The sequence below is a fragment of the Pogona vitticeps genome, chromosome 14 (assembly GCF_051106095.1).
Source record: "Pogona vitticeps strain Pit_001003342236 chromosome 14, PviZW2.1, whole genome shotgun sequence".
NCBI lineage: Eukaryota > Metazoa > Chordata > Lepidosauria > Squamata > Agamidae > Pogona > Pogona vitticeps.
The window spans coordinates 1,193,585-1,473,917 of NC_135796.1; the positions used below are offsets into that span (position 1 = coordinate 1,193,585).

General features: G+C 48.3%; 12 protein-coding genes across 19 annotated transcripts; 5 read left to right on the forward strand and 7 right to left on the reverse strand.

Moving 5' to 3' along the window:
- The first annotated feature begins 6,276 nt into the window (after nt 1–6,276).
- Nucleotides 6,277–10,325, forward strand: PLA2G1B (phospholipase A2 group IB). The gene is made up of 4 exons (XM_020799130.3): nt 6,277–6,375; nt 7,665–7,821; nt 8,172–8,299; nt 9,931–10,325. Exons 1-4 carry the CDS (start codon nt 6,345–6,347, stop codon nt 10,047–10,049), a joined length of 435 nt encoding a protein of 144 aa, XP_020654789.2. The 5' UTR covers nt 6,277–6,344; the 3' UTR covers nt 10,050–10,325.
- A 1,751-nt stretch (nt 10,326–12,076) lies between these two features.
- On the forward strand, nt 12,077–19,908 carry LOC110082000 (uncharacterized). Its single transcript, XM_078381912.1, has 7 exons — nt 12,077–12,345; nt 14,131–14,358; nt 15,584–15,707; nt 15,841–15,965; nt 16,889–16,965; nt 18,673–18,774; nt 19,685–19,908. The coding sequence occupies exons 1-7, from the start codon at nt 12,100–12,102 to the stop codon at nt 19,842–19,844; spliced, it is 1,062 nt and encodes a 353-aa protein (XP_078238038.1). The 5' UTR covers nt 12,077–12,099; the 3' UTR covers nt 19,845–19,908.
- Nucleotides 19,909–21,839: 1,931 nt separating this feature from the next.
- On the reverse strand, nt 21,840–29,490 carry LOC110081926 (hydroxysteroid 11-beta-dehydrogenase 1-like protein B). Its single transcript, XM_020799074.3, has 6 exons — nt 29,273–29,490; nt 26,042–26,172; nt 25,507–25,618; nt 24,224–24,412; nt 22,945–23,088; nt 21,840–22,259 (listed from the first exon to the last, which is right to left on the reverse strand). The coding sequence occupies exons 1-6, from the start codon at nt 29,352–29,354 to the stop codon at nt 22,045–22,047; spliced, it is 873 nt and encodes a 290-aa protein (XP_020654733.3). The 5' UTR covers nt 29,355–29,490; the 3' UTR covers nt 21,840–22,044.
- A 2,712-nt stretch (nt 29,491–32,202) lies between these two features.
- Nucleotides 32,203–38,326, reverse strand: SIRT4 (sirtuin 4). Of its 2 annotated transcripts, none has more exons than XM_020799072.3 (3): nt 35,554–38,326; nt 33,977–34,253; nt 32,203–33,125 (listed from the first exon to the last, which is right to left on the reverse strand). In XM_020799072.3, the coding sequence occupies exons 1-3, from the start codon at nt 36,063–36,065 to the stop codon at nt 32,973–32,975; spliced, it is 942 nt and encodes a 313-aa protein (XP_020654731.3). In that variant the 5' UTR covers nt 36,066–38,326; the 3' UTR covers nt 32,203–32,972. The 2 variants fall into 2 exon arrangements, with proteins under 2 accessions (XP_020654731.3, XP_020654730.3); XM_020799071.3 differs by having other exon boundaries at nt 33,959–34,253; nt 35,554–38,319.
- Nucleotides 38,327–42,735: 4,409 nt separating this feature from the next.
- Nucleotides 42,736–78,653, forward strand: AIFM3 (AIF family member 3). 3 transcript variants are annotated; one of them, XM_078381858.1, is made up of 21 exons: nt 42,736–42,857; nt 48,183–48,420; nt 56,038–56,251; nt 57,838–57,947; nt 58,825–58,934; nt 59,885–59,929; nt 61,726–61,822; nt 62,161–62,273; nt 63,223–63,309; nt 64,783–64,874; nt 65,279–65,409; nt 65,825–65,940; nt 66,262–66,333; nt 67,171–67,234; nt 68,182–68,258; nt 69,286–69,403; nt 71,013–71,111; nt 71,963–72,038; nt 75,254–75,358; nt 76,275–76,295; nt 76,772–78,653. In XM_078381858.1, the coding sequence occupies exons 2-21, from the start codon at nt 48,390–48,392 to the stop codon at nt 76,809–76,811; spliced, it is 1,818 nt and encodes a 605-aa protein (XP_078237984.1). In that variant the 5' UTR covers nt 42,736–42,857; nt 48,183–48,389; the 3' UTR covers nt 76,812–78,653. The 3 variants fall into 3 exon arrangements, with proteins under 3 accessions (XP_078237984.1, XP_072839794.2, XP_078237985.1); XM_072983693.2 differs by lacking the exon at nt 76,275–76,295; XM_078381859.1 differs by lacking the exons at nt 42,736–42,857; nt 48,183–48,420 and adding an exon at nt 48,723–48,811.
- A 257-nt stretch (nt 78,654–78,910) lies between these two features.
- LOC110081947 (transmembrane protein 17B) lies at nt 78,911–83,483 on the forward strand. The gene is made up of 5 exons (XM_020799104.3): nt 78,911–78,973; nt 80,054–80,177; nt 81,570–81,673; nt 82,420–82,533; nt 83,145–83,483. Exons 1-5 carry the CDS (start codon nt 78,911–78,913, stop codon nt 83,481–83,483), a joined length of 744 nt encoding a protein of 247 aa, XP_020654763.3.
- Nucleotides 83,484–84,028: 545 nt separating this feature from the next.
- On the reverse strand, nt 84,029–96,454 carry P2RX6 (purinergic receptor P2X 6). Its single transcript, XM_020799103.3, has 12 exons — nt 95,300–96,454; nt 93,641–93,791; nt 92,406–92,477; nt 92,128–92,203; nt 91,786–91,879; nt 90,951–91,031; nt 89,469–89,610; nt 88,953–89,062; nt 87,666–87,759; nt 86,921–86,986; nt 86,338–86,415; nt 84,029–85,236 (listed from the first exon to the last, which is right to left on the reverse strand). Exons 1-12 carry the CDS (start codon nt 95,419–95,421, stop codon nt 85,174–85,176), a joined length of 1,149 nt encoding a protein of 382 aa, XP_020654762.3. The 5' UTR covers nt 95,422–96,454; the 3' UTR covers nt 84,029–85,173.
- Nucleotides 96,455–96,854: 400 nt separating this feature from the next.
- Nucleotides 96,855–109,436, forward strand: LRRC74B (leucine rich repeat containing 74B). 4 transcript variants are annotated; one of them, XM_020799073.3, is made up of 11 exons: nt 96,862–97,046; nt 98,308–98,455; nt 99,111–99,253; nt 100,166–100,298; nt 101,405–101,611; nt 104,369–104,478; nt 105,412–105,527; nt 106,437–106,515; nt 106,603–106,698; nt 107,642–107,758; nt 108,326–109,436. In XM_020799073.3, the coding sequence occupies exons 1-11, from the start codon at nt 96,921–96,923 to the stop codon at nt 108,332–108,334; spliced, it is 1,284 nt and encodes a 427-aa protein (XP_020654732.3). In that variant the 5' UTR covers nt 96,862–96,920; the 3' UTR covers nt 108,335–109,436. The 4 variants fall into 4 exon arrangements, 3 of the variants coding, with proteins under 3 accessions (XP_078237987.1, XP_078237988.1, XP_020654732.3); XR_013539259.1 differs by lacking the exon at nt 106,437–106,515 and having other exon boundaries at nt 96,859–97,046; XM_078381862.1 differs by lacking the exons at nt 105,412–105,527; nt 106,437–106,515 and having other exon boundaries at nt 96,860–97,046.
- Nucleotides 109,437–110,756: 1,320 nt separating this feature from the next.
- SLC7A4 (solute carrier family 7 member 4) lies at nt 110,757–125,303 on the reverse strand. The gene is made up of 5 exons (XM_072983475.2): nt 125,185–125,303; nt 120,413–121,431; nt 117,574–118,250; nt 116,797–116,905; nt 110,757–115,084 (listed from the first exon to the last, which is right to left on the reverse strand). The coding sequence occupies exons 2-5, from the start codon at nt 121,392–121,394 to the stop codon at nt 114,891–114,893; spliced, it is 1,962 nt and encodes a 653-aa protein (XP_072839576.2). The 5' UTR covers nt 121,395–121,431; nt 125,185–125,303; the 3' UTR covers nt 110,757–114,890.
- Nucleotides 125,304–127,855: 2,552 nt separating this feature from the next.
- On the reverse strand, nt 127,856–135,285 carry DGCR6 (DiGeorge syndrome critical region gene 6). The gene is made up of 5 exons (XM_020799102.3): nt 134,875–135,285; nt 131,890–132,050; nt 131,289–131,389; nt 130,620–130,760; nt 127,856–129,280 (listed from the first exon to the last, which is right to left on the reverse strand). Exons 1-5 carry the CDS (start codon nt 135,048–135,050, stop codon nt 129,197–129,199), a joined length of 663 nt encoding a protein of 220 aa, XP_020654761.3. The 5' UTR covers nt 135,051–135,285; the 3' UTR covers nt 127,856–129,196.
- Nucleotides 135,286–146,487: 11,202 nt separating this feature from the next.
- SCARF2 (scavenger receptor class F member 2) lies at nt 146,488–190,008 on the reverse strand. Of its 2 annotated transcripts, XM_072983473.2 has the most exons (11): nt 188,897–190,008; nt 182,064–182,122; nt 175,084–175,185; nt 172,716–173,235; nt 171,140–171,358; nt 170,477–170,605; nt 160,957–161,060; nt 160,473–160,593; nt 159,690–159,808; nt 151,724–151,876; nt 146,488–148,457 (listed from the first exon to the last, which is right to left on the reverse strand). In XM_072983473.2, exons 1-11 carry the CDS (start codon nt 189,298–189,300, stop codon nt 147,274–147,276), a joined length of 3,114 nt encoding a protein of 1,037 aa, XP_072839574.2. In that variant the 5' UTR covers nt 189,301–190,008; the 3' UTR covers nt 146,488–147,273. The 2 variants fall into 2 exon arrangements, with proteins under 2 accessions (XP_072839574.2, XP_072839575.2); XM_072983474.2 differs by lacking the exons at nt 182,064–182,122; nt 188,897–190,008 and adding an exon at nt 176,448–180,935.
- A 5,055-nt stretch (nt 190,009–195,063) lies between these two features.
- On the reverse strand, nt 195,064–214,769 carry PRODH (proline dehydrogenase 1). Its single transcript, XM_072983691.2, has 14 exons — nt 214,397–214,769; nt 211,966–212,174; nt 207,347–207,381; nt 206,602–206,745; nt 205,903–205,967; nt 204,620–204,736; nt 203,466–203,545; nt 202,044–202,125; nt 200,368–200,460; nt 199,371–199,517; nt 198,756–198,931; nt 198,550–198,648; nt 198,015–198,103; nt 195,064–196,799 (listed from the first exon to the last, which is right to left on the reverse strand). Exons 1-14 carry the CDS (start codon nt 214,742–214,744, stop codon nt 196,606–196,608), a joined length of 1,878 nt encoding a protein of 625 aa, XP_072839792.2. The 5' UTR covers nt 214,745–214,769; the 3' UTR covers nt 195,064–196,605.
- Nucleotides 214,770–280,333: the final 65,564 nt, after the last annotated feature.

Consider the following 280,333-nt stretch of genomic DNA (forward strand, 5'->3'; position numbering starts at 1 on the left):
TTCCCCTGGGGTGAGAGGAAGAGCACACGGCACATGCTCAGAGGCACTCTCGGAGCAGCCTAGGAGCAGAGGCGAAACCCTGACCAAGAACGGATGTCCTGATTTCATTCCACTCCTGCCTGCCTCTTCATCTGTTCCGGGTTCTTTCCCTCACTCTCAGAAATGGCCACAGATGGGGCAGGATATATTGGAAGAAGGAGTTGATGCCTTCCTTTCAAGGGAGGGTGACTTGGGAAGAGCAGGGACCTGACCCTCATGGGACACCGTTCAGTAAGAGGTTCTCCTGCAGAAGGTGAACAGGAAGGGTTTAAAAGGCTGCTGACACCCTCCCCCCCCCAAGTCTCTCTCTTGCAATCCAGGCACCAAGGGGGTGTTTTGATCCTTGATGTGAAATACCCCCATCATTCCCTCGCTGTGTGTGCTCAACGATCTGGAGGGCCATTCAGTTCAGTGGGAAAGTCTCGCGCACAAACCCTCTGGAAGCCCTGTCCAGCTGTACAAGCATGGGATAGGAGTGGGTGACGGCACAGGTGCTAGCCAGCCGGTGCCTTCTGCAGCTGGCAGAGCCCTCTGCCGGCACGGCTCTTTTCCAGTTACCATCCCTAGCTGTGAAGCTTGTGCGTGGGGGAATCTTCCTACCAGATCAAGCCCCATTACAGATTAGGGTGCTATTGATATTTTTCTTGGGAACGGAGATGATCTTGGCTCAAGCTTATGAACTGCGGCAGTTTGGCTCTCAGTCCATCCGACCCAAGAGAGCTTCTCTAGACCAGGAGATGAACCTCGGAAGGAATGGCCATGTTCCTTCTCCCAATCTTGTTTTTGTTCATTCAGGAGAAGGAGGGAGTCTTATGCCCAGGAAAAATGGTTCCATTTCATTTTTAGTTCGGAAACAGCAGTTTTAACAACTCTTTCCCCCTCCTGGACCATAAGCTTAGCCCCTAAAAGCCAGGTAGAAAGAAGCAGGAAGAGGACAGAAACTGGATAAAAGAAGCTGGATAGAAAAATGTTTGGTAGAGCTGTCATAGCCTTTGGCTTCTTTTACTTGCTGGCATCTGTGGTCAAGCAGCTTTTGCAGGTTCTTGGGGCAGTCCAAAACCCTCCAAAACCTCTTTGACCAGAGAACTATAATGAGGCAAATCCGAGGAAGATTCTGTGTGTTGTGGTCTCAGGTTGATTCTGACCCATGGCGGCCCTAGTAGGGTTTCTGAGGTATGTCGGATATTGAAGGATTGGTTTTAATAGTGCCACCCACTCTGCTGCACTTCCGTGGTCAAGTGGTGGGATTAGAACCCAGGTCTCTTGAATGTGTCCCGTCCCCCACCCCGCCACCAGCAGATTTCCATTTGCATGTTTAGACTCACACCGCTTGCAGGACTGGACGTAGAGCCAGTCACCCAAGAGGGAGGCCTGCCGGGGCGCAGAAACACACCATTCATCTTCTGCTTTAAAGGCCAAGAGGATGTTGGCCTTTAGAACGTTTCCCGGGTTCCACTAATGAGCAACACATGCAATGGCCCGTGAGTCTTCCTGACATGTTAGTTTTCCACCTGCAGGGATTCGTAATAGTAATTCAGGCTTTTTGAACCTCCAGGTTACTCCCTCTTGCAGGTTAAAGCAGGGCGTACGACGGAGGCAATATTTTACTGATTTGATGCTGCAGGGTGCATACTCAACCCCGTGTATGTCTCTTGAGCAAGGATGGCGGGGACGGCTTCAAATCCCCTTCCATTTGCTCTCTCTCACCTTCTTTTCCACCTTCCCTCCCTCTTGCTGTTCTGCCCTCACATCCCAAGCGGTCAAAGTCCCCACCCGAAGCAGCCTGAAAATATTCGGAGAGTTGCCCGCATGATGGGAAGCCGAGCGAATTAGTACTGGAAAAACACAAAGCAATAATTTTTTTTTACTGAGATGAGTCTGTATGTCTGCTTTTTTAAAAAAGAAGAAGAAGAAATGAAAGCGGAGCCTCATTTAGCGGGTTTATTTTTAAATCTCTAGTCTTCTGCTGTGGGGGGGTGGTGGGAGCTGCCTTTGGCACCGGTACACCCCCTTCGTGGGAACGCGCGCCGAGCAGCCTCTGGGCCCGCCTCTCAACTGAGCCGCACTGCCACGTTCTGGAGTTGGCATTAAACTGGGCTGCGGCCGAAGCAGTCGGCGCTCCGGGCTGGCCGTGCGCGTTTCTTTTTTTCTTTTTTTAAAAGAAAATAAAGCTGTGGTTTTTATTAAGCCAGTTTTATTACATGTCGATGATTGTTCTCTCCATACCTGTAACCCCCTTTTTCCAGATTTTCAGTTTTAAATTCCTAATAAATTATTTGAAAAATGGCTTTCCCCATTGTGGTGGTCTGCGGTTGGGGAGCTTTCGAAAGAGGTGGGCGGTGGGTGGCTGTGGGGGAAAAAAATATCTCTCCCTGGGAGGGACAGAGTTCTGAGGAAGTGGATTTGGAATCGCAAAAGCCCCCTCTGTTAATCTGTAAAATGGCATAGCATTTTGGCTTTTCCTCCCCCACCCCTCCTTTCATTTTATGAGCATGCTGAGGCAGACTGACATGGCCAATGTTTGGGGGGGTGGGGGTGGGGGTGGGAAGAAATCAGGAATTAAATCTTGCTTTTCAATGACACACAGCCAATGACTGACACACCCCATAGAGGCAGAAGAGAATTTTAGGACACCTTTGGTCTGTATTCCTGAGGTAATGGCCTCCATCTACAGAAGAGTTAAGAACAACTTTTAAAATGTTTAATTCCCCAGAAACAAGGGACAAAAAAAAAACCTGTTAGTTTAAAGCAAAAAGATCTGGTTGAAACAATACCTCAAAAAGCAAAGAATTGGAGACCATCTCGTCACCCAAGAGGTTGAGACACTGGTACTGTACATTCTGTTTTACCTTAACTTCCACTCCAAGTAAACACTAGGTCTCTGGCTGCAAAGCCAGAGTTCGGAGTTCGATTCTCCACTGGGCCTCCTTGATGAGGCATGGAATTGGTGATCCATAGGGCTCCTTCCAGCTCTGCCATTCTAAGTTTATTATTATTCTTATTATTATAGCCTAATCTCTAGAAAGCATCCTGCTAGTAATGTGGAAGAGCTTAAATGAAACCCAGGCTCTGACTGTATCACCATTTGCAGATCTGCAGCCCGTTCCTCTTCCTAGAAATGTATTACTTAGTGATCCAGTTCAGTTAGTTCTTGTCGGAAGGGACACCTATTGTATTCAGTGGGCTTAGGGAGATTCCCCTCCCCTTCCTTAGAGAATCTAATGTGTGGAGTGCACCTTTTGTGTTTAAATGCGACTTCGATAGGTGGGTGAGATATTTGGCTTATTCCCAATCTTTCTTTAAACTCCAGGTACGTTTTTCTCATGCCATGCTGCATGACTGCAAAGAACCAAATCCAGGACTTCTGTTTTCTGAGACAGGAGCAAACTTATTTTATTTTATTTTATTTAGAAAGCTTGCACAGCAGGGGCCCTGGATTTGCAGGACTGATCCTGCAAATGCGGGAGTCCTACTGTACACCACCCGATTTAGTAGGATCACTACTCAGGGCAGTTTTACATAATATAAAACCTTTCATTCACCCTCTTGGTGCCCGTTGCTAACATCCTTTGCTATCTGCCCACATACAAGTGACTCGGTACTCTCCATCCTACAACTGGATTTGGTCCCAAATTTCATGCATGTTTGTTTGTTTGTTTAGTTTGCATATGGTCCCCATTCGTGAACATCCACCACTCCGGGCAATTTAAAGAACAAAATGCAAACTTCTGCAGCTTGCCGGCTCCATTTCGGCAGGAGAACCTGCCACCAGACGGTAGCCCTGGGGACTAGAGACCAGGTGGAGGAACTCCTTGAGGCTTTTTCCTGGAAGCTTTTGCAGGTTAGGAGCTAGCCTGCTTTTTGGTAAAAATGGCATTGCCCCCGAAAGGGCTGAGCGGAGGAGCCGGCCCACCATAAGGTGGTACTCTTTGGATTGGGGCCAGCGTCAGCGTTGCGTTTCTCATTGCAGCCTCAGAAACCTGGGTGGGAGCCAAAGTCCTGAGAGCCGACTCGCCTGACCACTCCACCTCCTCAATGGGAACAAGAATGTTCTCAGAACTGAGCCATTGTCGCACAGTGGGGTGGGGGTGGGTCTCTCTCTGTGTTGTTCGTTTTGGGCTGCTGTCCCGGCCCCGCCAGCAGCGGCTTCCTCCTTGGGATGAGAAATTTGGAAAGTTCTCCCTCTGCCGAAAATGCAGCCCTCCCCTTTCCGCCCGGCCTGGCAAGACTGTGGGTGCTTGGCCACCTGTTCATGGAGAACTCTTGATGGGCGAATATCATGTTCTTTCCAGCCAGTGGAATTTGGCATCGGTTGGTTTTTTTTCTGGAGCAACGGAGGTCATTGTCTTCCGGAGCCCGGCTGAGACATTCTGTGGCCTCTTCCACATGGTCCCTAAGATGAGTGACAGGTTTATCTTGCTTTTTCCACTCCATGAGCTCATGGTGCTGCTGTGTGTGACTCTTTCTCCTGCTACCTCATCCTCACAACAGCCCTGCGGGGTAGGTTGAGCTGGAAGAGAGAGAGAGGGAGAGAGAGAATGAGTGAATAGTCCTAGGTTCACCCAATGAGGCTTCAATAGGGTCACCCCTTGCCCTGCTTTAGAGAGGAGGGCCCTCAATTTGAGGGACTGGAAGAAGACAACCCTCCTTTTGAAGGGGTGCTCTTCTGGCAGACCTCTCTGGTTCAAGTACGAATTAAAGAAATAACCAGAAAGAGGAAAATCTGGGATCTTAACATGGCCCATTATCCACCTCGACAGCCGGCTGAGCTGCTCTGCACTGCTTGGAGGGACACCCTTCCCCACTCAAGTGAGGGCATAGGATAGTTCTCTTTAAATGTTACGAATCACTTCTGATTTTCCACCTGTACTTATAAAGAAGGACAAGGCTGGGAAAAGGAGGAAGGCAGCAGGAAAAGAGGAAGACCAAATGCAAGATGGACTGATTCTCTAGGAAACCACAGGCTTAAGTTTTCAAGAGCTAAACAAGGCTTTTGAGGACAGGGCATTTGGGAGATCAATCATTTATAGGGTCACCCTACGTCAGATGGCACGTAACAACAACAGTAACACCTTATCAAGGAGCACTTGCAGTTTTATGAAAAACATCCTTTTCTAGTTTTCTTTCGGTGACTCATACTCTGCTTTTTTGGGGAGGGCGGGGGCGATATGTGAGTAGCTGCCCGAGTGTCATGGCACAAGGCGGATTTGAACCACTAGCTGGCGTGCTGGCCACTGCGCCACGTGGGCTGTCAATCAGGAGCTGGAAACAATATGGCCGCCTCCATCCCTGGGATCCCCAACTCATTCTCATCAGACCCCCCCAAGCAGAAAAAAAGGTCCTCAAGCAACGGAGTGCCTCAGGAGAAGAGCACAGGGCATCCTTGGGCAGAAACGTCTTGGACTTGATGATCACACGGTTTCGTGTCCAGTCTCAAAAAGATTTCCAGTCGCTTCTCGGCTGGAGATTTCAGATTCCTAGTTGCAGAGCTGAACTTGCGCTCTGACCCCTCTTGTCATGCCGGGCTGGTGGTTATAGTCGCTCCCCTCTGGATGGAGATGATTCGAGCCAACGTCTTGGCTGATGATGCCCTTGTTGCATCGTCGTGGTGGTGACTTCTAGAACGGCAGGTGCCTACGAGGCTCAGATGGGAATGAAGGAAGTTAAGGCTCTATCAGGACCATACACATATACGAAAGATGAACAGATCTATTTCAGATCTGTTTTCCTGTTTGATTTCTGTTAGACTCACTCAAGCAGACGAAGGCTATTCCATCTCTGAACATCTCTACACGCAAGCTCCTCATCAAGGCGCCCCTTGTGTGTGCGAATGGGCCATGAAGCCCAGAAGTCCACGTTGGCTTCTTTCTAGAACCACCGATGGTGCTTGACCAGAGTCGCACACAGGATGTTTCCCCCTTTTCTGATTAAAAACAGATTATCCCCTGTCGAATCCATGCTGAACCCAGCCCTTCTTGGAAAAAGGCATTCCGCTAAATGTTTTGCCGTGAGGGTTAGATCAGATGTTTAAATTTTAAAACAAGATCCATCACCAGAGAGGGTGGCGTCAGCGGGCGGAATAAAATAAAGGAAAGAGTCAGACAAGGATTCCTGGAAAGAAAACCAGCTGGTTTTTCCACAGCCTTGTGAAAGGTTTGCTTGTTGACTTCTGATAGAAGAAGGATGCTTATAGAAAGGTAAACACAGCTCCCTTATCGGGGGCTCCTGCTGCCAAGGTGAAGCCAGGCTATAAAGAGGCGGCGAAGAGGAAGGCAGAGCCTCTAAGCGATCAGGCTACAGACAACATGAATCTCCTGCTCCTGGTGTTGGCGTCAGGTGAGCGGCATTTTGAACAGGCCCAGTGGGCTGGGAAGGGAGACCATTGTTCTCCTTACGGCTTGCCAGGCATAACAGAACAGCGCTCTCGTGCGGCTTTGGGTGTGTGTGTGTGTGTCATAAATTAGCTGACGAATCCACAGAGAAGGCTCTCTTTGGATCTGGGATGGTGTGACAGCTGCTTACCCTCCCAGGAAGCAGAAAGAAGAGTCTTTGCCTTTCTAGTAATGTTGAGATTAGACTACTACCCGGTGTTCTACGTAGGGCTGCCCTTGAAGACAGTTCAAAATAGGATCTCCCAGCAAAACGGCTTACTTGAATGGTGTAAACTGTGTAAGCTCAGATGCCTTTTGTCAAAACAGCATTTCAATCTAGGCAGGAGCAAAGCAGAATGCTGGTTTGGGAATTAAAAGCCCTCCACGGATGGTGACCAAGATTGTCTGGGAGTGCCCTCAAATCCTAAGCAGTGGCGTCGCCTCCCCAAAATGTGTTTTCTGTAGAGTGGCATCTTCCTGCATTTTTTTAAAAAAGGACACAGTGTAGGGAAAACTATGCACCTTGGCCCATATGTATATATGAAAACGTCTTATTTCTGTGTTTGTCACTCTTTCACTTGGTATCACAGGGTAGAGGCTTTCTTAAATCTAATCTTCAGCAAGTCTTAACTCAGCTCAGACTCCTTGATAGAGGTTGGAATGCAGGTGGAAATATAAGTTATAGATTACTATAATCCCCCAATGTTCCAGAGACATGATTCCAGTGGACTGTTGTATCCAGGAAATTAGACTTGCAAATGGTGTTTACCTCCTGACAACCACTCACAAAACAAAGCAATCTAATCTGCAAACCACAGGGTATGTGAAAAGCTCCTGCCAAAACAACTACATGTTCTCAGCCCTTAGAGAGAGCCCCTCCTTCTAATAGCAGGCTATCTGTAATGTGCATACTTTCTTAACTATAGTAGAAGCAGGGTGTCTATGAATCCATGAATTAAAGTATCCTTCTTCTCCTAAACAATTGGAGCTCCTTCTTCCCATAAAAACTTAAGATTTAAGACTCTTTGAATAACCATAAATTAAGCCTCTTTGAATAACCATAAAGAAATTAAGCCTCTTTGAATAACCGTAAAGCATTAAACCTCTTTGAATTTGAGATTTAAATTGAGATTGAAGGAAGAAAAACTGCTAAGGAAACCTGGGCAAGAGTGGGTGATTATCATTATATATTGCTTGTTTTCTGAGAAATATATTTCACTCTCCTTCTTCTCTCTCTCTCTCTCATTATCTTAGTGGCCACAGCCAACATGGTTGTTCCCCGGAACTTATGGCAGTTTCGGAACATGATCAAATGCACTATTCCGGGCAGTGACCCCTTGAAGGATTATAACAACTATGGCTGTTACTGTGGTTTGGGGGGCAGTGGAACCCCCGTGGATGACCTGGACAAGTAAGCCGTTTTCTCTAATAGAATGTGTTGCTTCCTGGATATTTTCCCACCTCCCATTTCAATGAATCTATGAGACGGTGGCTGTCTGGAGCTTAGAAAAAATCAGTTTCTGAACCATCCCGCCCTGAAAGTTCAGCCAACATGGCCATGGGGGGGGGATTAGAAACAGGGGTTTCTCTGGGCTCTGTAATCAAGGCCCCATTCGTGAGCTTCCAAGCAGGCAGCCTTGTGAAGATGTCCCCTTGGAGGGGGGGGGAGACATCCCCAGCTTGGTCTCTTCCAGGGAGGTAGTTCTGGATTTCCCACCAAGGCCCGTGTCTCGTTCCTGATGGGTCCTCCTTCTCGGGCAGGTGCTGCCAGGTCCACGACAACTGCTACTCTGCAGCCAAGAAGCACCCGCACTGCAAGTTCCTCCTGGACAATCCCTACACCAAGACCTACGCCTACAGCTGCTCTGGCACCTCCATCACCTGCAGCGGTAAAGGCAGTCCTTCACCCTTTTCCTGGGCAAGAGCAGTCAATCTTGTGGGGGCATGGCATGGGTGATATTTGGCACCCAGACCTGGCAGGCTCGTATGCCTTGAGCCAAACCCTGTACAGACTCTGGGGGCCTGCTATGGAGTCCATGGTGGCACAGAGGGCTGGGAGTGGCAGTACTGTAGCACGTCCATATCCATGGGCGATGGGTTACCGGAAAATGTGGATTACAATGAATGCTATTTTAATAATAAATGCTATCACAAGGTCTCTGGCTCCCTCTAGAGGCCAGTTCTGGCAATGACATCATGGAAAATACGTTTCTCGAGTGAACACTAGGCATCGCATGGTGTCTGGTTCCCTCTAGTGGTCAGATCCAGTGACTTCATCTTTAGAAATATATATATCTAGGATTTCTCATTTAATATTTTTAATATTTTCAGGTCCAGGATAAGTGAATCAGTGGGTACTGATCGCACAGATAATAGGGTTCTACTGCACTAAATTTTGTTGCCATTATTTTTCTCGAAGATGTGTGTTTGTGTATGTGAGGGAGATTGTTTGAAGTGTAAAGGGTACAACATAACCTTGCCAATGGGCATTACAAGGGCCACTTAAAAAAAATCAAAAAGGGGGGAAAGGGGGACCTGATTTGCATAAAATAGGTTATACGTTTTAGGTACCAATGCAAAATTTGGAATGATTTCTATAATTTAAATAAAATTTCCACACACACACCTCGCTCAGGTGGGAGAGACTCCATACAGGCATCCTTTCCACCTGCAAATTTTTACATCCTGGATGTTGTGCATGGTGGATAGGTCTCCCTCATATGAATCTTTGATGTTTAAATGAAGCTTGGACTGGATAGCTCTTTCAAAGATGGACTATCAGCCCTCAAAAATGGAGGATTCTGCTCCCTAAAAGGTAGCAAACGTGGATACGATGCAGCCACTTATCTGTTGCCTTGTGCGTTGGTCACAACAAAATGAAGCAAGAGCTGCCAACGGGAAGCTTTTAACTAAAAGGCACAGGTGACTTGGGGGTAGTTGTTGGGCCTTTCTGGGACTGTTTCAGATAAAAAAAAACCTCAAGGGATTATATGTCCCAGGTGCCACAAATTCCAAGTGATAAAATAAAGGAGGAGGAAAGAGACTATATTAGAAAGCATCAGATGGACAATGAGGTTTGGTTGGAAATAAAGTAAGGCTGTCAATTTCAGAGAAAAGGGCTGCAGTGAATGCAAAGACACAATGTCAGATGGAAGTTTAAAAATGATGCTTTTGATGAGCCAAAATCCTGTTGTGTAAATTATGCCTGGAGAAGGCTGATGAGAGCACTGGTAGGGGGAGAATTTTAGAAATAAAAGACTTCCTCCTTCTGTCCCATGGCTAGTTGGAATCAAGAGTGTGCAAAGCCATGGGAACGACGGTATGGAAGGAAGGACTCCTTAATTACCAAATTCCCATGCCAGTTACATCTTCATCCTTCTCCAGGCATAATTTACGCATTTTTGGCCATTGTCCGAAAATGCTTTGAAGGAAGAGTTTTTACTATTTTAAAACAAACAAAAACAAGTTACTGGGACTCTAATATCCTCATGTTCCTCTCCTTTTCTTCCTTTCTTTCCAGAGAAGAATAATGAGTGCGAGGCATTTATTTGCGAGTGTGATCGCAACGCAGCTATCTGCTTTTCAGGAGCTTCGTATGACCCAACCAAGAAGAACCTAGACACAAGCAAACACTGCTAGTGAAACCTGTTAGCCCACTCCTGAAGGGCTGACACACCTGAGTGTCCCTGGATGCTCTGGGGAAAGGAGGGTGGTAGTTGACCAGACAGGAGTATTTCTCCCACCCCACCCCATCCATGCTCCTTGTGTACTGTAGAAAATTGTCTGGATAATGGTTTCTGTGTCCTTTTTTTTGGTGGCCATTTTGGCGTGATCTGGCTATCTCCTTGAAGACAGTCTGGAAATTCTTTTAAGAAACACACACAAAAATAAAAGAAAGAAGCACAAAAAATATATAAAGTGAAGTGTTTGCAGGATGATCTTTTCCAGCAAAGGGTCTCCTAAGTAACCAAAGCCATCATCCAAAATGATCTCCTCTTTTCTTCGGTTCCTCTTTGATGACGGGGGCGGGGGGGGGGAAACAGCGCTATGTCACTTTCATGAAGTATCTCAATTTCTTACCACCTCCTGTAGGGAGTGCCAGGTCTTCTGGAGAGCTCAGGGGTTTTAGACCCCTGGCTGAAGAACCAGAGGCTGGGAGTTCAATTCCCCCATGGTGCCTTCCTGAGAAGGACTGGATCTGAAGCTCTGAAGTTCTAGAATTATTATTCTCAGCTGTTCAGAGGTCAGAACCCTCTCTTTGAATAATATCTGATTAGCTTTGCCCCCACCCTTTCCACCAGAGGTGCACAGAACGCCACTCGTTTTTGGTTCACAGAGCGCTGGCTCATTGCTGAAATTCTGTTTAACCCCCATGTGAAGAAAATTTCATTTTGTGAGCTTGGAAGGTATTTTCTGATGGAGGTTTCCAAGTCCTAAAGAAGTACCCCTTCCAAAGTAGTTGCATTTTTCTGTCTTCTTTTCTCTCCCCCCCTTTAATTTTGGGAAAGTGCTATGGAGTAGAACAACACAGACAGACAGACAGACAGACAGACAGACAGACACACACACACACCCTGGGGCAAAAGGCAGGGTGGCCTGTGCAGAATTCAGCCGGTTCCATTCAACGACCAGCGGCAGGAATAAAAGTGGAAAGGAAATCATAATTGAACAAGTAGAAGCAAAGGGACACCGGTCACTGGGGAAAAATTAAAATAAATCCCATTTCTTCTGAGCTGGGCCAGTGATGATGATGAGAAGGGACTGCGTCTGATGACCCTGGAAAGGGTTGTTTTTGCACAGAGCAATCTCCGTTCAAGCATCTCTTCCGTCCTGCGGGGAATCGCTTCATCCTGGCCCCACAAAAACGTAGCAGAGCGACCTGCTGCACCAGAAAGGCCCAGTTCGGGGGGGGGGCGATCCAGGCTGGGAGGACGCCCCTCTCCTTGCAGGTCAGAAAATAGCTCACCCTGGACTGTTGCCTTGGTAGAGAGATTGAGAGAGAGGATAACCCTCTTCCTGAGAAGCGCTAGAAATGTGGGGCCTCTGTCTCCACCCCATTGGGGTGACCAGACCCCAGGGCACCTCCCTCGCCAGCCTGGCTCTGTGGGGTGGAGTCTGTGGCCAAAAAGCTGGCTGGGGAGGGAGGAGGGGACTGGAAGGGGCAAAAGAGCAAGGGGGTGATGGGATGCCTGGCTCAAAGGCCCCCCCCATGCCAGGGAGACCCTCTCAACCCCTTCTCCTGAGGGCCTCCAGCCCCCCTGGGCAGGCTGGCTCAGGGTGGGTGGGTGGAAAGAGAAGGAACATGGGATTTGTAGTCTGTAAAGGAGGAGTCTGCTGCCTCTTGCCCCTCACCTGGCAAGGGGATGAGGGGCTGGGTTCTGATGAAGGGTGGGGGTGTCACCCGCCGCACCTCTTAGGCAACACCCCCACTCCTCAGCGAGGCTGGTTAAGAATCCCCAAAGGTGAAGTCCACCAAAGGGAGGTTTCCTGGGTCCGTCCCTAGACTAGACCCCTCTTCCCCCTGCAGAGCGCCCTAGACACTGTACTGGAGAAAAAAGTAACTTTTCTGGGCTTTTGTGGGAAGCCGAGTCCCTGCGCCTTACCGGGAGCCGCCGCCTCCTCTCGGAGCGGTTAAAAAGAAGCGCCTCCCGCGGTGTTTCCTGCCTCTGCACGCACTTTTCCCGGGGAAATGCGAGTCTCCGCACGTGGGGAAGGGTCGGACACGCGAACGAGAGAGAGGGAGCCTTCCTCCTCCTCCTCCCCCCCGCCCCTCCCCGCTTGTGTCACAATGTGGGCATCCCGACTGGGGTGGGCGCGGGCGAGGCGCCCAGCAGAAGGCCAGCCGGGGCAGCGCCGCGCACCCACCGGGCACCCACCGGAGAGCCGTCCCGGGGCCAGCGGGAAGGTAAGCCCCGCCCGCCGCCACCCCGACAAGGTAGGCCGGCCCTTCCCAGACCTGCGCTTTCTTGGGGTTGCCGTCTTTTTTGCCGGCGAGGCTCCTCCGCCGATGGAAAAAACCGTCCCGCCCACAACTCCAGGGCAGGGAGGACAGAAAGCGCAAGAAAGCGGCGTTTTCGCTGGCTTTCCACCCCCCCCTCGCAGGCAGCCCTTGAATAGGATCTGCCAGAGGAGCCCCCCAGGAAAGAAAAGCGGGCCAGCTGAGTCGGAGGTGCCTTCAAAACCCACGCGCACCAAAGTACAGCAGGCTTTGGCCACTGTTGTGAGAAGCTTTGGGGCTCTTATTTAAGGGTTTTGAAAATATTTCAGTGTTAAATCCATATGGATCATTTAAAGCAGGCAAATCAACGCAATCCAATGCCCATTTTTCTCCTTTTCTTCTTTTCCTTTTTTAAAAATGTTTTTGTCCGTTGCAGAGTTTTAAATTTCTGGTTAAATTCTTCTACCTGTGCAGCCGAATGACAGAGATTCACAGAACAGAATAGCTTCCAGTTCCTCAGCAGACTACCCCTTTCCTCTCATCAACTGGCACTTACAGTCTCAATAATTGACTTTGAAACCTCTGTAAGAATTTGAAAGAATAAACAGCCTTCATTACTGTACTTTCAACTGAACAAATCGGAACAGCAAACTGACCGACATAACTGCTCTTAGCAACAGACTCCAGCAGACCCTAGAGAGGGAAAAAGCATTGAGCAGAGGGGGTGGGTCTCTCTTTGAATTCAGAGGCAGGGAACAAACGATTAGTTAGCGCCGGATAGATTGACAGTCGTCCCAGTCCAGAAAGCTTCCTCCCAGCCAAATAAACTACAACCAGCATACAAAGTTGTAGACGTTCCAACACCGTGAGTGGCCATCTTGCTTTAAAGACATGAACCATGTGCTTAGAAACATCCTGCTTTGGGGACTACAAATCCCATCATCCCTGGTGACATGACTTTGGGGATTCTGGGAAGAAGTCCCCAGGATCACTCACTGGATGCTGGCAGAGCTGGTTCAAAACCAGTGTGATAAGAGTCCTTCCTTTTACCCCCCCTCCAACCGACCACAGTTTGCCATCAAGGGCCGACCCCCCTCCCTCAGAGAGCATTGTTGCAGTCCCCAGTTGGGAGGAGACAAGGACAAGTGTGGCCATTATGGGATGTGGGTGCTGAGGAAGATGTCATAAAGGAATGGATTGTAGGTAGCTACATTACAAAAGGGGCATGGTGGCGCTGCAGGTTAAACCGCAGAAGCCTCTGTCCTGCAAGGTCAGAAGACCAGCTGTCGTAAGATCGAATCCACACAATGGAGGGAGCTCCCGTCGCTTGTCCCAGCTCCTGCCAACCTAGCCGTTCGAAAGCATGTAAAAATGTGAGTTGATAAATAGGGACCACCTCGGTGGGAAGGTCACGGTGTTCCGTGTCTAGTCGCGCTGGCCATGTGAACATGGAAGATTGTCTTCAGACAAACGTTATCTCTATGAGTTGGAGACGGGGATGAGCACCGTGCCCTAGAGTCAGACACGACTGGACTAAATGTCAAGGGGTACCTTTACCTAGTTACATTACTGGTAACTAGTTACTTCTAAGGTCTGTTCCAAACTCTGATAAAAATAAATGGGGGTTGTCGAAGGGGTGTTCATTTCACCCTTATTTCAAAGAGGCATGTTTTGGAAAACTTCCATGTGGGTTGTCACGTTCGCTCATGAAGAGGATGCTAATTCCTTTGGGCAAATGCCAGCTTCCCTCGTCCCGGCCACTGTTTTCCTCTCTTGATGCAGCGCAGGATGGAAACCCTGGACGAGTTTGACAACGAATATCCGCTCCACATCTCCTTTTGCGAGCGCATCTCCCCCGAGGATTTCGAGAGGCAGGGCCTGAGCTATACCCAGAAGGCGCTGCGGGAGCTGTACGCCCAAATGGAGCAGAACCCGGGCGCCTGTGAACGGGTGGCACGCAAGAGGAAGCAGGCGGAGAATGAGAAAGCCAGCTTGGTGCACTACCTGAAGGTGAGACAGGGGACTTCTGGCAAGGGTGCCGGAGGCTGAGTCACGAAGCAGCCTGGTTTACAGTGGTGCCTCGCTAGACAATGATAATCCATTCCACTGAAATCGCTGTTTAGTGAAATCATTGTCTAGCGAAAAGCATTTTCCCATTGAAATGCATTGAAACCTGTTTAATGCATTCCAATGGGGAAGAATTGTCATTGTCTAGCGAAGATTGGCCATAGGAGAGCCACTTTGCAAACTGTCAATCAGCTGTTTAAATCGCTGTCTTGCGAAGCTTAGGTCCTGAAAACACCCATTTTGCAAGCGCAGAGGGAGCTGTCAAAATTGTCGTCTAACGAAAATTGGTTTGAGAAGCAGGGACCAAACATTGTCCAGCGAAATTCCCCCATAGGAATCACTGTTTTGTGAATCGCTATAGCGATCGCTAAAAGTCAATGTCTAGCGAAAAAACTGTCATGCGGGGTAACTGTCTAGTGAGGCACCACTGTACCTGCAAGGGACCATCACAGAAAATGAGAGGCAAACCGAGGCGGCTTCTCACGGGGTCCATAAGTGAAGCTGGCATCCAAGCAGAGATGCCGGGCCTGGGGAAAAAAGCGGCCGACCCGAGGCAGAGAGCCATGGGTCGCTTTATCCTCTGAATGGACCTTTGAACAGCCGGTGGAGGTGGAGAAAAAGAAAGGGATTGATCAATTAATGAATTAATTAATTTTGCATCTTTGGTAGGCCACCTTTCTCCTGGGGAGGGAACTCCGGGTCGCTCACAATGTCTAAAATGAGTAATGCTAAGAACACAATCGATTACAGATTTAAAAAACAATAAAACGACAGTAGTAAATAACAATCCATTAAGTCATGGAGAACCTTTAAAACGTTAAAAGCAGAGGGTTCAAAACATTGCCTGAGGCACTTATTTTCTTCTTCTGAAGAGGAATGTTCATTCCAAAATGAGGTCTTATTTGGAAAAGTGACTTTTTGGGAACTACATTTATACTTGAAGTTGGCCAAAAGTTTGAGAAGTGGGGATAATGGGCCTTTGAATTCCATCCCTGGCCAGCCCAGCCCATGGGATTCGCACTCCCTGAAGATAAGTTTTCTCCCATCCGTCCTCTCAGGTTATCCTATGAACGTGGCATTCATTCCCACCTCCTGTCTTGCGCTCGACCGTCGTTCCGGGCCTTGCCTGGCAGCCCTTCTCCATTCCCTTCTGCTTCTTCTTTTCCAGGCCAAATTCTTTTCCCTGCTTCAAGGGGATGTAAATTGCAGCAACGCGCTGGGAGAACTGGAAATGGAGGAGCAAATAGAGCAACTGAAACGTGAGATGGAGAAAGCCAACAATTATGCCCGGGGTAAGTCTTGCTGGCTCCATCACGCTCTCCCTTCAGGGCGGCGGTTCCATTTCCCTGTGTGTCACATGGTTCTTTGAGAGCACGTGGGGATCGGGGAGAAAGAGCAATATCAACAAAGTTGACTCCCTTTCAGCGGCCAAGAGTTCCTCCTGGAGACTGTCACAGGTGAGGACCCGGAAGACCATCCCCTCGGGAGGATTCAAGCCCAACCAGACCAAACCTCTGCGGCCCAGAATCTTTGGTCCTGTCCCGAAGCAGGTTTGTGCCTCCAGTGGCCCCCTTTTCCTCCTTCTCGAGCCCCTGTAATTATGGCTGTTTGGTACCCAGGTAAGAGTCACACATCCAACCCAATGAATAAGAGGAGGTGTAGTTTGGGGAAGAATGGAGAGCTCTTTGCTGTCCTTCAGAAGAGATCACCAGCGCTCTGTGGACGAGAGTATCTCCCCAAGCTTCAGATTCTGGGATTCGGTAGGACAGAGACGTGGGAGTTCTGGTGGCATCATGAGTCATAGTGAACGTACACACTCCCCCCCCCCCCCAGAATTGTACGTGGAAATTGGTGCTCAGCTAACGTGGGACAGTCTTGAGACCGCTCGTCTCTTCCACGCACAGCTTTCCGTGGAACCATGTCCGACTCTTGCACAACATTGGGTCTACTGGGGAAACCATCAATTTTGAACAACAGTTTTGTCTTATCTCACTGAGGAGATTCCTCCTCCCTGTAACGTTTGAGATATCTCCACATGGGTCAGAATTTCGCAGTTGTAGAAATCGCCAATGTGCCATAGCATCCCTGATTGAATGTATCAGGGAAACGGCCATTCCTTTCAAAGTCCTTAAAAAGCATGAAGACACCCTTTAAGATAAGGGTACGTCAAAGGAAGAAAGGAAATGCCAGTTTCAGTGACTTATTTACGCTGCTTTGTGTAACTATCTACATAAAAATGCGTCCAGGCAGATTTTTAAGAGCAAAGTCTCCACAACACGTTGGCGATGGCCAGTGGTTTTTAGCAAACAAGTTTGATAAGATTGCCTACTCAAAGGGCATCAGCTGCCTCCCTATTTTTTTCCAGAGAGGGAGATAAATCTGGAATTACATGGCGGTCAGTCCTCAGGGTGCTTCCTGAGAAGGAGCATTGTTTGGGGTGCCTCACAGGGCTTTGTTTTCCCCCCACCCTCAGCAGATGGAGAAGACCCTGGGTCCCCCCTCCGACCTGAAGCAGCTCTGGGCCGGCATGTCCTCCATCAGTCAGAAGAGGTAGGTGGGAGTGAAAGACAAGGCTGGACCGGGGGGGGGGGGGAGACACATGCCAGCCTCACCAGAAAGCAGGTCATGTGCGAACATCTTGTAAGTGTCTGTGGTGAGGGAAACACCAGGATTTAATGGGCTGAGAAGTTAGCCTGGATGGCTCAGTGGTTTAGGCAGAGGTTGGGAGTTTGATTCCTCCCCTGTGGCTTCCCAAGAAAAAAGCCAGCCTGGGTGGCCTTGGGCCAGCTGCGCAGCCCCAGAACTGCTCTCAGAAGAAGGGAAGGGGGAACCAATTCTGAATACTCTCTACCTAGAGAACCCTGGAAAGGGTTGCCATAAGTCAAAATCAACTTCATGGCACACAAATATTATTGTTATTATTATGAGTTGAGAAGATCCTTCTGTAAAGCATGGGTTCTTTTAGTCACTCACAGTGGGCTGTGCGGTTCTCCCCTGGGGAGAGAGAAGAGAGCAGATGGAAGGCTTCCGGAAGAAGCAAGGATGGGGTCCTTGACAGGAGGCCCAAGAAAAAATGTCAAGGTCCTGAGTTTGTTTATAGCAGGAGAAGAGCAATGGAAGGAGCTGGAAAATCTCAGCTGAGAGGCATGGTAGCCCATAGACTGTACCTGTAGGTGTGGGATGGGTGGAGGACCCAGCTGGCTTGGCTGGAGGAAGGACAAGGGGCAGGATCCGTTCTTGGTCCTCCCAGAGTGCAGGACACACAGCAATGGGTTCAAGTGACAGGACGTCTGGTGTCGGCTGAAGATCAGGAAAAACATCTTAACTGTTAGAGCACTGCGGCAATGGAATGAACGACCTTGGGAGGTGCTGAGCGCTCCCAACACTGGAGCCATTCAAGAGAAAGCTGGATCACCCCCTGTCAGGTTTGGTTGGACTGGGATTCCTGCCTTGAGCAAGGGGTTGGACTGGATGGCCTTCGAGGCCCCTCCCGACTGAATTATTCTACAATTCTGTGAGAGAGTGAGGCCTGCCATCTCTTGCTGAGGCTGCCTGCAGAACAATAACATGGCTTTGTGAGGTAGTGGTTACAATGCTGAGCCGAGAACTTACATCATCCTGGTTGAAGGCACCACTCTTTGAGCGATTTGGGGCCAGTCGCTCCACCTCAGCGTGGACTACCTCACAGGGTTTTGATGAGGCCCTGCTGGGTTGGGGGAGAGCCCCATGGACCTCCTTGAGCACAGAGGTGGAATAAATCAAGAGAGTAAGAAAGGATGACTGGGCCAGGGAAGGGGAGGTTGTCCTCGCCCAACAGAAACCCATTGCTTTGTGGGTCCAAAAGCCGATGTTGACTCGAAGCAGACCAAAGTATTTGTGGGTGTCTGGTGGTTTCCACCATCATCATGGCTTCCCTCAAATGGCTCTGGAGAATGGCATTTGGTGAGGAGGCAATCCTGTGGCGCTCCACTTAGGAAGGGCCATGGAGGGAGAAGATGCTGGCCTTGGTCGTCTAGATCAGAGGTTCCCAACCTTGCATCCCCAGATGTTCTTGAACTGCAGCTCCCAGAAATCCTGGCCAGCACCGCAGGGGGTGAAAGCTCCCGGGAACAGCAGTCCAAGAACATCTGGGGACCCCAGTTTGAGACCCACTGGTGTCAGTAACATGACTGGTGCTGTTGACATCAACATGTTAGCTCACCTGTTGAATTTCTGAGTCCAACCATGTTGTCTCATTCTCTCTCTCTCTTTCCACAGCATGGTTGACCTGCGTCCCTTTATGCTGAACCCTGGCGGTTTCCGTCCCTCATTCCTGGGGAGCAGCTCCATCAACCAGATAAGATATTCTGGTTTCCCGGGGTAGGCATCTCCGCTCAACTTGCCTGCCCAACCTCTGTTTTCACAGGGGATGGAGCCATGCAAGGCAAGCTGTTTTGTGTGCGATTTCTCTGAAGCCACTCTTTAGGAAACATCTGTTATTCCTGTCCATGAAGAAACACACACACACACACACAAACACACATACAAGCTCAACCTCAAAAGTAGGAGCATAGCAGATGCTTATTTAAAACATGCCCTCGTTTCCTGTTTTAAAGGGGAGGAAGGAGTGAAAAAAAAAAACCACCAATTTTTTTTGGAGCAGTTATGGCCCATTGTGGGTCTCAAAACGTGTTGGTGAAATTAGTTCCCGGATCCTTAGATCTTGCCCTTCCTTGCTATACTGCTTTCATACCAGCTCTACAGTCATGGCGTCTCACCAAGAACCTTGGGAACTGTGGTTTGGCATGGATGTGGAGTACAGAGGACCCTCTGCTTTTGGACTACAGTTCCCGTAGCTGCTGAGGGGGATTCTGGAAGCTGTAGTCCAGAAGCACAAATCTGCTCATAAGTCTCATACATTCACGTAAACTGCTGGATAGCTCAGGGGCTGAGGTCTTGGGCAGCGCTGTGCCACTTTCACAAAGTATCTCACTTTCTTGCCACCTCCTGTAGGGAGCACCAGGTCTTCTGGATAGCTTAGGGGTTGAGGCCTCTGGATGCAGAAGCCAGAAGTTGGGAGTTCGATTCCCCCCACGGGGCCTCCTTGACAGGGGCTGGACTCTCTTCCAGCTCTGCCGTTCCACAATTATTATAATTTTTGGTTAGAATTCAATGAAAACTAGAGTCCCAGATGATCCTGGGGAGGACGGCATTGGAGGAGGTCATGGAGGGATATGCGACTTGACGAGATGGCTGGGAGGCCTTGCAGGAAACGTTTTTCTTGTTCCAGGTTCCCGGCCGGCAACTCCACGCTGTCTTCTCCAAGTGCAGCTCCCCCCGGCAATGCTTCGCCTTTCGGCACCCCAGTTCTGGCTAAGTTCAAAGGCACCAAAGAGGACGAGAAGGAGAACGAAGCCCCAGGCCCGGATGTCAACCCTACGGGGGCCTAGATGTGCTTTGATGTATGGGAAGATGCTATGCGAAATAAAGACCGGTGCAGACGTCCCTCTGTAATTTGCGTATGAATGGGTTGCAAGGTGTGTGTGTGTTTGAACTCTCTCCTCAAGGCCTCTGGAAGGTGGGAGGGGGTTCAAAGAAAGGAACCGAATATCAAACAAGGGGGTCAAGGTCATTATCAGATGTGGAACGCGATCTTCGCTCACACAATTTTCAGCTTGTGTCTACTAACCCAGTGGTCCCCAACCTTGGGCCTCCAGATGTTCTTGGACTACAACTCCCAGAAGCCTTCACCACTATCTCTGCTGGCCAGGATTTCTGGGAGTTGAAGTCCAAGAACATCTGGAGGCCCAAGGTTGGGGACCACTGTAAACTAACCAATCCCTGTCACCTAATTCCGGAGCATTGTCTAAATGGATCCACATTTGTCTCTCATGTCTGAGGAAGTGGACTGTCCATGAAAGCTCACATTAAAACATAGCAGTCAGTCTTAAAAGCGTGACAGCTATTTTTGTCTCCCGCCTGCCTGTCTGGCTTGGCTTCTGTTTCGTTTTGCTCCTTGTCTGATGCGCTTGGGCAGACGAATGCAGCTACGCCTTCAAAAACTCTACTCAGGGGCAGGAATTGGAAGGGTTTGACCTCAAGGAAGTAAGTGACAGACATGACTCTCACCTCCATCTGCTCTGAAGGCTTGTCGGCAGGCCCTCAGTTCTGGCTGGTGACTGCTTTTATTTATTTATTTTTGAGGCAAAAAAAAGGTGATTCCTACTGGGTTTTATTTTATTTAGCCACATGGCTACCTTTTACTGCAATGGTTTTTTTTTTTTTTGAGGGAGGCAAATCTGCTCTGGGTTTAACCTGGCGCTCTCCGGGGTCCTGAAGCCCAATCCCTTCGCTGTACAGTATTTTCATCCTCACCCTGAAAAGTGCCCTGCACAATCCAGACTAAAACCAGGTGCAGATTTTTACACAGACAGAAACACAAAACAGTGAGGGTTACTAGTCATCACCCCATAAAGGTGTGAAACTCCCCAAATCTATGAAAGCCAGACCACCCTGTCTGTATGAAAAGTGGCACAGAGAATCTGGTCCGGCTCCACCACCCCAAACGCTCTGCAGATGAGTCTAACACAGCTCCCATCATCCCCAGCCAGGATGGGTCCTTCCATCTCTGTTACTTCGGGAGGGTGGGGTTCGAAATCTGGCCTTCCTGAAGGGTGCGGTCTAGGAAAAAAAGCTGGCCTCTTTGTTTCAATGATGAAATGATTCATAGTTTTGCTTTGATGAGGGGCTGAGCTGCGTTCGTGGGTGCTCACGGAAACCACGGGCAGGATTCTGGCTGCTATTTCTTTCACAAACTGGTAATTCCTTCCTCCGTCCTCACAACCTCGCTAGAACCTTAACATGGAATTTTAATTCGCTGCCCCCCCCCTTTGTGGCAAACTTGGTGGCTGAGATAACTTCCAAATCTATAATAAAAAGCACTGCTGGCTTTTTGCAATAGAGAAACCGCAATCTTGCAGGCAAGACTCTTCTCATAACCTGGGTTTAATCCGAATGGCCTCAGGTCACTGGCTCAAAGTTGACTCATCCTTCCATCCTTCCAAAGCTGGCAAATTGAGTACCCAGCTGGCTGGCTGGGGCAAAGTGTGGCCTGCAAAATTGACCTGTAAACTGCCCAGAGAGAGCTTTAAGTGTTATGCGGTGGTTTATAAGCAGCACACTTTGCTTTACTGATTCCTCTGGGGATTTTTATATCTGATTTGGATCAATAATCTGTTCAAACAGACCAAAGTCTATTTATCCATACAGTAGGACCCCGTATTTGTAGGGGATTGGTTCCAAGCTCCCTGCCCCTCGCAGATGCTGGAAAACGTGGATTACAGCAGACACCATTTTAATAGTGAACACTATACATAGCATGGCCTCTGGTTTGCTCTAGTGGCCAGTTCCGGTAACTTCATCTTTCAAAATACACATTTATGCCATTTTAATTTTAATATTTTTTAATGTTTTCAGATTGTGGATAAGCGGATCAGTGGATACTCACCCGACGGACAAGGGACTCTAACTGTATTTCAAATTTTCCCTTTTTATGCTTTTAATCTTTATATTTTCCACTTGCTTGCCTGTCTGTATGATAGTTCTTCAAAGGCAGTTTGCCAAAAATGGACGGACTGGACATCAGCAATTTTAAAGGATTTTGTCTACCATGTACGATCTGCCGATCATGTGGTCGAAGTATTCGGGCATCCAATCCCTGAAAAGGAGGGGGATTTTTGTGCTCCAGTAAGGATAGAATACTTCCCGGTGCCTCAGCACCCCGCCTTTCACGATCGCCCGGGCGCACTCGTCCTTCGGACTGGCCGTCATGGTGATTCTGTCACCTACTATCTGCACGGCGCTATCTGAAAGAAAGAACAGAACAAGGAGATCAGACCAACAATGACAGGATCAAACTTTCCACTTTTCTACTATTGGCTGCCCTCCAGTTTTTAACTCACATTTACATCCTAGTTTACATCTATGTTATTCAAACACTCTCTGATGACTCGAACCATTTATAAAATAAATCCCATCGTTCGGTTGCCTTTTGTATTGGACAGTCTTTCAGCACTTCTGATAGAATGTCCATTTCTGCCACTTCCCGCATCTTCTCAATTAAGCTCCTCTTGTTTCGGTATCACTGGTCTCTTCCAATTTTTGGCGTAAAGAATTCTGGCTGCAGTGACTATATATATAAAAAACCAAGCACTTCTTTGTCTTATCTACGTTGTCTGGTATCATACTCGATAGAAACAGTTCTGAAGTTAGTGGACCCTTACAAAGCAATATATTTTTTGTAACGAAGTATGCACTCCTCTCCAATATTGTTTCGCTACTCTGCAAGTCCACTGCATATGATAAAAACTTCCCTCTTGTGATTCAGACTTCCAGCAAACATTTGACACATCTGTATAAATCTTTGACAATTTTTCTGGAGTCATATGCCATGGGCGTGGGACTTGACATCAAAGACTCAGACTTGGGACTTGAAGATTTACCAACCTCCCTGGAGGGATGGTTTTTGGGGTCCGTTGGTGTGAAGCTCACCTGTGTCAATGTACCCCAACACAGCCACCGTGATCGGCAGGTCCACTTTCCGGAGGCGTAACTCGGTCCGTAGGCTACTGTAAAACCCCTCCAGGGCAAACTTACTCGCTGAGTACCAGACGGAGAACGGGGAGGGCATGCGGCCTATGGATGGAGAAGAAAGCGTCTTCGTTTGGAAGGCTGTTCAATCTACCCTGTGACTGCTTGAAAGCGTACAATGTACAACTCTGTGTCTCTTTCTTGTGGGTAAGCCACGATGGACTAGGTGCAAGCCAGACAGTGAAGAAAACAGGCAGGAAAAAACACAACCCCCCATCCCTTTGAAATGAGATGCTGAAGAGGAACCAGGTACCCTAAGCCAGTGCCCCCCAACCTTGGGCCTCCAGATGTTTTTGGACGTCAACTCCCAGAAATCCTGGCCGGCAGAAGCTGTGGTGAAGGCTTCTGGGAGTTGTAGTCCAAGAACATCTGGAGGCCCAAGGTTGGGGACCACTGCCCTAAGCCACCAGAAAGAGAAGTTAGCGGGACTAAGATCAAATCAAGCCTAAACTCTCTCTGGAAGTGAAAAATGAAATGAAATGAAATGAAAGAAAATGAAACAAAACAAAACAACACAAAGAATTTAATTTAATTTAAAAATGACACAACTGAGGCTATTCTACAGAACCATGCACATGACACCCCTCTCTGTCAGAACCGCCTTCTCAGCTCTGCCTGAGTCTCATTTTTTTTCCTGCTCACCAAACCAATGCCATCATTGGGATATGGCAAATGGCTACTGTTGTTATTATTGGTTAGCCACACCCATAAAGAACTGGCTGATCAATACCTTCAAGGCACAATGACCCACCACCTCAGAAGATGAGGTTTTAAGGACAAAGCTGAGGGAAAGTGTTGCCTTTCCAGAATTTTCCACATGTTGTGGTTAGAAACGGGCTCTGCCCCATTCCGGCATTCTGGGTAAACGTACAAAGGGCTGAATTCATGGCGGGGAGAAGGCACCCCCATAAGCCCTCTCCCCCAGCATTCAAGGCAGCTGAGACACAGACACCTATCCAGACAGGGCTTATGGGCGTCCCCACATTCCCACCAAAATTTTAGCTCCTCGTACACTCCTCTGAATGCCTGCCAATAAAAGCATGTCTTTATGAACACAGAAATGACCAAAGGGGGAAGGTGAAAGTGCAGAAATCCTTAATTGTAGGCTGTCGTTCCCCACATAGTTAGATGAAAGTGGAGGTGAGCCTGAGAGTGAACTACCAGGTGCTTCCTTCCCTACCGGCCACGGAAGATATCACAATGATGGTCCCATGAGATTCTTGCAACATCTCGAGAGCCGAAATGGTTAGTTCGATGTAGCTGAGGAAGTTCACCGTCAAAGAGTTCATCATGGCTTTCATGTCGCCTTTGAATGGACCAAAACTAACCGCTCCTCCCACGTGGTTCAAGACGAGGTGGTCAAGGCCTCCTGCCAGAGGAAAAAAGGGCAGAGCAGCCATCACTGGGGGGTGGGGGGGCAGAGATCTGTCCAAACTTTGGGGTGGCCTGTTCTCCCATGCTTTCCATGGTCTTCCTTAGGCTGATTTTGGGTCTTGTTATACCTCCCTTGGTCTTAGAGGTTGAGCACCAAGGATGGTCTTCTCAATCAGAACAAGAGACTGAAGGAGTAACTAATCCATAATTTAAGATCAACTCCACCATGGACAACATAAAGGGAGTCTCTTATTCTGCATCAGCCAAGGAACCTATGAATCCAGCATTGCATTCACATCGGAGAATGTATGTGGTCTAAAATGGGAGATGTGACGTTCTAAACTTTCCATTTCACTGTGAGTCTGGAGGCTTACCTGTGTGAAATCTAACATCATGTTATCACTTGATGAGACCCATTTTCTTGCCTGCAGTAGACCTTCTCTGTTACAGAGAGGAACAGCATATAAACCAGGACCTAAAATCCTCCTTTCTGTCATGAAATGCACCTGTTTATTTTTAACATGTGTCCTTACAGAGAGAGAATATTCTCAGAAACGTGCACATTTTGGGGGACTAGATTTCTGCATGTATTTGTGTCAGTGGTTCGAAAGCATGCAAAATGCAAAAGAATGCAACTAGATAAATAGGTACCACCATAGTGAAAAGGTAAACAGTGTTCCATGTCTAGTTGCGCTGGCCACGTGACCACGGAAGATTGTCTTCGGACAAACGCTGGCTCTATGGGTTGGAAATGGGGATGAGCACCGCCCCCTAGAGTCGAACACGACTGGACAAAAATTGTCAAGGGGAACCTTAACCTTAACCTTTACCTATAAAAGGATCACCTCAATATGGAGTTGGCAGTTTGACAGATGTTGGCCATCAGGAGAGAAACCTAATTTGTTATGGAATCTCAGCAGCTTTGAAGAACATCTTCTGGCATGATGACATTTTGCGCCTTTTGGTTTGGAAGATCCCCTTAGTTGGTTTTCTGCCCTGAACCATCTCAGATTCGGGAACTAAATTTGCTATGTCCACTCCCCCCCTTTGAATCTTGGTCCTGCCCAAGAGGCGGGCTTAAATCTTTACCCAGCAAAGTCTTGGTTTCTTCAACCAGCTCCTGTGCAGAAGTCAGATTGCTCATGTCCGCCACAACATATTGAGCAGAGCTGGCCCCCAAATCCAGACATTTCTGTACCACCTGGAGAGACAAAAAAATAAAGAAAGATGGAAGGTGATATATGGAAATGACCTGCCAAGAGCCACATCTGCCCCTTCACCTCTCAAGAACAAGGAGGAGACCTTGCCTCTGTCTTCTCCCATGAAGGACTGAGAAGAAACAGGTGACACCAGCAATTCGAGAAAGCATCAGTTTTGGTTGGAGGTAGGTCAGCAGAAGTCAGATCACGTAAAGATTCCTCTAGATATTCCCCAAAGGTCTTTTTTCTCCTGCTTTCCTCACAGCTGTGCAAAGACAAGTGTTTTCTTCAGCATAAGCTGAGTTGCAATGGGGCACTCCCAGCAAGACGGATCGGGAGAAAGAATGTGCTGCATTGTGGGTTCAAGAGGAAAACCTGCGAAGCATCGCCTCTCATCAGTCAATCAGCCATGGCTCACAGCTTACCTCCCGGAGCCGCTCCTCTCTCCTGGCAGTCACCACCACGTGGGCCCCCATCCGTGCAAAGTCGTAAGCGATTTGCTCCCCGATCCCTGTGCTTGATCCCGTCACCAGGACACGCTTCCCTCGCACCATGTCTGCAGATACAGAAGAGCGTGGGGTGACATTTTTCTTCCCGTCTTGATGAGGTCTGAGCTGAATCTCCCCGAGGGTCATCTCGGATGCACTGATTCTTCTTCACAGGCTATGCTTTGTTTTTTTTTTAAAGACGAAAGGTCTGTGTTCAAAGCTTGCCTAGATTATTTTAGGCCAACAAATTACAATATGGCCCAACATGATTGGCTTAAAACATCAATTGTACCTTTCGGGTCTGCCTTCAGTAAGGTCAGAAACTGGAAGGAACAACTTAAAAATACACAGCTCTTTGAAAAAAGTTACTTCTCTGCCCCCTTTCCCCAGCTAATGGAGTTACTTTTCAAAAGTTAACGCAATGGCATTAATTATTTTGGTGCAACAAGCAACAGATACGTTGGCTACTTTTAAAAAAACCATTTAAAATAAGTTTTAAAAGAAATGTCTGAATGTATTTGTAACATTTTCTTATTGGGGCCCATCACTTCTCACACCGACAGCTGTGAATGCCAGTGTCGACCCTACATAGGTCACTTTGTCTTCTTTTTATTAATGTTCAATCCCTGTGCAAACGTCGCTGGTCAACGGAGGGCGGGGGGGTGGTTTCTTCTCAGCCCAGAGAGTTTGCAGTCTGAAAGTCAAGCTAGTTATGGGTTTACTTTGTGTTTATTTTATTTTATTGCCACTGTTCTAAAGTGCCCAGAGTGACCATCGGTCACATGGGTGGCATAGAAACAGAAGAAATAAAATGATAAATAATAAATATCGCTACGAGAAAAGGAGAAAGGCTGGAGGCTGTAAAAACTGCCTTGAGGGGGTTATGCATGGAGGCTACCATATCGGAGGCAGAATCCTACTGGCGATTTACGTGTGTGTAAGAGAAATCACACAAGTCATGGCAGTAAATTGCCACTGATTAAGATAGCTGCAGGTCAAATTCCTGGCCAGGCACCAGGCGTGAAACTAGGCAGGTGGCTGGTTTCTTATTAATTTCCATTCTGACTTGAACATTTTCACCCATTAATAAATTGTCAATAAGATTAGGGCCAGGATTTTTTTTAAAAAAAATAAATTGCATGCTTTCAAGATAATTCAAATTTATGGCGATCCTTTCAAGGTACGGAGTACTCAAAAGGGTATTCCTTTCTTCTGGGGACACTTCAAGAACAGTCCAGCTGACCCAAGGAGACCCAGCCTGGCTCTACTCACGGGAGGCACCGTGGGGGAATCAAACTCTCAGCCTCTGACTCAGCAGAAACCACATTCACTGAGCTATGCAGCTGGCTCCTGGCCAGGCGATCGAGAGGTGAAATCTCTCCTCCACATGTGTCAACAGGTTTGGGTATACCAGGAAATGCTCACCAGCTTCTCGTGGTTGTTTAATCAGCACCATTAAGATTGTGACAACGCAGTAACTTTTACACTCCTGTTAAAACTTCACATTCTGCCCACTCCCATGTGAATAAACATCTCCTCCCTCGGGGTGACCTCCATGCACCCAAAGTGGCCTTTGAGCTACAGAAGCTTATGCCAGAAAAAAACATCATAGCTTTTATGGTGCCATGGGACGGTTTTTCTACAAGAGCTGAACAACCTTGCTACCTCTCTGCTGGAAATTTCCGCAGCAAGAGAATTTCCGCAGTACAAGAATTTCTGCTGGAAATTTCTGCAGCAAGAAATTTTCTGCAGCACAAGAATTTCTGCTGGAAATTTCTGCAGCAAGAGAATTTCTGTAGCAAGAGAATTTCTGCTGGACAAGAATTTCTGCTGGAAGTTTCTGCAGCGCGAAAATTTCTGCTGGAAATTTCTGCAGCAAGAGAATTTCTGTAGCAAGAGAATTTCTGCTGGACAAGAATTTCTGCTGGAAATTTCTGCAGCGTGAAAATTTCTGCTGGAAATTTCTGCAGCAAGAGAATTTCTGTAGCTAGAGAATGTACAGACTTCCCAGAGACGAAAGAACAAGGAGGAAGGAACTGGCTCACTTTCCTGGGATATTCTTTGTCTGATCTTGGGAGAACGATACCTAAACAGCTCCTAGAAGTTGGAAACGTTTGGGTGTTGCAAGAAAACACCCCAGGTTGAGGTCTGGTGGGAGTCTGGGACGCTCATGCATGGTGTCTCCTTTTGGGAAGAATGAAAGGTGGAATATAAACGTATTCTAGAAACTGAGGCCCAGCCCTTATCAGGAGACTGTGTCAGGGTTCAAGGTGGCCTGGCGAGAGGCACCTCCACATCCACAGGAACTGCTTAGGAGGAAAAAGTGAAATCTAAAAAGACGAATACTGCCCACCCTGAGGTGGATGTCACATCAGAACCCCTTTCCACTAGTGGCTCAAGTGAGCTGTTTGGATTACAACTTGTGCCCACTGTTCCTCATGTTTCAGAGGTATTGGGGGGGGAGACCATTCCCCCATCCCACTCTTATCAGCAGCGTAAGATCTCCTTTCCCACAAAATCCCTCAATCCCGACATGCTTTTATGTCACAGAAAACACCTCAAATTATGAAGACTGTCCATCCCCATAGTCCCTATAGCCACCCAGCCCCATAAGGGGAGTCCAAACATGCAGGCTGGTGAATGGGGCGCATATCAAGCATTGAGGAGCGGGGCTTCTGTAAAATCAACAGCCCTTAATTGCCCCTTCAGGACCAAATGGCCACAGATACTTTATGCGGACACAAGGCAAAACTACAACATTCTGTTGCTGGGGTGGCCATTAATTTTGCTCCCGGCTACTTCAGGGGCTGTAGCTTATGGAAGGAGGAGGCTTGAGCCGTTCACCTGTGTGATGATAGCAGAGCCCCTGCTACTCAGAAACTCCCCGGGACTTTCACCCTGCGCGCCCTGGTTCCTCTACAGCTCCGTTGGCCACATAGCCTCTCTTAGTTAGGGGGGACCATCGGCAGACCCTGATCTGCTTAGGCGGGGAGATCCTCGGGGGCGTGGAACCTGCCCCCCGCGTTCACAGCAGGCTGTCCCCCCCCCATGCATTGCCATTCAGCATAACTTGCAACCGCCGCTTCTGCTCTTCCATCTCCGTCCATCCTGCAGCCGCGAGTTTGGAGAGGCGAACCGGGCGCGCGGGTCTAAAAGCGCCCCGCTTACCTTCCGAGAAGGTGTCCTGGCTGTAGAAATACCAAGCGCCGAGGCCGACGAGGAGAGCGCCCAGGATCCGGAGCAGGCCCATGGCGGCGCCCGGGACGAACGATGATGACCCTTCGCTGCTCGTTCCCCAAAGCCAAGCTGGCTGCGCGCGGTGCGCCCGGGACCGACGCGCGCGCAGGGAGTTGCTCCAAGGAGCGCTCGGGGCGCGGGCGCGGGAGCGCACCGGGTGGAGCTTCGCTCCTTCTGGGCTGCCCCCCCCCCCCGGACCTACGGCCGAGTCTTCCTTCCCCTTTCCAAAACGATCAGGCACCCTTTTTTAAAAAGAAAAAGGCAGGGTAAAAATATTTTAAATAAATCATAATTATTTGTTGTTTTTTTTCATGCTTCTTGCTCATTTTCAGAACTGAGTGGGCATGGTCCCTAGTTAGTCCTGGGGGAATGGAGACTAGCTCCCAGATGATGATGATGATGATGATGATGATGATGATCATCATCATCATCATCATCATCATCATCATCATCATCATCATCATATAAATTTTTCTTGAACTTGTTATGTTTTATGTTGTAGCCTTTTATGAGACTAGATATGTGGGGTATAAATACAATAAATAATAATAATAACAATCTTGTAATCTTAGACCTGCAGAGCTGGAAGAGACCAGTCCAGCCCCTGTCCATGAGGCACCGAGGGGGGATTGAACTCCCACCCTCTGGCCTTGCAGCCAGAAGCCCAGATGCTCTGAAGCCCCCCCACCCCCCCCCTTCTATGCCATGCAGTCTATCTTGATGATGAACAGCAGAGAGTAGATCAATCTGAGGAGTGGGTCACAAAAGCCACTTCCTACATAACCTGGTCTCTGTGTCTCTCTCTGGTGACCAGCTCTGGTAACCTCACATTTAGAACTTTATATTTCTAGGATTTTATTTTTTTTAATATTTTCAGACCATGGATAAATGAACTAGTGGATACTGATCCCATTGATAAGGGGGGGGGACTACTGTATTCCAAAATCCCTCAAGCTGGGTGATGCTGAAATCTTGCCACTTGTGAAGAAGCAGGGCATGGGGATGCCACAAGGCTGGGCACTTGGATTAGGGGATGGGCAAAGCTGAGGGTCCGGCTGTGATGGACATGGGCTGCATCTCCCTCCTTTGTATATTTGCTTCCGAAAACAAACATTCCCTTCTGAATCTGTGCATGTGGGAGAGAGGAGGGGAGATTAACCTTCCCACCCACTCTTCTTCTGCTACAGCAGAGACCTTGCAGAGGCTGAAAATGGTCCTCATCCAAGGCTGCGGGGAAGAACTTAGGGACCACGAAGAGGGACCAGCGGCCGCCTGCCTCCCACCCACTCCTGTCCCCTCCATACCTGGATCCGGGCCCTTAAGATAGATTTGAAAGCCCAAGGGCAAGCCAGGCTGGGTGAGATCTCAGCAGGCTCTCCAGGGAGCGGAACCGCCTCGCCGTCTGAGCTGGCCACCTTGCCCGCCCTCGCTTTCTGTAGCCACAAAGAGCCAAAGTAGGGAGGTGGCAGTCGGGCAAGCTGTGGAGAGTCTCCCCGCTTGCGTGTTTCGTCCTGGCTGCCGAAGCCAGTTTTTCCAGCTGCACGCGCCTTAGGCAAGCGCACAGAGGCGCCTCCCCAGCTTGGGAATTGGCATTTGAGACTGGAAGGTGTAAATACCAGCCTGCACCTCCCACACTGTTCTTCCCAGGGTGCTAGCTTTTAGTCTGTGGCCTCACTGCAATTAAAACAAAGCAAACCCACCTCAAAACAAACCTCCGCAGAGCTTTGTTGCACCTTAACGAGCAACGAGATTGCTTGGCACACGCTTTCACAGGGGTAGACCACTTCTCAGACTCCTGCAAGGTGTCTTGTTTAAGCCTCAGGAGGCTGGGCTCTATTTCCAGACCACCACGTTGCGCTCTTGTGTGGCTCCTTCGCACTCTTGAGGTGCTCGGTGGCAGGAACGCCAGTGTCCCCCCCCCTCCACCCCGATCTTGTGCGAAGAGGTTTCCAGCATCTCCCTGGGGAAGCTCAACACCCCACTGCTTCTTCCTCCACATTTGTGTCCAGAGAGGAAAGGAGGAGGAAGCTGCGCTGTGGTCCATTCATGAAGAATAGGGCACCAGGGTTGATGTGCAAAAAGAACAACCCCCTGGCTTTCTCCAGGGGAGAAGCTGTAACCCCAGCAGAGCACACCCTCTCTGGCACCCACGGGCACTGCTTGACCCAAGAGATGTTTCCCACACAGCCGAGGAAGAAAGCTAAATGAAAGACATTCCTGGAGAGGGGTCTGATCTTTCCACAGTGACCTGGGCCTTCATGGCCTCCTGCTCAGGTCACTGTAATGCGCTCTATGTGGGGCAGCCTTTGAAGATGGTTTGGAAACTTCTGCAGGTGCAAAAGGGAGCCGCCAGGCTGCTGACTGGGGCCAGTTATAGGGAGCAGAGAACGCCCCCGCATTTCTGGGTCCGATTCAAAGTGCTGACTGTCCCCTATAAAGCCCTCTCTGGCTTGGGTCCAGGCTCCCTAAAGGATAGCATCACCCCATATGAGCCTTCTGGGCATTTAAAATCATCAGAGGTCCCAGGCACGGCTGATGGGGACACAAGAGGCAGGGCCTTCTCGGTGGCCGCTCCCAGGTGATGGGAGGCTTTCCCTCCTGAGATCAGGCTGGCCCCCCTCCCTTCTATCCTTCCACTGACTGCTGAGGACCCCTCTTTTCAGGCTGGCTTTTAACAATCACAACTACATCCCTGGATGCCTTTTTAAAAGTTAAGATAGTTTTTAAGGTTTCCTTGCTTTTGATTATTCAATTGTATTTTAATTAGCCTATCGTTTAATAAGGTTTTTTTTAAATGTTTAACTTACTATGTTTTTAACTCTATTCTTTTTAATATTGTGAGACAAATAAAGACACAGAAGTACCGCAGTGTGTTTATTGATACCAACAGAACTGCGCCCAGTCTCAGAGCGACACTCAGAGCATCTGGAATCCTGCTGGTGATTTACGGAGGTGTAACTGAGGTGCCAGTCAGTCTCCTTACAGAGGTGTGGGCCAGTTGTGCAATCCGAGGTACCCATCAATCACCAACAGGATTGGGGGCCCCCAACCCCCTGCAGAGCTGCCCAAAGGACCGAGGGTGGTCCAGCCCTCCAAACAGGTTTCTGAGAGGCTAAGAAGGGGAAGCCGTGGCAGAGAGGAGCTGAGACGAGACCCAATCCTGCACGGCACGAGCAGAAATCATCGCCCTCCAGCGGCCGTCCTGTTTCTCCCCTTTTCTCTCTCCGGAGCATCCTTCCCTATTTTTTTTTGTCCTTCTGCATTCACTCCGACACGAGGGAGATGGGACAGTCACAACCTGACAAACTATGTGCAGCCGACATTCCCAAGAACCAAATGAAGGTTTTTCACGTTGCCGCCGGCGTCCCTTTTAAGGATACAGAACCGAAGAGCGTGCTTAGAACCGGCAGAGGCTGGAAAGCCCCAAAAAGTCTGGTCTCCGAGTTCTGATCAAGACCTCGTGGACTGACTGATGGACAGATAGACAAACCTTGCCTTGGAGGTCCGTCAGCCCCCTACTCCTCTCCCTAGGACTTCAAGTCCGCCCAGAGAAAGGGTCTGAGTCTGGTGACCTCCAGCTATGGGGAAATACTTGTAGTCCGACGCTTGCTTCTAACGGTGCTGGGAGGGGTCACTTCAGGGCGATGAGAGGAAGCAGCTCCCCACACCGAGAACTGAGCTTCAGAGCCGCGAAGGGGTCGGCTCTCGTGGGGCCGATGTTCACGATAGCTATCGGCTGCTTCCGGTCGCGGGCCGCCAGAGCAAACTTGTACGCTGAGTAGACCTGGGAGGGGACAAGGAGGGATCCATCAAGCTGTGGATTCCACAGAAGGAGAAAGCCACGGGCGACAAACAGCATTGCAAAGAAGCTCTATTTCAAAAGTCAGGCAATGAGCAGGAACAAAGGAAGTGAGTAAAGTTTTCTAGTTAAATTTTAAGGCTTACACTTTAAAGGGGCTTCCTGGCATTCTTCAGAGAGGTTTCTTCCACGTTCAGCACAGATTGTTAGGGCTTTTTTTTGGCCACCACTTTGCCCCTTTGAGTGCAACAGGAAAATGTCCAGCTATCCAAATTGCAAATCTGCTGGACCGTCAGTATCCTTCAGGGTCTGTGAACCACAGGCCGTAAATTCCACCATAGCCCCCCACCCCATATCAATAACCCTAACTTCCTACTATGGTTTGAAGGTTGGAAATAATACGATAGATTTACTGTGTTAACTTTAAAATCGTTATTTTAGATTTAATCATGAGGAGTGCGCCTACGATATGTTATAGATAAGACTTGGAAGCAATGATGAAACATTTTAAAGGAACTTTAATAGATTTAAATGTGACCTCCAAACAGTTATTTCTTAGAGGCATTAACTTGTTTGTCCCTCTGTTAATACAAACAACAATCTTAACATTAACCTGTCCAATCGAATGCGTTATTTCCATGTTCTCCCTGTATCCATGTTAGTGCCTAAAGCAATACAAACAGTAAAAAGGTATATCTGAAATTATTTGAGCAGTAATAACAGCTACAATCCGCTAAGACAGACTGCTCAATAAATCAGGATTTTTTTTTTTGACCAGAAGTTCGTCTTAGCCGTACGTGCTAGGAAACCGCATGTACCTGCAGTGAAGAACCCACCACGAGCACGGAATCCGATTCCGCCAGGCGCTCGTACACAAAGTCCACTTTCTGCTTGCTCACGGTGTCTCCAAAGAACGTCACGTCAGGCTTGAGGGCCCCACCGCATTTCCCACATGGGGGGACGTGGAACCTCAGCACCTCCTCGTCCGTCAGAAAGACGTCCCCGTCCGGGGCCACTCCGAGGGCCTCGGCTCTCCACGTCGGGTTGAGGGCCTGGAAACGCTCCTGGAGGGCGTGGCGGGGTGTCCGGTCTCCGCAGCCGAGGCATAAGACCCTGTGGAAGGACACGTTTAGGAACCCCTTGCTCCATGTTGAGGAACCCACTGGTTTCCTTTCCTAGCATCTCGAATGCTTCCACATCTTCTCTATGCCCTCTCCAGCCATGTTTCCCTCTACTGACAATGGCGAACTCCAAGTGATCTCCCGAGGTAACATGGTGAAGGCCACCCTCTATCCCTGGACGTTTGGTCTTTATGAATGCATCAAAACCAAGGAGTAATTCATAAACGCTGTGTTAAATCTACACACTGTGTGGCCAGTTTTACATGATGCACAGCTGCGTCATAGTAAGGCCTGTCTTAGAAGACGTATATTCCTCCGAGTGAGAAAAGTAAGGGACGCACTTCTGTATTGCTGTGCCTTCCTCTGGCTATCAATAAGCCAATCAACAAGTCAATTCCAACTTAGAGTGGCCCTGTCCCGGGTTTTTATAGAATCCTAGAATAACAGAGTTGGAAGGGGCCTACGAGATCATCATGCCCAACCCATACTCAACACAGGAATACACACACATCAAAGGATATCTGCCAGGTGGTGGTCTAAGTTTCTCTTGAAAGCCTCCAGCATTGGAGCGCTCACCACCACCTCCTGAGGTCATGGGGTTGCACTGTTTTCTAAGGAGAGAATCCTCAGAATTGGTTTCTCCTTCCCTTCCCGTTTCCTTAAGGGAGGTGGTGGCGCTGTGGGCTAAACCGCAGAAGCCTGTGCTGCAGGGTCAGAAGACCAAGTAGTTGTAAGATCGAATCCACGGGACGGAGTGAGCGCCCGTCGCTTGTCCCAGCTCCTGCCAACCTAGCGGTTCGAAAGCATGCAAATGCAAGTAGATAAATAGGGACCACCTCGGTGGGAAGGTAACAGCGTTCCGTGTCTAAGTCGCACTGGCCATGTGACCACGGAAGATTGTCTTCGGACAAAACGCTGGCTCTGTGGCTTGGAAATGGGGATGAGCAGCGCCCCCTAGAGTCGAACACGACTGGACAAAAATTGTCAAGGGGAACCTTTACCTTTACCTTTACCTCCCTTCTCCCAAGAGAAGTCCAAGGCTACACAGGCTGGCTCTACTCACTGGAGGCCCAACGGAGAACTGAATTCCAGAACTCAGGTTCTGCAACCAGGTCCCTAACTCACTGCTTTAATTAGCCAGCTCCCTCTGCATGGAAATAATAATTCTAATGACAGACACATATTCCTTTACTCTCTATCCAGCAGACAACCCTCATCAATGCAAATAATTTTGAAGGATCAGCACGCCAGCCGTCTCGACTCTCTCTGCCTCCCTCCCTGGCCTGCCCAACCTGTGCGTGCAGCCATGCAGTTCGGTCAGGCGCTGGTTCCCGGCCTTGGCGTGGAGGGCGTCCACGTTCTGAGTCACCAGCCAGTGGATCTTGCCCAACCGTTCCCAGCGCTGGAGAGTCCAATGCGCCACGTTGGGCTGGTGGGAAGAAAACTGGGGCCATCCCACAAAATTCCTGGCCCAGTACTTCTGGCGGGCCCTGGCGCTCCGAAGAAACTCCACGTGCTGGACCGGCCGCCGGTCTGTGCGGGCGTAAAGGCCCACGCGTTCCGAGCGATAGTCCGGGATCCCCGACTCCGTGGATATTCCTGCTCCGGTGAGGACAAAGAGCCTCCGGGATCTGGACACAAACTCCTGCAGCTTCTGGACTTCCGTGGGATCTGGAGGCTGGCAGGCCGGCACGAAGGCCAGGGTCGGAGGAGACATGGCGACAGAATGGGAGGAGCAGCAGCCACGATGCCCAAAGATGGCGGGACGGCCTCGGCAGGCCTTCAGCGCCGAAGCGACACGCATCTAGGTTGGGACAGGGAGAGGACAGGGGAGAGCAGTCATCCCAGAATCTTGTCCTTTGGCATTTCGTTCCATTTCTTGACTTGTTCTATGGCTGCCCTCTTAAGTCACGCATCCCCACAACACCCCTGCAGTGTAGATCAGGCTCACAGATTGCGACTGGCCCAAGGTCAAGCTGCGATCTGTTTGGTCCACTGGGAATTCAAACTCAGAACCTAGCTTACCGAGACTGAAGTATGGATTTGGGGCCTTCAGGCAAGCTTCCCCCCCTCGAATGGCTAACCGAGTAGGATTTTTTGATGGGTTGTTATGCTTTCCTGCTTCGAATGTGTTACTATTGCTTTTGTTTAACCATTTCTCAGAGTGGTATTTGTTTGCTCCTTTTTAACATTTGTATACTCATTGTTCTTAGCTTTAAATATTGACTTTCAATGATGCAAGCCAGATTGGGTATTTCTTAAGGAAAAAATGTTTTAAATAAGTAAATGCATCGTTGGTGGAATGAATTTTGGAATTTTTAAGGCAATGCACGTATCTAGTCATGGCGAAGGTGGATCCATTAAACCAATGGCCGAAATTCTATTATTTACACCAGCTGGTGTGAAACAATTGGTGTAAACCTCATTGGCAGATCCCCGTAAAATGTTAGCGTAGGCGGTTGTTGTTGCGTGCCGGATTTGTCCGACCTGGCACAAGACAGGAGATGTTTCTGCTAACTTCTTAACATGCAGTAATTCACCCACAAGATTTACACCAACTGAGCTACACTGGTGTAAGAGCTCAACAGATTTTTGGCCTTTGGGATTTACCTAAGGGTTGGCTTACCATTCAGCAAGAAATTCATGTCGGCTTTAGACTAGCAACAAGATTTAGCCCCTTGCTCCATGCAATTCATTCATTAGCAGCCATAAAGAAATGTTATTATGCGCCGTCAAGTTGGAACCGAATTATAGCAACCCTAATAAGGCTTTCAAGGTAAGGGAGATCTATAGGGAGTGTCTTTACAGGTTCCATAACCTGTGAATTCCCATGGCTGAGCAGGGATGTGAACCCAGTTCTGCAGAATCCTAGCCCATCACTCGACCCACTACACCTCACTGGACATCTAATTAAGGGATAACCACAGAATACTGAGATCCTCATGTGGTGCAGTGGACGGAAGCACAGACTAGGTCTCCAGAGAACAGGGTTCGAATTCCCTCTCAGCTATAGGAACTCAGGGGGGGGGCGTGGAACGGGTAAAACCACTCCTTAAATGCCTTCACTGACCTTAAAAGCCCCATTAGGGTCACTTTTGGTCAGTTCCAACATGAATTTGACCCAACTCCGGGAGGCCATGGAAGGCAGGAGGGCCTGGTGTGCTCTGGTCCACGGGGTCACGAAGAGTCAGACACGACTAAAGGTCAGCTACAACAATGAAAGTCAGTTCCGACTTGACAGCACAGAACACATAGACACCAAAGTAGGAGACGAAGCATCAAAACGGTCTCAACCCTCAAATACACCCTTAATTAAGCAAGACTGGTGTCGGAGCCATGGCGGCTGCCCGATGAACAACTTTTATTTATTTTATTTTATTTTATTTATATCCCGCCTGTCTGGTCTTGTGATTAAGGCGATTAATCCAGGAATGACACAGGCGGGGCTCCTCCTATGTGTCATTGCAAACAGGATGTCAGTGGCAGCGGTTAAACCATACAAGGTAACAATCCAAAAACCATTTCAAAGTTACAATCTGACAAGCCGCCTCTAAACTCCAAACTATCAGTCGTGATGGTTTCCTTTCCTTTCCACAAACAGACAAACAAAAGACCGGCGCCTCCTCTCCTGCTCCTTTTGCTTCGTTTCTTAAAAGGCTGGGACCTCGGAACTCCTGCGGCGGCCCTCAACGAGGTTTTCCAGTTTCACCAGTACAACCAGCCCTTGCGTAAAAGTCGTGCAGAAGTGTTTTTTCCCCCCGTGCGTAAAGGCGCACAGAAACCAGAGGGTCCTGTTCCATCCACAATATCATCGCCTCCCCCTAGACTGGCTTTGCAGCTCTTGACCCCATAGCTAAGAGGAAGGTTCCGCTCCTCCAAATCCTGACCCATTCACACGTTCAAGGGAATTCCCCGCGAGCGAATGCCGACACTCTCACCTCTTTCTCTCTTTTTTTTTGCAAGCCCGCAAAAGCGCACGGATGGCGCAACCGACCTCCAGGAGCGCGCCTGCCCGCGCGCACCCCGGGGAGAGGCTGATGGGAAATGGAGTTCCCCCTCTCCGTGGGAACCGGGCTCTTAAGTGTAAAAACTACAACTCCCACAATCCACTTGGTGAAAAGCTGCAGAGCGCCCCCGCGAGGCTGTCTTGGCCTTATCTATTTCTTTCTCTCGCTCTTTTCTGGCGTTCCTAAATCGGGACGTGTTTTTTTTTTTTTTTTTTGCAAGTCCCGCTGCGGAGAAGAAGCGCTTTGTGAGCTCAGCAGGCCGGCCACGTCAGCGCGTTCGGTAGAACCCGTGCCTCGGCTGCAGCCCATTTGCTTCGAGACCAGAAAAAGTTACTTTTCCGGGACTACACAAGTCCCAGAAGGCACCAGCGAGCTAGAAACACCACAGTCTTGGGGAAGCATAAACAAAGCAAGGCAGTTAAAAAAAAAAAAGTGGGGGGGGGAGGCACAGAACGACGTGCAGCCCTTGTGCAACACCTCCCCCGCAAAAGAAGAAAGAAAATCAAATAAATAAATACATTAAATACTTTTAAGGGACCACGAAGACCTCGACAAAGCAGCCAGGCTGGCAGGAGTTTTGGGGATATTTTCCTGGCCTCGTCAAAGTACCATCCCTTCCTTTGGGATTTTTTAATTTTTTTTTTTTTTTTTTTTTGCTTTGCTTAAAATTTAATCTTAATTTTAGAACTGCTCCCATCTTGCAGTACCTCAAAGCTTCTTTGGGATTTGGTGCCTCCTGTCCCACTTGGCTGGTTATCTTGCCCTAAGCTGCAGAGCGACCCCTGTACCCCCCCTCTGCAAGCAGCCCCCCCCAGCTAACTTTCCCTGTCTCTTTGCCAGGATAGGAAATTTGCAGCTGCCAGACTCCAGTTCCCATTAGATCCAGCTGGCATAACTGTTTGGGGATGATGGAAACTGTAAGCAGTCCCTGGAGGATGAGGGGGATTACCAACCCCTGTTCTGAAGTGGGGGTGGGGTGGGAGAGAACAAGCCACAGTTAAGCCTCTGAATTCACATGGGTTGGACATCAGAGCAATCCAGTGACTGCCCAAGACTTTTTGCTGTCCGAAAGACTGCCCTGGCAATCAATGTGATGCCCACTGATGGTTGCACAGAAAAACCTAAAGACCACGACATTATTTTGGCACACGGCGTGGAATATCCCATAAGAACCACGGCATCCTGCAGCATCATAAATGTATTCAGAATAAATTAAGTAGTTCATAAGTTGCTGCCCTGCTAGGATGGCTGCTTCGGAGCTTCACTGCAGCGTGTTTCAACCTGCATTTTTAATAAGATATTAGCAGCTTAGCTGTGGTTCTTTCCACGTCCCCTACGGATTCCTGGAAATAAGCCACTTGAAAATGGCAAAAGGGCTCGTCGATGTGTGTGTGTGTGTGTGAGACCTTTATGAGGCCAAAGGACAAGGCAGGGAAATCGTGCAAGCTTTTGAGAGCCACCTTACCCCCCCCACCTGCCCCCCATATTCAGCCTCTGCCCTAACCCTTAACTCAAAAATGTAAGGCATGACCCTCAGAGATCTCATGACAGCCAATATATTTTTAAACCTCAACCTTTCATACAAAGGGTTTCAAGGGGGAAGAATGCTCCTTCCCTGAGAATTCTGAATATATTGACGGTTCGTAAGAGATGAGCACTAACCAGCAAAACGGCGGTTCATCTTGGTTCATCAAAGTCCACGAATTTCCAAACATTTACCGAACAAACCATGAATCGGTTGGTTCGTCGGCCCCAGATTCCAGATCAGCGATGCCCGAGCATGTCCCGAGTTGGGGGCCACAGAGAAAGAAGCAGAGGGCAAACCAAGGTGCCTTTCCTGGTGGGAGGATGGTCAGCCCCCTTTGGCCCTGAGTGTGCCATCTGAGGAGACCCCAGAAAGATGGATTGCTTTCTGGAGAGGTATAGCCAAGGTCTATTGTGAGCTGAAGTAAAGCAGTGGCCTCAGGCAGCAGAGTTCTGGAGACGGCAGCATATTCACCACCACCGCCACCGGCACCACCAGGGAGTCTTGCTAATGGGGGGGGGAGTGTGTGTGTGTGTGTGTGTGTGTTGCTTCTGTTTCAGCCCCAGGAGTTGCAGGCCTGCTTGCACTGTCCATAGCTGGAGGTCTGGATTTAGGCCTCCAGAGTCAAAGTTCCTTTCCCTAAAGGAATCCACCACAGAACACACAGCTGGCCTGATGTCTTAACGCTTTGAGCTTAAACATGGCTTCTTCTTCTTCCTCCTTTTTTGGGGGGGGAGGGGAGCAGCACCGTCGTATAAAGTTGCAGGAGGAAAAGGGGCTGATTTGCCGTTTGGAAAGGTCATTTCTGAACAAACATTTCTTGTGGGATTGCACGTCGTGTCTCCACGCTCCAGGAACAGCCAAGCTGGCTCCATCCATAATCAAATCATGACATCTCACCAGTGTGTGTGTGTGTGTGTGTGTGTGTGTGTGTGTGTGTGTGTGTGTGTGTGTGTGTGTGTGTGTGTGTGTGTGTGTGTGTGTGTGTGTGTGTGTGTGTGTGTGTGTGTGTGTGTGTGTGTGTGTGTGTGTGAGAGAGTGAGACGTTTCCGTCTGGCTCTCCGTAGTCTTGCGCTGCAACTTTGCTCCTGTTTGTTGCCGCGCCGAAGTGCTTCACACAGCAAGCAAGTCCAAGCATGTGGGTCAGAAGGGGAGCAGGTGGGTTGAAGGGGACACGGGGGGCAGGTTGGGGAAGAGACTTCTCTCAGTTCTGTTGGTCAGGGACCACACTGGCTGGGGATGATTGGAAGTGTAGTCCTCCATTTCTGGGATATGTGTGAAGGGCTGCAGGAATCAAAACTGTCTTCATCCTCTGAAGACAGAAAGCTACTGGCTTTGTTGGATCTATCTATCTATCTATCTATCTATCTATCTATCTATCTATCTATCTATCTATCTATCTATCTATCTATCTATCTATCTATCTATCTATCTATCTATCTATCTATCTATCTGTCTGTCTGTCTGTCTGTCTGTCTGTCTGTCTGTCTGTCTGTCTGTCTGTCTATCTAATCTATCTATCTATCTATCTATCTATCTATCTATCTATCTATCTATCTATCTATCTATCTATCTATCTATCTATCTATCTATCTATCTAATCTATCTATCTATCTATCTATCTATCTATCTATCTATCTATCTATCTATCTATCTATCTATCTATCTATCTATCTATCTATCTATCTATCTATCTATCTATCTATCTATCTATCTATCTATCTATCTATCTATCTACATTTTCCTTGAGTTGCCAATGGCTACTTTCTTTTTTGAATATAAATCGTATTATTATACGATCTCTGAATTTATTTCAAGGTCTTGGAGTCCTTCAAATCACTCAAATGAAAAATAACCAACATTTTTTAAAAAGAAAAAAAAACACAGTGATTTACCTGCCTGTCCCATTGGGTGCACTTCTTGCAACAGGGTAGAAGGTTTTAAACCAATTAACCCTGCTGAAAAACTGGATCTTCCCTCTTATACCCGTCGGCTCTTACCTTCCTCTTTCCCTGCTCAACAAAGGTAGGAAAAACGACTCTTTTGGGTGGCATTCCTAGAATTCCAGCCACTCTGCTATGTCTGTGGATTTGCGAAGCAAAGGGGAAACAGTTCTGAGCTGGGAAAGGAGAAAAGCGTTTGAAACAACTCAGAGTACGGAACGCTGTTCTCTTACTTTCTTGCAATTTCTGTTTTTTTGCGCCTGATCAACGGAGGCAGAATACCCTTTTACACCATCTATTGGATGACCAGGAGATCTGAGATCTGGCTTGCATCTTGTGTGGACAGGTAAGGCCATAACCTGGGCCTTCCTACAAAATTATCCTCCCACGAAACTGGATGGGTCCCAGGGGGTCATTTAGACCACCCCCCCTGCCAGTGACAGGCACCATGAGGTTCAGGGCTTCTGAGTTACAGAGATGAGAAAGCATTTATTCTGGAGGCTGGTCGCACCTGCTGGCCCCAGCTTGGGAAAGCGACAGGAGCCAGAGGCGCCTTACAAGAAATCGCCAGCACCAGTAGGGGGATTTTGGGTATGATAGTCCACGACTGCAATCTCGCCGTGGTTTGTGTTGCACATTGGGAGGGAGAGCCACGCCAAGATTTTTTTTTGGGGGGGGAGGGTGTAAGGGTGGAGCAGGTGCTTGGCGGGAGGATCCCAGGGGTTTGCAAGAGCGTGCTGGCCGTGGCTCTGAGGGCTGGGGAACCTGGGCCTTGTAGTCCCCCAAGGACCTTCCCCGGGCTCTTGATGCGTTCTTTCTCCCTCGGCATCGCAGCCTCGCAGACGGAGGACGGGTGAAACCCGGGACTTCTCGGTCCTCCCCCCCCCCCCCGGCCCGGGGGCCGCTGGGTGGAGAGGCCAGCGGGCCCCTGCGCCGGCAGGGGGCGCTGCCGAGGCTCCGGCAGCCTCCCGGCTTGAGCGAAGTTGGCGGCGGCGGAGGCGCTGCGGAGCCCTTTGCGGGACGGCGGCGGCGGCGGGAGCCGGCAGGGAGCTCCGCGGCGCTCCGGCCGACCTGGCGGCGTTGGCGAGCCGGCCCGCCTGCAGCCCAGGAGCCTTGCCCAGGTAAGAGCCCGAAGAGGCCCGGCGGGGGTGCGGGATGGTGGCGCGGGGGGAGGAACGGAGGCAGCCCGGATCCTGGGGCGGAGGGGACGCTGCGGCACCCGCCCGGATCGGTCCCCGAAGGAGCCAGGATCGGGACCCTCCTGGGCCCCTTTCTCCGAGCCCGGCTTAGCCGGAGAAGTCATCCCTGTCAGTTCTCCGCCGGGTCCGGCGGGGTCTCCATCTGCAACCCTCCAAGACACCCCTTTTTTGGGGGGGGGTCCCCCGCCTTTCCTTTTGGCGCACCGGGGTCCCGGAGGGCCCCATATCGCCGCCTTTCCCACTAACCTCTCCAAACTTAGCCCTGGACCGCGGCGAGCAGAAAGGGAATCTTTCAGAGGGTCGGGGGGGGGGGAGAAACGTGGGATGTCAAAACTCCATCTTCTCTTCCTGATCACCTTCAATTATTACGATTGCTGTTGTTGTGAATTGTTTCTTCGGGGGGGGGCTGGAGGTCAGGCAGTCGCCCCCCCAGGTCTGGGGACACCCACGCCAGGGCCGGAAAAGACCTGACCCATTTCCCCCCAATTTTGCGGAGCCCTTCGCCTGCATCCTGCCGCCTCCGAGATGCCGGAGGGCGCGCGAGCCTTCAAGGGATGCGAGAGGAGGCTGGCGGGCGAGACCCGGTCTCTGTACCTGAGTTGCCGCCCTGGCAGATCGCCTCCGCGGCGGTGCCTTTAAAGCTCGGACACGTCCCTTTGGGCAAGATGTGAAATATGAAGTAGAAGAATTCAGGGTGAGAGGAGCCTGTCCCCCCCCCACCCGTGATCCTGTCACTTCTTTTCCTACTATGTCAAATAAATAGAGAGAATTCATTCATTAACCCTCTGGTTGAACAGGTGAACTTATCAGGGGTGGTTTTGACTTCAAATCCTTGCCCCCCCCCCGACCCATCAACATCCCAGAACTCTGTCTGTCTCTCCCCGCCCCCCCCATATGTGCTGCAGATCACAGACACATAGATGGACAGATTTGGAAAAAGAGACCTCAAGGGGTCATCTAGTCCAGCCCCCCTGCCAATGCAGGGATTGAGGGCCTGAGCATCCTTGACAGGTGGCTGCCCAAGTACTGCTTAACAACAACAACAACAACAACAACAACAACAATATATTCCAGCAAAAGAGAGATGGTCTCTTTTGCAGACGGCCAGTGCTAGTGAAGAATAACTCTGACCCTTGAGCAATGCTTCCTAGTCTTGAGTCCAGATCGCCTTCCTTGCCCCTGCAATCCTTGGTTTGGGTCTTACCTTCCAAAACGGGAAACAACAACAACAACAACAACAACAACAACAACAACAACAACAACAACAACAACAACAACAACAACAACAACAACAACAACAACCACCACCCCCCTGCCCCACCTTCAGCAGGGCAGCCTGACCCATCTCAAGGACCTTTTTAACCTTGGGAAGTCTGCCCACGGAGGTCAGAGAGTGGGGCTCGCCCCACGACGTTATCTGGAATTCCAGCTTAATCATAATGACATGCCATCTCATCAGTCCTGACTTAGGGCAACCCTTTTCAGAGTTTTCTAGGCAGAGAAGCCTCAGAAGTGGTGGACCCTCGCCTTCCTCCCTGGTTGGCCTGGGGCTACCATGCAGCTGGCCCAAGGCCACCCAGGCTGGCTCTACTTCATAGCCGGCCCAGTGAGGAATTGACCTCTGGTTCCATAGACAGATACCTAAACCACTGAGCTATCCAGGAATGCCAGCTCGGTCTCAGGTGAAATGATGCTCTCCCTACATTCTAGAAAAAACAAATGACTTCAAACAGGATACACAGGCAGCTTGTTTCAGTGTGTTCACTGTGAAGGCAGGTGGAGAAGGCTTTCTGTCTACCTGGGTGGCCGCTCGGAGCAGCAGGGAAGGAGAAAGGTCAAACCCGTAGCAACTCAAGCTGAGTCACGACAGGCAACCTCCTCTGTGGGCATCAGGTTCAACAAAAACGGTTCTCTTGGGGCCGATGGCTCAGAAGGACAGCCGAACCCCTGCCAGGGGACGTGGGAGGCAAAGAGGTGATCGGCAGAAGAAGGCAGCACCTAACCCCATGGACTTCCTCTTTCCTTCCGCCCTCCTCCTCCTCCTCCTCCAAGTGCCGCTTGGAAACTCCCAGCAGGTAGCGTTTAATTGTTCCCATCCTTTTTTTTTGGCACCCGGGCAATTCTCTCCAGGTGCTCTGTTTGGGATGCTCTGATGCCCACTGGAATCTAAAACCCAGTGGCGAGAAAAACAAGAAGAGGTGAGATCCAAGCAAAGGAGCGCTGGCAGCAGGATATGGCCAACATGCCTCGGGGGGGGGGATGTTTTGAAGAAGTTCTGCTTTCTGGTACGAATCTAGAGCCTAAGGAGCATCACTAAGAAAGAAGCAGGGAGCAACACTTCTAGAGCCAGGATCCCCGGATGGGATGCAAAAAGGTCCCCATCAGGCTGGCTCTGTTTCAAATCTGTGATTTGTCTAAATTTGGCGCATCGCCCTAGTTCTTAGCACTATAGTACTATATTAGCAAAAGAAGCCTCCAGACTCAGGAGAAGCATGTCTCCTGACTGCCAGCGAGAATATAGAAGGCTGTTGTGTTCATGCTTTGCTTAGAGGAAGTGCCCCCATCCTCTTTGTGAACAGGAGCCATCTTGCTCAATCTGCCTTCCATTCAGGATGTGAAATTCACAAACAAATGAAATATGGTCTCCTTGGCCTCTGGGCATTTCTAAACAGCCATGCAACACTTCCCCGACACCCTCATATGCCCATTTCCCAGGTTCTGTACAGGCTTCTACCTCACATTCTAAAAGGCATCTTCTTCTAATGTTTACTTGAGCTAAAATAATGCTTATATTTTCAGTTCCACCTCTTTCCTCTAGCCCCCTCTGTTACTAGGTCTGAAAGCATCTTCTCTGGAAAAAAGGGGGCCACAACTGAGAAGGCCATGTTTTCTTTATTCATAAATTTCACTTCCTGAATGGAAGGCAAGTGGAAGTGAAAAAGATGGGGCCAGCTCCCATACACAAAGTATGAATACAGCTTCCTTCTATATTCTAGTTGGCAGTCAAGAGATATACTACTCCTGAGGCTGGAGGCTTTATTTACTAATACAGTCCCGTAGCTTTAGTAACTAGGGCTTGGAACCAAATCCAGATAACTCCACGCCTTCCAAATAGAACCAGCCTGATCGGGGACGTGTTTGCATCCCATCCGGACTGAATCAGAATGACAATATTTGGTTCATCCTTCCTGGTTTCCTTGTCCGTCAGCAATTCAGGGATTTACCAACCTTTTATGGATGCACTTGTGACATCTTAATTGTATCCTTCATTTAATGATTAATTCTGGAGGATTGCCGGTCTCACTTGGCCAAGAAGATAAAGAGTTAAGCAGCAAGCGCTTTGCAGCTGTACAGATTATAATCTGGGCCCCCGAATTTGCTGACACACCAGGCGGGAGTTGAGGGAGAGGAGGGCCGGATTCATCCTTCCGTGGCATAGGGGCTTCTACGGTGGCTGTCCTCTGTGCCCCTTTAACAAAGAGAAAGCCCCACAGAACACAAGTGGGATTTGCTGTGAGAGTCGAGATAGGGAGAAAACAAGAAGGAAGAAAATAAAATAAACAGATCGCGCGGTTAGAGGTAACAGGTGCCCGAGGATGCTCGTGTACCAGGTCTGGAGCCAGGCCATTCCACTCCCAAAAGTTTAATATCCACCCAAGCCCAAATCATGGCCAACAATCTGAAGAAGCATGTTGGAAACACATGCACACAAAACTTGATAGCCTTTAATGTATGAAAAGACTCCTTTGGTGGCTTTGTTTTTGCCACAACAGAATAACTGGCTCCTCCTAACCCTGGGACCGTCTTGAATTTTCAAAAGCTTCCCCAGAATTCTGGAGTGGGGTAGTATCTTCATTGCAATGAATAATTACAGTTACTGTATAATTGTGTGCTGGCCATTCTCACTGACAGCGACCCTTTCCAAGGTTTTCCAGTGAGAGAATAGAAGTGATCTTCCCTTCCCTGCATCGTGGTGTGCAGCCTACTCTTTGCCATCATCCTCTTAGACCCACTGAGCTGGAAGGGACCCTAAGGGGATCACGGAGACCAGACCCTGTCAAGAATCGAACTCCCAACCTCCAGCTCCCTAGCCCCGAATCCTCAACCCCTGAACGATCCTTTTTGCAAGACTTTGCACAACTCCGGCCACTCTAGAGAAGACATTCTTTGTGCTGAGTTTTTTTTTAATGGCTCCTTCTGTGTGTTCCCTGTAAACATGAAAAAGGCATCGAACTGCATCGCTTTGAGATAACTCGGAGTGGAATGGAGCACTGAGATTAACTGAGCGCTGAGAGCGAAATCCAGAGGATTAAGGAAAGGAAGTTGGACTTTTGAAAACAGCCCCATGGCAGAGGAGAGCTTTCAAGAGAGTTTTTGGATACTGGCAGAATTTGGTGTCTTTAGCGCTTAAGGTTGTGTTTTTAAATTGATATAAGTGGTCTTCCATCTCCCCCCTTTTTTTTGGAGAACGGCAAGGTAAAAATATTTTAAATACTGTACATAAATAAAATGAATTAATGAATCATGGAAGTCACATTGGGGCTATTTAGGTGATTAAATTAGGATGATGGATTCAAGACGGTGGCCCCGTTCTCCCACGAAAACCTGGTTTTTGCTTACACTGTCACAAAAAGACAGAATGCATGGGCAGAAAAGCAGTCAAAACAGAATACTGCCTGGAAGATCCATTTCGATCCAAATGCGGGACTAGAATGATAACTTTCCCTTTAGGAGAACTCAGCTCCAGTTTTCCATAGAGAAAGGAAACCTAGAATGAGTTCTACACTTACGGTTTCCAACCTGTCGTCTTCTGGAGGGAATCAATGCCTTTTAACGGAAGGACCCTGTCCAACCATCTCATCCTCTGTCGTCCCCTTCTCCTCTTGCCGTCACACTTTCCCTAAGACCCTGAGGTTGGGAAAGTGTGGAGGCAAGAGGAGAAGGGGACGACAGAGGATGAGATGGCTGGACAGGATCACTGAAGCAACCAACATGAATTTGACCAAACTCCGGGAGGCCGTGGAAGACAGGAGGGCCTGGCATACTCTGGTCCATGGAGTCACCAAGAGTCAGACACAACTTAACGACTAAACAACAACAACAAAGGAAGGAACGATTCCTTAGCGTGTAGGTTATATTCACACTTCTCTTTGTTTTAAAAATGACCCTGTTGGATTGACTTTATCTACATCCTTTTGCGACGTATACCTATTCCTGCCCATTGACTTAGGTTTTCATTCAATGCAGGTCATGGCGAGGGAAGATCTAATGGGACAATGACGGAAGGGCGCATGAAGGAACGTCATCCTGCTTCTTCTGCTGCTGGTGGTGGTACTGGTTCATGGCTCTTGACCGCTCCCTCGCCGGCTTGGAGCTCCAGGTCTTCGGGAGAGCCACGCTGAAAACCCCGAGGCTCCAACGTGGCTCGGCCGCCTTCCTTCTCCTGGGCTCATCATGGGAGGATGTTTCTCCAAACCCAAGCCAGGTGAACCGCTTCGGGCCGCTCCCGTTGCCCCGGGTCGCTGCTTCCGGGGGGCCAAGCGGTGGGCTAAAAACTAGGTCAGGCAGGCAGAAAAGGACTCCGCAGAGGGAGCTGCGGAGAATTTTAATGCTCCCTGCTTTTGGCGCAGAGGAGATTATGAAGGCGGTTGGTTAATCCTTCCGAAAAAACTTCATGTCACGCGAGCACAATGCATTTGTGGTGACTTTAATGAAACATTATGAGTCTGAACACTGTGGGAGGGAACGAGAGACGCAGGGGTGGGTGGAAAGGTGAGGGAAAGGCAGACTTTCCCATCGTGAGAGGGAAGGAAGTACAAGGAACAGTGAAGAAGAGCCTGGTGCCGATTCCCTTACACCTGAGTAAGGGAAATCAGGTAAGTCTTGGTGGCAAATTAGATGATAATAATAATAATCTTTGAACGGCAGAGCTAGAAGGGACCCTGTGGGATCATTCAGTCGAGCCCCGTCAAGGAGGTGCTGAGGGGGAATCGAACTCCCAACCTTTGGCTTCGCAGCCAGAGGCCTAAACCCCTGCGCTATCCAAATTGCTGTCCGTTACTGAATTACTGGTTGCATTCCTGGCCATGCCTCTGATTGGGCTCCTGCCCAAGAACGCAGCCAGGCACCACATTCATGAGCACCAATGGAAGACAAGAAGCATCCTATGAATGTGTGGCAATTTGCCACCACGAGTTCTCCTCGGCAGGCGCACATCGGTAATAGGCGTCTGGGAGGTATAAAACTGAGTAGACAGTAGGGGTGGATGCGGAGAGTTGAGGGTGGGGGCTGACGGTTCCCGTGGTTGGCAAGCAGAGGAGCAGGTCCTGGAGGCAGACGTGGAGGGAGGCCATCACAGGATGGCGAGAGGTTCTCTCTGGATCTGTTTCCACCACTGTGGCGGTCCAGGCATCCGCTGGACAGAGGTGTGGTAGCTGGCTGGGCTGCTCCTTCATGGACATCAGCAGCGCCCTGATCCAAGGGCAACGCGTCCCCGTGGGTCAGTTGCTGAGGAGCATCCATGGGAGGGTGGTGGGGCCTTGCTCTCCTGCTCATGAGCTCCCTGGAGGCACCTGCATAGCCTCCGTGGGAACAAAATGCTAGTTTAGAGAACCTTTTGCTGTGGGATAGACCCACAGAACTGGACGTTGGGAAGTAACCCCCCCCCCCAGTTGACTTTCCGACTGTGAATTTGGAAGACCAGCCCTCTGCCGTTGCAAGAAATCCACAGTAAAACATTAGTGACAGGCGACGACCCAACTTCTGCTCAGGAGCATCCAACGAAGCACAATGCATGTTCCCATCCTCATGGAGACCATCGTTTGACCATCAGCCCCTCCTGAGTGGGACTCATCAAGGGGAGATCTTAGGCAGGCTGATGTTTATGATGTCTTTGCTTTGGGGCATTTCCATGTGCCTGACATGACTGCTGTGCAGAGGTCTTCAACATTGCTGCCATTTTGGGAAGGAAGGGAGATCCCTCAGCTTTTTATCTTTTGAGGATACCTCTCTCTCTTTTTTTAGGAGCCTCAGGACAAATTTTCCCTCTTCATCCCCTCCCAGAAGAGTTCCTAGCAGGTTCTGAATTCCCGTGCAGGGCCAGCTTTCGGCTTGGGCCAGGGGCCAAAAACACAAGGCAGGTTTGGAATGATGTCAAACGTTTCATCTCAGCGAGAGAAGGCCCAGCAAGGAACAATCTGGAGAGCAAAGCAAGGTCTTGTCCATGAATGGCTGGGATCTCTCTGGAGCTCAGAATGGGGAGATCAATGTGATTCATTGATAGTTTGCAAAAACACTTTAAAACAATCAGAACAGGAAAATTCAAGCTCCTCGTGTCTTGTAAACCTTGCTTTTTCTGTGTTCCAAAATAACAGGAACAGATTCCTAGAGCCCCAAGGGGCACGTCCAGAGTCATTTGTGTCACTCGTTAATGGCCGAGAACAAATGCCCAGCTGCCTTTGGCTCTTTCTTCCAATTTAATTGAATGGTACAGTTTTCTTAATTTAGCTCCGCCACCCCCAGGCTTGTCGCCGGTTGTGTCTGCTTGCCCATTGCCTCCTCATAGGTTGTCCTACCCATCTGCTCCGGTGGGACCCAACAGGACCTGAACGGATCCACCGTTCAGAGGAAAATTTGTCCCTCCCCCAGAAAACAGCCTCCGGATGGCCCTTGTAGGAACGAATGGATTCAAATTGCATTAAGGAGATTCTGATCGAACTTCCTCAGTGCCGTTGCTCAGGAGAGGGTGGAACTTGCTTCCCTTGGGATGGTTAAGAAAAGGTTGGATGCCCCTCCCCATGAGGAACACGTTCCCCGTGGGTTTCTGCCTTGGCAGGAGGAGGTTGGACTACATGATCCTCCCACCCTCACAATCTTGGGATGGTAGGATTCAGGCCCTTTTAGAGCTCTCCAAGATCTGCCAATGCCTGGAGTGAAAAACCCAGCCGTCCGTCTAGCAACGGAAGGCTCCACCCGCCCTCAAGGTTTCTTCAACAAGCCCTGGAAGGGAGGGAAGCTGTTCTCTGCTGCTTCCTCTCCTTTTCAGTGGATCTTTTTGCTGCGGTCACATCCGTTGGGTCTCGTCTTGCCGACTCTCCCCCAGGAGCTTCATTTTGGACCCTTAGAGATGGCAACCAAAATGTTGCCGTCTACCCCACATCCTCAGAGGAACTGCTCCGGTCAGAGAGCAAGTGAGCTTGTAAAAAATTCCTCAGGGGAATCTTCTACACTTCAGATTTCCCACCCAGAGGCCATCAGAGCTATGGAATTGTAGATATAGCCATTCCCCCCAAAATCTTGACTTTTTCCAAATTTTAGACTGGGGTGGAAACTCTGTCTTGGAAGACTCTTGACTCTGTAGAAGCCATTCTAGGGTTGAGCTGCCATCTTTTGCCTTTGACTCATAAACCTCGGCTTTTCACATGTTTTGGAGGCTCCATAAGCAAAATGCAGGACAGTTGATGGTGAGGGACTGAGACGGGCAGAGATCCGTCCATTGGGAGGGCGCGAGGCTCTTCGGTTGATTCTAGGCCATCTGGGGAAGAGGTAACGAAGAGGGGAGGGGGTGGTCAAGGCTGTGGCTTGGTTCCTTTGCCTTCTTTAGAGCAGCGCAGCCCCCACCTCCCTCTCTCCTCAAGCACGGAGACTCCTCTACTCTCCCCCAAACACCCATCAGCCAAGAATTTGCCTGGGAAGAAAAAGGCCGTCCCACTTGAAGAGCTCTTGGTCAACATATCCGGAGTGTAAGGTTGCAGCTTTGGATGTCTGGAAGGATGCTGGCGAGGCTTCGCTGTTACTTATTCATCTTCTTGGTCGTTATTTATTTATCTTCATGTTTGCTGAGCTCCAAGGCATCTTTTCAAGACATCGTGCTCCTCTTCTTCCTGGGGAGATGCAGGAGTTCTTCGCCAGCCCCCTTCTTTCCGTAGGAGGGAATGGGTGCGCGTCATGTCAGGATGGGACCAGGAGGCAGCGGAAGTGAACTCTGCCCCCTTGAATCCAGTGACCTCACTCCACCCGGGCTGTACAGGTCTGAGGATGCCATACTCTCACATTGCAGCCATACCTTGTCCCTGGAATTGTGCGTGCCTTTGGTACCTGTGTTTTTGTGTGTGTGTGTGTGTGTTTCGGTTCTCAAGAAAACACTCTGCTATTTTCGATGGAGGACAGTATGTGCAGCCAACTAAGAGGGTTGCAAAAATCAAGTTTCCTCTAGTTGCCTCGACCTGATTGGAAGGATGAGGTTGTCCTTGAGTGGCATTCGGGAAGGTTAAGCCCCTGTCGAGGCAGGAGGGGGCCTGCTCTCCTGTGGCAACAGAATCAGCAAGTTTTAAATCTCAGCCGTGTGACTGCTTTTCCCCCTTATTGCCTCATTAAGACCGCCAGCTGGTTTTCTTTGAAGACTAGCGGGGAATTAGCCGGCGTGCAGCTTTAGGCTGGGTCTCAGCTGTGCGATGCCAGAACATAAAAGCCGGAGTGTTTCTGGGTGGACACAGAATCATAGATCTATAGGACTGGGTCCCTAAGGATCATCTAGTCTGACCCCCACCTGCATGTCCAGAAATCTACTGCTGAGGAAGAGGACCACCCAAACTTCATTTAAAAGCCTCTCATGGAAGAGCGCCCACCCCTTTTGAGGCAACTTGTGTTGTTAGGTAGCTCTTGCTCTCTGGAAATCCTTCCCACCTCAAAGAACTGTGAGCAGTCGCCAGAACGCTGTTGGGGTTTTACTCCAGAGGAAGTGAAGCCACACAAATCACCATGGCAAATGACAGTGAAGTAATAAGGTGCAGATCAAATGTCTGGTCCTGTAACCAGCATGTGTCCAAGCATGCAACCAGCGCCATTTTAATGAGTCAAAATTGGCTGTCGTAACTTACATCGTTTCACCTACTCTGGGATAAAATCCCAACAGGTTTCTGGCTGTTGTTTACAGAGAATTCTCTGTTGCACCACTTTTTCACCCTAGTTTTCACACACAAAAAAACACCTGAGATAGTAGGCCAAGAAATTTAATGCTGTTTTCCCTCTGATATGTATTTATGGCATGGCTGATGTAATGCACTAGGAGTCAATTATTATTATTTTTTTAAAAAGCCAATTTAGTTGAAGATGCTTGTAGGAGAAGGTCAGGATTGAACCCATGAGCTTCCGCCAGTTTTGCCCTCAGTTTTAACATACACCCCAGTGAACTGTAAAAGAAACTTAACTAATATTGCAAAGGGCTTATTGGGAAAAGGAAAGATATATTTAAAATATGCACAACTCCACTCTTCTTGGCTTATAAATCCCAGACATGTGTTTATAACTGACAAAGAACATTAAATACAAGCCAGATATTTCAAAACAAAACAAAACAAAACATTCATTTGAATGATTGGGTGGGGGCTTTTTTTTCTTTCCTCAGCACTTTTTTCCCCAGAGGGAATTCAAATTATTGAAGGTCAGCGGATTAGAGATGGGGGTGGGCCTGGTTTTCCTGAACCCATTGGAAATTCCAGATTTGCTCTTAGAGGTTGGCCAATCTCATAACCACCGAATCACATTGCTTTTTTTTTTTTTTTGCCTTGTGCCTCTCTTAACATCACCATCAACAACATGTGAGGCAAATTTTTATTCCAATACACTGTGTTGGATGGGGACAGAAAGTAGTTCGAACGGATGAGATTGGTTGAGGTCAATTTTATTTTGCCTTTGGTTCATTCCGGTTTTGTTGCTCCTCGCGAATTCCGCGACGAAAGTTCAAATATCTCGTCTTCCAAGCGGAGGGTGACGTTGTCGCCGTGACTTCCCCTCCCACCTTGAGAGTTATTATGCAGAATCAAACCCTGTTGTTGAAGAACACAGGTAGGCAAAGCGACACACGATTCCAGGGGAAAGTGAAGGCTGCACTTTCCAGAGCGGCCCTCCTCAGAACTTTACAGCTCAGGGCGGACCTTTGGAGTGCCAGGTTCAGAGTCCAGACCCGGCGGCCTCCTTCCTCTATTTCAGCATGAGCGACCCGGCTCCTCACATAGTCGTGAGGACTTTGAGACACAGCAGAGCTGGTTCTCCAGGTGCAGAAGGGAGTCACGCAACTGTCGGTACGTTAGCAAACTTGTGTGCTTAATAGATTGGGGTCTGCAGGGGGGGTTGAGATATTCTGGGTAGTTGTGGCCGCTTACGGTCAGCCAGCGCCTTTCCAGCTGGCCACCGCCTTGCGGCTTCTTGTCTTCCACGGTGGCGCCTGCTTGCTGTGTCAAGGACCGAGGCAAAGACTGGCAGGTGCGTGCTGTTTGACGTGGCCAGATCGCTCTGCCACCCGGTGAGAATCATCAAGGTGTCAGGCAGGTCTGGTGCTCTGGGATAGGTCTGTGGCAATTCTGTTTATGCTGTTTTTGGAAAAAAGCGGCTTAAAGTTTGCACCTGGACATTGAAAGCAGCTACACACAGCTTTGTGCAAATCTTCTCGGTGATGCATAAAAGTCCTTTCGGAGGCCAGTCATTTCAGAGGTCGGTTGCCATATAAGCCGAAAGCGACTTGACAGGATGCAACGCACGACCCGACCGGCGGGCACTCGGTCTCCTGTGCTTGATAACCTGCAAGCTTAGGCTAAGTAGACCACTAAGGTTTTCTTTCTGGGCCAAGCAGAGTCAGACCAGGGGAAATCACCAGGAAATGCCAGGGAAATCCAGCCGGGGCTAAGAAAGAGGTCTGGAAAGTTATGGGCAACCATGGGATAAGAGGTGACCCCAGGAAAATGCTTCCAAATGTCCTTGTACTGAAGAACCTGAGTCTTCTGAACCGGGAAGCAACAAACCGCTCTGGGGATGATGATGCCTTTCTATTTTGCAATCATATTCCTTCCAGCTGGGTGATATGGCAGCCAGCCAAACTGAGCATTGTTAAACCTGCAGGACCAGGTTACGTGCACCCAAATGTTTTCAAAGAGTCGGCTGAGGAGATCACTCTGCCACTGAAGCGGATTTTTGATAAGTCCCAGAAGTGCTGAGGAATGGAAAAACCTTGAAGCCTCTATGCCAGAATTTTGTTTTTTTTTTAAAAAAAGAAGTAAACAAAATGAATTTGACCCAACTCTGGGAGGCCGTGGAAGACAGGAGGGCCTGGCGTGCTCTGGTCTGTGGGGTCACGAAGAGCCGGACACGACTCAACGACTAAACAACAACAACAAACAAAATGAACATGGGAAATATAAGCTAGGCAGCTTGCCACCCGTCCTGGATCGAAACATGAACGGATTAAAAGAAACTTCAGTGACCACAGAATTAGAGGATCTCAGAGTTCGTGAATGAGGGCTGCCAACAGATTGCATTTTGCTGACTAAGCAACTGCGTTTAATCAATTCATGACTCAGCTGAAATAATTTTTTTGCATATCCTCAACCTTCTACTGAGTTCTGGACTGGGTAATCCTTCCTTCCTTCCTGTATTGGCTTCCCGCTGGGCAGTTCCAGAACAAAGCAGGCTGATTTTGCGAAATGAGGAGGTCAAAACACTCGTGTTAAGACAATCAGTTGTCTTTCAGCGCTTAAGGAACTCCAGCTTCTTCCAATGTGTTCACGGCATCATGGATTCTGAATCACAGAAAGAGGATCAGGATTTGGGATTGGGCACCAGAGAGCTAAAAGTTCAGTAGCTGGAGATCACTGGAAGGAAAGGATATTTATGTCAAGGGAAGTCATCTACTTACCTAGCTAGGGAATTAGTAGTTCGATTCCCCCTCGTTGACAGGGGTTGAATTCGATGACCAACAGGGTCACTTCGAGCAATGCCATTCCAAGATGAGGACGATTAAAAGCTACAAACTTTTAAACTTGTTTGCTGTTCCTCAAGACTCCACCAACGTTGTGTTTGAACTCTTTCAGGGTGTATTTCTGCCTGAAACTGCTCTGTGTTTGCAATAAAATAAAATAAAAACCCTTTTGAAAATTTTGAGGGTAGGGAAGACACCTACCCTCAATCTTTTCCAGAATATTAGGAAATGTTCTGTTGCAGGTGGAGGTAAATCCTTTAAGAGAGGGCCTGCCAGTGATCAGAGAGCAATCAAATTGGGGCTGCTGGCCTGCGAGACCATCGTAACCAAGTTTTCTGTTTGCTCGCACAGTTGAAGTGAAAATTGAAGTTGTCTTGCCGGAGAAAGAGAGGACCAAAGAGGAGATGTCCCCCAATGGGAAGGCGAGCCCAATTATCTACAAAGCCAATGGGACTTCGCGGCATTACCAGCTGGAAGAGCACCCTGTTGCTATCAATCCGTACCGGAACGTGAAGGATGTTGTCGAAGCCTCTGTTTGTCACGTGAAGGACCTCGACAATGGCCAGTAAGTGTGGTATCATTGCCGTCAACACTAAATTCAAGCCCAAAACAGAGGAGGTGTGAGGTGTTCTGCAGTTAGAAGCAGAACTGACTTATATAGTAAAGACTGTGTGATTATCTTCTAAGGTCTTTCATAGCTTTGCAAGTAGCAAATTCGCTTGATTTCTTGCCGATTTTGGGAATGGAGCAGTTTTAAAGATTTATTGGCCTCCAATCAAAAAGCTGTCTTGTCTGTTTTGGCCCCAAGAAAACTTAAAAACTAGGTGTTCTTTACACAAATCCATGAAAGGCATATTATCTCTAATCCATAAGCGTGTTTTAATATAAAACGTTTTCCCCCTCCATTCTTGCCTTCAGGCAAAAATACTCTCAGGTGTGCATGCCTCAAAGCCACGAACGGGTGCACCTCTGTGGGCTTGCCCAAGGTCTGCGGAGGAAGGTCAGGAGACCCTGCATGCCCATGGATCTTTTTCCTTGAACTGGAAATGGTGTGCTCTATAGTTACCTGCTTGGAATTGCAAATTCACCAGCCTCTTGGAGGGGAGAGATCACGCGGGGGTCCAATAACAGACCAAGCAATGGAGGACCTGTTAATTAAACAAGACTTGTTCTTGTTTACCTTGATGAATCATCATCACAGGTCCATACTCTTGCTTTGGCTCGTAGCTTGCAGAAGACGTGCACCATGCCTCCCCCTTGTCCTTGAGCCTGACTGTCCATGGATCTAACCCTTTCCCATTCTCTGACCCTCCATGGCCCAAATCCTGTGGCATAACCTCAACGCTTGCAGAGGGATGATGACATCGTGGGCTGGGGGGTGAATTTCACTTAATAAAGACTTCCTCTTTCTGGCCCGTGGCTCCCACCGCTTCTGGGCCATGAAAGGGACAACATCGGAGTTGAAAGTACCACCAGGTATTTAAAAATTACAGAATATGGCTTCTTGCCCAAAATGTCCTCTCCTTTCTGCAGGTGTAAGCAATGTACTCGAGCCATAGTTATTATCAGAGCTTGGAAATGATTAGGCTATAATTTGTAGAATTCCACAGCCCTCTCATCAGTGACTAGGCTGGCTAAATGGTGCTGGAGTTTATAGTGTTTTTTTTAAATAAGGCATTTCCATACTCTTGTTATTTTACATGTGTAACTCATGTTCCAGGAGCAGAGTTTGGCTTATGTGCCATCTTCCCTAATTAAATTACACCAGTATAGAAGTCACCATTGTAGACTTTAATGTAGATAAAGAAGTCAATGTTGTTTCGAGAAGATGTTAAACTCAGTTTTTTTTTAAAATAAGAAAATCCTTATCGGTAAAGACCTTCCTTTTTAAGGCTGGCTTTTAAGCAATAAGTTGGGTGGGGGGTGGAAGTGTTCAGAGATGGTTATATTTATTAAATTTAGAAATATTTAGATGATTTTTAAAAATGTTTTAACACCACTTAAAAATCTTCATTTGAATATTTGCTGATGTTTAATTATTTTAAATTTAGTTTTTAAATGGTATTCTGTAAGCATTGTATAGTTTTAATTGTTGTGACTCACCTTGGGGGCAAATAGATGAAAAAACAAAGAAATACAATGTTTTCCTAGGATGCGCGAGGTAGATTTGGGCTGCGGAAAGGCGCTGCTGGTGAAAGAGAACGGGGAATTTTACGCCACGGGGTACAAGTGCCCGCATTACGGTGCCCCTCTGGTGAAAGGTCAGTTTGTCCATCCATCGTTGTCTGTCTGTTAATTGTAGGAACGTGGCGATGTCTGCAGAAGTGGCTTTCTGTAGTCTGGGGGGCAGGTTGTTGTTTCCTGGGATTTTTAAGAGAGGATGATGGGTTTTTAGCCCTTATGCCTGTCTAGATATGCTTGGAAGTGAGTAAGCAGCGATGCTTATGAAACCAGAGGGGTGTCTGATGAGCAAAACTTTCGTTAGCTGTGAATGGAATTATAAAGAGTGACCAGAGCTGGCAAACACTTAAAAAAAAACAACCCTCCAAATCTCAGAATCCAAGCAACGCTGGCTGGAGGATTATGATATGTAGTAGTTGTTTTTAAGCAATATTTTCAAGCCCTTAATCTATGTGCAGGATTAAAAATGAATAAAATGAGATCTGCTGAATTCTCATCGAGTTGTACAACAACTCACATTGAATACCCCGGGAGGTGGTGAGTGTTCCTGCACTCGAAGCATTCAAGAAAAATCTGGACCACCAACTGGCAGATCTCTTTTGATTTGTATTCTTGCCCTGAGCAAGGGGTTGGACTTGATGGCCTTAGAAGGCCCCTTCCAACTTCATGATTCTAGGACTCCATGATTTTCAAGCGTAGAGTTAAATTTTGGAGCCTTGATGTGAAGAACCATTAATGAGCTAAAGATGCTTCCTTCCTTTTCTCAGGCTGTGTTAGCACAAAAACGAAGGATTTCATTTCTAACTGGGTGGATGACCAACCACCTGGTTATGAACGATGTTTGGTCCTCTCTGTTAGTCCCTCTCTGGTCCTGATGTTGCTTAGAAGTTAGCGCAGACAGTTTTGAATGGACAGACCAAATGTATATTCTGGCGCCATCTCTGAAATCCTCCGCAGGGGTGTTGTCCAAAGGACGAGTGAGGTGCCCCTGGCATGGGGCTTGTTTCAACATTGCGACGGGGGACATAGAGGACTTCCCAGGTCTGGACAGCCTGCCAAAATTTCAGGTGAGGCCTCTAGAGTTAACCTGAGAATCAAAGAGGATGACATTGTCTATCTTTTCTGTGCCCAGAGAACCTTCTGAAGCCCTTTAGTGGGGTTCCTGGATACAAGTAGAGAATGCTGCCCTGCTGACTTTATTGTGTACAAAACTAGTAAGGGTCAAATGACACATGAAGAGAAATGCATACCATGCTTTTCCTTTAGAGATGGGAATCCTGGAGAGTGGTTGCACCAGAGATAATCAGAGAAGCCAAGGAGGTCCATGCTTATCTCCCTGACATGCAGCCAGAAAGCAAAAGCAATCTCATCTCCAAATTGGGGCTTGTGGCAAGCTTAAGTTAGACTATGCAGTCTTTCACTTCCAAAAGAGCGCTGCTTCTAACGGAGTGTGAACTGTGTCATCAACTCGATGACCCTTGGCAGTGTGTGTTATCTTTTATTGGTCTTGAGAGCTGGCAGAGGTCCAGATGTGCCACTCTTTGGACCCAGCCTGTCCCCTGTAACTTCTCAACAAGGAACCACTTAGAGGCATAAATTACTTCTGTTTCAGGTCCATGGGAGGCATTGGGCTAGTTTGGCTGAGACTTGTTTGGGTCCTGATGGAATTTTGCCGAGGTTTTATCAGAGGACGCTCTTCTCATTGGCACAACAGGGCTTTGTTAGTGGGGGAACCTTTGGTAGGAACATCCTTTCCTCTCTCATTTTGGTTCTTGGCTGGGGTTCCAGATGCATGCATACCGATGCCAGGCGTTTATGAAGAGGTGGCTCCTTCATCTTCCTCCAGATTTACACCTAAGGACCAATTTTTTTTTTGCGGAAGGCCAGGACTTGAGAGTTGCTGGCACTGAAAATAGCTTTTCATGATTTAATGCATGTTTTAACGGGGGGGGGGGGGATGGAGACAATTGGGTTGTAACTCATGGACGTGATGTTTAAAACTAATTTTTGACCCTAGGTGAAAATTGAGAAGGAGAAGGTGTACATTCGAGCAAGCAAACAGGTGAGATGATCATTGGGATCCCGTTCTGAAGTCCTACAGGGTGACCCTAAAATGATTCAGAAATAAAAACCCTTACGGCCAAGGGCGCGATGGCATTTGTGAGTTCCTCTACTTCACTGCTATTGCCAAAACAAAGCCCAACGTATCCTGAGACAGGCTGTTCCACCATGGAACTACCATTAACATCAGGAAATTCTCCGTTGTGTTTAGCTGGACTTGGAATCGGGGCCTGTTCTTTCGACGAGGAGGTTGAGTCGGGAAGGGCGAGAGGCAAGGGGATGGGGATCCCGTGGCAGTTTGGCCAAGAATCAGTCAATCAATCAATCAATCAATCAATCAATCAATCAATCAATCAATCAATCAATCAATCACTCACTCACTCACTCACTCACTCACTCACTCACTCACTCACTCACTCACTCACTCACTCAATCAATCAATCAATCAATCAATCAATCAATCAATCAATCTTACACACGCACACACACACACACACACACACACACACACACACACACACACACACACACACCCCGTCCAGTTGGCCAAAGGCCATTCTGGGTGGTTTACAACATGAAGGACTCAACTTCGAAACAAACATGAAATAAAAATAAGCAGTTAAAATTTAAAATATATGAACCGTTTAAAAGGGCAGTAGCTGATCACATTAGAGGCTACTGGTTTCAGAGGTCTCAGTAGGTGAGATCACTTGAAAAGCCTAGCAAAACAGCCAGGCTTTTCATAACTTCTTAGAGGTTGCCAGCAGGTTGGGGGCCAGGTGGACCTTAGGTGGTCATGGGTTCCGTAGCCCAGAAAGAGCGACTGCTGAGCAGACCCCGATTCCTTGTTTCCTCTTTCCGGGCCTCTCTCGGGGTCAGCATCCTCAGCTGTCCTGCCTGGGATGATTCTAGGACCAGCTCTGCTCCTGCAACCTTTGGAAGCAACTCTCCAAGGTGTTTGGGGGGAGGACCATCCTCTAGGCTTTCAGCACCCTGGACAGTTCCTGCAACACAGGGCCTGTCCACACTGGCATCCAGATACGATATATGGATCACTGATGGCAAGCTTTGGATTTGGGGGACGGGGGCGGGAAACCCCTGATCCGCAAGTGTTTCTACTTGGAATAATCCATCTTTCTCCTTTAAGACTGCGGTACACCTCTCTGGCCTGGTGGTACGGCATGCATTCTTTTTGGCATGCTCAATGCACCAGGAGCTAGCAGCCTCGAGCAGCTCAGCTTCCAAATGCCATTGTGTGAGAGAAAGCGAGGAAGGAAGGAGGGAAGGGAAGGAAGGAGGGAGGGAGGAAGGGAGAAAATGGAACAACACCAACAGAGGGAGAGAGGAGTGATGTAAAAACAACAACAACAACAACAACAACCCTTCACTTCCCCTGACCCTCTGCGGAGGATCAGGGGAAGCACTTAATTCCAAGGTGATTGGTCTACAAAGAGTCATTTTGCTATTCAGATGGGAGGAATATGCCAACTGGCACATCGCTATCCCTCCCACCACAAGAAACCCTTTGTAACCCAGTCCACCCCACACCCCAAACAACCAGTCTGGAAAGACCCATAGATGCTGACATGCAATGCAGATCTGCCCCTCCTGTGGTGCTGAAGCCATCATGCTCTGCTGGGTGACCCATGGGGTACTGTCTGGGTCCGTGGGCATGGCAGTCCCCATGTGGATTTCCCACTGTAGGGACGCAGAGGCCTTGTGCCAGCCCCGCTATATGTTGAAACAGCAGTGCGGAGTCCAATTAATGGTTGACGTGGTCTCCTCCATGGCACGCAGGCTCTCCAGATGCAGAGGAGGACCAAAGTGATGGCCAAGTGTCTCTCCCTCAGCAACTACAGCATCAGCAGCACCAACGTGCTCATCATCGGGGCAGGTAGGGAAGACCAGGTAGGGAGCGGCGGGTAAAGGAACGTGGAAACGTTGAGCCATGCTTCAGCTTCAAATCCCCCAGAACGAACCTCTTTTGAGGGAGCTTTTGAGGGGGGGGCAGAAAAACCGTCATTGTGAGCTACGAGTGTGTCTCCAGGGCTATGATGATTAATGACCTCGAGCAGAAGGATCTTCTTTGCTCTGTCTGCTCACCCATGAGTCCCTCCTGCACATGACCGGATACTTTCAGAGCCTCCATGAGGGCGCATGGTTGAAAACCTCGTTACAGAAATCCGAAAAGTCTTTGGAACATAGTTAAGGCTCGCACCCCTTCTTCCTCAGGTCCTGCCGGGCTGGTGTGCGCCGAAACGTTGCGGCAAGAAGGTTTCTCGGACAGGATTGTGATGTGCACCATGGATCGGCACCTGCCGTACGACAGACCGAAGCTAAGCAAGGTTGGTTCCACTGAACAGGTCCATTGTTTCCCTAAAGCTTGGGGCTGAAGGCAAGGCGCAGCCCAGAGCGCTAGCTTTCCTTTTCCTGGGAGTGGAAATCTCAGTACCAAAAAAAGAGGGAGAGAGCCATTATTTCAAGTGAAAATTAAACAGGAATCCTCAGTGCGAAAAAAAGAGTCACGATTCTTTTCAAACTCTCCATTATGTTTCATATTCCTACCCTCCCTTTATTTTTTATCACTGGCTCTCGGTTATATGCCATCACGTCACTTTTAGCTTACAGCCTCCTGGCTCGGCGGATAAGCTGCAGTCCTGCAGTCTAGTCTCTGCTCAGGACCTGAGTGTGACCCTGTTGGACTCAGGTATCTGGCTCGAGGCTGGCTCAGCCTTCCAAGTTTGGTAAATTGAGTACACAGTGTGGGTGTGCCGTGCGTAGCCTGCACAATTAAGTCGTAAACCACCCAGAGAGTGCTTTACACACTATGGGATGGCATATAAACAGCACACTTTGCTTTATGGCGACCGGGTGAATAAGTGACTTCCAGAATATCCTATCATTGAACTGGTTCACCTTGTTCTTCTAGGTCATGTGGTTAACGGGGGAAAAAACACACGAATCAACTCTGTCCCAACCTTGTAGCATTTCCAGGATTTATTTTTTTGCCAGTGTGGTTGCCCTCTGCCCTCCCAGAGTCCCTGCAAACTGCCTCCCAGAGTCCGGCTAAAGCTGCCCCTTTGACCTTCTCCATGGCACCGATCCGAGAACCAGCCCTTGCCCTTAGCTAGACCTCCTGGTCTCCTTCCTCTCAAGTGGGGTGGCTTCCCCCTTGCTGTATGGCTGGCCCAGCCCTGGGGGGTGGGTGGGTGGGTGGGGGTCAGCCTCTGCTTCCTTTGGGGTCTTCCTTGCATAGTAGAACGACTGGCCAGAGCATCAAGTTTCTCGTTTCAGTCCATGGAGTCTCACGCGGACCAGATTGCTTTGCGCCCCAAGGAGTTCTTCCGGACGTACGACATCGAGGTCCTGACGGAAATGCAGGTAATTCTCTCCCCCCCCCTCTTTCTGTGTTCATGGGAGGAGCGGCAATCACAGCACACTGTACAGTTAAGGCAATCCCGAGAAAGCCAATTGGTGGAAAAAGTGGAGTTATGGATCCAGAAGTTCTCCCGGAGATTTGATTTCCCTCTAAAACGAGCCCCACCAAGCACCTGGCTTTAGCTTTCCAAAAAACCCATACATTTTGGATACACTAAAAATGTTGTTCCGATTATTTCTGGGGAAATGGGAAAGAGCCAGTGGTGTGGCCCACAGGAGGGGTGGAGGTGGTAGATAATGAAGCCAGAGCCATCTCCGGTCATGCTTTAATGCATGACCAAGCCAAAGAGAGAGAGAGAGAGAGAGAGAAACCCAGATGTTGCGCCAGGTTCCACCCTTGATACCTCCTGTCGGCAGGTAGCCCATATGACCTTGTCCTTCCACCATGTTCCCTTCCCAACATTTCAGAGGGATTTCAACCAAGCTAGATGGAAGCATGCCATTCCTGTGGGTTAGGAGGAGCATGCAGGAGAATGGACCTCGGTGTGAGAGGAGCATGGTTATGACCCTCGTAGAAGGTGTACACGCACGCTTCTTCTGCCTCTCTCTGTCTCTGGCCAAACAGGTTTTGCAGGTTTTTAAAGCAGCTGCAAAACCTGCAATGGCTGTTTACCACTAAGCATTCATGCCACATGTAGACCATGCTTTTGACCACAGCTGTGGCTTTCCCGGCTGCCACAGCACCGACATTCATGTGCTGCAGAGCGTGCGTTCTTTCCCCTCATTGCTGAGCGTCTCCTTCTGAGAGAGCTCTGGCTGCTGAAAGATTGATTGGCCATCCAGTAAACCAAGCGGATCATGGCGCAGCCTTAAAACATTGCTTCTCCTGTGTTTGTCTGATATATGGGTAGCTTAACCGTAAGAAACTGGGAGTAATTTAAGGCCATCCTGGGCTGGTTTTTCTCCTATGTCTTATTTAGGGCTGCCGTGTTTCAGAGCAGTGGCGGGCATTTCCGAGAGACCGCGGTACTTTCCCAAACCTCCAGGCAGGGAGAAAACCCCACAAGTCAGGTAGCCCCCGAGGGAGAGAACATTTCTTTTCAGTGCGTGAGGTGGCTTGAAAGCCTCGGGGCCCCTCTCTGCCCATTTCTAGCTGGTGCTGGGTCTCACAGGATTTCTGCAAAGAGGCCTGTGTATGGGTCACACCGATCGTGTTGTTCAGCATGTAGTGGAATAGCTGGATAGATCGCCCCATGGTTCGGATACCTGGCTGCGAAGGAAACAAAAGTGGAGTAGAATCCTAGAATCATGGAGTCCGGAGGGGCCCCCAAAGGCCATCCAGTCCAACCCCCTTGCTCAAGATCCGACTGTGAAGTCAGAGGAAAGGGAAAGCTGTCCGGGCAGCCCCCACTCTGGCCCATTTCGGTGCCCCCACAGGCATCCCCATAGGTTCATGATCTTTGGACCTCCTTTCAGGTTGTGGCCATCGACGTGAAGAACAAGACGGCCGTCTTCAAGGATGGGTTCAAGATGGAGTATAACAAGTTGCTGCTTGCCACCGGGAACACGTAAGCGACAAGGGGGTGGGTGGGATATTTTTACCCCTGCAGTCGAGAGAGGCGGGAGAATCCTAGAACGGTAGAAGGAGGAAGGACCACAGAGGTCATCTAGCCCACCCCACCAAAGCATCTCTGCCAAAGGGCATCGAATCCTTAAAACCCCCAACCAAGGAGAGCCTAGCACCCTTCTGAGGGGTTCCCGTGCACTCTTAAAAGGAGATATTGGGATGCCGGGAAGGTATTCCTCATGTTTTGAACATCTGGGAGGCTCTGAAGGATTTTGGGCAGACAGGATCAGACCGAATGTCAGATTTTGACGTCGCTCTTCAGAGGGCAGGATTTTATGACATGGGCCAGGTTTGAAAAATCTGGCACGATTCTTCTCACTCTTGATCCCACGCCTTTTGCTCCAGACCGAAAACCCTGAGCTGTAAAGGAAAAGAGGTGGAGAACGTGTTCACCCTCCGGACAGTGGAAGACGCCAACCGGGTGGTCAAGCTGGCCACTGGGAAGAACGTGGTTGTCGTGGGAGCCTCCTTCCTGGGTGAGCATCTCTGAGTGGGAGGGAAAGCCTTGCGTAGGGCTTGAGGCTATTGGGGAACCATCCGGTCTTTCCACTATAGAAGATTTCTTCTTTAAAAAGAGAAGAAAGAGAGAGAGAGGAAGAGATTCTGGATCTCTACAGATGGAAATGTTAAAGGAAGTATTGTCCTTTCTGCAACCCATCCTCTCCCTTGTTTTCAAAGGCAGGAGGCTGGCAGACAAACACGTCTCTTAATTAATTATGGGATTTGAGGTCTGTCTCGCTTCCTTCCCTGCACCTCAAGGCCACATAGGTGGCTCGCCCTGTCTCTCCTTTACACCGTTCCAGCTTCATCAAGCGTAGGGTCCCTTTGGCTTGGAGGTCTTCTGCAAGACCTTCCCTCCTGTCTCTCTGACTTTTCTTTTTTCCCCCTCAGGGATGGAAGTCGCAGCTTATCTGTCCGACAAAGCCCATTCGGTCTCCGTGGTGGAACTGGAGGAAGTGCCGTTCAAGAAGTTCTTTGGGGAGAAGGTTGGGCGAGCCATCATGAAGGTAAGGGCAGCTTTCATCATCTTTCCACCAGGCATCGAGGGAAGGGCCGGAGAAGGTTGGTTGGTTCTTTGATTGACCAGGGACAGCCTGGTGGTTCCGATTCTGAGACCCGGTGAATCCGCTCCTGGTTTTAGAAGGAGCTTTCCAAGGTACTGAACTTATTTGAAGATTGGGATTGACAGGTCCTGCGCAGTTTGGGCTAAGGCCTGGAGTGGATTCTCTGCTCTCCTGGAATTGGAATCTCTAGGGTGACTGACCATGTTGTGAATGAGCCAGTTCTACCATAAAAACCTTCTCCCTTCTCTCTCTGTTCCTGGGCAGATGTTTGAAAACAACTGGGTGAAATTCTACATGCAAACAGAAGTATCAGAACTACGGGAACAGGAGGGAAAGGTAAGGCATGGCCAGCCACCCTGAAGGCAGCCATCCCTTAAGCATCATGGGGACTTGACCAAAAAACACGGAAAGAGAAAAAGTTGCATTAGGGCAGCTTTCCGCAACCCAGCCCCAAAATCCAGTGGTCCCTCTGAAATAAAGGACCTTGGCATGTGGCCGGGGCATCTCTGTACCTGATGGCCTTGCGTATATGGACCCCTTGCTAGCCCCATGGGCAGGAGACCAGCAGGATGAAGGTGTCTCAGACACTGGGGCTGAATTTACCTTACTGGGGGTCCCAATTCGGGAGCTCTAAGAGGGCCATGTCCCCTTCCTAATTACATCATCCTTGAGTGGTGTCTGGTCCATGTTCATGGTTGAAACTGATCCTGGACAATCAGCTCTAGGAGCACTCAAAGGTCACCCCCACGGACCACAGCTGGGGCTGGCTGGTGAGATGGGAGGAGGGCAGGAAAGGGAGGTGGAAATGAGAGTCAGAGTTGGCCCACCACGCTGACCCGGACACCCTTGACCGTGTTGGGCTTTGGAAGCTCAGCAAAGCTGGGTCTGGGGAGTCCTCCGATGGGAGGCCCACCAGGAAAGGCCGGGGGTCTCTGGGCAGGGCAAGGAAAGCACCCTAAGGCTCATGATGAGCCCTTCATGGACTCAACCAGATCATCATCATCAGGCAGATCTCCATGTCCCTATAACGCCCTTTCCATCCACGCTGCACTCCATGGGAAGCGCACGGTCCCGAAGGAAAGAGAAGGGAGTAAGATTGGGACATAATTGGAGGTTGAGCCTTCTTTAACCGACGATTCTCTGTTTCCTTCCATTTTTTCCTCTCCCTTCAAGCTGAAGGAGGTTGTGCTGAAGAGCGGCAAAGTTCTCCGGGCGGACGTTTGCGTCATTGGCATCGGTAAACGTTCAGGCTCATTGGGAGGGATGCGCTGGCCTGGGAGCGTGCCCCATGGAACCGTGGGGCCAAGGGCTTCCTCTGACATGGGGGAGTCCCCTAAGCATGGAAACACCCCCACCCCTGTGCCACCATGCTCTGTTCTACAAGAAGAACCGTTAAAAACTGCTGGAGAGGGGCTCCAGGGTCGCTGGGCTGTGGAGCCAGTGGTTGGGGCTTCAATTCCCCCTCTGGGCTTCCTCGACAGGGGCTGGACGGGACGATCCAGAGGATGATGCAGCTCTCAGAGGATGGCACTGATGACTGAAAAGGGCTGGGGATCATCTCTCCAGGGGAGGTGTACCCCTCTTCTCTAAAACAAGATGCGCCCTGATACCACCTCGCTTTGCCAAAAACACAGGGTGGGGTTCAGAGGGTGATAAAGGGACGTCTCCGGTCCCATCAAAAAGTGTCCCTTTTCACGGAGCGATGGCTCTTAAAGAGACCCTTCTGTCTGTCAGGGAATCGCCGGAGCCCACTCCCAAAAGTAGGAGCCTTACAGCTGGACCCCAAAAAAGTCTGACTCAGGGCTGGATTGGGGTCAGGATGGCACGCATTTCCCTGGGGTTTCAGGAGAGCAAAACGTGAGACCAGCGGGCTCTGGATATTATTTGAAGGGTGGGTGGGGCAGCGCCTGTTATGTAAAAATTGTGCCATGCGGGGCATTCTTGAAGGATGGAAGCAAATCAGGGGGTTCTCCAGCCTTCTCTTTAGAGCAAATGTGACGTGTTCAGAAGGCAAACGCTCCAGGGTTGAGCCACTGAGCCTTGCAAACGGATAGGAGAGGTGAAGGTCCAGGCATTATTAATAGGGGTGTGTGTTGTGTTTGGAACTCGGAGCCAAATTGGCTAGAGGATGAGATCTCTGCACGGTCTTCTCTACAAATAATATTACCTTTACTTTCGATACAGGAGCAACTCCAGCGACAGGTTTCCTGAAACAGAGCGGCATTCATGTCGACTCCAAAGGTTTCATTGTGGTGAACAAGGTAAGCCCATTCTAGGCTCGGTGGGTTTCGAAGGCTGCCAACTTTCTTTTATTGCTCTGAAACACAGACTGAAAACCAGGTGAGGCAGGAACCACAATTTCAGCTTCCCTCGGATGCTGAAAAATGCGAATTCTAGCAAACCTTATTTTACAGTGGTGCCCTGCATAACGACGATAATCCGTTCCGAAAAAATCGTCGCTATACGGATTTGTCGCTATGCGGGGCAAAAAACCCCATAGGAACGCATTAAAACACATTTAATGCGTTCCTATGGGCAAAAACCTCACCGTTCTGCGAAAATCCTCCATGCGGCCGCCATTTTCACTGCCCGGTAAGCGAGGAAAGGGCGCAAAAACACTGCAGGCGGCCATTTTCTTTACCCAGTGGCCATTTTGGAACCGCCGATCAGCTGTTTAAAAAACATCGTTATGTGATGGTCGGTAAGCGAAACGCTTACCAATCATCGCAAAGCAATGTTTTCCCATTTCCCCCCCAAAAAACATCGCTATGCGGATTTGTCATTAAACGAATCGCTCGTTATGCGGGGCACCACTGTAATAGTAAATGCTCTACATTGCATGGTTTCTGGCTCCCTCTAGTGGCTGGGTCTGGTAGCTTCATCATTAGAATAACATTTTTTTCTGAGAATTTTTCTTTTAACATTTTAAATATTTTCAGACTGTCATTAAGTGAATCAGTGGATATGGATCCCATGGATACGGGGTGGTGGGTGATCCTGTTGTCTGTTTTTGCATTTTAGAGCCCCCAGTCCTTAAGCATCAAGCCCTGTGGCTAAAATAGCTAGTGGATTCTTAGAATTTATTTATTTTTTATAGTTGTGGTCAGAAAGGAGCACGCCCCAAGCTCTGAAAAGGAAGGGATCTGAATTTGGAACCCATAACAACAGAAATTAGGGAAGCTGAATCACAAAAAAGAAGAGGCGACACCCTCCCCCAGTGGATATACCAGCCCCTACCCTAGCTTTGGTTCCACCAGATCTGACTGGGGTCTTTTTCCTTTCTTCCAGATGATGCAGGCCAGTGTTCCAGGCATTTTTGCAGCTGGGGACGCTGTTGCATTTCCACTGGCACTGAGGAATAACAAGAAGGTGAACATCCCACATTGGCAGATGGCTCACATGCAGGGTAAGAGGCTGGAAAACGGCCCTCAGAAAGAGCAGAGGGTATGCTGGCTGGGGGTCTTTCCCGGTTTTGCAAATTGTCTCCCTAGGAAAGGGTAAGGAAACAGCCCGTAGCACATGGGTCGGTTCCTGGACAGTAAGGACCCAGCTGCCCTCTGATGCTCACACGGCTGTAGATCTGCTCTGGTCATGCATGACCTTCGAGGTGGGAGCTGTTAGAGGTCAGTCTTTCTTGGTTGTGAGCCACCAGTTTGGACTGGGGTGCTACGCAAAGTGCAAGCACTGCGTAGAAAGTTACTTTTTGCAAGCAATTCATTATTTAACTCAGTACAAAGGCCCCAAAATTAATGCATTAACAAAACTTAGTGTCTTGTTGCACAACAGTAGGACCCTCGTATCTGTGGGGTTGGTATCTGTGGCTCCACTTAGCCTATGTCTGAAAATCTTAAAAATATTTAAAGACTAAAAATAGAAATAGTATTTTCACAATGTATTTACCAGAACTGGCCACTAGAGGGATGCAGAGACCATGTATTGTTGTTGAAGAGTACACAGCATGGTGTCTGGCTCCATCTAATGGTGAATTCTGGTACTACATGGTGAAAATCTCTTTTTTTCCCTTGATTTTTTTCTTTGACCATGCTATGTGGAGCATTTGCTGTCATTCACAGTTTTCAGGATCTGCGGGGAGGGGCTTAGAACCAATTTCCCTCAGAGATGAGGGTCCTACTGTACTTGTTAAACTGTGGTTGATTCATCATTACTTTAAGAAGATAAGATAAGAGCAAGGAGTAAAATTGTGGTCTAGAGTGGTTGAAATGACTAGATAGGCGGGGTATAAATACAATAAATAAATAAATAAAATAAATAAAAATAAGGAGTAAAATTTAAAAAAAATTCTGATCCAAAGACCTATAAAAATACTTTAACATGCCTGTGAAAAGTCACAGGAAAACATGAAGCAATACACAAAAGAAGGAGCAGCTTTCTCGCTAGTGTGTGGTTCTAAAAATAAGATTTTGCTATGGCTTCCTTACCCAAAAGAAAGAAATAGGGAGAGAGTAATTTAAGTTTGTTTTACCAGAAAAAACTACTTAACTTGTATTAGATAAAAGAAACTTGACTTGTGGTCTTAGTTATTGTTGCAGAGTTTTGAACTTTGGTTAAATTCCTTTAGCTGCGTAGCCAAAATGCAGGAATCTGCAGAACAGAATAGCATCAGATCCCCCAGATTAGTTTACCTCTTTTACCCATCAACTGTCACTTACAGTCTCAATAACACACTGATAGTAGAAAGAATAAAACTTTTCATTTGCTTACGGTGAACAGATAACCGCAAGCTAAAAAGAAAACTTGTTTTTCAGCAACTGGCCTCAACAGACTCGTTGCTTCCCATAGACAACAGAAAGGGAGAAACAGAGCAAAGAGGCGGGGCTCTCTTTGAATTCAGAGGCAGAGAAGGGGCTATTGGTTAGTGCTGTTAGTGATTGGCAGTCACCCCGGCCACTAAAGGTCCCTCCCAGCCAGATCTACTAGAAGCAGCATGCGAGGTTGCAAAAGCTCCTGACAGTTATTGCTTCTGCTTCTCTTTACCCGCCCGCCTCACTTTCCAGGACGCATTGCGGCGCTCAATATGTTAGCCCATGGGACTGAAATCAGCACGGTCCCTTACCTCTGGACAGCGATGTTTGGGAAGAGCATCCGCTATGCAGGTAAGAGAAGACGGACCACCCCCTTTGCAGTCTGATCAGACCAGGAAACCCTTATTCTTTATTTCTATGGCACCTTCCGTGGGCTCAAGGTTGATGTTTATGGATCTCTTTGACTTCCCTGGCTTTGCCTTCACGACCACCTTGCGACATGGATCAGATTGTGTTGGCCAAAGACTGCCGGGGGAGGGGGCTTCAAGGCCCAGCTATGACTTGAATCATGGTCTTTCCTGAATCACAGGTCAACGCTGGAGCCTCTGTACCACACTGGCCATCCATGGACGGCATTCCCAGAGGGAGCTGTATTTGTTTCAGCACATATTTTCAAAAGCAAAGCAAAGCAAAACATGAAAACGAAGCATGACTCCTTTAGTGATGCAGCTCTTATTCAAATACTTCTTTTTTACTTTTAGAATGAAATAGGCACGTAATACTTATTGTATAAATGCAATAGAATAAGTTTATACATGCCTCTCCTGAATGGAAGTAGGGAAGGGCAGCTGTTTTAAAAAGCAGAAATAGGATAGAACAGTTTTTGACAGTGCATGGGTCCTATTAATATGGATCAGAAATAGGCCCATCTCTCTGTCTGCTATTTTGGGATGGCTGCTACTAGAAAAACTCAGAAAAATAATGTGGACCAGGGAACACAGCAAAACATGAAACAGGCAATGCTCAATGAACTTCTCTCCTTGTGTGTGTTCAAGCCTCCATCTATATTTGTTTGTTTTTGCAAGCTTCAGGGTATGGTTAATTCCTTTAAAAAATATTTTTTTTATTTAGCATGATGGGTACATGCATCGCATGACGAAATCTTCCTACATAGACTTTTCTCTTTTTTCCTCCCCTTCCAGGCCACGGAGAAGGATTTGATGATGTGATCATTCGTGGGGACTTAGAGGAACTGAAATTCGTAGCTTTTTACACCAAGTAAGGGCTGCTTCTCTGTTTTGGAAATGCCGCTGTAGCGATGTTACGCTACGGCGCCTATTTTGCCCAAGGGTGCTTTATTTAATGGGTTTCCAAACAGGGCAAAGTGGCGTTCCATGTTTCTGCTAAAAAGGCAAAAAATGGGGCCATGGGGAACAAAAATCAGAGTCTCTCTCTTGAAAAAGGTGTGGAATACTGCCTTAGCCTTCTGCGGTAGATTTGAGGGGCCCCTGCTCTTTGCCTGGGACTAGAGAAAGGATTCTTCAGCTCCCTTCCTAGGGAGATGAATATACACTTCATGGAGGGAGGGAAGGGGCAAAGTGGTGGGTGAGAAGCATCCAACGGTTGGCTAGTATGTGAAGGTGAGCTCCTGAACACTGTCCGTTGTTCTGCACCATCTAGGAGAGCCCCCAAGAGGTGGTCCTTGTACAATAAGGTAACCCCCTGCGTAGAGTCCTGGAGGTAACTTTGACTAATTCTGGCCTGGGAAATCTAATTGGGCTCGATTCTTTCACGCTGGGACATTTGGGCGCTCCCTTCTTCTCTTTCCTTTCACTCATGGAGGCACTGAATGGATGGGGATCAATTATGGGTTTATTTTTTGCTCTTGTCTCATCAGGAGACTTTCAGCACAAACTTTGGAAGAAGGGGCTCTTTGGGTTTAACCAAAGTATTTGCAGGAATTGGAAGTCTCTCCCTCCCCCAGACACTTTCCACTCCCTTAAATGCTGGCATTTGGCTCTCCTTTTATTCAGCTGGGTGAAGGGATCTGTGAAACCCACAAAGCTTGCTTGACCCACTGCAGAGCAAAGAGGTGCTCTGTCTTCCGACCAGTGTGTGAAACTGGACCCAACTGGGGGTGGTATTTGTGCATTTCTGACCGCAAGATGGAGCAAACAGTCCCTGGTTGCCTGTGAGTCGGAGAGGCTCCCACACAAGTCCCTCCCTATTTCATTTCACATTTAAAGAGTTAATTTTTAAAAAAAATTAAGATTTTTTTAAAAAATAAATTAATTATTTTTAAATTTTAAATGTTTTTTAAAAAAATCAAATTCATTTTTTCAAAAAATAATTTTTAAATTAATTTAAATTTTTTTTTTAAAAAAATTAAAATTAAAGGTGCTCAATGATTTCAACTTTAGTAGAGCTAAAGCAAAAGGAAAGTGGTAGATGAATCACCTCCCCTTAAAAAAAAGGAAGACGTCTCCTGAAGTATAGAAGTGTTAGGGAAGGGTCAGAGTGGGATCACTTTCTTTCTTTCTTTCTTTCTTTCTTTCTTTCTTTCTTTCTTTATTCATTCATTCATTCATTCATTCATTCAGCCATTCATTCACTCACTCACTCACTCACTCACCTCACTCACCCACCCACCCACCCATCCATCCATCCATCCATCCATCCATCCATCCATCCATCCATCCATCCATCCATCCATCCATCCATCCATCCATACGTACATACGTACATACGTACATCCATCCATCCATCCATCCATCCATACGTACATACGTACATATGTACATGCCTCACCTTTGTCCTTGAAAGGACTCAAGGCAGGTTAAAAGCAGATATCCCCTCAGCTAGTGGTTTTGGGAAAAATGAAAGTTCTGTGTCATCATTGCTCTTTGTATTCTAGATTTGTCCTTTCTTTTTTTTTTAATCCTGCTTAGTTGACTGAACAGTTTGCACTGCCAATGTTGTGTGCGTCTGTGACACTGCGGGTGAATGCCTGCAGCCCTCTTTGTGTGGGCTTTGAGTGGCTAGGTTAGAATGGGGGTTCTAGGGTATCTGGCTTCCTTTTCCCCTTCTTATCCCTTGCAGTGGTGGTGGGTATAAGCAAATATTCCCACCTGTGCATCGTTGCCAGAAGGGGATCTGTAGCCCCCCCCCCCAAATCTCTGCAACTGATGCTGCTGTGCAGATCTCCCTCCCTCCACCTCGGGTCTCAGCAGTTTACATTTCCCCATTTCTGGAAATTGGCTTTTTTTAATGGGGAAGCAAAAATGCACAGATACTCTCATGCCCTGGACAAAGAGGGAAGCCCATTGTTACCCAAAGGGCACAGGGCGGGCTGTCCAGCTGTCCGTGCACCCTTGTCTGTGTGCAGTCCTTGTCCCGGGATCTTGTTCCCACGGCCCATCACGGGAACCTGATGTGACAGCTTTTTTCCCTTGCTTGCTGGAAATCTGGGTATACCCTGGATGGTGTCCAGACAGAGCTGTCGCCCATCTCGAACTCTTCTGTGGGTTTTCCCCCTGCATCTTTCGTCCAAAGTTTTCTAAACTTTTTGAATACCATTGGAAGCTACATTGAGAGAAAAAAGGCAGAAGTAACTCTGCTTGGGCTTCTGATCGATCGCTCTAGGAGCTGTCCATCTGGAAGCACCCTAAAAGCAGGGACAGATGAAGGGGCAACTTTGCAATTATAAGGCGATCCTGTGTTACCCTTCGAAACAGGCATTGTTTCAAAGGATTTGTCTCTCTGCAATCAGCATACAAGTGAATCCTCTGCTTATATCTCTGGGGCCAATCATCGAACCAGAGCAAGGTGATTTGCAATGCGTGTCTTTGCAAAGACAATGCTGGGGGATAATCAAGTGCTTTCTGCTTCTTAAGGCAGCTTGGCTTTTAATTGCAAAATTGCCATGCTGTCTGTTTCTTCTGTACATCTGTTGGCCTGGTTTTGTATGCTGGAATATGATAAGAAGGGCTCCTAAAATGGGTTGCATTTTCACTCTGGGTTGAAGACACGTTTAGGCAATGCAAATGGTTTATCATTCTGAGCCCAACTGATGAAGACAAAGGGACGTTTTGTGCCATTCCATTGGCCACGTTGCCACGAGTTGATCATACCTCTGGTCCAAACACCTGAAGGGATCTTGGTTGGCAGCAATATCTCAGTAAGAATCTGGTGCTCACGCAAATTCCTAGGCAGACTCACTCAAAAGGTAAAAAGACGCATATCTGGAACTAGAGGTGATTTCTCCAGATGCAACTTGAGCCTTGGTAGTGACAGTATGGGAGCTGGCCAGTCAGTCCTGTGCACAGCTGCATTCCAGCCCCCAGGGCGGTTCTTGGCTGTCCTACAAACACCAATGAGTTAGGAAGATGTTCCTCCATTCAATTTCATCCTTGGGCACAAAGCGGAGCAGGGAAGGCCTCCTCACCTCTCTCTTAATTGTGTCACCTTTGAAATCCTCGGCTCTCTTTCTTTAGGAATGATGACGTGATCGCAGTGGCAAGCATGAACTACGACCCCTTGGTTTCTAAGGTTGCTGACGTCATGGCCGCTGGCAGAACGATCCGCAAGCGAGATGTGGAGTAAGTACCTACCCCCGGGAGGTTCTTTCCCAAATTAAATGCCCTCTCCTCTCCTTTCTTCTTTTTGGTTTGCCTAATAAAATAAAATAAAAAATGGGTGATCTATAAGCTTTGATGGGTGGGTGGGTGGGTGGGTGGGTGGGTGGGTGGGTGGATGGATGGATGGATGGATGGATGGATGGATGGATGGATGGATAGATAGATAGATAGATAGATAGATAGATAGATAGATAGATAGATAGATAGATAGATAGATAGATAGATAGATAGATAGATAGATAGATAGATAGATAGATAGATAGATAGATAGATAGATAGATAGATAGATAGTGGATGGATGAATGGATGGATGCAGCTTTCCTATTCTAAGAGAGGAGAGACAGGTGCATTCTGACTTCCTTCTTCTATGATTCTATAACTTCAGCCTTCTCTTGTTCATTTCTATTTTGTCTGTTGCTGTGAGTAGGATGAGATGAATAAGTATTGCTTGCATTCATAAAAAAGGAAATGCATAATATGTAAAATCTATACAGGCTGTATTATCCTGCTTTCCTTAGTATAGACCTTGGGGAATAACATTGATGATCACAGTGTCTGTTTGCAATAAATAAATAATTGAGAGAGAGAGAGAGAGAGAGAGAGAGAGAGAGAGAGAGAGAGAGAGAGAGAGAGAGAGAGAGAGGAGCTCCCAGCCTTTATGAATGCAAGTGGGCCATGCCTGCTGGTCCTTCCATAGTCTGAGAAGGAGGAAGGTGAGTTAGGGTGGTTGGAACTTAAACTTTGTGGGGTCAACAGGAGGGGCATGCCCTCCTGGCCTCTTCCAACAGAGTTGGTAGCCAATATTTATTCACTTTCTCCCTTTCTTTCTCTCTCACACACATATTTTCTTTTTCTCCTTTTACTGCTGCAAATTAAGGCTCTTCATCCGGTACGGCAAGTATGTATGTCTGAGCGGGTCATCTGGAGCTGTATTTAAATGATGGCTTTTAAGCCGAAACTATGTGTTATAGATGACCCGTCATTGGAAGAGGGTATTCCTCAAGTGCTGATTGCATGTGTTTGTCACAGCAGGAATTTTTCCCCCCTCATCTCTTGTAATTTGCAAAATTATTTTGCTCATTTTTGCAACTCATCTTCAACAAGGTCACCTTGCCCCCTTCTTTGGCCAAACAGGCCTTTCAGGTTTGCAAAATGCAACAGGCGAAGGTGGTTTTAGAAGGGAGGTGAGTTTGGCTCCCCCTGCTTTCTCGTTGGCTCTTCGCCACCGTCTCCTCAGATTACACTTTTTAAAGTATTTGCATCCTGCACATATATTTTTCTTAAAGAAACAAAGGCAGCTTTGAGTCTCCGAGCTGAAAAGCTTTTAGGTGGGAGATCACGAGAGGTGACATTCCTTCTCTGTCTTTCCTGCAGAACTGGGGACATGTCCTGGCTCACTGGGAAAGGCTCGTAACAGCCCGAGGATGCAAACGGCTGGTTCTTGATGGACCCAGAAGAGGCCAGAGATGGAATGTGCTCCATTGGGTTCTTCTGGGATTTCGAAGAAGCCCGTCCTTCTAACAGACCTCCCTCAGGGCAACTCTTAACCTGTCTTCCACCATGGCCTCCTGCTTGCGAACATTTGAGCCTGGATCTAGGGTTTAACAGCTGCTCCAAGGGTTTCTTGGAAAGCCCGAGAGACCAACCTATGGTCCTTAAGGACATCATCCCGTTACCACTGCTTTTGGAGGCCACGACGGACACGTACAGTCAGGGGCCGCTCTGTGGAGTCCACGGAGAGGGGAAAACTTTTCCGCCGGGGTAGTGAGCTCTTGGTGGACCGAAGAGGCTCCTTCTCCCCCCCCCCCATGTGAGATTCCTCACGGGGCCTCCTTGACAGGGGATGGACTGGATGATCTCTGGGGTCCCTTCCGGCTAGACCTCAATTGTGTGTGAGGTGTTCCCTTCTGCACATCCTGTCCTCCCCACACACCCAGGGTCCAGCGGCTCATCCCACCTGAATACAGTCCTGGAATGCTTCCCCTCCTGCAGCAATGCTAGCATTGGGACCCCCGTTGTGTTGGCAACGGACCTTAGCAGGACCCTCCGAGGGGCAGCCACGAGCAAAGAGAAAGTAGGGCCAGTCGGAGGGTGGAGGGTAGAAGCTCACAGATCTATAGGCTTTCCTTTGCTTTCATTGCAGCACCAGCAACAGAGTGTCCCGGATCTCCACAGCCCTGTAGCCCAGAAGCAGATTTTATAGTCCAGGGATTGAGGTCTCTGGTTGTGGAGCCAGAGGTTGGGAGTTTGATTCCCCGCTGGGCGTCCTTCACAGGGGCTGGACTGGATGACCCCATAGGGTCCCTTCCAGTTCTGCAGGTCTAAGATTATTTAACTGCTGGATAGTTCAGTGGTTTAGGTCTCTGTTTGGGAGTTTGATTCCCCCACGGGGCCTCCTTGAACGGGGCTGATCTAGATGATCCCATAGGGTCCCTTCCAGCTCTGCCGTTCTATGATGATCTTGTCCTTCAATAAAGGGCAGTCCTCAGCCCTGCCCTCTATTTAACCGGTGATGCTTTTGACACACCTTGAAACTCTCAAGTATGAATTCTTTCTGTAGTTGAGATCAGAGCTAGCAAATGGTGCTTTTTTGAAGGACTCTGGGCATGTTGCCCCCCCCGCAAAAAAACCAAAAAACTTTTCCAAGCTGTAACAGAATATCCTAGCTTTCCTTTCACCGCTGGTCTCCTTGGGGATGGGTGGGTAGGAGTGGCAGCAACGGAACCTCCTTGTTCCTTAAAGAGGACTAGTTGCATGCACGTTGCATCCCATTTCTGGTGCTCTCTACCTCCTGCAGCTGACGAGATTGTTCTCTTGTCCCACTGACAGTAGAAGCGGCAGTAGAAATATCAGCAAGCAATTCTTTTTCAGCTACAATGCTTTTGCTACTAGCTGGAACAAGGAAGTGCCGCTTGCATTTCTGCTTTTTGTCTGATCAATAAGTTTTTAAGACTTATGGGCTACATGCCACCTGCTCGTGTTGCTTTCTTGCCGACTTCCGAAATTCGGTTCCCTTCAGATGAGACCACAGCCCCATCATCACCCCCAACCACAGCGGCCAACAGGCATAGCTGTGTTAGCTGGGAACGCTGTGGGTTTTCATCCGAACCATCCGGAGAGCGCCAGGCTGGGAGATTCTCTTTGGCTCAGCAGCCCAACATCCTACTCACTTTATCCCCGTGTTGTGCACAATTGGCTATCTCAGAAGCTCGTTTCTTCCCCACCCCCCAGGTTCTTAATAAATGTATATATGCTATCTCAGAGGGATTCTGTCTTGCTTGGAATCATATTCTAATTGCTGAGAAGCAGTCAGGCTGGGAACAGCCTGAAACCAACATATGTACAGGGTGGACTCTTACGATATCCTAGAAGCAGACAGCTGAGATTTCAGAGAAGTAAGCGTTGAAAGTGGGCTGGAGAAGACTCAGAGCCAGTTCATCGTGGCAGGGGAGAATCTGCTTGAAGGGAACCAGAATTCTCTTCTGTTAACCCAAGAATATGGCAACACCGAATATGCAGCCATGGGCAAGCAGTGCAGAACAGCGCCTGGAGGAGAGAGTGGTCAACTACGAGCGAGTAATTTTATACAAAACAAAACAAAACTTGAGATAGTTACCATCACTCAGAATTGACTTGACATTGGAAATGTTGTTCTTTGTAGGCCTTGCAATGTTGCTTGCAAGCTGGTGTAGCTTATGAGTTGAGTCACCAGTTGGAGAGTCCATATCCCCAATCCACTTCCCTGGAGAGGGGCTGACTAAGATAACGTGGAAGGTGTGTGGCTTATGGGGTTGCATGCCTTGTCAATTATGCAGACAAGGGCCAAGCAGCACGGTGGCCCCAAAGCAGTGCCTAGAATAAGGACCGGTCAACTCCTTGTGAGTATTTTATACTTAGAAGAAGACCTTGGGAGGGTTGCCATCACTCTGAATTGACTTGAGAGTACAGTGGTGCCTCGCAAGGGATGAAAACCCCTCAAGACGATTGGTTTTTGCGATCGCTATGGTGCCTCGCAAGACGGTTTCTTCTATGGCTGTGCTTCGCAAGATGATTTTTTTCCCCGAGACCAATGCCTCGCAAGATGAAAAAAAGTCATTCGTCTTGCGAGGTTCCCTTCTCATGGAATGAATTACATTCGTCTTACAAGGCACCACTTTACATCATAAGAATTATTCAGGTGCTGGTCAGCCCAAGACACAAATAAACACTTTTGCACTGAGTTTGTGAGTCCTGTTGTGCTGTTTGGAAGGATGGCAAGTGCTTAGGCACAAGAATCACATGCCCGCCTTCTCCTCCTTGGCTTGCCCAGAGGTTTGCCTTTCTACCTGCATAGCAGTTTCCCCCGAGAGTCCAGCAGTGCCTGGAGACCACTGGACAACCCAGTGGAAAGGCTCTGGCATGAAATGAAAACCCATTAGTTGTGCGCAGGGTGGCAGAAAGGAAAAAGAGGGCCACACTTTACCCTGATAATAGAGTTGGCTCCTTCATTTGGAGAACAGAAGGGCACATAATCTCCAGCCCTTTGCCTGAGTGACAGCCGGGCTGCCAGGCCTCTTAAGTCAATTAGCAGAGCTCCTTCCCAGCTGTGTCTGACCTGGATCAGGAGCAGGAACGGGGGGCCCAGCCAGACTGGGTGACAGAGGCTGATCTCTCCCGGGAGAGCTGACCATGCAGACGCCCCTGCCTCCCAATCTCCGGAAGGGCCTGACTACGTTCAGTGGGTCTCTGTTCATCAATAACAAGACTGGGGACTGCGTTGCAGCACAGCCCTACCAGGCAGGTAAGCGATCAGAGGACGGGCACCGCTTTCGGTGTTTCTAAGAAGAAAGTAGAGAGTCTTGCCTTCCTGCACACATACGATTGTGCATCCTTGCAGATGCCTGAACTCCAAAATAGGGGGTCCTGCGCTCAGCAGCACTAATGGTCTTCCATGCCATTAGCAATGAAATGAGTATTACAGAAACTATGTTCTAGGTGGAGAATTACCTTTACCGGAGCACTAAGCAGGTACAAACTGGGGGGGGGGGGTCCAGATTCTTTAGAGCCCTTCATCAGGTATGGATGGCACAAAATGATCAAGGCGATGTAAAGGGGCTTAAGCAAATAGTCTCTAAATTAAGCCACATGGGATGCTCCTGGTCTTTGAAAACAGAATGGAATGTGGGCCTTAGATGATTATTGTTGTTTTTAGCACAGTAATAAAACCAATGTGTCTTATTCAGAGTTTGGGAAAGTTACTTTTTTAAAAAAACGACAGCTCACATGCACTCCCGGCTGGGGAAAAAATGTTTTCATCCACCCTCAAAATTCCTAGAAAACATTCCCTTTCTTCCTTTGTCTCCTGCCGGTTGGTTTGTTGATTTCTTTAAAACTATATCAAGAGTTGACTGAGAACAAGAAACAGAATACAGGGAGGTAGGTCTGGTTCTCAATCATGGATCTTGATACAAATCAGGTACCTTTTCAAATACATACCCAGACATGGAATTGACCCACGGTGGGTCTTCTCACCCAGCCATATAAAAAGAACGTTTTTGAAAAGGAACCCGCAGCCAACCGCTTTGCCTGCCCTGGGAGACTAATGGTTATGCAGTCGTTTATATGCAAGGCTGAAAATTCAGACAGTGTTTGACAGAAGGAGAGATTTTTCTTTTGTGAGCCCCATGGATGTGCAGACAAAAGGTGCAACTGCTCATTTTATTGTTGCCGCCCCCTTTTTGAGGGCACTGACTGTTGAGTTTGCCTTCCAGCTTTGGACAGTCTTTTTGAAAGGCAGTTGAATAGAATAGAATAGAATAGAATAGAATAGAATAGAATAGTGCATGCCTGGATACGTCTGAACTCCAAAATAGGGGGTTCTGCGCTCAGCAGCACTAATTTCCTTCCATACCCCCTATTGCCCTTAGCAATGCAATGAGTATCACAGAAACCAGACTCTAGGCAGAGAATTAGCTTCACCTGGATTACCTGGAGACCTGGGTTCAAATCTCTGCTTGGCCATGCAAACTCCTGAAAAAAAAACCTCACATACTTTGAAAGCGATAGAGACTTGTTAGACTCTAAAAGTCAGTTCTGACTTGGCGGGCCAAAACACACATCGTTCTGCAGGAAACAATGCCCTCCCTGACCTTTCCCTCCCCACCTTCCTTGCTCCTTTTTGCATCCCGCTCAGGGCATGTGGTGCTTTCCAGCCTCCCGCTGCAGATGATGCTCTACTTCAACGCCTTCTATTTCCCGTTTTGGTGCCTCTCAGAGGGAGTGATGCTGGAGCTCAAGGTATCCGCGGGCCTGCTGAGGGCTGTGTTTTGTCAGTCTGCTTTTAAGGGATCCTTCGGGGCAATTTAGGGTGGGTGGTGGAGGCAGCGTTGAGCGGAGCGTGGAGGCTGCTGGTGGTGCAAAGCTCCGGGTGAAACCGGTTCCCTGCCCACTGTAGCTCCCAGAGCAGTCTTAATAAAAGGTCTACCCTGTGAGGTCCACCTTTGAAGGAAGGCACACAGGCAAACCACAGCAGGTCCAGAGAAAGTCTTCTAACAACTCCCATCGTTTCCCATCACCCTGATCTGCAACAGTGCTGGTGGGGGGGCATGCTGGAGGTTGTAGTCCAAGGAAACAACTTTTCCAAGGCTCTTTTTTTTTGGCAGCCAGAATGATCAAAAGGAAAGCAGGTACTTTCAGGGGCACAGGGGCCACGATTCGTTCAGTAGACCTATTGATCTTCCAGCAGAGATCTGTGTTCGGGTCTCGCAAACAAGGTCATAAGCTTTAAAACTCTCCCTCTTGTGAATCTGCAAGAAGGAGCCTTCATGAGTTTCCAGGCAGCTGGTTTTCTCTCTGAACCGCTTCTTATTTGTTCCGTTGCTTCATCTCTTTTTCTTCACAAAGTCATTGGGGGAGGAGAACCAGCTGGGACGGGCACGCAACAGGTGGCAGGGAGTTCCACCGTCTCATATTGGGAGTGAGCTGTTGTTTTGCTGGATAGACAACGTGTCTTTCTCATCCGTCTCCTTTTCACCTTCCTCCAGTATTGCCTGTTGCCGACCTACTACCAGGTCTTGCATGTGGCCGCGTATCTGATGATCATCTTGGCCGAAGGCTCGCGCCTCTACCTTGGCTACCTTGGGAATTTGCAGGAGAAGGTGAGCTGCTCTGGGGGGGTGGGTGGGCTCCCCACCCTTATCCTAGCTGGCAGGGTGCAGGGAAGGATGATCGGGACGATACCTGTGTGGATGGCCAGAAGCTGAAACGTATCGTCACCTTGTGGCCTGTGACAGAATGGCTTCTGGGGCTTGCACCCCATGGCATTAGTCCGCACGCTGTTCCATGTCACACAGCAGCTTGGGGACTGAACCAGATGCTCCTGAGAGCACGTCATCAACAGCAGGACTTCTTCCACCATGAAAAGCTGTCTGGTTGTCACCCTACAAGCTCTTCTGGTTTCCCAGAGGATTAACTGGCCACCTGTCTCCCGACGGGCTCAGAGAGGCCAGCTGGGAGTCGGGTGTCCTGCTGCCTAAAATCAGCTTCATTTGCAATGATGATCACTTGGGTCACAAAGATCTGGCCAAATCCCATCTGTGGAGCACTTATTTGTTGAACTTATATACCGCCCATCTAGAATGTGTCCGCTCTGAGCGGGGAACTCACTTACTGCACTCCAGATTCTGAGGATGTTCTGGCATCACCAAAGCATGCTTTGTTCTTCCAACCTGACCTTCGAAGAACGAGGCTCTCCTTTCTGCCCTTGCAGGTCCCAGAGCTGGCCGGCTTTGTCCTTCTCTCCTTCCTGATAGAGACGCCCACCCTGCTCTTCATCCTGGCCGACCCATACGTCCTCAAGTTGCCCCTGGAGATTGCCGTGCACCTTGTCCTCCTCCTCTTCCTCACCTCTGAGATCACCGCTGCCTCCTTCGCCCTCCGAGGGATGACGAAGCAACTGGCCATGCAGTTCTACCTGAAACAGTTCGAAGAGGGGCCGGACAGGGCCGGGCCGGGGGAGAGGAGCACCCGAGGGGGGCCCCAGTGGAGAAAGGTCAGCTGGGGGAGCCAGGCACCCATTAGCCCTGAACCTGCACCTCTCTCTGCATAGGATCCCTGAAGGACTGAAGACACCCCCCCTAATGAAGAGGAGGAGTTTGTATGGGATGCCTGTAGAGTAAGACTGTCTAAGGGTGCAACTACAAAGGGAGGGAAATGCAGATTCACCCACCCACTCCCAGTGAAGTTGCACCAGGGTTTCTCCCAGGTTTGTTCGCATTCACTGGCTGAACCGGAAGAGATGAGGAAAGCCTTGTCTGCAGCTTGTTTGCAGCTTTTTCTTGCAGGAAGACACAGTTATGGGGGAACTCCTTAATTAACTGTAAACAAGGGTTTCCTCCTTTCATTTCCTCCTCTTGTTAATATTCGTCGAGGATGTCTATGTGCCCTCATACAACAACTTTGGCAACAGGCTGTTTTTAAAAAAGAAAAGTGTATATGTGTGTGTGTGAGATAGATAGATAGATAGATAGATAGATAGATAGATAGATAGATAGATAGATAGATAGATAGATAGAGAGAGAGAGAGAGAGAGAGAGAGAGAGAGAGAGAGAGAGAGAGAGAGAGAAATCATGCCGACGGAGAGAGGGTCACTAATTTTTTTCTCACTGATATAACCAATCCTTTACTTCTCACAGATATGACCAACGTAACCTTGTTCACCTGTTGTTGTTATTTATCTTATCTGCTTCTTTGATAGTTAGTGTTGCCCACCTTTTCCACAAGTGCGTGTTGTCACAATAGCTTTTCTGCATTGCTTCAAGTGATCGCCTGTCTGAACTAATGTGAATAGATCTGTGTTGTTGTTTTTTAGAAGCCCCAGTGACAGAGCCATAAACTATGGATTGCAAGGAGAACTCCAGACTGATTGGTATGCCTTTGATTTTACATCCTGTGGTTCAAAGGGGAAAAAAAACTACCCCCTTCCAATTCTGTAGCATTTTCTGCATTTTTTTTAAAACCAAGGTGGTAGCTTTTTAGAGCAATTTTTAGAGTGAGGGGGAGAAAGCTCACCCAGCATGAGGTCCAAATTCAGTTTCATTGAAGTTCTCGGAGTTGGCATCTTGGTTATGGGTAGGTGCTTCCAAAGCTGAGAGGATGGGATTGAAGTGGCCGGCTCTTTTGAGCATCACTCTGTCACTGCCTGTGACTCCACCTTAAGAGAGGCATCTCCACCCCAAAATGCCGCCCAAGTGGCACCCAAACCAGCAGACAATAGCTTCTTTATGAAGGTGTCATGGCCTCCTGGAGAGACTCAGAGGAGCCAGTTTGGGCCCCCTAGGGTGGACAGATTCCCCACCACCACCACCACCAAGAGGGCCTGATTCAGCCTCTGAGCTTAAGGGTTCCCAGAACTGACTTAGCGCTGGCGAAAAAGGCTAAAGCCACTGAGTTGAGTGTCTTGTTTTCATTTCCTTCTGGAGGAATCCAAGTGGAACAAAATCGAGACAGTGGAGGAAAAGGTTGACTCAGTGTCCGACGGCGATGATAGCCCACCCGTTTCCCCATCGGTGGTGACTTGATAAGGTCCTTCTCTTCTCAGTAGCTGTGGCTCTCTGTGGGTCTTTGGCACTCTGGGAGAGTCACGCTGCTGGGCAGCCTTTCCCTCCTACCTGAGATTCTTTGCATAGACATTTCCGGGAGGTATCAAAGCGTCAACTCTTGGGAGGCCAAATGCATCCAGAATCACCAGCAGAGGTCTTGTCCGCTCAACGTGGCCGCCCTACATGAGGTCTTTCGCTTCACGACGCCTCTGGCTTGGGAGGTTGAGTGGGCGCCTTCGCTTCGTCTTTGGGGGGCTTGGCCTGTAAGAGACAAGAGGCCAGAGGTCAGGATCCGACGGCCGCCCAGGTCGGACGGTTGTGTTGTGGGTGGGAACTGGAGTAAATACGGGAGGTCTTCCTGGAGGCCTGGCCAGCAGAGGAATTGCTTGGAAGTGGGTTCGGAGGGAAAGACGGTGGCCCCATAGAAAGGTGAAGGGAGGGCAGGGCATGGGAAGATCAGGAGAAGCCGGACATGAGAGAGGACGTCCATACAACACAGACGCCTCCAAACCCTGCTGGATAGCTCAGGGGTTTAGGTCTCTGGCTGCGGAGTCAAAGGTTGGGAGTTCGATTCCCCCCACTGGGCCTCCTGGGCAGGGGCTGGACTGGATGATCCACAGGGTCCCTTCTAGCTCTGTAGGTCTAAGATGATGATGATTATTATTAAACTCCTTCAGACAGCTTTTCCCCATAAGCTCCTGCAGTCCTATGGGGGGGGGGAAGTAGGGCCAACGGATCACCCCACCCGCCCAGCAATGTAATCCCTGTCCAGGCAGCCACACCACCTCACCAGGGCTTCCAGAGACACCCCCCCCCCAGCGAGCATGGCTGTTGGGAGGAGATCCTGGAACCTGTAGAGATGTCTAAGTGAAGCAAAGCAATAGGTGCTGCTTAAAGCTCTCTGTGGGTGGCTCACAATTTAATTATGCAGGCTGCACATTGACCGCCCCCCTGCCCACCGAGATGGGGATTCAGTTGACTGACTTTGGAAGGTTGGAAGGCTGAGTGAACCTGGAGCCAGCTATTTGAGCCTGTTGGGATCTAACTCAAGTCATGAATGGAGTCTAGACTGCAGTACTGCAGTTTCACCACGGCCCAGGAGGCTCTCCAAAATCTGTCCAGAGCCGAATGCAGCTCACAGCCCTGCCAAATACAGTCTGACATGGTTCATTCTTTTAGCAGGATAGTTTGGGACAGGGCGGGCTGGGGAAAATCATTCCATTGTTGCCATGTTGGTGTTACCCAACCAGGAACCAGAAATCCTTGCTGATGTTCTGCTCACCACCTGGAGATCGGCCAGCAGAACTAGATCTTGCCCCAGTGCCGCACATGCTCAGCTAGCCCTTATTTGCATCTCATTACCTCCTCGTACTTTTCACTCCAGTAGAATTCAGCTTTGGTATCAAGGTAAAGGAGAATAAGATCACAGACCACCGTGGCCTAGGAGAGCAAAAACCTCCATTCATCATTCAGGATGATTTCAGCCTGCCCCCCCCCGAAAAAAAAGATAACACTTTTAAATAAATATAGTAGGATCATGGTGTCCACAGTTCAAAGCTGGTGCCCCTGCAGATGCCAAAAAAATGTGGAAGTAGCAAACCTATACATTGATTGGTCTCTGCCTCCCTCTACTGGCTAGTTCTGGCAAATACACTGTTTATTAAAAAATTAATATTTCCAGACAGCGGAAAAGTGAATCTGAGAATGCTGATCCAGCAGATGGGGGTGTGTCCCACTGTCATGTCTTTGATTAAATAGTTCTTCAACATAATATAGTAATATCAATTTTGTGGGAAATGGAGCCGTTCTAAAATCGCTGTGTGCAAGCTGAACCCAATCTGAACCAGGGACTTGTACACAGCAACTCCCCACACTGGAGCTGGATCGCCTGGGGTTGATGGGCTCTGTAGTCCAACACATCTGGAGAACACGGAGGGATACTCACCGCACCCAGCAGGGCGGCTCCTGTTCCCAAGTTGACGGCGGTGGGGACGATGCTGAACTTCCCAGCCTGGGCCGAGAAAAGGAAGAAGGAGAAAATGAAAATAGGATGGCAAGTGAGACTTCTCCACTTTTTAGAATGGGTAAAACCCAGAAATGCTGGAAACCCATCGGCGAGGGTCGCATGGGACCCCAGTGGTCCTGATCCAGACGCCTGGAAGGCCAGTTTGGACCCAGGGCTGTGGGTGTCCATAGCCAGGCCAGCACGGCTTCCCCAGAGTTTGACTCCCAAGGGTCTCTCCACCCAACCCAGAGCCGCTGAGCATTAAACTCTGGGATTGTAGCATTCAGAGTAGACTTTGCATTCCCTACTTCTTTCTCCTTTAGCTGTGATAGGATCTGGCAGAAGAATTTCACAACCGTATAGGAAAAAAACCACCAAGACTTAGGGGAATAACTGTTCCTCTCTCTCTCTCTCCATAAGTGGCGTTAACAGAATCCATTCACACTTCATTGTGTTCCTTTGGGTGCCGGGAGACAAGCAAAGGAAAAGGTCTTTTGAGGGCAAGGGAAGGGAGATGAATGGGAATGTGGGCCCCCGGGGTCAGGGTGAATGAGAAAGGGGGCCATGCGAGGCTGAATGACAGCAGCGCCTTGGGGAGGTGGCCAGTGTCGAATCAAGAGCAGGGACAACGAATAGGTTTCCTGCTGGGTTTCTCCACCAGCTGTGGAAAGATCCAGGTTCTCACCTGCCCATGGACGGAAATGTCAAAGCGGATGCCGTAGAGTTTCAGCAGGCTTCTGGAGCGCCGGTGGAGGGGGTCCTGGTAATAGGAGGCGGTCCTGAAAAGAGACCAGGCAAGGGGTGAATAGCATCCTTGTAAAGTTTGCAAATGGATTACAGAAAGGGGGTGTTCAGGCCACGGATCCACCTACCCACCCATCGCTTGGGGCTCCCTGGTCAACCACTGTTCTCACGCTGGCCAAAGAGACAGACGTGCGAATCTGTTTCAGCAAAGGCACCTTGAATTTTCAAAGTGTAATTAAATTAAATTAAATTAAATTAAATTAAATTAAATTAAATTAAATTAAATTAAATTAAATTAAATTAAATTTAGTTAGTTAGTTAGTTAGTTAGTTAGTTAGTTAGTTAGTTAGTTAGTTAGTTAGTTAGTTAGTTAGTTAGTTCTTACATTTATGTACTACCCCATTCATGCAATGTACTATTCTGGGAAGCTTACAGAAATAAAAAGCAACAAAACAACAACCAAGTTAAATAAAAACTCAGAGAGATAATAATCTAAAAAACTCAAGGAGGCGTAAAATTATCGTCTACAAGCAGAGTGTTGATTTCAGAAACATCCTTGTGCAAAGCCCCTGTGTTTTGCATCAGAAAAGTCCCCCTTGCCCTCCAAAATGCAAAATTTCACTAAACGTGGAAGGGTCCATCTTATACAAATACATGCCTTTGGGTGTGTAATTTCAGCACAAAATCCTCAGTTTTTGGCAAATGCTGCTGATGGCGAAAGAAAAGACATCCTTTCTTTTTTTCTTTTTTTTTTTTTTGAAGAATGAGAAAACTTGGAGGGATTCCTTCCCACCCCAAGTATCCTTTAAAGCTCATATTCTCCAGCCCAGGATCTTTCTGCTGACAAGCAGAAGCTAGGTAGATACTCAGTGCTATGAGAAACGTTTTCTGCACATGCTCAGGAGCACCTCTATGCATCGTCACTTTGTGATCTGCAGGCGGGCATGTTGGCACGGGGCACAGATGCTGCCGTGGAGCCTGCATCTCTGAGCTCAGCTTTAGGAAGCAGACTTGGTACAGCCATCATCCTCCAAGATGCCAAAATATAGGTGCGCGGGGTGAGGAAAACTGATTTAGGCTGAAAGCTAGCTGTCCAATGTTCCAGTGGCCCAATAAAGGCATCACCTGCCTTTTACAGAGTAGAGCCCTTAGCTCTTCGATGCCTCAGCCCCTTTCCCTTTTGAGCATTACGGACACAGAAATGCAATCGTTCTCTTGGCGCGCCCACCTGAAATTGAACTTCTTGTCCAGGAGGTTGAAGGAATAGCTTGGGTTGCATTCGGAAGGGGGTCGGTCTAAGTCACAGTTCCAGCTGATCCGCAGGCTGATGGCTCCCCCCTGTGTAAGACCCACAACAGGGCAGATGGGTACAGAAAGAGAGAACGGTCTGTTAGCAGCCCGCAGTCTGAGAGACCTCACACCCAGCTTGAAGACCCTTCTCAGGTCAGAAATAGCTTCGCAGGAGGCGGCAATGACAAGTCACCCACCACATCCTGCTGTGATGCTCTCGGACTGGATCCAGATGCAGGCCAGGTGGGAAATCAACCCCTTCTCATCCCTGCCTATCCTTCCAGCCTCCTCGCCCATTTCTTAGTGCCCACTCCTTGGAAATTTATATTTCATGGAAGGAGGCAGGGGGCTCCAGAGAGTCCTCCGTTTCACTGCTGCTCCATCCCTAGAAAGCAGAGCATACGTCGAAGGAGGCCGCTGGCCAAGCTAGAGATGCAAGCGGCAGGGAACGTACCCAGAGCGCCAGCTCCTCAAAGCTCTCCCCAGCTGCCTCGATCATGTCGTGGATCTGGAAGACAGGGCAATATGGGCTTTCCAGGGCATCGTACCGACAGCTCTTGAAGTAGGAGTTGTCGGTTGTCTCCAATGTGTTGGTCCTGAAAGGAACCGAGGGACGGAATCACCATCTTCCAGAAACCAATTGGATGAAAATTCATGGATACAAAAGACAGCTGGTTGGATTCTGCTCAGATTTTAGACACAAAACGAGCATCTTATTAGCAAGATCTCCCAGTCCTAACTCTTCCTCTCTCCAGGATTGGTTGGTTGGTTGGTTTTAAAATATTTTTACCCACTTTTCCCCTTAAGAAGGACCCAAGGCAGCTTACATCATTAAAAGACAGCATTTAAAGTTAACAATATTGAGTACACAAACACAGAAAGGATCAAATACTGTACTAAAAACCATAAGCAACAGCGAAACACATTCAAACCAGCATGGTACAATAATTCATTTAAAAAATTCTCTTAAGACAGACAGTCTCTGAGGGAGAGTTTGCTTGAAGAGAAAGGTCTTTGCTTGCTTGCGGAAGGACAGCCAAGATGGGGCCAGTCAGGCCTCCAGTGTCAGGGAGTTCCAGAGCCTGGGAGCAGCCACAGAGAAGGGCCTCTCCCATGTCCCCACCAAATACACACGCGAGGATGGTGGGACCCAATGAAAATGCCTTTCCTGGTGATCTTAACACTCGAGTAGGCTCATAATCAGAGATGTGGTTTTAGCTATAAGGCTCAAAGATGGAACACACTGGGCTCCCCCCCCCAGATCCTCCATAGTTATCATGGCCACTAGCCTTGCTAGCGATACCACTCCAAGACTTGTAGTCTAAGACCTTCCCCCTCAATGTTTCTCATAATTCAGCAGAGACGAGTTTGTGTTTCCAATCTCTACACATGGAGTCTATTCAAACAAAGCTTAAGGCTCCCCCTTCTAAATCTTCCATAGGTGTAGTGAAGGTATCCACGTTGAATGTCCTTCTGTCTCCAAGGTGGTGGTGGTAGGCTTCTGATGAAACCAAGACCTCTTCAGTTCATGGATGAGCAGGCTAAGCTTCTGCTCTCGTACATCCTTCGTTGAGTTTGGGCGAGTTCTGTAAAGGCCACAAAGCAAAGGTGGCCGGGACGATCAGCACCACGGCCAGCTCTGGATCAGCCCTTGGCTTGAGAAGACTGGGGCCCCTTCAACACCTTGACACCAATAAACATTGCTCTCACTAATTTTGAAATATATTTTGGTGATGCTCTGCTTGTTCAACAAAGTAATTTAGGAAAGATAAATACTTAACATATAATTCATTACTTCCAGTCCCCAAAGGACACAAGTTGCATGTTCTTCATCTTTCAAGACCCCATTCTCCTCTGAAAAAAACACACCCTGCTTCCAGCTGGTTTAAAGATCTCCGCTTGCTTCACCCGCAGCTCACTTGGTCTCAGAGCTTACCTGGAGATGTTAAACCTGGAAAAGTTGACCGTATTTTTAATAAAGAGGGTGAAGTTCGCTGCTTCGGCCAGACGTGGTTTCCTGCAAGGGAATCGTGGAGAAATTCAGTGAAGGATTTCTGATAAACAGACAAGAAAGACAAGCCAGGCAGGTTTGTCTATTCCCTTTAAAGCTGCCTTTTGGCCAGAAGACAGAGTTGGTCCTTTCCAGGCAAATGATGTCCTTCTCAAATCACATTTTCTCAAAGCTATGAGCAGTTTCTGCTTTGGATGACAACTCCCCTAATCCACCAACCCTATCAACTGGAGACTTCTGGGAGTTGTTGTCCAACAATAGCAACTTTTCAAAGCCTCCTTTTTTTTTCTTCCCAACTACAATAGGCTTCCCAGGTAATCCTCCTTCTGCCTAGCTTGAACTGGGAACTCCGGGGATCCATGCAAGCCTGTGACCGACAGCTGGGACACAAAATAAATTTTCTGGGTGCTGGTCCTTGAGTGGCCCAAGCAGCAACCCCACCACCCAAAGGTGGTGGTAGTGGGGGGTTGAGGGATACTATCAGCCTTGGAGAAGCTCCATGGTTTGTAGGGTGACACAAAGTCTTTAGGGGAGGAGAAGTAGGGAAAGTCTCTGACCCAGCTTATGCAGAAGGCTTCAGCAGCCCCGTCATTCCCAAACTTGGGAAACCCAGATGTTCTTGGACTGCAACTCCCAGAAACCCTGACCAGCATAGCCAGTGGTGAAGGCTTCTGGGAATTGCAGTCCAAGCTCACCTGGGTGATCCAAGGTGGGAAACCCCTGCGTTTGGAACAGGAGCCAAGAGGAGGAGAAACTGTACCTGGGCAAGGTCGCGTCCTCCACCGGACACCACCCAAAGATCTCACAGGTGCGGTGGGTCGTGTTAAAAGGGGCACACTTCCCCGTTTTCACACCTGTAAGAGAACAAAAGTCGGTCTCGATCAAGAGGACTCAGAAAAACTCTCTGCTCGGTGTGCTTTGATCTGGACTCTTGCGCCGATGGCCTTGGGCACCCCTTCCAACTCCACTGTGCTGTGATTCTGTGATGGCAGGTTGAGGAAGCACAAACTGCTGGGCAGGATCAATCTCTAATAGCAAACTGGTGTCAAACCAAGAACTGGAGCTTAAGTTGGTTGGGAAGCAGGATCAAAGCCCTTCTTACCATTCCCATGGACAACAGGCTGTCCTTCAGAGCAGTCTGAATCTCTCCGGCAATTCCCGTCAGGGACAGAAGGATGCTACAAAAGATCAGAGAAGAGGAAAACAAGCTGCTTGTAGGCACCAACACACGACGGACCCAAACAATCCAAGGGATGCCGGGGAGCCTCAGTGGGGTGAGCAAGAAAGGCACAAAGAGACCCACCTTGGCTTGCAGGATCCAATCAAGCTGTAGAAGAAGGTGAAACGGCCAGGAGGCAGAGGAGAAAAGAGATGACCTACCTCTGGGCAAACCCCCTGCACTTGCTTCACAGTGGCAATGAAATTGGTCACCAGAAAGAAAACATTTTCTCCCTAGGAAACGTGTGGGGAAAAAAAATACAGGTTCAGTTTTCCTACAACATGGCTTCCGTTGGGCAGAACATGGGATTCGGTCTTCAGGGAACCATCGAGAACTCTTGGAGGTGAGTGACAACAAAAGTGGGCCCAAATGGGCCATGAAGGAATTTCCTGGTCAGAATCCGATTACCAGTTTTTTTAAATTTAAAATATTTTTGCCCCACCTTTCTCCTTTAAAAAGGACCCCAGGCAGCTTGCCTCCTTAAAAGACAATATTTAAAGCTAACAACGGTGAGCAGACAATTACAAAGAAGATCAGACAAATCACATACTTTAAAAAAAACCACAACCCTTTGCTTTAAGGACAGGACTGACATCGTTTTCAAGATGTTCCTCATGCTGGCAAATGTCCCAAAAAGCCAGAGCCTTAGTCTGTGCAGTTCTGGACTTTGCTTATACAGTGGTGCCTCACTTAGCGATTGCTTCGTTTAACGATGAAATCGCTTAGCGATGACTTTTTCGGAGCGATCTTGCGCTCCATTTAACAATGGTTCCTATGGGCGATTTTCACATAGCGATGTTTGGGACCATGCTTCGCATAGCGATGACAGTTTGGGTCCCCCTGTTTCGCTTAACGATGGTTTTGACAGCCTCATGTTGGCTGTTTTTTAAATGTTTAAAAATGTTTAAAAATGTTTAGAATGCTTGAAATCATAAGTGCACTTAATAAACCCTTTGTTAAACTAATTTGACTTTGTTCTGACTCTTTTTAAATTTGTTGTAATTTTTTTTTCTCCCCATTGAAATGCATTGAATAGGTTTAAATGCATTTGAATTGGGGAACCGTGTTTTGCTTAGCGATGTTTCCTATGGTGATTTTTGCTTAAGGACGGCAATCCATTCCCATTGGAATGGATTATCCAGTTTCCAATGCATTTCTATGGGAAACTGTGTTTCGCTTAGCGATGAAATCGCTTAACAGCGATTTTTTGGGAACCAATTATCATCGTTAAGCGAGGCACCACTGTATATAAAAAGAGTAACTTTTGCAAACTCTAGGAAAGAATATAGTCATATATTGGAACAACATTTCAAAATAAAGTCCTTCCTTCCTTCGCTATTTCAATCAACACTACAATCTGTTTAAATATTACCATTTCCCCAAGGCAGAAGCTTACCTGAGGAGGCTTGACGTAATCCGCCACATCCCACAGCCGATCTCCAAGCTCCTTCACCCGTATGACAGAGACTCCTTTCAACTTGGTGATCACAGAGACGTGGGGATCGGTGTCCCTTTCTTGGTAGCCCTTTTTGGCTAAGAGCGTCCATCTGTCATGCAGCAAGAAACCAAACCAAAACAAAACACCAAGAAGCCAAGGCGCTCATGGAAACTCCAGCAGCCCCTAGGAGTGGCATCATGATCTTTGGAGATAATGAGAGAAGACTCTTTGCTCCAACACCCTTTAAAACAATTTTGCAAGAAGCGGGGCCTTTTTTATCGTAGCACCACTTTCCCCTAAAAGCTCACCAGGCCGGCTCCCTTTTCAGAGATTCAAAAGCAGGCCTGTTTTATTTAAACCAACGTCTGATTCAGATGCTAGGATCAATAAGGTTACTTACACACAAGGATCTATTGAAAACTGCCTATTTAGAGGTGTAGGTGGGAGCTTGTGTAGTGCAGGGGATAGAACATCAAACCAGGACTCAGGAGACCTGGGTTCAAATGTAGCTGTTTCACAGAAAGATTCCTGTTGCTGTTTAGAAACCCTTTCGCATTCTGGAAAATTGTCGTTTTCTTTGTTCTGTCTCTCAGCTAAGTTTGCAAGACTTTATGAAAACATAATTACATTGTTAAGAGTGAGAGTATGTGTGATTGTGGAAGAATGCTTATTTATGAGTGGGTAAGCCACACAACTAGCGTCTTAGGGTGCAACAAGGTAGCTAAATTAGAGTGGGCTGGAATGGGTTAAATAGAGTCCCTTAAGCTTTCAATTAACATTTTCTTTTCTCAAAGGCATCATGTGCTACCCCACAAGGCTAAAAAACCAACCAACCAACCAACCAACCAACCAACCAACCAACCAACCAACCAACCAACCAACCAACCAACCAACCAACCAACCAACCAACCAACCAACCAACCAACCAACCAACCAACCAACCAACCAACCAACCAACCAACCAACCAACCAACCAACCAACCCAATAGTTGCTTCCTCTCCCCCCCCCCCACAGAGGATGGGAGGAAGCTTTCAATTTTCCAGTGGATGGCTTTAACAGTCAGCTCAAAGCCATCCATTTTGGTTCAATCTCAGGAAACACACATGCTGGAATCGAACCAAAGCAGAGTGATCCTAAATGCAGCAGAAAAAGAGAGAGAGAAGGAAAAAAACAACAACAGTAGACTCTTGACAAGAAGCCGAAAAGGTGTGGGTAGCACACGGATCATGGATGGGCTGGCTCGTGATAGGAATTACATCCTGCAGCAGCAGGAAAAGGAGTAAATTAGCTTCCTCTCGGAGCAGACCTAACATTGGAACGAACTGCCATCTAATTGTGCCCTTAGGTTGTAAGCAAAGGCTTCTGTCCCTTGGTCTCTGATAGCACTTTGGGAAGAAACGGCACCAATCATTTTAGCACAGACTTATCAGCACTTCCTTGCAGGGTTAAAAGCTGCGCCAAAACTCCAGAGGACGCAGGAGTTTGCTTTTCGACCGGCTGCTGCAATCTTCAGAGCTAGTCCCAGAGCCCTCAAAATACCCATGACTTGGCAATTTTAGCATTGCAAATCATGTCCACGACTCTCCCGCGGAACTCCCCGCCGCCTCCCCTCTTACCCAAAGATGTAAATCAGGATCCCAAGCTGAATCAGGCGGTGCAACACCCCGATTCTTCTATTCCGGGTGAGGACAAATTTCTCCGTTTTATAATCCAGCAGGCCGAGGCAGGACTCCTCCATCGCCAGCCGGCTGGGAAATGCCAGCAGCCGCGGACAGCCGCTGCTGTGAACATCACCCCTTGGCCCTGAGCCCAGACGGTGCTTAAAAACCAAAGAAGCATCTTTTTTAAAGGAGGCAAAATCTCCCTAGAGGCAGGAGAGCCTCTCTCAGCCGCTTCTGAAGCAGCAGGAGGAGCGAGAGATGGATGGAGAGGCCGGGTGTCCACTGCAAAAGAGATGCATCACCAAAAAGGGTGGAGGAGGGGAAAAAAAGACATTGGTTTGCGTAAAGCAGCATATGCTATGTCATTTATCTGTGTAGGTGCAAAATTAGAGATGACTTGCCATTTAAGCAGAATGACCCGGCCTTGAACCTGAGCGGGGAAGAGGGCGACCTGCAGATCAGTCCCCTTAGGCGCCCGTGTTTGCTACCCTCAAGCTGTTCATGGAGGATGATGGAAAACTCCAGGGTCCCCAATCTCCTTTCTCTTACTGGATCTTTATCTTTAAATAAGACTTGGGGCTCAGACAGCCTTACAAATGGAGGAAACCCCCCTTCAAACAGAGATTTGACAGCCGTTCAGATGGAAGACTGGGCTCCTTCAAAGAGGCCATACTATGTCGAAGGACAGAGAGGGTCGCTCGCTCAAATCAGGACGGGATGCTCTCTCTCGATAGATCATGTTTCCAAACATTATAACCCAGAGTGCTTGGAAAAGTTACATTTTTAAAGTTCCAACTCCAAAACTGAATCCCCTTCTCTGTTGTTTCTGGGTGCAAGGGAATAATACAGGACGCTATACAAATTTTTCAATGAAGAAATAAGGCAAATGGCGAAATATGAACATTAACTCATTCCATTATGACGTTCTAAAATTAGTTCTACAATTCATTGTAGATTTTTTTTATCAGTCACAGTTTAACTAAGTAATACTAAAAACGGATTGCAGATTAAAATGATCCACAATCGACAATGATCTCTAGAGCTATGGTTAGAACATAGTGTCACTGTTCAGCTGTTTTCATTGTTTGTTTTAGAATTAATTATTTATCAATTAAAGTTTAATTAATTCGAACACCAAAACTAATTGTATTGATTATAATTCATTCTACAATTAATTCAAGAACACAACTTTAGTTTTCTTCGTTGCTTTATTGTGAAATCTGTGTGCTCTTAGTGAGCTTATGTTCTTGTGTCGTCTCCTCTACTCTGCACGCCAGAGGCCACAAGGGTTCCAAGCGGGATTCGAACCTGCAGCCACGGAACTTCCCACCGGTCTCTCTGTAGCCACAGGGGAACCTGCAGTGCCGCCGAGATTGAAGACACAGGAGGGGCGTTGGCCCTTTTGAGGGACCTGATAGGCTCACCGGCTCCATGGCTTCGTCCAATCGCATCGCGTCATCCCCAGAACGAGCCCGCCCCTTCCGCCCGAAGCCTTGCTCCTTCCCACCCTCCTTCCGCCATCGTCGCGTCGCCGTTGCCATGGCAGCCGGAGGCAGCCTAGGCCCGAGGCGCGGCCATGCCGAAGCCGAAGCTGTCGCTGTCTCCGGTGCCGGAGCAGGAGACCGACGTCGGGGGCCGCCTCTCCGGGAGCGAGTCTCCCTCCGAGGTCGCTCGAAGCGGCGCCGCCTCTCAGGCCTCGGCGGTGAGGGAAAGCCGGGCTGAGAAGCGGGGTGGAGAGAGAAAGAGCGCGAGCCGGCTAGAGAGCCGGCCGCGGGGCATCATGGGAATTGTAGTTTCGCAGCGGGCCGCTCCTCCTCCCCGGCCGCCTCGGGAGCTTTTGGACTACGCGCCCCATCATCCCCAACCAGCCTGGCCATGTGGCCTGGGGATGATAGGGGTTGTAGTCCAGTGCCTTTGGAGGGTGCCCTATTTTTTTGGGCGGGAGGCAAGAGTCTTGGAGTTGCTATGGTGATGATGATGATGATGATGATGATGATGATGATGATGATGATGATGGCTGATTCTTGTCTCTATTAATTTTCATTTATTCTGATTTTTATATGATCATGTACAATGGCTCTCCATCTTTCCTCCTCCTCTTCATGATGATGACGATTCCTCCCTCCCTTCTCCTCTCACAATGTCCCTGCGAGGTGGGCCAGGCTGACCGAAGTCCTGTGATGGCTTCAGGGCACTGCCCTGTGGGGTTCGCAAGACGATCCATGCAACCCGCTTCGGAGGGTCAAGAGTCGGCAACAGAGGGTGGCCGCCCAGATGTTTCCAGCAGCAGCTCCCATCGGCCAACATGGTTGAGGACCAGGAACCATGGGACCTGGGGTTTAAAGCCGTGGTTGGCCAACCTGGGGTCACCCAGAGGTTCTTGGACTGTAACTCCCAGAAACTCCAGCCAGCACAGCGGGCGGTGAAGAGGCTTCTGGGAGTTTTAATCCAAGAACATCTGGGGACCCAAGGTTGCTATAAAACATCTGGAAGGCACCAGGTGGCCACCTTTGCCCTGTTCTTCCATTGAATCTACTCCAGCACGCTAACCGCTAGGCTACAGTTGAACAAGGGTGTTAAAAATAAACCCCAAGTACTCATAGTGAAGCGTATTGGCCAACTGGTTCTTTCAGGCATCAGTGTTCCTGAGCATTAACCCTGCTTGCTTGTGAAAGCTGTCATCTGAAGCATCTTCTCCAAGCACACCCAGAGAGCTTGCAGTCCTGTGAACCCGCCAACTTTATTTATTTATTTTCCCGAAGCGGTGCTTTCTGCTCTGTCCTTTAAACATGGCTGATCCTTTTAGTTCGCTGCTCAGCGTTGCTGATGCCAATCAACCAAGATCTCCTTGTTTCTCAAGGAAAGATGGACTTCCGCACTATTACTTGGTCTGATCTAATTGTGTGTGTGTGTGTGTGTGTGTGAGAGAGAGACAGCATCTTGAATGTGCAATTCTTTGCCAGGATCTCTCCACTTGGGCTGCTGAACTGCAGACTGAAACTGGAAAAAGCCACACCTGCTCCACAGAGGACGAGGAGGATGACTCCACGGGAGAGTCTGAAGATGATCAAGATGAGGATGAAGAGTGGGATACAGACCTGGAAATAGAAGGTGGGTCTTAGAGCAGGGCAATGCCAAACCTGTAGCCGTTCTGGTGGCCCTGGAAGGCAGCTCCCCATCATCCTTCTCTATCAGCTCTGGAGGCCGGGGCTGATGAATCATGGCGTGCAATCCAGGGACATCGAGAAAGCTGCACTTTGTCCACCCTGGGTTAGAAGTAAAATAGAAAGAGCATCAACCAGTGTCTGGGTGACGGGTATACTGCTTCTAAATGTTAGTGGTTCTGATGTTACTCTTTCTGCAAAGACTGAAAGGAAGAGAGGAGAGCACTCTTTAAAGACTTTTAAAGACTCTTTAAAGGGGGTTGGACTCCATGGCCACAGAGACCCCTTTCCAACCCCAAGATTCTATGGATTTATCTAACTCTTTGTGGAAAAAAAATTGATGACTCACCAGGTTTGTTGTTGCTGGTAACCTCAACATCTTGTAGCTTTTGTGTTGCTGAATTGGAAGCGTTTTGCTTTGGATTCTGGATTCTTTTCTCGGTGTTTCTGTTTCTCACCTTGGTGTCGTGACATGATCTAGGGTCCTTTCCCTGGAGTTCTTCAAACGAATGGCGCCTATAGGTACAAAATATCTAGTAACCACATACATTCACCTTAGCAATAAATAGCTTACTTGGTTTCTTCTTCCCCTCCTCTGACAGAGTTGAGAAAATCACATGACTCTGCAGGAAGAGGCACGTACCTTCACACTTGCCAAACCTACGGTGTCGTCCCCATCTCTTATTTTTTACGGCATATGAAAGATTCTGAACTGACCCTGACGCACCATGGCCTCAGTCCCAAGGTAAACACTGGGGGAATGCTTTCTTTAGTCCCGTTCAGAACCAGAGGGGTTCACGGAAAGTGGGAGCTCACGCCTGCATGGATGAGTGAGTAATTTATATGACGAGAATAAAAAGCTTCTATCTTTATTTAAGCCGAGAGAGAGAGAGAGAGAGAGATCACTGATGAATTCTTGTTCAGCTGTTTCCCTTGAGAGTCTGTCTTCAAACAGCCAGAGACCAAGGGGTCTGCCTCTGGGTTTTGACCGCTGCGGTTTCTAAAGTCAGCATCCTGTCCATTTATTTTTTGCATAGAGACATGCCTGTTCATCCTCTGTAAAGTGCTCTGAGGATGCAGCTGGCCAAAGGTGGTGTGGATCGCGTGGGAAGAGTGTACAAACCCCCGGATGTTGTGGAGTGCCCTTTCACTCCAAGCCACCCCTCACATAACCAGAACAAGCATGCCCAGGAGCATGTAACTTCAATATTAGGCTGCATGCCTCTGAGGAAGTAATCTATGCCCAAGAAAGGTTATGCAAGAAAATAACAACAGCTTGTCCATCAGAAAGGTGCCCCCAGACTATTTGGGCTGCAACAAATAGAGTAGGATCCGACATCTATGGGGGATTGCTTCCAAGCACACAAACCTCAAGGATGCTGAAAAACATGGTTTATAGCAAGCACTATACATAGTGTGGTCTCTGGCTTCTTCTGGTAACTTCATCTTTAGAAATACATATTTCTAGGATTTTTCTATTTTCTTATATTTTCAGACTGTGGATAAGGACCGTGCAGATAAGGGGGTCCTACTGGAACAGGCTTACCTCCCTGGAACAATCTTGAGACAGAGTGCTACGTTCGATGAGCCCATGGCTTCCTAGGACACCCACATGTCTTCAACTGTGGACTTCCTTCTGTTCTCTTTTGTTTCGCAGGCAGCCAAAGCTCTAGCCCTTTCCTTGACGAACAACACGTCCGTCGTGAAATTAAACTTGAGCGACAACTGGCTAGGTGGAGAAGGGACAGCGGCCATCGCTGAGATGTTGAAGGAAAACTGTTTCATTTCAGGTGCGCGCCTTCCTTTGGAGGGTTTGAACCCGGCTTTTTGGGAGAGCCGGGTGCCGCCGGCTGGGCTCTCTCGTGTGCAGGACAGAGGGGTTGATGAGAACCTCGTTAGGTCCCTGGGACCCAAAGTAACAAGAGCGTAGCTTGTATGCTTTCACACCGAAGCCTAAGAAGGGAAGAACCTTAACGAAACCCAACCTCTCAGGCCTTTCACTCCAAGTTCTGAGTGTGCTTCTCCCTCCAGGCCTGCTCTGGCACCTTATTCTTGTGTGGAGGTCAGCTTGGCCTCTTGAAGGCCGTGCTAGTGGATCACGAGCCCCGGCGAGCGCAAGCAATGTTATGCTAAGGGGAGAGCTCTCTCGGATGCTCCCACCCCTACCACTGGTCAAGGGGTGAAGCAGAGCTTAGAAAACGTACCTTCTTTGGGAGTTCAAAATGTGGCTGGACTAGTTGAGGAATTATGGATATTTCGTCCTGAGAAAATAATGTCTTGAAGATCTGAGGGGAATAAGGACATTGTGAAGGATGGACACGAAACCAAGCCCTATAAGGAGGAAAAACTGAATGAACTGGGCATGCTTAGCCTTGAGAAAAGAAGGCTGAGGGGAAATATAAGAGCACTTTTCAAAGACTTGAAAGGTAGTCCAAGAGAGGAGAGGCAAGGTCTGTTCTCAGTTATCTCAGAGTGCAGGACATGTAAGAATAGATGCAAGCGACAGGAAGCCAAATTTAGGCTGAATATCAGGGAAAAAACCTCCTAATGGTTAGAGAAGTATGACAATGTAACCCATGATCTCTGGAGATGGTGAGGGCTCCAACGCTGGAGGCGCTCAAGGGAAAATTGGGCCACCCTCTGTCAGATCTGCTTTGATTTGGATTCCTTTGAGCCCCCCCCCCAAACTCCGTTTTTCTAGGATTCCATGTCTGTCAATAAGAGATAGAAACATAGCCTTGGCTGAAGCTACTTCAGCAAGTCCACCAGCGATTTGTAAATATGATTCTATGAAATTAGAAAGTTTTGTTGTTGGAAGGCAAGTGTGTGTGTGTGTTTGTGAAAGAGAGAGAGAGAGAGAGAGATGGTGATTGTCAATATATTTCTTCCCCCCTAGATGTCGATCTGTCAGAGAACAGGTCCGGGGTACATGGAGCCAAGGCTCTGTCGGCTGCCCTTCGGGCCAACGCAACCCTCGTCACCCTGAAGCTTTCGGGGAATGAGCTGAACGACGAGGCTGCCCAATATCTAGCAGAGGCCTTGGTGACCAACCACAAACTGGCGTCTCTCGATCTCAGCCACAACAGGCTGGGAGAGGCTGCAGGTAAAGCCGCTCGGGACCAGAATGGGTGGAGAGATCCTGTGTGTGGTCAGCGGGACGAGGAGGCTTTGTCCCTCGGCGACGACGTGGCCTTTGACCCCGTGGTGTGGGATGAGTCTGGAGAGGAGGCAGGTGAGCACCTAAGGAGCCCCAGTGAATCTCACAGCTCCTGTACGTAGACCTGGTCGGCTGCAGGGCTGGCACGAGCCCGTTGGCGGCTTCCAATGGAAAGCGGAAGTGCTTCTGCTGGACAGGATGACCTTGTCTCCTCTCCTCAGCTGTACCATCTTTTATCCGGTTCTTGACCATTAAAAAAGTATCAGATATTCAGGTGGTTGTTCCTCTCCTTCTGCGTAGTTCCATTTTCTTTCCTAGCCTTATTTTTCATAATGATCTTCTGTGGGACAGAGAAAGTGCCTCCCTGCTCCTCTGCAAGGAGGGGGACTCAAATCACAGGACTTGCTGTCAAGTCAGACTTAAGTCGCACCGGAGTCTTGACTTGGACTTGACTCTGTTTATTTTTTTAATGACTTGGACTTGATTCGTGACTTGGAAACCCCCCCATCCCCTCCCTTTTTTTTCCAAGCTTGTTTTTAATGGGGACTCAGACTTAGGATTTGGTTCCAAAGACTCGGGACTCAAAGACTTGTCAATATCCCTGCTACTCTGCATATCCGCCATCAGCCTTCTTTGCAAACTACGAACACCTTAGAACCACAGAGCTGGACGGGATCCTATAGATCATCCAGTTCTGCCCGTCAAGCAGGCATTGAACGGGAATCGAACTCCCAACCTCTGGCTCCTCAGCCAGAGACTTCAAACCAGCGAGCTATCCAGCAGCTCCTTGAATGAATGAATGAGCTTTGCTCTGTGTGCAACTGAGAATGAACTTCTGGCTTTCATGTCTCTTTTGCCGAGTGAAGGATTCTTTATGACCGTATTTTTAAAAGAATATTGATCTTGTTATGCCTGTTCTACATATTGGTGACTCCATTGGTATTGTTCATGTAATTTTCAACATGTAGCAGCTCCTTCTCACCTATGGTTCCTTCCTTCCTTTCATTCAAGCTTCCTGGTTGCTCCTTTTGTTCTTCCTGCGGCTCTCTTTCCAAGCTTCCTTGTTTCCTTACCTGTCAAGAGTACTCTGGAAAAAGCCTTGCCCCTCCTGTTGGTTCATTCTTTCTCTTTCCCTTTCAACGAGGACGCTGTGAATTAACAGAAACACATGTTGGACACAGAGAGTGAGAGAGTGGAAACAGAACATAGGGAGGAAGCTAAAGAAAGGAAGGAAGAGAGAGAGAGAGAGGATGAAAGAAAAAGAAAGAAAGAAAGAAAGAAAGAAAGAAAGAAAGAAAGAAAGAAAGAAAGAAAGAAAGAAAGAAAGAAAGAAAGAAAGAAAGAAAGAAAGGTAGGGCAGAGAAGAAGAAAGGTATTTATATAAGTACCATGCCCTTCAAATGGCTTGTTATTATGGTTTATTGTACAATATTTGCAAAAGTTCTGTAAAAGAAATAATAATACTGAGCTAAAGCAACGGTTTTATAGAGCTGCATAAAGACTGTGAACACACAGTATAACACAGATAAGTAAAAAGATGTATTCTTTTTTACAAAATTCCACCCCACCTTTCGCCTTGAAGGACCCCCTATTTCCAGCTGGCCCCATCAGGATGTCAGAGCGGGCGCCCAGTGGGGCTTTCAGGGGAGAGTGTTCTAAACTCAAGGTTCCACTGCTATAAAGCTGTCTTGTTTAGTTAGCCACCCACAGCACCCCAGATTTCAGGAATATCCAGGGAAGAGCTTCTGTTGAGGCTCTCCAGAGATGAGTAAGCCTGTGTAGAGATGAGCGGAGGAGGTTTGAAATGCCAGGATCCGCACCAGGAGCCAGAGCTGTGAACAAAGTGTTGGGCTCCTGTGGTCTTAACATCCAGTTCCAGCAAGATTCTTCTGGACCTGCTGCTCTCCCTGAGCCTCCTTCCAAGGCAGCCCCAGCAGTCTCAACCTGAAGAAGCCTTAGCTGAATCCATCCTGCCTTTGCCAGGCCGCTAAGGATAGGTCAGGCGAACTGCTCTCAGCTGGTAGAAGATGCCCACCTCCTGGCATTCTTCACAGACACAGAGGCCATAAGGATGAGAGGCCAGGAAGTCTGCTGCTTCTCCTTAACTTTCCTCTTCCTCTGTAACCACGAGGGCTAAAGCTTTTCTGTTTCCCGCCGTGCAGCTAGAACAGCCAGCCTTGACCCAAGACGGTGCAGAGCAGAAGCTGGATCTCCTTGGCTGCCATGAACAAAGGGCTGCTGTGCCTCTTCCACAGGAACGTTTGGTAAAACAGGCACGCAATGGAATGCTCTCTTCACCTTGGTCAAGGCTGGACTGTTTGGAAATCTGCCATTTGGAGGTTGATTAACTGACCTGACCCCATCTTTGTTCTGAATAGACACCCCTTCCTTTAGCACCTTCTGCCTTGGCTTGTGGCTGCTTCCAGCATCCTTCCTTCCTTCCCTGCTTTGGAGCTAGAGAGATATGGAAAGCATTCAGGGTGCTGGGTACCTCCTTGGCCTCTGTGGCTGAGATGGTCTGTGAGGTTTCAACCATATCAGTCCTCTGAAATCAGGAGGTGTTTTGGTGGAGAAACCAAAGCAGCCTTTTCTTGGATGTTGCTACTCCTCAGAGCAGAGGCTCCGGCTGCTCTGAACTTCCAGGCTTTTATTCTGTTTCTTGGGCTCTGAAACTCTTTCCCCCTTACCTGTTTATTCAACTAGGTGAGGTTCTCGGAGCAGCCATTGCAGAAAATGTTGGTCTGAAGGAACTGGATCTCAGCTGGAACTGCTTCCGGGGCCAAGGAGCTGTGGCGGTTGCTAAAGGCTTAGGGGTAAGAGCTTGTATCCCTTCCCGAACCAGAAACACCCATCTTTTTGGGTTACAGTTATAATGTCCATACCGTTGGCCTTAATGGAGTTGTGTTGGTTACTGAGATTGCAGTGTGTTGTCAACTCCTGGTAGTGTCATGTGCAGAAAAGAGGTAGCACATGATGGGTGCAAAGGGTAAGAAGGCAACGTGGCCAAAAAAGATGGAATTCCTGGTAGGTAGCAGGAGGCTGAACTCCCCAGTGTGACAGTAAAAACGGGGTTTGAAGGAGGTCTGGCAGGCTTTACCTCCCCAGGTGAAAGATATGGAAGAGGCTGAGAGGGGAAGCCCGGACAAGGTCTGGGAGGCTGCCACAAGTGAGGGAAGAGACTGTCTACCAAAAGTCTGTAGACCTCATGTTGCCTTGGGTGGAGTAGAGATCTATGGGGTCTTGGCTGTGGTATATCTTTACATTTGTGTCGGGCTTTGCTCTCTCTCTCTCTCTCTCTCTCTCTCTGTGTGTGTGTGTGTGTGTGTCTTTTGTTTACTTTGCAGGATTAAGCTAATTTTTATTCAGCATTGCATTGCTTGACATTTTATTCTGTATTCATCTGGTGGCATTCATTCTGTATTTATCTGATGTCATTCATTCTGTATTCATCTGATGACATTACTTCTGTATTCATCTGATGACATTACTTCTGTATTCATCCGGTGACGTCCAGTTTGTAATTGTTCCTGTTGGTTCCCAATCGTTACACGGATTGTACTTGGATACGTTGGGCTCATCTTGATGGGGAAAAGGAAGAGGAAAATAAACTGACCAATACATACATGAGCCCAGGAAGGGACACAAATCAGGGGTGGCTGACTGAGGGGAGAAAAGGCCACATCTCACGAGTACTTTGGCTTTGGATTTTTTCTAAAGCTCCTTGCTCAGACTCCCTCCTTTCGCAGGCAAACATATTCCTTCGGGTGCTTGATCTCGCCTACAACGGCTTTGGCAACAAGGGAGCGGCTGCCCTGGGAGAAGCCCTGAAAGTCAACAATGTGCTGGAAGAACTCCATGTTGGGTAACAGTGGTTCCTTTGTCTTTTTTAAAGCACTTCCAAATTTTGGAGCCTTTCTTGCCACTCATCCATGAAATAAGCCTGCCACGTAGACCTTTGAGATGTATCTCCTGTGGGAGGGAGAATCAAGATCCAGGCTGGGAATATCCTCAGCTCCGTGAGACTCCAGTGTCCTCTCTTTCTGCTTCCTACACTCCTACACAGAAGGTGTAGAATACGTGCCCCAAAATGCAAATTCATGTCGCTTGTGCGGGCTGCAGAATTCAGCTTTTCTTGTTCCAGAATTTAGGTTAGCTTCATGCAGCCCTGCAGCTTTTGAGCACTGAGCACAAAAGCAGCTGAACCTGAAGAAGACATTAAGCAAACATGTTTAAATGCTCCTCGAGAGATTAGTAGAAAAGCAAACCGTTCTTGGTTTGATCCTTGATGTTCGTTTGGGAGCTTTGTCTGTTTTACTTAGTGACACTGACGAGCTTGAGGTGCATGTTTGCCACCTCCGGTCCTTGACCATTAAAAAAAGTATATATGTATATGTAAGTCTCTAGTTTCCTTATTTCAATAAATAGGGACATTTTTATTAAGAAGACAGAAGGCAGGACTACAGAAGAACTGCACAACTTCAGCAGCGACAATAAAGAAATTGAAATAGTGAAAGAGGTATGCCTTGGTTCAATCCTCCATCCAAAGGGAGATTGCAGCCAAGAAATTAGAGGAAGGCTGAGACTCAGAAGGGCAGCCATGAAGGAACTGGAAAAGATAATCAAGTGTTAACGAAGACTTAACGAACTGCTGGCGGAATTTGGGCCTCAACCCTCGTGTCCTTGTGCTGTTCATGTCTTAGACCTCGGTGCGAGCTGCGTAATATCGCTCAGGGGGGATGCTGGCAAACCATGGTCTTCTTTCTGTCCTTAGCAACAATTGTATCTCCCTGGAAGGCGCGCTTAGTCTCGCTGTGGGCCTGAAGGAAAACCGGACGCTGAAAAGCCTCCGCGTGAGTGAGCTCTGGCAGCGGGGGTGCGTCCGTGTGTCAGGGATCCAAATTCTCCCTGCAGAGAAACTGACACATTTCTCTCTGCAGGTGCCCAGGAACCCAATCGCAAGCAAAGGCTGCGTGGGGATTCTCAAAGCCGTCCGAGCCAATCCAGGCACCGTCTTGGAATTTCTTGATTTTTCGGTAGGTTCTCAAGTCTAGAGGCAGAAACGACCTGCTTGGCATAGACTGGATTTCCAAAATCAGCCTGCCGGGTGCTGTTTTGGAATACAAATCCTATTAGCTCAAGGCCATGAGTCAGGAGAGTCATCGGCTAAAACATTTGGTGTGTACCAGATGAAGGGAGGCAGTAAGTTCTGGCTAGACAAAGTATTTGTGTTCAGTGGGAGTCTGGTCCCATAAATGGGGGGTGGAGGAAGGCAGGCAAAGAGAAGAAGCCTGATACAAGGACTGCCTGGCGTGTTTGACTTGTCTGTCATAGACTTTCTTAATATATGCAACACGTTCTTACTGGGAAAAATGCTTGCAAGAGGAGTCCTGCTCCAGTTTTTCCCTTCTGGCTTGCCATCGGTTGTGTGACTGAGATTAAAATCATGACCGGAGGAAGGTGGTGGAAAACAGAGAGAAATGAAATGGTCCCTGGCTCCCACCCCCTCTGGCCAAGGGGGATTCTAGCCTCCGTGGGGTTCACTGGGGACTAGCTCGCGAAGGGAGATGCATGTAACTGGGATGGCCGGGTAGAACCTTCCCCTACTCAAGCAGCCTGCTTCTAAATGCCAACTTCTGGGGAAGAAGAGCCAGCCAGGAAGGCTAGTTCCTTCCTTCCTTCAGGGCGAGAAATGCTGATTAAGGGATTCTGAGATCTATAGAGCAACAAATCTAAAATTTCCCAACCTTTGGTCCTTCTAATGAACTTTTTGGAGAACTCTGCCTAGAATCCAAAGGCAAAAATGAGCTGAGGTTTGGTTAGATCCCAGGACACAGTTCTTGTGTTCTTCTCCCTCTCTAAAGCGGAGCCTGCCTCCGTTCCTTCTTCATGTGGCTGCTTAAGGCTTCCACCCCGTCCTGTGAGTCAGTGAGTGATGTGATGGGCCTCTGTGCGTGTGTGGCTTTTCTCCCTTTTCAGGAGATTGTGGTGAAGCCGGACTTTGTCGAACTCTGCGCAGCCGTTCAGGAAGTTGCTCCAGGCCTTCGAATCAAACATGATGGAACCACCCGCTTGTTCCGCAGAGACCCAGCAAAGGTGCGGAAAGCAGATTCTCTCTGGATGACCCTTTCTAGTGCCCTCTGATAGGGGCCATCCCCGCTGTCTGATCACACCCGGAAACACCGCTCCTAGATTCTGCCAGACAACATGGCTGAAAAGGTGGCTTCTCATGACACCCTCCTTCCCCAGCCTGAGCGTGCCTCGCCAAGCGGCTCACAGGGCAGGCAAAGAGCTCAGCGTCATTCTGGAATCCACGCGCTCCAAATCAGGATTTAGTGAGATTCTGTGCTGGATCCTGGCCCTCAAGCGATTCACTCCCCTTTCAAAGCCCTCTGTATTCTTCTGAAATGGAACCTGATCACATCTAGGAAATAAACATGCTGCAAAAACATATTATCTCTTACACACTGGAATGATCCTCTTACTGATGTGCGCTGCTGTCAGTAAAAGGTGCTAAATCTCAGGGGAGAATTGTCACTTGCTAAGGAGTCTCTGTACTCTGTACCCAAGGAGGAATACAGGAATTCTTAACCAGTGGCAACCTGAAGCCAAGTTAACATTGCCAGCGATGTGTTACATGTGTGTGTTGTTTCTGTCTTGTAGGTTTCCTGAGAAGATCCCGAACGTTGGGTGCCCTTTGAGAAGAACTTCTTGATCTCCCCCTATCTTGGTTACCTGTGCGATGAACCCAGGGCAGATCATGCAGGCCTCTGCGCTTCCTTCTGTTGACACCGGGTGGGTGCGAGGGATTCATCAGTGCTAATTCCGCTAATGTCCTATTTAACCCGGTCTTTCCCCAAACCCCATTATTTCCTAATTAAAATCCAGAGCACTCCGCTCTTCCTTCCCAGAACAAATTAAGAATATGAACCTGTAGGAATCCATTGCTTGCTGCTAAGCTTGAGATTGTTTATCTTGAGGTGTGGGGTCCTGCTGCCATGGTAGATATAATCATATAATAATCTTAGAACTGCAGAGCTGGTAGGGACCCTGTGGATCACAGAGTCCAGCCCATGTAAAGGAGGCCCATGGGGGGGGGATCTAACTCCCAACCTCTGACCTCAACCACCGCGTTATCCATCTCACCCGAGGGATTCCTGGAGAATCTGTCCATGGCTCCTGGCTCTTGCATCCAGGGGCAATATGCCAGTAAAGGCCAGTTGGCAGGCTTTTCCTTCGTGACTGTCCACACTGGCAGAGAGCGATGGCCTTGGGTTTCCCAATAGCCCTGCTCAGCATGGGAACAAAAACCTTGTTTGCTTGTGTTTCTACTTAAAAGGATCTACCCTTCCCCTTTAAGAGGCAGCCGGGATTTTTCTGGCACAGGGCTAGAGCATAGCAATTCCTTGGGATGTAAAGTAGCTCCTGCCTTCATGGACTGGTACCAAGAGTTCAAATAGGTTGCCTTGAAGGGGAAGGAAGGACCGTTTCGGCACCATCTGGATCGCACCAAATATCATGGTGTGGACAGGGCCCTGAATGTTCAGGGGCAGTTTTAAAATGCGATGATTTGTATTCTGTTGCTTCTAAATCTGGTCTTGTAATTGCTTTGTCCTAACATTTAAAATATAATGTTACTAATCCTTTTTTTAAATGTTTGATCGGTTTACTGTTTTTAGCTTTCTTTGAATGGATGGTTGTGCTCTGTTGTTTTTAAATGTGTTTTTAGCATTGATTCTATTGACCATTAAATACTTGTTTAATCATCTTTTAATATTTGTATACTCACTGTTTTTAGCTTCTAAATGTTGTCTTATAAATAAGTTGAGGCAAATCCTCTTTCTGTGTTCCTAACTCAGTGGACTCTTCCCCCAAATTTGCTCTCTCTTTGATTTCTCATGTCTTGGGGCACAGAGTCCGGGAACTGCTGAGAATCTGCCTGTGTCTGTAGTTTTGCTACTGGAACATGTGCAGAACCCATCCTGCTCAGCTTTTCCATGTTGCCAGTTATTCTACATCCCCCCCACTCCTCCACATGCCAGTGACCATTAAGATGTGGTGGACTGCCAGGCTGGCCAGCATTGGCTAGAGACATGTGGACGATGTAATCCAGTCCAGGCTGTGGAAAGCTTGCTGTTGTATGTAAAGGGATTTATGAGATGCTGGTGAGAGAGAGGTTGCTGAAGTCCCCCCTGCTCCTGATTGGCTTAGCTGCTGTGATGTCACAGAAGGCCAGAGCAAGGAGTTCTCTTCCTAGCTCATGTGGGTGAGTCCATCAGAGCCTTGCACAGGGGAGTGGAGAAGGAAGTGACGGGGCAATACAAAGGCCCAGGAAAAGACAGGGAAGCCAGGAAAGAAGGCAGAGGATAGAAACACGGGCTGCACAAGGCCTGCCTTTGGGCAAGCCTTCCACAAAGTTGACTTAATATCAGATGCTTGGCTTTCAAAAAAGAAACAAGTGACAAAAAACAGGGGCAGAGGGATTTTATCCCCCAAAACCATTTTCTTCCGTACCTTTTTTTCCCTGCTGAAAACTACACACTCAGGGCTTGGAAATGTTTGTTAATAAGGGTGGGGATTAGTCCCCAGAGTCTGGCTGGTGGATTCTGGGAGTTATCCTCCCAAAACGTGTAAGATCTCCAGGTTTTGTTGGAGTACTCCTGTTCGACATGGGGGTGGGTTGGCCTGCCTCTCCCAAGGGGTCTGTTCACCTCTCTGTGAAATCACTGGGAGAGTTTTTTTTGCCTGTAGGAGTTTGATGGTACAGAGATCCTGCATTTCCCCTTTCTGTCTCAATCTAAGGACGGCCCCTGCATGGACTGGTAATGAACTGGAGGAGGATGAACAAACGAAGGTGGACCCACGCAAGACAGAGATGCTGCAGATAATTTGAAAGATAGATCAGAAAAAGACAGACTTGGCCTGCATGAGGGTGGGTGGGATGTCCCTTTGCTCTCAAAGATGCAGTTTTGCAGTGTGAATGTATCCTTAGATTTAATTCTGGAGGAGAGGAGCGTCTTGGCACGGTTGAGGCCAGGACGGCCACCTGCCCCCATTCTTGGAGACACCTGATCTGTCCACAGTTCTGCATGTCTTGGAGTAGACACTATTTATTAAAATACTTTTTTATCCACTCTATATCAACAGACCCGAGGGCGGGGTACAATCAGTGGCCTTGCCTTGAAAGAATTTTGGAACCATCCAAATACTTGAAAACAGTTTGAAACACATTTAAGCACACCTTAAAACACTTTGAGCGAAGCAGAGCAGAAACCGGCAACCCAAAAAATTGGAGACGAAGCCACGGACAATCACGGCTGGGCTTGGTGCCGAAATGAAGGGCTAGTTCATCCCACGGAAGCCTCCGAGGGGAAGCGACCCTAGTCTTTACCGCTGGGGGTCCTTCTCCCCACATTGCAAATTGCTTTCGGTGGTGGAGACACGTAAGAGGGCCACCCTGACAGATCTCAATGTTTAGACAAGTTGGTCTGAGGAGTGGGCACCCCCCCTCAAGTATCCCACTGAGGACTTTAAATCTCATCCTTTTTCCTAGCATTGCTAACACGTGTGTGGTCATCTCTGAAACAGGCAGCTAATGCAGTCCTTTTAGAATGGGTGTCGTTTTCTTTTTCTGGAAGGTGTTTGCGTCAGTCACCGAGCTGCTGGTTGCAGGTTTTAGCAACCCTGGGTCTCCAGATGTGCTTGGACGACAAATCCTGGAAATCCCGGCCAGCACAGCGAGTGGCGAAGCCTTCTGGGGACCCAGTACTTTGGAACCGATACGTCAAGGGCAGCTCTACAAGGTGTCCATTCAGCAACCCAAATGGGGTATTACTCGTGCATGAAGGACTCCTGGAGGGCCGTCTCTTGTCTGTGAAATTTTATGAGTTGGCCTCGAGCGTTCTGAGCCACTGAGTCCTCCCAGAGAGGGATCCAGGAAGCCCCTCAAACCTGCTCTCCTTCAAGGAGCAAGCAGCCCCATTCAGGACAAGCGGCATGGCTGATTCGCAAGAGATGGAACCAGTAACTCACAAGAACCTCTGATGGGTCAGAAAGGACCCCTGCTCCAATTTACTGGCTTTTGTCCAGCCGGTGGCAGGATCCAGGCAGCGCCTCCACAACCTCAACTGATACGGAGGACACTAAGACGTAGAATCATCAAGCTAAAGCCAGAACCCAACTCTCAAACCACAGATGATCTCACACCGTGGCCTCATAGGGACGTTGAGCAGCCTAGGAGACCGAGCAGAGCCCCATGATACCCCAAAGCCCAACTGTCATGGGGCAGAGCAGAAATCTCCCAGCACTCCTCTTTGTAGCTGACCCTAAAATCCAGGGCCTCCTACTTGGGACCCACAAAGCTACTCCAGGAGAAGATCACGGCTGATGGTATCAAAAGCTGCGGAGAGATCTGAGAAAATCTACAGGGTAGCCGTCCACCCACCCACCCACCAAAACACGGTCGCTGGTTCTCGGCTGTGAACCAGCTCATCCGTCAGGGTGGCCAAGCCTGTTTTGGCCCCTAGACCAGGCATGAGACCAGACTGAAATGTATCTGATCATCTGGTTTTTGCCCCCCAAGAATCTCCTGAGTGGACGGCCTGCAACACTCTTGAGCCCCTTCGCCCTGCCCCAAAGGGATGCTTTCTGTGGGTGAGTGGCAGAGATGATAGCCATATCATTTTGAGCAGAAGGGAGGGGGAGCAAGCCAGCGGTTTGGGGAAGGGCTGGAGGGACCCGACACCGTGCACCGCCTGCTGCCTCCCTGGGATTCGTGGCCAGGAGCTTCGATGGGCCGGAGATACACCCTTGGCCCCCCAAACTGCAGAAGCAGCCACACTAACTGCACAGACCGGCAAAAGCAGAAAGTGATCTTTGTTTGGGGTGGGGGAAGGTTTGACATGCAAGCCCGCGGTGGCCCTACCACGGCCCGTGACCCTCTGGCAGTAGCCAGAGCGGCCGCTCTTTCATAAAGCCTGGCTGAGTGGTTCTGATAGGGCAGTACGGCTGAGTGGTGACTCTGAAGGACAGCCCCCCCATCCCCGGGTGGGGTTGGAAAGGCCCCAAAGAGCCCGGAGACTTTTGTCCAGAGCGGTGCTTCCAGGAAAGAGCGAGGCCCTTTGGGGTGGATGGCCCCTTTGGAAACAGATGAGGTGGGATTGCGCCCGGTGGAATGTTTCATCCTGTTCAAGGACTGGGCGAATCCTCGCAATAGGTCCCAAATTTTGTGCTACAGACGAATAAACCTCAGAAAAGCTGCTCCGTGGCCCTCCGCAGGGGAGGGTCCTGGCCACACCTCTGCCAGAGTCCCAGTTCTGGCCGCCTTTCTGCCTGTCGGCCTCACATTACATCTGGCTTGTTCAAACTCTCTCGCTGTAGCAGCTGCTGCTGCGTGCCGGTTGCCAACCTTCTAAAGAGGCAGGCCCAGAAAAAATGCCAGCCTGCTCCAGAAACATTTCCAAGAGAGATTAGCATATTTCTCCTGGTCCGCATCAGCTTTCTGGCAAAGTAATTCCTGGGTCTTTAATCCTTGTTGTGCCATACTGTAGACGCGCAGAAGAAAAGTATCTTTCCAGTTTTAATCCAGGAATAAAAAGGGTATCTCGGCTGTCAGAAATGTGGGAGATAGTACTGCGCTACCGATTAGTATGAGGCCGTTGGGCCCACGGAAGTCTGCGGTTCTTTTTAAAAGCTGGCAGGAACAAGTCCGCTATGAAATATCAAAGATGCCTGGAAGGTGCCATGGGGGAAGGGGAAGGGGGGGGATTGTGCTGTGGTGGGGGAAGAGGAGGGTCTGGAGAGAACCGAGAGCTAGAAAGTGGGGCACCCCGGGAGGTGGAGGGGTGCTAATCAGTCGGGCGGTCTTTGTTAACACTTTGCATACCAATAAGGCTGAGGATGCAACGATAAAGAGAGGAGGGAGACAGGCAGGCAAGCCGCCGTGACCTCATTAGATGAAAGGCAAGACAGAGACGTAATAAATAAATTAATAAATACAACCTCCTTTCGGGGACTGCCAAGAATCCAGGTGAGGACGCTGGCTGAGGCTTCTGGGAGAAATTGGCTACTCTTTTACTGCAGGCGCCAGGTGTGACCAACAGCTGGATAAGAGACCCAAGCTGGTCTCATCCCCAGTCCGACAATTTAAAAGGGGGCCCTCTTTTGACTAGCAAGGACGGGTGAGTTCTGCAGACTTCATGATACTGAATGGGACTGGTTGAGTTTCCATTGGGTTGAAGGGAGTTATTCCCCCCCCCCGCTCCCACGGGATACAGAAGCACTCCAGCAGCATCCCGCAATCATGGGAATTGGCCATCCAGAAAAGGCTCATGATCCCCTCTTCTGTTTGGGCTGATCAGGTGGGAAGCAGGCCAGCGCTGTCCTCTCTTGTGGCCGGGCATAACCGGGCCATGTCATTTGTGTGCAAAATGAAGTGCGGCTCCTGATAACATGGCCTGTAATTCACGCCTCTGCAGGCTTGAATCCTGACGGCCTCTAAGCATTTGTGCAAGAAAGGAGCTCAGAGCATGACAACGGCCAAAGTCTTGGGCTCTCTAGTCGCCTTGCCATCATCACGGGCCAGGCGCCGTGTCTGCGGTGTCGGCGTTCTTCAGAGGGAACGGCAATGAATCACAACACAATCTTGTGCATTGATAATCTGGGACCCAGACCTCTATCGGAAGCTCCTCCTCCTCCTCCTCCTCCTCCTCCTCGTGATTTGGCTGAAGCCTTCCTGCGGCAAGCAGCTGCATCACATCGCAGCATCATCTAAACAGGCTGCGGTCCTTCGTTGACAACCAAGACCTTATAATTTGACAGGAACTAATAAAACAGCCAGATTAAGGCAAGAGGAAAGTGACGGGAACACATTGGCAGCTGGGAAGAAGGAGGAGGGAATTTTCATCCACCGTCGGCCACACGTCAAAGGAAGCCCACGGCAGATCCAAGCCACCTCCAAGCCGGTGGAGGGACAACCTGGGCCATTTCCAAGGGGGACCAGTGGCCCAATGAACCCAGGTTTCCAGCAACACAAATGGGGACCCAAGCAACTGAAAGGAGGGGGTGCAGCGCATCTGTGTTCCGTTGGCAGTGGCTCGCTATTCCACCGGGCTTCGCAGCTGGGCCTGGTGAGCCTTCTCGTTGGTGGCCAAAATACTTGAGAACAGTGGGCTGGATGTGGGGGGGCAAGGGAAGGGTCTCCTCCGGTTAGGCCTTCCCCCCTCCCGCATCATCTCTTTGCTTCCTCTTCTGCGGTTTCTTCCAAACCCTGAGACGGCTGGGTGCTCGGTTGCACCGTCTGGACGCTCTCTTCCAGGCTGCTGTTGGGGAAGACCACGTAGCGCGCGCTGACGGCGTGTGCCTGGGACTCCCGCAGGTTCTCCTTGCTGTGCCAGATGCCGTAACCGAAGTAGACCATCAAGCCTGGGGCACAGAGGAGGAACAAGATTGAGAACAATCCTAGACCCAGCTCTGGAGCTTAAAAAACCATGTGCAAAGCCTTCCTAAGCAGGGTGAGGAACTGCAAATGCGAGAGAAAGCCACGTTCATGTTATTCGCGCCTCCCACGGCCACCTTTCTTCTCTACTCCTGAGCCACACTTTGTTAACAGGGGTGATGACCTTATTAGATGTCTAAAATGGCTACAGACTGGGGAGCTTTCAATTCTGGCCCGTCTCTGGATCAGGCTGGGCCTTGTAGAGCTCAGCATGGTGGGGGAAGACAGAAAGGGCCCCCCAGTCATCTCGCTAGATGTTGAAGCTGAGGATCTGGTGCTGAACCAAGGGCTCGGCTAGATAGATAAACTTAAGCATCACTTAAGTTTGCATAGAAGAATCGTACGTATGCCATTGGGTGGCATGATCCTTGCACCCATATGGCATACGCACCTCAAGGAATCCTTTTTGGCCTACCTTCCTTTAAAGGGGAAAAGAAAGAAATCTCTAAAAATCGCTTCCTTGCTCTGTCTCTAGTTCTATCTGGGAGAAAGCTTTCATCCCCCTTCCCCCCAAAAAGGTATAGTACATCAGCACTGTCTTAACTAGGCTTTAAAACAACAACAAAGAACTTTGTACCCACCTTCTTCCCCCTCCACAAAGAAACAGCAGTTAATTTCCCAATATTGTTAAGTGGCTAAGCTGTCTGCTTAAGCCACTTAATGATATTGGGACATTGAAAGTGGATGGAAATTGAAAACTATGAGCTCCACTTTGGTTTGATCCCAGTGACCGCCTGTGCTGGAAGTCAACCAGAATGGAGCAATCCTATCAACACTGAAACACACATACAGAAAAACCAATGGTCCCTGATAGGTATCAAGGACAGGCTGGTTGGTGATGGCACTTGCATCATGTGGTTACTGGGAAAAGGACCAAACCAGCCTGTCTCTGGAACGGACCAAACAGAGGGACTTAAAGGATCAGCTTGAGGTACGGCAATGACCTCAGGTTTTCATCTGGGGACGTCAGCTGGGTTGTCTTGCTCCAGCTCTGTCTATGAAGCGAAGGCCATGCTTGAGGTAAATGCAATGGATCTGGCAGCTTCCCCATCTAGCCAGGATGATTTTTTGGACCTTTCCATTTTCTTTGGCTGTCTCAAGCCCTTGAGGAAGCATCCAGCAGCATTCTGAATGTTTGCCTGGTTAGGAGGTGTCCGTGGTCCACCACGCCTTTGGCCGCTCCTGGTCTTGGACGTGGCCTAAAATTGACAGCTTCTAAAATGTTTGTTCTGAAATTTAATCTCAAACAATTTGGGGCGTTTGTGGGGGTTCATGTGTGTATTATTGAGAGAAGGTATTGCCTGGTCAACGCTGGCTGAGCCAAAAAAAAACATACAGGAAAAACTGGCCAAAGCTGATATTGCACCTTGCAGAGGTTCGAGCACACTGCCGGTGTGCTACTGCAGATGCTAGTCATCATCATGGAAGAGACCCTCTAGATCATGGAGTCCAGACCCTGTTAGGGAGGCCCATGGTGGGGAATCGAACTCCCAACCTCTGGCTCCACAGCCAGAGACCTCAGCCCCTGAGCTCTCCTGCAGCTCCAGTTTTGACCAAAACCTCCCAGTAAATGCCTGTAAATGTATCTCGTCGCCCACTTCCCGAGCATCTCTCCCCACCTGCACCCAAAGCAACTCACCTGCGATCAGCCATATGGAGAACCGCAGCCAGGTCATGTAGTTGAGTTTCAGCATGAGATAGATGTTGATGAAGATGCTGAGCGCCGGCGTCAAGGGCACCAGCGGCAGCTGAGGAGGAAGCAGAGACCGGGAGGTGAGGAAGAAGGGACCAGACGGATCCGTTTGTAGCTTTTCTGCCCTTGCCGTAGAGGGAAAGGTTGGGGAGGCTCAAGGTGACTGGAGGATTCTTGCTGGGCGTGCAACACACCCTTCTTTCAACCCTTCGGGCATTGCTTATCATCTGAATGGCAGGGATGGCAACTCAAGTCATGGGACTTGTGGTCAAGTCATACTTAAGTTGCACCGGTGACTTGATTCGCAACTGGGAACCCGCCCACCCCCACCCCTTACCCTTTCTGGGTCATCTCTACCTGGAAAACTGGGAATACTATTAGGTAGGCAGTGAGTGGTTTACCCTTCCGTTCCTTTGGAGCCTTTCTCGGACTGCGCAGCTGGCCCAAGGCTACCCAGGCTGGCTCTTTCTCCCAATTGGGGAATCAAACTCCCAACCTCTGGCTCCAGAGCCACTGCGCTATCCAGCCAGCTAAGCGTGGCCATTCTAGAACACGGAAACCCCTCTCTCCAGCTTTAAGACCGTGGAGCTAAAAATGCAGGGGTCGAGGGAGTGCAGCTTTTGCCTCCACTCCCATCCACTCGTGCGAGAAATCCCCTGGAGCTAAATGTGGCTGTTGACACACACACACACACACACCCATCCTGGCATCCGCCCCCTTTACCTGGAACGTCTGTGTGCTTTGCTTTTGCTCATGGACGCTGATGAGAAGCAAGCTAGACAGCAAGGCCAGGCTGAAGAGCAGCACCAGCAGAGCGTAGCTCCAGGTGGGCAGGTGCAGCTGGTTCCTCCCAAACACCAGGGTGGCCGACAGGCAGATAGCCGACACCATGAGGACGACCACGGCCACGGTGACCACTTCCCCTGGGTAGAAGTCGCTCAGGAAGTCCAGGTAGGGTTCGAAAGTGGCCTTCAGTTGCCCAGGCTCCCGGGAGCCTTTCGATTTCTCCTTGCCCACCAGCTGCAGCTTGTCGGAAAAAGATTCGTACTCCTTCGGCTCCGTGGTGCCGAGGGTCTCCGCGGGCGGTGGGGTGGCCTCGCTCCCCGCCGGCGGGTTGGGGGCGCCTGCCTTGGGTTGCTGGAAGCGCAGGATGATCACGCTGGCCGCCACGAAGGTGTAGGCCAAGAGGGTGCCGATGGATAAGAACTGGACTAGGGCTTCCAGGTCGAAGATGAGGGCCAGGACGGAGGTGAGGAAGCCGAAGACCACGATGGCCACCACGGGGACCTGCGTGCGGGGGTGGACGCGGGAAAAGACCTGGAAGAAGAGGCCGTCCTCGGCCATGGCGTAGACGATGCGGGGGAGAGAGACGAGGTTGCTGAGGAGCACGGTGTTCATGGCTAGGGAGGACACGGAAAGGAACAATGTCAGAAAGTGTTTGGAGTTTTTGCAACCTTGCATACTGCCTTTAGTAGGTTTGCCTGAGAGCTCCCTTCCTTGGCTGAAACAACTGTCAATCAGTCCAGCAGTCACCAATCGTTCCTTCCCTGCCTCTGATTTCAGAGGGTGCCCCACCTCTCTGCTTAAAGGTCTTTCCCCCCTCTCTTTTAGTTTGCTGGCAGTTTGTGCAGAGTTAGTATCTTAGAAGGCAGTTTGCAGGAGTCTGCTGGAAGCAGTCTGTGCTGAGGCCTGTTGCTATCTCAAGCAGTCATATTTGTACAGTATGCTGTTTTGACCTGTCCAACTGTGAGTAAAGGAGACCTTTTTATTCTTTCTCTTACCAATGACTCAGTGTGAGTTTTTGTAAGTGCCAATTGATCAGGCCATAAGGGCTGGTCTGCTCTGGGGAGACTTGAAGGTAATTTCGCTCCTTACATCCTTGCACCTCTGCTGTGCACCTTGAGGAAATTTACCCAACATTCGAACCTCTGCAACAGAAACGGCCACTGCCGTGCCAGTTGGTTCTCACTGGAACAAGATGAGTGAGGAAAAGAAGAGACGTGGGAGCTGGGAAGCCCCTTGCAGCCTAGGAGCCACAGCACTGTGGAGATGGAAGAGGTCTCTAAAGGTCATCTAGTCCCACCCCTTGAAATCCATAACTGCAGCTTCTTTGGAAGATGGCTGTCTAGTCTCCATTGGAAAACCTCGGAAGAAGGAAGGCCCGCTGCCTTCCAGAACTGCCTCATTCCCTCTCAAATGGCAGCTGATGTCGGGAATATGCGATCTGCCAATTGGATGAGGCCAAACAGAGGAGCTGCCCCCCGGACCGTCAACGGCACCCTTATGCCTGGAACAGTGGGGTGTGTGTGGGGGGAAGCCCCTGGGGAGGGGGTAAGCAGGGCATGAAACTGACTGGGTTCAGGACAGGACTGGCCACCATGCAGCCTTGTTCTAGTAGCCAGCAGGCTCCCGGATTAATAACCACGTGCCGTCGAGTTGATTCTGACGCACAACGACCCTCTCCAGGGTTTTCCAGGCAGAGAATCTTCAGAAGTCATTTCCCGTTCCCTTCTTCTTCTGGCAGGGAATCCCTGGGACTGAGTGTGCAGCTGGCCCAAGGCCACCCAGGCTGGCTCTTCTCCCTGGAGGCACGCAGTGGGGGAATCGAACTCCCAAACTCTCGCTCTGCAGCCGGGGAGCTAACTCAACTGAGCCAGCCAGCCGGCTGTCTCCCAGGCTAGTCCACCCGAATTAATCTTGCCCCAGGAGGAAAAAAAAGACAAAGTGCTACTCTTGCAAGCCTCCAGGATGGTGATCTGTATTTAATACATCAAAGCCTCCCGTGCCTTTTAACACCAAACAGTTTTACGTTTATTTCAAAGCCAGAAATGGACTTCTAGTTACTTCTGTCTTCGTTCCTTTTCTTTGACCCTCTCCACAACACTTTTGGGGGGTCCACATGACTCCTAGAAGATCCCAGGGATATGAGAAATCAACCCACAGTGTCCCCTCCGTCCCCATCCCTGCCCGTAGTTTAGAAGGAAATATACTTTTCTTATACTTTGCCATCTTGGACCTATAATATACTGTATGTTTTTGGTTTTATTGTTTCTAAATTTGTAAACTGCCCAGAATTGACCTTTGGTGGGCCAAAAGGCAATTTATAAATAATTTTATGAAGAAATAAAAATTTACCTTCCTATTTTCTCTAATTAAATCTTGGGATGCCGAGGAAGGCCCGTAGAGAAAGAACAAGAAGCCGGGCCTTCTCGGCAGTGGCCCCTCGCCTTTGGCACAGTCTGCCCCCAGAGATCTGTCTGGCTCCCTCGCTGGGTGTTTTTAAGAGCAAACTTAAGACCTGGCTCTTTAGGCACGCTTTCCCTCCTGTCATCACTTGAATATTTCTCCCCCCCCCCCATCTTGAACTATATTACTATTGTTGTTTTTTATTTTATTGTTTTTATTTTATTTTTTTATTGTTAGCCGCCCAGAGTAGACTTTGGTCTAGATGGGCGGGGTATAAATTTAATAAATAAACAGATGGGCAGGATAGAAATCCAATAAATAAATAAATAAATAAATAAATAAATAAAAGATATAGAAACGGAGGGTCCAGACTTACCGCAAAGGGAGCCGGCAGCTACGATGAAGCCAGCCCAGGCGTAACCCCTCCGGTAGAAGGCATCCGCCAGGGCCGAGTCCGGGTCCAGAGAGTGCCAGGGCACCATCAGTGTCAGCACCACGGAGACGAGGATGTAGGCCCCGGTGGCGAGGCTCAGGGCGATGGCGATGGCCCTCGGGATGGCCCGTTGCGGGTTCCTGGCCTCTTCGCTGCAGGTGGCGATCACGTCGAAGCCCACGAAGGCGTAGAAGCAAGTGGCCGAGCCGGCCATGATGCCGGAGAGGCCAAAAGGGGCAAAGCCCCCTTCGCTGGCGCTCCAGTTCTGGGGTCTGGCCAGAATGAACCCCATGATAAGAATGAAGAGGATGACGCCCATGCTGACGGCCGAGAAGATGTGGTTGAGCCAGGAGGAGACCCGTGCGCCAAATGAGATGAAGGCCATGGCAAGGAGGAGGATGCCCGAGGCCAAGAAGTCCGGGTAATGGGCCAGGAAGGGAACGTGCCAAGCGCCCACGTGGGTCTCGGTGAAGTTCTTGATCCTGTGGTCAAATATGGCATCGAGGTAGCCGCTCCAGGCCCTCGCCACCGCTGCCCCACCTATCATGTACTCCAAGATGACATTCCACCCGATGAGGAAGGCCCAGATCTCGCCCACAGAGACGTATGTGAACATGTACGCCGAGCCGGTCTTGGGCACGTGAGCCCCAAACTCCGCGTAGCAGAGGGCGGCCAGCAGTGAGGCGATCCCGGCGATGATGAAGGAGACCACGATGGCAGGCCCGGCCGTCTCCTTGGCGACGGTGCCTGTGAGGACGTAGAGCCCGGAGCCCACCATCCCGCCGATGCCGAGCAAGGCCAGGTCCACGGTGGTCAAGCATCGGTTGAAGGATGTCTCCATCATGTCCTCTTCCAGGGTCTTCACCCGGCTGAGCTTCTGGCAGAAGCGGCTCAGGTCCGCCGAGCGAGGGAGGCGGCTCACCATCTTGGGGGTGGTGGAAAAAGAGGGGCCTCCTTCCCTCCTGTGGGTGCAGACAAAAGAGTTAGGCAGAACAATCTTAGCCTCCTGCTGGAAAGGTGAAGGGAATAAAAGTCACGAAATCAGGTCTGCTCACTGGAATTAGTTCAGCTGGGTGACCATGGATGCAGGTTTAGATGGGACAGCCCTTCCTTTGAGGGTATCCTGTATTGGAAGGGCTGGTAACGTCCAAATCCCATTCAAAAATGCAAACCCTTAAGGAGGGAGCTCAAAGCCCCTAAAGGTGCACAAAATCCACAGGTAGCTGCACCTGGAGGGCCCGCTCAATAGCAGGTCCTCCTGCTCCCCTGCTCTCTCTCTTTCCTAAAGGCTGATTTCCGTTGTCACTCTGTTCCAATCATCATGGGCTGTCAAGTCAATTCTGATTTATGGCAACCCTTTTTGGGGGGGATTTCCCAAGCAGAGAAGACACAGGAGGGGTTTCCCCTTCCCTTCTTTTCAGTGTCCTTGGACTCTGCAGTTGGCCCAAGGCTACCCAGGTTGGCTCAACTCAGAGGAGGCACAAGTGGGGAATGAAACTCCCAACCCACGGACGGATCCAGCCATCCCTCACTCTGTTTAACCTAATTTTAAAAAAATCATTTCTAATGACTTGCACTGTACATAAAAAATATTTTTGTTTCATGCTCTCCAGTTGGAACTGATTGATAGTGACCCTAAAAGGACTTTTAAGGTAAGTGGGGGGTATTTAACAAGTGGTTTTTACCAATTCCACATACACAACCTGTGAACTTTCAAGGCTGAGTGGAGATTCAAACTCAGGCCTTTTGAGTCCTAGGCTATTACTCGCTCCATTCGACCGCACTGGGTCCTCCATGTAGAAATTAGCATGTGCCATTTTACACAAATCAGAGTCCCCTTTTGTGATTTTTTTTTACTGACGATAGGCAAGTCGTCACTCTGTAAGCAACTTAGCTCTTGGTGTGTGTGTGTGTGTGTGTGTGTGTGTGTGTGTGTGTGTGTGTGTGTGTAAGGTTACCAACAAAGCCCAGGGAAAAGCTATTTAAATATACACCATTAAAGGACTTGTAGAACAGGCTGAGATTATTTTAAAAGAAGAAGAAAGAATCCTGTTTGAACAACTAGCTGGTTGTATGGAAAATTTTCTCAGCTGGTGGCAAGTCAGACTAAAATATGTCGACCACGGATGCAGGTTTAGATGGGACAGATCTAGAAGAAAGGCTTATGGATATTTCCATGGCCGGTTCAGCTTGAGACGGGCCTCATCCAGGCCTCCGACACAGGAATGTTTTCAGTATCAAGACTCAGGTTGCGCATGCATGAACGATGGTGCATCTGGGCATAGATAGAGTGCCCTTAGCTCCCCAAACAGTTATACAGTGTGTGTATTGGAAAAACCCTCAGAAGCCCGGGTGATGCTAGATCCACATGTCCGAGGATGCTCTTGTTTTCTTGCACCCAAACTGGGCAGGTTGTAAGTCTGTGGTTTCCACCACCCTCTCCCACAGAGTCCTGACCTTCACTGTGTGCAGAATACTGACCCTAAATGGCAAACATACAATGGGGTAAATCCTCAGGCTTTCTCTAAAGATACTGGTGGAATGACTTTCAGAAGGTGAATCATATGGGGGGAAAAAGGAGCGAGAGCAATAAATGAAGGCAAACGCTGTCCCAGAGGGCTTATTTGTTTGTTTATTAATTTATAGGCCGCCTTCCTCTAAATAAGGGGGACCCAAGGTGGCTCACGATATTAAGAATAGAGTTCAAAATATAATAAACATTTAAAAACAAACCTATATGCTAATTAAAATACAATTGAAGAATTAAAAGCAAGTAAATGTTGAAAATTATCTTCACTTTAAAAAGTATCTGCAGGGATACTTAAAAAAAACTTGCACTGAGTGGGTTTGGGGGTTTATTTTTTGACCCCATGAGAATTCCTGTTCATTGAGGAGGGTGGGTCCTTGGGTTTTACTTAGCGACTAAATGATAACACTATATCATACTTTCTTATCTCCTTGTAATAGGAAAAGGGGGTTCTTTACTACTTATGAGCATTGACAAGCATCGGGGAATCTTTTGAGAGGCAAGCACAGGGGTTTATTTAAAGAAACCAATTTTATTCCCTCTGCTATAATTCTCCGGCTGGGACAGTTCACATAAATGTTCGATAAAACTTGTGAAACCCAGGAGTGATCTAGTTTCTAATCCACTGATGCCAGAAATTCTGAGAAGCATATTTGGGAATAAAGGCAAGATAAATAAACTTAACAAAGAAATAAAAAAAATTAGAAGGAATTGGTATTTTCCTCCCTACATGAATATAATTTTTTAATTTTTAAAAAAATGCAAATAAAATACGAAGAGGCACTTAACTTTCTCTGTGTGATCATCCCCAGGGAAGTCTGCATTCAAGCTTACCTGGGTTCCTCTGTGGCAAGAATGGAACTCTGCCTATGCTCAGGGGTGCTCTGCTTTTGGAACCACAGAGTATCCAATACCTACACTCAGATCTCAGGGAGCAGAATTATTTGAGGAGGCAGGCGGGCAGCAGAAGCCATACCTATATATGGAGGGCAGGCCTGGCTCCAGTTAAAGGGGTGGCCCGAATGCCAGGTGCAGGATGGATATTTGGGAACAATTCAGGGTCAAAACAGAGACAGGGTACCTGGGGCAGGTAAGGTGAACTGATCTTGGGCGTGGCCTTGGTGGAGGGGTGTTGAAAACTGACCCCCATGCACCCACCCATGCTCTATTGCTGCCCAAGGCGGAGTAGCAAAGTGTTCCTGACCCCAAAATCATGACTTCTACCCTCTACCTAGCCAAATTGTTTTGCCACAGGAGACAGGGAACCTTTTAATCCCAAGAAACAAACTGGGCCCTTATTTTTAGGAGAAAGGAGGGATAAAAATGTTTTCAATGAACAAACAAGCAAATAAATAAGTAAATAGTATAGCTCAGTATCTATTATTATTTATTTAATAAATCGGCATTCTCAGCCAAGCCTGAACTTTCTCTGGAAGCAAAACAAGGATGCAACGGGGGGGGGGGCTGTCCTACTTTGCGGGCACCTCCCGAGGAGGCCGGATTCTCCGGAAAAGACCCTCATGCTACGAAAGGCGGGAGACAGCAGGAAGGGAGGAAGTGCAAACGGGAGATGGACGGTCCCCCTCAAGGAAACCCCAGGCTCGGGTTTGGAAGAGCTGAGCAGCGCTTTTGAGGACAGGGCAGTTTGGAGGTCACTCGTCCACAAGGTCGCCGCGACTTGAGGGCACATCATAACAATATTCCCGGTACTGATATGTCTCAATCATCCCTCGGAGAAGGAAGCAAGTCTTGGGTGCCCTGTTGGCACCGGTCTCCAGCCACCCTCTCCACCCAAGGCCAGGGCCGGCCTGCTCTCCGCACGGACCCCCCCCCGTTCCGTCCCGCCGCCGCCGCCGTGCGCGCCTGCCTGTTGCCAGCTTCAGCACCCGCCCCACCCCGGACAGCTCCCAAGGGGCGCCCCCGAAGGCCGAGCCCGAGCCGTTCCTCCGCAGCCCAGCCGGGAGGTTCGGCCCCCCCCGCCTCGCCTCGGGAGGCACCTGCCCGGCCGCGGGAGAAGACAGGTGGCGGCCTCCACACCAAGCCGGCTTGGAGAACGTGGGAACGCTCGGACGCGCATGATGGAGGCTGGCCAAGGGGAGGGAGGGAGGGTGCAAGAAGTGGATTAAAAGGGTATTTGGGGGGGGGGGTTCCCCTTCCTCCCTCCCTCCCTCCTTGCTGGCTTGCTTACCTGCCCGGGGCTTGGGAGCCTGGCCGGCTGCTGCCTGCTGCTGCGGGTGCGCCCTGCTCCCGGCAGCGCTGCGTCACCGCCGGATCCAGCAAACAGGACGGGCGGGCGGTGAAGGGAGGGGAGGGAAGGCTGCTTTTAATCTCCCCTTCCCTTCCTTCCTTCCCTCCCTCCTTTCCTCCCCGCCCCAGGCGAGCCCAGCCCGGCCAGATGGTGCCGGGAAAGGCGTTGCGCGAGATGGGATGCTCCAGAGACCCAGGTGGCTTCCAGGAGCAGGTGGAGAGCGGGGGGGGGGGGCGCTTTCCCCCCCATTGCAACGTGGATTCTCCAAGTTTCTCCTTTAAAAAGGGGCCCCAGGGATTTGGGGTTAGATCTTTGGGCTGGGATGCAGGAGAGGAGGAAGAGCCCCAGGCATCAAGCTCAAACCCCCCCCCCCTTTCTGCATTGTTGTTGCTGCTTTTTTAAATTCTCTGCACCTGGCCTACCTGGTAGGGCTGTTGTATACACAGCAGGTGGGAAGCGAGGAACACACACAGAGAGAAAGGCAGAGGACAGCTAAGGAAGGTGAACATGCTTTCAGGGGAACAAATCAGGTAGGCACAGCTGGGCAAGGGCCCTTCTTTGGGGGGGTTCCCTTGATCTGTTTGGGGGGCAAGTTGGTGTGTGTGTGTGTGTGTGTGTGTGTGTGTGTTAAAGGGCTATAACATTTCAAAGGGGTGATCAGAAATACTGCAAAACTGCACAGAAATAAAACAAGGAGGAGGTGATGAAGGGGGGAAATGACCCAAAAATAAATTAAAAGTTGAAAAGGCTTGTGTTTTCTTTTTCTTTTTAACTCAATAATGTTAGCTGGGTTTTGCTTCTATGTTGTTGTTATCCTATCGCTAATAATAATAAAAATAATAAAAATAAAAGGAATAGTAAGAGGAATTAAAAGTAAATAAAGAAGAAACAGAGCCCAGGGACAAAAAATCCTTAACTGTTGGCTCTTTCTTGGGCCACTAAAAATATTAGGAGAGGCAAAACTTATTGTCCCACAGGGCTGGGATGAAGATGGTGGTCATGTCATCAGGCTGAGCAAGGAAGAGAAAGAACAGAAAAAACCTCTCAAGGCTCCAGGCTGGAGGCTGAGAAGCAGGATCTGAAGATCAAGATGGAGTCGAGATCCCTGAAGGATCAGGTGGAGGAGAGCTGGCAGGATCGGGTTTCACCTCTGGAGCTGCAGCGCCCATTGTCTTTCCCCCCCCCTCTCTTTTAATGTTTGCTGCTTTGTCCCAGTGAAAGCATCTGTTTCTGGCCAGAAGCCAAAGCAAGGGAAAACAGGACCATCCTCATTCCAGCAAAATCAGGAGATAACCTTTATGTCAGAAGGCTTGGCAAAGGCAGTCCAATGAAGCCTTCGTGGAAGCGGATACTTGGGAGAGTTCCAGGCGCTGGGTCTCTGTCTGCAGAGCCAGAGGTTGGGAGTTCGATTCCCCCCACTAGGTGCCTTCTGGGAGAAGAACCAGCCTGGGTGGCCTTGGGCAAAAACCGCACAGCCCCAGTGATGCCCCCCACTTCTGAGTAGCCTCTATCTAGAAAACCCTCGAAAGGACAGCTCTAAGGCGGAACTGACTTGATGGCCCATTTTTCTATAGAAGCAGCAGAAAGCTGGATCAGAAAGCGGATGGGGGAAAAAAAAAAGGACTCATCTGAAATATGGTGTTGAAGGAGAGCGTTACGGACTCCTTGGACCGCCAGAAAGACCAATAAGTGGGTCCTGGAACAAGTCAAGCCTAAAGATCCCCCTGGAAAGGGGCTAAATGAAGGCTGTCTGACTTTGAACAGACCCTGAGAAACCAGACTCGCTTGAAAAGACGATAATGCAGAGGGGAGTGGCAGAAAGTAGGAAAAGAGATCCTATGAGACTCATGGGTGTCCCTAGAGAAGCAATGGATAGACAGGCAAGGGCAGTCCTCCCTCCGGGCAGAGTGGCCCACATGCTGATCTTCCGCTGGTGCTTTGCCATCTCTGCCGGCTGCTTGGGGTGCCATTCGAGGGATGCCACGGAAAACTCTGAACCACCCAGTACCAGATTCCCTGCAGGACGATACGCTTCTCCCACTGAAAGGTCCCCTTAGGAGATGCTTTCCTGGGAGCAGAAATAAAACAACGGTTTCAGCAGCCTCGCCTTGGCTCTTCAGATGGGTGTAGATGGGACCAGGGAGCCCTGGATTCAAATCCCTGCTCAGTCAGGAAACTCGTGTGGTGACCTTGAGTCACTTCTTATTCTGTTGCCCTTTCTGTAAAGTCAGAAGCGGTGGCCACCACGTTCACGACTAGGAAGAAAGCTGAGATTAAAAATGTTAGAACTCTATTTAAAAAAAAAATGAGTTTGCATTTTCAGTTTTTGTTTTTCAGGTTAGGGCTGAACAAAATGTGACCCAGAGGTGTCATGCAGTTGTCAGGGCCAACTGAGGGTCATATTCCACCTTAAAAAACAAACAAACAAACAAACAAACTACTCAAAACATCTTTTAGGAGGCGTGGGGCAATTTTGCTATGTTTTGGGAACTGTCAGCCTCCTCTGGAGTTCCCCCCAAACCAATCAATCAAGGTACTGGGGAACCCCCAACCCTATGCTCTTCCCAGACCCAATGGAAAATGAATAATTTTTAAAAAATCAATCAATGAATCAAAGAGTTAAAAATCCTTTCTTTTAAACATTCGTTCAATTGACAACAGTCGATTGTAGCAACCTTACAATATACAACTCCTGCATTCACTTTCTTTTATTAATTTTTTTAAAAAAATAGTACAGAAATCATATTCAAAATTTGGCCTTTAGGGTCCTGGCAAATCTGACAAACGGCTTCCGGCCTTTACTGAAACAGGCCTCCAAGAATTTTCTGTGTTTTTTTATTCTCATGCTGCTTTTAACGCTCATTCACATGAGGGTTAAAACACACGCTTGCATTCATTGACTTCCAGAGAATTTTTCTGATCTTCTGGGAGTTCCAATGTGCAGGAATTAGCAGTAAAATTGAGGTTACTTTTTCAGTTATAATTACACCACTTTTACTTCCTGAAGGAAGGCCAACCTAACGACAAGTAAAATAGGCCACTTCTGCTTCTTGGCATCATGGTTTATCCAAAACCAGCACAGAGCTCCCTGTAATTTTTTTTATTATTATTTTGCTCCTAATGTATGTTAAACCCTAACCCCAATGGCAAACGGTAAAGGGTTCAGGTCAATGATTTTTTCTCCCAGCCAGTGTTTGTCTGAAGATGAACCAACGCCAACCACAATGAACACAGTCTGTAGGTGAAAAGTGGAGACGCCGTTTACAGTTCAACTACGTCATAAATGTTGGTCTTTTACCTCTTTTTTTGTCTGTGAATTCTATAACTAAGCCTGACTCCAGAAAACTAAAAGTTTCTGTCCTGGTGGATGAACGTTAACATCTTTCTGATGTTATTTTCTTGTTGCATTTTTATATTTTAACTTTTCATATTTGTGCGTATGCAATGCTCCAATAACCTGCCATGAATGGGGGGTGCTAAGAAAGTTCTCTCTCTCTCTCTCTCTCTAACATGAAATATCTCTGAAAACTGGGTACATCCTCCTTCCATATCCCCCAAAGAGCTTCTGACTCAGGGTGAGAAATTCTGCTAATTTCAAAAAAGGGGCCACGGCTAGATTTTTTTTTACAGAGTATTTCAGGGCCCCTAGTCCACAGACCCACAACTTCCAACTTGTATCCTTGAAATACATGGACATTCCTCCACTACCACAAGATCATAAAAGCACAACATAAAAAAAAGATAATAAATAAAGACAAAATGAAATGGAAGTGCTCAAACCCTACCCCCTCATCTCCACAGTCCCATGGAGGAAGGGAAGCCCCTGATTTGCTCTAGAACAAGATTCAGAGGGAATGATCTTTGCAATGCAACAACAAAAATGTGCCGCAATCTCCTTTAGCGAGACACCCACAGAGCGTCGTGACTAGCAATGGGAAGGGCGCTCCCCTCCTCAAGGCAACACTTTTCTTGTCTGGGAAGCTTTCTGCTGCAGCTTTTGAATGAGCTCCAGTAGATTCATCTGGAGAGTCAGCTCCTGCAAACCAAACACAGTGTTTTAACTTCAGGCAGAGAATGTACTGATTTTCTCCACCCACCTAAAAAACGGCAATATTTGAGGCTGAGTGGTGAAGGGGCCTGCAGAGGCAGGGAGAGGGATAAAAAAAAGGCACCAGACCTTTCTTATCAGTAGCCACTTCCCTGGTTGCCTATGGTGAGTCTAAACAGTCACTAGGCGATCAAGAAGGGTTTATTCTCTGTTTCAGCCCCCAAATAATTAACAGTAATGTGTGCAAAGAAAAAGAGGCATGCTAGTGGGCTAAGGGTAGTGACTCTATCCTTGCACTAAACGGTACGAAGCAGCTCACACTGAATCCGCCCTCCAGATGTCCCCATTTCTGAGGCTGACACCGCACGACTATTTTAATACCTCCTCTTAAGAGTGATAACCATTTTTTAAAAAAAGTTTAGCCAAGGGCAAGGAAGCTCTGGCGGTAGGAATCCAGCTATCACGTCAGGCCGAACAGGTGATGGATGGAATTAGCCTGGACAGCTCAGTGGTTTATAAGTTGTGAGTTCGATTCCCCCACTGGGCCTCTTTGACTAGAGCTGGACTGGATGATCCAGAGGGTCCCTTCTAGCTCTCCCATTCTCAGATTACATTATATTAGCACCGAGGGGTGACCTCTGTTGCCTTTTAGGCTAAAGCCGTCGCTTTCAAAAGTCCAGTCTTCCCAGAGCGCTTCCCCCCCCCCATCAACGTGACTGCCAAGAAAGTCACTAAAATGAAAGCTTCGAAGCAGGGCTTCTCGGGCAAATTCTGGGCTCCCACTCAGCCTCCTGTCTCTGTGGGGCCTGTTTCCCCTCGCCATTCATTATTCTGCTGCTCTGCCAGTTTCACTAGCTCCGTTTCATCACCAAGCCAATTCATTTTTGAGAATACGATTCCTTTTCCCTCATCCTGTTTTTATTTCACCCAGGGGACCGTCTTTTTTTTTCTTCCCCCCCCCCCAACACTGGGGATGGGGTTCCCTCGGATTTTGTCACTGGACTCTGATGCCAAGCTGTTATCAGCGCCCTCCTCCTGACAATGTTATGATTGTTGTGGGTCCATCCTTTTAGGGTACGTCGCCACGAACCATCGTTCATAGGCGTACGATTCAGAAATGGAAGCAGGACGGGAGATGATCACTGGAACCCAGAAGAAGCTACATTTCCTGCTGCAGGACAGACAAGTGGATGGTGAACACTCAACAGGGTGCAAAAGAGTGCCCTGAAACCCCTTGGAATTACAGTGTTTAATTCATTTTCTTTTCAGGGCTTTGCAGACAGAAAAAAGAAAAACCTTCTCTCCCCCCCCCCCTCCCGACACAGACCTGCGGGTTGGTCGTGATGTAAAACCCAGAGACCCCAGCCTTCTCCAAAGTGCTTTGCTGATCCATCACTTTCTGGTCCAGCTCCAGGACTATTTTCTTGTCCACCATCAGCTGCTCCTCGTGTATTCGCTGCTCCATGGCCTGAGGAAAGGCGGGGAAGAGAGCAAAGGGACTCAACACGACACAAAGGAAAGAGCTCAGCTTCACACTGTTTCCGGTTTGGAAGAGGACGGGAAACAGATCTGCACCGTTTTGGAAAAGGTATCACATCTGTGGGAGTGGTGTTGGTGGCGGGGGTCCTTGGAAAGGCCAAGAACTGCTCCATGAAGCTGCCCACCCCCTTCTGCCTCTGTTTTCCAGGTACAGAATTCACAAAAGTGGTGAATTCCCCTTCTTTCTTTTTTTTCAGGGGACGCCCTGAAACTGTGCAGCTTGTGCAAGGCCACCCAGGCTGGCTCTTCTAATATCCACAGTGGGGAACGGAAATCTATGGCTCTGCAGATACGTAACTAAAGCACTGAGCTATGGGAAAGGAACTCTACTCTGAAAGAAGCACAGGATCTGCAATACCTCCTAGGAGCCATTCAATGGGTATCCCGGAAACGCAAGGGAAAGATCCCCCCCTCATTTCTCTGGGTCCAGGCTGCCTGGGAGGGAGGGGCCCCTTACCTCCAGTTCCCTCTGCTGGGCTGCTTTGAGGAGGGGCAGGTTGTGTGCCCTGCAGCTCTGCTGGGCTTCCCGGTGTTTATGGAGCATCTCTTGCTTGAGGGCTGGTTGGGAAGGAAGGAAGGAAGGGAAGGGAAGGGAAGGGAGAGAAAGAAAAAGAAAGAGGAAGGGAGGAAGGGAGGAAGGGAGGAAGATGTCATTTCATTTTGCATCATTGGAGAAGCACAGGATCAACTTCAGTGCATGCTCAGAAGCGGTCTCTGCTTGTTCAGGAGAAACCAGGATTTGATTGGGGAAGGACGAATAGAAGCCAAACTGCCCTGCTGTTAACCACAGTGGACCTTATTTCACCCGGGCATCACCTGCTACAAGGAGAAATCCTGACACAGTTTATCTTCCAATAACGTTAAAAAATATACAGCCCTGCCAACTGGTTGACTGGCTAAAGAGCTGATAATCTGAGCAATCCCAACAACATCCCCTCCATGGAAGGGCGGAGGGAAAGGGACCCCTTGGCCCTGTGTGAAGCCACCTCCGACAAGGAACACCACAGATGGTAGCAGGCTTGGCTAGTGATGCATGCTGGGGACCCGGGCCTTCTTGCCTCGGTGCTCATTGTGCAACTTCAGCCGCTGGTTGTAAAGGTTTCTCTCCGTCAAATGCTGGATCTCCAGTAGGCCCTGGACAATCTCGAAGACGGTCCCGTCCAGGAGAGCTAAAGCCAGGTCACTGAGGATGGTGTACGAGAGACGCTGCTGGGAAGAGCTGAAAGGGGTGGGGGAGAACAACAGATGGGCTGAGTCACAAGGTGTATCTTGAAAACCTCCAGGAAGGATCACCAATAAGTCAGCATTCATTCATTCATTCATTCATTCACTCGTAATTCAACTAGGGACAGAGGACACAGGCTTTTTCCGGGACTTCCCTGAGTTTATGATACAGATACTGAGAAGCTGCTGGTTGATTCGGCATTTGCACCTCTGGCTGATGGCTCAACCCAATGTGTTCCCAGTCTGAAAACTGAAAACAACTGTCTGGCACTTCTTAAAAGCCTACAAGCAAGTTCACGAAAGCTGTGTTTCCACTTCTGAATCCAAGCACTGCGATCTGAAAATGTTTTGCATCCGCCTTATCCTGACCTAAGTGGTGGCCCACAGGCGAGAAACCACAACCCCTGACTAAGAGACAACCAAACTTTTTAAAAAGGGAAGGTGAGCAATCTGTGAAGGGAGGTGGAAATGTTTCTAGTAATGCATTTTTTTTCAAGGAAAAAATCTATTTCAAAATAACAACGATGACGAGGATAACAATGTACTTCTTATTTTTCAGCACTGCTGGAGTACAGGGCCAGACCGAAGGGTCCACCCTGAAAACCAAGACTGAAGTCCTAAAAATTTACAGAGTGAGATGACACGCTTGCAAGGTTTGGGGGGGGGGGGTTGGAGGTTCCTGAAAGCAAAGGATCTACTACTGGCCATTGTTTTAAATGGGTAAGCCAAGATTTTGAACTGCTGAAATTAGTTCAGAGAAAAGAACAGCCTGATATCACTGCTATGTTCTTTACTTTCTTGACTTAACGTTTGATACTTTACTATTTCTGTACTTTCTGTGCATTTGAGAAACTCTGACCTCCATAGTATGCTCTTCTTTGCTGCTTATCTAGAAGCATAATATTGGGTTTTGCACGATCAAATGTTCTATCCCTGATCCTCTGCCTGTCCAAGTACAGCACTGTGGTTCCATTTTTTTAAAACTGGAGGAGGCTGGAATTTATAATATGTAGGAAAATATGTGAGTAAACCCTAAGATTTAGCCAACTGCTGAAAAATAATCTTGGCAACGTGGTTAAGCCTGCACATTGTTTCTTTGGATTCATGAGAGGCCATAAGCAAATCTTTGTTGCATAATTATTTTCTGATAGCATCTAGTCTGAATAACTTGGTCTTGCATTGTGCATAATAATTTCAATTTCAGCCTGAAGGCAACCTAATTTAAGTCAATTGCTTCTTATTGACATTTTTATCCAGTAGGTAACTAACCCATTTGAGAGTTTTCCATGCCATGCATTCCTCCTGACTGCTGTTCATTTGGTTCCTGAAATTAAAAAATGAGTGATTTTGCAAACATGTCATCTCAGATTTTCAAGACTTGACTGCTAATTTTAGGCTTGACCTTCTGGTCTGCCCCCATGCACTGCTGGGTAATAAGGTTAATTATAATAGTTTCATAAAATTAATAAGCAACAAGGAACGGATAGCAATACATTAGGCTAAACTGCCGGTTTGAAAGTTGGAATGCATGTTTTCGAGGTGATTGATTACTCCTAAGAAGTGCGTGTAATAATAACATACATTTTACTGATTTGTAAAGTGGAGGGGTTAAATAAAACAGAATAATTCAAACCAACACTATGTTATACATTCACCTTCTGGCTACATATGTCAAATCAAAACTAAACTAAAACTATGTACCATGTTGTTGAAAGCTTGTTTCTCTTTCCAACAAACACACATAAATAGTGTCTCTTTTTCCTTTAACCTTAGGAAGTGGAAATGTGTGTTTACATAACATCGATTAAAAAGATTTTTTTTCTTCTGAAGAAGCCATAAAGGTTTAGCTAGCAAACAAACACGGCGTGGCATAATTATAATGAAACCACTAAAACAGAAGGAGGGAGGTTAGGAGCTTATTGTGGGCAACAACCAAGATGAAGCACACAATGCTGTAAAAATTTAAAGTGCAATATTTTAATAAACATTCGATTCCACATAAAGCTTCAAATTTATCCCAGTGTATTTCAAGCACATTAAATGTGCCTTATCTTCGTTTCCAATCTAGCATTTCAGTCCAAAACCAGATATGATGAAGCAGAATGTCTACTAAGGACACAGAGGAAAACAATTTTGAGTAAATTGCGCAGATAATCTTCCAGTTCAAAATTTGCTGGAAAACACATGCCACTGTTTTGCAATAAATATTTAGCAGCTTCTGGCTCAAGTGAGGTTCCCAGAAGCACCAAATGCAGAATCTTCCCCCCCTTTTCAAGAGTCCACACGTATTTGCGAAGAAAGTGACCCAGGCTGCACCACAGAATATTTCCTGAATATTTGTCAATTTGGGTTAAATGATTTGCACAGCACTGTCACCCCCCCCCCAAAAAGCAATAAAATAAAATAAAATAAAATAGCAGTACTAGGAACACCATGCACGCTACTCTGATATTTAACGGAGACTGCATTTTTTGGGGTTGAAACCTGGGTCTGCTATCTAATGCACCGTCAAAGCCTGTGTTTTGTATTTAATAATAACAATACAGTAATTGTATTTATTCCAGCTTGCCCCAAGTGGCGGGGAGGGCTGGGCGAAGGATCCTCCCTCCCCTTGGCCCTCCCTTTCGTCCCTAGGGCTCCCTGGTAGACTGCCCCTGCCCAGGGAAGCTCCACGAGGGACGCCGCAGGGCGTGGAAGGGATCGGCCCGCAACCTTTGCAGAAGAAGAAACGCCTAAAATGCCCGCCTCGGAACGGGTGGAGCCCGGGGGGGGGAGCCTGCCCGCTTCCTCCCTTCCCCGCCGGGCTTCTCCCTCCCTACCTGGGCAGGTCCTTGACCAGGGCCTGGAGCTCGGACAGGAGCTGGTAGTGGCGCGCCTGTTGCCGGGCCTGCCGGTCGCCGCTGGTGGTGGGGAGGCTGTTTCCTCCAGCGAGGCCTTCCAGCCCGGGCGGATCCTCGGCGTCGTCGTAGACGAAGGCCGGCCTGAAGCGCTGCATGGCCGGCCAGGGGAGGACGCGAGGGCGGCGCCCGGGACGCGGCCTACTAGGCCTCTGGCAGGCCGAGGGGCGGGCGCCGCTGCGCCGGCTCCTCCTCCTCCTTCTTCGGCGGCTGCTTGTGGAGGAAGACCGGCGGGGAAGCCTTGCCAACGCCGCCCAGGCCTTTCGCTTTTCTGGCCCGAGGCGGTCTTGTCGAGGGACACCCTGAGCATGAACAGAGCGCCCTCGCGGCCCGCCCCTAGCGCTACTCTTGCAACGCCTCCCTCTGGCTCGCTTCCCTCCCCTCCTTTCTTTGCAATGGATATAGACAGATGGCACCCTTGGCTTGTGTCTCACAAGGGCGCCTCTGAACATGGACAGAGAGCGCATTCCTTATCCAGTGCAGGGAGGGCTTCATTTCCCCTGTCTTACAAAATAAAGGCCCAAGGGCCAGATGCCTAGCTGAGCTTGGGAGACGGAACACTTAATGCAAATATTCAGGGTAAAAGAGAAGGCTAATAGCCATAATGTGTGGCTTTAAATGCACAATTAGAAAGGATCCTTTTAAATGACTTAGCATTAAGAGCGCATTTTATGTGTGTGCTGATCTCTATGGACACGGGCAAAATGAAAAATCATTTCAGGGCATAAAATTGCATGCGCTGATCTATAAGGATGCGTATGCAAGCCGAAAGGATTTTGAAATAAGTGCATAAAATGGCCTGTGCTAATCTCTAGGTAAAATTGCAGCATGAGAAATCACTTAAAGCAGAATTACGGTGCATCACAATATAGAGTGCAAGAGAAAAGTGACCAGTGCCTGCAGCTCAGTCCGCACTGTCCAGAGGCTGCCCATCTCTCTGCTTTTTATGAAAATAATGAAGCGCCGTGTGGCTAGCAGGTTTTATTGGACATAAGCTTTCATGGACTCCAGCCTGGCTCTGCGGGCCTCTCGGTACGCATTTATCCAGCAACGGTGAGGTTAGAAGATCAAACACACGGAGAAAGGAAGGACGCTCAGCACATTAGTGGTTAATTAGTGGCCAAAACGCATACAGTTGATTATTCTTGCAAGGGAACAGATCGGAATGGTGGTGCTGGGTAAGACTTGTGCTTAGGTCAATGGAGGGTGACGGGTGCATAACCACCTAGATGAAGAGATTAGCACACCCGAGGTGGGAAAAAGGGCTTGAGTTTAAGACAAGCGTCATGGAAGATTAGGGCTCACGGTTGTGATGATTTGTGTTTTTATGTGTATTAGAATGGGATATGTAGTCCTAAGATTGTCCCAATAGCATCCATTTTGAGTTAAAGTCTGTTCTGTAGTAGGAAAGTTTTACATGCTGTTCCAGAGAAGCTTCGCTCTCTGGTTATCTCGTTGCTAAGATGAGCAGAGAGCAGAGAGTTTCGTAGTCAAAATAATTCTGCCACAAAGAATGATAACAACTGAAGCTCCCTGAGAAAGTTAGGCGGAACAACAAGGCCCAGGAGGCATTCTGGGAAGAAGAAGAGTGAGGAGAAAGTGAGAAGAAAGATGGAGTTTGCCTGAGAAAGGGGCAGACACGTGTTTTTCCCATAATGGACTGGTTTTCATCTAGCATCAGCCTTTGAAGACCCAAGACATGTGAGATGGATGATTTATGCTTTTTGTTAGTTAGCATAGTTTCATTTCTTTATTTTTTTTAGCTGGAGTGGGGGACTGGTGTGTTCTGTTGGTCTTGAATGAAAATGTACCTACTGACTTAATTTACTATCAACTGAAACCTTTTCTAAAGTAATTCATTTTAATAAAACAGTAATGATTGATTTCTATGTAGAAGCTTTGTTTCTTGAACAGACCAGCTGAATGTCTAATTGGCCACGTGGGTTTGCTACCAAACTTTCAGAGCCAAATCATTCTGAGTATATCTCATGGTTATGACTGTGTTGCTTTCTTAATAAGGAGATTGGCCTCTGAGGAAGAAAATTTAGACAGAACTTGGCTGAGTTCAATTGGCTCTGCTCAGCAGTTAGAAGTTTGTCTGGTTTTCTTACTCGTCCCGATTTCCTGCACCCCCATAAATCTCTTTGGAGATACGGGGCTGTTTACATGGTGGCAGCGGTGGGACGGAACACGTGCTTTAGTGTGATTTATGGATTTATGGTGCTTGCTTTGTAAGTGAAGCTGCAGGCATTCTTCCGGAAGCCTTGGCTGAGGGAGTGCGTGCATGCTGACAGGCTGTAAATTAGCCAAATTGCTTTTCTCTTTCCAGCTAAGGATCTTACGGAAAGACTTAGCTGCAGTGAGGTCTGATAAGAAACAACGCTTATGTTTAATTGGGCTGTTTAATGAGTGGGCATTTTCATGCAAGTAAACGGACGCCCTTCTGAAGCTCCAGTTTAGGGCTGTTCCTGCCAGAGTGTTTTATGGCTTTGCTCTCGCCCTACAGTTTCGGCTACATGGGCAGAGAGAGATTTTACTTTTTGGGTCAGCTCGGTGTTTGCGTTGGTTGAAGCTTATATGGATCAACACTTAGCAGGAGAAGAATTTTTGGAATTGCCTGGAGAGCTGTTTGTGACTCAGAGAAAAGTTAAGATTGGTAGTGCAGATACGAAGCCCTGGCACCAAGAGCTTTTGGAGGCTCTTGAACAGGACGTCTTGACTCCAAGTGGTGCTAAGCAAAGGATTACTTATGATTCTTCACAACTGAGAAGGGAATTACAAAAGGGAAATATAATGGCTAAACTCCCAGCACAGGACGTCCAGGATCTACTTAGATCTGATTCAGATCAGACTTGGACTAAGTTGCAACAGATGGATCAGGCAGAGGAAATGGCGGGTGCCAGCACTCCAGTAGGGAGGGGAGTGCCAGGCAGAGGCATTTCTGATGGGACAGCAGGAGCAGCAGCAGCAGCAGCAGCCGGTGCTGTGGGTCCTGATCCTAACAAGAGTCTATCACCAGTGGATAAGTTAGCCATGGTGTTTGCTGATTTTGTTGCTTGTCACACTCAAACTATTCGTAATCAGAGCATGGCTGATGAATTATTGAAGCAGTACAGAGAGGCAAAGGTGGAGCGTTTGGTTAATGAGCTGAAGGAAAAAGAAGAGTTTAAGAACTCAATAGCCAGTGTTGATAGAAGCAATCTACCTTACTACCATGATGGCGATGATATCTTATCATTTTTATCGATATATGAACAGGCGTGTCGAGACCTTAAGATACCGGAGGCCTGGCACCTTAAGCTATTGCGTACTCAGTGTTCTGGGCAACTTGCCAACTTGGTAGCCAAATTATCTGATGAGGACCCTGACTGGCCTACTTTTAAAGAGGTGGTAAAGAGAAAATTTGGTTTCACTTCGGAAATACTGAGGCAGAACTTTAGAAAACTGAAAAAGCAGCCTAATGAGTGTTATTCTGCACTAGCTGACAAAATAGAACATCTAGGTGATCAGTGGTTGAGCTCCTTGGGCGCCAGTACTTTTGCGGATTTAAGAACTGTGTTATACATGGAGCATTTTCTTAATTTAGTGCCTTCAGAAATAAGGAGTACTTTGTTGGAGAGAGGATACAAAGACTTGCAAACCCTTGCTTTAAAGACTGATGAAATTCTCTCCTTTAAAACGCATGAACCTGCTGTTAGGCCAAAGACTGCACCAGTGGCGCCTAAGAGACAGAGTCAGCCTGAAATTAGAAAGTCTTTTCCTCAAGAGCCCAGGCAAAGTTCATTTGAGCAACGCAGGAGTCTAGCTCCTAGCCAGAGTAAAACGCCTCTTAAATGTTTTGAATGTGGTGGCTCTCATCTGCGACGAGATTGCCCAAGGTTGAATGTGCCAGCTAGCCAAGTTAAGGAGCCAGCTAGGAAGACACCTGTGCCAGCTCCACGCAGATCTAAAGCAGGCACACCCAAGATGGCGTATGTAAGTTCTGTGCCAGCAGGAACTCAGCAAGTACCAGCTGCCAGTAATGCAGTTTCTGTGCCTCATCAGTCAAGCATTGTGCCTTCACAGAGTCAGGAAGGAGTTAACCTAACTGTAACCCCTTCGCAAGCCAGTGGAATGCAGGCAGCAGTAAACCAATATGTGCCTAGAGTTTTGGACTTACAAATTGCTTCAATTTCCTCAGAAATTGTAAAAGAGACTGCATCAGGAGAGAGGTTTTCTGTTATGGATCCTGATTGCATAGTACCAACTGCACAAAGGGACTGGGCAACCCGCACATTTTCTGAGGTGGTTTTTCTTCACACACCTGGAGGTGATATAGCTTTAAGTGCTTTTCGTGACTCGGGTGCCGACATTTCTTCGATAAGCAAACGTTTTCTAGACCCCACCTTAATCTTGAACAACCTGAGGTGTCCAGTAAAAACTTATGGATCTGTAGAGACTGATCAGCGTTTTATTCCTTTAGCTTATGTCAAAATTTCGTATAAGAGCTGGTCAGGGGCAAAACATATTTTAACCCATGAGGGAAAACCTGATTTTCTTCTTGGAAATGATCTTGCTTTTTTGGATCACATGCAGAGTCAAAATGCAACTTCAATGTCGGTAGTTACGCGATCTCAAAGTAGGGAGATGCATGATCCTGAACGGGAGCAGGAATCCACTGAGGATAGCTCAGATGGAGACCTTACCCAACAGCAGCCTCTTGTGACCGAACCTGATAATACAACTACAACAGAAACTAAAATGGAGGAGGTGGTACCTAAGGGATCAGAGGACTTTAGACTGAAGCAACTTAATGATCCCTCTCTAGCTTCTTTGAGGTCACAAGCAGAGAACTATGCTGAACGCCCTGCGCATCAGCAAGTTAGTTTCCTGTGGGGAGAAAATGGACTTTTGTACAGAGAATATTTCAAAAACTGTAAAGGACTATGTCAGTTCTTGTGACTATTGCCAACGCACAGGCCATCAAACTGACAAGGTAAAGGCCGAAATGCAGATCATGGAAATTCCTGACCAAGTGTTCCAGTGTTTGCAAATGGATGTGCTAGGACCTTTTGTTCCTACTAAATCTAAGAAGAAATACATCATTTCTTTCATCTGTTCTGCCAGTAGGTGGATCGAGGCTTACGCTATTAGCAACCTGACAGCTACCACCATAGCTAGAATCATCGTGGACTTGTGCTCGCGTATTGGAGTACCATCCAAAATAATTTGTGATCAAGCAGGAGCCTTTACAAGTGAACTTATGCGTAAGATCTGCGAGATAAGTGGAATAACCATCAGTTTTTCCACGGCCCATCATCCTCAATCTCATGGTATGGTGGAAAGAGGTCAACAAACTTTGCTTAGGATGATTAAAACCTTGACCCAAGAATATGGAAACATTTGGGATGAGCTTTTGCCTTTTGCTTTGTTTGCTTACCGTAGCTCAGCTCATTCTTCACTAGGTGGCTTTTCTCCAAGTGAGGTGGTGTTTGGAAGAAATCTACAAGGACCATTGGACTTCCTGAAATCCAATTGGGAAGGGGTGATTAAAAGTAGTACTGTTCCAGTTGCTGATTTTGTTAGAAAACTTCAAGAGAAACTCTTGGCTGTCCAGGAGTTAGCCAGAGACAATTTGTTGGACGCTCAAGCAAGTCAGAAGTTCTTCCACGACAAGAGATCCAGACACAGGGAATTTTCTGTGGGTGATTTGGTACTTGTTCTGAAACCACTCAGACCTTCTAAGCTAGAAGTTGTCTGGGAAGGTCCAGGTGAAATTGTTCAAAAACTGGGAAATGTCAATTATCTTGTCAAAATGTTGGATTCTAATAAGAAACCTGTTCTTTACCATGTCAATAGTTTGAAACTGTACAAAGATAGATCTGCAATGGTTTTTCAATGTCATGCTGAATATTTTCATGCTGCAAATGAACCTATTGATATGTTATCTGAATTGCAAGATGCAGGTACATGGTCTGATAATCTTGTTTTAACAGGTACCGTTGATCAGAAAGAAAGGTTGTTTCAAATTTTAGAACAATACCAAGATGTGTTTTCAGATAAACCAGGTTACACCAAATTGATCAGTCATGTGATAACTACTGAGAACAATGCCCAGCCCATACGGTCTAGCCCATATAGAGCAATTGGTAATCATGCTATCCAAATTGAACAAGAGATACAAAAGATGTTATCTTTGGGGGTGATTGAACCGTCATTCTCCCCTTGGGCTTCTCCGGTGGTTCTGGTGCCAAAACGTAACGCTTTGGGTGAAATTCTCGAGGAAGTAAGATTTTGTGTTGATTACAGAAAGTTAAACAGTGTTACTGTTCCAGATCCATACCCATTGCCTAGAATGGATGATTTAATTGAACATCTTTCAAAGGCTAAGTTTATCAGCATTCTCGATCTAAAGAATGCTTATTGGCAGCTAGATTTGGCTGAAGATTCACGAGATAAGACCGCTTTCATCACGCACGTGGGAACTTTCCGTTTCCGCAGATTGCCATTTGGTTTGAAGAATGCAGGTGCGTCATTTCAAAGGATGATAGACAAACTTTTACAAGGTTTACCTTTTGCAAGTGCTTATCTTGATGATGTTGCCATTTTCAGTTCTGATTTTGATTCTCACATGTCTCACATTGAAACTGTTTTGTCCAGACTTCAGCAAGCAGGACTGACAGTCAAAGCCAGCAAGTGTCAGTGGATGCAAGGAAAAGTCATGTACTTAGGTCATTTGATTGGGCAAGGAGAAATTCAGACTTTGCAAGCTAAAGTACAATCTATTAATGATTGGCCTATCCCTAAAACTAAGAAACAGGTACGCTCATTTTTGGGCCTAGTCGGCTACTACAGAAAATTCATTCCTGATTTCAGTCATTTGGCTTCACCTCTGACAGAGCTCACTAGGAAGAGACAGCCTGTCAAGGTAAAGTGGACACCAGAGTGTCAAGGTGCCTTTGAAGCTTTAAAAGCTAAGATTATGGATGCACCTATACTGAAATCCCCTGATTTTGACAAACCATTCATTTTACAAACTGATGCTTCTGAATTAGGACTGGGAGCTGTTTTGTTACAGCAAGGAGAAGATGGGAACCTTTACCCTATCTCATACTTCTCTAGAAAACTCTTGGATAGAGAGAGAAGTTACGCAGTACCTGAAAAAGAAGCTCTTTCTATCTTTTGGTCTCTTAATTTACTTCGACCTTACCTATGGGGTCGTAAGTTTACACTCCAAACAGATCACAGAGCTTTAGTTTGGTTGCAGAAGATGAAATCTCACAACCAAAAATTGTTGAGATGGAGTCTAGCATTGCAAGATTTTGATTTTGAAGTTCAACACATTCCTGGAAAATTGAATGTAGTGGCAGATGGTCTTTCTAGAATGTACTGTGAAGATTCTTATGAACCTGAACGTTGAAACAATGTATTCAACAGTGTGCTATGTTTCAGTATTGTAATAGTTAATCTGTAGTTGAATTTTGAGATGTAACCAGTTAATTACTTTGAATTACTTTTTAGTTACTTTTACTTGATTTCTTAAAATTAGATCAGATTAACTGCTCTGAATTTTAACGATAATCAGGGGGGGCATGTGATGATTTGTGTTTTTATGTGTATTAGAATGGGATATGTAGTCCTAAGATTGTCCCAATAGCATCCATTTTGAGTTAAAGTCTGTTCTGTAGTAGGAAAGTTTTACATGCTGTTCCAGAGAAGCTTCGCTCTCTGGTTATCTCGTTGCTAAGATGAGCAGAGAGCAGAGAGTTTCGTAGTCAAAATAATTCTGCCACAAAGAATGATAACAACTGAAGCTCCCTGAGAAAGTTAGGCGGAACAACAAGGCCCAGGAGGCATTCTGGGAAGAAGAAGAGTGAGGAGAAAGTGAGAAGAAAGATGGAGTTTGCCTGAGAAAGGGGCAGACACGTGTTTTTCCCATAATGGACTGGTTTTCATCTAGCATCAGCCTTTGAAGACCCAAGACATGTGAGATGGATGATTTATGCTTTTTGTTAGTTAGCATAGTTTCATTTCTTTATTTTTTTTAGCTGGAGTGGGGGACTGGTGTGTTCTGTTGGTCTTGAATGAAAATGTACCTACTGACTTAATTTACTATCAACTGAAACCTTTTCTAAAGTAATTCATTTTAATAAAACAGTAATGATTGATTTCTATGTAGAAGCTTTGTTTCTTGAACAGACCAGCTGAATGTCTAATTGGCCACGTGGGTTTGCTACCAAACTTTCAGAGCCAAATCATTCTGAGTATATCTCATGGTTATGACTGTGTTGCTTTCTTAATAAGGAGATTGGCCTCTGAGGAAGAAAATTTAGACAGAACTTGGCTGAGTTCAATTGGCTCTGCTCAGCAGTTAGAAGTTTGTCTGGTTTTCTTACTCGTCCCGATTTCCTGCACCCCCATAAATCTCTTTGGAGATACGGGGCTGTTTACAGGGCTTAGATAGGGTTCTATGTTCACTGGCTGTGCCAGGTTTGGATGAAGGACAATGTGGCAGGAGGGTGCCGATCCAGGCTAACCTGCAGAGATGAGCTGATTAATATGATGGGATAAGAAGCAGCCCACATCTTTATTTAAGCCGAGAGAGTCCAAGAAGCGCTTTTTGGATTCTTGTTGACTGTCTGCAATCTGTCTTTGAAGTTCCTTTCCTTCAAAGATGGTCACCCCCCCAGGTCAGTGACAGGGTATAAGGACCTAAATCTTCTGTCTGACCCAGGCGTTGTGTCTCTGAGCATGCACAGAGAGTGCCACCATTCAACCAATACAGCACTTAGGAAGAAGTCATGCTTGTCTTAAAGAAGTCCTTTATTGCTGCTGTTGTTACGTACTACCAAGTAATTTCTGTCCCTTCGCCCACCTACAGCTGAACAGGGATTTGAACTCGGGTCTTTGGAGCCCTGCTGTGACAATCTGTCCATTTCACCCTGCTGATTTTCACGTCCTTACTACAAAAGGATAAAACCGGGGAGGCCTCTGAGCACCTGCTTGCTACAGAAATCATGGGACACAGAGATTATTATAGATCATAATTTGAGCTGAAAGAGGGTTTTACTGTAAGAGAGACAAGCGTCAGGCGGACTTGCTACCAGATGTTTCAGCAACCAGACTGCAAAGGGATCCCATGCTTCAAAAACAAAGCCCTGCTGATCAAATCTGGGATATCGGAGACACTGTTGCTGTGATGCTAACAAACTATCAGCCCTTAAGGACTCCCATTTTCTAAATACAGGTTATGTATAACACCTTTGTGCCCAGAGTTTAGAATTAACTCGGAAGGAAAAAAAAATTAGGACTTAGGTGATCCTTCTCCAAACTGGTGGTCTTCATTTAGTTCCAGGAGGGTGACTGTTGCCCCTCTGGAAGTTTTCCTGCAGTTCTTTCTTGTTCCTTGCTGCGCTCTGCGTTGCCTCTGAAGGTGGCAGAGTCCTGGCTCGAGGCAGGAGAAGGAGAAATCGGTCAGGACGTGACTTCACTCCCTTTGTGTGGCGGACGGTGCCAGCTTTCCCACAGTGCCTTGCAGCCGCCTCTCGATCGCTTCCAGATGTCAAGGCCCCAGCATCGTCTCCCCCTCCTCTGTCTGGCGAAAGCTGCGGTGGGGTTGCGCAGCTCCTGGCGGCTTGTCTGCCTCTCCAGAAGACCGGGGGGGGGGGGAACGGTCCGGGTGCCTGGAGATGTTTAACTTGGCCGGATGCAAGCCGAGGGCAGTTGGCTCCAGATGTGCCGCCTTCTGCTGGTTGGATGGAGCCAGCTGGAAAGTTCTGGAAAGAGAGGACCGATGTTGCACCCGTACATGTGAGTGTGTAAATGTCCTCTGCAGCAGTGAGTAAATTCAATGGTGTCCAGCTGCGTTACCCCAAGGACAGAGTGCTTCAGACCTGCCTGTTGCCAGCCTGTCCCGTCGTCTTACTATCAAACATCTACTGGAAACCGCTGGGAGACGTTTTCCCCAGTTCGGAGTTCTGTGTCTGTTTTGTAGACAGGACATCTAGATCCCATTCTGAAGCCATTCTGTAGCAATTCTGAGATGATTGGTTGTATTAACTAATCTCCCCTCTTCTGCCACTGTTTACTTGTCACACACTTGCTTTGCACGGGGCATGATAATCACTAGGGCCTTGTAGCACTGCCTTGCCTGCTTATTCAGCAACCTGGCTGATGTTTGGAAGGAGAAAGGTGGGATAAAGATATTTGAAATAAAATAATAATAAGTAATACACGTTGGAGTTTTTAACAACCTTGCCTGCTGCCTTTAGTAGGTCTGGTTGGGAGGGACCTTTCTGGACTGGACTGGCTGTCAATCTACGCAGCACTAACCAATCGTTCCCTTCCAGCCTTGGAATTCAAAGAGAGCCCCGCCTCTCCCCGAGTGTTCCTTTCCTTCTCTTGAGTCTGTTGAAGTCCGTTGTTTTGTTTGCTCTTAATCTGTTCAGCACTGTAAGCAATGAAGTGTTTTTATTCTTCCTCCTAAAGATGCCTCAGATTGTCTCAATTACTGAGACTTTAAGTGCTGGCTAATGAGAAAGGGGTGGACTGTCTGGGGAACTTGTAGCTATTCTTCTTTGTGGATCGTTGTACTTCTACCACACAGCAAAAGGAATTTTACTAGAAATTCAATTCTGCAACAGATGACTCAGGCACACATCTCCCATGCTTTCATGGCCTCCTTCCTAAATGAGGCAGCTGCTGCTCACAAGAATCAGCAAGCTGGTGACATGGACTTGATTTCCGTGTCTTGCTCTCTGATATTTCAAACCCAGCACCATTGCTTACGGTGGCACTCCAGGTAAGACCCTTCAAGGATCTGTGGGATGCCACCAAAAACTGAGAGGGGAAAAGAGGATGTGGATTTGCATTAAGTGGCATCTGCTGATCTGTATGTGCCAGTGTAAAACGGGAAATGAGTTTCATCATTTAAGCAGAATGACTGTGCATTTTGTGTTGAATCATAGAAAAATGGAGTTGGGAGGGTCCTTTAAGGCCATTGAGTCCAATCTCCGTGCAGGAATATGAACAAAGCAGATCTGACAGACCGTGGTCCAATTTTGTCTTGAATTCCTCCAGTGTTGGAGCGCTCACTGCCTCTAGATCATGAGCTCCATTGTCGTACTGCTCTAACAGTTAATACGGTTTTCCCGATATTCAGCCAGTCCAGGGCCAGCTGCCTCATTTGGGGCCCGGATGCAGGACAGCTAGGCATCATACAGTCAGGAGGGTACCCAAAGATCATCTAGTCCACCCTACTAGGAATGCAAGATCCTACAGCTGAAGCATCCCAGACAGAAGGCTGCCCGGTGGATGTTTAAACAGAGGAGGCTTCGCTTTCTTCCAAACTACTCCATCTCCCCAGGGAACAGCTCTTCCTGTCAGGATGCTCTTCCTAATGTTTAGGCACAATTTTTTTCATACTGTTGGATTCCATCGGTTTGGGTCCCACCCGTTGGAGCAGCAGGAAACCAGCTTGGTCCACCTTGTTATCATCCCCCCCACTGGGATCCAGACGGGGAGGGCAGACCAACCAAGAAACCACAGGCCACAAGATGGAAATACATTTGGGTTTTAATGGAGGAAGCGTTCCATGGAGGCGCCGGACTCGCGTACCATTTTGGCCCCGTGGCAGCCAGGGTGTGTGGGCTTGGTGGCCGCCGAACCCCTAAGGCCAAAAGGAGCATCCCCAGCCCCCCCAAGCCAAACCAAGGCAGCACAGCTGCACGGCGGGGCCGGGGTCCCCCCCGGCCGTCGGGAGAGGCTCTCTGGCGAGGGGTCTGGAGCCCCATGAGGCCTGTTGGGCCAACTCTCCAGAGGCAGGACAAGGCCCAGATCCACGGTCACCTCCCTTCTCTAAGTGCGTGGAGCCCTAGCCTTGCCCTGCCCCACACCTGGCCTTGGGGGCGGCTTTCATAGTCCTCGGACCGGGCGAGGTTACCCAAAAAGCCAGCGTCTCCATCCTGCAGATTATATCAACGGAAAACGTTCCTAAGAAGAAAAGCATGGCGTATGCAATTATAATACTGGTACAAATGAGATCCAAACCCCCCACCCATTAACCCCACCCCACCCCGTAGCCCTCCCCTCCTTCCCGCTGAGAGCCCCAGGCGCCAGCGCTTGGTCCCCCAAAAACCCCCCTCCCAACCCCACAGAGGAGAGATGACGTCAGAAGTGCTTTGGGTCCATCCCTGGGGCAGGAGGACCCCCCTCCCCCCAGGGCCATGTCATCCTCCGGCCCTTGTCTTCCCTTCCCCGGGACGGATCTTGACCCTCCCTGTCCACGTTCCTCGGGCCCACGTCTTCTGCCCCACTGGACGGTCTTCCCAAACGAGGCCACCTTTACTGCACAGTCTGAGGGGGCGTGGGGGCTGCTTTGGACGGCTCGGAGGCCACCTCCCTGCTCTTCTTCCTGGGGGGCTTTTTAATGGGCGTTTTCTTGACCACAGGCTCGATGGGCACGGCCTCTGGGGGGCCACTAGAGCCTGCCTTCTCCCCCTTCTTGGGGTCGCCGGCGGCGGGGGTCTCGGCAATGGGGCTGATGAGCTTCTGCAAGTTGGGCGACGTCGGCAGGACGGGCTTGCTGGACTTTTGGCTGCCGGCGGCCCCCGAGCGCTTGGCCTTCTGGGGAGGGGTCGGCTTCTCCCTCTGGGCGGGCAGGGGGCTCACCCCGTTCTGCCTGGCCCCTCCGTCCCCCCGGTTGAGGCTCTGAGTCTTTTCCTTCAGCTGTGCGGCCAGCAATGAGGCAGCCTCCGGCGACAAGTGGGGGTGCAGGACTTCGGCCCGTGATTTGCCGTGGCCGGGGCTTTTGGGGGCCTCGCCGGACTTCCGCTCCGGCGGCGGGTGGCTCCCCATCTTCTTGATCACATTCTGGACGGCTCCGTTGAGATTCTCCGTTTGGTCCGGGCTGGCTTTGTGCCTCTGCTTGGGTTTCGAGGGGGACGGCTGGTCCCCCGAAGCCGAAGGCAGACCCTTGCCATCGGCCAGCTCCTTGGGGTGCTTCGGGGCCTTCTCCTTGCCCCTCAGGGCCACCTTCTCCTCCGATCGGCCGTGAACCCCGGCCGACGTCTCGCTCGGGCTCCTCTTCCTCTTGGCCAGCCCCTGCTTGTGCTCGGACAAATCCCCCAGCCCGATGGCGGGCAGAGAGTTAGACTGGTTAGAGTTATATTTGCTGTGAATCCAAGAAACTTTGGGTTTCGTCGAGGGGTCCGGAGGGGGCGGCTTGGCTCTCTCGGGGGACGGTGGCTTGGCGGACTTGCTCTCCACCATGCTCTCGTCCTCCTCTCTCGACTGCTTGGAGAGGCGAGCGATCCTGGCATAAAGAGCCGCCCCGCTGGCGGAGCTGGACCCGCAGGAGGAGCGCTCGCTGTCGGAGGACTTGAGCAGAGGCGTCTCGCTGCTGTCGGCTTGGGTGGAGCTGCTCTCTTTCAGGACCGTGTATTCCCCGGCTTCCTCCTCGCTGATGGAGGGCACCCTCTTCTCCGCGGGACTGCCGGGGACCCGGTCTTTGCTATCGCTCATGCTCTCTGGAGGGGAAAAAAAGCAGGGAGACGCATTAAGGCCGGAAGGAAGGCATCCAAAAAGAGGACTTTTGTTGATCTCTTAAATACAGTAAACCAGGGGAGGGAGGACGGTAAAAATCAGGAAAATCATTCTTGAGGAATGATTGGAGAAGAAGGGTTTGCCTAGCCTGGAGCGTCCCAGACAAGATGGCTCTCCAACCTCTGTTTCGTAGCCTCCAACCAAGGACAGCCACCCTGCCTTCCGCGGTTGTATCTTCTTCTATGGAACACCCTTGAGCATCAGAACAAACCCTGATCCAGAAACATGGTTTGTAGGGTTGCGTGCGTGCAACAAACCAAGATCCCCGGTCCCAATGGGGTTGATTTCTGGTTTGTTTAGTCACCAAAGGTGGTGTCCAGTTGGACTTCAGTCACACCAATGACTTGGAGCTGACTCGGGGGTTGTTTCCAAAATCAGGCTTCGTTGCAATTCATAACCCACCCTTCCCTTTTTTTTCCTGGGGACGTGAGCTTGTTTTTAGTAGGGGCTTGGGTCTGTGGACTTATCATGGCATGGGAACGCAGCCTAAAATTACAAGGAACAAAAGAAGATGAGCAAAACCCACAAGGGGTCCAAAGCCAGCTTTCTTGGCCCTGACGCCAAAGGCTTGAACCCCAATTGGCTTTCATCTGGGGCTCCAGAGGGTCAGTCTAGCCTCTCGCACCAAATGCCTTCCACACTATTTTTTATTTCTCAATGAGCTTTTGGGGCTCAAACTATCAGTGGCCTGTTCCCCCCCCCCACCCCCGGGCAGTTCTCTGCTGCTTTTGTAGCAAATATACGATTCAGAGGGTTGGGTGGCTGGTTTCCTCTCTCTCTCTCTCTTTTTTCCCCAGTGGAAGGAATACTTTGGGGTTTGAGGAGTTAACTTGCAGGGGTGGGAAAATCTCTGGACGGTCATTATAGTTTTGTGTTTTCTTTCCGAATCATGCCTGTGTGGCCTTAGAATTCTTTAGCCATTACAAGCCTCTCTTGCAGAGGGCTGTGATTTGCTCCAAAGTGTCGCAGTGGGGTCTGGCCTGGCACCAAAACTCCTCTGCCCAGGCAGGGTTGCCAAAATGAGGGAAGAGGCAAAACAAGCACCAGTACGGCCGAGGCGGCTGTTGACCGCAGGGCTGCGATCCTGCTGCGCAGCGGAAACTCTGGCGTCCCGGCACCGTGGCCATGGACATATGTCTCCTGGAAAGAAAGCTCAGCTTTCCCTTCGCAAGTCAAAACACCAGGATGACCACAGTGACCACACCGAGGTGGGGTCCCCTTTCACCCAAGGGCCCTCTGGATCCTGTTGGACTCCTGACGCCCATTGACCCCAATGAACATGGGCAACAAGCAGGGACCCTGGGGGTCCTCGTCCCACTGCATCTGCAGAGCGGTGGGTCCTATCCTCAGTCTTCCATATCCACGAGCTGTTTCCGAGAGGAATGCTCAGAAGCCAGGGAGCTTGTCCTCAGCACCTCTGTTCAAAGGTACACTATGTCGGAACATGGAGGCTTCATCTTCCCTGGATGACTCAAGAATGCATGGCTGATCTTCTCAATCTTGAGAAGAGTCTTTGTTAAACTCCCCCCTCCCCCCAATTGCAAATGAGTGTCATCACCGTGTGCATTTTAATGTAAGGGGTTTAAACCCTGTGATCGGAATATTCGGACCGGCTTGAAATGTCCTTCTAAACCAATGCTGCTAAACTTTTTAGTATCACACCCCCTTTTTTGATTTCTGAAAAAAAAAACCTCACACTTCTCTACTTTGCCCCCCAAAACCAATTAGGAAAGGAAACACAAAATGATGTAGAGTTAAAACTAGGGACACAGCCTAAATCCTAGCTATCACAGAGGGCTGTGTTAGCATTTTAACCACACTTATGATCACAGAGAAGGCGCAAGGAGGCACAGTATTGCGACACTCCCATTGTTTTTCTGCATACAACATTTACGGTAAGAAGAGTTGCAATGCCATTACATGGGATGTGTGTGTTTTATGTGTTGTATAAACTTCCATGGGTATTTATAGCAACTTTTACAGGACAGGGCGCCTCTCCCTCGGATCAACCTCCTGTCCCACCTGCACCCCTGATCCTGAATGCTATGGAGGGCTACCCTCAAGGAGACCTGGAAAATGACCATTAGGAATTGGGCCTTTTCAGTGGTGGCCCCCTCATTATGGATCTCTTTTGGTGGAAGTGTGTCCGGTCCCCGCCCTCCTCAGCTTTAGAAAGCATTTAAAACGGCTTTTTACCCAGGCCTTCAAAAATCCTACCCCTACCTAATTTTAATCACTTGATTATTGACAACCCGAGGTTCCTTGTTTAATTGATACAGCTTCTGGCACAATTTTTGCATTATTTTATGCCATTCAATAGAGTTGGGTTTAGGGAAAAGTCCTTTGTGTTGTTGCATTTAGCCTTATTGTTGAACTTTATGGGAATGTTTATTTTCATGTGTAAGTCCCCCCCCGAGCAGTGGCTTGCGGCTAGATGGAAGGGGTATAAGTCCAATGAATGAATGAATGAATGAATGAATGAATGAACGAACGAACGAACGAACGAACGAACGAACGAACGAACGAACGAACGAACGAACGAACGAACGAACGAACGAACGAACGAACGAACGAATAAATAAATAAATAAATAAATAAATAAATAAATAAATAAATAAATAAATAAATAAATAAATAAATATTTTTTTACTTCTGGTTTCTGGGGCCAAAGAAATGGACACACAGAAGCATTTGGAAAGGAGGCCGATGGAACCTTGAGCCATAGACGTGGAGAAAACATCACCCCAGAGGCCGTCTTGGCTGGAAAGCTTTGGTGGTCCCTGTTGCACCCCAAATTTCAGTATGAATAATGGCTATTTCTTTTCTCTGTGGGACCCTGTGAACTAGGCGAGAGGGAATGACCCTCACTGCCCCCACCAAGATCCTTAGCACCCTCAAATTACCGCTCCCTGCACTGTTTGGGGAATACCATGGTAGTTAAAGCAAAGGTTTTAGGAGCTGCGGTGGCCCCATCTTTATGAAATCCTCCCCAGAGGTCTGTGCCCTTTAAAAACCTGTTTTTCTGTGGGAATTTGTGTGTGTGTGTTGAGGGTTGTAGGAAGGGGTATATGGGGACCCAGATCTCGGGTGGCTGCCCATTCCTGGTTTTAGGCTCTGAGGTTTCCAGGACAGAAGCGCCGTGGGGGTTCTGCACAGCAGCCGGACCCCGTCGAGTGGTTACCCCACTGACCTTCATGTGGGACGCAGTACACGGGTCCCTCGTCGGTGGTGTCGAAGGACGAGAAGGAGCCTCGCGAGGACCACGAGGGCGAGGGCTGCTCCACCACAGAAGGGGGCTCAATGAAGCTGCAGTTCATGGTGTTCTCCAGGTCATGGTGAGCCACTGTGGGACAAAAAAAGAAGATTGAGGAGGGGGTGGTTGTCAGGTGGGACTCCATGGGCAAGCTGCGTAGGCGCTGGCATCGATGCAATTTTTATCTCTCTCTCTTTTTGCCTGTGTGGAGTGATTTAGCACTAAATAATCTTGCAACGCAGTGACAAGGTGATGTAGCGCTAAAGTAGTGAGACAACATAGCGACAAGGGGATCTAGCGCTATACTCAGTGGTTTGGTTTGCAAACAAACAAACAATACTTCAGGGTGACTAGAGAGAAAGAGCGTGTGGGGTGGGTGCTCTCACGGACCCAAAACATCACATCTGAACTTCCTATGTCCCCAGAAAACCACCTGATGTCCTTTGTACCGCAAAGCTGTGATTGTTTGGTTTAGGTGAAACACGGCTTGAATTGTTGCAGTTAGAAAACCATAAGCCCTCAGAGGCAAGAGGAAAAGTTCTGGACTGGAAGGAGAAAAGGAATGGGAACGATAGGTATATAGATGTTGACCTTGTATGATCATTGGAAAAGAAATATGTCCAGTTCACCTCCATGAATTTCAGATGCCTTTTGCTTGCAAAAACTCGGGCGTTTCTCACCAATACCCCACAAGGCAGGCTGGTTTTCCCTCTTAAAACTAGGAAATAGCTTTAACAACCATAACAAGATCGACATGAACAAGACACTTTTTACCCTGTGCAAGGGGCTGAAGCCCCAAATGGTTTTTTTTCTTCTTTATCTGTCTTTAATTAGAGTTTGCACATTTTAGGGACCCAGTTGGTAGCCACACTGATCTTCCCCCTGCAAGACATACAAGGCAAATATTTCTGTTTCTGCACCCCCATTGCAAAAAAGTAGCCGGGGGGGGGCAATTTTGGTTTGGAAAATGGGTGACAGGAGGATCTAAACAGCTACTCTGATGAATTTTGAAGCCCCCCCCTCCAAGGTTGCTTAGAAATCAAGATGTTTGGGGGGGAGATTAAATGGCAGATTTCCCTCCCACCCGTTTGATTCCAGCTTTCCCGGCCAGCCGGAGAGGGTCAGCTCCAGGGGCAAAGGAGACGCCGAACAGGACGGCTTCTGTGCAGCCCAAGCCCTTGAGGATCCGGAGCTTCCTGGAGCCGCTCAGCTCTCCCACATCTGGCGCTGGAGGGGGGGGGCTGGTTGCCAAATCAGTCATGTGGAGAGCGGCTGCAAGAAAGCCCCGCCGTTTCCTGTGGGCCTCTCCTTCCCCCTCCTCGCCGGAGAGCCTGTCCTGCTGTTCTCAACGTCCTGCCTTGTGAGCTGAGGAAGGCCTCGGCTCTCTCGTCCCCTAAAAGAGGGGGAAATGCAGGCTTCACTTGGCTCCGGAGCTGCCTTTTCCAGGAAAGGAGCATCTCATGCAGTCACTTGAAGAAGAAGAAGAAGAAGAAGAAGAAGAAGAAGAAGAAGAAGAAGAAGAGGAAGAAGAGGAAGACGACGACTAACCCAAAGTCAACCAAGCTAGGACTGCCCACCTAAAAGACATGTGGCCGCCTGAATTGCAGAATGGACTTTAGGAGCGCAGAAAGGACGCCTAGCCAAAAGGGGTTACAGGGAAGAAAGAACAGGGAAACGGTCGATGTTGCTTTACGTGACGATTGGAAGTACAACAGGGTAGATGGTCTTCAACAATATGTCCTTAGACTTCTTGATTTCTTCTAGTTCCTCCCCCTCTCTCTCCCCCCTCCAATTCCTATTAAGTTTAGACCCAGAAAACCCACAAAGACAAGCAGGCAGCTGAACCTGTATCATACCGGCTCTAGCAAATAAAACCGGCTTTGCCCGGTTTTATTACAAATGCTGGCAGGTCTTGATGGCTCTGTCATAAGAGCAAATGAGTTACAGTAACATATGTTGGAAATGTAGGAAAAAGGTTGGAACTTATTACCATATGTGGTGGACATGTGAAAAGGTCAAAATCTATTGGACACAAGTATGGGACTTAGCAAAAGAAATTATACAGCAGAGATTAGAGCTGAAACCTGAAATGGCATTATTGAATGTCATTTCAGGTATAAATGATAATAAACTGAAGCATTGTCTTACGTATATATTCACAGCAGCTAGATTACTCTGGGCCCAGAAATGGAAAACAGAAGAGGTTCCGACGATGGAAGAGCTGTTAAAGAAACTATGGGACATGGCTGAGTTGGACACTCTATCAGAAGCACTGCGGGAACAGCCAAGAGACTATGTAAAACAAAGCTGGGGACTAATATATCTCTGGGCCCAGAAGAAGACTAAAGTTTAGGGTGAAATTTAGGATACATGTAGAAACTTATTAGTATATGCTATAAACAGAGGTAGGGAGAACAGAGGACTAATGAGGCTGGAATCTCTGACTCCAAGGGGGGGGAACTTTAGATAGAAGGGTAATTTAGGTTTTTTGTCTTTTTTTTCTTTGCCATATGATTTTCTTTTTCTTCTTTTTTCTCATTTCCTTTCGTCTCTCCGTTTTGGTTTTCTTTTTCTTTTTTTGGTATCTTGTGGCTTTTTGTATGTTAAAAAAACTTAATAAAATTTATTTAAAAAAAAAATAAGAGCAAATGAGTTTAAAATGCCGTAGCACGGTATCCACAGGGGATTGATTCCAAGCCTTTTTTGAGGATGGTGAAAAATGCAGAAGTATTGGACATTATACATTTATTTCATGGCCTCTCGCTACCTCGAGTGGCTGGTTAGGATAAATACACCTTGGAAATGCATATACTAAATGGGTATTTATAGGTGTGTTTGTTTCTTAAATTTAGTATTTTCAGCCAGTGGATAAATGAATCAGCGGATACTGAACTCACGGATACGAGGGATCCTACTGTAATTGCATCACAGCAAGGACAGCTCAGAACACTATACCAGTGCTGATATAGATCATATTCACCTAAACTAAAGCAAGGTGGCTTGGTTTTCTGGCCACATAAAGCAGGTTTTACAATGAACACTATCATACACAGCATGTAGAATATCATACATGGCACGGTCTCTGACTCTAGTGGCCAGCTCTGGTAAATTCATCTATAGAAGTAAGTATTTCCCCAAACTTTTTCTTTTAATATTTTAAATATGTTCAGACTGTGGATCAGTGACTCCGCGGATACCGATCCCGTGTATACAAGGGTCCTACTGCAGCAGAAAGGAGATACTACTTAAGCATTTGAAAAGCCTTTAAACCATGTAAGCCATTGGAAAGTGGGAGCGATGATTGCGGAAAGTGGAAGCTTTTCAAAGGAAGTCGAATTGGCCCTCTGGCTGGGGAGTTTAGCTTTGCATGCACGCAACGGAAGGAGGATCATGGTCTTTGGAGTCTCCTCCAAATCTCCCATTCTGCAATTCTACGATCCTCATTTTATCGGAGGCAAGACAGGGGCCATCGCTCCTCTCTGCTGCCAAGCAGCAGGCAACCCACCTGGGCATTGGCAAAAAGGCGCCTCTTTTTGCTTCTTTCCCCCCTCCTCCTGAAGAAAAGGAAACACTCAAATGGCCAAGATCCCTGCTGGATCAAAAGCCGCTTTGAAGGTTGCAGGGGAGCCAAGAACACCCCAGGCCAGGATGAATGAATTTCCATCGCTCAAGACAGAAGTTTCCTTAGAAAGAGGCTCCCCGTGCAGGGCGCTGCCTGCATCCTCCAAGTCGGGCTGGCAGGGAGGGAGGCGGGCAAGACGGAAAGGCCCCCAATGGAGCCTGGACGTTGGGCCAGCCCGCGTCTGGGGCAGCCCCTCTGGGCCACCAGCAGGACCGGAGGGCTAAAGAGGGGAGAGAGTTGCACAAAGCGGTGGTGTCTGCTGATTTATTACTGACGGATCCCGAACTGGAAATGGTTTTCAAGACTTGAGCCCGAGGAATCTAGATAGACTTGAGCCCACTGGGCTGAAAACAAATGAATGAGATTTGATAGTATTAAGTGCAAAGTTCTACACCTAGAGGGGAAAAAAACCCTCAAATTCAGAGTTACAATGTGGCTCAGCGATGCTATGAGTGAGAAGGAGCTTGGAATCACTGTAGATCACAAGCTAAATAGGAGCCAACAGTGTGAGGTGGCAGCAAAAAAGGCCAACACATCCATATTAGGATGCATGAACAGAAAGACATATAGTCTCCAAATCCTGTGAGGTGTTAGTTCCCCTCTATTCAGCACTGTTTAGGTTTCATCTAGAGCACAGTGTACAGTTCTGGACACCACACTTTAAGAATGTTGCCAACCAAGTAGAGCAAGTTCAAATGACAGCAACCAGGATGATCAGGGAACTGGAAGCCAAACTCTAGGAGGAAAGACTGAAAGAACTGGGCGTGTTTAGCCTTGAGAAAAAGAAGACTTGAAGGGTGATAGGATCACACTTTTCAAATACTTGAAAGTCTGTCATACAGAAGAGGGGCAGGATCTGTCATTGACACCTAAGTAGAGCCTCCCTGTTCAGGGGCAGTATATCTCAGAGACAACGGAGGAACACTGTTGCTTCCATGCCCTGCTTGGGCGGCATCTTAAAGCCACATGTGGACGTCTGTCCTTCCCGGCTGTGTCCACGCTGGGAAAAACAGCCACCCACCCACCCCGGGTGTCGCAAGAAACAACCCAGGAGGAGAAAGCCACCCCCCCCATCTCGCCTGGTTTCCCAGCGTCTCCACCTCCCATCCCTCCCGCGTTCCTTGCTGCAGCCATGCAGGGCCCCCTCCTCGGCCATCCGCGCATGGCGCAGGGCTGAATGATGATAATCATAAGAACATATGGCTGGCCCAGTGTGCCAAACCAAGCAAGAAAAGCCGGTGACCAAAGCATTTCTTTCCAGTGAAATAACAGCCCGCTGGCAGCCGAGGGAAGCGCTGGCGAGCCTTGCCTCTCTCTCTGTGTGTGTGTGTGTACACACACACACAGACACACACCCCAGTGATTCTGCTAATTGGGCTCTTCATGTCTCCGTCCTCTTGGCAAGGCATACAAGCTCCCTCTTCCCAAACATATGAGGCTGCTCTCCTGTCATCAGACGTTTGACCCGTCCGACGGTGTGCCTTTTCCTTCCAACTGGCAGCTGTGCTCCAAGACCAGGCTGCCGGTGGTGGAAAAGTCATTCTCAGCCCTTGTCTGTCTGAGGTCATTTAGCCAGAGAGGTCAGTAGCGCTGTAAGTAGCAGTTTTCGCACTCGGGACGTCACTGCCCTGTTGGTTAAGCTTGGGCCAAGGGAAATGGGCAGGCCGGGGCATGGACAGGATGGAGGAGAGGAATCCCTCAGCCTCAACACTCCAAAGCTGTGCCAGCGATGCACCAGTCCTGCTGGCGCTGCGCTTCTTCCTTCCGTTGGGGAAACTGGCCGGAGGCGGGCTAAGCTTTCCGAGCTGCTGCGTTTACACCTGCGCTGCTGTTTTGGCTCGGGGGGGGGGTGGTCCAAGCATTGACGGGACTACCCATGGTGCTGAAACCTACCCTCGAAATGGGCTTGGTGTGGTTTGCACTTGTTGCCATGAGCCACCGCGGACAGAAACGCTGAGGACAGGCTGGTACCGAGGGATTGTGTGATCGCGGCGCTTTGCATGGCATTCCAAATCTGCAACATGAAACTGTCCAGTCGTTTTAGACCGAAGGGAGTGGTTCTCAGGTGCATGCCCAAGCACGCCATAACGACGACACATAGACCTTTTCAATATGTTTGCTAAAGGGGCCTGATAAGAAGGATAAAGCCCTATGCCCTAGTGATGATGTCCAGCGATGATTTCTTACTTTTCCTCTTTTCACTCCACACCCCCTTCCCAATCTCCTGCATTTATTTCACGAGAGCCAAAATGGCAGGGATTGGCAACGTTCTGAGTCCCACATCCTTGATGTCTTTGGTACCAAGTCCCATCTCCGAGCCTGGGTGTTCGGTACCAAATCCGGAGTCCCAATCCCCATGACCGCATCCCTCTTAAACACAAGTCTTCCCCCCCCCCGGACAAAAGAGAGGGGTGGGTGGCCTCTGAATTGTGTCTGAGTCACTGGGGAAAAAAGCCACAACTGAGTCGAGTCACTAGTGTGACTTAAATCCATCTCAACAGCGAGTCCTACAATGCTAATGCCCATTTTTGTCGAATGGTATGTACACATACACGCCTTCCTTCTCGGCTGCTGGTTCTTCACAGACGTCCAGCCAGTGGGAGCGCCTACATGAGGAACGGAGACCCGGACGCGTCACCCTGGGTGCGAGGCAACGGCCCCCTTCAGTTGACTCCAGCCCTTGGCCTTTGAGTCAACAGAGGCCGGAGAGGAGAGGGCTCTGTGCCCTTGTTTATGCAAAAAACGCCAACCGTCCGTGAGTGCCAGGAAATGCACTCACATACACAGGGTCTCATTCAGCCTGGGGCCTCGGCTTCACAGAAGCAGCCTCTATTCAAGGACAGGGAGAGGGGGAGAAGGAGAAGAAAAAAACACCACCTTCTACCCAGCGTGCTTCTATAAACACAGCCCTTGTTATTCTTTCAGTGGGAAAAGATTCCTTTCTCTCTGAGCCGCAGCTTTCAGAGCTGGTGGCCTATCCGGACGCTGGAGGGAGCAGGGCTCAGGAAAGCAAAACAAGGCCCAAATTCTGCCCATCTCAAAAATCCTTAAATACGGGAAGGTCTGGAAGCCAATCCCTCCCGGTCCCGCATCAAATGCTTTGCAACGTTCCAATTTTGGTGTAAATATCGCTATGGGAGAGAAGACTTCATCTCCCAGTTTTACTCCTGTGCCCATTTTTCACCCCGTGCCTGTAATACAATCATATTTTCCTTGCTCAGCGGTTGCTTTGATGCCACTTTAGCAAAAGCAACAGCAGAACCACGAGGTCCTTGTCCCCCTCTATTCAGCACAGGTTAGGAAGCCGGATTTAGGCTGAATATTAGGAAAAACGTCTTAACTGTTAGAGCAGTATGACAAAGGAGCCCATGACTTTGGGTAATAGTGAGGGCTCCAACGCTGGAGGCCTTCAAGAGAAAACTGGACCACCGTCTGCCAGGTGTGCTTTGACTTGGATTCCTGCCTTGAGCAGGGGGTTGGACTGGATGGCCTTAGAGGCCCCCTTCCAACTCCATGATTCTAGGATTGCATTGGAGCTTCAGAAGGGCTCCTCGGTCTTTTCCCCCGGCCCTAGATAGTGGCAGTTCTTTCAGGGCCTTGCCCCAGATTAATTTTATTTTCCGATGAATTCTATTTTGAATCTGTATGCCTCTCTCTGCTGGCTGCCTCTTTTTCTTTATAAGTTTCCCCCCCCTCCTATTTAAAATTATTGTAATTTTTTACAGATCGTTCCTTTTACGATGCCTTCCTTGAATTTTGTACCGTCGGTTCCATCATTATTATCTTATGGTATTTTGATCTCACTTTGTTCACTGTCCAGAGCAGTGACTTCGCCACTAGCTGGGTGGGAGAAAAATGTAAATGAATGAATGAATGAATAAATAAATATGCTGATCATGTACCAAAAGAGGAGATGCAGAGTTTTGTGAACTCAAGGAACAGACTGGACATTCCCGCTGTGCCTCCCAGTTTTTCCTGCATGCTTCCAGGGACTTGAGTCGTGGGACTTGCTGTCAAGTTGGATTTAAGTAGCACCAGCGACTTGACTCAAGTCCCCCCACCCAAATGACTTGGACCCAACTCATGACTCAGAACCCCCCCTCCCTTTTGTCTGGGAAAAATGCTTATTTTTAATAGGGACTCTGAGATTTGGGACTTGCTATCAAAGACTTGCCAGCCTCCCATTAGTCTAGTCTCCTTGTCTACATCTGACCCCTTTTAACTCTATCCAAAAAGGTAACCACAAAGCAGCCATGATCCGCGTGCGCGGAGCATTCTTACCGACGACTTTTGGCAGTTTCTGACGCCGGAGAGGAATCCGCGGGAGCTTCATGCTGATCCGGCTGAACCTGCCGCAGAGACGCCTTGGGGACTTCTTGTGAGTAGGGTCTTGGCTCGTGCTGGAAAGGGAGACGGACACCTGGTCAAAGCCTTGCCCGGGGTCAGGGTGTCCTCGCCTGCCTTTTCTCTTAATGTTTGATCTGCTCTGTGTTGATGGCAGGGCACAGCGGCAGAATTCTGAAGTGCCCACATGGACTCCATCTCATGTTGGTGTCTCATTTGCAACCTCGCATGCTGTCCGCAATTTGTGTGACCCGGAGAAACTTTTCTGGGCTGGGGTGATTATCTCTCTATCCATCACCAACCAATTATTCCTTCCAGCTTTTGAATTCAAACTCAGCCTCCCTGCGGAGTGTTCTTTTGCCCTCTCTTTCCTTGGCTGGTGGATGAAGTTGCGTTGTTTGTGTGCTGTTGATCAGTTCGGTTGGTTGCTAAGGTTGGTGCTAGCCCCTAGACCAGACAGGTTGCCCTCCCCACCTTATTTTAAATTGCTTGTGTTGCACCTTAACCTGACATTCTGTGATAATGGACAAGACAGAAATATTTTAAATGCATAAATGAAATAAGTACAATACATGGGACATTCCCCCCCCCCATCCTCTGGGTAGACTGGAGCCCCTGCCACCTGGCCCTTCTCAGACAGAGATGGAGGACGCTCTGCATCAGAGGTTCTCCTGTTCTCTAATTAGGAACCCTCTGACAAAATTCAAACCCAGTACTTACTCAGTACGAGCTTGGTCCTTCTTGCGACAGACGCAACAGCAGCACAGAAAGGAGAGGAGCAGGATGAGGAGCAGAGTCAACAGGGCGCCGGCCCCAATCACCCCCATCCGTTGGTTGGCCTCTGGAAGGCAATCAAGAGTTCCCACCATCAGCATCTCACAACTAGCAGAGGGAAGGAATCAGACCACCGGATTCCCTTGGCAGGGGCTGAATCTGCTCCCAAAAGCTTCCGCAGAGAGGGCATGTGAAAAAGGTGAAAATGGTGTAGTGGGCAGAATGTTGGGCTCAGGAGACCTTGGTTCAAATCCCCACCTCAGCTGCGAAATCGAGTTGGTGACTTTGGGCCTGCTGCCCTCTCTGAGCCTCAGCTACTTCACAAGATGCTGTGACATTGGAGAGGAGGACAGCCATATTGAGCCCCTTCTTTTTTGTTGACTAGAAAGCAGGGCCCCCAACGTAATCAACAAATCTTGAATAGACGTACCCATGCGGCAGTTCCCGGTCAAAGGATCGCACGAATCTTCGTGGCAGTTACAAGATTCGGCACAGTTCACGCCATACTGACCCGTCTGGCACGTCAGGTTACAGCTGAGAAAAGAACAGTCAGATGTCAGGAGCAAACGGGGAATGCGGAAACTTTGAGAACCTGAACCAGCCAAACACCACTGCCTCCGGTTCCCCAGGTTTGGCAGAACTGGATTCCGGTGCCAAATGCCAACCCTGCAAGGTAGACTTCATTGGCGCCACTCCTGCTTGTCCAACCCATTCTGGGGACTCTCAGACTTTAGAAGGCCTCTCCGAGAGTCAGCAGAGATGCTCCCACTGTGCTGCCATTCACACCCAATATTTCTGGAGAGTTAGATTTATTCCACCCTAAAGACAGAGATCATAGTTTGGATACCATGAATCAGAAGAAACAGAACACAGCCAAACATTTGTTTTATACAGAGTAACCTACGGCTCTTTCATAAAGTAGGACAAAAAAAATAAACCCAAGGTCAATAAGACACACAAGAGGGGTTGAGACAAAACCAGAGTCTCTGAACAAGATCCCAAACCCATTTTTGTACCCATAATCCTTAGCAGTTGAGATGGATGCCGAGCCCCTCGGCTGCCGTCAGCCAATCACCAGCCAAATGACGCCCTGAGACTCTGGAACTGCGTGAGACATGACGTACCACTTAGGGCAAGGAGGTGACACATAGGAACCCAGGAAGCTCTCTTCCGTTGAAGCAGATCCTCGGTCTATATAGACCGGTGTTGTTTCCTCGGACGGCAGCTGTGGGTCTCCAAGTTTTACGCAGACCCCTCGTTTATTCTGGTGGTCTCTTCCCCCAAACATTAGCCAAGCTCCAGTAGTCAGGATCAGATACGCCCAGGTATGCATGCAGACTGTTCCTATTAATCATCCAGGCTTCTGATTTGAGAAGGTATTTCAGCGTCAGTAGAGAAGGCAGGCCGTCTGACACTGACCTGAAGACGCCACACCCCAGAAAAGGCAGCTCATTTCACAACTTCCTAGTAATCTTAGGATCACAGACAATTCCTCTACCGTGGACTCGGCCCTTGCCTGGAAGGACTGTCACGCCCAGAGGTTCTGCTTTTTTCCTGCTCGCGCCATCCCAGTCTGGAGGCCCTGGAGAACCAGATGAAAAAGTTTGGAGGCGATGGTCTGTGCCCTAAAGCATGTGCAAACCTCCTCCTTTTCGTAGGCAGGTTTGGCTGTGTTCTGAAGGGCCCCCAGAGCCCACATGGACTCAAGAGGATCAGCACCATGGAAAGCTCCCAGGAAGCAAACTCCCCCCCACCCCGATCCCAAGACAGCAGGATTTGGGCTAAGAAAGACCTCTTGGGTTTCTAGCTCAGGACTCCCTCCTTTGAACTCCCCCCCCCCTTCCCACCAAGTCAGAAACTTTAGCATGAACGGAAGGCACAAAAGAAGATTTTGAACATCTAGGCAAATCCTTGTCTATTGAGATGGGGAAAGACCATCAAATCCACATCCCTTGAAGGGAAACCTCTGGCCTCGGCGCCTTGTGGATCATTTAGAGCTTTTTTTCAGTTCCTGTGCCCAGCCTGGTGAATGCTCCTGCAGGACTCAAAAGCTAGCTTGCTTTTGAAGCAGGGTTCACCCACCCTTGTTCCCGGATTTGGCACTGGGATCATACAGCTTTTTTTAAACATTTACATTTTTAAAAATGGCTCTCTAAGTCATGACTGGAGCTGAATGGACTTTGTCATCTTGACAGATGGACACTCGGACCTCTTTGGCGTACTAGAACCCCAGGGTTATGGAGCACCTGGAGGAAGATGGCACCTCTCAGTGCTGACCCCTGCCAGCATCTTTGTTGGCATGGTGACCTCATGGTCAAGGGCTTGGCCATCTCTGGAGTATCCGGCCTCACTGGCTCCTGGGTGTCAGGTCCAGCTGGCTCAAGGATGAGACCTGGGCTAGCGGTCTCCTCCACAGGTGCTCCGCTTCCAAGCTTTGAGTCCATGCCACTGGTGGACGCGATAACACAACAGCAACGATTAGGATGGGGGAAACAGAGACAAGAAGAGGAAGTCAAGGAAGATCTGAAGGAAAAACCAATGATTTGCTGAAGGCTCTACTTATAATGAAGGATTAAATGATCTGGAAAAGGCCGACACCTCTGTGTGTAATTGGGTGGCTACTCGGTCCTCTTCCCCCTTTTCTTCTCTCTAACAAAAATGTTCATCGGAACAGAAAGCAGAGAAGAAACGATGGGAAAACCCAGGCAGATGTCAAATGAAAGACAGTATCCCTGCCTAGAAGCTGCACCCTGTGAATACAGAGGATGGAACTGCCTAATTAAAAAAACCAGGCCAGGCAGCGATTCCGGTGGGAAACATCTGAGTCTCATTGGCTTTTATAAATCCAAGTGCTACCCTCCAACATAAAACCCCCGAGGCATTTCAGACATCAAGACGGCAGGATATAAATACAGGACAATGGAAATGTGAAAAGGCACAGAAAGGATGAGAGCCGTAAAATCTGGCAGAACAGAACGACTTAGGGCATCTTTCCTTGGTGCCAGGTGTAATTTCCTAGAGAGGGCATCTCATATGTGGGACACCACTGTCCACCTCTTCCACACTCAAAGCCCACCATGACCAAGATGCCATATCCCATGTGGGTTTTTTTTTTTTTTTGCCACAACACCCATCACCCTCCAGCCCAACGTAGGGTGTTGAGGTCAAACAGACACGGAGGACAGAGGCTCAGGAAGAAAGCTGTTTCAAGACGGCCTTCTTCAGATATCTGAAGGTCTGCTGGATGGAAGATGGAGCAGGATTGTTTACTACTGCTCCAAAAGGTAGTAAATAAAACTAGGGGTGCCAATTACAGGGAAGGCGATTCTGGAGAAACTTCGGGAAGAGCTTCCTGAGGGTAAGAGCTGTTGGAGACTGGAAGGACCTAGCTGGGAACCTCCTTCCTTGGAAATTGTTAAAGAGAGATTGATAGGCCACTGGAATCAAGGAGGCTTTTGTGCTGGATTCCCACCCTGGTGTGGGGTTGGACTAGATGACCTCTACAGTCCTGTGCAACTCTACAAATGCACAATATCTAAAGAGGCTTCCTTCTTCAAGAGCCGAGTGCAGTGGTCCCACTGGTATCCATCTGGGAAGGGCTTTGTGCAGAGGCTTCTCCCAGGCCAGTTTAACACTTGGGGGGGGGGTCCCAGTTTGATGGCCCAGAGGAAATCAGGACCTTGGACAGCTGCGGATGGTCAAGGTGGGCAACCCTGAGAAGAACCAACCACGCAGGAGGCAACTCAGAAGGCGGGCAATGGCAAAGAAAACGGGAGTCAAGCCTGCTTCTTGATGGCTTTTCCCACAGCCTCCTTGCAGTTCTAACAGCACTCTGCGCGCAACAGTGTGTTCATGTGCAAAAGGTCAAGGGAAGGCGAATCCCATGCATAACCATACTGGCAGCCGAGAATCCCAGATGCATTGATATTGCATTATTTTGTTCTTGTGTTGCTTGTCTATTTGTTGCAAACTGCCCAGAGTGGCCCGGGTGCCAGATGGGTAGTATATAAATCAAATCAAATCAATCAATCAATAAAAATAATCAACCCGAGAACCAGGTTGCCTGCTCTCAAGCAGCAGGAGAGCAGGCAGGTCCAACAAGGCCACTCCCAACTGGCAAGGGGCTCCTGTTTGATCACCCGCTCATTGCACCAAACGGGTGGTCCGTGCGTCGGCCACAGATGGCAGAAAGCACCACCGTCTTTACCCAGTCTGCAAAGCTCCTGGGTAAGGCTTCCCCCTAAAGCAGCTGCGGGTGGCACCAGCCGTTGCTTTCTTCCAGGAATATTCATGCCTGGGGACTCGCCAACGCTTCCCGCTTGGCTTGGGCCTCTGCCGCGCCACGCGCCGACCCGCATACCAAAGGTGGACCCTGGATGAGTGCCTTGGAACAGCTGCAACCAGCTGGGGCCTAAAGCTGGTGGACAGCACGATGCACAATCAATTTGGATTTTTTTTAAAAAAATCCAAATTAACACTGTACTTCTCTCGTTTTGGATTTTAGCTTCCTGAAATCACCATTTGCTGTCTTTTAAAAATAGCTCCTCTAAGTAGCCGGCCCTTCAAGTTCTAGGGATGCGTGGGGGGGGGGCACGGCATGAAACTGCCTGGCCGAAGATTGACAGGTGCTACAGAAGTGGCTGCCACGACCTGTGGCGAGGGCCACTCCTTCAGAGAGCTGGAAGGGGAACCCAAGGGGCATCTAGTCCAGCCTCCCACCAGTTCAACCAAAGGTTTTCATCTCTCACTCTGGGGAAGGAGAAGTGGTGTTTGTGGGGATGAACCCTAGGAAGAGGGGGTTTTCCCCCCCAGATTTAAGGGAACTCTTCATGGGATTGGTGGCCGCTGGATCCAGCCAAGGGCAAGAGAAATCGGTGCCTTGGAGGGAAGGGGTTAAGCAGTCCCATGCAAGTCCCCTGGGGGGGGGGAATCTTCTGGATCATGTAAAGGGCACCCTCCCTGTCCCCCCGATTGCACCAGTGGACCCTTTCCCTACAATGGTGGTTGGTTTCTGGTCATGGGGGGACTGGAGGAGGAGAGGGGGCAGAGGCTCCCTCCCCTCAACAGCCTCCTTTCCATGACTGGTGAGCTCCCGGCCATTCCTGCATCCTTTGCCACCCGGCGGTTCTTGAAGGTGCTCCGGACGAAGCGCCACAGCATTCCTTCTCCTGTCCTCTCAGCCTCAGTCGGAGAGAAACGGCAGCTGCTTGAGTCCCCTTTGCTGGGCCAAAACGGCCTGGAGGAGCCACGATCAAGAGGAGCAGATGCGGTGGCTGGAGCCGGCACCGGTGTTGACCGCCCAGGACAGAGAAAACACCCACTATTATGGGTGTACATGTGCGCGCACGAATGCAGGACTAGTGCGCCATGACACAGAACTGGTAAGGACAGTGTCTGCTTCCCACTTGGCCCAGCCTGCTCTGCTTTGGTCAGAAGTCAGCAAGGGAAGACCTGCTCTTGAGGAGGGTTTCGAACCTTACTGGGCCACATCCTTCACTTCCCGCTGATGGCCCCCAAACAGCTACACCACCCCTCCCATCCCTTGATCTGGGTGAGAAATGAGGGAGCAGGACAACCGATGGGCCCCCTTTGAGGCTGGTCCATCTCAGAGTCCAGCAGTTGCCAACCTTTGTTCCTCAAGACAGAAATCAGATATCAGGAGCCACCATTTAACAGCAGGAACTCTCTTGAAACTTCACCCGGCTTCGATTTAGACCTCAGGTTCTGCAACGCCACAATTAAAATCTCATGTACTCCTCGGGGATTTCCTTGGGTGTAGCACAACGTGGGTAAGGCTGGAGATCAGCTACTGCTAGAGCAGCCACACTCAAACTTATTTTTAAGCCACGGCCACAAACACAATATGAAAGACATAAAGGACAGATCAGGATTGTGTCAGTCGCAGAATGAGCCTTATAAGGTGGTGTGAAGAATTCTTTCCAGTCCGTGGTCCGCTTCAAACGTGCCAGGACGTTACCGTTGAGAAGGGTTGCAATAGAAGTTTCCATCTAGTCTTTAGGTTTTGTGTTGGCCAAAATCAAAGCTGAACGGCACCCTGAAATATAGGATGGAACTGCCCACTCTAAGTTCACCCCCATGAGCTTGTCTGGAAGTCTCCCAAACAGTTTTGTTGGGGAGAAAGTAGGCGAGGATGCCATCAGACCATCAAGACCTGTTAGACCAAGCTGGTCTTGGAAGCCCATAACTAAGAGGGAGTAAGTGTTCAAAGCAGCAGCTGTGTAAGTCTCTGCAAGCAGATCCAGACGAAAGCCAAAACACAGCAGCAGCTTAAAGGCTTCGATTGCCATGGAGCTTTTGCGTAGACATCCCCTTCTTCAGATATAACCGAGATGAGTAAACTCCTGACCAAGCCTTATTTTTAGCAGGCTGTAGAGCTGGCCCTCCGTCTGCTGACACAGCGCTGGCGCTGTGCAGATGGGCTTGATCGGCCAGGACTCCGCCGGAAACCGAAATGCCAAAGACCTCAAATTCCCAAGAATGAAGATCCAGATGCCTCCTCTGGCAACGTTCATTAATATGTGGTCTTGCCCTGACTGCCTTCCTGGAGAGAAGGGCCTTTTGCAAAACAACATGGAACTGGGCAGGCAGGCAGGAAGGAAGGAAGGAAACAGAAGGTAGGTAGATAGGTGGATGGGTGGGTAGGAAGGAAGGAAGGGGTTGATGATGGATACATCGAAGGAAGGAAGGAAGGAAGGAAGGAAGGAAGGAAGGAAGGAAGGAAGGAAGGAAGGAAGGAAGGAAGGAAGGAAGGAAGGAAGGAAGGAAGGAGTTGATGATGGATACATCGAAGGAAGGAAGGAAGGAAGGAAGGAAGGAAGGAAGGAAGGAAGGAAGGAAGGAAGGAGTTGATGATGGATACATCGAAGGAAGGAAGGAAGGAAGGAAGGAAGGAAGGAAGGAAGGAAGGAAGGAAAGGCAGGCAGGCAGGCAACATTTCTCTTCCATTCCATGTTTTTAATCCTATAATCTTAGAACTGCAAAGCTGGAAGGGACCCTGTGGATCATCAAGACCAACCCCTGTCCAAGAAGCCCAGTGGGGAGGGGGAATGGAACTGCCAGCCTGTGTCTCAGACACCTAAACCACTGAGTAGCAGGGGACTCCCGTGTATCAAAGTCATGGCTTCAGCTGTTGAACCCAGTGCCAAGACCTCTGGAGGATACCAGGTTGGGAGAGGCTGTCTAAGGAACTGGGTTGGGAATAGAGTGCCATCTGAGAACGAAGACAGGTGGCTTTAAGATGAGTGCGTCAGAGAAGGAGACCCCAACCTCACCGGGGGATAAAATGTAGGCTGACTTAGAGAGATGGGTTCATTCTGGCCCAGATGTCAAGAAAGACTTCATGTCAACAAGGAAGGCACTGAAATGGTCAAAGGTGTTGTATACATCTGTTCCACCATCAATCAGAGGGGAGAGGGCCGCCGAGACGTCTGAAGAAGGCTGAGACTCAGAAGGGCAGCCATGGAAGGAACAGGAGAAGATCTTCAAGTGGAAGGACGTGTCCCTGAAGACCAAGATCATTGAGGCAGTGGCATTCCTGATCATGAGGTCCAGAGGTGAAAGCTGGACAGTGACGGGGAAAGAAGCAGAGAAGGACTGGACATGGGGTGCTGGAGGAGAGCTTTGTGGACAACCTGGGCCACCAGAAAGACAGAGAAGTGGGTGCTAGATCAAATGACATCTGAACTCTCCCTAGAAGCACAAAATGACAACACTGAGGGTGTGATCGGAATAGATAGGAACAGATTGCAATTTGGACCCCTTCTGGGAGCACTCGGGCGTAACCTATTTCCTGGTGATCCCACAGGGAAGCGCCCTTCTGCAGGACCCCAATCTTTGCCCAAACTGGAATTTTTGGTCCAGCTGTAGGGTTTCTGCTTTTTTTGGGGGGGGGGAGAGGGGGTTGGCTGGAGCAATTCCCCAGCAGACAGAAGGGCTTCTTTCAAGGAGAGCGCTCTTTTGAAAATAACCCTCTCCAGGGTGATCAGGCGGGCACCCTTGCAGCCGTCCGACGGCATCTTCTGGCTCTTGTCCTTTGGACACATCACAAAAAGGAAGAGTATCCCCAGAAAGGACAAAAAGGCCGGGGGAAAGCCGAAGGCAGCCAGGAAAGAGGAAAACACCAAATAAGAGGTGGACGGACTCTAGAAAGGAAGCCACCGCCTTGGCTTTGCAAGAGCTGAGCAGGGGAAGCTGCTGACATGAACTTTATGGAGGTCATTCACTCATAGTGATGCCTCAAGCTGGAAGTGACGGCATGGTGCCCAAGATCGACAAGATGCAAGAGGAAGAGAAGAGGAGGAAGAAACAGAAGAGGAGGTCTCAGTGTTGTTCCGTTTGGAGCAGACACTTCAGGGAGACATGCTGACTTTGCAGGGGGAGGGGAAAAAAAAGCTTATTCGCTAAAAATAAATAAATAAATAAATGGGGAAATAAATACCAGCCTTGTCCTCCCGCTTCAGCCGAATACGCAATCATGACTAACAGCCTTCCAGCACATGACCACAGTTAAAAAGGGAAGCAGGCCTAATGTCAAGAGGCGTTCTTAGAGAAATCCCCTTGACAGAAAGCCTCAGAACAACCAGCGTAGAATCACAGAGTCCTAGAATCGTGGACAAGGCCTCTCTCAGCCCGTCGAGTCCAACTCCTTGGTCAAGGCAGGAATCCAAATCAGAGGAGATCGGATGGATGGCGGCCCAATTTTCTCTCGGGTGTCTCCAGTGCTGGGGCGCTCACCACCTCCCAATGAGTGCCATTGTTGGACTACTCTAACAGTTAAGAACTTTTTTTCCCCTGATATTCAATGGAAATCTGGCTCCCTGTTGCTTGAGCCCGTTGTTGCGTGTCCTGCACTCTGGGAATGATCGAGAACGGATCCTGCCCTTCCTCTGTAGGACAGCTCTTTCAAGTAGCATGAAGCACAGAACCGTTGCCTTTTCTCCTTTCATGGAGGGGAGCCCAGGCACCCAACGAGGAGAACGGCCTCCGCCGTCCAAGAGACAAGCAACCCATCCAGTCCCGACCCTTTCGGCAGTCGATACAAGAAAGCGGCCATTAGGGTGCCCTTCTACGTTGTGTATGTTACAGAAATCCACACAAACACAAAAGATGAACCATTAGATTCTTTGGTTGGATGGGATACCCAAGGATCATCTAGTCCACGACAACGTCGGAAACCCACAGCTAAAGCACCCCTCGCTGAGGGCCGTCTGACCCCTGTATAAAATCCTTCAGCAAAGGGACAGCCCATCCCCCTCTCAAACAATCGTAAGTTTCAGGAAGTTCTTCCTAATGTTTAGTTGCAATCTCGAACTGGCATCTGTCAGTTTAGGGCTTATCTTCTGGAACAGCAGGAAACAAGCTCACCGCAAACAATGGGTCTGGTGCTGGAAGAGGGAGAAGGCCCTCCCTGTTTGGAAGCACAGGGGGCAAAAGGCAGGATAGCTCAGAGGTTTAGGGCTCTGGCTATGGAGCCAGAGGTTGGCAGTTCGATTCCCCTGTGGTGCCTCCTGGACTGGATGATCCATAGGGTCCCCTTCCAGCCCTGCAGTTCTAAGAAAACTCCCTCACCCCTTATTCTGGCCCTGTGAGATCCTGGGAACGGACATCTAATTTCCCCCGGCCTCTCCAAAATGACACATAACCCAAAAATCCAAGTTGATTTGTGGTATTTCAACTTTGGACAGGGTGGGCAAAAAAGAGAGATTTCCTTTAACAGTAAACGCCTGGTGGTTTTGGAAGTTGCAGGATTCCCCCCAAGTTTTAATTCAAACAGAGCCCTGCCGGTAGCAAACAGGGGCGTCAGGATTCGAACCTGGGGGAAAAACTTTCTTTTTAATTTGCACAACCGTGCCAGAATTCCACCCTCCCAGCCAGCGTGGTCTGTTTTCCCCCAGTTTCCTGGACGGAACTCAAAAGCGCGCTCCACTTACGAAAGTCCCCGAAAGCCTGGCCTGCAGATGCATTTCCCCGTCTCGAAGTCGCACTCGCCGTTAAAACAGTCACTGCAGACGAAGGCGCAGTTCTCACCATAGGTCCCGTTCCGGCACCTGGTCTCGCACCTAGGGAGGAAAGCACGGGATCAAGAAGGGGCTTTCGGATGAGTGAGAAACAGAGACCGCAGAAAGAGTTCCATTCCGATCGGTCACACCTATCGCCCATTCACCTCAGTGTGGTCAGCTCTGGCTGGCAGCAGCAGGTCTCTTGAGTTTTCAGACAAGAACTTTTCTTCGCCTCACCTGCAGATCTTGGGTATTCACCCATGGTCTCTTATCCCAAGAAGATACCAGGCTGAATCCTGCTTAGCATCTAACCCAATACTGCCAACTCTGACTGGCAGCATTTGTGTGCAAGTAACTGAACTACAGCCAAACCTTGAGCAATCTTGTTCTGGCTACCAGAAAAACTGTCCACTCATAGTCTATCCCTGCCATCAAACCCCGCGATCACAACTGTTGCCATACTGAGCCACCAGACGGATCTTGCCTTTCGGAGACCTTCTAAGGCTGCACGTTGCCCACCCCGCCCAAAAATCATGTGCTTCTGAGGTTCGGATTGAGAGATCGGCTCTTCCGGGTTCTGAACCAGGTCCTCACCTGTCTCCGATCCAGCCGGGGTTGCAGTGCGAACACTTGCCGTTGATGTGGTTACAGGTGTGGCCGTCCTTGCATGGGGGGCAGATCTGCTCACACCCCTCACCGTAGAAGCCTGGGGTACAGATCTGGTCACACTTGGTGCCGTTCCAGCCGGGCTCGCACGCCAGGCATCGGCCGTCCACGATGGTGCAAGGCTGCAGCTCCTTGCACTGTCCACACCTGCAAAAACCACAGAGGGGCGTGGGGCCTCACTGGGGATCCTCGGGCGGTAGCCCTGGGAGGGAGCCCCATGGATCATCGCGCCCATCCTCCCAGCCACACAGGAAATCCAAAGCTACAATCTCTCCATTGTTTTTCAAAGTAAACACGTCAAGCTCCTTCAACTATTCCCCCACAAGGCTTGGTTTCCAGACCCTTTTCCATCTTGGCCATCATCCTCTGGATATGTTCCAGCTGCTTGATATCTTTCTTAAACTGGAGCTGCCAGAACTGGAGACGGGACTCCAGGCAAAGTCTGCCTAAAGAAGAATACCGTACTAGTAATGTTACTGCCTTTGATCTGGACGCTAGTGGTCTGTTGATGCAACTGAGTATTATATAAGCTTTCTCTGCTGCTGCATCACATTGTTGGCTCATGGTTTGCTTGTGGTCTATTAAGTCCACACTCCTCCATCCAGTTCACAGGTATTACTGCCAATCCTGCTGTCATACATTTGCTGGAATGATAGTGATAAAATCATCAAATGTAAGGGATCACCTATGCTTTCATTAAAGGCGAGCTCTTAGCAAGAACCCTGGTACTCACAAAGGGAGGCCTATGCTACAACTGAGCAGGGAGAGATGCTTCTGGTATAGCAAAATATGTAACATTATCTCCTGTGCTATGCATGTCTCTGCAATGAGAGTGTGCCAAGGAAGCCAGTGCTTACATCCCTAAGATTATTCCAATGACCATCCTGCTTTTAATTTCACGAGCCTTCACAACTATACCTTTTTTCAGTATTTGAAGCAGCACTCCTTCTAGATATGTTTCATCTAGCAATAACTTGATCCATCTTTAAAAGAACAGAGGACATAAAAGGAGACATCTAGCTCCATTCTTTCAAAACAAAGCAAGGCTGAAATGACTGAACTGAGAAGTTTGGCTAAACAACTTTGCTTGTAGCTTACTAACATTGCCTGCCTGCCTGCCTGCCTTCGCACTGGCACCAAGCTGTTTTCACTTTTATTTTTAGGAGATACACGGCAAGAAGGCTGATTCTTTGCTTCCCCTCCCATCCACCGCCCCATTCCACAAAGGTTCAAGAGAGCACACCATCTGAACCAATGCGGATGGATCAGGCAGAGAAAAGTAGAAGCCCTAGCAGCAGAGGGGAAAAAAACTATGGGTTTTCTTTTACATCATGTGATCAATAAGAAAATGTGAATCGGACCATCCCAATCCTATAGTATTTTGCCCTGTCCCCATCATCACCGTCTTGCTCTGGCGCCTCCCACTCCTATTCTAAAGCCGTGGGCATTTTCGGCTCGCCAAACATAGCAAAGTGGGGGGTTTCTGTCCAGGACTCCTCCTTACCGTCTCCGGCATCCCTGGCCGTAGAACCCTGCAGGGCAGGCCTCCCGGCAGAACTTGCCCCGGTAGCCCGGGTCGCAGGCGCAGGTCCCATCCACCTGGTTGCACTTCCCCATGTGGCACTGGCAGTAGCGGTCGCAGCGGGGGCCGAAGGTGCGCCCCCGGCACTGGCACCGCCCGGTGAACTGCTCGCAGGGGGAGTTGTTGCAGGCGCACTGGTTGTTGCAGCTCCGGCCCCACCAGCCCGGCTGGCAGTTGCAGGTCCCCGTCTGCTGGTCACACTGGGAGTTGAGGCTGCAGTAGCAGGTGCTGGCGCACTGGGGGCCCCACCAGTTCGGCTCGCAGGTGCACTTGCCCGTCTTCTGGTCGCACTTGCCGTGCTTGCACAGGCAGGCGTTCTCGCACTTGGGGCCCCAGCGGTTGGGGTTGCACGTGCATTGGCCCGTCACGTCCTCGCACTGGCCGTTGGGGTGGCACCGGCAGAGCTCCTTGCAGTCCGGGCCCCAGAACTGGCGGGGGCATTCTGTGGCGGGGACAGATTCCCGGGTCAGTACGTTGACACCGACTCCCGACACTCCAGACAATCAGGATTGGAAGGCGGCTCAAACTAGCGTTGAAACACAGCGCCCAATCTTGACCCGAGATGAGCAACTCCGACCGGAGCCCCTTGGATGCCCAGATCGCCTCTGCCTGCACTCATGTTGCACCCATGTATCTCCACCCCAAATAAACTTTCCCCGGGGGAAAAGGTAAACCCATAGACCTGGAAGCCAGTAAGAGCCATCATCCGTCTTTTCAAGAGGTCACGGCTCTCCCAGAGAGAACCACCGACCCTTCTCCTTGGCTAGCTAGGTCCCTAATGGGATTGTGTTTTTTTGTATGGAGGAATATTCAAACATACCTAGGCACCTGTAGTAAAATGTGATATAGGCCAATCCTACATTCATTATCCAATTAGTTACTGGGTAACTTACAGTGACGGTGGCTTGGCTTAAACCCTTGTTCTGCGTATATTTCAAGGTGATCCTTCTGTTATTTTGTTAAGCTGAGCGAGAGGCGTTTTTCAATGGATGGTTGTCCTTTACTGCTTTGAATTATGTTTTTGGTGTTGCTTTTGTTTACTGTTTTTTTTATTGCAATCTTTGCTTGATCCTTTTTAGTCTTTCTTTACTCCCTGTTGTTAGTTTTAAACTCTGTCTCTTACTCATCTAAGCTGCCTTGGACCTTTTGTTTTAAAAAGGAGAAAGGCGGGGTAAAAAGATTTTAAACAAACAAATAAATATTTGAAAACTAGAGGCAGGCTTTTGTCTGATTCCAGTTTTCTTCTGCTTTTTTGCATTTTTTTTGGGGGGGTGCCCATGACCTTCTGGAGTATCTGAGGGGCAAAACAAACAAACCAACCAACAAACAAAAAACCTCCCCCAGACCCACCCGAACCGTCTGCTCCTTTTGGAAACATTTGGGTTTCAACTTCTGAAGTGCGCAGACAGAAAGGAAGAGGCACCGTCCACACCCTGGAGGGTGAAGTGCTAAAATCCTGACTCTCGTTAGGAGACAAAACAAAACAAACAAAAAATTAAATAATTTTGAAAAACGGCAGTAGCCAGTTGTATTTGAGGAAGGACGGCCAAGAGGTCTGAGGATCAACTTCATTCACATTTATCACGGGCCACCCATGCCTGGTGGGTTTTCACTTTCGGAGAAAGTCTGCAGCGGAACTATGCTTAAACGGCACTTTTTCCTATTAAAACAAGGCACACATGAACCTTGTTTTAAAGTAGATTCATGTTTCTTATTTACCTCTTTCTCCTCCACCCCTCTCCCCTCATCTCTCCTTCCCCTTTTTATTCCCGCAACTCAACTCTGCAATAAAACTTTAGATCAGGGCAAAGGCTGGCTGTAGGCTGCTTGCCACGGTATTAGTCATTGTCCCGTAAAAAGGGTCCCCTAAAATAGGCTACTTCTTTCTTTCAAAAAAATCCTCACCAAGCCACCCCCCTTGTCTTCTAGAAGGCATGGGGGTGGGAGTAGAGTTTTGGCCCCACAAGCTGTTTGGATTTATTTAATTTTTTTTTTTGGAAAGGGGCTTCATTTCAAAACCAGACTTTGGGTCCTTTTCTTTGGGAAGGGGAGAAAAGTGCCCCCAGGGCCTAAAAGGAGAACAGGAGACCCCCCCCCATCCAAAAAACCCTCCACAAAACAAAGTTTATATCAAGCTCCGTGTGTGTCACCGGGAGCCGCCACCCGAAGTCCAAGAAGGGGAGATTTGCGCCTGTACTAATAAGGCAGCATCTTCTGGCCAGGGCAGCTTCGAAGCAGGTAGTCGCCAGGGGCGAGAAGGGGCCACCCCCAGGTGCGTGGTCGTACTCACTGGTCTCGCAGTTGGCGCCGAAGTAGCCGTGGCGACAGCGGCATTCGTTGGGTCTCACGCACACCTCGTTGTCTGCGCAGGTGAAGTTGCCTTCGCACACAGCTACGGGCGCGGGGGGGGGAAGAGAAGCATGGCATGAGAAAACAGTAAGCCCCATGGAGAAGCTGGTGAGAGGTGGGTGCCTAGCCCCACAGAAAGAAAAGGGAAGCCCCTCAAAAGAACGACAACTGGGCTGGAGGCGGCTGTGGGACGCCAGCACGTGACCTCAGGCTAGGGATCCATAAATATCCAGATATAATGAGTATACAGTGGACCTTCGACTTACAGACGGCTCCACTTACAGACTTTTTGAGTTACAGACTTCTCTGGCCGCAAAATTTAGGTTTGACTTGCAGCTGGAGAATCGACCTACAGACCAGAAAAAAACAAAAATGGAACAAAAATGGAACAAAAGCGGCCAGTTACGGGATTAATCGGTTTTCAATGCATTGTAAGTCAATGGAGCCTCGACCTACAGACTTTTCGATCTGCAGCCACCATTCCAATATGGATTAATTCCGTAAGTCGAGGGTCCACTGTACGTGAGTACTTAGGTGTGGAACGATTCTGGAGAAGAGGCTGCGGAGTCTTATCCAAGCTCACTCAAGGAGAGGCAGCCCTCGCCCCCTGGGGTCTACACACCATCCCATTCTCGAAATTCCAAACTTGAAATCCTTACACAGCCGTTCCGGGTCGGATCTTTGTGAATTCGCAGAGACGGGGCCATCATGAATGAGGGGAGTCTCCCCCAACCCAAAAGAAACAGCTTCTGGCACAACTGATTGTGGAAAGGAGGCAGAGAGGGAGGCGAGTAAAGGGGCCCAGAAGCAGGAGAAGACCAAACCAATGAAGGAACAGGAACACCACGAGCCAGGAAAATAAATCCTAAAACGCCGTGGCCCGCAGGATGCAAAATGAACCCGGCATTGGTGGAGCGCTGCTGTGCCCACTAGGCATCGCTGCCTTTCTCGAGTACCACCCCCGTGACATGGACATCGTTCTTCTGTGCTCTTGCTGGGATTTGCGGAAGGCTCACTGTTAGCTCACGTGGAATCCCCCCCCCCATCCACTGATGTGAGCGACGGCTCTTCGGACTTGCGCTCCAAGGCGGCTCATGAGTTCAGGTGGCGGTCCTTCGCCCCCTGCCTTGCTCCAAGTGCAGGCGCCCACTCCTCGGATTCCTGGCTTTTGTGCTGGGACTCAATGCTCGTGAGAAAGTTGGTTCCCGGAGAACTGAACCTCCACCCCCCGCCCCTGGATTGGCAGCATCAAGCTTCCTTCACGAGAGGCATTAGTAAACAGGGTGGGTGGTAGCTACCACTAACCAGGCATTCATGTGCACAGTTCCATGCGTGGGAACGGAAGCCAACAGTAAGCCCAGAGGTGGACACCAGAAAGAAATCTAGGAAAGCATAAACACAGTATTAGTACCGAAGGTTAGACAAGAGAGGGAAAACAAGGAGTTTCGAGCAGGGCTGTGAAATGTTACGGCTTTGGACTACAGATCCCAGCATCTGTAGTTCAAAGGCACAGAAATGCATACCTCTGGAAGTTACTCTTGCCCCTTGAGCAATGTTCAGGCGAAATTTTGGCAAAGTCACTCAAGGCATGGAAGTAAGGTGTTTCAGAAAGCTGCTGGTGCTTAAGTGGAAAACCTCAGGGTGTTAGTTTGTTATTCAGCTTTTAGAAGAACGTAAACGGGAACAGTGAAATTTCCATCTTAAAATCCAGCCCAAAGAGCTTCAGAACCGTGGGCCCAAAGGTTGATGAGGGGAATCTGGCTAGGGAGGAAGGGACCAGCCACAGGAAAGCAGTTTGGAGGGAAGAGTCAACCTGCTCAGGATAGTACGGAATCATGGATATGAAAACAGACTACTATATAAATTTTTTTTTAAAAAAAATTAGGTTGTGGATCGAGAGAGCGACCCACAAAGAAGTGCTAAGGTGAATGAATAAAGACGAAGAAATTTCAAGCACATAAAAAAAGATAGAATATTTTGGCCACCTAAAGAGAAATGGGGTTCAAAAAAGATTGCTACAGTTGAAGGGAAAATCTAGGGGGTAAGAAGCTGAGGAAGGAGAAGAGTGGCTTGAGACTGGTTGAGATATAGCGCAACATCAATGTTTAGAATGACCACCTCCAAAGGGAAAACCCCCGTTAGAAAATCCATAACTCGTTGCCTTTCCAGAGCAAAGTGTCCTTTTTTACATGACACTACCCATTGGACCCTACTTCCCCTTATGACAACAACACTCTTGCAAATACATGCACCGATCATTCTCTTCCTTCACCTCCCTCCTCAAAACCTATTTTCCTTCCAACGCCTTTGGCTTCCTGACACAGTTTCTCCTTCCCATCGTAAGGAGGCATCTTCAAACTGCTTGCATCGTTCATCCCCTGTTTAATTTTGCCCCTCGCCTGAAGCAACGCCTTGATTGCCAGACGAGGACTCTAGAGACCCAGGTTCACATGTGAGCCAAACCAATCTACGTGCCCTGCTGCAAGCACAGGTGAACTGGCTGATCTTCCAAAAAAAGAACTTCCTTTTTAAAATATGTACTATCAATAATGTTTTAAACTAAATGAAGTTTGTAAAAAAAAAAGGAAAAAAAGATTCGAAGAACCCATCCAGTGCTTCTGATTCTTGAAGTCCACGTGACAAAGAAGCAGCCATGACCTTATTCTCTTGTGCCCCAACTAAAAAAAATTCTCGGCCCCTGTTCTTGCCAAAAGTGCCATAAAATACCTCAAGCTCTTGTAGGGGCGACACAGAGAATAGTTTCGTTGGTTTTTGTTTTTGCTAGTTCATCGTTTGCTGCCCGTGCTTACGATGAGGTGGAGTAAGAGACCGGACCCCCAGCTCCTTGCTCATTTTCAGCAGGAGCAAACATCCTGGAGAACCCTCTCCCTCAGGATCAGGCCTGTCTGCCTCCTGCTTCCTTCCTCTGAACAAAGACCCCTCGAGATCTGTTCCCTGAAGCAGACGGTTCTGCTTCCCTCAAAACAAGGGCAATCGTTGCTCGCCTGGGTGGAATCTCGAACTGCGCTCGGCTTGAGGCCCTCCTTGGCTGGCTTTCGCTCACACGCAGAGGGCTCTGGAAGCCGAGCGTGGCTGCTGTTGATCAGCCCGGAGAAATATTCCTCCACAGGAAAGGAAGACGGCTCACGCCAACTGGAACGCTAGAGAGTTTAAGAGGCGGTCTAAAAATAGCTCCTCCGAGTTTCCCATCAGCCGTCGCCGCCGGACTCCTCCGACGCCCGAGAACATCCAGCTCTCGGCTTGCTTTCCTCTCTTCTGTGGAAAGGCCAACAATGGAGTCTCTGGCCGGAAACTTTGGGGACCGGGTTCCAGAGCTCAGGTGGCGGCAATGGCAAGCTTTTCAGTCCCAGACACACACACAAAAAACAGAGAGCCCCAGGCAAGTTGGTGGTCCCCGGTCCTGCCGTGGCCTGCCTAACGTGACCAAGCCAGAGCCGATCAAGGAGGAGGGAGGTGGGGAGTCCTGGCCCTGGGGCTGAATCCAGGCCACTGGTGGCCACATACAGCTTCCCAGGACTCCATCACCGGCTGGCTTCCTGACTTTTGCATACACCCCCCATTTTAAAAAGGTCAGAATCCTTCCTGGAGGATTTAGCAATAAGAGCTAAGCCAGGCTGCTGCTTTCTGTCCCACCTGCCGTGGGTTTGTGGCCCCTGAGAATTTTATTTCCTGGCTTCCTCGGAAGCCCAGCGGAGGACTCTTCCACAAACCTTGACCACTGCAGATGAGGGCGATGTGCCAAGTCTGGCACCGCCTTCGGACCAGCGGCCAGGATCCCAGGGTAGCCAGCCTGAAAGGCCGACGTTGCCTCTTTGGATTCCCTGACACCCATTTCATAGAATGTATCAATCCTCAAACGTGGGTCCCCAGATGTTCTTGGACTACAACTCCCAGAAGCCTTTGCCACTCGCTGTGCTGGCCAGGATTTCTGGGAGTTGCAGTCCACGAACCTCTGGGGACCCCAGGTTGGGAACCACCGGTCTTCTGGATGGAGAAGAGTCAGCCTCGGTACCAGGCGCAGAACCCCCCAGCCCCTGGGAGCCCCTGGGAAACTTGCTCAGAAAATCCTCCATCCCCCAATATTCCTACCAAGCCCTGACTGCCCTCTTCAGCCAGATCTTCAGAAACCATGAGGACCAGAAACTTGATTTAAAAACAAAAACGAAATCCACACCGCCTAACACCAGCCACCCACAAAACAGACCAGCTAGCCATGCTGAATTCTGCAGGGGTCTTGCGCTCCGAGGAAAACACACCACCAGACACATACTTCTGATTCCCCCTCCCCCCCTTTAAATCTTCCCTCCGTTCCGCCAAAACCTATCATTCCAAAAGAATCCCAGCTCCGGCAGCAAAATCCCAGAAAGAGAGATATAATTATTGCGAAGCAATTTTACTATTGGGTTAACTTGGCTGCCAGATAAAACACGCCGAGAGGCTACGAACAGCTGGGGGTTCTGGGGAGCTCAGCTTTACCGTTCTTTCCAAAAATCCCAGAATAGCCTCCACATTGCGTGGTCAAAACTCAGACGCACTCCCTGCACAGGCTGACATTCGCCTTGTGTACGTTTGCTAGCTTTTTCAGGTCCCAGCGTAAGGCCTCTTCCCACTCACTTTAAATCTCATGTGTAAGCTTCTTGGGGCAGACACCCTGTTTTTCCTTTATCCTCCTTTATATTCTACTTCATGTTACTGTTTTCGGCAGATGTCATGACAGGCCTCTGAAAGAAACGGGGGTGTCTCAGCAGTTGATGCTCGTGTTGTGTGCCTTGTATTGTGCACAAGAAGCCACTGTGAGGACAGAATAGGGAGAGACAGAGGGGTTTCCTACAGCAGAGGTCCCCAAACCTCCGGTCTGCGGCCCGTTGCTGGTCCATGGCCTGAACGGGACCAGGCTGCACAGAGAGACCTCCCCCCCATGCACTCCCCCCCTGCACAGCCCATTTGCACCTGTGCATAAGTGCCGGCACAAATGCTCTGCCACCCTTTGCGCATGTGCATGAGTGCGTGGGGGGGGTGCCCCACCTTCCCCAGCCAGTCCGCGGGGCTAAAAAGGCTGGGGACTGCTGTCCTATAGGCAAAGGTGTCAAATAAGGGAGCCTTTTATCTCTTGCCTGTTCAATCTGTGTGCAGAACCTATCCTATAGAAAAGCTGGACTAGGTTCAGATGAAGGTGGAGTGAAAAATCAGTGGAAGGAACGTGGGTCATTTGAGATATGCAGGTGGCATCATCTTCCTGGCAGAAAAGCAGTAATGACTCAAAACGACTTTTCGTTAAAGTCAAAGAAGGAAGTGCCGAAGCAGGACTGCAGTTGAACATCAAGAACACCACAATCACGGCTACAGAAGAACTACACAACTTCAGAATTAACAATGAAAGAATTAGACAAGATCCTCAAGTGTAAGAAAGTGCCAAGACCAAGATAATCCACATTCTTGTGTTTCTAGTCACCATGTATGGGTGGAAAGCGGAACCAGTAAAGAAAGCTGACTGGGAAAAAATGGATTCATTTGAAATATTGTGCTGGGGATCTGTGGATACCCTGAGTTGCCAGAAAGAGGAACGTGTGAGTCCTGGATCAAATCAAGACTGAATTGTCTCTGCAGGCAAAAAGTTGAGGCTGTCCTGCTTTGGGCACATCATGAAAAGGCACAATTCTCTAGAAAAGACAATAATGCTGGGAAAAGTTGAAGGCAGCAGGAAAAGAGGAGGACCAAATACATACAAGACAATCTGACTCCCTCAAGGAAGCCACAGGCTTGCTCTACAAGAGCTGAGCAGGGCAGTGGAGGACAAGGGCATGTTGGAGATTGGTCATACATGAGGGTGACTTGGCAGCACATAGCAACAAGAAAACATGATATAAAATCAAGCCAAATAATACACATGTGCATTATTCCGCTTTATTTTATATCATGTTTTCTTGTTGCTATGTGCTTGTACAGTGTAATGGTCCCTCCCTCCTTTTTCTGAGCATGCTTTGCATGCATAATTCCAAACCAAATTCGAAAAGTTGCTTTTTTACTTTGATTCCATGATCTGCATTTCTAATTCATATATGTGTGGTTTTCCTATTTGCGCTTCCAATATTTCTACAGCGCCAGCTCTGTGGATTTTTGGTTTTTGCTTTGCATTAGTGGGGGATGTTCAAGCTGATGTGGAGAGTCGCCTTGAGCAGGATGTAAAGTGCTTTCTGTTACCGCTGAATCAGCAGCGTGGGCTAGTGGTTAGTGGGAGATGCAGGTTGAAGCCTCTGCTCAGCCATGAAAGTCCCTTTTCTCCAATCCCTTTCTCTCAAAGTGGTCTACCTTACAGGGTTGGTATGAAAATAAGACCTGAGGGAGGGGGGTGATCCATGGATGCCCATACAGGCAGACAGAAATCATGGCCGCAAAGCTACAGAGATGAGGTTATTTTAATGTTTTTAAAAAAACAAGCTGTGTGAGTTCTTAATTCTATTTGGGTGTTTACAAATCACAGTCTACTTTATTGTCACGTGCTGCAAAAGTGTCCCGGATAAAGGGATGGACTGTGATCCTGGAGAACAGGGTTCGAATCTCCACTTGGCCATTGGAGCGGGTAAAACCATTCCTTCAGTATCTCGTTTACCCGGAGACCCCTGTTAGGGTCGTTATGGGTCAGTTCCGGCTTGACCGCCCCAAATGGATGCACACAGACCTGGGAGGGCATGTGAGGTGCCCAGGGAATGGGTGTACCAAGGCCACTCATCCCCCCCAGTGAGTTTCCACGGCAAAGCAAGGCGTTGAACCACCCAAGAGGGGCTAACAAGGATCCAGAAGGAAAAGCCCACCTTCTCCCCACAAGGAGAGGCAACAGAAAGAAAAAAAGCAGAGTCCTCTTCGAAAAGGGAGGAAGGAAAGGAAGAAGCAACGTCTTACCTATCAAACACTCCTCGCCCTGTTGCCTCCATCCTGGGCAGCAGACAAACCCAGCGGAACTGCAGGAGGAAAGACATAAAGGAGGGCATTAGGAATAGTTTGCTCCGATGAACCAGAAAAGGGTCCTGTGTTCAAATTTCACCTCTGCCTGAAACTCACGCGGTTGCTGCATGTATTCTAAATCAAGCCACAACCTCTGTATCTGTGAACAGGTTGGTATTCATATCCCCTAGCAGACCTAAATGTTTGGCCCCCTCCCCACAAAGCCTGGGCCCCCCTTTGCAACCAGCAATGAGGTCTTGGCGACCGCTGTTATCTTCTCCAATGGGGCTAAAATGATTTCTGCCTCTCCCCCTGGGATTAGCACAGCTGAAGCATCAGCTTCATTAGTTTCATAGCAGACCTGCCCCTGACTACAGGCCTACCTTATAGGGATGGTGTGCAGATTTCCAAACACATATGTCTCGTTTGCTAAACATTCCAAGAGTGGCATAAAAGTTCTTTTTTTTTTGGTCTTTCTACCTCCACAGGAGAAGATCATTCCCTGAGAGCAGATTCTAAATATCAGAGACAGGAATCCCTGTCAGCTGTAGAAATGCGTCTGGGCCACTCCAGCATCGTTAAAACCTCTGACTGGCCATTCAGAAACCCCTCCTTAGCATGTACAGCAATGACAGTAAATAGCAACACATGTAAGAATAGTTCTTAAATTCATTGTATTAATGTCTATCTTAGATTCGTATTAGTTTGTTTCGCTTTGCACCTATATGTATTTCCAAGTTTTGGTTCCTTTATAATTCATCTTTCTTCCAAAACTGAGATTCGACATATAATAACATCACCCTATAACCAGTCACTTTGGAGTAACTAGACCTGTAATGAGTAGTTCCAAAATTGCTTTTTAGTTGTAACAGGTAGTGACTCTGAAAAGTCACTTTTCAAGGGTATGTTGAGACATTTTTTCCATGCTTTGCCAGTCCTAAGTTGCAAGGGAAGTGGTCTTTAGTTCTGCCTTCTGTATTTTTACAGTAGAAGTATTTTCAAGATGCAATATCAAAATCAGCCATTAGGGGGAAGCAGAGAGTATTTCCCGGTAATTTTCTGCCCAGTTGATAAGGTCAGCACATTCACAACAGGCAGTGTACTGAATTACTTTAGCATCAATAAAAGTAATCTAGCTGCTAAGAAGTAGCAAATAACACAGTGAATTTGTCTTAAAATGTAATGCTCCAAGCTGTGAACTCTACAATATAAGCCATAGTTTGCCTGATCGCGGTGCGAAAACACAGGGCATATATGTTTCCTTCTCTACAGAAATACCAGCTCATTCTCCTTGTTGGTGGATATGTCCCTTTCTTCTAGAAATTTCAACCCATCAAGGATGTGGCTCACCTTGGAATAGGAGTGTGGGCTGATGGTCATTAAGATTTTTTGGCTGTTTCTATTTAATCATATCCCGTTATTATAATTTACGGGGGAAGGGTTGTATCTGATTTTGAATGCCTTGTGAGCTGGGGTGAAAACGGGATGCACATGGTATAAATTTTAAAAAACCCCAATAGTTTGGGCCGCATAGATGCAAGATCAATGCAAGGCGAAAAGGGGGAGATGTGGGGTGAGCACAACTGTGCATCTCGCCCCCACCCCACAGTATTTCCCTCCCTACATTGCGAAAAAGGACTTGCTTTCAAAGACAAGCCCAGCTCCGGGGCTGAAGCTTGTTTGGACCCATAAAGTGTCCCTCTTAGGAAACACACGCCAGCTGTAATTTGAGCGAGGGGCTTCCGAGGCCCCCGCCAGTTCTCTGAATGGCGCCATTATCCAAAAGCAGAGAGGCCGCAGTCACGCGGGAAGACGAGGCAGCCAGTTGCCAGAGCTTTTTTCCTGGGGAGCGGGGCAGGGGGGGGAAGACATGGTCTATCACGGTGGCTCTCCGGTTCTACGGCCTCTCAGTCCATCCCTTCCCAGGAGAAAGACAACCTCCGAGCATCATTACTGTGCACCGGAGGGATCTGTATTTAAAAAACACGAAACAGTTGGAAAAATCTAAAACTGCAAACTTTTGCAGTAAGTTAGTAAGCTAGCTTCCTTGCTCCCTGTCTCAACTGGAGGTTCTTTTAGCCTTGCCTCAATCATTTCTGGATAATTAATAGCCTCTTTTCAGGGGTTTCCAGGCAGAGAATACTTAGAAGTGGTTTCCCCTCTTCCCTTCTTCTGGAAGCACCCTGAGACTGTGTGCAGCTGGCCCAAGGCCACCCAGGCTGGCTCTTCTTCAGGAGGCACAAGTGGGGAATCGAACTCCCAACCTAGCTTTAATAATCATGTGCTGTCAATTCTGATTTATGGCTACCCTTTCAGGGGCTTTGGAGGTAGATAGTCCTGAGAAGTCGTTTCCCATCCCCTTCTTCTGGGGACATCCTAGGACTGTGCAGCTTGCCCAAGGTTACCCAGGCTGGCTCTTCTCCCAGGAAACACAGTGGGGGGAATTAAACTCTCCCGCCAGATACCTAAACCACCGACTATCAGGCAAAACCTAAAGAAACAAAGCAAAACAAAAACCACCGAGCTCATTGAATCCACATGGACTAGAAGCTTACTATTTTGTTTTTAAAGGCATGTGTGCAGGGGAAGCTAAATTCCTCAGTGAAAAGCCACTATCTGCAGATTTTCTGCCCCCACTGCTTTCTGTAGCCTTGTCGATGTTTTTCCTTCAAAAATGTCTGTGCAAAACCACAGTCGTCCCATTTCATGGCAGTTCAACAAACAGAACAAGAATCACAACACCCGAACGAAATGGTCACGACCACCGGCTAACAGGTTAATTTAAAACATTCCACCAAGTGGCAGTGTAAACAATACAACTAGACAAGCCAACACCAAGCACCCCCCCCCCCAATTTTTTTTCATTCAAAGGTTAGGGGTGGGAGAGGAGAACAAGGAAAACTGAATGTAACTTATTCTCTACGAAGTTCCAAAGCAAGGTGGGAGCCACAGAAATGGCCCAGATAGAAATCAGAAATGTGTCACTTTTCCAAGGCAGTGGAAGGGGAAACGGCAAACAGGGGTGTGGGATCTTAGTGAAACATCAGTTTTATTTTGCTTAAAATCCATCCATACGTCCCAAGAAAATCTAAGGTTAAGGAAGGCCTTTACTGGACCGTTAAAAAGTTACAGCCAAGATGAGGTTTTGAGTTGTCTAGAAGTCTTCGTGGGCAAAGATGGCCTAAAACCTAAGGGGAAAGCAATCATTTTGGACAAATAGGACCGAGTTTTCAGAGAATCATAGAATAATGGAGTTGGAAGGAGCCTAGAAGGCCATCAAATCCAACCACCTCCTCAGTGCAGGAAGCAAATCAAAGGATATCTGCCAGGTGGTGGTCCAAATTTTCTTGAAGGCCTCCAGCGTTGGAACGCTCACCACCTTCCAAAGTCATGGGTTCTGTTGTCATACTGCTCTAACAGTTAAGAAGGCTTTCTTGATATTCAACTGAAATCTGGCTTCCTGCAGCTTGAGCCCATTGTTGCATCTCCTGCACTTTGGGATGAACGAGAACAGATCCTGCCCCTCCTCTTTATGAGAGCCTTTTAAGTCTTTGAAGAGTGCTATCCTATCACCCCTCAGTCTTCTTTCCTCAAGGCTAAACATCCCCAGTTCTTTCAGTCTTTCCTCCCAGGGCTGGGTTTCCCTTTGAAGACTCCTGGACAACTCAAACACACGCCTTCTTTGTAACTCATGAGCAAGGTGATAAAGGTTCTGCCCAATCCTGGATTTTCCGTTTCGAGCCTTTGTTGATTTCCTTGCAACGGCTCAGCTTGGCTGACCTCTTGGATACAAGGAAACAGTCCGTATGTAATCGGGACCTACACCATTCTAAGGCTCAACAAGCCAAAACCAGCATCTTGAAACAGGAAGCAAATAGAGAACAAGCACCTTTGCTCCACATTTACAAATAAAGACTTAGGAGGCCTCAGAGTTTAAATCTTATTATATCTGATCACCCCCAGGAATGAGATATATGCAGTAAGTACGACTTGTCAAGGGTGGCTGGACAACCTCTAGGCTTAATGAGCTCTACTGTTATTGGGACACCTAGAACCTTCAGTTATTGGGACACCTAGAACATCCAGCCAAGGAGATCCCTTTGGGTTCTGAACTGACACCCTGTAGTCTTTCCACAGAAAAAGTCATCCCCACCAGGCTTCCTGTTTGGTGAAAACAGTCTTGTTTGTCAATTTTGATCCACCAGGAATGGTTGTGGTTGGTGTTCTGAAGAGAAGAGTTATGTTGCTCCCACAGGCTATCCTAACGAGGTTCTACCATGAGATGCCAGCATGTTGGAAAAAAGAAAAGAGAAAAAAAACAAGAGGGAAGAAGCAAAATATTGTGGCCTTTTGAAAACCGACTGATTTTGGCATGAGTTTTCATAGATCAAAATCCACTTTGGATCTTATTTCGATTTATATGAGTTGATCTTAGGTTTCCTACTGCCATCACTCACAACCTGGGGTATGTGAGTTGTGCAGGAGTTTTTGCAACATGCATGCTGCCTTTAGTAGGTTGCATGCTGCCTTCAGTAGATTTGGCTGGGGGGCACCTTTTCTGAGGTGGGCTGACTGTCAATTTATCCAGCACTAACCAATAATTCCCTCTTGCTTCTGAATTCAGAGCCCTGCCTCTCTGCTTAACGTTCTCTCTTTAGTCTGTTGGAAGCACTGAGACTGTTGGTGTCTGTTTGCTGACAGCAGTCATGTTTCTCAGTTTGCTGTTTGATCTGCTGATCTGTAAGTAGTGAACCCTTTTCTACTTTCTCTTACAAATATACCAGGGTGAGTTATTGAGACTGTGCCAGTTGATGAGAAAAAAAGGAGCGGTCTACCCTGAGGGAAACTTGAAGCTATTCTGCTCTGTAAATCCCTGTTCTTCTGCTGTTGCAGCTAGAGGAGTTTAACCAAAAAAATCCAGCATTCTGCAACAAGTTGCACATTTTGGATGTTTGAAGAGGTGTTTTTTCTCCTCCTGGCCCGATTCTTTAAGCCACCATGAATCTGAGTGGATTTAAGCCCAAAGTGAAGCTCTTGGCTAGATGGTGACACCAAATGAGCGAGTTATCTCCAAAGAGGCTTTGGCGCTGCTGGCCTCGAAAATCCTAAACCGCATTCCACTGTTTTTCCCCAACCCCAAAAAACCATTTATACATTTTCTCCATCACAAAACAGATTCTGTCTCGGTAGGAAAAACATGGTCCAGAGCACTTGGGGGGGGGGGGGAGAGGCCTCATCCAGAAATTCCTCAGCAGCAGCGGCGGCAAAAAACCCTCTCCTCTAGTAGAGCTCTCTCGTTTGCAAGGCCTTAAATCAAAAACAGATGTATCGTCTCTTTCCATTGGGTTTTAAGTTACATTTGGAAGGAGGCGGGAGGGTGTTCGGAGGGGGGGCCTTGGGTTCTTCTTTGAACCTCGTGGAAAAAAATGGGGGGGGGGAAGAACCCCAGGCGAGAAAGGAGGGGGGGGTCCCTCGAAAAATCACAGCACACTTTACAGCCCGCATGGCTGCAGAGAAAGTTGCGATCCTCAGCACAAGGCGGCTGTTAGGAAGGCGGTGAGGGCAGGAAGCCTGCATCTTGAAATGGTTAAGTCGAGGATGGGGTTAAAGGCTCTAAAAGTGGTTTTTGCTGAAGAAAGAAAGAGAGAGAGAGAGGAAGCCAGAGGCATCCACGGCTTACTCCTGCCGGCCCCTCCCCCCCTAGCTTTTAAATGCAGGGTTTCAAGAAAAGTTACAAGGAAGAGTCGCTGCCTACTCATGGATACTGCAGGGTTTCCCCATGCGCCCCCCTCCAAGTGAATCCACTGCCCCCCCACTCCCCAGCCTTGAAGCCAATTGAGATGGGAGAGCAGCTAAAGAAGGGGGGGGGGAGCTCCGGACGAGTTCTCAAGGGGTAACCCCCTGGCAGAGGAAAGAGGGCTCCAGCCTGGGAGGTCTCCGGGCACAGAGGGGAGGGAGCCCAGGGGAGGGGGCAGCGAGCCCTGCAGACCCTCTCCATCGAGAAAGACGTGGCCCTGTCCAGCAGAAGGGGGCAGCCCAAACAAAGGGGGCGGGGGCCGGGGGAGCTGCGGGGTTTTTCTTTCCAAAGGGGTAGATATAAAGGGAACCATAGGAGCACAACTCACACCCGCCGCTGGGTCACGCCAGTCCCGTGCATCGGAATGTGCGCGTTAAAGTCATACATAAACGCCGGGTGCGCCCCTTCCTCCCGCCGGGCAGACACCCGGGAGAGTAACGGGGAGCAACGGGTCTCTCTGGCCTCTGCCCTTCGAAATGTCGCCAGCAAGTGTCAGCAGGAGCCCAGGGGCCACCTCGGCGACCCTCCTGGGGCGGTGGGAGGGGGGGTCCCCCGCCCCCGAAAAAAAAAAAGAAAACTTTCCAGAGATCTTGTTCTGGAGATGCAGGGCTGAGCTTCAGTCCGCTCGCCTTCGTCCCTCTTGCCCATCTCACGCCAGTCTTGCTCCAAAGCGAGCAGGATGGGACCCGTTGGGACAAGGAGGCGGCCCCTGGCTCCTTCTGGGCATCCCTCCCGGAGGGGGAGCATGGAGGGACCCCCGAGAGCGCATCTCCAAAGCGCGCGCCGAGGGCCCGCGGAGGAAGCCGCAGAGTTTTCGCAGGGCTTCAAAGCGGGAGGGGTTCAAGGCAGGGACCCGTCCGGGCGGGTGTGTGGGTACTGGAGTGGGGGGGGGAAATGCCAGCCCCTTACCCCCCCCCCCAAGGCGCAGGACCCAGGGCTGCGGCGCGCTCCGAGGCGCCGTCCGTGCGCCCTGCCTGGACCGGCTCGCTCTTACCCGGGCGCGGCGCAGACGTTCCTCCCTCGAGGGTTGAGATCCTGGGCTCTCCCGGGGCCGAGCTGGAGCGCCAGCAGGAGCAGCCAGAGGAGCCGACGCTCCGGGACAGGCGGGGAGCGCGCCGTCGCCAAATCATCCTCCTCCTCCTCGGCTCCCTCGCCTTCGCCGCCGCCTCTGCGCCGGGCCTTCCGTCGGCGCTCCATGCGCTCCGGCCACTGCTCCTCTCCGGCCCTGCCCGGGCAGCCTGGCTGGGCAGCGGCGGCTCGGCTGGGCAGCTGCCTGGTGGAGCCCGGGCGGAAGCTGCACTGGGAGCCCCGGCGCTGCTCCTGCTCCTGCCGCCGCCTCCCCCTCGCCCCTCGCGGCGGCCGCAGGAGGGGCGGCCGGCCAGCCAGGAAATGCCGCATTGGTTCCCCTCCTCCGCCCGCCTCGCCTCGCCTCGCCTCAGCCCCGGCCGGGCGGCAAAGGGGGACAGCCAGACCGAGGCCGCCGCCTCGTTGGCCAGCCCCGGGCCGGTCCCGCTCCGGGGAAGGGGAACCACCGAAGGCACGGGCGGGAGAGAGGATGCTGAGCGAGCGCTAAGAAGCGGCGGCGGCGGCTTCTGCTGCGGAGGGGGAGGGAGTGGGGAGCTTTCCCCTCCTCCTCCTCCGCCAAAAAAGAGGGGGGATCCGTCACCCTAATAAAATAAAAATAAAATGCACGCAGAAGTTCTTCCCCACCCAAAAACGCTAAGGAGGACTCCGGTTTCCAGAAAAAAGCCCTGCCTTGCTTTATGGGGCGACGCTTTCTCGCCCATCAAAAAGCAAACAGCAAAGCGTGCTGCTTATATACCGCCCCACAGTGCTTCAAGCTCTCGACCATCGGGCGCCGGGATTCTCCTGAACTTGCTCTCCATCATCATAGGCAGCGTCCAGGATCCCAATCCTCCTCCTCCTGGCCTCCTTCTCTAGGACGATGGACCCAGGACAGTCTGTCACTCTGGAGAGGTCCTGCTTGGCTGGAGGGTTGGGATGGATGACCCTTGGAGCCCCTTCTGGCTGCCCAGGCCTGTGGTTCCATGAAACGGAGAAAGGCCGTCCCTAAAGGAGGCCCCTGGAGGGGAGCAAAAGCCCCAGCCTCTGGACAGGCCAACCCTCGGAAGTTGGCCCTTCTTGAGCTCAACTGGCTTTACGCCCTACTAGTTTATTCTCCGGGCTGCCTCCCCTCACACCCTTTTTTTTCTGGATGAAAATAGGAGGCTGACCCTCCAAATGATGCCATTTAGAAGGAACAGTGAACGTCCCTCGCATCTTTACTTGGAAGGAGACCTGGGTTGGCTGTTCTTACCCCGCCATCAAGAGGATTCTCACGGATGGTGGCCCTTGGAGGGAATGACCTCCAAAATGTCCGGTCCTCGGCCATCCTGAGCGGCTCTTACAAACTCAACCCTGTGGCTTCCTTTTGGGGGGTCAATCCATCTCATATTTCACCTTCCTCTTTTCCTGCTGCCTTCCACCTCTCCCAGCCTTCCAAAGAATCCTGCCTTCTCAGGATGTGCCTGAAGCAGGACAGCCTCAGCTTCAACATTTTGGCCTCCAGAGACAGTTCAGGCTTGATTTGATCGAGGACCCCCCTGTTCGTCTCTCTGGCAGTCCGGGGTTATCTGCAAAGCTCTCCTCCAGCACCATATGTCAAACAAATCATCCGTCGGCTTTCTTTCCTGTCCAGCTCTCACACCTGTACATCATGATAAGACAAGAATGTGGGGACAGATCCTTACAGATCCTTGATGATCTTTTCTAATCCTTTCATTGCTGCGCTTCAGAGTCTTCTTTTGATTTCCATGCATTCTCTATTCGGATTGATGGCTGAACCAAACGTATCTCTCACTACTTCAGTATCTTCCTTGGCATCCCTTCATGGACTGGGGGGGTGGGATATTTTGGAGCATATCAACGTGGGCAAAACCACACAGAAGTCATATGTCTTGGAAATCGATGAGACTCTTCACCCCAGATTTCTAATCTCTCCTGGAACCAAACACACAGACACCCCAGGCTTGTGTATTACTTAGAAGCAAACACTCTTTCATTTCCAATAACCCTAAAGTATATTTTGTTGCAGAGTTTTGAATTTCTGGTCAGATTCCTCAAGCTGCATAGCAGAACTGCAGGGATTCACAGAACAGAGTAACATCCAGTTCCTCAGAGTAGTCCACCCCTTTTCTCATCAATTGGCACTTAACATTCTGGGAAAGTGTGAAGGCAAGAGGAGAAGGGGACGACCGAGGATGAGATGGTTGGACAGTGTCATCGAAGCAACCGACATGAATTTGACACAACTCCGGGAGGCGGTGGAAGATAGGAGGGCCTGGTGTGCTCTGGTCCATGGGGTCACGAAGAGTCGGACACGACTAAACGACTGAACACACATACACATTCTCAGTATCTCGCTCTGAAATATTAACAGTAGAAAGAATAAAGGGTTTCATTACCTACAGTTGAACAGATCAGTCAACAGACTGACCAACACGACTGCTTTCAACAGACTCACTTCTTGCAACAGACTTAAGAGAGGGAAAGGGAACCCTAAGCAGAGAGGCGGGTCTCCCATTGAATTCACAGGCAGGAGGGAACGATTGGTCAGTGCTGGATAGATTGACAGTCACCCTAGTCCAGAAAGGTCCTCCATACACAAAGCCTACTGAAGCCAGTGTACAAAAACTCCAGCATGTGTGCGGCCAGCTCTGGAATCACAGCCCAATTCTTTTCCTCGTTTCTCTCAAAGATCAGTGGCACTTATTCCCTTGCCCTCAACACTGTCTCGCCTTAAGCTTGAAAATATACCTTTCGGATTACAAAACTCTCCAAACCCCCTCAGAGAGCCGTGGAAGTTAAGAGTCCCCAAAAAATACCCCTTCCAAAATGTTGGGGGAAACTCGTGGCCCCAAAAGCAAGTTTTCCCACATTCCCTGCATCCGGAGGAAGCGCCCTCTCACATCGCTCCTGCAGCCGGGCCGGTCAAGGAGCTTAGCCGAGGAGCTTAGAAACATCAAGGTCTCATAGAAGAAAATATAGAATTTAATCCTGAGATAGCTCTGTTATCCATATTTGAGAATGTGGAATATGTTAAGATGACTAGAGAATTGGTTACTAATTTATCAACAGCAGCCAGATTAATAATAGCTAGGAATTGGAAATCAAAGTCTGAATTTTGAATGGAAGAATGCATAATGAAATACATGGAACATTGCTCTGATCTATGGGGCTGATTTCTTGAATATGTGCTAACCAAAAGAAAAGAGTGGTCGACCAGACCAGATGGGTGGGATATAGATAGATAGATAGATAGATAGATAGATAGATAGATAGATAGATAGATAGATAGATAGATAGATAGATAGATAGATAGATAGATAGATAGATAGATAGATAGATAAATGGGGAAGCTCCAAATCAAGAATCGATGCAGTTCCGGAGAAGAGGACAATCAAGGAAGAATAAAGATAGAGGAAGAAGAGGATGACTGCAAGAGGTCCCAACTAGGGTGGTGGGGAACACGGTCAATTTGTATTATATATTTTATGATAATGTTGTCATTTAAGAAAAAAAGAAAAAAGAAACATTAAGGACTCGGATAAGACGACCACACTTTGAAGCATGGGCAGAGTGCCATGGCCCCACCCCCGAGCCTTGGCCAAGCCTCACTCTCTTGTAAAAGAGGAAAAACTCCCTTCCTGCCCATTTCCTCCTGACTCCCAGTGCCTTGTTCCGGCTTTTGCCTTCTGGCCTAGGAAACTTGGTGAGACAGAGAAGCCACTGGTTGAATAAACAAGTTGCTCAGGGACTGGGATTCCTGCCCCCCCTGCAAACACCTTGTCATCTGGAAGGAGAGCCTGCTGGGACCCCCAGGGACCCCTGTGCCTTCTGCAGACAGACCGGATGGTGCATATGTTCCAATAGGCTTCTGCAAATTCTCCTTGCATGGGGTTTCATGCACTGAACAGAGGAAATCTGGATATTCCCCCCCCCCCCACCGGGGCTGACGTTTCTCCAGTCTGCCTCTGGTCAAAAACACTTCAAAAGCAGCCCAAAAAGTCAAGGCAAATGTGAGAGGGGGCTTGGTGAATTTGCAAAAGCAGCCTTTTCCCAATTTTTGTTATTGTTGAAAACAACAACAACACAATAACAAATCAGCAAAAACTTTCATGGACTACCATTCCCAGAATCCCCTACTGGATGGACATGTTGGGATTTGTAACCAAAGTTAAGCTTCCAACCTCTGCCTGTGTCTAAATCAGATGGACTATCTGATTTAGATGAAATAAGCCGAGAAATCTTTCGGAAGAGGGTGTGCTTGGAAAATTTCGCCCTGAACAAGAGAACTGGGAAGGAATTTCTGTTTCCCTGGGAGCATGAGCAAGACACGAGTCCCTTTAAATTTAGATCATGCAACTGCAGTAGCGGTGTGCAGAAAGGATGCATCCTATGTGATGCATTGCATACTTGTGTCTATCTTTGCATTTAATTGTAGGGTTTTAAGATACCCCCCACCCCCAGATCCACATACCTTTTGTAATCTGGGACCCTTTTAGAAAAGGCGGCTCAGAAGAACATCGAGGCTTTGAGAGACTAAAGGAACTTTGTAGGACTTTTCTGTAAGCATGAAGAGGCACCTCACAGGTGTTTCGAAAACAGAGGGTTGAGTGGTGCCCTGTTTGTGCTGCGTGTCTATTCTAGGCGGTTTTTGGACAGCCCCTCCTAGAATTTTGGAATTTGTCACCTAAACCCCCAAAACTTCACAATTCCAGTGTGTGACATCACACTCTTGACGCTCTGGAATTTCAGATTGTTGCCACCCTCACTGGAAACAGCAGCCCCATCGATTCAAGAGGGTGGCACAATCACCCACCCATTTCAGAGTGGTCCGTCTGCGTTGACACCCATGCCAAGCGTTGCACATTAAGGAAATATCGGATGCAGCCAGCGACAAAGGTTACCAAGAAATCGACAGCGTGAGATCCATGAATCGACACTTAAAGGTTGTGTTGAAGTCAAAGGAAAGTAGAGACAAACCAGAAGCATTTGTTGGGATGCAGAAAGATCTGGGGTCTTGCCGAAGCCCAGTGGAAACCGTTTCGCACTCTGGTGCCTGAATATGGGCTGCTTGTTGTTTAAGGCAAACAAGACACTGGAGACCATCCACTCTTTTGCATTTCCATCCAGCATGGATGGTTGTGTAAAAGCTGGACCAGTAAAGAAACCTGGCTGGAAAAAAATTGATCTCTTTGACATCTGGTGCTGGAGGAAAGCTTTGCGGATGCCCTGGATGGCCAGAAAAATGAACAACTGGCTTCTGGATCAACTTGAGCCTGAACGGTCCTCTGGAGGCCAAAAAGGTTGAAACCGAAGCTGTCCTACTTCGGGCACAATGTGAGAAGGCAGGATTCTCTGGAAAAGACCAATAATGTTGGGAAAGGTGGAAGCAAGCAGGAAAAGAGGAAGACCAAATATGAGATGGACTGGCTCGAAAAAGGAAGCCCCAGACTTCCGCTTGCAAGAGCTGATTATAGCTGTTAAGACAGGGCATTATGGAGACTGCTGATCCATAGGGTCATCTTGAGTTGGAGGAGACTTGACAGTACAGAACGTAACATTTGATGACTTTTTGGATCATGTTAGGTTACCCTGTCGAGGCAGCTCGGCCTGCTTGCAGGCTGTTCATGTAGGTCCTTCCTCCAGAATCACTGTCCCTAGAATGATATCATTGCTCTCAAGACGGATCGAGCAACTCCGCATTCATTTTCTACTTCCACCCAATGCGAGTGTCTGCTACTTGCAGCCCCCCAGGGAGTTACAGAGCTATTTAAAAGAACTTGACCTCTTCTGCCCTCTAGCGGGGAGCTGGGCTTTTCAAAGACGTTTGATCCTTAAGACAAAGGATCGTATCTGATCATGCTAGAAAGGGTCGCTTCGCTCTGAGTGATCACCCTTTAAATTTAACAAAAGTAGTTTAATAGGGAAAACACCCAGCATGAAATGGCCCAGTTGCTCTTCTTGGGCATATGAGACCTGTCTTAAGAGGCCTTAAAAACATAAAAATTGAAAAAGAAAATGCCAGAAACCAACCAATTTATAAATTGCTGTAATTGTCTACACTAGATAGATAAATACAACTGGAAAGGTACTGAATTTATTTATTTATTATTTATTTATTTATTATTTATTGAATTTATATACCGCCCATCTAGTCAATAGACTACTCAAGAAGATCAAAGTGTTACAGTGATTAGCAATGGATAAAATCCATTTTTTTCATCATCTGTGGCTTAAATGCCCGGAAACCTACAGATTTGGGAACACTGTCCTTGAAATTATAAGCAACATCACAGGGCAAAATGCACAAAAAGGGGACTTTTTCTTTTTCAGCTATTTGCAAGGACCCAATCACATCCCTGTGAGCCACGGCCGAACTGGGGGTTTCTTGACCCTGGAAAAATGGTCCATGGCACTTCCAGAAAAATTGACTCACACACTGAGAACACCTCAAGGGCCAAGAGTCAGACAAATTCGTCAAGACTGGCTGCCTTTTACAGAGTTTGCAGATAAAGAAACCACCTTTTCAGCCACCAACGCCCTGGGTTTTGAAATGCTGGAGAGAGATTTCTAATCCTTTTTACGGCTCTGGCATTTAATCAAGCAGCTCTGGCACAGTGGGTAAACTGCTGTTGAATTGTAAACCACCCAGAGAGTGATTTAGCAGTATGGGGTGGCATTTAAATCAAAACTAGAACTACAATAGACACCAGTGTATGCTATTTTCTGTCTAGCTACGAATGATTGATCCATTTCTGATTTGTTTTATTAATTTTTAAAAAGAGGGGGAAAAGCATTTCTGATGCACTCTAAAAGGATTGTTTTTCACTGTTTATGCCATTCTCATAATAATCAAGTGCTCTCAAGTCAATTCTGAATTATGGTGACCCATTTTGGGGTTTTCCAGGTAGAGAATACTCAAAAGTGTTTGGCCATTCCCTTTTTTTCTGGGGGATACCTGGGGAATGTGCAGCTTTCCCAAAGCCATACAGGTTGGAACTACTTGCACAGTGGGGGAATCAAACTCCCAACCTCTGGCTCTGCAGCCAGAGACCTGAAACCCTGAGCTACCCAGCCAGCCAGCCTCTGATCTATTCCAAAATCGGAAAAGTAGTATCATTTTGGTCTCATCCTGTGTGCTCCAAGGTGCAATGTCATAATTGGCCACAAGGGGGAACCAGTGAGCATTCTCCGGCATTTCCCTATCTTGTTGAACAACCAGCATATATGCATCGATCCTAGGACGCGCAACAGATGTGAAGACCGCTTTGTTCTATCATCTTTATTTGCGGTGGCTTTCTCCATCCTAAATGCTGACAACTCTATACCAGCCTCGAGGTGCGTTGCTTTCGAACAGACAGTGGTTAAGTGCAAGGAGTGATGATACCCCCCCCCCAACAGCAGGAGGGCAACAGGACCAGGGGGAAGAGGGAACAGAACTTGGCAACTCCTGTCTGCTCACCACCCGGTAAGCGAAGGACCAAGACCTTGTCAAAGTCCCGAGGCCACGGGCAGAGGTCTGGGCAGGGGCTGACCTCTACGTAAGCTACAGGAAGGCTCGGTCACTGCTCTCAGATGTGCTGATCTGACACGGCTCCAGCTTTTCATTGTGAAAAAGCCAGGGACACAGGAGGACTACTACGGCAGGCTTGGGTTCGGGAACAAGGAGCCACAGAACAGGCGATTCTTCAGCTCGATCCAGAGAAGATCTTGTTCCTCCTTGGTTCTCCTCATGACAGTCCGGTTCTCTTGGGCTCTCCTGACCAGGTAAGGAAGGACGTCCTCCACAGGTCCATAGGGAACATACTTGTATACGGGGAAGCCGGCTTGTCCTGGAGAAGAAAAAGGAAAAACACGTTTCGAATTCAGTGGTTTAGGCATCTGGCTGCAGTTTGGGAGTTCAGCTGCCCACCGGGCATCCTGAACAGGGCTGGACTTGATGATCTACAGGGTCCCTTCTTGCCCTGCAGATCTAAGGTTGTTTAACTGCTGGATAGCTCAGGAGTAAATAGTTGCAGGAGGTGTAGCCGTGGTTGTCTATGGAAGAATGACAGATAAAAGCAAAATAGAAATAAAAAGTGAAAAAAAGACAAAATGTGGTACCACTTTAAAGAGTAACTTTTATGTATTTTTTTTTTTAAATATGAGCTTTCATGGACAAGTCCACTTCATGCGACAGAAGAGGAAGATATTTAGCAAGGGAAACATTTATACATGGCATCAAAATATAGATTATCTATATACAGAAATCGCGGTTGGTTGGTAAGAAAGTCAGTAGATTGTTCAACTGTGATATTTTGATGACATGTATAAATATCTGCCATGTTAAATCTCTTTCTCTTATATCTGATGAAGTGGACTTCTTCACGAAAGCTCACATTAAAAAAAGGAAAGAAAAGATGCCACCATGTTTTTGTCTTTTTAAACTTTTATTCCTCTTTTGCTTTTACTTACAATCAGTAGTTTAGGCATCTGGCTGCGGAGTGGAATGTTAATGACAGTTCAGCTTGCCAATTTTTCTAGCTAAGTTTTCCATGGACTTGGGAGGAAAAAGTACTTATGACACGGGGAAGCAAAATACAGACATGATTACGCTATTCTGTTGAGGTTGATTCTGCTTCAGAACAATTTAGTCTGACTTGTTTGGATTTCCACTGTAATTTGCATTTCATGCGCTGTATTTTGTTGCAAATTTACATCTCCTTATTTTCTGCCTTCCCTATATAGTAGGACTGCCATACCCACAAAGGATGCATTTCAAGCCCACCTGCAGATGCTGAAAAATGTAGCCATAGCAAGCACTATACATAACATGGTCTCTGGCTCCTTCTGAGGTTTTTAATTTAATATTTTCAGGCAGCGGATAAGTGAATCTGTGGATAAGGGGTCCGACCGTATACATACGGAGAGTGTAATGACAAAGCAGAAAAAAATAGGCCACAGTCACCTTCCACTGTTTCCAAGGATGCTGCTAGAGAACTCGAGAGGGCACATATTCCAAAGGGGGTGGGGACCAATGAATCGCCCAGGTATTCCCAGGGACTTACCAAGGGGGAAGGTGATGTGGTCGCACATGCCCAGGAGCTGTCCGAAGGAGATTTGGTTTTCCGAGGGGTGGAGGCCCAGTTCTGCCATCCTACAAGAATGGAAGAAGAATAAACAGGTCGGTTTCTCCCTGCTGGCATTTCCAAAGTGAGTTCCCCCCTCCCGTGAACCTCTACGCCAGAGGTGAGCACCGCTAGAGGTCCAGAGACAGCTGCTCCCCATATCTCCCCTCCATGTGCATCTTCTAGGCATGATGTGGGGTGGGGGGCAGTAGTGTAGGGGGAGGCCCTCACTGTTTTTGTTCCTCCTGGGTGGTCTAAGGTTCAAAGAGTCTGGCTTCTAAATCTCTGCCCACTCAAGGAGGACTAGAAACATGAGAAGCCCGGTACGTTGCAGAGGACTGTAAGGGGAGCTTTCCGAGTTCATACACAAAAACGTGGCGAGGGGACCAGGGTTGCTGGAGGGCGCGCCAGCCTCGTGCCCGCCCCCACCCCATCCAGAGACCCCCCCTTCAAACGCTTGGGCTGTGTCCAGTACCTGCGGAGTGTGAACTGGACCGTCTCTTTGTTGTGGGTGGCCACCATCACGTTAGCCCTGCGGCTATGACGGATCTCTTCCAAGACGTAGTCCAGGCACCTAAAGAGGAAGGGGGTCAGAGGAGGGTTGGAAACGCGACCCACCTGCCCTTCCCCTCCGAGAAACCTCTCCCCCCCCCACAAACATGAGGCACCTTTCTCCCCTACCTGTGGTACATATTGTTGGTCTCCTCATACGTCGGATGGATGGGGTCCTCGTAGCCAACGGCAGCGGCCCGTTTCCGCTCCTGCTCCATGTAGGCCCCTCGGACCAGCTTGGCTCCAAAGCACCACCCTTCCCGGCGCGACAGCTCCACATCCACGGTCACGTTATCGTAGGCGTCCTGCAGGCGAGGGAAAATGGAACGGAGGATGCCTCAAGTCCCGAGGGAGAGAGAGGGGAAGGGGAGCGCCCGAAGCCCGGAATTAAATTCTGGGATCAGGGACGGACGAAGCATCGCAGGCTGGACCACGAGCACCCAAAGGGACCGCCCTCCATCGGCGCTCAGGAAGGCTGTGTTTGGCTAAAGTTCTAGACCTTTGAAACATTTTTAAACCAAAAGGAAAAAAAAAGATAAGGAGACCATATCTCCATTTTATATCTGCCCTGGCATGCTCCTGTCGGCCTGTTTTCAGGGCCAGGCTGGAGGACCGCTGTCCAGAAAGAGACTGGCCAGCGTCAGTGCCAAGCCAGCCATTTCCCAAAAAAAACAGAACCACCGACAGCAAAGAAAGCATCCTACGCCACCGCCCTTGTGACTGGCCTCCGGCCTCTCCCCTCACCTTCAGGTAGCACTGGTAGGTGTTGAAGATGGACGGCTTCTCCTGGTTGAACTTGCGCTGCATCTCCAGGGCGAGGCGGCTGGTTGCGGGCTGGAAATAAGACTGCTCAGCGTCCACCATGAGCCTCACCCCAGTCGCCACAGCTTTCTAAGAGCAAGAAGATGGGAGATTGGTGGTCACGGAGGGGGGGGACCTGTTTGCTCACGGCCAGCTCAGCAACCAGGGAGCGAAGCCGCCGGAGAGCATGGAGCCGCTGAAGAATATGCTGGAGAACGTTATTCCCATGAAACCAAGCAAAATCAAACTGATTTTTCAAACTACAGTAGAATCAGTACCTGCGGTCTAACTCATCCACGGTCTGAAAATTATAAAAAGAAAAATTTTTAAAGAAAAAAATCAAGATAAATTATTTTAGCATGTATTACCAGAACAAGCCACTAGACAGAGCCAGAGACCATGATCTGAATTCTTGTTGAAGAATACATGCTGTCTCTGGCTGTCTCTAGTGGCCAGTTCTGGCAGTGCATGGTAAAAATATATATTTCTGGATGTTTTCTTTTTTTTAAAATGCCATTTGTTATTATCAATGGATTTCAGTGTCCGTGGAGGCGCTTGGAACCAATCCCCCCCCCCGAGATATGGGGGTTCTATTGTTATAATTTTTAAATATTACTTAAGCAGCTTCATCTCTATTCCAACTTCCAGGCTTCCCAATTCCTTGCAACCCCCAATGTGACAAAGGATTCTGTAGAACCCGAAAGCTTGCTTTTTTTTTTCCTTGCTGGCTCCCTCCTCTCCCCCAAGAATGCCTCATGTGATATCCCTCAACTCTGCTTTTCAGATCCATTTACAGACCGCATGGCCAAGTTTCTTTTCTAATTACAGGAATTACGGTGGGCTCTGGCCTCCCCCACTTTATGGTCCCACCCAGCTGCCCCCCTGCCCAGCGGCCTATCTGTCCAAAGAAAAGGGGAGACCACCGTCTCCAAATCCTCACCTTGGCGAGCACATCTAAGCGCTGAAGCATGCGCTTCATTTGCCTCTCTTCCTCCTCGGTGAAGTGAGAAAGCAGGGGCTCCAGCTGTCCCGTCTGGCAAGAGAGGAGACACGGCCATCATTCAATCATTCCTCCGGGGAACCAGCAGTGGGCGGGATGGAATCGCAGCCCCCCTACCTGAGCACAGCACCTGGGCCATCCCTACCTACAAGTCCACTTGGGGAATCCGTGGAGGTTAGACACCCTCTGAGAGCTGGTTTCTTAAGGTTGGGCCAATGCGAAGGATGACACGTTCCTGGTGGCTTTGGCTTACAGCTCCAGAAACTGGAAAACTAACATTTCTCAAACTTTGAGGATAACTTCTTTTGTTATCTGGATGACAGAAGGCCATCCTTGACCGTTCCTGTTAGCACCCCAGTCTTAAGGACTAAAACAGCCTGGGGTGAGGGAAGGCTGGCAGGATGCAGGGCAAATCCTGCCCCCTGCCTGAAGGGCCTGAATTTAGGAGCCAGGTTTTGGTGGCTTTGGGGAAACTCTGGAGGGGCTTGAAAGCCTGTATTGCCAACTCCCCCCCTCCCCAGGGAAATGCATCACACAACCATGGCACAGTCTAGAAGCTGTCCCAGCATGCAGAGTGGTTACAGTCCTTCCCCGTAGAGACTGCGCCAAGCGTGATGTGCTCTCAGGTTGAGAGCTATGGCAACCCTAGCAGATTTTCCAAGGCACATTCAAATATTTAAGAGGTGGTTTCACCAGTGCCAGTGGGCTGGGTGACTCAGTGATTTAGTTTTCTGGCTCTAAAAACACAGGGTTGGGAGTTGAATTCCTCACTGGGCTTCCTGGGAAAAGAAGCAGCCTGTGTAGCCTTGGGCCAGCTGCACAGTCCCGGGGCACTTCCTGAAGGAGGGAATGGTGAATCACGTCTGAGGACGCCATGCCTAGGAAGCGCTGGCTGGACAGCTGAGAGGTTTAGGTCCTGCCCCATACCTCCTGGGAGAAGAGCCAGCCTGGGTGGCCTTGGGCCAGCTGCACAGCCCCAGGGCACCCCCTAGAGGCAGGAAAGGGTAAAGCACTTTTGAGTACTCTCTGCCTGGAGAATCCCAGAAAGGGGTGTCCTAAGCCAGAATGGACAGCACATTGTCATCATCGCCAGTACCACCCTCTAGTGAGGTCCCTGGCTGAGCAGGGATTTGAACCCAGGTCTCCCGAGACTTTGTCCAACACTCCATCAGCTGACACCATGAGGGCTCTCAAGCATGGACTGACAAGACGTTGCTAGTCTTTGCAGTGCAGAGTGATCGCTCCAGCCTTGCTGGGGAAAAGCCAGCCGGATCCATGCGCCAACGACAGCCAGGCCACCGTCTCAGCTGGAGGAGAGCAGGAGGTGATAACAGCTCCTCCGCCCTGCCCTGCTTGCCTGCCTCTCAGCTGGAAAGGGCCGATTGCAGTGCAGCCGAATGACTCCACCACGTGCTGAGTCACAGTTCCCATCGCACCCAGTCTGAAGTTGTCTGCTCCCCATGACTTGCCAACACTTCCCCCGAAACCACCCCCTACCCTCAAGAAGCTTCCTATGCAAAGCAGAAGGGGAGAATGAAAGCTGCCCCACTGAGCCCCCAAACTCCCCCTCCTCCAACCCATCATCTCCCCCCCCCCCACTGGTCCAGGCGGCTTGCCTTCAGGTTCGGGACGAGCAGGAGTTTTGAGATTTCAGTTCGGGGGTCGATCAAACTGTTCCAGTCGAGCAGATCCACCGTTCTGGGAACAGAAGAGGAAGAGAGAGAGACGCCCCTGTCAAGAGCAGGCCCAAGAGAATGGGGGATAAGGGGTCAAAATCCGGCACACCCCTCCAGATGGGTTTGAGCGTTGTGATGACCCTCAGTCTCTCCCAACGTACGGGGTCCCTAAGGAGGTTTTCAAAGGATGTGAAATACTTTAAGAATTGTTTTAACAGTGCCATCTGCTGGCGGGCTCCTGTGGCCAAGCGGGGATTTGAACTCAGGTCTTTGGGATCTTCATTTGACACTCTAGCCAGAGCACCACACTGACACTCCTGTTGGACTACAACACCCATGATCCCCAGCCAGCACCTTTAGCAAGTACCCGAGGATGACAGAAACCACAGGCTGATACATCTGGAAGACCTCAAACAGACGGGGAAGGAGAAATCTCGCTTTGGAGGTCAACTAGATGGCTTCAGGACTCCAAACCCTCCCCCCCCATAAGACATTTATTCATCATGTGCAAGGGGGCTTCCCACCCACCCGCCAGCCCACAGCTCTGCGCATCGGAATAAATTACACCTGGCGTGTTTGCACTTTCATAAGAAAACACACACATGCACCAATTGTAGACCCTGAGCTTGGTGGGAAGTGTCCCAACCTTCCAGCAAACTTTCTGATTATTATTATTATTATTATTATTATTATCATTATCATTATCATTATTATCATTATTATCATTATTTATTTATTTATTTATTTATTTTATATCCCGCCTATCTAGTCGTGGTGGACTATTCTAGGCGGCCAGAATATTCACAGGCTGTCCCTTTTGGTCCCCCAAAAAAGCTGTGCAGAAAAGCAGACGGGTGCAACACATTCCCCCGGAATGTAAGAGCAGCTGTGCCGCATCCGACCCCAGGCCGTCTCTAGCTCGACATTCTGCCCTGCAGAAAAGAGCCTGATGCCCACCAAGGGAAGCCCCGAGGCAGGAGGGGGAGGGCCATCGCAACTCACAAGGGTTTGGCAGCCTTAATCCCCCTTGAGTTTATTTTATTCCCTCTTTAAAGCCCTCCAAGTTGGCAGGGGCCGCCCCATCTTGGATTCTACAGACTAACAAGGCACAAGGTGAAGAAGTCTTTCTGATGGTCTCTTCCACCCTGGACCGATTCTGCTTCAGTTGATGACACCTCGACCAGTCAATATGTGGTCTACTGGAGAGCTTCATATCCAAGTGAGGATTTGAACTCGGGTCTCCCTGTCCCATACTCTAACCCCTACACCGTGCTACCAACGCCCTCTCCTGCCCTCTTCAAAGCTTGCTAAGCAAACACATCCCCAGGATGCAGAAATATGAGCCAGGATATAGTTACTTACCCAGACACCCCCAGTTTCTCTCCCGTAAACCAGTGCTGGCTCTCAGCTCGGGTGGCGATCCCCATCTTGGCCAGCGTCTCCTGCCGAAACCAGAAGGCAAAACTCTTAAGTCTGGGGGAGAGCATCTGTGCTATGCATCCCCCCCCAACACCCCAACCCTGCTGGTGGGGCTGTGATAGACTCTCAAGGGTTGGTTTTGGTTCGGGGCAAAAAGGTAAACCCATCCTAAGGATTCCCCCGTCCTGAAAATCCTCCCTCTTAATCAAGTTAGCATCAGACTTTCTTATTCGTGTCCCCGACTGTCCTGAATAAAAAGTTAGAATGTCTCCTTCTGGACTGAGAAAAATTACTATAGGAGACTACCATTCCCATAACGCTCAGGGAGCAGCTGCCAACTCAAGCAGTTGTAGTCTAAAAACAGTTAACTCTTCAACAGAATGAAATTTAACAGGAGCGCATTGCAAAGTTGTCTAGGAGATAAAATCCCAAAGGCACAGTTACAAGATGGGGGATACTTGGCTCAATAGTACTATGGGTGAGAAGGACCTTGGAATGGTTGTGAATCACAAGCTGAACAGGAGCCAAGGGTGTGATGCAGCTGCAAACAAGACCAATGTGATTTTAGTCTGCATGAACAGGAGAGTCTCCAAATCTCGCGAGGTACTTGTTTATCCCCCTCTATTCGGCATTTCTGGACACCGCACTTGAAGAAAGATGCTGATCAATTGGAGCAAGTTCAGAGGAGGGCAACAAGGAGGATCAGGGGGCTGGAAACCAGGCCCTGGGAAGAAAAACTGAAAGAACTGGGCCTGTTTAACCTTGAGAAAAGATGGACGGAAGGTCGGAGAGCACTTTTCAAAGACTTCAAAGGTGGTCCTACAAAGGAGGAGTAGGATCTGTTCTCCATCATTCCAGAGGGCAGGATACGTAAGAATAAATGCAAGTAAGAGGAAGTCCAATTTAAGCCGAGTATCAGGGAAAACCTCTTAACGGTTGGAGCAGTACGACAAGGGAACCCATTTCCCCATTATTCTAGGATTCTATCTTTGTGGATAACGGCTTCCATGTCATGCCTTGAGCCAAACGGGAGGAAATCTTGGTCGGAAGAGGGGTGCAGGCGGAACGGTGTGATGGGAGGAAACAGGGAGGCTCACCTGCAGCTTCTCCAGTTCCAGCTTGGTCTCCAGAGCCGCCCGCCCCACCACGCCCTGCTCGGCAGCCAGTTGGTGGAAGAACCTCCGCCACTTCACCAGCACCTCGGAGAACTGGAGCTGGGGACAAGAAGAGGGAGAGCAGCCGGGTGAGGGTGTGTGGGTGCGAGTGTACAGATGCAGATTTGGGCTGAAGGAAACAGGGGGTACAATAAAACCCTTAAATGCATCATAATCCAAGCTAAGAAGGCAGAGAGTGCTTGAAAAATGGCTTTATTTTAGAGGTCTCCAAAGCCTTGCCAGGCTGAGACGCCTTCCTGAAAATTCCTCCGAAACAGTAAAAGGATCTGACTTCCCACAATAAGAAGACGGCTTCAAAATTCTGCAGAGTTCTCGTTTCCAGGAAATCTCGTGCAGAAAAGACACCGCTTGGTGGAGCAGCCGCTATCAACGCCCGGGTGTTCCTTCCAGGGGAGGGGAAAAAGCCGCACAAAACATCCAAGGAATTTTGTGAGATTTCCCACAAGGTTTCCAAGGGGGGAAAAAAGAGCCCCTTGCACACAGACCTCTCTCTCCATAAGGAGAGAGGAAAGCTTTTTCTCGGTTCCTCGCTTACAATAGCAGACTCCGACATTCACAGCCTTAAAATCACGCCAACGTTATGACTCCACCTTCGGAGCGGGAAGCCAAAACTAAAACTTTTTCAAGACGGATTCCCACAGACCCAGACAAGCCGCGTTTCATTTCCTTCCAGGAGCTTGGAAACTGGGCAGTGTCTTTGCAAAATCCCTTTTGTTTCATAAATGCCTCACAAGGAAGCAAAAATAAAATAAAAATGAGGTGGCCGGATTATAGTCAAGCCCCTATAAAGGAAGGAGGGCTCCTTTTCCACTGCCAAATCAGGTAAGGGAAATACACGGCTTTGTAGTAATAGTATTATTGCGTCCAGATTGCTTTCACATCAAGTTCGGAATGTGTTTGAAGGGAACATTCAAAAAACTTTAAACCAGCTTAATTCCTGATCAGCCATTTCAGTTCAGCGAGGGGAAGTTGGAAGGTAAATAGGCTTTGCTCCAAAAATCAAGCAGATAGATTACACAATTGAGGACACTGGAAGATTCTCTCATATGAAATGTTCTGATTCAGAACTTTTCAGCAAACCCACGAGACTGTCTCCTGGGATTAATTAATCGCCACATACTTTTCACTCTCACCCAAAACATGCATCCGTAGTTTCAATTTAAGGCTGGCGGAAGAGTCAAGAAACCAGATGCAGCTCTACTTACGAGGAACTGGGGCCGTCCGAGTGCCGTCAGCTTAACGGCAGAAAAGCCATCTTTGGAGCTGCCCCCTGGAAAAGAGAATAAAAGCATGCCCGGTTCACTCCGTATCCTCGCACGGAAGCTCCAAGACCCAGCGCTTTTTCTGGTGGACCTTGGACCACGCAGGCTGGCACCCCCCCTCGCTTTATCCATTTCAGCTTCATAACAAGAGAAAGAGTTAAGTGGGGTGGAAATTTGAACCCAGGTCCCAGTCTTTCAAATCAGACCGCGTGTTGGTGGGGTGAAGGGGCTCTGCTCTGCTCCCCGAGTTCCTTTAAGGAGCCACGTGGCAAAGGGGGTTAAACTGCAGTACTGCAGTCAAGACTCTACTGCCAGCAGGCTCAGCTTGCTCGCTCTCTCTGTGTGTGGTCAATGTGTATCCTTAATAATTAAATTGTAAGCTGCCTAGAGAGCGCTTGAAGCACTATTGGGGGCGATACATCTAGCAGCCCACTTTGTTTTAAGCTGGGGGTGGAAAATTCGTGAAGGTTTGATGGGCCTTTAGAGGGGGCTTTCACAGCAGGTTCTGGAGACAGAAACTGGACCCAGTGCCACTTCTGCCCAGAGGAAGGAAACTCATTGGGTTTCTGCAGTGGATTCAACGCAATGAAAATGGGGCCGCAGCGTTCCAGGAAGGGCCAGCCCGCCGGCCAGCTCACTTACCGGAGGCCTCGATGCATTTCAGGATGGTCTCCACATGCCGGTCGCACTTGGCTTCATCTGCGTAGAAGTAGGTGCGGGCGCTGACCACGCCATCCCGCCGGTCGCCAAACCTGCGATGCACACTGTACCGTTTTTCTCTCTGCTCTGCATTTGAGAGAGAAACAGCCTTTAAAATAAATGCTTGGATAACTCCTGCCTTGATAGCCTTCCAGAGGAAGAGACTGAACCAACAAGATCAAGACTAAGGCTTGTGGTTTCCTTTATTGGGTGTATCCATCTCAGGTGACATCTTCCTCTCTTCCTACTGCCTTCCATTTTTCTCCATCTTTGATGGTTTCAATGAATCTTCTCACGATATGCCCAAAGTAAACCAACACAGGTTCGTTCTGTTTTGGTTCTAGAGATTGTTCAGAACCGATTTTGTTGTTCTGGCAATCCAGGGTACCTGTAAAGTTCTTCAACGCTGTGTTTCAAATCAATCCTTCCCCCCCTCCACTTTCCAACCTTTTGTAATGTCTGGATTTCATATCCACAGCCAGTAACTGGGAACACCATAATGTGGGCCTTGACCCCCAGCAATAAAGATCTCTATCACTGACAGAAAGGCTGCAAATCTCCAATTTGCCATTTCACAGAACCATGGCGAAGAAGCCATACAATGATCTCTCTCCCCCCCACCCCAATCTAGCCACCCTTCCCAAGTTGATGCTGAATCATGAGATGCCAGGAGGATCTCTTTACTTACTGCCTGTCTCCTTCTCGAACGCAGAAGTGCAGGAGCTGGAAAAAAGAAAGAGAAACACAAACCTTATTTGCAGTTCTCTGGATTTCACCACCTGCTCCATCCCTCCACCAGCTGGCTAGACCAGAGGGTGGAAGCTGGGGCCATAACTATGGTGGACCAAAGAGGGTTTGGCCCCAGGGCACAACAAGTCAGGGGACACGAGGGATGAATCTACTGACGAAGGCTGAAATCAATGGCAATCCTTCTAGACCGATTTCCTTTCCTTCCTTTTCTTGGAAAGCATAAATCACATTACAGTGGTGCCTCGCTTACCGATCGCTCCGTTTAACGATGAAATCGCTTACCGATGAGGTTTTGGCCATCGCCAGAGCGATCGGTTAGCGATGGCCCCTATGGGGATAAATTGCTTTGAGATCATGGCAAAGCGACCCTTGCACGTCCGGGAGGAGGTGGGAGGATCCACCCGGAGGAGAGCAGAGCAGCAGTGCGCTGAGGGGGAGCCTCTCATCCCGGCCAAGGGATCTCGTGGAAGCCCACCCTCCACTGGGAGTCCCCACCACCACCACCAGCCGCTCTCTCCTCCGCCGGCTTCCCCCTTTCGCCTTCTAGCCTGGAGTCTGTCCTCCCCCCCTCCTTGCAAGGAGCGCCTCTGCGGCCACTTAAGCCATCAGGACACCTACATGTCCACCTCCTGCCCCTCCGAGCCGGGGTGTGTGTGTCAAAGACTCTCCACCCCAAACCCCCCATACAGCCACCTCTATCCCCCGCCCTGCAAACGGCAGTTTTGCTCCACGGCGGGAAAGAAGCGCCGCCTTCCACCACACACACACACACACACACACGCCTGCCTTGCCTTGCGCCCAGGGAGCAGAGAGGGCTACGGGGCTGACTCCTCCTTAGACCAGCAGGCTTCTGCTGCTGCTGCTGGTGCTCCAGATTAGGCAGCACAGGGAGTGCCCGCTCTTTTCTCCTTTTTTTTCTCCTCGCCTCCCCTGCCTTTTGTCTTTTTTTCCCTTCACTTCCTTCTCGCTCTCTTCCAAGCCAGGCTCAAGCGGGCAGAGCTCGGGGCCCTGAGTGGCCAATCCTGGCTGTCGGGCCTTGGGCTCCATTGGGGCGAGGGGAAGAGGAACATGCTCACACGCACACACACGCGCGTGCGCAAACACACACTTGGTGGAGGAAAGCAGTGGCGGACTCAGGCAGCCGGGCGGGAGAGAAAAAAAAGAGAGAGAAGGGGAAATGGCTCCCTGGACAAGGAGAGCAGATGCGAATGTTGCTCTTTCCCGCTTTTGCAATGCTTTTAAGCATCTGATCGGCGGTTTCAAAAATGGACCCCCCGCTGTTTTGCCTCACTTAAGAGGCATGGAAAATGGACACCCCTATGGAGGATCTTCGCTTAAGGTTAGTTTTGAAGCCCATAGAAACACATTAAACACGTTTTAATGCATTTCTATGGGCTTTTAAAAATCGCTTAACGATTAAATCACTTAGCGACTTTTTTCCGGAACGGATTAACGTCGTTAAGTGAGGCACCACTGTACTTTTTTTTTTGCAGTGGTGGGAGACATACCACATTCTCTTTGTGTCCTTGCATCAAGGACGAGTGGGTAGGATTGCCAAAGTTGGACCCGAGATCTTTGGGGGAAGCTTGCCAGAGTCCCACGACAGGACCGGCCGAGCACACCAGCAACCAAAACGGGAGCAGGCATGCTATGATGACTAGCCTTGTTTCTGGCAGCTTCTGAGGCAGCACGGCAAGGGGGATATAAGCCCACCCATAAGCTTTTAACCACCCAGTATGAACCCAAATAGCTCTGCGGTTCAGGTTTCTGACCGAGGTTGGGAGTTCGATTCCCCCGCTGTGGATATTAGAAGAGCCGGCCTGGGTAGCCTTGGGCCAACTGCGTCCCCAGAGGAAGGGAACGAGAAACCAGTTTTGCATATTCTCTATCTTCCAGAAAAGGGTTGCAAGAAATCTAAACTGACTTGACAGCACACAAATATGGAGCTGGTTGAATAGCTCATTGAGTTCAGCATCTGGCAGAGAGTGGCTATTCTTATATGCCCTCTAGCAAACAATCCTGTGTATAAACCAAGACCTTTATACTTCTGTTTTCTGAGACAGAACACCTCCACCTGAGAAGTTAAGCCTGCCTGCAGACACCATGCCCCAAACACCTGGCTAGGTTTTGGAACATTTTGCTTCTCTTCTACCTTTAGTACGATACACCCCAAGGAAGCTTCCTGAAGAACTCAAAAGCTCTGCCAGAACACCAGCCTGGAACCTCGTCTGAAGATGCTGGGTGTCCCCGAGGGTTACTGATGGGATTTTATGCAATGATCCCATCCGGTGGCTTTAAGATACTTATTGCTTATTCTGCATGAGAAAAGGTCCCACCCCAATTCCCTGGCACGAGGAAGGGAAAAATGGCACAGAGGGCCACAGACTCTGGACAAGAGTTGAGAGGGGGTAGGTAAAGTTGCTTTTCCTCGGGCAAGAAGTGTTGGGGGTCAGGAAGAAGGCTGAGAAAGGCAACCCTGAAGGAATCAGAAAATATCATCAAGTGTCAGGAGGTGTCCCTGGAGACTAAGACCAAGGTCATCCACGTTCTTGTCTTTCCAATCACCATGGATGGGTTTGAAAGCTGAGCAGTTCTGAAAGCGGGCAGGAAAAAAAAGACATGGATTCATTTGAGCTGTGGGGCCGGTGGGGAGCTTTGCAGATGACGCTGGATGAACAGAATGGCCCACCAGTGGGTGCTCCATCAAATCAAGCCTGAACTTTCCCCGGAGGCAAAAAATGTTGAAGATGAAGCCCTTGGGAACATCCTGAAAAGACAGGATTCTCTGGAAAAGGAAATAATGGTGGGAACAGCAGAAGGCAGCAGGAAAAGAGGAAGACCAAATGTAAAATGGAACAACTCCTTAAAGGAAGCCACAGGCTTGAGTCTGCAAGAGCAGGGCTGTTGAGGACAGGGCATGTTGGAGATCGCTCCTTGATGGGATTGCCATGAGTGGAGGGCAACTTGAGGGCATAGAGTTAAGAAGGGCGTCATCAGGGTACTGCCCGAAGATGGAAAATGAAAGCAAAGGAAAAGCCCTCCGTTGTGTTGAACTCATGCAAAGGACCAGCGTCAGCAGAGGAAACCGAAGTCCACAGGGCCTCCCATAGGGCGCATGCCGATGTTCTCCGTTTCATTGTTTACTGGGTTGTCGCGGGATTTTGGCTGCCAGCCCACTTGCATAAGGGCTCTTTCTCCCAGTCCCAGCCGGGCTGAAGGGGGAAGGGCTTCCTGTAGCCAATCGTACCACCTGGGTGCCCGGCTCTACCCTCTTTTATTTGGCAAGCTGCAAGGAACACATTGTGTACCCAGCGAAGAGCCTTATCTGCCTTGTGATGCGCCCAAGGCCTCTCTGGGCAGGGGGGGGGGGGGTTGGGCAGGCCAGGAACAGACGGGCTGCTCACAGGGAGACCGGGTCTTGCTTCTGGGATTAGCACAGGAGCCACGCCGTTGTGCATGGCTTTCCAGAGCCTACCGCAACTTAACAAAAAAAGCAGAAGGAGGCCGAGTCCTTGGGCCCCTTTAAGGGAACAGATTTATTTCAGCATGAACCGGATGGTGGCCATGTTAACGTAGATCTGTTGGTCTCGGTGCTGCTGAAAAACTTCTAAAAAAATCCCCCCCTTGTGCTGGGGAACTAGACTATGGTGGACGGGCACACATGCCTGGCTGAAGGACCAGAACCGATGCACAGGATGCGCCCACACCCTGAAGGGAGAACCTCTCAGCCTTTGGGGAGAAAGGTTGTAGGGTCCCAGGACACCATGACACAGGACCCTGAGAGAGGAAATTTAATCTTTACTCTCCAGGATGCAAGAACATCTGCTCAGAAATGCTCAGCAAACTCACACCTCATTGTTGGGTTCCCCCGCAGGCATGGAAACCAACCAAGGAAGAGCTGGAAATTATGCTCTTCAAGAATTTGGGGGGCATGAGAAGCTTCCCCCCAACCCTGTTGAGAACAGGTACTCTATAAGCCTGACCACTTGCTCCTTATGACACCACTTGGCACACAAAAAATAACCCTCTTAAGACTAGCTTGCAAGGAAAAAACACCAGCTAAGGGAACGCCCATGGAGGGGGTCAGGAAAAGGGTGACCTCAACCCTTACGCATTGCTGTTGGGATGTCCTCCTGCCGAGGGATGTGCTCAAAGGAAACACTGCCTCTCCCTGGGGGGGGGGAACGTTCCCCCCCCCACCTAAACCGGTCTTTCTCCTTGCCTCTCCTGACCTGTTCTAACTGCCTGGACCTAGAGAACTCTTAGCAGGCATGAGTCACCCTGACCGCCCGTTCCACTCGCTAGAAGGTGTTGGAAAGGGGAAGAAGAGCTGCCAAAATATCTGCGGTGTGTCAACATTCCTGATCAGGGTGTTACATAATACACCAAGGGCTCCTCCCCGTAAACCACGTGGGCCTCCCATGGTCAAGTGTGCCGAAGGCAGAAATTCTTCTCATTGAGCAATTCCGACAGCCCGTTCCAGGTTTCGCAAAGTGAGGCGGGCAGACCCCACCCACCCACACCCCCCCTCCGGCCACAACGCCCCAGGTGTCTTACTCCAGCTCTTTCCTCTCGGCCTCCTCCGGGGTCAGGTCCTCTTCTACGCTGTAATCCAAGATGGAGCCCACCCCGAAAGAGAGGTTATGGTGGATGAGGGGCTTGATGGTCTCCTGGTCCTCCCCGGCCACAAACTGGCCATAGATGGTCGCCTTCACGAGCCTCTCAAAGAGTTGGCGGCCCAGCAGCTTCTGGCTGAAATGCATCAGCTGGAGAGGAAAGCAGAAAAACGGAGCAGACGTTCAGGCTGTGAAACAACCAAAATCGCTCATAAATCCTACAGATTTTTTTTTTTTTTTACAAAAGCCAGCAGGAAAGTTGACCTTAGACGTCCACTAGAGCCACCTTTGAAGGCTCGCTACAAGCCTTCGGGGTTGGGAGGAAGAGAAAGAGAGAAGAGATGGATGGGGAGGACATCTATCATGAACACTGGACTGTCAGGGACGATGGAATCTGGAGTTGTATATATGACATCACACATTTCTGCTTATTATTATGGCAGCTTGAAGACCAATGTGTTTTGTTCAGAATACACTTGAGTGGACCAAGTCCCTCGGAGACCAAAAGGGTCGTAATCCACAACAACTTATATCCAACCCCCCCCCCACCCCCAACCCTTGTTCACCTTTAACAAAGCACCAGACTCTTTTTTATCTTGGTCACAACATGCAAAGAGGGTCAGCCCTGGAGAAATGTCCATTATTTCATGTATCTACAAGCCACTAGGAAGGAGGCCAGGAGAATTTCAGACCCCTTCTCATCTCTACTGCCCAATCTGCGCCTTTAAAAGCTGGGTCTGATAAGAGGTGTAAAACCTTATCTGTAGGAAAAAATCCAATAAAAACAAAGATCACTGTGAGATAGGATTATCTCTTTCGATCTCTGCCTTGAAAATCTCAGGGTCCCTGACCTTCAGGCATTACTACAAGGTCTACAAGAGTGGGGAGGAACACCCAAATCCCTCTGGTGGATGCTGGAGCACAGCTTCCATCAGCCTAGGGCAGCACAGTCTACTGCCAGGGGTGATGGGATCTGCAGTCAGCATTTGAAGAGCCACATCTTCCTCATGGAGTATACCAATGGACAGGCGATTCTGAACCAGCATTGGGTTTACAGCGACAAGCCCCTCGCAGATAACCTGCATGGAAACTCACACTAGAGACAAAAGCAATGGCTGCCTTCTTTCTGTGCAAAACAAATCACCCGGTAAATTCTGGATGGAGAGGCAATATAAAATAGCTTTAAATTAAGCAACAACAATCTGGACATACATGTTTTTATATGGATAGTGTGCATTTAAGAGCGTGGATTCTTGGGGAGGGGACCTGAATGTGTCCTCAAATTACATCTGACTTAGGGTGACCCTAACAGGGTTTCCCAAGGTATGGTGGATGCTTTGATTTGGAATTAAAGATCATCTGAAGCCCCTTTTCTCCAGCTCTTCCCTGGTGGCCTGTCAGCTCTTCTAGGAATTAAAACTGAATCTTCAAGGAAGCAGGGGGAGGAGAATGTGCCTCCCCCCCCCCCTTTAACAAAATTGATGTTCTTGATTGCCCAGTCAGGAACGGTTTGCAACAGGGTGGGGAGAGCATTCGACCTTTGAAATAAAGGCAGAAAGTCAGTGCTAAACTCAGCTCCTCGCCCAGTGACTGCCTGGACCAAGGTTCAGAACTGCCTGAATATTAGTTTATGCCAAGGAGGAAGAAAACACTCTTCCTATGCAGACTGCTGGGGCTCTGCCTTTAATTTGGAGCCAACACCCTTAAGAAGACTGAAAGTCATTCATTTTATTTCTCCCTTCGTTTTGGGTGGAGGGAAAAGAAAAGAGTTTTGTTTCACCCCCCAAAAATCAAACAACATCAAGAAAAACTGGAAGCAAGGTTACTCTTTTCAGACGAACGGGTTCATTTCAAGGGGAAATTCAGTGGGCAGCGTTTACAACTTAAATTAGTTAGCATGAAAAACAAAGCGGTGGGTTTTGTTTTCGTTACCCCCTTATGACTACCAAGCTTTCGCGGGCACGAGATTTTGGGGGACTTTTAAAAAAGCTGATAGCAGAGAAAGCTTTATGGCATTTAAGGAGCCACCTTGCGCTCTCTTTTCAGCTCCCAACCCCTCTTTTGAAATTTACGAGAAAACGTTGCCCGTTACACCCACAAGACACTTCCGTTACATTGTCTTAAAGGAAAGAATGCCTCGTCCTTGTTCTTCCCCAAAGTAACTAGCCCCAGGTAACGCCAGCACCTCGTTACTTTTGAGTTCTGGCCCCAGCAGAGATGGAGGGAAGCGGATTCGGGAGGATCGCGTTCCCATCAGGGCTCGTTAACGAAAGGGGGGGGGGGATCCGGGACGCGCCCGGAAGATGCTTCCCCCCGCCTTCCCCCGCGCAGGGCTTGAGGATGGCGGGGCGGAGGATCGCGCGCTTCCTTACCTTGTCGGCGTGGTCGACCAGCGGACGGAGCGAGCAGAGGCGGAGCACCACGAAGCCCCGGGCCAGCTCGGCGGTGCTCTTGCTGCGGAAAGCCTCCTGCGCATCTCCGAAGTGGACATCCGGAGGAGGAGGAGGCGGCTGCGCCGAGCGCAGCACGGCGTCGGAGGATGATGATGATGATGGCGAGGCGCCCGCCGGCGGGGGTCGGGGATCGGGGCCAGGTTCAGGAGCAACCTCCGGGGCCGAGGCGGTTGTGAAAGCGCGGGGGCAACGCTGCGCCTCGGCTAAGGATCGGGCTGCGCGCAGCGCAAAGAGCGCACCTGCACCGCACCTCCCGCCCCCGACCATGACTGCCAAGAAATGACGTCTAGCTCTTCCCGGGAGCCCTTAAATAGGTGACGCCTCCCTAGAGCCCCGCCTACGGACCGAGGGGACCGCCCCCTCCGAGCTCCCGGAGCCCCCCATTGGCTCCCCGAGCCACACCCCTTGTGGGGCTCGCCTCTATTGGAGAGGCTTTCCTTTGTTCCCCGGCTTTCGTCGGAGACGCCCCTCCAGGGTAAGGCCACGCCCACCGTTGTGACGGCCGCTGCTTTTTTCGCTTCCTTTAATTGTAATGCGGCTGCAGCTCATTCATTCATTCCTTTAGTTGGCTGCCGTTCCCTGCAGGCTGGATTGGAGGGCCGCTTGCATACAAATGAAGCAGGAAACAAAACCGATACATATTTTAAATTACACCATCCAACATCTTGCTAAATAGTAGCGACACCATCTCAAATAGGCAGCAGGAAAGTTGTAAAATTGTTATTATATAAAAATTGTTTTATACTTTGCTTGTGAGACACCCAGAGTAGACAATGTCTAGATGGGCGGCATATAAGTCCAATAAATAAATAAATAAATAAATAAATAAATAAATAAATAAGGTCCCAAGTCACAGGTCCCTATTAAAAAACAAGCTTTATTCCCCCCTAAAAAAGGGAGGGGTGGGTGGGTTTTGAGTCGTGAGCGTGTTGAAAACAAAATCCGAACTGAGTCTGGCCCAAGTCCAACTTGACAGCAAGCCCCACGCCCTCCTCTGTGCACAAAACCCGCACAACCTGGTACAAAGTGAGATAAGCAGAGGGTTTATCTCAGGGTTGCTGGAATCAGAGTCGGTGAGAAAATACGTAGTTTTATCCCATGATGTTAAGAAGACTATTTCCATCAGAGCTACCATTTTGCCGAGTGTGGGAGAGAGATGTGAGTAGCTCAGGTTGAACAGCAGCCGCCTGATGGACACAGAGATGATGAATTAGCCCAATAACGAGTCTGCAAGATCCAGGACCAGTAGAGCCAAGTTAGCCAACACTGGGCTAACTGGACGGTCGTGGTCTCACCTCCCTGCTTTCTCTTTTTTCTCTGCCTTTGTCCACCCTTCTCTCTTTTTGCTTTGAAATCCTTCGCCTCTTGTCCGATGTCAGTCTTCAGCGAGAACGTCCTGACGGACATGAACAGAACTGAATTCCTTCCGCCCTGTTTCCTGTGCATCTTTGAGCCGTTTCTTTGGTCCCTTGTGCGGCCGAGCTCCTGCAACTAGAAAGTAGACTTTGGAGAGTGGCTGTCCCACAGCCTGACCAGGGAAAATTCAAAAAGGGTGCAAATGCCACATCTGGAAAAGTGGCAGATGCTGGTTGCACACGCTTTTCCCCATCAGCGGCTGCTTGCATTTTTAAATAATACGTGCATAAAATGTGCATTCAATATCAACATCTTCCCTGGTCCTCCTGCTCTCTGTCCCATCTTCCCAGGTCCTGGAAAAAAAAATCACTTTTGCATACTACAAACTCTGAGAATATTGTAACTGCCCCTGGTGTACATTCTCTGTGTAACAGCTCCAGATATACCAGGCTCATCATTGCCTGGGGATTCTGGAGCGGTACAGCGAGAAGGAGTCACTTTGGCGGATTTAGGGACAATGTTTGTGCCCTGGGATCTTGTGGTTGGGTGGCTAGCTCAGTAGCGCAGCTGGCTGGATAGCCCAGTGGTTAAAGTAGAGGCTCCTGGGAGAAAAGCCAGCCTGGGTGGCCTTGGGCCAGCTGCACAATCCCGCAGCGCCCCTAGAGGAAGGGAAAGGAAACAACCACTTCTGTGTATTCTCTACCTGGAAATCCTGGAAAAAGGGTCACTATAAGTTGTAATCGGCTTGATGGCATGAGATGACAGTGGTGATGATCTTCTGGAGGCTGCACAGACTTCCCAAAATGGGGGGGGGGGAACCTGGAAATGACCAGAGGTCCATGTTTATTGTGGAAAAGGGGAGAAAGGTATGGTTTGGTTTTAACACTGCTGAGGAGGCTTGCCTTTCATTTAAAAGGAAAACCACTGCTCCAGTGACTTCTGATGGTCGCCATTTGCACACAGAACCTTTTTTGATTCAGAAAAAAAAGCCCCACAGCTTTTTGAGGGGGGTCCCCAAGACGCTTTGCCAGAAAGTTCTGCTGAGATGGAAATTCCAGGTCCTGTAGCTTTCAAAGTCTGCTCGCTGTCTTCTGGAAGGGTAACTGACAGACCAGTTTTGTTAGCTCCTCTTTCCACACTCAGCGCGCAATAGACATGCACGCAGACACACAGATCAGAAGGTCAAAAAGGAAACCCAACTGGACATTTGACTTCACCTGCGGGTTATCTCTCTTCCCCACCTTCGTAGGCAGAGCGGCCTTGGAGAAGCCGAGAACGGGTAACGCAACTCTCTCGTTGCATCAGCTGGAGGTCTCTATGTGGAGCAATCTGGTCCGGCTGCATCGCCCGACGAGAGTCAACACAGAGATCATCAGATTGCCAGCAGGGGCCTTGACCTACCGCTCTGCACAGATCTGGTCCAGGCCAGTATGGAGAGGGGTCGCCTGCCCCTTGGGAGGGTCCCCCAGAAAGAAGTCCAGTTGCCATGACTCAGCTTCCAGATAACAAACAAGATTGTTTCTTAGGGGTCCAGAAGACTCCGGTGTGGTTTGGATTAATTATAATTCTATCATTTTGTTAAAGGACGAATGAATACGCCATTTCTTTGACTTGAGTGACCTCTAGTGGCCAGAAGGAAAGCCACAATAAATGGCTTTAAAAGATTCCTATTGTCAGAAGGGTTTTTTTTTTTAAATGCAAAACATTTTTGTTTCAATGCAATAGACACAAAACCACCTCCTTCTCTTTTCTTTTGGGCTATTGCTGTCCAGGACATTGGTTCAAAGGAGCATCTTTGTGCATTGAGAGAGCCCTTCGTTGAGAACGAGGAAAAGGGGTGGAAAACCATTCGCGCATCCTTGCGCACGAAAGAAACAAGAGATCAAAATTATAATAAACTGCTAGCGTGCCGTGAGAGGCAGTGCAGTGGACAGAGTGAGGGGCTAGGATTCAGGAGATCTGGATTCGAATCCCTGCTCAACCATGGAAACTCATGGCAGATGGTGGTGGCACTGTTAAAACCACCCTTTAAATAGCTCATTTATTTTGAGCACCACTTCAGAGCTTCCATAAATTATATGCAACTTGAAAGCGCATAGCAACAATCTATGTTCACCAGCAGGTGGCAGTATTTGGACTGTTATAAGACTATGAAGGGGAGGGGGGATAAAAACACACCAAGAGTTTATTTGAATTTAGGTGGGTTTCCTGCTCCCCCACGCTTCTGTTTCCAGCTTCCCAGAACTTTTTTTTAATGTGAAGCATTCTGACTCCTGAGCCAATTTCTAGCTCAGCTTTAGAAATCAATTCACTTTCAGTGTCAATTACTGCTGGGGCTTATGATGCTCCGGAAGCCCCACCTTGTTTCTCCTGGCAGAACGTGAAATTTCTGCAGCTTAAATACCTCTAGTTCTGCAGTGAAAAAAGTTCAGGGATGGAGAGATCAGAATTAGCTTCAAGCCTCCCCCAAGGAGACCACCCTCTTTGTTTGTTTTCCTCAACTGGCAAGGTCTGTGTCAATGAGTCACTCAGAGACACGGGTAAGAGAAAGAGTAAAAGGTTCCAGGTACTCACAATTCTGAATAGAGTTTTTTAAAAAAGCATGTCGTAGAAAACTAATGACGAAAACAGCTTACCTGGTTCATAACTGCATGTTGACTATATGGCTAACTGAATAGCAGCCTTCAGTTCTCATAACAACTGACTGAAATACAGATGGGGGGAAAAGACTCCTAATGAATGAATGAATGAATGAATGAATGAATGAATGAATGAATGAATGAATGAATGAATAAATAAATAAATAAATAAATAAATAAATAAATAAATAGAAAGGTGTGACTCTCTTCAAAATCTGAAGCAGACAATGAACCATGGGTTGCTGCTGGATTGATTGACAGTCCCTGCAGCTCAGAAAAGGTCCTTCCTAGCCAAAATCTCTTAAAGACCGCTTACAAAGGTTGCAAATCATTCCAATGTTTTATTTCATATTGCTGGCATTAATGGGATGTGCCAAAACGGACTCCTATGCCTGCAAAGACTTGGGCGTGGCCATGTAGATCATCCTACCCCACTGTATCCCAGGGGCTTAGGAGACATGCCCAGGAATATTTGCCTGGCGTCTGTATGCTGCGCTTTCGTCTCCTGGGACATGAATCAAATTCGAAGGGAAACATCTCGAAAAGAAGAAGATGCTCAGCCTCTGGAGAGCCTCCAGGGTAAGAGAACACCTCACACGGTAGGCCTGATCCAGGAAATGCCTTTTCGCGAAGCCTCTCAGCTTTCTGGGGGCAGAGAGGGTGGTCTTCAGCATCCAAGGTTAAAACTCACTGTGGTCCAAGGGAACGGAGGCTGTTGATTTCGGGTGTGGTTCACCATTGCTAGATCTCTGGGGACAATGGGTGTGATGACATGGGGAAGAAGATTGCATTTTGGACCCCTTGTGGAGCAATCCCGTGTGACCCTTGTAATGCGCTCTATGTGGGGCTGCCTCCGGAAGGTGTCGGGAAACTCCGGTGGGTTCAGAACACAGCTGCCAGTTTGCCGACACAGGGATCACAGAACACACACACCCCTGGCCTGTAACAGAAGCTCCACTGGCTGCCGATCCGATTCCAGGCAGAATTCAAAGTGCTGTTTTAAAACGGTAAAGCCATAAAAAGCTTTGGTCTCAGCTATCTCAAAGACGGTGCCTCCCTTTATGAACCGGCCTGGGTGCTGAGATCATCAGGAGAGGCCTTCCTCTCAGTCCCACCACCTTCAGAGGTATGTTTGGTACAGACATGGGAGAGGGCCTTCTCTGTGGCTGCTCCCAGAGACTCTGGAACTCCCTGCCACTGGAGGCCAGCCTGGCCCCGTCTTGGCTGTCGTTCCACAAGCAGGCCAAGACCTTCTTCTTCAGGCGGGCTTTCCTTACATGACAGGCTGTCTGAGTGGGTTTTTTAAAAATAGCTCTGCCTCGCTGCTTCAAATGGGTTTTGGTGTTGCTTCTCTTCCTTGCCTTTTAGTGTGTTCTCTGTTTGACCCTTTTTATTAGTTGTATACTCACCGTTTTTAGCTTTCGGTATTGTCTTTTAAAATTGTGAGCCACCCTGGGTCCTTCTTAAGGAGAAAGGCAGAGTACAAATATTTCAAATAAATAAATTGAATGGATGGATGGATGGATGAATGGATGGATGGATGGATTTCCCAGCAATCACACAATGTATAGGGAAAAAAACTCCTTCTTGATCTTTTTGGTCCATCTATAGACTTACGTGACGCCTCGGGTTAAACCGCAGAAGCCTCTGTGCTGCAAGGTCAGAAGACCTGCAGTCGTAAGATCGAATCCACGCGACGCAGTGAGCCCCTGTCGCTTGTCGCAGCTCCCGCCAACCTAGCAGTTCGAAAGCATGCAAAAGGCAAAATGTGAGTAGATAAATAGGTACCACCTTGGTGGGAAGGTCACGGTGTCCCATGTCTAGTCACGCTGGTCACGTGACGACAGAAGATTGTCTTCGGACAAGCGCTCACTCTATGGGTTGGAAACGGAGATGGGCACCACCGCCTAGAGTCGGACACGACCGGACAAAATTGTCAAGGGGAACCTTTACCTTTACCTATAGAGTTACTAGTTTTAGGGGCTGGGAGGGAGCGATTCTCTGGCAGACAGAAGGATGGCTTTAAGGGAGACGGCTACCCACAAAGGCACCCTTTCCAGCACAACCAGGCCTTTCCTGATTGGGACCCCTGACTGCACCCTTAGCATCCCGAATATTAGGAGGCCAAGCCTTGCCATTCATGGGAGGAGGCCTCAGGAGCGAGGATTCAAGCGGGCGATGTCCAGGAAAGTTGGAAGCATGTGCCTGGCCAAGGGCAGACGTGAAGGACGTTAACGGGAAAAGCAAACATTCGAAATCTCAGTAGCTACAAAACCAATACTTTCTTTCTTTCTCTCTCCCACTGGTTTCAGCCAGAGCGGTTTAGTCCAGCTTTCCGTTCCAGGGGTGGCCAGTGACTTGCCCTGGAGATGATGATGAGAAGGAGAATGTGAGCTGAGCACCATCCCATCCTCCCATCCTGGGGAAACTGATCTTTGGCTGCAGGCATTTTGGCTCTGATCCTGTTGATTTACAGAGGTGGGAACCAAGAGGATTCGCCGGCTTGGTGGAGGCAGCTAAAGCCCTTTTAAGTTTCTCTGCCTCTGTCCTCTGGCTCAGCTGCGTGGGCAGAGGGTTTTTTTAAAATTTTTCTCCTCTCCTTTCCCTTTGCTTTTTGTTTCTCTCCAAGACTGTGTTTCTTGAGCTCCCCGAAAGATCTGAAGGAGCCAACTTGAAACACATCATTCAGCCGTGACACAGGCATTTCTAGCTCTCCGCGTGGGAGCAGAGAGCATTCACAGACTCTGCTGTGATCATATGGAGATGGCTAAAAACTACCCTATGCGGTGGCTAAATTTATTTCAGCTGCAGAAAAGAAAAGGCACCACTTGGAAATGGGGATAAATCAGCACCACTGGAATATATATATATTTTTTGACCGAGATGAGAAATTCACATGCTCTCCATAAAGGCATTTTTAAAAACTGATGTGCTTACTGAACAAGTTAGAATATCAATTAGGGTTAGATAAGCTTTTAAAGATCAGAACCTTTTCTGTCTAGAATAACCTTCTGTTGGAATTTTTGCAACCTCGCATGCTACCTTTAGTAGGTTTGGATGGGTGGGAGCTATTCTGCGCTGGAGTGACTGTCTATCTATCCAGCACTAACCAATTCTGCGTTCCCCGCCTATGTATTCAAAGAGAGCCTCACCTCTGCTCCTTCCCCTTGTCTCTTTATAGTCTTTCGAGGTCTGTTGCTGAAAGCAGTCATGTTTGCTAGTCTGCTCTTTGAACTGTTCAACTGTAAGTAATGAAATATTTTATTCTTTCTCCTAAAAATGTCTAAGAGTGAGTTACTGAGCCCCCACAAATGCCAGTTAATTGGAAGGTAAAGGTAAAAGTTCCTCTTGACATTTAGTCCAGTTGTGTCCAATTCTAGGGCATGGTGCTCATTCCCATTTCCAAACCGTAGAGCCAGCGTTTGTCCGATGACAGTTTCCGTGGTCACGTGGCCAGCGCGACTAGACACGGAATGCCGTTACCTTCCCACTGAGGTAGCACCTATTTATCTGCTTGCATTTGCATGCTTTCGAACTGCTAGGTTGACCGGAAGTTAATGAGAAAGGCGTGTGTTATCTGGGGGAATTTATAGCTATTCTCCTCCATGGATCTCTGGACATCTACTGTACAACAAAAGGAATTTTATGAGAAATTCTAAACTCTGCAACAAAAACAGCCCCTTTTCTTTTCTAGACTCATGCCAATACTTTGTGCAGCCATCTCTGTTTCCCTGAATTGCTGCTGACTGAGAGCATTCTGCAGCTCCTGGCACCTTCACCTCCCGAAGTTGCAGCACTGGGGAAGATTCCGTGACACCTCTGCCGCTGATCCAATGGCAAGCAATAGGAAGGGAGCCCCAGTCAAAAGTAACAGGTGGGGTTTGGGATGCAGAATTGGCATCATGGGGGTGCTTCGGGGAATGATAACCTTGCGAATGAGCAAGGGTTGCATTTATCAGAGGGATTGTAAGAGGGGTAATTATTGTCTTCATTCCAAGGCAGCAATTAGGCTGGCTGAGAAATCTTCCGAGGCTGCACTGATCGGTAAAAAACAAACAACTCCGCAGAGTATTTATGCATTCAAGTCGTCTCTAACTCCCCCCTCCTTTTCTTCCAAAATAAATAAATAAATACAATAAACCCTGAATGGAATTTGTTAAGACTCGGGAAGAAATGATGGCCCTCCTTCCTTAATAGTCATAAATCCTGTTTCTCCCTAATATAATTGCTGTCGTCTTGTTACTGCCAGCGAGGTACCATTTATCAGTTGCCGCTTTCTCTGGGGGAAAGGGAGGTTGCGCCCTTCGTGAAGGTTAAAACTAATTAGAGAAGCAAGTCCGTTGGATATTGGAAATAAATTTCACAAGTTCTCCCTGCAAGTGGCACAACTCTGATATTACACCGTGCTTTGTTAAGTTACACACCGAGGGATTTCTAAAGGGGGAAGCAGATGGAGCTTCACCCCTTCCTTCTAAGTTCCATGAATTCTCAATGCTGGATTCCCCAGCTTCCATTTTTTCCTCCTTAAAAGATCAGCTTCTGTAAAAGCCTAAAAGCAAAGTGAGCTGATTATATACTGCCCCATAGCTCTTAAAGCACTCTGACAGTATATGTTTCCTACCATCCGTATGACGTTCTTCTTATTTCGCTTCTTCCAGTGATTTTATCTCCTAGCATGCGGCTTTCTGCTTCTTTCCACCCCCCTCCTTAAAACATACTTTATTTTCATTAACACTTTGCATTGGAGGGGAAATTTAGCAGCTTCCCTTGGGCAGCTGATTTTCGTGCTGAGCGATCCAGTCGGAAGCTCTCAGTTAACGCTCAAAAAAATAGGCTTCAGGGGAGAAGCTCCAGCAGGGAAGTGGATTTCTGAAAAACGAAGACTTTGCATTTTGAAAGAAGCCTCTGGACCACAAGTCCTTGGGAAGCCCACAATCTTTTGGCACTGAGCAACAGAAAGAGAGGGGGAAATGCATGCTTAAGCCATTCTTCATTTTACCCAGGACGTTCAATATGGCTTGCTCCAAAGCGCAGCCAGCTAAACTAACTTTCAGTGGCAGGTCACCTCTTCAGCGTCATCTCCAAGACTCAGGAATGGGGTGAGGAATGGGAAGCCACAGCTCACAGCCCTGGTTCCTGTTTCAAAGCCAACCTTACGGGTGGTCGTGTTGAGTGGGAAGAAAGAGGCCATGAGCTGTTCCTTCCATGTAGTCGTTCCACCAGGGCAGTCGTGCCCAACATTGAGTTCCCCAGGTGTTCTTGAACTACAACTCCCAGAAATCCTGGCCAGCACAGCTAGTGGCGAAAGCTTCTGGGAGCTGCAGTTCAAGAACACCTGGGCTACCCGAGTTTGGGCACCACTGTGAAGATGGCCACCAACAACCTTCCTGGCTATCAGGTCTGTTGGCTTTTGCTGTCTCTGGGCTGTTAGCCAGCAGCCGTCCCGGTCGACTGGAGAACTTCGTCATTTTAAGAATTTGTCTCTGAGCTGACTTTTTTTCCTTTGCCCTCTTCGTCTATTTTTCCTTTCATGCCATTTTTTTAAAAAAAAAGACTAGAAACCTGAGAGCAGAGATTCTTTTGTCTTTTAATGATAAGTAAAGAAAGAATCTAACTAACCATCACTAAATGCTTTTTGGAGACTATGTTTCCAAGCTCTGAAATGTGGGAAACCAGCTCATAGCAAGTTCTGTTAGAGTTTTTGCAACTTTATATGCTGCCTTTAGTAGGTTTGGCTTGGAAGGACCTTTGTGGGCCGGAGTGACTCTCAATCAATCCAGTACTAACCAATGGTTCCTTCCCTGCCTTTCAATTTAAAGAGAGTCCTGTCCCTCTCCTTTTTTTGAGCTTCCCCCTTCTCTAGAGCAGTAAGTGTGTTGAAGCCTGTTGTTCAAAGCACTCACGTTTTCTTAGTTTGCTGTTGATCTGTAAGTAAAGGAAAAAATATTATTTCTTCTTATAAATGTTTCAGAGTGAATTACCGAGACTTCAAGTGCCAGTGGATGAGAAGAAAAGGGGCGGTCTACCCTGTGGAACTTGAAGCTATTCTGTTGTGTGAATCCTGGCACTTCTGTTGTGCAGCCAGAGGAATTTAACCAAAATTCAAAACTCTGCCACCAATTCCACCTGTCCAGACGTAGTTTCTGCTCCGCTCCCTCCCAGTCCGAAAAATAACTGGAGTAGTGTCAGAGTTTTTACTCCAGCAGTCCATTAAAACATGGAAACCGGCACTAGCTGCTGGCCCATATTCAGCACTCTGTCGCTCTTCCTTTCTTTCAGCCGCCCTGTAACGGTGAGCAATGCATTTAAAAGACACTGGGGAATTCTTCAGAAAGTTGTGAGTGTAGGAAATCAGATTTCCACCTTGAGGAAGGAAATTGAAAAGGAAAAATATATATCTATATCTATATATCTATTCAAAGCATTTATAAAACAATCTCCCCGTCTCTCCCTGGACAGGACAAGAATTGCGGCCGTCACTCACAAATGATTAATTTTAATTCATATGTTGCTGTCTATGTGTCTTGGTGTGTGTTTTCTGCCTCTAAACACCAGCGCTGGATTTAAAGCCGGTATCTGGTCAATATAAGGCTTAGGATTTGTAGACATGCACCCAAGGTTATACAGTTACACACATGCAGATGTTCTTGAGTTAAAAACATTGAGGCTCCAATCCTTTGGGCATCTCATGAGAAGAGAAGACTCCCTGGAAAAGACCCTGATGTTGGGAAAGTGTGAAGGGAAGAGGAGAAGGGGACGACAGAGGACGAGATGGCTGGACAGGGTCACCGAAGCGACCAGCATGAATTTGACCCAACTCTGGGAGGCAGCGGAAGACGGGGGGGGGGGGGCTAGCATGCTCTGGTCCATGGGGTCCTGAAAAGCCGGACATGACTAAATGACTAAACAACAACAAGAGCTTCCAGAACAGTTCAGGGAAATGCAGTCATGACATGTCAGAAGGAGGATTTCCCCAACATGGTGCCCTTCACATGTGGAGTACTACAGCTCCCATGAATATGAGCCAATGGTGTGAAGTGGCTGCAAAAAAGGCAAATGTGATTTTAAGCCACATTAACAGAAGTATAGTCTCCAAATCCCACAAGGCGCTAGTTCCCCCTCTAATCAACACAGGTTACATCTTATCTTGGGTTCTGTGTCCAGTTCTGGACATCACACTTCAAGAAGGATGCTGATAAATTTGAACAAGTTCAGAGGAGGGTGACAAAGATGATCAGGGGGCTGGAGACCAAGCCCTAAGAGGAAAGGCTGAATGAACTGGGCAGTTTTAGCCTTGAGGAATGAAGACTGAGAGGAGATGGATAGCACTTTACAGGGCAGGGGCTTACTGTTTGTAAGCAATGAAATATTTCATTGAATTATTGAGACTGTAAGTGACAGTGGATGACAAAAGGGGGTGGTCTAAATGTGGGGAACTTGAAACTATTCTGCTCTGTGAATCCATGCACTTTTGCTGTGCAGCGAGAGGAATTTAACCAGAAGTCCGAAGCTCTGCCACAGGAACCAACCAACATCAAACCCAGAGAATCATCCGCCCATCAATGAAATTAAAAAGTGATCATCAAAGAACCTGGGTAATTTTAAAAACCTGGAGCACTGGGAACAGTGTTCCGGGCAACAGCACTGAGGGAAATAAATCAATGAACTAAACTTTTATGTGCGGCTGATGTCCAGTGACAGCAATATAGGAAAGCAGAATGTACAAGCGGTTTCTCTAGAAAGACTGCCAAATATTCTCTCCTTGGCTATTAACGGCATTCAAGAATTGTTGGCATCACCAAATGGATGCCCCCCAAGCTTTTGAGCAGTTAAAGTGTCATCTCAAGCCTAAGGGGGGAATTACAGGAAGGGCTTGAAAGGGGTTCAAAATGCAACAACGTTATTGAAAACACACTTAGGATCCTCTGGGGGCTTTTGACAAGGTGGCTTCTGCTAAAGCTTTTGTAGACTTGCATGCTGCCTTTAGTAGGTTTGACTAGGAGGGATCTTTCTGGGCTGGACTGAATGTCAACTAATCTAGCAGTAGCCAATGGTTCCTTCTCTGCCTCCAATTTTGAAGAGAGCCCCGCCTCTCTGCTCGCTGTTCCTTTCCCTCTCCTTCGCCTCTTTACTTTTGATCTGTTCACAACTCCGATGTTCTTTGAATCCTTCAAAGCCGCTGGGTCTGGACAGAGACTCCTCCTAAAGAGCAATCCCTGGACCAAAGCAAGCTCAGCTGCAACTGAATGACCTGCCGGAACCTTCGAGCAGAACGGATAGATGTCCTTTACCCCTTAAGGAAGCTCTGCTTCTAATTGCAAAGCTCGGGCCTCACACATTCTGACCCTGGAATGGATGGGAGATCGTACCATAAAAGTCTGACACCTCTACTATGGGTTGTAATACCAACTGTTCCCTCTCTCTGTTACTTATATCCTAGTTTATTCATGGGGGGGGGAATACCTGACCTATGGACCTATGGTTTTCTGTTCATGGCTAAATGCAGCTCCTGCAGAAACTCCTTTCTCTTGGCTTTTAACTCAAAGGGACTAAATGATACAAAAGCAGCAGCAATTTCTCTAGGTTTGAGAAGTATTTTTTCACCCTCTCTCCTTTGTTATATTGTGTGAACACATTTGGCTCCCTCCCCAAAACTCAGGACCCTCCAGAATGAAACCAATGACAAGAGCATCATTAATATCGTATCCTGCCTCAACAGTGTTCAGCAGATTCAATTTTGTTGTCTGGATGAGTGACACAGGGAAGTCTCCCCTCACCTCTCGTCTGGAAATGAAAAAACCGAGCCTTCGCGCAAACAGTAAATACCGAGGCTTGAGCAAATAGGAATATGAGATGTCAAAGGAAAGAGAGAGAGAGAGAGAGAGAGAGAAAGAAAGCAATTTTTTCGTGGTGTCACCTTGTATCTCTCTCATATGAAAGGTGGTATGCTTCTTGAGGGAGTCGTCTTCAGTTACATCCCACTTTCATATTTATGCGGCTTTGATTCTTTCAAAAGACTGAAAGAGAGAAAGAGAGAGAGAGAGAGGGAGGGAGGGAGAGACTGGAGGATTTCCTCCCAGTTTGCTTTGTACCTTGTGCCTACAGGACCAGCTGGCCTGTGCCAGTGACAGAGAAAAGAAATGCAGATAGAGATTTAGGTTTAACCAGAACACGCTGCTCCTTGCAGTTTCAAATATCTGACATCATTTTCCTTCGTCCCTCAACCCCCAAACCTATCAGAAACATTCTGCAACTGTGAGCCTAGGAAACCTCGGTACAGATAATACCCCCATATAGCTTAAAACATGTCAGTGTTGGAGAAATGTGAGTCAGGGGGAACCTCTGTGCCGGAGAAATCCAGATTGAAAGGAACCCCATTCGTAGGTCTCTAACCCTAATTATAAAATTAAGCAAGGTGATTTCTGGGAGATGAAAGATATTCTGGCTCCAACACTCACAGGCAGTCGGCTGTGGGGTTGTCTGGGATTTCAAGGGCATAGCCTGAGACCTTGGGGCAGGACCTTGTGATCTTATATAGGTGGAACTTTTTCACATGTTCGGGATGGATACAATATGTGTGTACGTGCACAGCGAGATTAAAATTAGAGGGGACAAAAAAGTGCATAAAAAAGTAATAAAGGAAACAAGAGAGGGAGATGCGAAAAGATGCAGGCAAAATTAATGTTCACTTTGTATGTGTGGGAGTTTTTGCAACCTTGCATGCTGTCCCAGTAGGTGTAGCTGGGAGGGGCCTCTCTGGGCTGCGGGGACTGTCAATCTATCCTGTACTGACCAATCATTCCTTCCCTGCCTCTGAATTCAAAGAGAGCCCCGCCTCTCTCCTGGGTGTTCCATTTCCCTCAGTCTGTTTGCTGTCGATCTCTTCACAACTGTAATGTTCTTGGAGTTGTGGTCTTTTTAAAAAAAACACACACATGCAAATCCAGTTTCTGGAAAAACAGGCAGAATGAACAACTTGGCCCAAAGCAAAGTTTTCTGATTCTTTCTCCACTATCTCATCCCCCTCATTTTCCTTTATTGCCTCCCAATTTCCCCTCACTGGCCTCTAGTTTTATCTTTCACTTTAGTGCCTTGTTTTATTTGCTAAAGAATCACCAGCAACAAAAGACAGAGGGCAAGGCAGACGTGGGTTGCGTAATGTCGGGAAGGGAAGCTCAGCCCCGCTTCCTGTTCACAGAAATGATAAGGAAGAGGCCAATTTCTCCAGGAAAGGCCTGGTGCAATCATAAACAGCTCAATCCTATTAGTTAGGAGAGATTTACGGCACTGTCCGGTTAGAAATTCTGGAAAGAGCTATGATTCGGGGACCCAATGAGTGACCTCAATATGCGCAACCACATCTCAGTTTTATAGGTTGGTGTTACGGCCGGTGAAGAGCGGTTTTTGAATGGCCATTTCCTTCCTCTTAAGTGTGCCGGTGACCTTGCTGCTATCAAGAAAAGGCGTGTCAAGGACCAGGTATTGGAGAGGACTCGAATCTAAAGCCATTGGTACGGATACGCATCTCCCCTCAGAATAATACCCACCACAAAGCCATTCCTGGACATCATAGAATCCTAGAACAATGGAGTTGGAAAAGGGGCCTCTAAGGCCATCGAGTCCAACCCCCTGCTCAAGGCAGGAATCCCAATCAAAGCAGATCTGACTGATTGTAGTCCAGTGTTCTTTTGAAGGCCTCCAGTGTTGGAGGCATGCTCACTTCCTCCTGATGCCATTGGTTCCACTGTCATACTGCTCTAACAGTTAAGAAGTTTTTTTCCTGATGTTAAGCCTAAATCTGGCTTAAACCGCCAAAACCAGCTTTGAGAACAAGAGAAGGAAACAAGAGGAGGAAATTCCCACTCTGCCCTTGTTTACAGCTTATTAGGTAGTTCTTTAGCAGCTACGCCTCCTGCAGGGCTGCAAGAGAACTACAAGAACCAACTGCAAACAAGGTTGTTTAGCCAATTTCCTCACTTTTTCATGTAGGCAGTTCATGTAAACAGACCAGGAACCCCAAATTCCCAAGAGCCATGTCACAGAATTTGAATATGCTTTTTCCCACCCTGGTTAATCACACTGTAACTTAGTTATAGTTTGATTACAGAGGAAAGGAAATAGTTGCAAGGAACGAGCTGTTTGTAAATAGTTATGTCCAACCTGCGGAAGCTTCTAGCATCTCTGCATCATGGAAAAGAGAAAAGCAGCAACCCCCAGATAAGTACCAAGGCAGGAGCCGAGATCAAGATGAGACATTTTATCTTGAGGGGGGGTCATTCAGAGAACAGTTATTGCATTTCCCCAGCTGCTGTCCTATTTGCTTGATAGGCTTCCTGTTCCTTTTTCCCTCAGCCCTTCTGACAAGGTCTTCATCTTTCTCAGCCTGCCCAAACCTGTGTGATGAATTGCCGGGTCGATGACATAGGCCATCTTTTATCAGCTTCAAGGACATCTTCTAGAGAACGGGAGACGGTGCTGATGGCATTACAAGGCGGACGAGGGCACGGTTTCAGCATCAGAAGAGCCCACGGTGATGATTTAGTGGCACCTTCTGGCTGTCTCTTTTCTGCTGAGCAGGAGGGGAAAGCGAGGGAGCCAAATCTGTGTTATTTTGAGAATACGGTGGCCCCGTCTCAAGGAGCATGCTCCGGAAATGGGCAAAAATATTGTGGACTAGACTCTTGGGATTTCTGTTCTTGTTATCACCACTCATGCCAGGAGCTGGCTGGCGGTGGAGTGGAAGCCTCAGCAGACAAGGGCCTGCAGAAGACCCACAGAATACCAGAATGTGTTCACAGACCTCACATTGTTTTTATGGGTCTTTATGGGTCCCCCAGGGTTGGCGTAAATGTTACAGAGACACAGCTTTGCTGTCTTTCCACAAGCAGGCGAAAACCTTTCTCTTTAGGTGAGCTTTCCCTCCGTGCCTGAGTGGAGTTTTTAAATAGATGGTTGCACCTTCTTGAAAGTGAGTTTGGTGCTGCTTTTTTACATTTTTTTTAAAAGTGTGGTAATTGATCCTTTTCAGGATTTGGACATTCAACATACCTTTCCTCAAAATTCAAGAGAAAAAAAAAAGGTGGGTGGTCCATGGAGAAAATGCAAAGAGAAGGGTGGGCGATACTTTTCTTAGACCACAAAAAAGTCAATAACAAATGCCCACTTTTGATATAGGCTGGATATCACAGTGCTGTTGCCGAGTATTGAATTTTGGGTTCAATTCCTCGAGCTGCACAGCGAAAATGCAGGGACTCACTGGGCAGAATTCGCTGTCAAGCCCCCCCCCCCCCAGATTTGCCCTCCTCTTTTCTCATTAATCTACAGTCTCGGTAACTCACTCTGAGACAATGGTAGAAGAAAGAATAAAAATGTCTCATCATTTACAATTGAACAGGTCCAACAGCAGACTGATGAACGGGGCGACTTTGAGCAAAGAAGATTTCAACAGACTCAAGAGAGGGGGAAAAAGCCACTGAGTAAAGAGGCGGGGCTTTCTTTGACTTCAGAGGCAGGGAAGGAACTATTGGTTAGTGCTGAATAGAGTGACAGTCAGCCTAGAAAAGCCCCTCCTGTCCAAATCTATTAAAGGCAGCATGCGAGGTTGTAAAAACGAGAGGTGTGCATGGCTGCCATCCAGTATCCCTCCTCTGCTCCATTTTGAAACTTGCTTTAAATATGTATTCTCGAAGGCTTTCGCGGCATGGATCCGACGGTTGAAAAAAAGAACAGAGACCGGCAAAATGGTAGGAAGAAAAACTTCCAGAACATGGCCAAAACGCCTGAAAAACCTACAACAACCATTGCTTTAAATAGTTAAGCCAAGCTTGGCCAGGATTCTGGAATTTTTCATGTTTCTTTTTCCCCTGGTGATCAGCTGGAGGAAGATGAGCAGGGGTGGGATGCTTATGATAGTTTGTGCCTCCTTTTTGGTGGTCTGAAATCTTGCCCACTTTGCTTTTCCCTACGCTGTGCGTGTACAACCATGTCTGTTATATTTCATGGACACGTCAATTTGCAGAACAAAAACACAATTTGCTAAAATTCCTAATTCCACCCGTTCTCCTTCCTTGTTCGCTGCAACACTCCTAATAATTCCCCTTTTATAACCAAACTCTCAAGAGCTTTAAATCATTGTTATACCCCCTGAAACTTCAGATGAAGAATCCCTGTTATAAATAATTGGGTTCAGGTAGGAATACTAAGTGTGTTGGCGTATTTCATTGAAAAAAGGATAATGGGAAAACGGTCTGTTGCTTTGCTAAAGCGCAGAGAAAGGCTGGCCTTCATAGATCAATTGAGTGCTATAATTTTCCCTCATATTTTCAGCCGCATGAAGAAGAAGAAGAGAAAGAACTTGCTTCTGTGAAGCCGACATTATAACCTGTACAGGGAGAAAGAAAGAAAGAAAGAAAGAAAGAAAGAAAGAAAGAAAGAAAGAAAGAAAGAAAGAAAGAAAGAAAGAAAGAAAGAAACCCCTACAGCTCCATGGGATAACAATCAGTTGTGAATTCAGTGCTTTGAATTCTGCAACCTGCATTTCTGATTTCCACGTCACTGATTCTGCTTTTATAAATTAGGAAGGCCAGAGAATTATGTCTTGTACTTTTGTGGCTACTGTTACGTGCCGTCAAGTTGCCTCTGACTCCGGGCAACCCAATGAATGAGCCGTCTCCAAACTGTCTTGTCCTCAACAGCGCTGCTCAACTCTTGTAAACTCAATCCTGTGGCTTCCTTTAGGGAGTCGGTCCATCGTGTATTGGGTCTTCCTCTTTTCCTGCTGCTTTCCACTTTCCCCAGCATTATCATCTTTTCCAGACACTTCTCCCTTCCCGCAATGTGCCCAACATAGGGCAGCCTCAGCTTCAACATTTTGGCCTCCAGAGAGAGTTCAGGCTTGATCTGATCTAAGACCCACTGGTTCGTCTTTCTGGCCGTCTGGGGTTATCTGCAAAGCTCTCCTCTGGCCCCACGGCTTTCTTTCCTGTCCAGCTTTCACACCCAGGCAGGGTGACTGGAGAAAGTCATTGGATCCCCTGATCTCTCTTCAAGCACTGCAAGCCCTTTCCACAGGCTTCTCTGAACCCTGGAGCCAGTAGGATTTAAATATTAATTCATCTCATTCTTACAGGTGGGTCAAAAGTTGTCTCTGTGTGAATTTAGGAAGGGCTTTTTTTCATTGTTTGTGTGAGTTTTCAGACTCTTTTTTTGGCCAAATTGAGAGGCTTTTTTTCCTTTTTAGCCAGAAGGTACTTTGCAATCTTGTCTTCTATGTCTAATGCAAGGTTTTCACCTAAGATGCATGCTTTTATGCAAAGTAAACAAGGTTTTACAAGCAAAATTACAGGCCTACAATCACATTGATTTATGCAATCTCATAAGGGTTATCATGGGAATGATTGTTTTTATTTTGCAGGCTGCCTTTCATTCTCCAGCTGAACAATCATTTTTTTCCTGTGCTCCTGTGGGTATATGTGTGTGTGTGTGTGTGTGTGTGTGAAACAGATAGCTAGATAAGAGATAAACAGATGGAGCATATCTGATGTCTGTGTGACTGTATGTGTCTAAGTGAACAGGGAAAAATAGGAATGAGAGGAGGAAATTGCCACTCCACAGTTGTTTACAGCTTATTAAGCAGTTCTTCTCTAGTAGTGCCTCCTGCAGGGCAACGGAAGAGCTACATCAACAAGCTGCAAACAAGGCTGTTTATCCAATTTCCTCCCCACCCTGGGTGGTCATTTAATCCGAACAGACTTTGGGGCAAACCCAAATTCCCTGGTGTGATCTCACACCCAGCGAATTCATATTGATACCACAGTGTAGTCATACCTGGGGTCGATCGTCTGAAAAAATAAATAAATAAAAAAGGAACATTTTAACCTTTTTCTAGGGACAAAGTACTAGCAAAGTGAGCTTTGGCGCTCTACCAGAACTCTGTCAGCCAAAGGGTGGGTGGGGGGTACAGACATTTTGTACTGTCATTGAAGTATTATTAAAAACCTGAAAAAGTTTGTTTAGAAACTTTCTGGTTTCTCAACTAGAATGCATACTCTGAGATGTTCCTGGGCCCCTGAGAATGTGCAGGCCATGCGCACAACCTTGCTATCAGCTACTTACATGCAAGAACCATCCAGGTATTTACATATGGATGAAGCTCTGGAGCAGAAAAGAGGGCCCGGCAAGCGAGACGCCAGAGCGGCACTGCCTGTGATAAAATGCAGCTTGTGCATTTGCATTGTGATCCACATAGCCACCAAAGAGAAGAAACTCCGCATGGCTTCACATGCGCCTGAGATCCATCACCAGAATCTATTACCACCTTAATGAGGCGTTTATGCAGAAGGCCGAGTCTGCCTTGCTGCAGGAGTACAGCTGCTCACCCCTTGCTTAATCTGTGCAGTGTGGGGTGATTTATACCTTGGGCTGCGCCTTTGCAATGCCACAGTGCAGCCCCCATTAATTTTCTGTGCTCTCTCTGGTACTTTGGGCTAATTGTGGCCTATCTGAACTCTTCCAATGGATTTCTAAGGTTTGCTTTAACTTCCAGGCTTGCTTGTTTGCAAGATTTCATTTCTCCATGAAGAGGACCCAAGAGGTACAATGATGTGGAGAGGCAGCTCATATAAGGGCAAAATCTGTTCTCAATTATCCCAGAGTTCAGAGAACACATAGCAATGGACTCAAGCTACAGAAAACCAGATTTCCATTGAATATGAGGAAATGCTTCCGATCTGTTAGAGCAGTAGGACAACGGAATCCATGACTTTGGGAAGTGGGTGAGCCCTCCAGTGCTGGAGGCCTTCAAGAGAAGATTGGACAACCGTCGGTCAGATCAGCTTCGATTTGTGATCCTGCCTTGAGCAGGCGGTTGGACTCCATGGCCTTAGAGGCCCCCTCCAACCCCATTGTTCTACGATTCTATGCTGCTACAACACACCTGTTGAGTTTTCCTTGCTCATGTATGCACACTGCTGTGACCTTGAGTGTCAAGTATGACATTTAGTGGCTTTAACAGACCTAGAAATGGAGGAAGGAAAACCTTCAGAAGTTGGAATAAGAGAACAACTGCACAATCTTAATGTTGGACTTACTATGCGCTCCATCAAAATTATATTTTTTTCCCTGGAATGAGGGATATAAAAAAATGCCAAAACAACTTGAAATTGGGATATGAAAAACCCCAAGTGAACAAAATACTTAAGGCAGCAATGACGGGTGATGACCTATTCTTATCTATGTGGGCTGCTGCTTCTGATATCAGTGAAATGGTGTTTAGTCTCAACATGAAAGAAATACGCAAAGTTCTGAGCCCAACACAAAATATGTTCAGCACCATGGATAGCACCTGTAAAATTCAGACCGAAACCTGCTGTGGATTCACCATCTCAAGGATCTTTGAGCTGCCCCTATCCGGCATTGCACCTTATCATAAGACTGGGAACTTCAGCAATTCTTAGCTTGATCAAAATCTTTCAATCTGTAACTCCTAATTCCATTAGCTTTAGCCCTGCCTTCTAAGACAAAAAGAGTAGTTTCCTTGCAGGGAAACCTTGCAGGTTCTTCCCGCAGCTGTGATCTTTCTGTCCCTTTGTATCTTGTGACACTACCCTCCTCGCCCATGGTTGAGCCTTTTTAAGTGAAGAAATGGTGGAGGGAGTGACTCACTGTGTGTGGGATGCTGCTGCAGAACATGATGCGCTTCCCGCATGCCTGCAGGGCCAAATCGGACATCAGAAGGAACACGTTATTAGAAGAGTCAAGCAGGTTGGTTCGTTCAGCCACACAAAAACTGCACAGAGTCTCAGCAATCCGAATGCATGGCTTTATGTTTTTGGACTACAGTGGTGCCTCACTTAGCGACGTTAATCCATTCCAGGAAAAATGTTGCTAAGCGATTTCATCGCTAAACGGAATTTAAAAGCCCACAGAAATGCATTAAAATGTATTTAATGCATTCCTATGGGTTTAAAAACTGACCTTATGCGAAGATCCTCCATAGGGGCGGCCATTTTCGGTGCCTCTAAAGTGAGGCAAAACAGCGGGTGGCCATTTTGTTTTTCCAGTGGCCATTTTGGAACCGCCGATCAGCTGTGCAAAAAGGGTCGCTTTGCCATGATTGCTTCCTCGCGATCATCGCAAAGCAATTTTTCCCCATAGGGGCCATCGCTAAGCGATCGCTCTGGCGATGGCCAAAACCCCATTGCTAAGCAATTTCATCACTCAACGGAGCGATCGCTAAGCGAGGCACCACTGTATATTTTCTGGATGCTCGGGAAGTCCTGGACATTGTAGTCCAGGAACAGAAATCTGCACAGCTTTAATGCAAATTAAGAAGACGCTTACGTGCTGGTGACCTGTCCATAATAATAATAATAATAATAATAATAATAATAATAATAATAATAATAATAATAATAATAATAATAATAATAATAATAATGAGGAGGAGGAGGAGGAGGAGGAGGAGGAGGAGAAGAAGAAGAAGAAGAAGAAGAAGAAGAAGAAGAAGAAGAAGAAGAAGAAGAAGAAGAAGAAGAAGAAGAAGAAGAAGAAGAAGAAGAAGAAGAAGAAGAAGAAGAAGAAGAAGAAGGTCAGAACAGTTTTCAGGAACAGAACAAGATGGCTTTTAACAGCGAATTCTCTGCAGCCCATAGTTAGGTTGGAAGATGGTCTTCCTGAAGTTGGTGCCTGCTGGTACAATTGGATGACACATTGCCTGAGACCTTAGTCTAACCCATTCGGAGGTCATCGGACAGATGAAGGCTGCCCAAGGCAAAAGCAGAGGAGCGCTCCCTCATCCTAATGATTGCTATTTTCCCCTTGCTCCCATCCTGTCTCTCACTGTGTTTGCCCGCAACCTAAACCCGCTATTTATTGACGCGTCTTGAAACAATCTCCCGGATTTATTGAGCCGAGAGGCAAATATTGACACCGCATCTCTCCGCCTCTGGAGATGCGCAGCCTATTTGCATATTATTTTTCCCTCATTTATTTTCGTTCAAGATCAGTGGAAAGCCATTTGGCTTCAGGGTTTAGAGTGAGCATTTTCTCAGCCCTCCCCACTGTCTAGAGGAAAAGGAGGGGGGGGGTCAGTTTGATGACCTTCTTAGATTTAGAAATAACCGTTCTGCTAGAAGGGGCTATTCACGGAGGTTTTTCAGACACAGCCGAGTCCACTGTTGCTATTAGCCTCATTATTTTACTAATCTTCTCCAGTTTCCAGTGAAAAGTTGTTGCTTTTTTTTTATTGCAGGTATCTCCAGAGGCTTGCTGGAGAAGCTATAATCAAAACAAGAAGCAGCAGAATTCAGTATATTAGAGGTTGTGTATATTGAATGCGGGGGAAAAAATCCAAATTAAAATTCTGCCTCCACATTCTTGTTTTTATGGGTTATAGATGGATTTTAATGTTTTCTTATTGTTATGGCAAACCACGCACAGAACTTGGCCATTATGTAGCAAGTATTGTAAACACGGCTAATGAATAAATAATGAACACGTCAACGTGGCAATCCAAATCCCATATGAGTAGACTTCAGTTTAGATGGGTGGGGTATAGATTTAATAAATAAATAAAATAAACAAATGAAAGATTTTAATCCTGTGACTCAGAAAATCTGACTTATTCTGTAGTCTGCTATTTTTTCCACAATTTAGGCTCCAATTCAAAGGTCACTGTAAGACTCACTGACATATTTCTTGTCCCTTTCCAGTGTTTCAGTGGCATTCCTTCTGAGGTGGTGGTGGTGAAACGTCATTATTTTAGCAAAACTAAATAGCTTTGCTGTTTGTCTTTTTGTCTTTTAAGGTGCAATATCAGAACTCAATACTGTCCCCCATGCTGTTCAACATCTACATGAAACCGCTGGGAGAGGTCATCAGGAGGTTTGGGCTGAGGAGTCAGCAATATGCTGACGATACTCAGCTCTACCTCTCGTTTTCCACCAATCCAGGTGAGGCAGTTTCTGTGCTGAACTCGTGTCTGGACCTGATAATGGACTGGATGAGGGTTAATAAATTGAAACTCAATCCAGACAAGACGGAAGTGCTGTTAGTGGGTGCTTCGCCGGACAGGCTGGAGGGCCATTTCCCTACCCTGAATGGGGTTACACTCCCCCTAAGGGACAGGGTCCGCAGCTTGGGGGTGCTCCTGGACCCCAGTCTAACACTGGAAGCCCAGGTGGACTCGGTGGCCAGGGGCGCCTTCCTTCAGCTGCGGAAATTATACCAGCTACGGCCCTACCTGGACGAGCGGAGTCTCATGACAGTCACACATGCACTGGTAACATCCCGCATAGATTACTGCAATGCGCTTTACGTGGGGCTGCCTTTGAAGACGGTCCGGCGATTGCAGCTGGTCCAGAATCGAGCTGCGCGGCTGGTGAGTGGTGCAGCTGCCACGGAACATATCAAGCCGATTCTGTATAAGTTACATTGGCTACCAGTTGCTGCCCGGGCCCAATTCAAAGTGCTTGTTTTGACATATAAAGCCCTAAACGGCTTGGGCCCTGGATACCTGAAGGACCGCCTCCTTCCATATGAACCTACCCGGCAGTTAAGATCTAGCCAGGGGGCCCTTTTGAAAGAGCCGTCCCTTAAGGAGGTAAGAGGGACGGCTTGTAGACAAAGGGCCTTTTCGGCAGCTGCCCCCAGACTATGGAATGCCCTCCCGACTGAGATTCGTCTGGCGCCGACGCTGATGACATTTCGGCGCCAGGTCAAAACCTTCCTGTTCCAGAAGGCTTTTAATTGAAATTATATTAGCTGTGGGTCTGATGGCAATTTTAATTGTATTTTAATTGTATTTTAATTATTTTATCTTTTGCTATATTGAATTTTAATTATTGTAAGCCACCCAGAGACCTCTGGGTAGTTTGGGCGGCATATAAATTGAATAAATAAATAAATAAATAAATAAACTGGTCACTAGAGGGAGCCAAATAATTCTCCTAGTATTTTCCCCTACCTGATGGTAACAAATACAATATCATAATTGGCTACTAGAAGGAATCAGAGAATTTCCCCAGTAATTTTTCTAACCTGTTGATATTGGTAACAATTCAAATACAATATCAGAATTGGCCACTAGAGGGAATCAGAGAATTTCCCTAGTAATTTTTCTTACCTGTTGATATTGGTAACAATTCAAATACAATATCAGAATTGGCCACTAGAGGGAATCAAAGAACTTCCCCAGTAATCAAACTTACTCTTCTTCTGGTGCTGCTTATCACGAGATTTATCTCTCCTTCTGGAGACCCGAAGTACCCTAGTGGTTCCTTGAGATGTTGGCTAGCAGCCTTTGACCAGGCGACCCTAACCACAAAAGGCTCCTAAATCTTGTTCCTAGAACTCAGATGGGTTTGCCCACTTGCTAGTTATAATTCAGAGTTTGGACTCTTTTGTTGCATGGCTTGTATTCGAATTATGAATAGCTTGGAGGCGGCTGCAAAAGTGGGTTGAAATTTTTTAAGGAAGGAAGGAAGGAAGGAAGGAAGGAAGGAAGGAAGGAAGGAAGGAAGGAAAAGGAAGGAAGGAAGGAAGGAAGGAAAAGGAAGGAAGGAAGGAAGGAAGGAAGGAAGGAAGGAAGGAAGGAAGGAAGGAAGGAAGGAAGGAAGGAAGGAAGGAAGGAAGGAAGGAAGGAAGGAAGGAAGGAAGGAAAAGGAAGGAAGGAAGGAAGGAAGGAATGATGGAAGGAAGGAAAAGGAAGGAAGGAAGGAAGGAAGGAAGGAAGGAAGGAAGGAAGGAAGGAAGGAAGGAAGGAAGGAAGGAAGGAAGGAAGGAAGGAAGGAAGGAAGGAAGGGAAGGGAAGGGAAGGGAAGGAAGGAAGGAAGGAATGAAGGAAGGAAGGGAAGGAAGGAAGATTTGGGAATAAATAAATTGTTCAAAGCAGCTGGGGTTCATTCAGGAGTGACCCTCTGCTCTCGCCTATGGAGTTCTGGTTCACTCTGCACCCTCCCTTTCACAACCCTGCAACAGTTTCCCGGAGACCAGATGCCGATGCCCGCGCCAAAGCTCTGCAGAATCCTGCCAGGGACGAGAGTGAAATGTTGCGCAAACAAAGTGAATCTAGAGGGGCAGTTCTGTGTAAAGGAGGCGCGTTGCCTTGAAAGAATGGCTCTTTAATGGGATTGAATTCTAAGAAGGAGGAGAGAGAGGGAGAGAGAAAGAAAGAAAGAAAGAGGGAGAGTGTGTGTTACTATGGCAGATATTTCAGCACAAATGGAAGAAAGAGAAGCGGCTTCATTGTGCAAAAGCCTTTGTATTATCGCCAACCACTCCAGTTCCGCTGCACTGAAAAGAAGCTTGCATTGAAGAAGATGAGAGTGAGGGAGATGGATGATAGTCTCTCATCCCCCTCTTCCCCCCCCCACTGAAATATCAAGATGCTTTTCTCTAAATCTCCCTTGGAGGGTTGGCTGGTGGCAGCCTCTCCTTTCTGATCTAAGTGGGAATGAGGGATGTATTCTGCCCGGCAGCGTGCTTCCTCCCACCCGGAGTAACGTCCAGGCAAGGCGGAAGGACGGATCCAGAGCAGAGGGAGCTGTCGGGCTCTGCGCCCTGGCACTTCCAGTTTTCCGTTTAGCATGGGCCCTCCAGGGACTTGAAGGAAGAAGGGCCTCATTTCACCAAGGGTGGCTGTACTGCAGTGGGAAGGCAAGAGGGATGTTTCTCCCCCAAAAACAGGCCACGGTGGCCGGGAAGGTGGAGGATAAACAAGTGGGGCAAAAGCTGGCACCAGTTTGCATAAATTTGCACGAGATAATCCACATGCAAAATTCCTGCTCTACTCAGACCCCTCTGCCAATATGATAATCAGTTTACACCCACAGTATAAAGGGCACAACAATTATACGAGGAGAAAGGCAAAGCATTGGCTAGCCGGCTTTTCCGGTTCAAATAGATGCTTCTCAGGTCCCTGGGTCCTCTCCACCCCCCCCCAATTTAATCTGGGCCAGCCAAAGGAAAGAAACGGCAGGTGAGCGGGTGTACATGTGTGTGCATTTACTAGGTGGAACTAGCAAGGACCGATGCATATTCACAAGCCACTTTCTCACCTGAATAATGATGCTTTTTTAAAAAAAAGTCTGATTAAGTGAAACATGCAAATACATTTGTTAGCCAATTTGGAGGCAACGCCGAGGCTGGCGCGGGGCGCATTCCGTATTCCGGGGATCGCGCCAGGAAGAGAATAATTAAGTCATAATATGTAACTCGGGTTGCGAGAGAACAAATAGAAGTAAGAACCAACTTCAAAGCACCAGGACGAAAAGATTGTCAAGGTTGCCTTTTGCTCGACTTTGTGTGGCTTCGGCATCTTTGCCGGTAAGGTCATCAGATTAGCTCAGAATCTCAAGACGGAGGTGCCAAACGCATGGAATTAAGAGCAGGCCTTCCTTAAACTAAAATACCCAATCAGCACGATTGGTCCATGCCTGTACTTGCCTTCAGACAACCTTCCAACCTTAAATAAAAAACAAAAACAAATCGATAATGGCAGGCTGGTATCCTGGACAATCTGCTATGGCAACACCGAACGGAGGGGGCAATGGTAAGAGGAGCACACATTTTCTTGCTGAAAAGTTGCACTGGAGAATTCAGGTTTCCCCAGATCAGTAGGAAACCCCTCCCCCATTTCCAAGGGATCAGTTTCTGCAGATTCCCTTATCCCCAGGGTGAAAATATTAAAAATATTAAAAGAAATATCCGAGAGATTGACGTATATTTCTAAAGATGAAGTTACCATAACTGGCCATTAGAGGAAGCCAGAAACCATGCTACGAAGAGTGTTCACTATAATTCGTGTTTTTCAGCTTCTGCAGGGGGGCAGTCTTGGAACTGATCCCCTGTGAATATGGGGGCCTTATTGTATTAACTGGCCACACAGGGAGGAGGAAATGGGCTGAGCAACCTTGTTTGCAGCTTGTTAACATCGCTCTATTATAGCCCCGCAAGAGGCTATAATAGAGATTCAGACCAAATACAGTGGTGCCTTGCAAGACGATTGCTTCGTATGTTGACAAATTTGCTTTATGATGAGGTTTTTGGAGCTATCTTGCACTTCATTTAACGATGTTTCCTATGGGCGATTTTCGCTTTATGATATTAGGGTCCTTGCCTTGCAAGACGGTTAAATTTTAGGTCCTGTTTTTCGCTTTACGATGTTTTTGACAGCTTGGTCTTGCTTCGCTATACGAGTCTTTTAATGGTCTCTGTTTCGTTAGACGGCTGTCTTCGCTTGGAAACCGCGTTTCACTTAACAATGTTTCCTATGGCAATTTTCGCTTTACGATGACAATCTGTTCCCATTGGAATGGACTATCAGGTTTTCAATGCATTTCAATGGGAAAACGTGTTTCGCAAGACAATGTTTTCGCTTAACAGTGATTTATGCGGAACGAATTAACATCGTCTTGCAAGGCACCACTGTATTAGGAAGCATATAGGGATGATTACAGACTTTTTGGAATGGAATGGTGCTGGAAGCGGGTGGTCTGTTTTGCACTGCCAGCTTTTTGAACAGATGTTGGATGCCACCTGTCAGGAGTGCTTTATCTGTGGATTCCTGAGTTACAGAGGTTGGACTAAATCACCCTTAGGGCTCCTTTTGAGTTCACTAGTCCATGTTTCTACACCAAAAGCAGTCCTGTATGGATCTGCAGAAACGATGAAGACAGCCTTGCTAGTTCCAGAGAGAGCTATTTGGCCATACACAGACCGCTCTTTTGCTTCAAGTAAGGGAATTTTTTTGTTTGACTGGTGGACACAGTCGAACAGCCAGGCTCACAAGTTTCCGAAAACTGAGCGGCTTCTTCTTCGCCTTTCCGGGAGCTGAACGATCTGCAAAATGGAGGAGAGGAATGGAAGAGTCATCACATCACTCCTTGCTCCCTGAAAATATAGTGTGTGAGCAGAGAAGAGTGTTGTTGCAGTTAAATATTTAACGCTGAACAGAGAGCCCAGGAAGTAAATTTTACATGGGGCATGTTACCTGTCCTTAGATATATTTGGAGCTAACCTTGCTCACCTCCAAGACATGAGAGCCACCGATGGTGCTGTTTGTTCTCCAACATGTCTTTGGCTGACGATCACTGAAGTGAAAGCAGAGAAAAAAACGCTGGTAAGGAAGAGCGTGGGGGAATGATAGAGCAGAAGAAAAACTGCACATTTCATGAAGGAGGCCAGATGTTTTGTTTCTGTGTTTTTTTTCCATGGAGGTGGGGATGTATGCTACCTTTAGCTGAAATCTGGCTTCCTTGTAACTTGAACCCATTGTTGCATGTCCTGCACTCTGGGATGATCGAGAACAGATCCTGCCTCTCCTCTGTAGGACTACCGTTGAAGTCTTTGAAAAGTGCTCTTCTCTCTCCCCTCAGTCATATTTTCTCAAGGCTAAATGTGCTCAGGTCTGGGAAACTGGTCCCGTTTGAAAAACGGCATCAGATCCTAGAATCCTAGAATCATGGAGTTGGAAGGGGTCTAGAACAGTGGTTCTTAACCTTTGTTACTCGAATGCTTTTGAACTGCAACTCCCAGAAACCCCAGTCAGGACAGCTGGTGGTGAAGGCTTCTGGGAGTTGCAGTCCAAAACTCCTGAGTAACCCAAGGTTAAGAACCAGTGGTCTAGAAGACCATCAAGTCCAACCCCCTGCTTAAGGCAGAAATCCAAGTGAAAGCACACCTGGCAGAGGGCAGTCTAGCTTTCTCTTGAAGCCCTCCAGTGTTGGAGCGCTTACCCCCGCCTCTCCGAAGGTCATGGGTTCCATTGTCGTACTGCTCTAACAGTTAGGAAGTTTTTTCCTGATAGTTACTCTAAATCTGGCTTCCTCTTTCCTAAGCCCATTATGACATGTTGGAGCTGAGAAAGACGAAATGAGCTGGACAACGTTTTAAAAGCTTGGCATGTATCAAACATGTCACCATCCCTCCATATTAGAAGATCATGTTTCATGCATGTTCATTCATAGTATATTATTTGTAGTTGTGCCCTGCTTGCTATTTATGGACTCCTTTCTTTCTGTTTTTATGTTAAGCTTCAGAAGAATTGTGAAGAGATCAAACCTATCCATTCTGAAGGAAATCAACCCTGAGTGCTCCCTGGAAGGACAGATCCTGAAGCTGAGGCTCCAATACTTTGGCCATCTCGTGAGAAGAGAAGACTCCCTGGAAAAGACCCTGATGTTGGGAAAGTGTAAAGGCAAGAGGAGAAGGGGACGACGGAGGACGAGATGGATGGACAGGGTCATCGAAGCCACCAACATGACTTTGACCCAACTCCGGGAGGCAGGGGAAGACAGGAGGGCCTGGTGTGCTCTGGTCCATGGGGTCACAAAGAGTCGGACACCACTTAACAAGTAAACAATATCCGGAAGAAGGCCATTCACTGAAACACATCGAGCTTTTAAAGCAAGAATAAAGTTTAATCACCATCTGTTTTACATCCAGAGATCAGCCTCTCCTTTGAAATTCTGCCCAAGGTGGGTTGGTCATTATCCTTCCCAACCCAGGGGTTCCTAAACTTTGGGTCCCCAAATGTTCTTGGAACAGCAACTCCTAGAAATTTTGGCCAGCCCAGCTCGTGGTGGAGGCCTCTGGGAGATGTAGTCCATGAACTTGGGGACCCAAGATTGGGAATTCCTAGGCAATTATTCCATTACATGTCATATGTCTGTTCCTCTCACTCCCCAAGGCCTGCTTAATGAACGTTGGAAAGTGTTTTGGGCAACCTGGAAAAGTTGTCTAGCGTGACAGTGCTGGTCCTGACCTGACGGAAGCGGAGTCCAAATGACATTCCAACAGAGGTTTACCATGATTTATTATCCCCAAGCCCCTTTAACATGGTTGGGCTTGCAAGTTCACCCCATCCAATGGCCTTTGCTTCATCCCTCGTATAAATCATTTCATGGGGCAAGACAGTGAGAAAACATTAGCAGGGAATAAAGATTCCTCTGGACCCTTGCTGGGAAGCCGAGGCACGAGGTAATCAATTTCTAAAAGATAAAGCACCCATGTTAAAAAAAAGGAGGGGGAGGGTGATTGAAGAAAGGAAAGAAAAGAAGAAAAATATCAGCAAGGCAACAAAACACATCAAGATACAAAGCTTTCCTCTCAGATTTACTGTAAAACTGTGACAGACAGAGCCAAGAAAGAAGGCAGAGGAAGCCAAGATGAGTACACACAACATAATCAAATTGGCAGCCAATGTAATTAGATTCTTCCAAAAATCTCTAACTCTTTCCCAACTCAAATCTCTAGGGGCGGCTCACCGGTTCACAGCTGTGCGTGATCTAGTGGGCTCAAGTTCGTCAAAACCAATCCTGTAAGAAAATGTGTTTGTTATTGCTGTATTCGCTTACATATACTTCGCCGATTCCCCCATCAATATATTTCTTTATTTGATAAAGGACCCTGTCGTACGACAGCTCTCCATCCTTCAGGCTAAACCCCTCCTGGCAAGAGAGCAAGAATATGCTTATGCTACCGAGTTAACATAGAAATCCTTATTCTTGTTTTAAATAGGAGGAAGAGGAGAAAGGGACGTATCTTGTCTTCTAAGGAAGGGGCGCTGGACAGAGCAGTGGCTGGGAGTTAAGTTCTCCCACCGGGCCTATTTGACAAGAGCTGGAGTTGATGATCTATAGGGTCACACAAAAGACCAGCTAATGACACCCATCAATCACAGTGACAGATCATCTCTCCCCCTTATCACAACAATACACCCACAACAAAAACACGCTTATCACCATAATCACCCAATCTCCTGAAAAGGACAAAAGCGGATACCACAACTATAAATACTCAACTATCCCACACACTACACCAGAGCACAGACAGAGTTCTGACTCCTGTTCTCTGAAGATGCCGGCAACAGAGACTGGGAAAATGTTAGGAAGAACCACCTTCAGAACATGGCCAAAGAGCCTGAAAAACCCACAACAACCAATCTATAGGGCTCTGTCAAGTTCTTCTAAGAAGATGAAGAATTTCACTTTAAAACTAAAATTCGTTTAGAGGTACCCATTTTCCTCACCTCCTGTTTAACTCAAAGTAAGGACATTAAAGCGAATGCCAATGCATTATTTCAAAGATCTGCAGAGAGTTTAACTCGGTTAGGTAAAACCCTTGGGGAGTCTTTCTCTCCCTTTTGGTGAACAATTGAGGTATGAATCCCGTGTAGCAATGCCAAAATCTATGAGCTTTCTTTCCATCATGTTTTTAAACATTGTGTTGGCATTTTTGCCCCCATTCCAGGGCTGTGCCAAGTCAGAAGACATTTTATTTTATTTTACCCTGTAATAATTTGTGCAGCTAGATAGCTCAGTGGTTTAGGTCTCTGGCTGTGGAGTCAGAGGTTGCGAGTTCGATTCCCCCCACTGGGCCTCTACAGAGGGAAAAAAATCTTGTGTGTACTGTGGCATATATTTCCTTTCAGTCTTAAAATCCATGTTGTTTCAGAATTGTTAGTTGCTTTATTTCTTCGGGCGCAGCTGGTTTGGCACAAAATGGCACTTCTTTTGTTTCCCGGTGGTTTCAGCAGGAGAACCAAGCGCTTTCCTGCCACCTGTAACATCTGTGTTTTTCAACAAATTAATACAAAGTTTGCCCATTTTCTGCTTTTCCTTCAAGGCGTCACACCTGTCAGATTTCAGAACAATGGGAAAGCGTCTACGCCTTTAATAGCTGATTTCAGAAACTGCACCGCTTAAACCATCTTGAAAAGGAAGTGTGTTTTCATTTAAATGGAGTGCACCAGGTGCTGGAGTAAACACACGGAATTTTGTTTTTTAAAGGCTGTACAAACCGGGAGGAAAAAACCCACTGTTATGCATGAGCTTCAGAGAAGGAACAAAACGCAAACCTCAAAGACAATGTAAGCCAACTCTGTGGGGGGAAAGCTTTTGAAAAATAAAAGCAGAAACCCAGTGTTTGTAGATCACTCCAAGTTCATGAAGGGACAAGAAGCTAAACAAATTCAGGATCCCGGTTGCAAAAATATGGAAGGCGTAGATTGAGCTATATAGTGAAAGGCGGAAAGGAACTGTCCCAAAGAAGATGGATCATGTTTTTCAGAGGAAACGCCAAGGTCACGTCCTTGATCTTGAAGATGATGGAAGGAAAGGTGGCTGGGAGCTTCTAGACCAGTGGCCCCCCAACCTTGGGCCTCCAGATGTTCTTGGACTTCAACTCCTAGAAATCCTGGCCAGCAGAGGTGGTGTTGAAGGCTTCTGGGAATTGTAGTCCAAGAACATCTGGAGGCACAAGGTTGGAGGTGAGTGTTCTAGACCTCCATGGCTTTCCAGATCAAGCTTGTTTGTTTTGTCAGCTCAAGACAACGGACATGGCTGTGTCCTTCCTCCCAACCGTGCTGTGACGTAGGTCAGGCTGCAGGAACTGTGCTTGGGCCAAAGTTACCGAATGGGTTTTTGGGCTGCCCCATGAGTTCTAATTCAGCGCTGCAACCACTAGGCCACACTAGCCCTCTTTAACCCATCAGTGGAATAAACAAGACTTCAAAGGGAGCTGCCCAAGCACAGTAGCCCTCATCGATGGATGAGCAAGGTTTTGAACCCAAGTCTCAGGACGAGGACTCCTAAGACTTGGGTTCAAATCCTCGCATTTCCATGGCAGCTCACATGGGGGGCTGGCGAAGAGAAAAGAGCTCCTTAAATATTCTCGTGCATGTTAAAAGCCCATCACGTTCACCATACATTGGATGCAACTTGAAGGCACACAGCAAATGAAAAACCCACACCAATTTTTGTTGTTGTTGCTAAAATAATATGTATGGCTGCATTCTAAAACATCAGCATGACAATTAATTATTGAGAACAGTGGCATAGATTGGCTCCTGGCTAGCTTAGCAGAGCTGTTGCAACTTTAACTGGGAAACCTATAGGTGATACATTAAAAATTAAATGCACCGTGCTTCCTTATGGTCTTTCTCTCTTGCTGTCTCTCGCACAATCACGCAATGCTGGAAGCACTGAATTTCAATAACCACGGAGCTCAAATGCAGACGAGGCCAAGCTTGTAGTTCTGCCCTGTTGAAATGAACCGCCGAATAGCCTGGTGGTTTCCGTCTCTAGAGTTTGGGAGTTCGATTCCCCCACGGTGCCTCTTTAACAGAGGCCGGACTCAATGATTCATAGGGTCCCTTCCAGCTCTATGGTTCTAGGAGTATCATCATCATCATCATCATCTTGGCAAACTCCAGCTTCAGCCAGAGGCCTAAACCACTGAGCTATGCAGCTAGCTAATAACGATGTGCCATCAAGTCAATATTTTCCAGGGTTTTCCATGTGGAGAAGACTCAGAAGTGGTTAACTCTTTCCTTCTTCCGGGATCTCCCTGGGATTTGCGCAGCTGGCCCAAGGCTACCCAGGCTGGCTCTTTTTCTTGGGAGACACAGTGGAGAATCGAATGCCCAACCTCTGGCAAATCTCAGATATCTGGAAACTGGGCACTAGTCCCTCAGCAGCTGTTCAACTCTCTAGGGAGGAGTCTCTCTGTGTCCAGCTAGACTGCTCCTAGCGGTGGATGCTCCACCTGTTCATTTCAGAGGAGACCAAGGATAAGCAGCCTGTTACTCCCTTCCTTATAAACACATTCCCTCTTCCTTAAAGATCTTCTCATCAAACCTTATAAATGAACCAACGAGAGAGCCCTTTTAATCCACAGCTGAATGCGGAATGATTAAAAGGATATTCGGAAACCATCAAACACCAGAAGACAAATTTGGAATACATGCGACGTTAGATGCTAATTTTGTAAGAACGTTAATTATTGCGATTTAGGGAGTGTTGTCTGCAGTCTGGATATTCGGGCGGTGCTCCGAATTCTTCGGGAAGCTGGGCCAAGATGAATGATCTTGGATCAGAACCTTCAGCTCCCAAGTTGTTTCAGGAGTCATGCAAGATCGTTTGGGCAGAGAGTAACGAAATCAAACGTCGACTTGCCTCAGCTATGAGTCTAACCCAGTTTTTCCCCTTTCTCTCTCTCTCTCGGGTGGAACTTTCAGAAGAGGTAATGAAAGGAAAACACCCTCCGGCCAAAAGCTTCTGAGGCATCGAAACCCAGTGGGCAGCTCTTGGCCCAAAGTTGGCATGGACTCCCGGACAATGGGTGGCTTTTGCCTTTATTTCTGGATAGCGTGGAGAATACAAGGATCCCCTGCAGAGTCAGCAGGTCTCTGGGCTCCCTTGTGCCGATTCGCCTTGCGAGTTGGAGGGGAAAATCTCTGAAGCGATCCTATTTTGCTTTATGCTGGCAGGTGTGGCAGCTGGTCTCCTGCTATCAGGTCAGGGTACCCCCCCCACCGGCTAGATGACTCCTTCTCATTTCAGGCTGGGCGCCAAGACCTCACTTGTCTTCTTCACTGCTGAGGACGTCCAAGAGGTAGGGAAGGAGGAGAGAAAACGAGAGAACAGTTTTGAGTGAATAAGACAACAGCTCAGCCTTGAAACCAGGTCAGAGTGTCCCATGTTCTGCTTCTGCTGAGAGTTCATTAGATCAACTGCGTTTAACTCTTCATGTGGCTCATTAGGGCTGGACTGGGTAGCTCATTGGTTTAAGGATCTGGCTGCAGAGCCAGAGGTTGGTTCACCTGGGTGCCTCCTGGGAGTAGAGCCAGCCTGGGTAGCCTTGGGCCAGCTGCACAGTCCCAGGGCGCCCCCAGAGGAAGGGAAGGGAAAAGCACTTCTAAGTACTCCCTACCTGGAAAATCCTGGAAAGGGTTGCCATAAATCATAATTGACACGGAGGTTGGGAGTTCGATTCCCCACTGTGCCTCCTAGAAGAAGAGGCAGCCTGTGTGGCTTTGGGCAAGCTGCACAGTCCCAGGGCACCCCTGGCAAGAGAGAAGGGGAAACCACTTCTGAGTCCCTTCTGCTGAGAAAACCCTGCAGTCACCCTAAGTCATAACTGACGTGGAGGTCGAGAGTTGGATTCCCCACTGTGCCTCCTGGGAGTCAAGCCAGCATGATCAGGCACCTGACTTTGCAGCCATTTGATCATACCCTACACAGGGATTATTTCCAAATGGATAAATGCACGCTCAATCTCTACTTCAATCCAGATACTAGTGCTCAATCAGGAGCTCTCCGTGGTGCTGATCCTTGATAGCTGTAGTTCATGGGGTAGGAAATCAAGATGATACTTAGGCATCCAGAGCTACAAAGACCATTTTGCCTCCCTTGCATTCTCTGTGCAAACCTGCCACCCTTGGCAGATCTCTGTGTCGCCACTTGTGTCGGAACCTTGATCCTGCTACCCCCAAAATCAGATTATTTATTTTAACAGCCTCTCAAAAGCAAGCAGGGACATGAACATGCCATAAAGGAGATCCAAGGCATTTTGTATAATGTGAGCCACTAACTATTGTGGAGTTTTGGGTAGAATGGTGGGCTAGGTCTCAGGAGACCTGGGTTCAAATCCTGATTCAGCTATGGAAACTGACAGTGGTGTGGTGGTCACTGGACTGGTGGATGTCAAAGTATCTCACATACCCTGAAAATCCTGTTAATTTTTTTTTTCCAATCACATTTATGCCTAGTATAAGTGGTATTATTTGTATTAACCTGCCACATTAGATACTAAGAAACTTGTAACTATCGAGCCCTGATCTTCTTACTAACCTAAGGAAAGGAAAGTGCTGTTAAAAGAAATAAGAAAAACAAGAACAAGTGACACGGGAGGGTTATATATGAGATAGCAAAGAGAGAGAAGCTTAGATATAATAAAGAGAGTACATAGAAGTCAGCCAAGGGAGAAGTCAACTATACTAGCCTGATGAGGAAGGCAGATAAGGTCAACGCTATGTGACTAGTAGGGTATATAAATGCTAGCACACATCTGTAAATGCTGAGACACATTGTTTGTGTATTAACCCACTTGTACTCCTTTATTCTGCAGAAGAAATCACCAAGAGTCCTTTCTTAGTAGGTGTTCTCTATTGCTCCTACATTGTGGGCAATTGGAACTTGCCTACCAGGTGTCTGAATTGTTAATTTTTGCAACAACAGTGTCAGGGTTACTGTAAGTGAGATGCAAATTGATGCTCATAGCGTTACCTACATCAGGTGCAACTCAAAATACAGATCAACTGGTGTGGGTCCATTTGGATAGGTCTGGAACATCCAGTCAAAGGAAATCAGGTCCATAGTGATTGGCCGTATCCTGGCTAGGAATCTCCCTCTGATTTTCTTAGCAAGGGTGGCCAAGATGGCCTACACGCTGAGTCCCACCTTCCAATGCAAAGACGCTGGATAGTGTGGGGGTCCCCATCTTCCTTGGGCCTCAGGCAGCAACGTGGGGTTGGCTTCCCCCATTAAGCTGGGAAATGTGATCTCACGCCAAAGCACAGGAGAAACCGAGAAGTTTCTGTCCGGCAACGGTTTGCACTCAGCATCCCGTTAATGCTCGATGCTCCCAGGCTGCAATTTTACAGGTCTTCCTCACTTCCTCTCGGCATCAATTTTCTGTATCAATCCTCTGGCCTTTTCCGCAGCAGGATGTATCCCCACAGAGTGTGCTGAGCAGCAGGGAGTGTTAATGAGGCACTAACGAGGACGTGGCAGTTTCTCAGCTCTTTTCTTGGGCCTCCCAGGGGTGGAGAGAAAAGCTTTTTCCGTTGACAATGGAGTCTTTGGCTGGGGATGATTTCCAGAGAGACTCAGGAAACAGAGGATACATCGATGTTGCCGTTTTAATCTGCTTTAAACAGTTGGTTTTTCTACCCAAAGAGATCATGGGAATTGTGGTTTTGTGGGCCCGGTGCAGCTTCCATCTCAATGGACAACGTCCTTATAAGCCTGCATCCTTCTCTCTAAGCTTGTAGCCAAGTCTCTAGGAACACAAGAAGTTTGCTCGACACCAAATATTGTAAACACCACCAGCTTCTTCATAGGGTATTACCAGGGGAGTAGCTAGCAATGTTGGCCCATGGGGGTGAGCAGCCACTCAGTCATGGACGCCAACCAAGAAAAAGGGATGGATTGCTCCAGATGATGAAAGATCACATTTAGGCTTTCAAAAAGGAAGGAAGGAAGGAAGGAAGGAAGGAAGGAAGGAAGGAAGGAAGGAAGGAAGGAAGGAAGGAAGGAAGGAAGGAAGGAAGGAAGGAAGGAAGGAAGGAAGGAAGGAAGGAAGGAAGGAAGGAAGGAAGGAAGGAAAAGATAGATTAGATAGATAGATAGATAGATAGATAGATAGATAGATAGATAGATAGATAGATAGATAGATAGATAGATAGATAGATAGATAGATAGATAGATAGATAGATAGATAGATAGATAGATAGATAGATAGATAGATAGATAGATAGATAGATCTCTATTATCCGTGGTTTTCAGTATCCATCTCCAGTGGCTATGAGGGCCCAACTGTATTAGAACAGTGGGAGAGTCACATAACCAATATTCCCTTTCTCTCCTGGAAGCAACTGGTTGCGCCCTTCCATCCAGCAACTTCCCTTGTTAGATTAGTGAGGAAGGATGATGATCAGAATTCAATAGCAGTCTCCCCTCATCTCCTAGTGGTGGTCAATCCATGAGTTTCCCCCCTCCAAATCTTGACCTTCCACTTGCATGCCACAGGGGTCAATTTGTACAGGTCACGAGGGACCCCCCTCAGATGACCCGGCTCAGAGAGGGATCAGGCAGAAGACACACCGAAGGGAGGGAAGCAGCCGACGAAAATGGCATTACGCTCTGGAGATGCTTTAGAGCCAAAAAACCAGGCGCACATGGACCGCGCATGAGACTAATTGAATCCAGAGGCCCCTGAGCGAAGCACAGCCTTTCCCATGTTTCACGTTGGGGAGCTTCACTCTCTTCCTGAGCAGGTTTTCTGGGGCTCCCCTCCCCTCCTATCCATTCGTGCCTCTTTTCCGCCGGTTTTGTCTCGCTGAAGTATTTTTAGACAGAAGAAACACCATCGGTCCTCACACACTTATTGTCAGATCAGCTCATTCTTATTGTACGCAGTTAGCCGCTGTTTATATTTTAATGGCTTTTTTGCACTCCCTCTAAGCCAGGATTTGGTTGTAGATGTGCTCTCTCTCTCTCTCTCTCTGTGTGCGCGCGTGCGTGTGTACCTGCTTGTATGTGTGCATGTACTGTGCGGTGAGCGCACTGGATGAAAATGTCTGACTCAAATGCACCACAAATTCCCTGGCGATTACCTTGATCTAGATATCAACATTGAATATATAATTAAAATAATCCTCTTGAGCGCAGACATGTCTTCTCCTTGTGTCCTCTTGAGTCTGTGCTTAGGGGCTCGCTGGGGCATCCTGAAAAGAAAAATGACTCAGAAGTTTGCAATTATTCTTCTTTTTCTTTTGCAGGGGCTGGTGCTGAAACATGCGATGACACAAGGCGTGGAAATAAATGCTAAGAAAACAAAGTTGGTTTTCAGTTGAAAACTCATCCCAAGAAATGCAGCGGAAGATCCAAATGTATTAGCAAATGTATGTTGGACTTTTGTTTTTTTGCAACCTCATATGTTGCCTAGGGAAATTTGACCAAAATGCAAAATTCTGCCACAGCTCCCACTGTTCGTTCACCCACATTCCAAGGGTTGAATGAACAGTGGGAGCTGTTGCAGAGTTTTGAATTTTGTTGGGCCCTTCTAAATCCTCCTAGCTGTGCAACAGAAGTACAGGGGATTCATAGAGCAGAATAAACTTCAAGTTCCTCAGTTTAGTGCATCCCATTTTCTCATCAGCTGGTGCTTACAGTCTCAATAACTAGCTCTGAGACATCATTGGGGGAAAGAATAAAAACTTTCATTTACTTACAGTTGAACAGACCTAGAGAGCAAACCGAACCAACGTGCCTGACCTCAACAACAGACCACAACAGATTGCCTGTTTCCAACAGATTGTTAATTGCCAGCAGACATTAGAGAGAGAAAAGGGCTCTTAGCAGATAGGCGGGTCTCTCTTCGTATTCAGAGGTAGGGAAGGAACAATTGGTTAGTGCTGTTAGTGATTGACAGTCGCCCCAACCCAGCCAAACCTACTAAAGACAGCATGTGAGGTTGCAAAAAACTCCAACAGGAGCGATGCCGCAGCATCGAAGTCAGGAAGATCATCTCTATTTATCTGACAAGTTTTTTTTCTCCTTACCGCCCTTCCTCAGCAGTGAATTCAGAGTATTGCATGAATTTATGAAAAGAAGCCACCCAGGGATCCGTACAGAAAATCACAAACCCAAGATGGGAGAGCAGTCAGCATTACTTGAAAGGAGAGAAGTGAACTTTTATAAACAGAGGGCAGGCAAGCGATGTCTGGAAAGTGTAATAGAAGATGTGTAGAGCTAAGCTTTGGGGGGTGGGTGGGTGGTTTCCCCGAAAGGATTCCTCTTAAACACACACACACACACACCATTTTGATTTCCTCCGAACTGCGAGTGTCCAAGAAAACGGTGGTGGCTCTTTCTTCCTGCATCCTTTTAAGGAACTTTCCTACGTCCTTGGAAATCACTCTTCCCTTTCTTTTGCTGACCCTTCTGACATCTCCCCTGGATTTTCCCAAGCCAGGATGGTAACGTGGGTGATTCCTTGATGCGTACGTTCCCCTAAGCACCTACTCAGCCTGTTCCTACTTCTCCGGCTTTCCGATCTTGCCTCTTGCAGGTCCCACTGGTCCACTTTGAATAAGCAGGCTGTCAGTTCAGCATCCTCTTAACGATTCGCATCGATCCAGGCAGCTCCTGGATTCTCATTGTTTCCCAGGCAGGCCTTTGAGCTCCCAGGCAAGGCTATTTGCACCAAACCTGCCACTGAATTCAAATTAGAAAGGCAGCTTTTTTTAAAACTCCCTTCCCCTCAAACCACAGAGATACAGCATAAAAGAACCCATCATAGAATCATATCACAGAATCCTAGAATTATGGAGTTGGAAGGGGACTCTAAGGCCATCGAGTCCAACCCCCCCCCCACCTGCTCAATGTAAGAATCCAAATCAAAGCAGATCTGAAAGAGGATGGTCTAATTTTCCCTTAAATGCCTCCAGCGTTGGAGCACTCACCACCTCCCATAGTAATTGGTTCCACTGTTGTACTGCTCTAACAGTTAGGAAGTTTTTACTGATATTCAACCGAAATCTGGCTTCCTTTAACTTGAGCCCATTATTATGTGTCCTGCACTCTGGGATGATCGAGAGCAGATCCTCCTCCTCCTTTGTTGGGACTACCTTTTTAAGTATTTGAAAAGTGTGATCATATCACACCTCAGTCTTCTTTTCTCAAGGCTAAATATGCCCAATTCTTTCAGCCTTCCCTCCTACGGCTTGATTTCCAGCCCCTTGATCATCTTGCTTGCCCTCCTCTCAACCTGTTCAACCTTCTGTCAACCTCATTAAAGAAGCGTATCTCATTGTCACCAATTACCGTTTTTAACCATCCTGTGAGGTTTGGTGGAGCTAAGAGAATGCGGTATAACCCCAGTCACCTAAGTCACACTATAGACCTGACTTGTCTTGACATACCATAAAGAGCAAAAAACAAACAAACAAACAAACAAAAAAACCAACTCCTCGACCCTAGAAATGTTATTTTGGGGAAAAGTCAGCTTTTAGTTTCTCTCATGGTAGGACGGAGGTCCTTTGGTCTTGTCTAGGCTGGCTAATTCTATTTCTGTCTCAACGATCTGTTAACATAAAGGGACACATTTCATATCCTCATAAAAATGTCATGTTGGTTCACAGTGGATATGGTTCTTCTTTTAAATGGCAGAGAGAATTCCACGAGACTTTCTGAGGCGAAGCGTTGTTTCCAATGGTGTCTTTGATTTCAGTTCAAAAGGCTGGAGGGGGGAGGTTTGTTTCCTGGTCTAGTTCCACGCGCGAGAATTAAACGTACAAACTCTGAAAGGAAAATTGGGTTGGTTTAGAGTCAGCAACCACAGTCTAGTGAGCCTCCAAAGGTGCTTGTTAGACCTTTTCTAGAATATGTGTGGAGTTCTCGACACCACACTCTAAGAAGGATGCTGGCAAACTGGAGACAAGATCAGAGAAGGGTAACAAGGATGATGATCAAGGGACTGGCCAACCAAGCCCTAGGAGGAAAAACTGGAAGAACTGGGCATGCTTAGCCTGGACAGAAAAGAAGACTGAGGGGGAGATTGGATAGCACTTTTCAAAGACTTGAAAGGTCATCTGTTCTTGATACTCCCAGAGTGCAGGATGGGCTCAAATTACAAAAAGCCGGATTTAGGCTGAATATCAGGAAAACCTTCTTAACTGTTAGAGCAGTATGACAATGGGACCCACGACCTCAAGGGGAGGTGGTGAGCGCTCCAATGCTGGAGGCCTTCAAGAGGAAATTGGACCACCCTCTGTCAGATCTGCTTTGATTTGGGTTCCTCCCTTGAGCAGGGGGTTGGACCTGATGGCCTTAAGAGGCCCCCTTCCAACTCCAGAATTCCAGGATTCTGTAACTGTACAGAATGAAGTGGTTTAGCTCACTCTGTCATGACTGCAAATTATGCATCGAAACAAATGTTGCATTATGGCCAATGCGACACAGCTGTGAAACTGCATGACAAGATGGAGAGAGAGGAACGACGGAAGGACCAAGTGAAACTTAAGGCAGCCGCCTTCCTCCTCCTGCTTGAGGTCAGCCTTCTGGGAAAGGCTGAACCTCCTGAGAGGCAGAGGAAATCTGTAGAGAAAAAGCAGTGGCTCACCCAGGTCTGAGGGTCCAGCCTGAGCAGCATCAGTAGAGGGCAGTATTGCTCAATGCTGAGAGCAGGTCCCCGAAAAAGAGGCTAGGGATGGTCGGAATCAGAGAGGAAGCTGGGCCTCATTAAGGAGAGACAGACAGAGAGAGAGAGAGAGAAAGAGGGAACCCGTCTTGTCTGAGGGGTCCCCCCTCCTTTCATCTGCAGCCGAGCTGCGTTATGGATCCGCCTAATTAGCAGTTTCAAGAGCAAACGATGGCTACTACCTCACTGGCGGACAAACCCTATCAAGAAGAGGGCAGAGGAAAGTTTTTGCTTAGAGAATGCATAGGGTCCCTTCCAGTTCTGCAGTTTGAGGATGATGATGGTGATGCTACCGGGGAGCAGTGGTGAAAAAGATGCAGGGGAGAGATGAGGAAAAGATGACACAGCTGACCGCTGCTCCTGCTGCTGAATCTGATGTGCCGAGACAGGGCATCGATTTCTGATCTCCCTCCTTGTAGCGCTTTACTATCTTTAATTCAAACTGGGCTGCGCTTCACAGACAGGGAGAGGACTGTCCTTTTAAAAGTGGATACCCTCCAGAAGAGGAGAGATGATCTCTTTCCCTCCCTTTCTCTGAATTGTCCATTCTGGGATTTTCTCCCGAGAGGCAAGAATGCAACCTAGCCGATGTGGTTTTGACCCCACGAGGAGGGGGAACGCCACCAGAATTTCAGATGAGGCTTTTGATCTAAGACAGACCGGAAAAAGGATTGAGATGATCTATTTCGGACCTCCACCCATGGAGAAGCTCCTCCAGTGGCTAGTGGAATCAGCTTGATTCTGAACACATTTCGTGGGATCCAGATCAAAAGAGATGGGTTCGGTTTCCTTTACAAATTCACATCTCCAATTTCGGTCCAGAGCAGGAATCCAATGGAAAAGGGGCACAAAACGCTGCTTCCTTTTGTCTGTTTGGGAAAAAGCAAATGTTCAAGGTCTGCAGGACGTAAATCCGTGAATCCAGGAGTCTGGCATTTGATGGGTTCGCTCCCCTTTATAAGATCATTTGAGTGGCTTGTGTGAAATCAGAACCCAGGACCCCAGAAAGCAGAGCCCTTCAGGACCGTAAGGAGACGTGTGTGGAGGAGGCCTCAGAGGACTGGCCACCACATCCACCTGGCAGAGATGCTCCTGTGCTCCTGAAAGAGTGGAGAAGCTTAAGCAGCTCAGGGAGAGTAAGGCTGCAGCGGAAAACCCCCAGGGAGCAAAAATTCCACAGTCAGCTTTTGATCGCTGGTGAGGACAGAGAACAGTGTTAGAATACTGGAAACAACACACTCCCTCTCCTCCCTTCCCAGCCTGTTGTGATGTGTTCTTTGCTTCTGGCCACCCTTGATAATGGACTCCATTTCTCACTTCCCCAACGCAGAGCTAAGAAGCAATCCATTAAGATTTGACCTTCGGTGACCTTGGCTTTGTTTGCTGGCCTGTGCTCTCGGCTACCCCTTATCTGCTTCGTTGGCCACCTTCCTGTGAAATATGACCTCGTCTCTGCCTTGTGGACTCTCTGTTTTTCCCGGGGTTGTTTGATTTCCGACATGGTGTAAGTTGGAACCATCGGACCCAGTGCACGGGGCCTGCCACCTGGGACTCTTACCTCTCCTCTTCGTGGTTTGTGTGCGAAATAAAAGATAACATGATAAAATTTTGTTGTATGCATTTCCCACTGGTTGCCCTTAATTTAAAAGCAATTTGAATGGGAAAACTCGCTTCGGTTATTATACCCACTATGGAATAATCGCGAGCCTTAAACTACCTCGGCCCTGTATGGGATTCTCATCCGTTACCTCTTGCAACCGCAGTTACTATTGTCTCGTTACTCTTGGTTGCCAGGGATTAATTACAAAAAAAGGTGCGTTTGGCAGGAGCTGCAGAGCAAAATCAGGCTCTCCGCAAGGTTAACTGTCCTCCAAGTAGCCGTCGACTGCTTATTCGAGGTTTCTGGATGGCACCTCATTTAGCCTACATGTGTTGCCACTTTGCTTTAATAACAAAACGAGGAGCCAAATGATCGCGCCTGATGCAATTACAACACAAGTGTCTTGTTTTCCAAGCGCGGAGCGCCTGTTTTATGGCATGCACAGGTTGGCGCACTGCCACCCATTATGGGGGAATTAATGCGCTGCTAATTAGATTGAGAGCCAGGTGGCCCCTCCTCCCCTCCCCAAATGTATTCCTCGAGGAGATGTCTGGACGACAAAGAGTGGGGTTCGGAAGGCAGTGCTCCGGTCCCCCTCGTCACGCTTTCCATGTGGGCGAGTGGACGAGTGAGTAAGAGAGACGAGAGAAAAAGAGAGAGATGATTCTGGTCCCCTGCAGGGACACCTCCAATAACTCGGAAGGCTAGAAAACTAGAAAGCCAAGCTCTTTATTTTTTCTTTTCTTTCAAAACACCAGGGTGTAACCAAATGGTTGACCTGACCAGAATATTTCTGCAGAGCATCTGTCTGCGACTTCCAAACACCACAACAGATTCCGTCCCATTTGTCAATGTAGTCACCCTCCGTGAGCTTACTGACTAGCATCCGTACCTGCATGTAGCCATGAAGTTTGGAGGGAGAATACGTGCTGATGCACCATACACGTCTGGCCCTTCCTAACAACGAAATCAGCAACAGTTTATATTGCGCTCTACAGTGTGCGTCAATAAAATCACTAATATGTGAGCATGCAACCCAACATTTAACAACAGCATTAATAAAACACACACACACAAATGACCTCAAGGGGAGGTGGTGAGCGCTCCAATGCTGGAGGCCTTCAAGAGAAACTTAGACAACCACCTGGGAAATCTCCTTTGGATTCCTGCCTTGAACAGGGGGAGGGTTGGACTAGATGGCCTTAGAGGCCCCTTTCCAACTTCACTGCTCTAGGAGTCCCCGACTCCAGTAAAATATTTCAATGATAAATAAATCTCTTGGCAGTGATCCAAAGGAATTAACCAAATTACCAAAAAAAGAAATATTAAACATTTCAAATAAAACACACCGGTTGCTTTAATGGTATAAAGAAAGCACTACGTCTTTCAGTCATTCCCCCCCCCCCCCCAACTTTGGGTGCAATTACACGGACAAACCCAAATACTCGAGGATTTGCTCCGAAAGGACAACAGGTCAATCCGGAGGGCTTTCTTTCCCCCTGAGCACACAACATACATAAGACTCTGCAAAAATCAGCCTGGCCTTTTCTCCTTCTGATTCAGAGTTTCTTCTCCTTCCATGGAGGGATTTCCCCTTTTTTCAAAACTGGAATGATTCGAACAATTGGGTCTAGCACTGATTCAGTGCATCGATGATGTTAGTTTAGCACTCCGTCACCTGTGGATACCTCCCTCTCCAGCTGCAGAGCCAGAGGTGGGGAGCTGGATTCCACCACAGTGTCTTCTTGCCAGGGTCTGGACTTGATAGGATCCCTCCTAGCTCTGTTGTTCTCAGAGGATGATGATTATGCTGCAAAATTATCAGAGCATTTGGATGCCCATCCGAGCTGCTATTTTGGATGTGTGAATATTTGGAAAAAATATTTGATATCTGGTGTTGTCACTTGACAGATTGCAAAAGCAGTCCATGTTGGGGAGTCATTAATGACCGCCTGACAGCCTGGAAGCATTTGCTTCCCTGTGTCCACCAATGACAGGGTCCGACTGCTGGGAAGCAGAAGCAGGTTGATGCTTTGACATTACTTGATGGGTAGCCATCCTTATTTGACAAAATTGGGGGAGGGCCTGCTCAGGTTTTTGGAGGACACTGGATAAAGGTAAAGGTTTCCCCCCATGACATTTAGTCTAATTGTGTCTGACTCAAGGGCGCGGTGCTCATCCCCGTCTCCAAGCCGTAGAACCAGCATTTGTCCAAAGACCATTTCCGTGGTCACGTGGCCAGCGCGACTAGACACAGAATGCCATGACCTTCCCACTGGGGTGGTCCCTATTTATCTACTCACATTTTTACATGCTTTTGAACGGCTAGGTTGGTGGGAGCTGGGACAAGTGATGGGAGCTCCCTCCGTTGTGTGGATTCGATCTTACGACGGCAGGTCTTCTGACCTTGCAGCACAGAGGCTTCTGTGGTTTGACCCACAACGCCACCACATCCCATATGGATACTACACTGCCAGTTAAAGAGGGGAGAATGTATCTGGCAAACCTGGGGCTCTGGAGGGAAGTGTCAACAGGAACATCAACTGAAGTTTTGGCAGGTTCTGGATTTCTGCTCCGGTAATTATTTATTTATTTAATTTATATCCCGCCCATCTAGACCGAAGTCTACTCTGGGCAGCTAACAACACTCAAGAATAATTAAAAAAAATTAAAACAACCGTATTAATACAACTGAAAATAACAAATCAATTAGGCATTGACAGGAAGGAAGGCCTGCCTAAGGAGCCAGGTATTAAGTTGGTGCTTAAAAACACCCAGCGAGGGAGCCAGACAAATTTCAGGGGGTTGACTGTTCCAGAGGCAAGGGGCCACTGCTGAGAAGGCCCGGTTTCTTCTACATCTTTTTGGGCCTCCCTCAGCATTAGGCCCCTCAGCTGCCCATCTTGACTCAAGCGATTCATTTGGGTAGATCTAGATGGGAGGAGGCGTTCCGCCAGATATTGGGGTCCTAAATCATTTAGGGCTTTCTATGTCATTAGTACCTTGAAATCAATGTGGAAACGAAGGTATCTGCCTTTCGGGATCAGACTTGGGATGCGCATTGGCCTCCTGAGCAGGTCTGAGTCTGAATAGGACTGCAAAGATGGGGCCTGCCTTGAACCTCAGCCTGCCTAAGCTTTACCGATGACACTCACACCTGACACTTGTCTGGGTCTGTGAAGGGACTTGTGTGTTTCCGGATCTCTGTGACAAACACCACTCCCACCAATGGGGAAATGTATACCATACAATTGGTTGGAGGTGGAGTTACAGAGCACTGTCTCTTTTGAGATTTTGTAGACTTTAAGTGTTCAGAGAGACACACAAAAAGATTGCCACCTTCAGGCTGCCATTTGGCAACAAGGCAAAGGCCAGCGGGCAGTCCAGTGACATCACAACACTAAGGGAAAAGAAGAAGTGAAAAGGTGGAAGGGGAGAAAGAAAGATCTTAGCACACTAAGGGTGCAACCAGGCAGAAGAGAAACATGTGAAGTGATGCACTGTATTCTCACCTGGGAAGTTGGGTTTGTAGGAGGCATGGCTATAGCAGAGTGACCTTAACAAGCTGCAGACAAGACCTGGCTGCCAGTTTCCTCCTCTCTGATCCTGCATGGCCGGCTAAAGCAAATGGGCCTCTACAGGTCTTGTAAAGAAGAGCTGATTACAAATTTCCTCTTCACTCACACCTTAATTTATATGTGTGCAGATGTCTTTCCTGTATCTGCTCCGAGGTTCTGCTATTCCATTGCAGTGGATAATCACAGTTTCTGCCCTGGCTGTTCGCGATGGGAAAATAAAGAGACCCTGGAAATTCCAGCAGCGCTTGGAAAAGCATGAGGCTTTTCTCAGCATCTGCAATGCTGGCTCAGACCTTTTCTCCAGAGCCAGCCACCGTCCCTCATAGCCCAAGGAGGGAGGGGTTGTGGTCTCCATGCCTCGATGCAGGATTGTCAATGAATACAGAAAAGTCCAGGCAGAAGCAAATACTAGTCAGGGCTTTCTCCATACACAGCACAGTGTCTTATCCAATATTTCAGCCCATTCCTCATGGAGGGTGCCACTTATGATCTAAGAGTGACAGAATAAAGAGGACAAAGCCGCGTGGACAGGGAAGACTCGGGTTTCATCGTTCTTCCCGCATCTGTCATCTGTGCTGCTCCCGCGGCGTGACGGAGTGACATGGGACTGGAGTCCCCCCCCCCTGCACATTTTGATTGCTGGGGTAAGAAAGAGGACCGTCTCCCGCTTGCCGCTCATCCATCTTTGCTCATCCAGGGAGGGCCCCCGGAAGGTGGTGACAGGATTGCTGTGATGGCAGCCGACACTGTTGGCTCTCTTTGTTCAGCGGGTCTGTCAGTTTCTGTGCCAGGCAGCGTCAGAGGATGAGGACTGAGTGTGTCAGCCTGCCAAGACCATGTGGCTCGCAACTCAGGAGACGCAGGGAGGGAGTAACACAAGGCAGACAACTCTTTGCTTTGAGACTCAGACTGGCCCTCCGGCCGACCTCCCTGTTGCCACCAGTTGAGCTGCTCTCTCGGGGGTTCAGAGGCTGAGGGGCTGCGTTGGATCTACCCCGCCTCGAGGCGATGGACCCATCACTCAGGGAAGCCTTCCAGCGTGTGCTAGAAGTAACTTCATTTAGAGGTATAAAAAAAGCTACTGCTTAATTTTCAGGGAGTAACTCTTTCAACATCGTCGCTGTTTAGTCGTTTAGTCGTGTCCGACTCTTCGTGACCCCATGAACCAGAGCACGCCAGGCCCTCCTATCCTCCATTGCCTCCTGTAATTGTGTCAATTTCATGTTGGTTGCTTTGCAGACACTGTCCAGCCATCTCATCCTCTGTCGTCCCCTTCTCCTCTTGCCGTCACACTTTCCTAACATCAAGGTTTTTTCCAAGGAGTCTCCTCTTCTCATGAGATGGCCAAAGCACTGGAGCCTCAGCTTCAGGATCTGTCCTTCCAGTGAGCACTCAGGGTTGATTTCCTTTAGAATTGATAGGTTTGTTCTCCTTGAAGTCCAGGGGACTCTCAAGAGCCTCCTCCAGCACCACAATTCAAAAGCATCAATTCTTTGGCGGTCTGCTTTCTTTATGGTCCAGCTCTGACTTCCATACGTCACGACAGAAAAAAACCATAGCTTTGACTATTCGGACTTGGCAAGGTGATGTCTCTGCTCTTTAAGATGCTGTCAAGGTTTGCCATCACTTTCCTCCCAAGAAGCAGAAGTCCTTTAATTTCGTGGCTGCTGTCTCCATCTGCAGTGATCATCGAGCCCAAGAAAGTAAAATCTATCACTGCCTCCATATCTTCCCCTTCTATTTGCCAGGAGGTGATGGGACCAGTGGCCATGAGCTTAGTTTTTTTTTTATGTTGAGCTTCAGACCATTTTTGGTGCTCTCCTCTTTCACCCTCATTAAGAGGTTCTTTAATTCCTCCTCACTTTCTGCCATCAGTGGTATCATCTGCATATCGGAGGTTGTTGATATTTCTTCTGGCAATCTTGATTCCGGCTTGGGATTCCTCCAGTCTGGCCTTCCGCATGATGTATTCTGCATACAAGTTAAATAAGCCGGGGGACAATATACAGCCTTGCCGTACTCCTTTCCCAATTTTGAACCAATCAGTTGTTCCATATCCAGTTCTAACTGTTGCTTCCTGTCCCACATATAGGTTTCTCAGGAGATCTTTCAACATATACCGTGTATATTTTCATGGGTCTCCCATTTTCAGAAGTAATAATGTTTTATGTGTTTTTTTACTAAGATTCACTCTGTATTCTGTTTTGTGATACTCCCCCGAGCCAGTGAACGGAGTCAAGTCTTCTCTGATACCCTCGGTTTATGTTCTCCAAGCCAGTTGTTCTCAAACTTGGGTCACCCCAACACGATAACTCCCAGAAACACTGGCAGCGTTCCATCCATCCTTATACTACCTGATTGAGTGACATGAACTATTCTAGGCAGTGAAACAGTAACTATAAACTGCCCCCAAACCAAAAAAAGCACACAAAAAAACAACCCCATGCTAAATGACAAACATATACAGAAATGAAAAATTAAGACCCCCAACAAGAAATTCAAATTCAATTCGCAGGCAGCCAAGAAAGCGAGCATGCTTGTGTACGCGCGTATATGTATGTGTAGAGGGCAAGGCAGTTTCTGTGACAGATGGACAGGCAATTGAAGTCCCCAGAAAATTGATAGAGAGCAAGAGGAGATTGTTGTTGTACCTGAGTGAAAGCTGTAAATATAATAAACCCAGCAGTAGAAAGAAAAAGAGTACATGAATAGAAAAGGGGCATCTCGCAACCTCAGAAATAAATATTACTTGGTGGAAAGCATTAGGAAAACAGCAGAGCAACAGATGAATTCCATCCAACACATTTAAATGTCACCTCCAGTGTGCGGAGAGCGGTGAATCTGCTCCGGGTTTTAATCCAAATTGTAGAGCCGCTAGCCAAGGTGCTGAACCTGTAGTGACCCTAAAATAAGTTCAGCACCTGGGACAGCTCTTCTAAAGTTCAAAGAGTGCAGCCACTGCCCTACTGAATATCACTGGTTAAGGCAGGCTTCCACCAGAGAGTCCTGTTCCCACGTTCCTCCCATGGCCATCAACCAGAGGCTTACCAGGGTGCCAGGTCAATGAGGTACAGGAGATCCAGAGCCCCAGGCTAAGCCAGTCTATGCGAGCAGATATCTGGGCTATTCTGACTCCTTGTCATGTGTAATCTTCTAGGTTGCCTGATCACACTGTTGGATTATATATATACAGTATATATATACCAGGGGTAGTCATATTATGGCCGCCTGAGTCCGCACTGTCTTCAGGACCACCCAATCTCAAGGCATGGGACTTGACCATTTCATGAATAAGGGGACCTGGTGAGACCTCGGCTACAACCCTTATTTTGCACTACAACAGGCCCCTTATGATGGTTGGCTTGCAAAGTTCATAATACAGTAATGTTAAAACATGGCGCCCTTGACTACGGCGCCCATCATTCCGATGGCAACCTGCGCAGTAGCCATGGTGCTTCCCTGGATTTCCTGCCACTGTAGTTGAAAAGCAGAGATTTGCACACCTCTAGTTTTAATTAAGTAAATCAGCCCTAATGAATGAGCTCCAGGTCAGGGCTTAACCACCCTGCTTGCCAAGAAGAGGTGCTGAGCGAAGCCCCCCAGGAGGAAAGGAGACCGGTGAGACCCCAGGAACCTCCTCCCGCTCCCCCCCCCCCCCGCCGAGTGCAGGCAGCTGCCTGCCAGCTCCGTCCTGATTTCTTGGTGCAAAGGGAGAATGCGGCTGGCTTGATAATGAAGCAATAAAAAGGGTTTTAGCTGGGAAGGGAGAAATAAATCAAGTCCTGCAGCTTCCCCCATGAATGGCTGCCTCTCGGAATTAGGGGCTGCGGCTGCTGCCTCCGAGCGCCGTGCTGGTGGGGCTGCATCATCCTGAAGTTTCCTTTCGATGATCGCCCAAGGAAGAATCACAGGCGGAGTTGGGAAAGTTACTCTTAAAAGTTAGGTGGCGGCTTTTGTTCTTCGCTGGCGCCATCCGTTGTCACTTCTTTCCATGATGCTGAAAAGTAACTAGTTACATTGCTTTTTGTCCTGCTGAATACTTTCCCATGAGCTTCTTTTTTCTTTTTACACCTCCCTTAAGACTGATGAGGGAATGGCACACAGGTCAGAAAATTCACGTCCAAATGTTTCTGAAAGGGCCTTAAAGCACCATTAAAACATTACCTTTGAAAGTAACTTCCAGTCATAATATCTTATCATTTATGTCCTAATTGTTACAGAGTTTTGGAAACCTAATTTCATTACACTTTTATTACTTCTAAGGAAAGTAACTAAGTAAAGTTACTCCTCATTGAAATAACTAAGGAAAACTACTCCTAAGTAAAGTGACTAAGTAAAGTTTCTCCTAAGTAAAGCAACTTGTTACATGAAAGTACATCACTTGTTATTTCCAATGGCATCTCTGTACATAGCATGGTCTCTGGCTCCCTCTAAAGGCCAGTTCTGGTAAATATATTTGAAAATATGTATTTCTCATTTTTCCTTGCAATATTTTTAATGCTTTCATAATGAAACCATAGAGACCAACCCCATGCATATGGGGATTCTACTGTATTTTAATGTGAGCTTTGTGGACAAGTCCACTTCTTTAGACAAGAGGCATGCTAAGCAGTAATTTGAATCCAAATCTTCTGAGTGCTAGGCCATCGGTCTATCCACTCAAGAATCACAGGTATCATATTTATGGGTAAAGATGAAAAATTAAAACTCATTTTTCAAACAGTAAACAGGACTGCAGTGCATCTCACTTGAGTGGGCAAAATTTACAACCAGGTGACCTGTGGTCTATTGTTGACTCCATCTCTTACCAACAGATCGGTGACTCCGAGGACCCTGATCTTCCTCCTTCTGGTTCTTTATCTTTCAATCAAAGGTGGACTGGACTTAGAGGACATGATCAAAAGGAGGAGGACCCCTGGAAGCCTCTGGAATAGCAGATGATCCTCTTTAAGGAACCCAGGTGGACACTCTAGCAGTTAGTCTATGGATGCATATAGAAGAGGTGGGCTTCACGTTGTCTGCAGAGCCTTTCCATCCCAGTACATACTAAAAAGAGAACCCCCCCCTCTGTTCAAAAGCTACTTTTGTTTCCTACTCATTATGAGATGGCACACACAGCTAATGAATTCTCCATTAATCACACCCCCTCCTGGCTTTTTTCCTCTGCTGACATTATCATGGGCAGCTGCCACGACTCTTCTCTGCTGGAATAATCTCCCCCCTCCCCTTGGCCCACATGAGGGTGGGGTGGGGAACAACAGAAGAATGAATTATGGATGCCTGCCTGCCTCCTCTTTGTTTCCACCATTTGCATCTTTGCCTGATTTATGGCCAGATTTATCTTTTCAGGCAGGCTGGGTCTCTCCAAGATGGTGAGGAAGGGGGGGGCCTCCCGGCCGAGTTGGAGCCTCTTTCCTCCCAACAGGGAGACCGTGGATGGTCACACGTACTTGTTTTCTTAGAAGGGGGTTGGAGAGGAGACCTCAAAGATCCAGACCAATGCCGGAATAGCTCAGTTCACTCATGCATTTATATCTCAAAGTAATGTAGTTTAAGTGACTCTCAGTAGCAATGGTGGCCATAGCCATCTCCTGCTCCTCCTCATGTGCTGTCAAGTCAATTCTGATTTATGGAACCTTGTTTTCGGGGTTTTCCAGATAGAAAGTACTCAGGCGTAGTTGGCCTTTCCATTTCTCTTGGATTCCTTAGCTGGCCTCATGGGGGAATCGAACTCCCAACCTCTGGCTGTGCAGCCAGAGATCTAAACCACTGAGCTATCCACCCAGTCAGCCTTACAGATGCTCATGTAAAGTTTGTATAGTAGCCTGTACTCCTGTTTAGATCCATGGGGCCTAATGCCATTTAAACACTGTCTAAGCCGATGGCCCTTCCTGACATCTTGCAATAGAAGATTTTATAGTTCAACCAGGCAAAAGACTTGAAGATCATCAATGTATCAGTTTTTAATCTCCCAACATTCAGTTCAACTGCCTGGTCCTTTAGCCTACTCTAGTGAGAAGGAAAAGAAAGGAGCCTAACTCTGTGCCTAGGAAAGTTAACTCTTAGCATCTCATCTGTAGCAGAGAGCATTAGCAATACAAAAGCATCAGCATGTATGAGCTCTTTGTATCCATGGTGTCATGGTTTTCGGCATTGGTAAGGAGCTGGGTAGACTGATTCACCCTTTCCTTCCCATTCATCTTAACAAAATGGGGCAGCAGGTGACTCGGATGTGATAGGAAGCATGAATCCGTCACAGGTTTTGATCTGAACCAGAGCTATCCAAGGTGCTGAACCCAAAATAGCTGGCTAGGTTCAGGACCACGGACAGCTGCCTTGAAGTTCCATGATGCTGCGATTCCATTTGGACAACATGATTCATTAAAAAGTTATAGCTTGACCCTACCTTTCTCCTTATAAAGTATCCCTAGATAGCTTGCACCAGTAAAAGATTTGATTTTTAGTGCTTCAAAGTGTCTTTCTTGAATCTTAAATTTAATCCCACCCTCCTGAAAAAAACTAAACAGTCTGTGTCTATATCTCAAAAACCAGTAGATTTAACCTGTTGAATATTTTGGCTACCTCCTTCTGTATCCTTTTCAGTACTACAAGGGCTGGGACTATGGAATCCCTCCCAAGCCTGATTTTTTGTTCATTTTTTTAGTCATTAAGTCACACGCCAAGCCCTCCTGTCTTCCACTGCCTCCCGGAGTTGGGTCAAATTCATGATGTACAAGAACTCACATTGGTCTTCAGTGGATGTCCTGATTGGTGACCATTCTATGGTATCTTGGAGTTCAGGAAAAATCAGGAAAAGGCTACCTAGTTGTGGAAACCATACAAATACAGGAACAGGTGAGACCTTGAATTGACCATTTGCTTTCCACCCATGAAGAGCCTGGGGTGGGCTTTGGGGGAATCTGTCCTACGCTGCTATCTCACAATCTCACCTGACGAGGGGGAGAAATTAGTTTGCTTTCCCACAAGTTCTCGCAGAAATGGCCAGTACCAGAATTTCTCGTGGGCCAGGAAGGGACAGCCGGCAGGAGTTGTCAATATCAAGGATTTTGATCCAACAGGCGGTAGAAAGCTAGTTCTGCTGATAAGATTTATGGGGTCCACATTTCCCACCCCCTCACTTACCCACAGATACATCATTGAAGATACAGCAGAAGTAGAAACACAAGACCCACTTTTTTCTTGGTTTCCCTCTGTCCTGTCAGCACCCTCGGCTGGGACACAGCTTGACTGTCAACAGACGTCCTGACTTGTATGAGACACATTATCATTCTGTTCAAATTATAAAAAGATCTCTCATTCTCTACCTGTAGACACGAATTAAATAAAGCTGGCAATTGAAGTCCTTTCGGCGGTTCTGGTCCTATCTTTGCGGCAGGTTTCGAAGACCACGTCAAGAGATCATTTCTTGGCTTGCTACCAACTCTGAAATGGGGTGCTGAAAAGTTCCTCCTGTCTGGTGCTATAGAAAAAAGTCTCCCCCACCACCACCAAAGGCCACCCTGGAGAGATGCTTAGGGGTACCTGATGGCCAGGAAGAGGCTGGGCTATTTTGAATCTATTCGAGGCCTTTGGTTCATTATTATTATTATCATTTTTAATCTCCGGGTTCTTGCAAAGTCTTTACATGGTAGTGACAGATGGACCTGTCAGCATCTCATACTCAATAGAGTTATATTAGTAACAAGCAGCTCCGTGGGGGGAAAAATGCAAATAGTGTACTTTTAAAAGAAGAGCCTAGATTTCTCCTGGACAGAAACGATGACACAACCGGCTGGGTTCTGTTGCTTTCGGTATAGACTGAGCTATAAACTTAGAACAGCAGGGAGCTGGAAGGGACCCCCAGGGATCATCCAGTCCACCCCCTGGCAAGAAGGCCCAGCGGGGAATCGAACTCCCAACCTCTGGCTCCTCAACAAGAGCCCTAAACCACTGAGCCAGCCAGCAGTTCTCTTAGGTGGGACCCCCTAAGAATTATATGTGATGGGCAAGGGGAGGTGTTTAAAGGACAACTCAGGGTCAATGGAGAGAATGAGAAGATTGTAGGGGTTCTTTTTTTTCCTTCTGACTACAGAAAAAAGCACCATGCTAAATAATGCACCTCAAACCAACTGCAAAAGAAGCTCTGAGCACCTTTTAAAGTTGATTGATTAATCAATAATAATTATGTGCCCTCAAGCCATTTCTGGCTTATGGCAACCCTTTTTCAGGGCGTTCCAGGTAGACAATACTCAGAAGTGGTTGACCATTCCCTTCTTCTGCAGTTTGCCCAAGGCTTACACAGACTGGCTCTACTCACAGGAGACCCAGGGATGGGTGGGAATCACACCCATCATCTCCCCAGCCAGAGACCTGAACCAAAGCGTGAGAAAAATCTCACCATTGTGTCTCAAGTTCTACTCTAAGGCAGGGCTTCTCCCAACCTTGGCTTGGCTCCCCAGATGTTCTCGGGATACAACTCTCGGAAATCCTGGCCAGCACATCTGGTGGTGAAGGCTTCTGGGAGTCGTAGTCCAAGACCATCTGGGGACCCCCCAAGGTTGGGAATCGTTGCATTAAAAGGATGCAGGCTCACGGCACAAAAAGGTCTGAGCAGTTCGTTCACGGATGACTTTTCACTCTTCACACGTCACACGAAGGCAGCCGTCCCGGCCTTCAAAGGGCTTTTCTGGAACCTTTCCCGGCTGCCCACAAAACTCCAAATTAATTACGAAAAAATGAGAGCTGATGGCTCCACATTATCTCCCCGAGCCTACAGCTCAATCTCTAGACACCAGCTGGCCTAACTTTGAAGCCTTCAAACTCTGTCTACCTGGGAAGGATAATTCTGGAAGCTCTTTTGTCAGTCGGCGCACAAGCCGTACCCCTCTGTCCTTCCCTGGGTCCAAAGCACACCTAATGATTGGAGTTGTTTGAAATGTATTCTGTGGGGCAGATTAACTGCTGGGAAGATCTCTGTTCTGCTCAACTTTCTTCTCTCTTTTCTGGATGATCTCATCTCCTTCCCGAGCATGTGAGTTCGAGAAGCGACTGCCGTTGCTTTCTCCTTTATGTAAGGTCTATATTTGTAGGCAAGTGTTTTGGGTTGTCAACAGCAGGGCTTTGCAGCGTTCACTCCTTGGGACATGTGCCTGTTTGGATTCTATATTTTGCTACCTCCTAATTACATCAGCCCAATGCTGTGCAGCAGAGAAGCGTGAACCGATGCACAATGGAAACCACAGAACAAGAAATGTAACATTTAAACTTTGCAGGGCTTGGCAAAAGTGAACTAAAGCAGACAGGGATGTTTGGAGCCGAGCAACTAGAGAACAGTCCTCATGGCCCCTTCTAGGTCTTTCATTGAGCAACTGAACTGTCCAAAGGTCAACAGGTAACTCAGGCGGCCAGGGAGTTGACATCACTCCCTCAGTCCTTGAGGCATCACTCCAATGATGGGAGAAGCAGAGCCCTGCCTCCTCTACCAGGTTGAGGACCCTTCTTGCTGGAGGGACAGGAACGGGGTTCCTCAGCAACCATATAATGAAGAACCTGCATTTTTAGAAAGTGAAGTGAAAACTGCTCTGAAGGCACTTGGAAGAAATTAATCATCGGGGATAGATGGAAAACTGAAGGAACTATTCCAAGCTGCAGAGAATGAATCTGCCAAAATCCTAACAATGTGAATGGAGATGGGAAACAAAACAATTGTCCACAGACTGGAAATGTTTAATATACATTCTGGTCCTCAAGAGAAGTGATGCCTAGGAACTGTTGGATAGCTCAGTGGTTTAGGTCTTTGGGAGTGGAGCCAAAGGTTGGGAGTTTGATTCCCCCACTGGGCCTCCTTGACAGGTCCTGGACTCAATGACCCATAAGGTCCCCTCCAGCAATGCAGTCCTAGGGTGATGATGATGATGATGAATGCAGAAACGGCAGCTGAATTCAACAGCCTGCAGCAGCCTTGAAAATATCCCATGACTTTTATCCTCGACACGTTCCCACTTTTTAAAAAGAAAAAGTGGATGAACGGCCTAGGGAGGTCCTAATAATCGAAAGATGAGCGGCCGCAATAATAATAATGATTGTCATGTTAATCGTTATTGTGAGTCTGGTCTTATTTATTTATTTTTTAATTTTTTTTCTGACAAGCTTCTCTCCCAGACAGAAAATGTCCAGGCAGGCACCAGGCTGGAGGTGAAAAGTGTGGACAGATTCCCCGAGAGAATCCTGCAACCGACCAGCCCAAGGCAAACTCTCCTGTTGCCCTGATTCGGAGGGTCCTGGAGCAGGCGGCTGAGCTGGGGAATGAGTGATACGCACCAGGACACCTGGAATGGGAACACCATGCAAAGAGACTGCCGATCTGAACGGAAACCTTAGGTGTCGCATGGCAGTGGGCGGTACACAGGTGGATAAAGCATTAGACTTCTCTTATGTGGAAACAGAAGACACACAGAGAGATGGGAAGAAGAGAAAAGAGTAGGTGGGAAGCCTGCCCAGGGAATCTCCCACCACCAGAGGCAGAGGAACTGTTGCAGAATTTTGATTTTTTTGACTAAAATCCTCAGATGTGCAGCAGAAGTGCAGGGATTCACAGAGAAGAAGAGTTTCAAGTTCTCCCGAGTAGCCCACCCCTTTCCCTAATTAACTGGCACTTGCAGTCTCAATAACTCACTCTGAGATATAAGTAGGAGAGAGAGTAAAACGGTTCATTACTTACAAAGGAACAGATGCAACAGCAAACTGACAAACATAACTGCTTTCAGCAACAGACTTCAATAGAGAGAGAGGGGGAAATAACAGAGCAGAGAAACAGGGCTCGCTTTGAATTCAGAGCCAAGGAAGGAACAATTTGGTTAGTGCCAGATAGATTGACACTCAGCTCCGCCCAGAAAGATCCCTCCTGGCCACACCTACTAGAGGCAGCATGCGAGGCTGCAAAAGCTTCAGCACAAATCTCCCTGACAACTTCTCCCCTGCTCCTACTGCCAGCTCCAGCCTCTCATCTGTGCACGTCACAGTGATGGTTTAAATCGCTCTTTTAAAGCACACACACCCCTGGTTTCCCTTCCTGTTGGCACATGAATTTAACGGTGTGTGTATTAAACGTCTCTCGGATTTATGCCGTTCATTTTTTTATGGGCCCGGTTTTGTGATAAATTGGGAAAGGTGTCTCGTAAAGATTTATGGCCTGCCGTATTCTCCCCTTCTCTCCCTCCCCATGCTAAAACTCCTGCTTTATTAGGGGAAATTGCAGAGATTGTAGCAGAAGGGCATGGAGAGGGATCATCCCTTAGTAGGGTGGGTGGAAACTGGGACCTAGGATTCCAAACCGGCTGATACGACACTGCCCCAACCCGTTAAAACTACCAGCAGTAGAGAACGGGGCTCTGATTTTGTGAGAAATTGTCCCTGAGCTTTAGCATGGAGCTCTCAAAGATGATGGATCCGGTCCTCGAAAACCTCCCTGACAACTTAAAGTTCAGACTAAAACCCAGAGCCAATTCACCACCCCAGCAAAATGGGCGAGGGAGCCCGTGATGGCGGTGGTAGGAGCTATGGGATTCCATGATAGCAAAACCAGCCCAGACCTCTGTGTCACCCTCAACACGGACAACTTCTGTTTGTGTGGGGTGCACGCCATGTGAACCGCACACCCTTTTGTTAAAACAACCCAACAGGTCCTTTTATTTCAGTTGGGTGTACAATGAACACTTCCCAACAGATTGGATGGGTGATGATCAGATGTATTTGCCTGCTGCTTGCTTCCCCACTGTTCCTTACTTAAATGTTTTTACAGTAGGGCCCCCTGTACCTGCATGGAAGCGGTTCCAAGCCGCCAACTCCGTGGATGCTGAAAAAGGCAGATTATAGCATGGTCTTTCTTTCCCTCTAGTGGCCTGTTTTGCTAATGACAACATGGAAATACATTTCTCTAGTGAATGCTACACATAACATGATCTCCCCCTAGTGGCCAGTTCTATTAACTTCATCCTCAGAAATATATATTTCTAGGATGTTTCTTTTAATATTTTCACCTGGTGGATAACTGAATCAGCAGATACTGATCCTGTGAATACGAGGATCCTACTGTATTTACTGCATTCATTACTCACTGTAGTTTCAAAGCGGCATAGTATATATCTCCCTCTATTAGTCCTCATAGTTTGTGTGTGCGTGTGGAAAATTGGGCTCAAACCTGCAGATTCCACATCCCCAAAAAAGTCACTTTCTCACCTCTATTTCACTAAAAATATATGATGCAGGTAAAACTTAAGAGAAACACACCCTTACAACCTAAGGTCTCCCAGTGACAAATTAAAAATCCAGCAGGGACTTGATTCTGAACCAACCTAGCTCAGGCAGAGACAGAAGAAGCTAGTTACAAGTAATGTTAACTGCTATTTTGGTAACAAGCAACATACATAGTCGCTAGAAAATTACTTTTTAGATATAGTGAGTAGAACTTAAGTGAGTTCTGTAAAACATCTACTTACTTTCAAAAATACTCTTAAAGGAATGTCAAGAAATTGTTAAAAGAATTTTGATAAGAATTCTTTGGGTTCTATTCCATGCTTTTTATTGATCCTAAGGGGCAAGAGAAGCAATTTTCGTTGCATTTTAAAAGAAATCTTTCTACGATGCACTATCAGAATGCGTCACTAGAGGGACCAAGAGAGCATTTTTCTCACCTGCCAGTATTGCACCATGTGGAGAAATCGGTGCATAACCAGAAGAATGAAAACAGTAACAGCAGCCTGGCTATGAAGATGTGATGATTAATGATAACGTTTGAGGCTTTGACTGTATCATCAGCTATTATTAATGGAACACCAGGTCTCCCCTCCTGCTCCATTGCTTCGGAGGAGTCCCCTGCATCTCAGACTGCTGGTGGCTTCTCTGTGTTGGCTAGGTTCAGTTGATGGATACCACCGACCCAACACATTTGTGATTAATCGTTTATGGGAAAGCATTTCCATATTGTTTGTGCCTTAGATTTATGGGGCGTGCTATCTCTGCTTGTGGAATAAATACAACCCAGTGGTGTAGCCACCCGAAGCCCTCCGTGTGCCCAGGAGCCATAACAGTGATGTTGCGAGCAATAACACACATTAAGAAAAGGGTCAATCTGTGTGGCATGAAATGTTGCTCAGAGGCTTTGTGAAGTGTGGTGTGGGGTGGTGGTATTACCACCCCACAGCCCCTGCGTGTGCGTAAAATGGTTTCTGCAGGGAAACAGCATAACACGCATTTTAATAACTGCCAGGCGGTTGAGGCAAATAACTCATGGACCTTTCCACCGTCCTGATGGCCACTGCGTGGCAATAAAAAGAAAAGCATTAATGGTTCTGTCACAGAAGCTCCTTCCAATAATGATTGATGCCTCTTTCTGGTGGTTCACGCCACTGGCAGCTCCCGCCGTCTTGTGCTACCTTGACAGCCTGTGTCGAGTGCACACGGGACGGCTGTGGCGCTGAGCCGTTTCCACTCACAGAAACAACCCACTTGCGTAGAGGAGGTAGACGTTTGGGGGGAATCCGAGGCTCCAGACGCTCGCTGAGACAATGCAAAGGTAGAAACCAAAGGCTTGGGCCCTGACATTTGGAGCTCTGAAACAGTTCGGTCAGGTATGAAGGATCTCCACCACCTCACATCTCCCAGGTGGGCCAGTGGATAAACCCACCTGACCAGACAACCTTGGGGTGTCTAAGAAAGCCAAGCTCAAAACCCTGAATCTTTTCTCAAAGTCAACTAACTGAGCAGAAGGCATTAGCTTCGGAATCAGGAGGTTCCTTCCCACACTTTTCCACAGACAGCCACAAAAACTCAAGATGGATGAAGGAAAGCGAAGCCGGATCACACAAGCAAACCACAGGAAGACTTTCTGAAGGGATGTGTTAGGGTTCTTCAAGTTGCTTGAGAATTACGGTGACCCTCGTAGGGTTTCCAAGGCAGCTGAGACAACGTAGACTTCAGAATGGGGAAACCCAACGCCGGCCAGGTCTGCACCTTGAGTATTCCCATCCTGCTGATGATCTGGACAGGAAGTGGGTGCTCTTCACCCAGAGCCAGAAGATTTAACAGGCCAGCTTCTCATTTCAAGCATTTTCATGACAATCAGATTTTGTTTTGTTACTTGTCTTTTAAAGTGGAAGATCAAACAGAACAGGAAGCAGGAAAGGGCGTTTTTAATTCCCCCACTGAGGATGTTCCCTTGAGTTATAGTTGGGGGTGAGACCAGAATCTTGGCATTTGAAAACAAGTAGAGCTAGATTTAGGTGGTTCTCCTGGTAAATGACTGTTAATTGACTTTTTGTTTTTCCTTCTTCTTTTTTCTAACAGAGCATTTCTAAGCCTCTTTCAGATGAGAAAGGACAGCTGACAGCAAAGGGGGGGGGGACCACAGGCTTTTTCCCCATGAAAAAGTCCCACAAAAGACTCAACTGGGTTCCATCAAAGACTTCCATTAAAGCCATATTTCAGAAAGGGGGTGAAAGAAATCACCGCTGTCAGGAAGCGTTTTGGCATTGAGAAAACATGAAAGGAGCCACCAGCTCTAATCAGCTCATGAAATCCATTAGACGTTTGACCCCACTGTGGTTCTCCCAGGTTTCAAGAAGATTCCTTTGAAGGTGGGGTGGGTCCGATTGATTGTGAAGGAAATGTCAATGTGTCACATGCCCAATTAACTTGGCACTTCTCTCGATCAATACCCTAATTGCCTCCTCTTTAGAATGGCTTCTAATTGAATTAACCCTCCACCCGCTTAATTTCCCCCCCCAGCTCTCCCATGACAACGTTCTAAAAAGGAATGGGTAAGAAAGCAAAAAAAGATGGAGATGGAGATGATGGGGGAGCAGTGGGATGGGCCGAGACAGGATGATGGGACAGGTGCCTTTCTGGACTCTGTTGGTTTTGCAGAAGTGAATTTGGAAAAAGGAGACTCCTCATCTTTGTAGGGATGTGCCAACCATCCCTGGAGGTTGTAACTGTGGATCAGGTTAGTAGACACCCTTGAGCCCAAGTGGAACAGGATAACTTCCATCCTAATTGACTTCTATGGAGGGAGGCTGGAGGGGAAAAGAGAGAACTTGGAACATGGATGTGTCCATAAGTGCGCATCAGAAGGGATGCCATTCCAGGAGGATTGTAATGCACTAACATCGTATGCCATCAAGTTGGTTAAGACTTACGCTGGATCCCTTTCAGGGGTTTCCAGCGAGAGAAGACTCAGAAGTGCTTTACCCTTCCCTTCCTCTAGGGGCACTGTGGGACTGTGCAGCTGGCCCAAGGCCACCCAGGCTGGCTCTACTCGCAGGAGGCCCAGTGAGGAATTGAACTCCCAACCTCTAACTCCGCAGCCAGAGACCTAAACCACTGAGCTATCCAGCCACTAGGATATTCCCCCCCCCAATTTTTCAATGTAACTCTAATTTAGTTACTTTTACAGTTATAATACATTCTTAGCCCCTCCTTTATGTCTTTTTTTTAAAAAAACCACAAGCCAACAGATTCAAAGCAAGCAAACACTGCCTATTTTAGTTACCTTTGCGGCTGGATTTCCATGGCCTTATAGGCGCCTTCCAATTCAGTTCTTCTGTAACTGAAAAAGTTGGCCAAAGTTGATCAAAGGGACTGAATTGGCTCAAAAAACAAAACAAAAAAATGCTCCACAGGTTTAGTTTCCAAGTCAAAACTTTAATAAACAATAAAATATCAAGCTTTCAACAGGAAAACGCCTCCTGTCGAAAGCTCGATCTCTTATTGTTTTGTTAAAGTTTTGCCTTGGAAGCTAAATTTGTGAAGGTTTTTTTTGAGCCAATTCCGTCTCTTTGACTGGGCTTGGTCAACTTTTTCCTATGATGTTCCAAGAAAGCAGAAAGATTTTTATTCTCCGATTATTTGAGTCTAATGAAACGAGTAAAGAGTTATTTTTAAAACACGTCTCTTTTATGGCAACTGTCTCTGATGTTCTGAGGGTCTCAGAACTGTAGCTGCAACTCACTGCCGCGTTCCGAGCTGGGGGTAAGCTTTGGACTTGCGCTGCGTCTCCATTACATCACTCGCAAGCGATCTTTTTTCATCCCAGTGGTGACTCACCACCCACAGCCCACCTGGAACTGGGTGGGAGGGCCTCCTTGAAAATTCACAGCTTGGCTCGCTCCAGCCCTAAAACTGTATCTTGGTGTTTGGACATGTGTGAACACCCACCACCGCTGCCCATATGGCGAGGTAAAGAGTGGATTGACAGCCGAGGAACCCGGCACGTCACTCACTCCCAACCAACCGTCAATTGAATTGAACGGTTTAAACCCAGAAGGAAATCAGAACCTGGTCAAATGCTTCCACCTGGGCTCCTCACTCACCTTTTTTTCTTTTTTGGCAAGCTTCAGATAAGAAAGGTGAAGCTGTCAAAAGAAAAAGAAATTGAGTAAAGAGAAGCACAATACAGAATTATGGAAATGGAGAGCACAGAGAAGCTTTTCTCGCACGATCTTACCTTACTAGAACCAACCAGAATCATCTACGAGAGCCGCGCAGATAAAAGCAAGTGCTGCTTCACACAGAGCACTTAGTTCAACTGTGGAACTCATTGCTGCAGGATGCAGTAAACAGCTTTAAAAGTAGATCGCTTGGTCAGGGTCAATCTAGGGGAGGCTGAGCCATCAGCGGTAGCTAGTCGTGAGACCTAGGTGTGTCCTAGTGTCAGTGTGGTGGATCACGTTGCTGGAAAATTGTGTTGGGGGATGCATGGTTTGGTTCGTGCAACCTGTTTTGTCAAATTGAAACAAAGCACCAGACCTTCCCCTGCTCAGTGCTTTCTTTAGCTTTGGCAAAACGGATGCCTGCCCATCTCCTTTCCTGCTGCTCCTGTAGCCTCCATACCTGGTTCTGCCTTCTCCTCTTCTTTTTCTTCCTCCTCCACCGCCTCCATCTTCAGAGACAGAAGCCCAGCTTTGTAGATTCAAGCAGCTAAAGAATGCTAGAAACAAATCTCTTCTTCCTTCCCTTCAAACGAAGCTGCCAAAATCAAGGAAGCTGGAAAGGTGGGAGGCAAAAAGGGGAAGAATCATCTGCAGAATTATTTATGTGCCATCTCTGGTCCTCCTGCTGAACACAACTTCCTGGCCTGAACCAGTAACTCGGTACTCACATTTATGGCAAGTTTCCTTAAGCGGTAAGGAAATTTTTTTTTTTGATCTTCCCATAATGTTCCGTCGCAGCACAAGTTCCAACATTAGCCTGCTTTTGTTTGACCTTCACAATCGCTATTGTTTATGTTTGGTCACCATGAGAGAATCACCGATCTTCTTTCTATGTTCTGGAGAGATAATGTTTTATCACCTTCTAAATGCAAAGCTAGCATCTCACGATGTTTGGCTCGAACTTCTCCGTTCTGCTATTTGCCATTCTGGTGCAGAGGACCATGAAAAAGTTTGGACAGGCTGGTGTCAGAGAAGGGAAGAAAGATTCCCTCCACTGAGCTTCAGAGTGACAGGATTTCCTACAGAAATATCAAGAGAGTGGATGTTTTTCCAGGAGCTGAGTGTTAAGAACTGGGTCAGACGCTTTGTGGAGAAAGGTTCACCCCCGGCTGCTGGTCGGCTACAGAAGAGAGAAGAAGGAGAAACATCTTGATCCACTCATTGGCCACTTCAGGCTGAGCACATCCAGCGGGAGTTGTATGAAGAGCGTGCACATTTAGAACTTCCTTTGGAGACCCAGCTTTGCTTTGCACTTTGCAGGCCATGACCTTGAAACATGGCCATCACCCCAGCTCAGATGGGGAGAGGGGGGGCTGGGTGAGGGGATGAAGGGAACCCACAGGGAGGAATAGACCCAACAGAAATAGACCCATCAACTCCACCTCTTGAACAGCTGCCAAAATGTAATGGCTTTGTGAAGGGTCGTTAGAAGGCTCACTAACACCTTAAGCCAGATCTTGGAACTTCCATACTTTGCTAGGCACAGAGATGATTGCTTGACCAAAGGGGTGGAGGAAGATGATGACATGGTTCAAGCACCGGCTTGGGGTGTTCTCTCTTGCCCTGTTGTGAGTGTTGAGATGACCGTAAGGCAGATAGGAGAAGAGCTTGTCTAAAATCTTTAAACTAAAAATTGAGGGCCATCTTATACATGGAAGTAAGAACAAAAACAAGTGGAGGGGAAAGCAGGGATCAAAGCGATCCTGCAGCGCTTTGATCCCTTCCCCCCTGCACTTGCTAAGCCCCACTTAGATTTCTTAATTTTGGATTAGAAAAGTGGGGAGCTTCTTATACATGGGGGCGTCTTATGCACAGAAAAATATGGTCTGTGTATATATATCTAATAATTAAGATACTAGAACCGGCCCCCAGAGGGAGCTAGAGACCATGCTATGTATAGGGTTCACTATTATAATAGCATTTCTATTATCCACAGTTTTCAGCATCTGCGGGGGAGTTTCGAACCAATCCTCCATGGATGTGGGGGTTCGACTGTACCTACATCAAACAAAACCTCAAACGACGGCAGGCTCCCGATTGCATAGAAAGACACACTTAAGGGAAAATGCCCTTAATGGCTTGTACTACTTAGATTTTTTTTTTAAAAAAGTAATTGCTTGGAATCTTATTATGCAGTTACATAGATGTAATTCCAGTGGCATAAATACTTGTAGCAAATTGCTGCCAAACTATTGGTTGATCTTCTTGGGCACAAAGACATGAAATTGCTGCATGATGAGAAAACCATCTTCTTTACTGGTGGCTGCTCATTATTGCAAATTGCAAGCTTAGAGTGGGACCTGTGAGTTGATGTCATTTTAAGCCATTAAAAGCAACCCTATTTGCTACCTTTGAGAAATAATGAACTCTCCACAAATTCTCACAATAATGGCAGGCAACGTTTCTCAGTGGGAGAGTTGGACTTTTGGACT

Bases quoted from the DNA above. Each gene is read 5' to 3' on its own strand.
- PRODH (XM_072983691.2), bottom strand. From the start codon at position 214,744: ATGGTCGGGGGCGGGAGGTGCGGTGCAGGTGCGCTCTTTGCGCTGCGC. The intron at 207,382-211,965 runs GTAAGACACCTG...TCTTTTTTCCAG, and splicing joins GCCGAGAGGAAAGAGCTGGA to CTCCTGCACTTCTGCGTTCG. The intron at 196,800-198,014 runs GTAAGTCCCTGG...TTTCTTCTCCAG, and splicing joins CCACATCACCTTCCCCCTTG to GACAAGCCGGCTTCCCCGTA.
- SLC7A4 (XM_072983475.2), bottom strand. From the start codon at position 121,394: ATGGTGAGCCGCCTCCCTCGCTCGGCGGACCTGAGCCGCTTCTGCCAG. The intron at 116,906-117,573 runs GTAAAGGGGGCG...CTTCCTCCTCAG, and splicing joins AAAGCACACAGACGTTCCAG to CTGCCGCTGGTGCCCTTGAC. The intron at 115,085-116,796 runs GTGAGTTGCTTT...TCTGTGCCCCAG, and splicing joins CTCCATATGGCTGATCGCAG to GCTTGATGGTCTACTTCGGT.
- LOC110081926 (XM_020799074.3), bottom strand. From the start codon at position 29,354: ATGGGCCTGCTCCGGATCCTGGGCGCTCTCCTCGTCGGCCTCGGCGCT. The intron at 23,089-24,223 runs GTAGGGAAGGAA...CTCCATCCATAG, and splicing joins TGTGATATCTTCCGTGGCCG to GCCGCATGCCCTCCCCGTTC. The intron at 22,260-22,944 runs GTGAGCTTCACA...TCTTTCTTTCAG, and splicing joins GTTGGGGTACATTGACACAG to ATAGCGCCGTGCAGATAGTA.
- SIRT4 (XM_020799071.3), bottom strand. From the start codon at position 36,065: ATGCGTGTCGCTTCGGCGCTGAAGGCCTGCCGAGGCCGTCCCGCCATC. The intron at 34,254-35,553 runs GTTGGGCAGGCC...GTCCTTCCACAG, and splicing joins CTGCATGGCTGCACGCACAG to GGTCTTATGCCTCGGCTGCG. The intron at 33,126-33,958 runs GTACATGCGGTT...GTCCCCTCCCAG, and splicing joins TGGTGGGTTCTTCACTGCAG to GTCTACTCAGCGTACAAGTT.
- PLA2G1B (XM_020799130.3), top strand. From the start codon at position 6,345: ATGAATCTCCTGCTCCTGGTGTTGGCGTCAG. The intron at 7,822-8,171 runs GTAAGCCGTTTT...CTTCTCGGGCAG, and splicing joins CCCGTGGATGACCTGGACAA to GTGCTGCCAGGTCCACGACA. The intron at 8,300-9,930 runs GTAAAGGCAGTC...CTTTCTTTCCAG, and splicing joins CACCTCCATCACCTGCAGCG to AGAAGAATAATGAGTGCGAG.
- LOC110081947 (XM_020799104.3), top strand. From the start codon at position 78,911: ATGCAGCCATGGGCAAGCAGTGCAGAACAGCGCCTGGAGGAGAGAGTG. The intron at 78,974-80,053 runs GTAATTTTATAC...TGATCTCTCCCG, and splicing joins GAGTGGTCAACTACGAGCGA to GGAGAGCTGACCATGCAGAC. The intron at 82,534-83,144 runs GTGAGCTGCTCT...CTGCCCTTGCAG, and splicing joins TTGGGAATTTGCAGGAGAAG to GTCCCAGAGCTGGCCGGCTT.
- LRRC74B (XM_020799073.3), top strand. From the start codon at position 96,921: ATGCCGAAGCCGAAGCTGTCGCTGTCTCCGGTGCCGGAGCAGGAGACC. The intron at 99,254-100,165 runs GTAAACACTGGG...TTTGTTTCGCAG, and splicing joins ACCATGGCCTCAGTCCCAAG to GCAGCCAAAGCTCTAGCCCT. The intron at 105,528-106,436 runs GTAACAGTGGTT...TTCTGTCCTTAG, and splicing joins CTGGAAGAACTCCATGTTGG to CAACAATTGTATCTCCCTGG.
- LOC110082000 (XM_078381912.1), top strand. From the start codon at position 12,100: ATGCGAGTCTCCGCACGTGGGGAAGGGTCGGACACGCGAACGAGAGAG. The intron at 15,708-15,840 runs GTAAGTCTTGCT...ACTCCCTTTCAG, and splicing joins AGCCAACAATTATGCCCGGG to CGGCCAAGAGTTCCTCCTGG. The intron at 15,966-16,888 runs GTTTGTGCCTCC...CCCCACCCTCAG, and splicing joins TTGGTCCTGTCCCGAAGCAG to CAGATGGAGAAGACCCTGGG.
- AIFM3 (XM_078381858.1), top strand. From the start codon at position 48,390: ATGGGAGGATGTTTCTCCAAACCCAAGCCAG. The intron at 64,875-65,278 runs GTAAGCGACAAG...CTTTTGCTCCAG, and splicing joins CTGCTTGCCACCGGGAACAC to ACCGAAAACCCTGAGCTGTA. The intron at 65,941-66,261 runs GTAAGGGCAGCT...GTTCCTGGGCAG, and splicing joins TTGGGCGAGCCATCATGAAG to ATGTTTGAAAACAACTGGGT.
- SCARF2 (XM_072983473.2), bottom strand. From the start codon at position 189,300: ATGCGGCATTTCCTGGCTGGCCGGCCGCCCCTCCTGCGGCCGCCGCGA. The intron at 173,236-175,083 runs GTGAGTACGACC...TCCCCGCCACAG, and splicing joins CGGCGCCAACTGCGAGACCA to AATGCCCCCGCCAGTTCTGG. The intron at 171,359-172,715 runs GTAAGGAGGAGT...TGGTTTTTGCAG, and splicing joins GGCCAGGGATGCCGGAGACG to GTGTGGACAGTGCAAGGAGC.
- DGCR6 (XM_020799102.3), bottom strand. From the start codon at position 135,050: ATGCAGCGCTTCAGGCCGGCCTTCGTCTACGACGACGCCGAGGATCCG. The intron at 131,390-131,889 runs GCAAGAAGGCCC...CTTCCCAACCAG, and splicing joins GTTGCACAATGAGCACCGAG to CCCTCAAGCAAGAGATGCTC. The intron at 130,761-131,288 runs GTAAGGGGCCCC...GCCTTTCCTCAG, and splicing joins CCCAGCAGAGGGAACTGGAG to GCCATGGAGCAGCGAATACA.
- P2RX6 (XM_020799103.3), bottom strand. From the start codon at position 95,421: ATGGAGGAGTCCTGCCTCGGCCTGCTGGATTATAAAACGGAGAAATTT. The intron at 91,880-92,127 runs GTAAGAAGGGCT...GTTCTCTTACAG, and splicing joins GCCTGTTGTCCATGGGAATG to GTGTGAAAACGGGGAAGTGT. The intron at 89,611-90,950 runs GTAAGCTCTGAG...GGTTCCTTTCAG, and splicing joins TCCAGGTTTAACATCTCCAG to GACCAACACATTGGAGACAA.